Source organism: Canis lupus, chromosome 5, assembly GCF_048164855.1.
Source record: "Canis lupus baileyi chromosome 5, mCanLup2.hap1, whole genome shotgun sequence".
Classification (NCBI taxonomy): domain Eukaryota; kingdom Metazoa; phylum Chordata; class Mammalia; order Carnivora; family Canidae; genus Canis; species Canis lupus.
This window is the reverse complement of record NC_132842.1, coordinates 40,323,761-40,612,118: the sequence shown is the minus strand read 5'-3', so window position 1 is coordinate 40,612,118 and position 288,358 is coordinate 40,323,761. Positions and strand designations below refer to the sequence as shown.

At 36.5% G+C, this 288,358-nt stretch overlaps 2 long non-coding RNA genes across 5 annotated transcripts; both read right to left on the bottom strand.

Moving 5' to 3' along the window:
• Positions 1-109,220: 109,220 nt before the first annotated feature.
• LOC140632949 (uncharacterized) lies at positions 109,221-111,207 on the bottom strand. The gene is made up of 3 exons (XR_012030596.1): positions 111,045-111,207; positions 110,194-110,344; positions 109,221-109,443 (listed from the first exon to the last, which is right to left on the bottom strand). It is a non-coding gene; the product is annotated as an uncharacterized lncRNA (long non-coding RNA).
• A 9,481-nt stretch (positions 111,208-120,688) lies between these two features.
• LOC140633586 (uncharacterized) lies at positions 120,689-265,565 on the bottom strand. 4 transcript variants are annotated; one of them, XR_012031171.1, is made up of 6 exons: positions 265,428-265,565; positions 254,646-254,743; positions 145,572-145,692; positions 133,806-133,964; positions 125,166-125,340; positions 120,689-121,766 (listed from the first exon to the last, which is right to left on the bottom strand). It is a non-coding gene; the product is annotated as an uncharacterized lncRNA (long non-coding RNA). The 4 variants fall into 4 exon arrangements; XR_012031170.1 differs by lacking the exons at positions 120,689-121,766; positions 125,166-125,340 and adding exons at positions 126,619-126,835; positions 260,963-261,144 and having other exon boundaries at positions 265,428-265,540; XR_012031169.1 differs by lacking the exon at positions 125,166-125,340.
• Positions 265,566-288,358: the final 22,793 nt, after the last annotated feature.

The window sequence follows — 288,358 nt, the reverse complement described above, 5'->3', positions numbered from 1 at the left end:
AATTTACGTAAAGTCTACACAAGTAAATAGAAGTAGAGAAGTGAGATAAATCCTACAGATATTTTAGAAATAGCAAAAGTACTATTTAGGAAAAAAAAACCCACCCATTTTGCCCTGGCTATCTAGAGAGCCCTTTTTTATATGCCACCTATATTTATCAGAGAACCACTTACTTATTCTACTTTGTCAGGCTAATTTTTTTCATGTCTTAACTATTTTGGGGATTTGGTACACCCAGGCAGATTGCCCAGGCCCAGGGGATTTTCATTGATTCCCAAAAAGTTTAGCCTAGTAAGGTTTTGAAAAATCATCCTATCCTACAGTCCTGTTTAGGTTCAAATACTGAAAATGTTGATCAAGGCCACTCCATGTGGCAGTGATAGAGATAGGCCAGGCATTGCCAGACCAGTGCTTTGTCCCCTGTCCCAGAATAACTCCATCTGATTGTTTTTATGGTCTCATTTGGATTTGGTTATTTAGGTACATTCTTGCTGTTGTATGCTGAGCCTGAATACAGCAGGCACTTTTTAGGGCAGGTTCTTAAGCCCAAATTGGGTTAAAGGTCCCCTTCAGGGATTTCTCTGTCTGTACCACATGTGAACTTATGGACAGTTGGCTCTATGTGCAAATCACCATTATGTGTGAATGGCTCAGCTTAGTTTTCTCCAGAAAGATATCAAGAGCCCATAACTAAAAATCTTTTCAGATGATGCTGCATAGTCCAACAGTTTTATATTTCCTACCTATATTTATTTACCACTGACGGGTACTAGATTAATAATTGCTTTTAGAAAATTTTGGAAATGACTTTTTAAAGGACTTTTGGTGTGGTGGGTTATAGTCAGGCAGTCAAGGTATACAGAGAATCAAAGAACAGGGATAACTTCGACCATGTCACAGTTGAGATCTATGAGATATTACATAATTTAGTGACATCGAGTGTTGACTATCTATGTCATAAAATTTCAGTTTTGGGCAAAAACCTAAAAGGCTTAGCTCTGCTCCCCAGGAACAATTCCTCTCCTCCATCTGCAGTCTTTCTATAGAAAAAGACTGGTTTTCTGTCTACTATTTATTCCTTTCATTTCATCCATTCAGCAAATATTTATTGAGTACTGCTGCATACTTGATGGTCTTGTAAAAGCCGGGAGGAGATAACACAAATTCCCTGTCCTCAGGAAGCTGGCATTCTGGTCAAGGAGCAGGAAAATAAAACAAGAAAAATATGTTAAAGGATTCAAAGACAAAACAATTAGGCAAATACATAACTTCTTTTAGTATGAATTTTGGCATTGATTGTTTAGAGCTTGGCAAATTATCCATTTGCTGGAAATTGGAATCCAATAGCTATTGCATATCCCCCAGATGCCAAAAAATCTAATCAAATCATCACCAGAATCCAGAAACTTAAAGGGTTGTGGAAAGAGAGAGCATTTCAATTGGGGTATTGACATAATAACTTCTCTTTACATTTATTTCAAGCCAAATAGTTTTCCTTCCAGTTTTGTTTACCTTTGGTACTTGTATCAAGCTCTTATTTTCTTCTGATAACCCATTAACTTAAAAGTAGCTCTTATGAAGCAATAGTGACTTTTCCATTATTGAGTATCTGTTTCAAAGTCATTTAATCTTCCAAGCAGAATTTGTTGTGTGAAGTTTTCTGCAGCCAAGAATAATTTATTTGCAAATGTAGCAATAGCATACAATCAGCCAAACAAGATTGAGTTTTTTCTCCAAATAATTTTCTACTGAAAGTTTAAATGTTTCTAGTCTATGTTTCATTAGAATTTGAATAGGTATGTGCAGCTACTCAAAATGTTCTCTGATAGTGAAATATTGTTTGGGTACAGAATCCTGTAAACATAAGCCTTCCTTTGAGAATATCAACACAGTGAAATGTTCTACTCAAGACAAATATTATTTGGAAGGCAACACTGCTTAAGTGAAAGATTATGATTCAGATTATGATTATAGTACTCTATACCAAAGAACTAATTAATTTGAAAATGTAAGCATAAGGAAATAGATATATTCTTGTATAATCAAAATTAATAAATTATTAGAAATTATTAAAAATTCTCTTCACTTTGCTTTAGCAGTGTTACTCTAAAAAAGTTGTAATAAATATTAAACTTTGGAGGAAACATTTTAAATGACCTATAAGGTCATGAGCTTTGTCATAACACTCACATAATTAGCCTAAATTAAACTTAAAAGTTTACCTATAAATGCGTCATAACACTTATGAGTTTGCCTATTTTGCATGGCTAGTCCCTCAGTCGCTGTTATAAGACTGATTTTACTTGCTATCGAATATAGAGAACCTGTCACAATGAATTAGCCTGTAACAAGTCAAAAACTGAAAGCAACAATTGCCCTAATTTGGATGCAAAGTTGACCCTTGAACAAATGGAGGTTAGGGACAGGAGTTGGGGCACTGATACCCACACAGTCAAAAATCCACCTGTAACTTTTGACTTTTTCCAAACTTAACTAGTTATAGCCTACAGTTAACTATAAGCCTTACTGATAACACACATTTATTGAAAAAAAAATCCATGTATAAGTGGACCTATGCATTTCAAACCCATATTGTTCAAGGGCCAAATGTACATTTATTTTGGGGACCTTGAGTTATTCAGTCTCTAGAACTTTGATCCATCTCCTGAGTATTAACAATGATAACCAGTTATTGATGTCAGCCACATAATATATTTCCGGTTCTTTCTTTCTTTTTTTTTTCTTTAAAAAAATTTTTTTTAGAGAAGTTCGATTTGCCAACATATAGTATAACACCCAGTGCTCATCCCATCAAGTGCCCCCCTGGTGCCCATCACCCAGTTACCCCATCCCCCCACCCACCTCCCCTTCTACTACCTTTTGTTCATTTCCCAGAGTTTGGACTCTCTCATGTTTGTTCCCTGTTCTTTCTTAAGGTGGTGATATGTTGGTGGTGAACTAGCCACATCTTTTTCTCTGGTTCTTCTTGTGTTCAGTGTGTGTGGCTACAATCAATAATGCGGAAATTACTTATTTGAAGAACTAACTGACCTTTATGTTGAAGGGAAGAAAACCAGATCCACATCTCTGAATGTTACAAATGTAAGGTCTAAAGATTTAAATTAAGAGGTAGAGGGTTTGAAGAAGGGTGGCACTTGGTATGGTATTGAAACAAATACAATTAAATTTCTCATGATCTATTTCATGTGGATGCTGGCTTCTAGCCATAAGGCACTGTCCATGTCTTCACAAGATCTGTTCCTTTCATGGTAGTCAAAAAAAGCACATAAATGAGAATATCTTTCAAAGTCTTTGCCCAGCATTTGTCACTTACACATCATGAAAAAAAGATGATTATATCTATTTTCATGATTTTCTTGGTGTCGCAAAAGTATTCAGTAAGCCTAAGATCACCACATGACTCTCATTTTTCTCCCTTAGTCCTAGATCCTTGACCCACAGCAGTCAGGATTTCCTTCAGCAAAATATGTTCTATTATTCATTTATCCAATCACTTCAAAATTATTATTTATTTCATATTAAATAAGAAGCTCTGGGTCATGATTTGAGGACACAAAGATGAACAATCAGAAACTTGCTTTCAGGGAATTAGGACATACAGACAAGAAAGTGCATCACGACTGCAATACAATGAGGTTGTGGTAGTGGTATGAATGTGGCTTTTGGAAACATGTAGTGGCAAGTACTTACTTATTCCTGAAGATACCAGAGAAGGTGTCTCAACTGTGTGAGCTGAAACTGGAAGTATAGATAGGATAACCCTGAAGGTAATCAGACTTCCCAGTGTCTCCCTTCCCAACGTCCATTTAAAAAAAAAAAAATTACATTTATTTATTTATTTATTTATTTATTTATTTATTTATTTATTTATTTTGATTAATGACAGCCACACATTTTCATGTCTAGAATGTAATTCCTAGTTTGGCTTTCCCTACTTTCTTTATGTAACATATATTTATTAGGCACCTAAGGTATGCACAGCACTAACTAGACATTGAGAATAGTAGCGAATGAGCCAGACATGGACCTACTCTAATGGAAAGTATGTTCTGGTGAGGAAACTGAACATAAATATATTATAACCTAAGTGCTTATTTAATCCTGATTGTGTTGAGCATGAACCATGAGAGTTACAAAGCATTCTATGTCCATGTAATAGGGGACCTGGGATAATCTAGAGGACTGGAGTCAGAGAAGAAATCCCTTGAGCAGCTACATTTCCAACTGAGATCTGAAGCATGATTTAGAATTTTTAATTTTTTTAAAAAGTTTTTATTTATTTATTTATTTATTTATTCATTTTTTATTTATTTATTCACAAGAGACACAGAGGCAGAGACATAGGCAGAGAGGAGAAACAGGCTCCATGCAGGGAGCCTGAGGTGGGACTTGATCCCAGGACTCCAGGATGCCCTGAGCCAAAGGCAGACGTTCAACTACTGAGCCACCCAGACATCCCGATTTAGAATTTTTTAGACACAAATTGGGGAGGAAGGTGAGTGGGGAGGTTGCTCTCATGGAAATACGGTAGCTTGGAAAAAAAAACAAAAAAACAAAAAAGAAGATGACAGCTTGAGTGAAATCTCCAGAATTTGATGGGATGAATACTGGGTGTTACACTATATGTTGGCAAATCAAACTTCAATAAAACAAATGGAAAAAAAAAAAAAGAAAAAAAGAAAGAACGAAGGCCAGCCAGTGTAAGCCAGAGCTCAGAAAAGTCAGAAAAAAGTGATTCAAGAAGGCCCCGTAACAGGGCTGGTATATGAGGAGCCTTGTGGACTATTTTAAGTAATCTCTACACTCAACGTGGGGCTTGAACTCACAACCCCAAGATCAAGGGTCACATGTTCTTCCAACTGAGCCAGCTAGGCACCCCATCTTGTGGGTCATTTTAAAAGAGCTGACAAAAGGGGAAAAGCCAAAGATTTTAAGGTTTGGATAGGAGAAGGGAAACACAGAATGAGGTCTCCAATCTACATGTGAAAAAGAGTCTTCTGGCTGTTGTTTGGAGATTTGCTCAAAGGAAGATTCTTCTGGGGCCTTTTACATATCTGGCTGTGTTCCTTAAGGAATGCTGAATATAAGATTAAATGGATAAAGTCTCAATAGGGACCAGAGCTTTGTTTCTGGCATCTGACTCTTGCCAGCTCTTCCAGGAGATTCAGTAGTCAGCGGAAGATACCCATTGGGGCAGGCATCTTTAGGAAACATCATGGAGATCCTATGAGGCTTTCTCTCCAACCTCATTTAGAAAGCACTTAGAACTGCTTTTGTAACAGAATAAACCAAAATACCTCTGTGTTCCTGCTTTTCCTTTAAAAGCATTTGCAAATGTATTCTCTCCACTGGGCATACAGCCTCCAACACTAAAGACTTTCTCTGGACAATGGATACATAATTGGGCACCATGTGATTGAACATGGTAATCTCTCCATGTCGCCCAATGTTGACTTCACTCTAGCTACTTTTATTGCCAAACGCTACTCTAAACTTTAGCTAAGGTGTGTTTGAGGATGTAAACTTATCACGCAGGCTCTAATTATGGGAGAAGGCTTTACTTAAACACACTATTAGTCAGTCTTAACTTGATTACTGGAATAGACTAATTGGTATTCCCGATTCCAGTTTCCACCTGTGTGATGCCTTCCACAAATAAGGCTACCAGCCATGGGTAGAATTGTGCAGTTAGATGAATCGACGAATTCTTTCTGTACCTTATTCCTTCCTTTTATTTCTTACTTCCTCCCAGGCACAAAAATCCCTATAGGCTGCCTGCTGAGGATCCCAAAATGATCGTTGGTCCCAGGCACCATGAACTGCTACCTTCCTACTTTCTTTCCTTGCAAACTTACTTGTTCTAGATCTCATTTTCTCAATCTCTAAAGCTTAGCAAGATTAAACTATATGTGATTTTGAACTAAGGTATGAAGGACTGATTATAGTTTATAATGCCACCCTCTCAGAAAATACTTGCTTTTTTTAACATCAGGTTTTAGAGTTTTAACAAGGCTTTGATTTGAGTAAGATAGCAGTATCAAATAATGCAGCATAAACATAAGGGAGATGACATAGAGTAGAGGATATTTTCCCATGTCTTTCGTGTGAAAGCATTCTTGAACATTTGGGTTGTGTTGTAAAGGTTTACAAACTATTTCTAAAATGGTATTTAATCCTTTTAATAGCCTTGTAGGTGGGTTACGAGAGGTCTGAGGTAAAACTATCTATTTAAGTCCATCTTCTGTGAGTTACAGTAAGATACAGATATGAATTATAACTCGATGGAGTTTAGATTACTGTGAGAATAGGCAAGAACATCATGCTTATTTACTCTTATGCCAGCTCTAAAACAAAAAGACACATGGTCTAAAGTTAGTATAATAGCATGGTAAAGAGAAATTGTGATCTAGAAAGAGATGTGTAGGGTTATTATAATGATTAAATATAAAACTGACTTATCAGCTTTCAAAAACCAAGTCAAAAATGGAAAAGTGATGGATCTCTTATGGTCAGGAAGAACAGATGCTGGTTAAGGGGGGAGGGGGGGAGTCAACATTGTTTTATTTCCTCAGCAGAAATTTTGAAAAGGTTTTCCCCACCCAACATTTTATTGAATGGAAATTAATTGTCGTAGAAGCTGTTATTTTACAAATAAAATGTAACTAGATCGTAGGCCTCTTCATTCTGGATTCCAGCTCAGGACACTTGGAAAATTTTTTCCCTAGGTCATCTGCTTGGATCTTAGTTCATCCTTTTTCTTGGTCTCTTTGTGAGATCTCTCTTGTAATTCTGCACTGGCCACATCCCTGCCTCCCTACTATTCATACTGAGTGTTGTCCTTTCCCACTGCTCTGTTGTCCTCTCTCATTCTACTCTTTACCTTAGAGATGTCAGGACGGGTCTCCTATTGCCACCTGTTACAGGCTGCCCACACAGCAGTGCTGATCTATCCTTGAATCCAAAGAATCCCTGAGTGGCTGTTTTCCTCATTAGTTCCACATCATCCTCTCTATTTCCATCTGCTCATTACCTTCCTGTTGTGTGCCTTGCTATTGGAGAAAGGGATCCTGCTGGAGTGTGGCTGGACCCCTTGCTATAATAGTTCTTTCAACTTTACTCATGCTTCCAAGACTGTCGGAAGCACCAGATTTCATACACCGTGGCATATCTGATTTATTTGTCACTTGCACCCATTCTCTCAGAAATTCTGTTTTCTCAGGCTTCTGCCTCAGTCTGTCCAATATGTTTGTATGAGAGTGAACCTCACTGTGAACATGCTTTAAGTATATTCCCATGAGGCTCTTCTGGACCAAGGAGAGCAGGGGGTGTGGCTTGCTCCCATGATGTTACATGACTCGACATACCGAGCCTGAGCTCCACCCTAGCTGGGATCCCACTGCAAAATGAAGCAGACATAGATTTCATAGTTCCTTTTCTTCTAGCAACCTCTGATAATAGTCTTTAAAGAGCAGTTCAGCAAGGAGTCTTCTATGAGGCTAATATATAATGAGTATATAGATTTCTAGCTTTTTAACTTGATCCAAAGAATGACTTTTTAACTGTTACAGGATAGTTCTGAAAACATGCTCACTTTTATGGGTTTGGAAAAACTGATTCTGCAACTTATTTCTACCACATGGTCATAATTGATGTTTTGTTAATTTGAGAAGAGCAAAGGAAAATTTCATTTTCTTGATATTCCTAGTGGACATTTGCAGAGGAATTCTAAACAGTGTCTTTCTTAATAGGCAATCTCATTTCCTGCAGCCTTGCTCTTGATTGAATGTGGTACATCTGAGAACAGGGGGAGATTAATAGAGAATGACCATGGTTCATTCTTAGTGGGCAGCTGTGATGGATTGAATGCCACTGGGTGCATTGCACTAGGTTTTCTGGCCAATCCTGTTTCTGACAATATACTGTCCAGAGTATTGATTATGCTAACCTCTAGTTGTAAATTCTTGTCTTGAGTGAAGACTTGCAATAAGGCTCATTTGTCAAGTGCAAGCTTAATCAAAGATTATAACTGGCATTAATGAGTCCTCAGTAAAAGAACAGGATTGGAGCACCAGTTAAAGATTGGTCCAGGTCATTGCATCTATCCGTCATCACCATCTGGAAGGGAAGCTGACAGCTGAGCAGGGAACTAGAAGAGTTGCTACTGGGATACTTCCCTTCTTGATGGGCAGTTGCCCACAGTCCTCATTATTAATTATGTTTGAGTTGAGTGGATGACCTTTTTGGCAACGATCAGTACTATCATCCCTTAATGCTCTTTTAAGGGTAATTCATTCAACAGGTAATTCAAAAGCTTACAAACAGAAGCAGGGGACCAGTTTAAACTTAATTCCAGAAACTTGGATTTGTCAATCACAATTTTGCATGTATATTTGGGAAGTAAAATCAATACCTCTCTCTACTTCTCTGGACAAAGATTACTGTCAAAAACATTGAAAGTGTCAGGGTTCCTGGGTGGCTCAGTTGGTTAAGAGGCCAACTCTTGGTTTCAGCCTGGGTCATGATCTCAGGGTAGTGAGATCAAGCCCCATGTAGGCTCTACGCTCAGGGTGAAGTCCTCTTGAGATTCTGTCCCTCTTTCCCCCTCTGCCCTCCCTGCCCCTTGTGTGTGCACATGCTGCTCTCTCTCTTTCAAAAACAAACAAACGAATATAATCTTTTAAAAACCCATCAACATTGAAGGGATCATTCTCCCTCTTATGGGATTCCACCTTTTGGGTGCTATCTGTGTTTTAGTTCCATTACATTACAGAGGTGACATCTCTCTTCATTGGCTTTCATCTGTTCTCCTTTTGATCATACTCACTGATGAGGCTAGAGTTAACATGGGCTAACGCCTCACCTGGGAAAGAAACAGTCCAATCTTTCTCTGTCTCCCTTGTTGTTTTTTGTTTGTTTGTTTGTTTTAAGGATCTTATTTATTTATTCATGAGAGACAGAGATTGAGAGACAGAGGCAGAGACACAGGCAGAGAGAGAAGCAGGATCCATGCAGGGAGCCCAACGTGGGACTCGAACCCAGGTCTCCAGGACCATGCCCTGAGCCGAAGGCAGGCACTCAACTGCTGAGCCACCTAGGGATCCCCTATTTATTTACTTTTTACACCATTGAGACACAAAAACAATTGAGCCTTTGCTATCTCTGTAAGAAGTCTTTTCTGATTGCTTTGTCCTACCTTTTTTAAAGAGCCAGCAGAAGCCAGATTGGGTCCTAGGAAAAGGAAAACCTGAACCACTCACATTGTAAAGGCATTGTTCTTACTCCACGTAATTCAGTATAGTGTACAAGGGCAAGAGGCCAAAATCCAAGCCTATGATGAAGTTTTAGTTTGCCCCTGCCTTGTCTCTGTTCATATATTTCCTTTGTGAATCCCTACTTTTTTGTGGTCTCATTATCTTTCAATTTTTATATCCCTAACATTCTGGAATCTCACAAATACACAAGGTTTCATTATGGATATTAGCTGCACTCTAAGAACCTGCCAATGTTATCTGATTTCTTAATGCTCACTTCATTATGGTTGCTTGGCTTTGGGTTTTCTGAGAGTTTATTACTTTTACCCTTAATATAATTCACTTTCCTCATTGAAATAAGATCTTTGCAAATGATGTAGTTCATAAGGCCAAAGGAGATTGTCCCATTCATAAATTCTAAGATCTTTCCTTCTTTGTTTTTGAATAGATATTTGTGGTTCTTATTGTGTCACTATATGTGTGTGGGGCATCTGAAATCCATGTCTTCAAATACATTGTACTTCATTGGCTGATAGGAGCAATATCATTCAGAAAGACCATTCAGTCATGCATTTTTTTTTCATTCAGAAATTTCTTTTTCTATGTGGCAAACATTGTGCTAAGTGCAGGGGATGTAGTGGTCACAAAGAAAGACAAGATCCCCATACTTATGGAACATACATTCTGAGTTAGTGTTAAACTATACTTTATGCTAAGAAAAGACTGTGAAAAATGCATAATACCTGATCTCTTAAAGAATTTCAGAGGAAATGATTGTATGTTAAATTCGTAAGTGGGTGATTTGGGTATATGCTTTCAGAGCACCTATACACTCAGATTACAACTGCTTTTTGGACTCAGAGCCAAGTTCGTTAGGAAAAATCGTCTCCTCACACTGAAGCCAATATGTCCAGAGCCATAAGTTGTTTTTGCACCCAATAAATGTTGCGATGTTTGAAGGGTCCATTAGAACCTTCTGGCATAGAGTATGTACATGATGTATTTTTAGTGTTACTAGCAGAATTTATAGTGCTAATAATAATTGGTATATTTACATACATACTATGCAACACTGTGCTTGCCAAGGTGTTACCACCTCATGTAACTTTCAGAATAAATCTATAAAACAGATGTCATTATCCAGATTTCACAAATCTGATTCTAAGAGATTAGTTTACTTCCAGTAACAACATTAGTAAATGGCAGAACTTGGGTTTAAATCAGTGACTGCCAGACTCTCAAAGTCTGTGTTCATTTTGTTGTATTCCTTCTCAATGTCTAGACAACTATCTTCTTGTTGGAACCTTTAAGCATGAATATGAAAATGTATGCGTGGCCTGCTGCCTCTGCCTTCCGTAAATTCCCAAGGTTCTTTTGTGTTCTGAATTCATCTGAAATGTTAAACATTTTCATTGGTAAGAGTCAATGTCATTAGCAGGATCACTTTACAAAAGGAAATAAAATATAGCTATTTTCCTCAATCTCTGCACACATAAACATACACACATGGAGAGAGAAAATTGTTAAAAATCCTCTTGAATACTTGCCTTAAGGTTTAATATTTCCATTAATTTAATTAGTTGTGTGCTTACTGCGTATGTCAGAAGATCGGCTCAAAATGCATCCTATCAATATTTTAGTTCATCCTATGGCACTTTTTTCCATGTTTTAAAAAAACTTTCCTGCTTTTATAGTGTATTTTTTTAAAAAATTGGTAGATTACTTTTTAGAGAAAAATATTAAGTTTCACTGCTACAATATACAACACAAAAGCCCAACTAACTATCCCATTATAAAATAAATCACTAATTGTTATAAATCATGAATATTAAACACTATATTTAATAAAAAGCCTCATTACATACTAGTTAGTGATTCTGGCCACTGAACCAATTTTCATTCCATCATCAATTTTGTTTGGTCTTTAATAGCACCAGTTGAGATACACTTCATTGTTAGGATCAAATAAAAGGAGAGCTTATTCAATCATTTGAGCAGCTCAAATGAACAATGGAGACATTGTGTGATAATTTAATTTGCCTAGTTGATTGGGTCTCCCTAATCTCTTTTGTCTCCCTAAAGTGACATAATGAAAAAGTTTAACAGTAATCCATGATTTTATTAAGGATTATATAGATCCATCTATTCATCCCTCTCTCTGGCATACTGTGAGTCAAGGTTACTTAGGAAATCTACCTTTATTGCTCTATCAGTCTATGTATGTGATGGATTTGTTGTTGGGGTTTTAAAAGCCTTATTAAAGTAATTTTGCACAGGAGTTGAGATGAAAAGCAAATGGATATTTACTCTTGAGTATGGAAATTTGTAGTGTTATCTACCATGGTATCTACCATACCATCTACTGACAGATGGTCAGTAGAAAGGTTCATTAATGAGAAAAACTAGTAAATTAGGGAAAATACAAATCTAGGAAGGTAGAAGGATTGTTTTTAACCAGGAATCTTCTTTATTTCTCAGCACATAGGAATCCTGAGTACTGTCACCTCATACTCTTCGAAGAAGAAAGAAAAAGGAAGAAAAAGTAGGAAACCCTAAAAATAAAATATGAAAATGGGTTGTGGCAACCTCTTGAAATTGTGCTGGACAGTGTCTCAGAGAGTGGAATATGCAGTGGACTAGGAATATGAACTCTGGTTCAGCAGCTTATTTCTGCCCTATGCCATTTGTGCCACCTCAAGGAAAGTCATTGTGTATTTCTGAATTTCAGTTTCCTCATCCCCAAGAGTTGGGATGATGGTTCTAGCCTTATGGGCTTATTAGGAAGATCAAGTGAGAGTCTTTGGAAAGCACTCTGAAATGACCAGGTGCCATCCAAATGAGATGATTTGTGGTGCTGAAGCCAGATTCCTTGGCTGCTTTCCCAGGACTTGAACTTCTCTAAACGTCTTGCCTTTCCAACCCTAGAGTAGAAGGACAAAGGCTTCATTTCACAGTGACCATTGGATATAGCAGGGACAGCTCAGAAAAATTAGTGATAATCTAGAAGATTGGAGAAGAAACTTCAGAATAAACCTTTATGACTGTCAGTGAGGCTCTTATACCTCTTCCAGAGTCTCTGAGTGAATGAGTCTCTGGGCTCTTAAATCAGACAGACCTGAGTTGGGATCCTAGTTCTGACACCCATTGGCTATGTTGGCTTGGGAACACTTAATCTTACAGCCTCAATTTATTCTTTTGTAAATTGGGATTAATTGAACCTACTCTGTTGTGAACATTGTCACATAGGCATTCCAACCCTTTATTTGTTGATTTACCTGTATGATTTGCCTATATCAAAGGCTTAATAACTGTTGGCTAATATCATCCAGATATGTTCTCTTTTAAAAAAAACTTAAAAACTGAGTATAATTGACATACTATATGACATTATTATATTAGTTTTAGGCATACAACATAGTGATTCAGCATCTCTGTATGTTATACTGTGGTCTTCACAAGTGTAGCTACCATCTGTCACCATAAAACACTGTCACAGTACCATTGACTATATGCTTTGTGCTGTATCTTTTATTCTCATGACTTATTCATTTACTACCTGGAATCTTATATCTACTATTCCCCTTCACCCATTTTTCCCATCCCATCAATCCCCCTGCCCTCTAGCAACTATCAGTTTTTGCTCTGTATATATAGATCTAATTGTGCTTTTATATTGTTTATTCTTTTGTTTTTTAGATTCCATATATGAGTGAAATCATGAGGTATCTCTCTTTCTCTGCCTGAATTATTTTATTTAGCATAATACCAGCTAGGTCTATCCTTGTTGTCACAAATGGCAAGATCTCATATTTTTTATAGCTGTGTAATATTCCATTGTATATATGGATACACACACCCCACATCTTTATCTATTCATCTATCAATAGCTACTTGGGTTGCCTCCTTATCTTGGTAGCTGTAAATAATTCTGCGATAAACATGGAGTGCACATATCTTTTTGAATTAGTGTTTCCATTTTCTTTACATAAGTACCTAGTAATGGAATTACTGTATCATTTGGTATTTCTATTTTTAGTTTTGTAAGAACCTTGATACTGTTTTCCATAGTGTCTCTACCGATTCACATTCCTACAGATGGTGCACAAGGGTTTCTTTCTCCTCACATCCTCACTAACACTTGATTTTATTTCTGTCACTTCATTGTTAGTGTACACAGATGGTATTGGTTTCTCTGTATTAATTTTGTTTCCTGCAACTTTTCTGAATTTATTCATTTCAGTAATTTTTTGGTGGAGTCTTTAGGGTTTTCACTATATCGCATCATGTCATCTACAAATAGTGACAGTAACTTTTTTTCTAACTGATATATATATCTGTTATTTTCTTGTTGGGTCACTGTGGCTAGGACTTTCAATACCATGTTGAATAAAAGTGGTGAGACTGGACATCCTTATCTTATTCTGGGACTTAGAGGAAAATCTCTAATTTACTTTATTGAGAATTTTTATCATGAACTAATTTAAATTTTGTCAAATGCCTGTTCAGCATCTAGTGAGATGCTCATATGATTTCTATCCTCTTTTTGATGTTATTTTTTCACAGTGATCTGTGAATATTGAATCATCCTTGTATCTTTGGAATAAATTCCACTTGATTGTGGTGAAATGATCTTTTAATGTGTTGTAGGATTCAGTTTGCTAATATTTTGTTGAGGATATTGCATCTATATTAATCAGGGATATTTGCCTATAGTTACCATTTTTTGTTGATGCCCTTGTCTAGTTTTGGTGTCAGGGTAATGCTGGCAATCTAGAATATATTTGAAAAGAAATACATAGTACTATTTTTTGGAATAGTTTGAAGAGTATAGGTATTAGCTCTTCTTTAAGTGTTCTGTAGAATTTACTAGTGAACCCATCTTGTTTTAGATCCTTACATTGTTGTTAGTTTTTTTGATTACCATTTAAATTTCATTACTAGTCATTGGTCAACTTCAGATTTTCTATTTTTTTCCTGATTCAGTTTTAGAAGAGTATATGTTTCTAGGAATTTATCCTAGAACAAATTCCTATATTTATATAGGAACAAGTTCCTATGCTTCATTTATTCATTCAGTAAATATTTGAGTATGAGAAAAACTAAACAGCCTCTTTCATACAGAGTGTAGCCTTTTGAGAGAGGTGAGCATAATTCAAATAATTATAAAAGAGAAGTATACTTGTACAAGCTAAGTGCCATGAAATAAAAGGACAAAGTTCTAAGAGTATGTGAACTAAGGGCATCTGGCTTTTGAGATGCTATAAGATAGGAGACAAGTCCTATGACAGTGACACTTGAGTAATGAAAAATGGGCAGAAGAAAGAGAAAGAGCATTCATAAAAAGAGAAGAGCATGTGCAAGGGACTCAGGACAGAAGGCAGAATGGTGAGTTTGAGGATCTCAAAGAAGATCACTATGGTTGGAGTGCTGAGAACAAGGGGAAGTCTGGAGGGGTAGGCCAGAGCCCGATTATACAGAGCATTGTCGTCTGTCCTAAAGTCTTTAATCTTTATCCTAAGGACCATGAGAAGATACTGAAAAGTTTAAATAAGAGTTATAAACACTTCAGCATTTTGAAAAGACCAATCTGGCTGCATAATAAAGAATGGATTAGCAAGGAGCCAGTCCAAATGCATTTAGATGATTAAGAATTTATTGCATTAATTCAGGTGGGAGATAATAGTAGTTTGGTAGAGTGATTCTGCTGGTGATTTTTTGTGATGCTCTTGAAGGCATGAGAAATGAATGGATTTGAGAATTATATTCAGGAGGTTAATGAGTAGATTTGGTACTAGCTTGGATATGATTTGTATAGAAAAAGGAGCCTTGACGGTTGACCCCAAAGTCCTTTGCTTGCTACTGTGATGAATCATGATATTATTTTCTCAGATTAAGAACACAGAATGAAAACTAGAATCAGAGGAAAATATTGTGATTTCATCCTTGGATGCATTGAATGTGTTTTAATGGACTTAAATGTAAAGGGTGTTGGTGGAGGGATTTTGATGGAAAAGCTACGGTCACATTTACTAGCGTGTTTATCATTATTGACGACACTTTTATTTCTACTGTTTGTTGCCACTTAATTTTCTGATGTCTTTAACTGATCATGGATTAGTTACTGACATGGGGGATCTCAGGATAAATTGTCTGTTTATGGCATAGTAATGACTTCTAAGTTGTTCTTTGGGAGATATTTCTCCCTGCCTGCTTAGTCTTCTTCTTTTTTAAATTTTTTTTTAAGTAAAAAATGCCAGTGCCTCTGAGCTAAAACATGGAAGACATTCGGGTTAAGATTCTAAAATCTCCCTCACTCTTTGTTTCTGCTAGGGGAAAATCTGTATTTAGAAAATGGTTATATTTTTTATAGACTTTATATTTTAGAAGTTTTGATTTTCAGAAATATTAAAGGGCTAGTTCAGAGAGTTCCTCCACATCGTCACACAGTTTGCTCTATTTTTAACATCTTATAGTAGTGTGGTACATTTATTATAAGTAATTAATCAACATGATAGATTTTTATTGACTAAAGTCCACATTAAAAATAAATAAAATAAAATATGACTTTGGCTTTTACCTACCTTTACCTCCTTTTTCTTTCATGGAATCCTCTCCAATGATACCATATTACATTTCGTTATCATGTCTTCTTAGGTTACTCTTGGTTTTGAGAGTTTCTTAGCTTTCCTTGTTTTTGATAACCTTGGCAGTTTAAAGAATACTGGTTAGCTATATCATAGCTATATTTTTTTTTGCACATTTTCTCCAGTAAACATTTATTAATTGATGAGAAAAAGTATTTCTACAACACTTGAGACTCTGCTCAAATGCCATGTCCACTCAGAAAACTTCTCCAGACTTTCCAGCTCTTATTCCACCCCACAGATCTCAAGATTTGTGTGGGTCTCTCATAACAAGCACTTCGTGGTCTTCAACCCTGCATCTCCCCCCAGCTCCACAGGGCCCACCGTGGGGCCCCGAGATGAAGAATCCAGTCCAGGAAGTGGGCATGCAGAACAAAAAGAGTATACTCACCTAGTTTAAAAACATTCAAGATGCTTTGCCCTGAATTTTAAGCAGCACATGTGACCTGGTCCATTTTGGTTTCAAGTTCAAAGGCATCAGGCCGGTCCTGTGGTTTAGCAGCTAACATATCTTTCAAGAGCTGCTTGATCCCCTCAGACATGGAAGTCCTGCGTTTCTGGGGGATATGCAACTCCATCTTTGGGTTTTCTAGCAGTGCCTTACCAACAGGGACGATTTCGGTCCCCTGTTTGATATAGATAGGTCCAGGTGCTCCTTCTTGGTCTCAGAGTCAATAAAAGTGATTCTTTCTATCATTGCCCAGGTGATAATTCCCAGGGCAAAGATGTCGGCCTTGGCTGTGTAGTGTCCCTCCCAGACTTCAGGGGCCATATAGAAGTCTGAGCCGCAGGGTGAGGACAGCCAGTACTTATTCACATTCACATTTTGAAAAGTATTCACTTATATTGAAAAGTAATGTTTTTCTCATAATTAAACTGGTATTGCGGTATTTGGGAGGAAGAACAAAAAGGTAAAACACTATTCTTATCATACTGTATCAAGAATACATACTATTGGGGATCCCTGGGTGGCGCAGCGGTTTGGCGCCTGCCTTTGGCCCAGGGTGTGAGCCTGGAGACCCGGGATCGAATCCCGCATCGGGCTCCCGGTGCATGGAGCCTGCTTCTCCCTCTGCCTGTGTCTCTGCCTCTCTCTCTCTCTCTCTCTCTCTGTGTGTGTGTGTGACTATCATAAATAAATAAATAAAAATAAAAAAATACATACTTTCATTATGACTTAATACTCTTGATGTTAGCACATAGCTAAGTATTTGCAAGGTTTCTCTACCATAAAGTTATGATTTTCTCTTCTTTCTACATAGTATTCTTTGGAGGGAAGTCACTATATGCACTCCTATACTTAAGGAGCGGAGAGGTATTTGGAATTCTTCTGCATGGGACCTTTATTTATTCACTTCTTTATTTATATCATTGGACTCTTGGAAATGTAGTTTATACTTGAGGTTAAAATGTAGTACTGCTTTATTTTGTTGTTTAAATTGCTTTAGTTTTGGCTACTAGGAGCTCTTGAATTTGGCCTCTGTGTTCCTTTGAATGACTGTGTTCCTCAGTCACTGTAAGTGTGATGTTTCCCACATCCTTACCTTCTGGCACTATAAGATGCTCCAGACTCACCTTGCATAATTCCTGCTCTAGTCCTAGAATTAGCCACTTTTCAAGGAGTTCTCATTCATTTTATTGGAGAGTGGCATTAGATATTAAAATCTAGATGCTAGATGTGCTTATTGCTATTGGGTATCATTTCTTTTAGGCCCTCTCAGTTGATGGAGCTAAGAAATTTATGTGTATGTATTAACCCATGTATAACATGTGTGTCTAAATATTTATGTAATCATCTGAATCTATATTAAGCTAAACAAGATTTCTTCTTGAGGTCTCTACATTACTATATGAATCTTTATAGCTTCTCCCCTTGCTTATCTGTAAAAACTCAAACAGGGAGAATCCTCACTTCTATAATCTACCATCTTTTAATTTAATTGTTCAGCTCCAGTGTATACACATAGCAGGTCAGAATTGTTACCTACCGTCCTATGGGCAACAATATTATCAGCTGGACTACAGTGTTTGTAGTATATAGTTCTTTTTGCCTCTCACCTTACAAAATCTACTTATTTCCAGAGTTACTTAGGTCAGCACCTCTTCCTTCCCATACCGTTCAGCTGTTGTTTCACACATTTGTAACACAGTTAGATTCTCTTGTCATAGCCTGCATTCATTCCTGGGATCCTGAAATATTAAATGATTTTTTTCTAATTTGCATAAAGTAAGATTCACTACTTGTGCCATAAGGTTCTATAGGTTTTGACAAATATGTAAAGTTATATATCCACCATTGTACTATCAAAAAAATAATTTCAAAGCCCTGAAAATCCCCCTAAACAGCATCTTTTCATTTATTTAAGAGGGTGCTTCTAGTAAGAGGCATGAGCAAGTGAACACTCACCTAACTACTCTGAAACTCTAAAAATGAGTACAAATAACTAAAAATAGAAAAAAGAAGACTACTTATACAGTGAAATAGCCATCATAAGCCCCTATCAAAAGTCCAGAATGTTTTTGAACCACAGCGAAATTTTGTCTGAATTCAAAGAGGAAACCTGAATTGATAGCATCTGCTTACTCTTGAGTAGCTGGCTATTTTCAGGAAAGGGATCTGGAAGGCAGTATAATTGCTGTACTCACAGTAACTGTGGACCTAAACGAACCAGGGGACAAACAGAAGAGCATTGCTTCTGAGGCTCATTTCCTCATCACAAAGCTTTCGAAGAGGTAGCACAGAAAAGAGCACATGGCTAGGCCATTTTTATTTTCTCCCACTCAGCTTCCTAAATTGGAGTGGCAGCCTGGAGGCCAGGCTTGCGATGGAGCCAGATCTAGCTTTACCACTCCTGGGTGAAACCAGTTGAGCAGAAATAAATAAGCGCTGTCCTGCCGAATAGAAAGTTCCTGAGATGTAGCAGTTTATGCTCTGACTGCATATCTACCCAGGAAGATCTGGTCTGGTTTGAGAAAAAAATAAAAACTTCTCTTTCCCCTAGAAAACCAGAGACATTTCTCTCCTGTACACACACAGACACTCTAATGCTATAAAAACAGTGGAGGGTGCAGCACTGTGACCACTGTGAGCACATTTGCTCTGGAGAATGTGGATATGTTGCTTTATCCAGGTCAAGCAGCATTGAATACCCATAGTCCAGGTATGCCTGCAATCAATTTGTTTGCTTTTTATTTCATGTTTCTCAGCCTTCAAACTGATGTTCCTCCCTTCTGGCATTTAGAGATAAGAATAGTTCACACATAGGAAATGCAAGTCGAGAGAAATTATCAATGCTTGGAGAACAAAATCAGCTTCTCTCTACATTGACAGACTAAAACATATCACCTGCTCAGAACTGGGGAGTAGGCTGTACTCTTGCAAAGGGCCAGATGGTTTTGTCAATAATTTACTCTGACAGTGTAGAAATAGCTGGGCTCTAGGAAAAGAGATCCAGGTTTCTGATGCTCATTTTGCTATTATAGCCCCTCTAAATCTTATTCTTAGCTGCTATTAGTTTTAAAGCTCCTAAAATGGAACAGGCCTGTTAGACTATCTTTAGTCAATAATTCCCTTCCCATTCTTGAAAAAATTTAGTGCATTATCTCAGGCAGAGATAGGAGAAGGGGAGGAGTGCCAATTTCCTTCAATGATGTTGCTAATGCAATGGACAGTGTTAGCAGTCCTGCTCCTCAAGCTCTTTCTTGAGAAGTTATGAATGCCATCAATCTTACACATCTGAGCAACCCAATAAATAGAAGATTAAGATCACCAAGCTCTTACTGACTGCAACTCAAATGTAGGCTTGACTTCCTGTGAGTTTTTCAGAGCCTCAAGTTTTTACTGTTAGCTGTAGAGGAATTACAAATGTTAGCACTGGAAAAATAATTCATAAAATGTTAGTGGTAGAGGCCTTTTAATACCTAATCCAGTCTCTTTGCTTCAGAGATAAGTAAACAGTTCTGAGAGGTTGAGTAATTTGCCCTCAGTTGCAGAGTTGTAAAGAGGCAGAAAGAAGAAGAGAAAGTGTGTTGTGGGCTGTTGGAGAAATGTTCTGTATTTTGTCACTGTCTGCAGAAGCCTAGGGACCCCGCAGACTCCAAGAGACACTGTGATTTTCCATTGCTCATTTATAGTTGAGCCTCAGTTTATATATCTGGAAGTTGGTATAAAAATGCCTGCCCTCACAGTGTGCTTCTGATGCATGTGGGAAGTGTGTGAAATGGCTGAGTAAGGGTGTGTGAGTGTGTGTGTGTGGAGGGGCGGTGGTGATTTTGCAGTTTCACCAATCTTGAAGAATTCCTGTTTCACAAGTCAAAAGCTTATGGCCTGGCAGTTAGCAGTTACTTTGAGATTATGTTAATGTGTGTGTGGTTTTTTTTCTCATAGCACTCCACTTCCAGAGATTGTGCTCTGTTTACATAGGATGCTGAAATGAGAAGGTTATTATTAGCCTGGAGGTAGGCAATGCCAGCTAAAGAGAGTTGTCTTTTACTTGGATATTTAAATTATGATGCTAAGAAAGGGTTAGTGTGGGAGCTGTCCTGACTTAATTCTTGGACCCTCCAGTCTTCCTTCAGTATTCCTGAAGAGAAGGAACACTACAAGTCTGTGAATCTCAAGAGTTTCCTGCCACTTATGGGTCAGTTTGGGAATTCTTACTGCAAAGCCTCAGGTGCCTCAAAAAATGAGCCTATGATGTTAAGAGTCACTTGAGTAGGAAATAGACAAGAACATACATTCTCTCAGCAGCCTGAGCAAGAGGAGAGAAGCTATACCTTATTCCTTTGTACCCTCAGGGTCTAGTAGGAATGCAATAATAATTACTGAAATAAAAAGACTGATATATCTTTACTTCATACCTAAAAATAAAATTATTTCCAGGTGGATAAAGATTTAAATGTAGAAAGCAAAACCAAACAGAAAAATGCTAGAGGAAAATACCAGTGCACATTTGTATAAATTTGAAGTAATGCCATAGGCAGAAACCACAAATGAGGGATGATTGTTTCCATCAGGTGAAATGTTCAGTGCTTATATGGAATACCCAAGACAAAGTTTAAAAGGAACATTAAAATTTGGAATGAGATTTGGAACTGGGACAGCATAGGTTAATCTTATTATGTATAACAAACCTTTAAATATCAGTAAAAGATGATGAATATCCCAATAGGAAAAAAAATGAGAAAAGGGGAAAAATAGGCAATTCACTAAAGAAGAAATCTAAGAGCTTAATAAACATGAAAACACATTGACTCATATTAAACAAAATTACATATCTGAGAATAAGGAGCTACATTTGTAGATTTTAAATTGACATAGGTTTTGAGAACATAATGCTAAGCATTGATGGGATGTCACATGTACTACAGGTAGGGGTATTTGGGAAACCTATTTTGTATTCAGTATTTTAAAATCATGCTTGCCTTTTGGTCTAAAAATTGCACTTTTAAGAAGTATTTGGGAGAGTATACAGAGATGAATATGCAAGAGTATCTACTAAAGCACAATTTATAATATAAAAAATTAGAAACAACCTAAATGTTCCAAAACAGGGAATTTACTTTAAAAAATCATAATATATTAGAATGTATTAGAATCCTAAAATTATGACATAATGGAATGATATAAAGGGACCTTTTACTCCTGTTAAGAATGATGATGTAAAAAAAAAAAAGAATGATGATGTAGAACTATAATTATTGACATGGAAATGTATTTATAATCTGTTACTGCATGAAAAAACCTTTATATGTTCATAAGTATATGATGATATATGAATTGAAAAGATGTCAAAGGCAATGCTCCAAATATATCAAAATACTGAAGGTAGCTATCTCTGGATGAGGGAGGAGGGTTACTAGTGGTTCTTTAATTATAAACAAAGTACTTTTTCTATGTATTCACTCTTTTTTTCTGTACCTAATATGTATAAAAATGAATTTTATAAAGAAATAAGATTTAGAAAACAGAAGGATAACACAAAATTGTTTCATGGATATTATTAAAACCATATTGGATCTTTTATGGAATTATCTGTGCTTTCAAAGGCCAAATGTTAGAATATAGGAAGCTTTAGTTTGGATTCCCCAGAAGCTGGGTCTGAGACAATGATCAAGTGCAAGTTTTTAATTTGGGAAACATTCCCAGGGCAGTGAGAAAATCACACAGGGGTGGAAAGAAAGTTGCTTATGTTTTCATTATGAAGGCGGTCACTATTGTCAGGAACTAGAGCTTAACTTTCCTAAGGAACTGAGGGATACTGTGAGGACTACACACATCAGAGTTAATATCACCTAATTGGAAAGAGAGCTGGGATATTTATTCACCAACTAATATCAGTTACTGGTGGAGAGTTATTCCTGGCATATGTTAAATCACAGAATTTCTGGCCTTCTTTATTGCCAGGTAAAGAGAAGCAAATCCTGGAAGTTGGGAACAGACTGGCATGCATAGAAATGGTGAAGACTAAAATCCCCTGGTGGAGTAGCAACAGCCTCTGCTACATCGGAGAAATTTTTTGATCAATAGGGAAAGCATTTTGGGTCATGAAAGGAAAGATGTTTATTTCCACAGAGTCATTAAATTAATGGTTGTGAGCCAGTCTCAAATATCAGGTCTATTAACTTGCATCCAGGACTTTTTTCTTTGTATGGTGACCAGGCCCATCTTTGTCATGGTCATTTCTAAGCATGACAAGTACACAAGCTCTCTCCATTACAAATAGGATGCAGGATGCTTGTGTCCTTGTCCCTTTTGCTAACTACCCTCCACCTAACAATAGGGTCTGACCCAGTGGTTTTTAAATGAATCTAAGCCATGTATGCCTTATTTCTTTCTAATGAGAGTTTATAAGGATGATCAATACATTGAAAAAAAAATAAATGTGGTGCTGCTCAGATTAAATGAGATGAAGAAACCTTTTGTCCTTATTATGTAAAAATCCTCTTATAGGATTTTGAAGAGCAACATTTGAAAACACCCATTTCCACTATATTCTGGCAAGAGAAAAAGGGAGTAATTATTCCAAAGACTCTCAGGCAAATAGTAGTTTTACAGAAGAAATGGTTGGGGAACAAAAATTTTTCTGTACCCTTTAAGGTTCTTGCTGGTCTAAGAATTGAAATGACATGAGACAAATTAATAGAACAAAAACAAGTTAAATTCTGTGTGCACGGAGGCCCAGTAATAAAACTTAGATCCAAAGAAATGACCAAGGGAGGCAGTTTTTATACTTTTTAGAAAAAAAAATTAAACCAATAAATCTTCAAGGAGTTGATAGGATAAAGAACATTTATGATTGGGAATTTCAATTAGTAATGATTTGTCAACAGAATTTAGGCTGGGTAGTAAGTTAGTAAAAGTAACAAGGTTTGTTTATATACTCTTCTCAGTTCCAAATTACCTGTCTTTGATGATCAGGATGTCTCTTTACCTCCTGGCATGGGAGGGGATACTTTTCACATGAGGGACTTATTTCTTGCTTTCTGGAGATGAGGTAGGGGGAGGTCAAAGTGGTGCTCTTGCATTTGCTATTTCTTAAGTAACTTTAATTCACAAGAATCCATATGCTATAGTGGTGCCTATGGGAGTGGCTTGCCCTTGGCCCCCACAAAACTCAGGTGGCATAATTGCATATGGTATAACAAGTATGTGATATCAATTGTAAAGTGACAAATTTTCTTGGGGCAAAAATGCCACTTCTTTACTTTAGCTGCTAATTGTTCCTCTTAAGATGTTCAAATAGAATCACTGGGCCCAGACTTCACCAAGAGCTCCTTTTGTTGTAGAAGATTAAATGGTGGTAACTATTTTGAAAATTGCCATATAGGGGCACCTGGGTAGCTCTGTTGGTCAAGCATCTGACTTCAGCTCAGGTCATGATCCCAGGGTCCTGGGATTAAGCCCTACATCAGGCTCCTTGCTCAGTGGAGAGTCTGCTTCTCCCTCTAGTCCTCCCTCTGCTTATGCCTTCTCTCAAATAAATAAATAAAATCTTAAAAAAAAAAGAGAGAAAATTGTCATCTGAATCTCAGGGTCCTCAATTAAGATTAAAGTCATTAATTTTCAAAAATAAAGTTTATAATAGTCCAGCACAGTACACTTGTTTACAAATAACCTTAATATGTATTGGTAGAAAGCACTGTTTTCTTTCAATATAATTTTTTTTGTATGTTAGAGTAATGAATATATAAGAGTAAGAAAGAACTCGTGGGTCCTATGAAGTACTTTGAATTGGGTTATGTAAGGAAGAGTCCCTCATTTTGTAACTCATTTAAAAATACTTTATCTCCTCTTAGCTGAAAGGATACTTAAGGGAGAGTGATAATGCAGTATGTTAAAATATATGGCCTATATTTAAAACCTTGTCAAAATTGAGCTATTTTTATAATTGCAGCCATTCATTTCAAATATGCAGATAATTATGGATAAAGCTAGATTCTACTGCAATCCCAATGACCAAGTCTTAGTTTAGCTGATTATTTACATCTACACCTTGATTTATATATACTGTTGTTAAAAGTATCCATACAGGGGCAGAGTGATTAAGTACATAAGCACTGGTGCCAGAAAAATATGGGTTCATATCTTATGACTACAAATCAATAGCTGTGTGATGTTGGGCAAGTGTTACTACTATCTTGAAAATAGGGCTCACTGTGATTGAAAATCAGATAGAATATGCTAGATATTGTCCTGGAAGATAGTAAGTGATTAAAAAGTAATACTTAATATTCTTTACTTCAGGCCTAGATTTTAAAAAGGAAAATTATTTCTATCTATGAAAGGTGATAGGGTATTAAACATCAAAGTTTGTCAAGCAAATTTATTTCAAGCACATGTTAAATGTTATGCTAGAAAGAAAGACTAATATGTTGGGGGGAAAAAAGCCTGGTCAGAGGCGGATAAAAGCTGATATGTTATATGGTGTGTGTATGTGTGTGTGTGTGTGTGTGTGTGTTTTAAGATTGTTTTTCATTTCACAAGGTTATTAAAAGCAGCAGGTCATTATGATTTGTTACAAGAAAATGTGTAGCAGGAGGTTCAACTGTACAAACTTTGAGTCAGAGGCACAAACATTACAACCGAGAAGCAAATAAGGAAGCATCTGTGTCTGAAATTAGAGAAGCAAAGTTCTTCTGCAAGGGCAGTGTCTAATAGGTCAAACTAACGTGAAAGAATGAAACTATGTCAATAGGGATCAAAAAGAGTGACAGTAATACTTCTAAATTTTTTGTGACCATGTTTTAATGTTTTACTTCAGACTAATGAATAAATGCAAGCATATTATATATTTTATTTATTTATTCATTCATTCATTCATTCATTCATTCATTCAAGAGTGACAGAGAGAGAGAAAGAGACATAGGCAGAGGGAGAAGCAGACTCCCTGCAGGGAGCCCGATGCGGAACTCCATCCCAGGGCCCCAGGATCACCACCTGAGCCAAAGGCTCAACCACTGAGCTACCCAGGTACCCCTTTACATGTGATTTTATTGAATAGTACTTTTAAACATTTTTTTCTTTTTTGGAATTCTAAATTACATTTTAAATGAATTTTAATGAAGTATCATACATTAAAGTACATACATTTTGAGCATGACAGCTTAATGAATTCTGACAAATGTTTACATTCTTATCACCACCAGCCTGATCAATTACTGATCTTAATACTACCATTGAAATATCAATGATTATTATTAGTGAATAATACTAAATATTAGTGAATATTAGTTTTGTCTGGTCTAGAACTTCATATAAATAGCATCATATATTATATATTCTTTTTGTTTGGCTTCTTTTCATTTAGTATATATATTTAAGATTCATCCATGTTGTTGCATTATGGCGGCTGTGAAAATGGGCCACTCAGCTCTCTTGCTGCAGGGAATGTAACTGACCATGAGCCTCAACTGCTGTGCCTCAGGTTCATTAGTGTGTTTGTAACTGAGGCCCCACTTCCCTCAAACTCTTCCCAGCCAGTAAATGCAGATGGCAGGGATGGTAGGCAGGACCTATCTGGTGGCCCTTCCTAACTAGCAACTTAGGTTCTGGGATCCTCTGCTGGTTTGGCCAAAATCTCCTGAGAACTCTGCTGCTCTGTGAAAGGCTTCTTGCCTAATCCTTTCTCTTTTCTTTTCTCCTTCACAGGAGCCAGGTTTCCATTGCTGTTTGATGTCTGGCTTTTTCCTTTTAACCCTCCTATTTTTCTCTGAAGATGTTTTCCCCAGAGGTCTGTCAACAAGTTCAGTTCTATCTTGTCTGCTTCTTGGAGAACCTGAACTAACTCATTTGCTATTTAGCATTTCATTCATTCTTCTGCTTACTACTGCTTCACCATAAGCATATATCAATTGTTTATCATTTCTTGTATCAATGGACCCTTGGGCTGTTTCCTGTTTTTGACTATCGTAAATAAAATTGCTAGGAATGTTTACGTAAAAGTGACTGTGCTTTCATTTATTTTGGATAAGTATCAAGAAGTGTAGTTGCTGGATCAAATGCAAAGATGCTGCCAAATTGCTTTTGGAAGTGGCTGTATCATTTTACGTTCCCACAAGCAATACAGAAGGGGTCCTGTTGCTTCACAGTCTCACCAATAGTTGGTATTGTCACACTTTTTAGTTTTAGCTGTCTGAGTGAGCATAACTAGATATTTCAGTGCCACTTTAATTTATATTTTCCTGATGACTAAAGTTGCTGAACATCTTTTCAACTACCTTTGGCCATTAAAAGTTTATTTTTTGGGAAAGTATGTATTCAATTCCTTGACCATTTTTATTGGATTGTTTGTTTTCTTTCTTATTCTAGAGTTGTAAGAGTGCTTTATATATTCTGAGTATGAAGTATTTGTCAGAATATGTTTTGCAAATGTTTTCTCCCAGTTCTTGGCCTACATTTTCACTTTCTTATTCATGTCTTTTGAAAAACAGCTGTTTTAATTTTGAAAAACTCCAATGCATTGGCTTCTTCTTCTTCTTTTCTTTTTACAATTAGTGAATTTTTCGGTCTTCTCTAAGAAATTTTTGCCTACCATGAGATTGGGAAGATTTTCTCCTATCTTTTGTTAGGAGTTAAATATTTTTTTTAAATTTTTTTTTTATTTATTTATGATAGTCACAGAGAGAGAGAGAGAGGCAGAGACACAGGCAGAGGGAGAAGCAGGCTCCATGCACCGGGAGCCCGATGTGGGATTCGATCCAGGGTCTCCAGGATCGCACCCTGGGCCAAAGGCAGGCACCAAACCGCTGTGCCACCCAGGGATCCCCAGGAGTTAAATATTTTTACGTTTAGTTTTGAGATCAATTTTTGTTACTTTTCTTGTATAGTGGTAGGAAGTTAAGGTTTTTTTCATATGGATATATAATTGTTCACTCATCACTTGTTCAAAAGGCATTCCTTTCCCTGTTGATTTATTTTGATATGATTGCCAAGAATCAATGGACGGTACATATGGGTCTATTTCTGGACTCCTTATTCTGTTCTATGGATCTACATGTCCATCTTCACTCTAGTACCACATTGTTTTATTACTATAGCTGTATGGTAAGTCTTGAAATAGGTAATAACGTCTTCCAATATTGTTCTGCTTTTCTTCATGATTCTCCTGGATGGACTAGGCTCTTTGTACTACCATATGGATTTTAGAAAGACTAGTGCGATCCTGGTTATTCTATCATGGCAGAATGGGAAAACTGACAATTCTAATTGTAAAAAGTATTCCAAATCGCCCATTGCTAGCAATTTTTCTCTAACTGCAAACAAAATTTGCCCAGTTTTAGTTTTAACATTTCCCCCCATCCCCTTGAAAGAAGGGAATAAAAAAGAATACTGAAGAACTCTCTTTAATGTAGTTAGCTACAGTTTATTAGTAAGGAGACAGGAAAGGTAAATGAGAGAGAAAGGGGTTGGAAAACCAAAGCTTTGAGTATTGGCTTTGTTTCAAATTGGTGTGGTCTTGGGCAAGCTACTTAATTTCTTCCAATTTTAAGTTAGTTGTTAGAAAAATGATCCTAATCTGATCCTGCTTTTTCTTTAGGGGTATTTTAAGACCCTTGTAAAATAAGGAATGAATGTGGAAACATTCCTTTAACTCAAAGGCACCAAACACAACTAAGTGTTATTTCTATTATTCTTTGGTAAAATAAAATCTCTCAGATGACCAGTTTTCTCCCCACCTCTTCAATTACTTGGATCTTTGTCTCAGGATTCTTTTATGCCTCTTCTTTTCTGTTATTTTTTAGCTTGCAGTAAGACAAGGACGCCTCTGAGCACTCAGCTGGAAAGAAACACTCTCCAAAGCATTTACCTTGTAGGGAAAATTTTCCTCCTTTCAATGGAATTAGGCCTGAGAAATAATATACTTTAGGCTTTCAGCCAATCATGACGGCTACAGCAAGAAAACCTTCCTTTCATTTAGAAAAAAAAGATAATTTTCATTTTATAAGATGTCATTATTTTTAAGACATTTTTGTCTATCTTTAAAACATTTAAAATCAAATTTAAAAAACATTGTTTATAGAAAATCATCATGACTACATATATTGATAACAGAAATTGTTTTGGGTTTTGTGTTTGTCATCTCCAACAGACTAGAAGCCCATGATTTTTCAGAAATGCTTATTTTATGAGATAAAGGAGTAACCTTGTTTCATTCTACCAAAGAAAACAGAACCCACAGATACTCAGTTTTTCTTAATTAGTTCTATATACTCTACAGCCTGAAGCCAAACCTCTTCTCTAGTCCGAGCCCCTCCTCTAGGCCTCAGTTTATCCATCTGTAAAATGTGAGTACCAACACACAGAGTTGATGTAAGATTGAATGATATAATGATATAATAATATATTTTTAAAGATCTTATTTATTTATTCATGAGAGACACAGAGAGAGAGAGGCAGAGACATAGGCAGAGGGAGAAGCAGGCTTCCTGTAGGGTGGCTGATGCGGGGAATTGATCCCAGGACCCCAGGATCACGACGTGAGCCAAAGGGAGATGCTCAACCACCGAGCCACCCAGATGCCCCTGATATAATAATATTATAAAGCACTTAGCTATATAAATTACTTAGAATAGTACCTTGTGTATAGTAAGTATATAAGGATTCAATATACATTATTATCAAAAATGCTCTCCTGCTCTTGTGTTATATTTTTAGTATACATAGTACCAAATTTATTGTAGAAACAAATTTATTGGTAAGAACGTTTCGACTTTTGGAGAATCTGAATTGGGTGCATAGGCATCCTGACATTCCCAAGTTAGTATTGTTCCAGATCTAAGGAACTCCTGGAACTCACCATCAACAAAATTGAATATACCAGTTGTTGAGGGAAATATTTAGAGTATCTAAGTCTATGCAGTTTATAACTTAGAGTCTGAATCTCAGAATTCAAAGTGTATTTTTTAATATAAAGAGTTCCAACTGTTTCACAGGTGGGGGAGTGAGAACGCCTGTGTATCTTTGGACATGTCTTTTTCATCACAGCCTTGGCTGAATGTTGAGACAGGACAGGGCTAGGCCTTGCTTCCCAGCAGTGACATCACAATGTCCACATTAATTCCCCAGCACAGGGTGAATATCTCCAATGAATGATATTTCTCTCTTTGAGTTGCACTTGCTTGTTTTAGTAGGTCTGGCTTCCCTGTTAGTTTGAACTCTTTGTGGAAAGAGGTATTTGAGCCCTTAGCATCTTGCACAGTTCCTGGCATTTATCAGGTATTTAATAAATGTAAAATTAGTATGAAATCAATTCCTGGTTTTGCACTCCAGTCTTATCCTTCTGTCTTTTTATATTGGCTGTCCATTTAAGTGAGTAGTAAAAAGAGATATAAAAACATTAGGAAATTATAGCCTGTCCCACTCATGTCCCTCATTCAGTGTTTTGCACATGCTTTATGCTGTTGGCTCCAAGGACAGAGTTGGAATTCAAGCAGACCTAAGGAGAAGGAAACAATGCCATTATCTCAAGAATGCATATTTAGCTATGAGAGTGACTTTGATGAGAACTTCTGCTTCTGACCCTTTCTAAATATATTCTCCATGTAGCAGCGAGACAAATTGTTTAAAAACATGTCTCATCATACACCTTCTCTGCTTAAAACACTTCAGTGTCTTCCCATTGGACTTGGAGTCAAAACCACATTGCTCTGGCTTCTAGAGCCTTCCTGCGTTAGCTCTTGGTGATCTTCCACTTGTACTTGAAGCCATTCTTCCCTTATTCTCTGTGCTTCAGTTATTCTTAACTCTGAGGTCCTCAAGCATGCCCTTTACAGCCTTAGCCCATCTTTTTCTTTTGCCTAGTGCTCACTTTCCCATTAGTGTTCACATGCTTGCTTTTTCTTCTTTTCAGGTCCTCCCTGAGAACTATGCTGGAGGAGAAACCCTTTTTAAATTGGCACATTGCACTCTGCATGCTTTTTAGCACTCACCACTGTTTGTTAATTACGCATTTGCTAATGAGCTCTTTTTGGTTTGTTTTTGTGCTCATAGCATATAAATTTATGTGGTATTGGGCTAAACACTTTCCCGATAAATATATAAAGTTATGAAACTTCTTAACTTTTAAAACTTATAGGTTTTATTTTATCTCTCTGTTATGATTGCAGTGCTAACCACAGGGCTGGTTCCTAGTAAATATTTAATGAAATGATGAAGTATTACCTAACATTTTCAAATTTAATTTCTATCTTTTTTCTTGTGTCACTAGGCAGGGAGGTGAGTATCTTGAAATGATATACACTAACATAAAAGTGGGTTGGTAGTTGTGAATGACTGTTTTCTGGTCTGTAGACTCTGTTCGGTGGACTTCTCATTTTGGCTTAGCCATAAAAGCATTATGTGTGAGAGGAAGTTATGCAACAGATTAAAAAGAAGTTATCGAGAGGTTTGGGAACTGGTTTTCAGTGTGGAGGGTGGAAGCCTTATTTTCTCAGGTCCTTAAGAGGTTCTCATGTGCAAGGAAAGGACAGCCTAGTGTCTAGTCACCAGAGGAATATTTTGGAATGAAATCCTTGTGCTGAGTGCTTTCACATGAACCACAAAGGGCAAAGAAACTTACTATGGTAAGCATTATTCTGAGATAGTTTTTTTTATCCTATGGGCATGTTTAGCCACTTTCAAATCATTTCAGCAATTCATAAAAAGGACTAAGAGTTATTACTATACATTTAGAGTAGAAAAACACATGCAAATAAAATAGAATAAATATCGTTCTGCAGTAGAACTCAAACTATAAAAAGTTCTGTACACAAAAATCAATCAAAATTTCAAACTCATGTACATACATCTGCTGAGGGCAATGAAATCCAAAGCCACATGATGGTGGACTCTCCACACTGGATTGGGCTGGCTATTATTAGGCTCTTATATACAGGTAGTGCCTTCCAGATTCCATTTCTGTATATTAATTTATTTGCATGAGAAGGAGGGGCAGCACAAATTACCTCATATCACAGAGAGCTCCTCTCAGCACAGAGATAGTTTCGTATTTCTCCTGTAAGACAAATTTGGCAAATTATAGCTTTGAAAAGTTTAGTTTTACTGAGGGGGCAATTGCTATGGCTTGATGAGTTGAAATCAATATCCAGACCTCAGTGCTTTCCATTGCCTCTTATGACTGATGTTACAAAATAGGGTCCTTGGGGTAACAAAAGGAGAAACTAAAGCATTTTTAGGGGGGATATACGTGGAGTAGCAAAATGTCATGTTGCTGCTCTCAAACTGATATTGTTAGTGGGCCATAAAAATTACCTAATCGGTATTTACATAGTATAAGCTGTGTACTCACCTTAACTGGGACACACGTCCAGTGACTTTTATGAAGTGCAACAGGCAGTTTCAAATGACTTCTCTAGCACAGTCAGCTACCCAGGAAGAAATTGCAAAAAAAGTATTATCTAAATTAGCTTCTCTGTAAATGGAATTCTCGTTGCCTGTGTCTGGATTCTCATTAATATGTAATTTCTCTTCCCCCTCTGTTACTTTGAAAGGAAAGTCTGTATGTACAGAAGAGCTGAATTTGTTTTTTTTTTTTAATTTCTTATCACTAACAGGTCTCTTCCCAGTCAATGTGAAGTAACACTCTGCTATCTTGACCTATTAAAAGGAGATAATGGCATGGAACCTGGGGCTTGAAATGGGAAGATCTGTTTTTAATTTAATTGTTAAACTAAATTGTTGACCAATTTAACCTCTTTAGTCCTCAATTTCTTTTATCTCTAAAATGGGACTAATAATACTGACTTTTGGGGTGAAGTGAGCATTAGCAGAGATCATGCATAAAAGTGTTTATCGCAGTGCGTGGTATGTAGACAGTACCCAACAGATGGTAGTTAGTAATTTTAATAACGATGACCCTGCCCATCATAACTAAGTTAACCTTATGAGTTGAGTCACATGTCTAATTGGATTATACACTCTCAAAACTAGAGGGGAAAACAATAATAATTTAAAAATCCTCAACATTTTCTCCCTCATTTTTCAGTCTTTACACATTATAGTACAATTATTCTAAATTATAATATCTCCTAATTTTCTCTTTACAGTGACAAAAAAAGCAAGGTAAAATTTTCCCAACATTGCTTTTTCAGCATTACTCACAATACAGATGAAATCAAGGGTAGAAATGTCTTGGTGATGATTGTTGGGAAAGGTGTACCCTTTGTATGAATTACTTGGGTATGGATTATCCTTTCCATGCTAATCTACCTCCCAGGTCATTGTTCAACAGTTTACTTTTACTTGTCTGTGTAGACAAAGCTGTTGAGCCCTGACAGGTTTTGATATGTGGCAACCGCAGGCAGGAAATACCAAGTACAGGTAGCTTAAGGAGCACACAGGAAAACTATTTCCTGACTAAAAATACTATAAGACATTGCATCTTAAATTCAATCCAGCATGTAACCAGAGTAAATGGAACAGAAGAATAAAATGTATTTTGTTCATAATGAACTGAGACTACACATAAAAGAATCCCTTAAATATCTGAATGGTTAAAAATGGATTATATTTCCCTTTGGGAAAGGAAGTACTCAAAGGGATAGGGCTGATGAACTAAGCTTATTAAATTGGCTTTTGGTAGTGATGAAAATGGTATTGACAAAAAGGCAGTGGCATATATTTCACACACATTTGCAGGGGTAATGAACATAAAGTAGTGCTCTGGTAAAAGTTGAGATGCTTTATATTCTGACACCTGGACTCTGGTGGCATGCTTATCATCCAGAGTAGAGCTCAGCTTTGAGAAACCAAAGTAATTTCATGAATAAACACCTTTTTTTAAAAAAAAAAAAAAAAGAAGACTTTATTTATTTATTCTTGGGAGACACAGAGAGGCAGAGACATAAGAAGAGGGAGGAGAAGCAGGCTCCAGGCAGGGAGCCTGAAGTGGGACTCGATCCCAGGCCTCCAGGATCACACCCTGAGCCAAAGGCAGATGCTCAACCACTGAACCACCAAGGCATCCCAAATAAACATCTTTAATCATTGGTGGGGTTAGTTTCCAACTGGTGAAAACTGCATTTCTCTGGAGAAAAGGTTCAGCAGTAGGCTGGATAGATAGCACTTGCTTCAGCTGACATTATTAGGGAAACTCTAATCCTTTTTTCTTAGGGTTCACAAGGAGTCCATAAGCACTGTAACAGAACTCATGGTGATGGGGCTCAGGGCAGGCTACCCCCAAATATGCCACTGTGGCATATGGGTTATTTTGAATTAAAGTTGCTTACGAAGCAACCAATGCAAGGACACTCTGACCCTCTTTTGCCCCCTGAAACCAGGAAATAAATTTCCCACGTGAAAGTTACCCCTTGTACCAAGAGACAGAGAGAGATGCTTATCATCACAGATAGAGAATTTAGGCCCAAGAAGGCTGTATATGCAAGGTTTATTTAACAGACAAACCAACCAACCAAGGTGTGACTTCATTGATTTAGTACCACATCCAAACTATTTTGTCAATTGCTCACAAATTCATTGCTTCTTTGTCTAAAGGATAGAAAGGCTGCCCAATTTACTCACTCCTTTGAGTCTCATGTTTCTATGATCTCCTCTACATAGGAAATTAAATTTGTTTTTCTCCTATTAATTTGTCTCATGTCAATTTAATTTTAGACCAAAGAATCTAGAAAGGAAGAAGGATAAAGTTTTCCTATCCTACAATGGTATATGAAGGGATGTCCTTACCCTCATCCTCAGAAACCTTTCTTTTCCAGGCTTTTGCTATGGAATAACAAGAGGCTGGATTGTTGAGTCATCTTACCTTTCTTAATGTATCCAATTTGATTTAGACATTATAAATCACATGGAATTGATCCTTCATTACTAAATAAAACTCAGACCCTGAGAGTTTTAGCAAAGAAAGACAATTGTGTGTGTAGAAGGAGAAGACTAGAGCGGACAACTTTGGCTCAGTTACTGAGATTTGCATTCTTTTGCTTTATCTTCCTTAATATGGGTGGCACCCCTGTATTAGCCTTTTAGGAACTAGATACTCCTTTAATGCTTTAATTAACCATTGAGAAATAATCCTTCCTTTACTTCCCAGTAACCTAGCTGAGACTTGACTGGAACTCTAAATAAAATTTACTAAAAATTTGAGGATAATATAAGATGGATATACACTGCCTCAGTTTCTCTCTCTGTAGGATGTAATGACAAAAATGTCTACCCCACAGGATTGCTGAGAATCCCCAATCTTTTTTTTTTTAATAAATTTTTATTTATTTATGATAGTCACACACACAGAGAGAGAGAGAGGCAGAGACACAGGCAGAGGGAGAAGCAGGCTCCATGCCGGGAGCCCGACGTGGGATTCGATCCCGGGTCTGCAGGATCACGCCCTGGGCCAAAGGCAGGCGCCAAACCGCTGCGCCACCCAGGGATCCCGAGAATCCCCAATCTTTAGAACAGCACCTGACACCCAATAGGCTTTAAGCAGAAGTTGATTGCTATTATTATTATCATTATTATTATTATTATTAGATCTACAGATCTAGAATTTGATTATCTGTGTATTAGTAAGGATCTAAGTAGGAACTCAGAAATCACTTTAAGCATTTGCAAAATATGAAATTTAAAGCAGGCATTGGGTAGACAGGTGAAGGATTTGCTGGAGGTCAAACATCTCAGAATGAGAGAAATGCCCTAGAAATGATTACCATCAGGAAAGCAATAGTATTCCTCAGCTGGTGAAATGCAGAGAGTAAAGGTGTTTTTCCTTGAGGGACAAGGTTGTCTAACAAAAGTATGAACCTCCAGAGAGTTTTCTGGAGTGAACTGGTGTCACAGGGGAGATTTTGCCACACTGGTGAAGATGTTCAAGGCCCAGAGAGGAGAGCAGTTCTCTGGCTTCTGTCTTCCCTCCACCCAGTGATTTCTCATCAGTCCCTTTGTTGTTAGAATCCAGATAGAAGCTAGATGCCCTGGTATCCTGGAAAACAAAACTTTCAGAGGTCAGCCATCTTCCTTCCCTCATGAGGGTCCAGCTAAGAATAAGGAGAGGATCTGAGGGAAACAGAGCCTGGGTAAAGAAGAAACTGACTTACAAGATACAGCTTGCTCTTAGGGTTCACAGCTTCTAAGCAGCAGAGTTTTTAGAGGTCATTTAGAAATGCACCATTTTCTACATTTTGGCAATGTCTAATTCAACTTTGCTTGGCTTCCAGGTTCATTAGTTCTGAGTTTTTTAAAAAAGATTTTATTTATTTATTCATGAGAGACACAGAGAGAGAGGCAGAGACACAGGCAGAAGGAGAAGCAGGCTCCATGCAGGGAACCTGATGTGGGACTTGATCCTGGGACCCTGGGATCACGCCCTGAGCCAAAAACAGACACTCCACCGCTGAGCCACCCAGGCATCCCAGTTCATTAGTTTCTAAAAAGAAAATGTTGCTGAGCTGAACTGATACCTTCAAGAACCACTGTCATGACCGAATGGATAAATGTACTTGAAAACATTTTAAATTAGACAAACACAGGAATTGGCCTGCGTCCACACTGGGCTCCCAGTTATCTACTAATGACCTTGGATATTATGTCCACTACACTCTGATATTTAAAGCATTGGGCTTCGAACTGGAGGCTATTTCCTTCTGTCACTCTCATCCATAGAGTAGATTCCAAAAGGGCAGGAAATATCTCGATAGAATTTGATTTCTTCTTAGATAAAATGATCTTTTAGAATTTTTTTTTTTTTTCTGCGACAGGCCACACTTTATTTGGAGTGTTCCACGTTAGCGACTCCCAGCAGAGCCGCCTAATATGTGTAAAAGTCCCCCCAGAAAGCTGGGCCTTGCAGTGTGTAAAAGAGGCCCCTCATGGGGCAGAGCTGTGCAACTGTAAAAAAAAAAAAAAAAAAAAAAAAAGAGAGAGAGAGAGAGAGAAAGAGAAAGAAAGAGAGAGAAAGCAGTCCTCCAGGAAGCCTGGCGGGCAGATAGAAATCGCTCTGGGCCAGGCCACGTGCCAGCGCTGCTGCTGGTTCTGGGTCTGTTTTCTCCTCCGATTGTGCTTTCTTTTCCAAGTCCTTCACATTCTGGGGTTGGGGCCACCAGAGGGGCCAGACACAGTCCTTAGCAAGGTGGTCTGGCCGGCAGTGTGGCTTGAGGGTAACCTCTCTCACACACACAGACACCCCCAAACACATGCTTCCCCACTGGCCTCAGCCCCACCAGAAAACTCGGGGCTTCCCTGACCCCTTCCCAACCCCTAGCCTGCCCTCATGTCTAAAAGACAACGAGCAAGACTATATTCTTCAAAGTTAAGTAGAGTTGTGGTAAATGAGGGGGAAAGGACTAAATGAGACATCATTTGCATGCATGCACATTTTCAATGAGGGAGCAAACTTTGTTGGTGACTTTGATATGAGCTTTCCTTTTATATGAAATGGCTTTAAGAACTGACAAAAACAGGGTTCATCCAAACAGGCTGAGAAACATGGTGTTTTCTTTGCTCTCTTGCCCTGATAGAAATGCCATTATAGGAACTGTTCTTGTCCTTTTCACCTTTTTTTTTTTTTTGACCTAACAAACTTAATACTTAGTACTGCATCAGGTTCCCATTCTTGCACACTGGAGTGGAAGACATAGGTAGGGTTTTTGATGTATGATTGGGGCATTGATACACTGTGCACTGGTATATGTTTAACAGTAATGTATCCGAGTACAGTTCTAAGAGGAATGTCAGCTGATACTTTGGTTAACGTTAATGAGTACAATCAAAGAAAACAAGAAAGATAGGTCAGAAGATGGGTTATTGGTTTGCCAATGACATGAACAACTTATTTTCTGATTAAGGTAATACTTTGAATACTAGAAAGATACCTCTTTTGTGCTTTTCATAATGTAACAATTACAACCCAATTTTAAATGTAATCAATATTACTAACATTTAATCCATTTTGTTTAGTCTGGACACTAAAACAAAACAATAACCAGGCTCTGATCCATGGTGTTTGCTGATTCCTAAGGTGCAAATATTCCCACCATGGCCAATTTCAAGCAAGAGGTGTGACATCACTGAACGAGGAGTCGGAAAGAGAAGCATAGTAGCACATCATTATATAGTATTTCCACCATATAGACACAAGACAGGTAAATAGCCTTGAGAGCATAGGTAGTAGCAAATGCAGTAAAGCAATTAGGAAATTAGGAATTTTGAGTATTTCATTTTTTTAACAGCTTTCCTGAGGTATAATTGACATATAAAATTTACCTATATGACATATGACTTGGTGTTTTGATAAATGCATACGTTGTGAAATGACCACCATAATCAGGCCAATTAACGTATTTATTACCTTCACGTGATTCCATTTTCAGTGTCTCCCTTCCTTGTGTAGATTCAGCCTATCATTACATATAAAATGTGCCACTTTTTACTTAACATTTTTCATTGTCATATATGTTATTTCTTGAATTCCCCTCTTGTCACCTATATTTGAAACTGCTACTTTGGTGCATATGTGTGAGGATGTGCCATTTTTAAAAAGAATTTCTATCTGGTATGACTGCTACAAAAACACCCCAAACGAAACAACCCCACCCCCCCAAAAAAAAGGAAAAACAAACTTCAGGCCATTTGGGTAAATTAGAGATGGACAGGAAAAATCTGAAAAGAGTGACACTAAAATGTTCATAATTCTTCACTTTATATAAAAATGAACTGGGGTCATTTTTCCTGATATATCCATATACATAAATGTAGATTTAAGAATGACTATAGAGCATATTAATAAATGGAAGTTTTCACGTGCCATTATAACCTTCTAAATTTATTTTTTTAAGATTTACTTATTTATTTATTTTAGGAAGGAGGGAGAGGCAGAGGGGGAGGGAAAGAATCTCAAGCAGACTCACCCAGCATGGAGCAGCCATGATGCTTGATCTTCTGACCCTGAGATCATGAACCAAGCTGAAACCAAGAGCCAGATGCTTAACTCACTGAGTCCCCCAGGCACCCCTATATCTATCTTTCAAGATCAAAGAAAACAAAGTATAAGCCATACAGTAAAAATTATTATTAAATAAAAAGAGAAATTTAAAATTCAGACTCAAATAATAAGGTGACAGATGGTAAAGGATGACTAAAAAGAAATTAGGGATAAGTTATATAATCTCTCCTATTAAATGTTAGAATCTCAGGTACAAAATCAGGCAAAATCACATTAGTTTCTTAGGAGCCATAATAATATCATGTGTGAAACTTGTTCTTAATTTTCAGTGACTACTAATAATACAGCAATTTACTTTGAAATGATACAGAGAACTTAAAACTACATGGCTAAATCATAATTGTCAAATCATTGTGGTAGATTTTAGGATATTTGTTGTGTTCTTAATGTTTTCCTGAATTTTTGAGAATTGTAATAATAAAAAGTTAGAAAAATGAAAAAAAATAAATAAAAGAAATGTTCCTTTAAAACCCCATTTCAATTTTACCGGTTACTTTCTTGAAAATTTTCTGCACTCTTACCGATTTTCTAATTTATAAATAACTCTGTATTCCTAAGGTGAATTAATAACTGTAAGTTGTCTCTAGTAGCTGAAAAGCAGATTTTGCTCTTGCCTTTTATTACTTTTTGCAAAGTAGAAAAAATAGAAACTATTAGTGGGAATAGGCAAATCTGTTAATGATAGGAAGTAGATTAGTGATTTGTTTCCTAGAGGTGGGGGTATAGAGGTAAAGGTTAGAGAGAAATGGGGAATGAATGCTAATGGGTACAGGTTTCTTTTTTGGAGTGAAGATGGGGTCTGAAGTTGGTTGTGGGATGGTCATACAGTTGGGAATACACAAAGATCACTGAACTGTAATCTTTAAAAGGATAGATTTACTGTACATGAATTATATCTTGATAAGTTATTAGAAGACATATTTAGATATGTTAAATAACTAAACAAAACAAATGTAACAGTTCTGCTTACAAGAAACATGTAAAGTGAGAGTGAGGCCAAGAGTGAAAAGCTAGGCAAAGATAAACAGCATATGTTTTTATCCTACCAAAGACAAGGGGATTCTGGATGAAATCTGGGCTCAGTCCCAGCACTACTACTTAGTAGAGCTGTGCTCTCAGCTAAGTCACTATCTCAGCATCTCCCTTTCCTTATCCATGACAAAAGTCTTGTGGTCCCTGTTTGAAATGTTTCCTAATTATAAAATGATACAGTAGTTGAAAATGCTTGGTAAACTGTACAGTGCTATCTAGTGTATCACAATTACTTATGGCCAGGATATTAAGCTCTCGGTTGGAAAATAGATACTTGGAAATGACCATCAGAAGAGCCTAGTGTACTATTAGTTCATGATATTCACTGGTTCCACCTTTGTACTAAAAACTGGGGGCCATCTCAGAGAATTACTTCTTTAAAATTTTTTTTTCATTGAACAAATTTTATGTGTAACATTGTGTAGCTTTAAGGTATGCAGCATGTTACTTTGATAGATTTATATGTTCCAATATTGCCAATATAGTGATATTTAGCACATTGCATAATTATTGTAATATTGCAATATTATTGTCTGTACTCATTATACTGCGAATTTCTGTGTGGTGTATTTACTACTTGTTATAAATTTATACTCTTAAATATCATCTCTCTTACCTCCTCTACCCCCATCTCCTGGTAACCAACATTTTACTCTATTTTTTATAGGTTTCACTTCTTAAAATTCCACATGTAGGTGATACCACACAATACTCATCTTTCTCTGTTCTCACTTATCAGTGTGTTCAAGGTGCATCCATGTTGTTGCAAATCCTTCTCACAATTAGTAATATGTCATTGTGTATATGAACTGCATTTTTTTTTTTTTACCCATTCTTTGGTTGATGGGCATTTGGATTGTTCCTATCTTGGCTCCTGTGAATAATGCTGTGTTAAACATGGGATTGCATACATCTCAGTGAGATGCTGTTTTCATTTCTTTGGATAAATACCCGTAAGTGGAATTGCCAGATCATATGGTAGATTTGTTTTTCATTTTTTGAGGAATTTCCATGTTGTTTTCCATAGTGGTTGGACCATTTTAAATTCCCATCAGCACTGTATTAAGTGTACTCTTTTCACCACGTGACCCTCAGCATCTGTTGTTTTCTTGACGATAGCCATTTTAATAGGAGTGAGGTGATACCTTATTTTGGTTTTAATTTGCATTTCCCTGATTGTGATGTTAAGCATCTTTTCATGAGTCTGTTGTCCATTTGATGTCCTTCCTCTTTGGAGAAATGTGTATTTAGTTCTTCCCATTTTTATTTATTTTTATTTATTATTATTTTTCAAGATTTTATTTATTCATGAGAGACATACAGTGGAAGAAACATAGGCAGAGGGAGAAGCAGGTTTCCTGTGAGGAACCTGATGCGGGACTCGATCCCAGGACCCCAGGATCATGACCTGAGCTCAACCACTGAGCCACTCAGGGGCCCCATTTCTTCCCATCTTTTTTTTTTTTTTAACATTATTTATTTACTTAATCATGAGACACACACAGAGAGAGGCAGAGACCTAGGCAGAGGGAAAAGCAGGCTCCATGCAGGGAGCCTGATGTGGGACTCGATCCCGAGACCCCAGGATCACGCCTGGGCCAAAGGTAGGAGCTAAACAGCTGAGCCACCCATATCCCCCTCTTCCCATCTTTAAATTTTTTTTTTTATGATAGTCACAGAGAGAGAGAGAGAGAGAGAGAGAGAGAGAGGCAGAGACACAGGCAGATGGAGAAGCAGGCTCCATGCACCTGGAGCCCGACGTGGGATTCGATCCCGGGTCTCCAGGATCGCGCCCTGGGCCAAAGACAGGCGCCAAACCGCTGCGCCACCCAGGGATCCCTCTTCCCATCTTTAAATGAGATTTAGTTGTTGTTGTTACTGAGTTGATGGAGTTATTTATATATTTTGGATATTAACCCTTAATCTGATATTTGGTTTCCATAAATTTTCTACCGTTTTATAGGTTGTCTTTTCATTTTGTTAATTGTTTCTCTTGCTGTGTAGAAGCTTTTGAGTTTGATTTAGTCCCATTGGTTGATTTCTTTCTTTTGTTGCTTGTGCTTTTGGCATCATGCTCCCACCCACTAATATTGCCAAGATCCATATTAATGAGCTCTTCCTTCTGTTTTCTTCTGGGAGTTTTATATTACCAGGTTACTTATGTTTAAGTATTTGATCTATTTTGAGTTAATTTTTGTGAGTGGTGTGAGATATGGGTCCAATTTCATTGTTCTCCATATGTTTCTCCAGTGTTCCCAGTGCTATTTATTGCGGAGACTATCCTTTTCTTATTGGGTATTCTTGGCTGTCTTGTTAAATATTAGTTGACCATATATGCAGAGGTTTAATTCTGGCCTTTTTATTCTGTTCCATTGGTCAATATGTCTATTTTTGTGCCATACCACACTATTTGTATTACTCTGGCTTTGTAGTATTAGTTTCAAAGCCAAAGGCTATACTTCTGGCTTTCCCCTTGCCCACCTCAGTATTGCTTTGGCTACTTGTCTTTTGTAGTTCCATATGTATTTTAGAATTATTTCTTTTAATTTTGTGAAGAAGGTCTTTGGTATTTTAATAGAGACTGTGTTGAATCTGAAAATGGCTTTGGGTAGTTGGGTCATTTTAATAGTATTAATTCTTTTGATTCACAAGCACAGGATGTCTTTCTATTTGTGCCTTCTTCAATTTCTTTCAGTAAAGTTTAGTTTTCATCATACAGACTTTTTATTTACTTGGTTAAACTTATTCCTAAGTATTTTATTGTTTTTGATGTTCTTGTGAATGGGATAATTCTCCTTATTTCTTTTTCAGATGCTTCATCATTTGTACAAAGGAAAACGATTGATTTCTGCATGTTGATTTTGTATCTTGCCACTTTACTGAAATCATTCACTAATTTCAACAATTTTTTGACCAACTCTTTGGGATTTTCTGTGTATAGTGTCATATCATCAGCAGGTCATGACAGTAGTACCTCTTGCTTTCCAATTTGGATGCCATTTATTTCTTTGTTCCCCCCTAATTTCTGTATCTAGGATTTCTAATACTATTTTGAGTAGGAGTGTTGAGAGGGGCCTTTTTGCCTTATTCCTGATCTTAGAGGAAACATTTTCAAAATTTCTCCATTAAGTATAATGTTAGCTATAAGTTTGTTATCTATAGTCTTTATTATGTTATGTTCCTTGTATACCCAGTCTGTTAAGAGTTTTCATCATGCAAGGATATTGTATTTTGTTAAACGTTTGCCTGGATCTATTGGTCATGTGATTCTTGTCTTTCATTTTATTGATGTGATGTATTACATTAGTTCATATTTAGATATTGAACCATTTTTGCATCCCAGAGATAAACCCCATCTGATTATGGCATATAATCTTTTTAATATGTTCTTGAATTCAGTTTGCTAATATTTTGTTGAGAATTTTTGCACTTATAATCATGAGAGATACTGGCTTATAGTTTTCTTTTGTTCTTATCTGTTTTTGATATCAAAGTAACACTGGCATCATAGAATGAGTTTGGAAGTATTTACTTGTGTTTAATATTTTGGAAGAGTTTGAGGAAGATCGATGTTAATTTTTAAAAAAAAATTTAGTTAACATACAGTGCAATATTGGCTTCTGGAGTAGAATTCAGTGATTCATGACTTATATACAATACTTCATGCTCATAATGTTGATTCTTTTTTAAATGTTGGGTAGAATTCTCCAGTGAAGCCATTTGGCTGTGGAGTGTTCTGTGTTGTGAGTTTTTTGTTTTTTGTTTTTTTTCACGACTGTCTAAATCTTTCTACTTGTTATTGATCTGTTCAGATTCTATTTCTTCCTGAATCAACCTTGGTAGTCTGCATGTTTCCACAAATGAGTCAATTTCTTGAATTCTATGTAATTTGTTGGCATATAATTGTTTGCAGTCATTACTTATGATTATTCTGTAGTATCAGTTGTAATGTCTCCTCTTTCGTTTCTTATTTTGAGTCTTCTTATCTTAGTCTAGTTAAAGATTTTTCAATTTTTTAAAAAATATTTTATTTATTTATTTATTTATTTATTTATTTATTTATTTGAGAAACAGAGAGAGAGCGCATAAGTAAGGGGAGTGTGGGGTGTGGGGGAGTGGCAGAGGAAGAGAGAGAAGCAGGCTCTCTATTGAGCAGGGAGTCCGACACGGGGCTCTATCTCAGGATCCTGGTATCGTGACCTGAGCCAAAGGCAGATGCTCAACCGACTAAGCCACCCAGGCACCCCAAGATTTTTCAGTTTTTTTTTATCTTTTCCAAGAACCAGCCCTGAGTTTCACTGATCATTTCTATTGTTTTTATAGTCTCTATTTCATTTATTTCTCCTTAGATCCTTATTATTTTCTTTCTTGTGCCAACTCAGGGCTTCATTTGTTGTTTTTTTCTGATACTTGAGGTGTAAAGTTAAGTTGTTGATTTGGAATTTTTCTAATATATTTATATATGTGGCTATAACTTTCCTGTCAGTATCATTTTTAATGCATCCAATATTTGATATGTTGTATTTTAGTATTTTCGACCCAATGGTCAATTAGAAGTGAGTTGTTATGTTTCACATAAGTGTAGATATTCTCACTTTACTCTTTTTGTTGATAACTAGTATTATACCATCATGTTCAAAGCAGTTAGTTCTTTTTCAGTCTTCTTAGAGTTCCTAAGATGTGTTTTGTGGCCTCTCATAGGATCTGTCCTGGAGAATGTCCTGTGTGCACTTGAGAAGAAGTATATTCTGTTGCTGTTGTGTGAATGTTCCGTGTATGTCTATTAAGTAAATTTGTTCTAAAGTATGGTTCACTTTGAATGATTCCTTGTTGGTTTTATGTCTGGACATTGTATGCATTATAGATAGTGGAATATTAAGTTCCTTATAATTACTGTATTGTTGTCTATCTCTCCCTTAGGATGTGTTTTTAATTGCTTCATTTATTTTGGTGCTTTGCTGTTGGGAGCATATATATTTATACTTATTACATCTTCTTCATGTATTGAGCCCTTTATCATTATATAATGACGGTTTTTGTTCCTTTTTTATTCTTTTTGTCTTCAAGTCTACTTTGATGTAAGTGTGGCTACACTCAACCTTCATTTCATTTCCATTTCTTGGAATATCATCTTCTATCATTTCACTTTGGACCTTTGTGTGTCTTTAATACTCAAATGAATCTCCTATAGGTATGATACAGTTGAGTCTTATTTTTTATTCATGCAGTCACTGTGCCTTTTAAGGGGTGAGCTCATTCCATTTATGCTTCAGATGATTATTGATCTGTAAAGATTTACCAATGCCATTTTATCTTTTACCTTTTGGTTACTTTGTTTCTCCATTCTTCCTTTTTCCTTTTGTTTCTACTTTTGTAAGTTGGTGATTTTCCATGGTGATTTGCTCACTTTTAACATGTTTTATGTCTCTGCTGTAGATTTCTGCTTTGTGGTTGCTATGTTTTCAGAAAGCATTTCACAGATAAAATAGTCCTTTTTATGCTGATAGCAATTTATTTTGATTCACCAATAAAGATTGCATTTTTTTCTCTTCCCTTTTTATATTTTTGATGTCACAAATTATCTGCTTTTATGCATGATTTTGTTACCAAATTGTAGTAGCATTTGTTATTTTTAACACTCTTTTCCTTTAGCCTTTATGATATAATTAAGCTTGTAAGTATACTATAATTACTAAATTACTAAGAGTTGAAGTATTCTAAATCTGACTATCACTTTAATCAGAGTGTTGTGTACTTTTGTGGTTTTGTTTCAGCTTGAAGAGCTCCTTTCAATGTCTCTTGTAAGGCAGATCTAGGGTGGTGAACTCCCTCAGCTTTTGTCTGTCTGGGAAATCCTTTATTCTTCTTCATGTCTGAAATATAATTTTGCCAGAAGTAAAAGTGACTGGCAGTTTTTATTTTTCAGTATTTTGAATATATCATCCACTCTCTTCTAGCCTATCAGAGTTTCTACTGATAAATCTACTGGTAAGTTAATGAGCGTACTTTTATAGGTTACTATATTCTGCCCCCATCCCCTTCACTGACTTTAAAACTCTTTATCATTAACTTTAGACAATTTTAATATAATATGTCTTAGAGAAGGTCTTTTTGCATTGAGATAATAAGGTGTTCTATTAGCCTCTTAGACTTGTATATCCATTTCCTTCCCCAGGTTTGAGAGGTTCTCAGCTGTTATTTCTTTAAATATGTTCTCTGCTACAGTGTTCCTTTCTGCTTCTTCTAGGATACTTGCTATTTTTGTTGTTGTTGTTGGCTTTTCTAAAGGAGTCAAACAGTTCTCATAGGATTTCTTTACTTTATAAAAATTTTAGTTCTTCCCTTCTTCCTGAATCATGTTTATATTTGTATCCTCAAGCTCATCACTTCTCTCTGCCATATAATTTGCTCTACTTCCAATGCATTCTTTACCTCATTTACTGAGTTCTTCAGCTTTAGAATTTGTTTGGTTCATTTTTAGAATTTCAGTCTTTTTGGTAGGGTACTTTTTCTGCTCATTAATTTTATCTTAAGATTATTGTATTGCATTTCTGAGTTTTCTTGTAGCTTATTGAATTTCTTCAAAACAGCTATTTTTAGTTATTTATTAGATCACAATATTTCATGTCTTTAGGTTTGGTTGCTGGAATATTGTCATTTTCTTTATGATACCGTATTACATGATCTCATTATGTTGTATGAGAAGTGCCTCTGCCATTTGAAGAAGTAAAAGTCTTTCTTATTTAGGCAAGGCTTTGTTTACTTTGATTCTTAAACATTTTTTTATTTGAGTATAGAAGATAGACATTGTTACATTAGTTTCTGATGTAAAGCATACTGATTTAACCTCTTTATATGTTATGCTTTGCTCACCACAAGTCCATCTGTCACCATACAACAATGTTATAATGTCATTGACCATATTCTTTATCCTGAGACTTTAATTCCTGTGACTTCATTCTGTAACTCAAAACTTGCATCTCTCACTCTGCTTCACTTCCTTTGTACTCCACTCTCCTTTCCTCTGGCAACCATCAGTTTGTCCTCTGTATTTATAGGTCCAATTATTTTTTGTTTTTTATTCATTTGTTCTTCTAGATTTTACATAGGAGTGAAATTATATGGTATTTGTCTTTCTCAGTCTGACTTATTTCACTTAAGATAATACCCTCCAAGTCCATCCATGTTATTATAAATGGCACAATCTCCTCCTTTTCTATGGCTGCCTAATATTTCAATGTGTGTGTGTGTGTGTGTGTATGTACACATGTACCATATCTTCATTATCCATATGTCTATTAATGGACACTTAGAATGCTTCTATAACTTGGCTATTGTAAATAATGTTGCAATATTTGTTTACTTTGATTTGAATAGTTTAAACAGATTGATAGTAGCCTGCTTATTGTTTTCTAGAACATGAGATTATAACATAAGGTTTTGGCTTCTCTATGGGAGCTGACTCCCAGGTAAGATTGAGAGCCAGTATATTTTAAAAAATAAATAGTTAAAATAGAAATGGCAGTGGTAGAGTGAGGTGGGTGTGTACTTAGCACTTGATACTTAGAGTGTGCCAATGGTCTTACAGGGGGATTCTCAAGTTGGGCAGCCCCCAAGATCTCTGGGTGGTCCTCTTGACTCTTGGAGCAGACAGCAGGAGACATTATCCTTTATTTCTCATTGTCTCCCTTTTTTTCCTCTTTCCTTTCCCTTTCCTAATTCACACAGTCTCTCCTAAGAGAGCAACTGGTCCCTACAGGTACAGTGCATATGGCCTCCAGGGCAGACTCCCACTCACTCTTTCATGCTTCATCTCCCCTGCTAGAATGATCACGCTGGCTCAGTGCCTGGCTGGCTATTGCTTTCTCTGATGTCACTGCCTCTGCCCCAGCAGCTCCACCATTATTTCCCTCCTGCCACCTCACCCACTGCAAAGTGCATAAATGGTTAAAACTCTTGAGTATTCTATGTACTGCACAGAGGCACTTTATGTCATTGTTGTAATGTATATTGGACTAGTTGTAAATCACAGGGGAGAGAGAAAAGGTATAAAGCACACCACCTTTTAAAAAAAATAAAGCACACCACCAAGATGCTGACACCCTCTCTCAATTTTATTTTATTTTATTTTTTGATATTATACTGCACCTAAGTACTTGGGTAAACCATTTGATGCTTCTCAATTTTAAAACCATGAAATTAGCCAAGTGATGTAATGCTCAACTTTCTAGGGGGTGAGGGGTGGGAGAGAAACAAGATGAATGTTTCTCTGCATAGCCAGGTTGTTGGCTAGCTATCTTCTACTGAAGTGAAAATACATCCTTCCTGCCACTACTCCAAATAAGCCCACTTTCCAACCTCTTGGCTGCCAATTCTGCCTCATGGGATTCCACACTAGCCATTGTAGTGTGGCTGAGCAGAACAAAGAGGCTATTGTCTGAGAATAGATGCTGGAGAAGAGTTTGCCAAATTGTGCATTCTAAGGTGAGCGAGTTTTCACAAATGGAGTGTTAATCATGCTTCTCTGACACTATCAATTATGGAAGAAGTCCAAGAATAAACCTGCAAATACGAAGAGCCCTTTGTTCCTTTCTCAAATTAACAATACAAGGATACTGAAAATGCAAAGAAAACAAATTTGCTGAAAGATAAACACCTCTAACAGAAAAAAATCATATTTTTAATGACCAGAACAAACTTTTTTGTATGAATATTTAGCGGAAATGCTTTCTATTGTATATTGTATTAATTTCTTATTTTATGTATGTTTCACGGTATTACCTAAATCTTGCCACCTGAAGGTATGGTTCTATAGGCTGGTGACATTGGAATTACTTGAGAGCTTATCAAAAACATAGAGTCCTTGGCCCTTTCTCAGAGCTATCAAGTCAGAATTTTCATTTTATTCAGGAGATTTGTATGTCCATAAAGTGTGAAAAACACTACTTTAAAATAGAAGTTTCTAGAAAGCAAATACTTCATATCTTTCTCTGTTCTTCCGTGTCATCCAGCTACTAGATTTATAGGAATCACTCAATATGTAGGACTGCATGAAATATGACACTGTTCCTTTATCAAACTGTATGACTCAGAGCATAGTAGCTTTCTGTGGAATTTGGGTTATTGCTTAGGGAAGTTCATGTGGTAGGGAAAATATCATGTGTTCATCAGCAACCAGTGTATAAAAAACTACATTTGTCAGCCACGTTTGCAGAAATTAAGGCCATGCATGACCTGAGTACTGGCCAGTGGGGGTAGATCAATAGATGGAAGGCATGGCCTTAAGGGTTCTGATGCAACCCTCAGGACTGACTACATAATTTTTGGAGCCCAGTGAAAAATGAAAAAGGGAGCCCTTTGTTAAAAAAATGATTAATTTCAGGACAGCAACAGTAGAGCATTAAACCAAACATAAGCCCCTGTAAGTGCGGAACGGATGGATGGGTAGGAGTTTGTGCTACTGCATTACATGCTGTGAACCAGCCCTGGCAACATTCTAGCCCTTCTCTTCTCTGGCCCTGGCCAACTCCTGAAACCATGTGTGAGACTGGCATTATAAAATGTTGGAATCTCTTTCAACCTATGTCCCTGAGAAACCATGGGGAACAGAGCCCCTGCCAACACTCTTTGGACATATAGTGAATGAGAAACTTTTGTTTCTAAAAACTACTGAGATTTCAGATTTAATTTGTTAATGCCTCATAGATCTAGCCTCTTTTGGCTTATTCATCTGAGTTGTTGCCCATCACAGATGAATGAAATTGAGAGGAAGAGGTTAGAACCTAAATGAGAGACTGCCTATGGTGAGGTAGGAAGAGTTGGCCTGGAGATCAGAACGAGAATATTTAGGCTTATAATAGAAAAGTAGTTAAAGGAGGATTAGAACATTTATTTAGAGAGAGTTTGAGGAAAAGAGGGGGTGAGGAAAGGAGACTTCACCTTACTCTTAGTTAATATGGAGGAAAAGTTGCTGGGTAGTCATGGAGAGTGATAAAAAATTTATAAAGATGTGTTTTGAAATAACTACAATTGAAAACCACCTTGGAGACAGGGATGAATAAGAGAAGATGTGTCAGAAAATATCAAGATGAATGTAGCCTTTGGGTAGGGTCAAGAAACCTAACTGATGGGACTAGAGGGAAGGAAGGGTGACCAAATATTATGAACAAAAAAGTAGTCTGAGTTATATTTTACAGACTACCTATCACCTCTGTAGTTCGGCATTCATTGGTCCATTAATGTAAATCCTGACCACTTTTATAGTTTCAAACAGGTCCATGGAATCACACAAGGTAATTGTCACTTGAGTAGGGGGTCTGGCCCCTCAAAAAAGCCTCCAGAAGTTGCATTCTCTTTGGCAAAGTTGCCACAGTGTGGGTTTTTGTTATCCTTCCAAATTTAAAGTTGATTTTTAAAAAAGATTTTATTTATTTATTCATGAGAGAGGCAGAGACTGCAGAGGGAGAAGGAGGCTCCCTGAGGAGCCTGATATGGGACTTGATCCTGGGAACCTGGGATCACTCCCTGAGCCAAAAGCAGATGCTCAACTGCTAAGCCACCCAGGTGTCCCAAGAGTTGATATTATAAGGAAAAATATAAATGTCAAGCAGACTAGAATAGAGTCATCACATTCTTGACCTCTACGCAAACTGTATGCAAAGCTGTATTTCTAATTGATTAAATTGCCCCCAAGGAAATAATGACCGTTACACTTATTAAATGCTGTGTGTCAGGCACTCTTCTAAATGTTTTATGTGTGTTCCTGTACTCCCAGCAACCCCCAAAGTAAGATTCTATTAGCTCAATTTTTTCCAGATATGTGGGCAGAGAGAGACTGAGGAACTAATTCAAGGTCATGTAAATAGTAAGAGATTGAGCTGTGATGAACTGTTTGTCCATCCTGTGGACATCCTGTGATGTTGGGGTAATAAGAAGCCATGTGGTATCATACCACTGTCCAAATGATACTGCTTCAGTTGGCTGGCCAGCCTAGACTTTCCCGGTAGGGCAGCTACAAGGGTAGCCATTTTTCAACAAGACTGCTTGAAGGGGAAAGACAGCTCTGTGCTTAAGAGCATGGGCATTGGAGTCATATTTCTTGGGGTCACATCCTTACTCCAAACTTGTCATGTAATTTGGACAAATTAATAAGCATTTTGTTTGTCCCCTAAGCTATAAAATGTGGAGCTCACAGTGTAGTTGTAAAGCTCAAATGAGATAGAAAGACTGAGCACAGTACTTGGCCTTGTTAATAATTCAATCAATATTAGCTACTGTTACTAGTAAGCATAGAACCAGGTCAAAGATAATTCTTGCTTATTTTATTAGGCCCACCTCCTATCATTGTCAGCACACCTTCTTTAAACACTCATTGCATCTGGCTCCCAAAGTTGCAGGGGTTTTTCTTTCTGTCAGCAGGGCAAAGTTCTAATTCTTTAGTAATCTTCCTTCTGCAATCTTGCACCATATTTTTTTCTGTCCTTAATTGGCTCTTCCCCAACATGGACATTTCAGTTCAGTACCTCACATAAGCACCTATGCCTTTGCTTATGCCATTGCTCTTGTTCATCCTTCAGATCTAGTTTGGATGTCACCTGCCCAGAAACTCTGCTTGGAACACCCTGCTTTGCAGTAGTGCCCTTTCTCTTTGGAGCTTCAGGAACACCAATTTCTGCTAATACTTCTGTGTGTGTTATTTCTTCTGGTATTTCCTCAATGTCTGCTTACAAATACATAAGAGAGATAAAGCCTATAGGCATCAAATACTCTTTTAATGTAGTCAATTAAGCTTGATTATTGACATGAGCACTGTGAGGTGTAGCTATATTTTAATATGTTCAAATGTAAGAACAATTTCTAATGATCCTGTTTTATATACAAAAGGGATCTCAGACTCTTAATTCATCCTTGTAGCTCAAGACATTTCTGAGCACTGTTCGATCCTCTCAGTGGAGTCAGGGATGGAGTAGGGCCCAGGAAATGTCTATTCTGCCCCTTAATTTAGATAATGAAAAAAAAAAATCTATGACATCAAAACATCTCTGTGGTCATCATGGCTTTGTGAAAGCAGTTTTGTAAAAATGACATGGGCCTTTCAGAAAATGTTTACATCCTAGTTGAATCTTTAGTTGACATCCATTTTCTAATTCCCTCTAGAAACTATATTTCAGAGCCCACTATAAGGCTCAATTAGGAGTCCTCAAACTATTAAATGCTCAATAAATATTGGCTGAAAAAAATATGTTGTGTTAGATAAAGGAATACTTTTCAACTCCTTAATTAAGGATATCTGTGTCTACATAGCTATCCTTTCTCTCTATATTTACCTACCAATGTAGATAAGCAGATATACAGATCTCCACAGTGACAGCATCTTTAGCATTACCTTGTGAGAACACTCTTGAATCAGTGTGATTGCAGTACCCTGCAATATAGTTAGAAGAAATTCAACTTGGAATTATAATGTGTGAAAACTGAGAAGTAAGCAATAAAAAATCTCTTAAAAAATCTCACATTACAAAAAAGGAAGGCAAAGTGACCATTACAGCAGGGGAGATTGATGATTCTTTCCACAGCTTAAATCTTTGTCGATTAGTACATCTATTTTCCTCCTAGAGATATGTTTGTTAGCACTAAATCATGGACCCATCCATACAGACAGGATATATATGTACATATCCCAGAACTGCTGGGCATTTGGGTTCTACGCTTGTCTCCAAGAATAATGACTAAGATAGGTAGGTGGCCATCAGTCATCTTGAGGCAGCTGATGCCCTCTCTCAGTCTGATAATGGCTCATGCCTCTTTGGTAGACTAGTTAGTGGTAGCTTTTATGGGAGTTTTTTACTCCCTTCCCCCTTAGAAAGACCCCTTTTTGTGCCACCCCTCTGACTTTAATTAGACTGAGTGCCCACAGAGAGTGCTATAAGAAGGAACAATTAAGGGACATTATGTGTTAAACACACAGTCCTTAGTATATGGACATCAGACTATCCCTGCCAGGAGGCCTGGTAAATGAACATGCATAGATGCTCCAGTCAAGTTTCTTTCTCATGGTTTTGGAAAAAATGCCAAAAGCAAGTGGAATCTAAGCAAATCTCCCCTATTTTCTTGCCCTGATGTTCCTGCTGGTTCTGATGGTTTTGGTCTTATGACTCAGGTTTCTTGCTGAGGACACATGGGTTACTGTTGGGTACAACTATCAGATTATCTCTCATCCCAACAACCAGAGTGCCCCACCCTTAACTGAATGACCTAGGGACTCATCGTCAAATTGTCTTATTCCAAATGTAGCTACCCTTTTGGTGGATGTGGGTGGACATTAATTGAGTAGGCATGTCATACACAGAGGATTGGGATTGGGAGAGAGAGAGAGAATGAGAGAGAGAGAGAGAGAGAGAGAGGATATTCCATTTCATGGACTTCTGAACTAAGTGGAGTGTATCAGGCTTGACATGTTAGGAGTGAGATCACAGTAGTATTCTCCATTTTGTCCTAAATAGCAGAGAATCTTTATTAAGTATATCAGACTCCATTCAAGTGTCTTCCTAAATTCACTTGGCTCCACCCACCTGGATTTTAGTGGCTTGTGCCACAGAGAGACAGGACACCAGTTATGTGTGCTTCTTTCAGGGTGAGACCAGGGCTTTGGCCTGGCCTCCTTTGTACCTACTTCAGAGGGAGGTCTGAAGGCTTCAGCACCTAGGACTGAAGGTCCCAATCAGACCCAGGAGGCTATAGCTTCTCACATTGCTTCAGTCTGAGGTCAGGCATCGCACCTTAGGTCATAAGACCTGGATTCCTCTGCAACAGCCTGGAAGAACTAAGCACCAGATGATAAATAACAAAGATAAAGGAAAATTAATGCTCTCTGTGTCACTTTTTGATCAGATCCACTGTTAACAATTGCAGAGCTTGGGAAGTCTACTAAGGTCATGTACTCAAATACGTAAAAGTTACAGATCAGGTTAACCAGTTGTAAAATTAAAAATATGTAATATCACACCTACTTTATATCACTCACAAAAATTCATTTGAAATGGATGAAAGACTTAAATGTAAGACCTGAAACCATGAAACTTGTTGATGTGGGTTTGGTAATGATTTTTTGGATATGACGCCTTAAGGCTTAAGGCAACAAAATAAAAAAAATAAACAAGTGGGACTACATCAAACTAAAAAGCTTCTGCATGACAAAAACAAAACAAAACAAAACAAAACCATCAACAAGGTGAAAAGACAAACTACGGAATGGGAAAAAGAAATGTTTGCAAGCCACATATCTGATAATATCTGGTTAAAACCAAAATATATAAAGAAGTCTTATAACTTAATGTCATAATAAGTAATCCAACTAAAATGGGTTAAACCTGAATTTTCTCCAAAAAGATAAATGATATATGAATGGCCTATAGGAACATAAAAAAGTGCTAGTCATTAGTCATTAGTCACTAGTCATTAGTAAATTCATTAAAGTCATTAGTAAAATGTAAATTAAAACCACCATGAGACATCACTTCATGTCTGTTAGAATGGCCATGATCAAAAAGACAACAGATAATAAATTTTGGTTAGGGTATGGAGAAAGGGAACCCTTGGTGGGACTGTAAACTGGAATAGCTACTATGGAAAACAGTATGGAAGATCCTCAAGCAATTGAAAGTAAAACTACCATATGATCTAGCAATTCCACTTCTGAGACCCCCCAAAAATGAAAACACTAACTCAAGCACCTGTGTTCATAGCAGCATTATTCATAGAAGCTGAGATGTGGAAACAGCCTAAGGACTCATTGATGGATGAATGGACAAAGATGTGGTGAATATATATATATATATATATATATATATATATATATATATATTCAGAATGGAGTAATGTTCAACCATAAAAAAAGGAAATCCTATCATTTGTGACAATATGGATGGAACTTGAAGGCATCATGCTAAGTGAAATAAGACAAAGACAAATACTTATGATCTTACTTACATGTTGAATCTAAAAAACAAAAGCAAATTCAGGTCAGATTTGTGGTGGAGGATGAGGAAGAGAATTGGGGGAAGATGGGCAAAGGTACAAACTTGAAGTTATGAGATAATTAAGTGCTAGGAATATAACGTACTACATAATGACTATAATCCTAAGAGTTCTTATCACAAGGAAAACAATTACTTTTTCTTGTTTCTGTATGAGATGCTGTATGATAACTAAAGTTAGAGCAGTGATCTTTTCACACTATAAGTCAAATCATTATACTGTGCACCATAAACTCACCCAGTGATATATGTCCAATTATATTTCACTAAAACTGGAAAAGAAATGTGTCCTGCCTTTACAGGCATACCTTTATAATGACAAGATTGAAAAAAAATAGGAGTCAAGCTATATTACTTAGGTGAATGAACACTGATAAATTATCAAAATGCTGAATATAAGAACTATGACACATATCTTGGTATTTTGTTAATGGACAAGTGATGTTTAGTGGAGTATTAAAAATAATGATATATATGTAATTTATAAATTAATATACTTATTTTTGCTTTATTTCAGCAAAATCTAATTATTGTAATCAAGATTTTTGTGTAACTTGGGTTGAACTGATACTAGAGCTCTAAAAGATTAAAAATAAGGTTACTCAGTTGTACACAACTTGAATGTATTTTATCAAAAAAGTAAAATAGATGTAAAACAAAATTATTTTTCACTTGTTTTCAAAGTTTTCTTTCAAGTAAATAATATAATCTTCTTATTTCTCTGTTAAAAGCAAAATACAAATTAATATCAACTATCAAATCAAATTTACTTGTCTTAAAATATGAACTTAATTAAAAATAGATTAAATTTAAAATTTTTAATTTTTAAAAATCATTTTTTATTCAAATACAATTAACATACATTGTTAGGTTAGTTTCAAGCGTAAAATATAGTAATCCAACAATTCTTTTCATTACTCAGTGCTCATCATAAGTGTATTCTTCATCCTCTTTACCTATTTGACCCATTCCCCCTACCCACCTCCCTTTTGGCAGTGAGCAGTCTGTTCTCTAAATCATTAAGTGTTTTTATTAAACAAAATCATTTTTTAAAAGATTTTATTTATTTGAGAGCAAGTGAGCAAGCAAGAGAACACACGCAGGGGGAGGGGCAAAGAAAGAGGGAGACGCTGACTCCCTGCTGAGCATGGAGCCTGATGTGCTGACATGAGGCTCCATCCTAAGACCCTGAGATCATGACCGGAACTGCAGGCAGATGGTTAAACTGACTAAGCCACCTAGGCATCCCTAAGCAAAACTGTTTTCAGTGGGAGGGTTCAAACTTCATCTAGGTGCCAATGTAAGCAATCAGCTACATATTTCATGTGTGTTATATTCAGATCTACATATAGTTTGCACAAATTTAAAACTAATATTGTTTAATACCGCAAAATATCTTTTAGCCACCATGTGTTACTTTTATAAATACTGCATTAGTTTGTGGATACTTACAGGATGTAGAATAGGTACCCAAAGAATATGGATGCTTAGTATGTCCAGGAAACAATACTTAGTCATCCAAGAGTCCCTTCTACTCTTCTTGTATGAGAAAAATGGTTCATTACATTCTCTGCCCTTGATGTGTGCACTGTTCACATCATATCGTACTCTGCATTCTATCCATCTTTGCATCAGCAGTGGCCCATGATGCGCTTCTGTATAAAGATGATATGTAGGGTAAGAGTTGCAGAGAAGCATCTCCCCGGGGACCTGTGCAATGTTAAGTACTAGAGCAACTGTTAAGGGTTCAGCGTTGCTCTATGCCATGGTTGAATGACAGAGGTGCCCATGTGTTTCATAATATATTATTTTTGTGTCTGTGAGTGCTTATGCTTGGCAAGCTCTGTAACAAAACAGCCCCCAAGGCCAATGGCCTCTTTTGCCTTGACCAATGAAAGACAAGGGAAGAGAATGAGCCCACAGATGTATTCCTTTCCTCTTTCCCAATAATGAGCTATTCTGCTTAGTAGTGGTTACACATAAGTTCTCTGCAAGTGGCTAATTATGTGCTCTTTATGGTACAATCACTTAGCTGTGCCTGATGCCTCCTAGTCTAAAGACTCTCTGCGGGATCCCTGGGTGGCGCAGCGGTTTAGCGCCTGCCTTTGGCCCAGGGCGTGATCCTGGAGACCCGGGATCGAATCCCACGTCAGGCTCCCGGTGCATGGAGCCTGCTTCTCCCTCTGCCTATGCCTCTGCCTCTCTCTCTCTCTCTCTCTCTCTCTGACTATCATAATTAAAAAAAAAAAAAAGACTCTCTGCTTGTCCCCCTTGAGAGACCTACTATGCAGTCTGTGGTTAGGGTGGAAAGCTCAGTTGTCTGGAAATACAGAGTTGGATATTTGAATTGATCATTATTATCGGTAGCAGCATCTTCACTTCCACTTGCAGAAGTACCTGGTGCCACCATTTTCTGGATCTTCGGTGGAGTCTACATTTGTTGATTGGCTTGCTTTTCCATTTTTCTTGCTGCCAGCTTATTTCATATTTGTGTATCCCTTAATTCAATTGCTATCATCCTTTTGTTTTCTAACTTTCAAAACTTTGTTCCTACCACCCTTATATTCTCTTTATCCTTTGGATCTATGTCTATGCTGTAAAAATCCCTTTACTATAATTTTCAGTGAAGTTTCTGAACATAGAAATAGTTGTATCTATTCAATCTGCCATGATTCATGACAGTTAGTTTATCATAGTTACAACTTAGGAAAATCCTTTGTGTTCTCAATTGAAGATGAATTAATGATTAGCACTTCCATGTTTATTTATTCACTCAACAAATGTTTTCTGAATCTCCATTATGTCTCTACTATGTCAAGTGATGTACTATTATATATTATATAATTTTATATTATATAATTATATTTATATAATTTTAATGCATTGAAAGTTTTGCTTACAAAACTTTTTAAAGTGATGTAGAGAAATACTCATAAAGTCACTGTAGTATAAATTTAAGAAGCACAATAAAGTATAAGCCATGAAAAGCTACATACCATGCAAATTTACTAAAAATTAATATTCCTAAGGCTCTTAAAACACATGGCCAGATTTTTTTTCTAAAATGGGTTTTCCAACTAATATGCAATAGTTGAGTGGGAGTGCCAAACGTGATTTCTTTCAATGTGAATGATGAGTAATACTAAACAACTTATTACCAGAATTTCATCTTAATAATTTGAAAATGAGAGTAACATTCTCCTTTATTTGATCTCTTTTCTGTACTATGTAGAGAAATGTGTCCCATCATGACAGACCTAGTCCAACCCCATAGAACAGGAATCTTTAAGTGAGCAGAGCATAGTCTGAGTGTTTGGGAGTATAAGGCTTAAATCTCAGCACTGATGTAACTTTAATATTGAGAAAACAGAGCAGTGATGTATATTGGAAAGGATGTACCATGGGTTGAATTCTAAGATCTGGTACTTACTACTTGTATTAATTACATTGGGCAAATTAATCAAACTGAGTCTCAGTTTTGTTATCTCCATAACAGGAATTATTAACCTCATTTCAAAATTTTGCCATAAAGATGGACAGAAATAAAGTATTTAACCTGTCTAGCATAGTCATGATGCAAATAAGATACACACATATGGGGGAAAACTATTAGAATATTAAGAGTACTGGTCTCTGTAAAGTGGGGTTGTGAGTAATTTTAGTGTGTGATTTTGGACAAGTTATTTTACCTTTCACAGCTTTAATTTTTTAACTACACAAGTTAAATATTAGTACTTTCATAGGGACGTTATAAGAATTTGATTCATAAAATTTTGAAAATAAAGTATTAGGACACTGCTTGACATATTAAGTACTCAATACATGTTAGCCATCTTGTGTTATTTTTATTTCTTTTGTTCTTTTTGCTTTATTTTGCCAATTTTCTACAAGTAGTGTGCTTCATTTTCTTAATCAGAAAAAAAACAAAAAAACAAAGCATCTTCACTGTTTTTAGAAGAAAATGTTCCTTCACCTGCATATTTCCAAATAGAAGCCAAATTAGGAAGGTGAAAATGAAGCAGCGTATCAGTGCCTCCAATTCCATCAAACCCTGATGACAGTCACTGAGCATAATTATGGAGCCCCCACAGAGGCATTCTGAGTGCTAGAGAAGAAATAAAAAGACATAGCACTGTGATGGTAATTTCCAATGGGCTCACTTGTCCCTGAATACATCTTTGGGGTTTTAGCGGACAGCCATCATCATGAAACGGAGCCTTTATAATTGTAACAATAAAGTCATCCCTTCAACTTGGTCCTGTCATACTTTTTATAATCAGTAGAAACTCATTTAATCTAGTTAATTAAATGTTGGTGAACCCAGAGTGAATTCTATTAATTAATGTTTCTGTATAAAGACATACCAGACCACACAGTGCTTTCCATCAAGCTCACAGATGGCTGCCCAATTGTAGCTGTCACATTTCTCATGTTGCTGGGGAGACAAAGAAAGAAAGATAAAGTAAACCTGTGGTTCCCAGCCCAGGGTCTACAGATGTGTTCTCTGGGGACCCTGAGCTTGCTATAAGAATTTAAACGTGCTTACTTTCTAGTTATTTGATAATATAAAAGTAATGTAAGATTGTGAATGTTCTGGACGATGACCTTAAATGAAGCACTGCCACACAATCCAGTGTCCATATTTCTGTTTGTGCTTGCAGTTACATCAATATTATGTGGTGAAGTTAACGTGGTAGTATTGATTTCACCATTTCTGTTAGGTAAATATAAGAAACAACTCTCAAGCACTCCCTCTAAACCAAAATATAGCTAATATTGTATTTAGCTCCTACTCTTTGGTATGCTTTACTAGTATCAGTTAATTCTAACATTGTAAGGATTTATATTACTCTTGTCCAGTTCTGAAGGTCAGGAAGGTAAAGTAACCCTCCTAGTTAGTGATAGAACTGAAGTTTTAACCTATAACTTCATTATTCCAAGACTGAGATATTCCCAATGTTGTCTGTGAGGCTAGAGCTTAAAAAGTCAGATGGGGGAAGAGCATTTGTATTGTGTTCACAAAATGCAAGGTCCTAATCATGTTGAATTCCAAGATTATAACAGTGGTTTATACTAGGCTCAAGTGGATAAACAAGAACAAACCAGTGATCAGCTTAAAGAAATAATTAATTGATTAGATGTCATTAACAACATCTCTTTTTTTAAAAGATTTTATTTATTTATTCATGAGAGACACACATAGACAGAGAGAGGCAGAGGGAAAAGCAGGCTCCCCACGGGGAGCCTGATGAGGGACTTGATCCCAGAATCTCGGGATCATGACCTGAGCCAAAGGTAGATGCTCAACCACTGAGCCACCCAGGGGCCCTCATTAGCACCATCTTGACATTTGGGACCTCTATTATGAAAGGAGGGACTCTGTGGATGCAGAGTTATCCACATATTCACATAGTTCTTAAATATATTCAGAAGAATACTTTGTACTTTATAGATTCTTAGTCATCAAAACTTGAATCCAATTTGTACTTCTTCTTTCAACACTTTTATTTTTTTACTAATTCAAAATAGTACTGGCTACCTGAATAGATATTTAACACACATGATAGTCTTTGCAACTGTTCTGAGGTAGATACTACTAAACCCTGTTACAGATGAGGAAACTAAGGCTCATGGAGCTGTGTTAATTTGCCCATAGTTATATAGCTAGTAAGTGGCAGAGTCAAGATTCATAGTTGCTATACGGACATTTTCATCATATCATACTATTTACTATGTGTCAGGGATATGGCTCTATGACATGACCTCAAATCCAAAGGTTCAATAATGTAAGATCACAGAAATAAATTATGGAAAATACTAATAATTCTACACGATTCAACCATAAAAATGACATCTTGGAATGGTTGATAAGTAGGAAAAATAATCATGATAAAATGTTAACTCAAAAAATAATCAAGTTACAGTATACTGGTAATAGTCATTGATAATTCACTATAGTCTGGTGGTGAGCACTAAATATATCTTTATCTGAGAGCTAAATGTTCTCTAGAGTGGTATGTTCTGACAGTATAGATAGATTATAACTATCAAAAGTTGGAGGGGAATTGGAAGGTATATGAAAGTGTAATAATTTCGATAGCTTTATAGTTTTCAACCAGTTTTTTTAAATTTTTATTTATTTATGATAGTCACACACACACAGAGAGACAGAGAGAGAGAGAGAGAGAGAGAGAGAGAGAGAGGGGCAGAGACAGAAGCAGGCTCCATGCACCGGGAGCCCAACGTGGGATTCGATCCTGGATCTCCAGGATCACGCCCTGGGCCAAAGGCAGGCGCCAAACCACTGCGCCACCCAGGGATCCCCTCAACCAGTTTTTTTAGTTATTATCTATTCAAATCAAATCCTGCGGGAGAGGTATGGGGATTAAATAATTTCAGTATCAGAGTAGATAACAGCAGAGAAGAAGCCTCCAAGGGAGGGGACTAATGGTATTATATACAGATAGTAGTATAAAGGGAATTATTAGAACAAACATAATCAAGCTTTCAAGAGTGAAATTGAGAGATTAAATGAATTATAACATAGGTTCAAAAGCTAGTTCTATTGATAGCTTGGATGTGTTGATCTAGTATTTTTAAAAGATTGAGACCAAACACATTTTTATATATTAGTAAAGGCAAATGGGTGTAACTCATCTATTAGAATTTTAAAAATCATGCTGGCTAACAATAAAAACTCCAATCCTATGTGTATATTGAAAGGTACTCTTAAAATGAAGATATTCAGAAAGGTAAAAAATAAAAGGATATTAAACTATACAGCAGACAAGATGCAATGAAAGGAGAGCATTGGTCAAAATCTGGATATCCAGAAAGATGAAATTTAAGTGAAAAATTCTTAAAAGAAGACCTACATGAATGAAGTTGAAGATTGGAAAATCCAAACTTTTTGAGATATAAGTTGTCTTCAAGTTGACCTATTAAATCAGTGCAATTTCAATAAAAATTTCCATCTTACTTTTTGATGGAAATTGACAACCTGATTCTGAAATTATTTTGAAAATGCAAACAACCTAGATTAACTTGAGAAAAAAGACATAAGAGAAAAAGAACAAAGTTGAGCAATTAAGGTTTCCTGCTTTCAAGATGTATTATTATAAAGCTAGAATAACCCAGATAGTATGGTTTTGGTTAATGGATATTCATGTTGATAGTACAAGAATAGAATCTAGAAAGTGATCCTAAAATATACAGGCAATTAATTTTGACAAAGATGTTAATGAAGTTTAATGGAGGGAAAGACTAGACTTTTCTACAAATGGCAATCAAATAATCTTGACTCCTACCTCACACTAGACACAAAATTAACTTGAGATGGATCATACATATAAACATAATGGTTGAAAGTACAAAGCTTCTAGAATTAAGCATAGAAGAGTAGCTCTGTGACCTTGCAGTAGGCAAGGATCTTTTAGAGAGGATCTGAAAGGTTGAACCATAAAAGAAATACTGATAAATTTAGTTTAATCCCAGTTTAAAATTTTAACTCTTCAGAAGACACCACAAAGAAAATGAATAGGCAAAACCAAACTGGCAGAAAATATTCACGTAATATGTGTCTGATTCAGGAATACTTACAGGGTTTCTACAAATGTGACAAGATGCAAGATTTAATTACGGTACATGAACTTTATTGTATTTTTATATTGCTGCACATAACATTCTTTTAAACTTGTAATTTGAAATAAAATATGTAAAGTGTATTATATATTTGATAGTGTAAATCTATTAAAGCAATAACAAAATATGTGACCTATTAAATATATAACAGTGAAATATAGAACATTAAAATGCCTACCATGCTATGAATCTATTTTAAAAGGATGATCCTAGGGTGCCCGGGTGGCTCAGTTGGTTAAGCATCTGTGTTCAGCTCAGGTCATGATCTCAGGGTCCTGGGATCTAGCTGCACATCTGGCTTCCTGCTCAGTGAAGAGCCTGCTCCTCCCTCTCCCTCTAACATTCCCCCCACTTGTGTGCACTCTCTCTCTTTATCTCAAATAAATAAATAAAATCTTAAAAATAAAAGGATGGTCCTATCTCCTGTTATTGGGATTCTGGCCTCATGGAATTCATCCATTAATGAATATGTTCTGTTTCTAGAACTCTTAGCAGCTTTTCTTTTTTCTTTAAAGTTTTATTTTTATTTTTATTTATTTATGAGAGACACAGAGAAAGAGGCAGAGACACAGGCGGAGGGAGAAGCAGGCTCCCAGGATCCCAGGATCATGACCTGAGCCAAGGTAGATGCACCACTGAGCCACCCAGGTACCCTAGAAGCTAAACTAAAACTTTCTTGTCAGATGTCTTTCCCACTGTAAGAAATTACTAGTTCCTAATATTTTTCTAGTCTCATAAATTATCTCTTTCTCCTTTTCTTAACAGAATATACTTTTCAAATGGCATTATTATTTATTCATTCTTTAATTTAACAAATAAATGTGGTTGGTTCTTCCATCATTTTGCTATGTGAATACAAACAAGAGTTTGTTTTCATTTTAAACCTTAGTTTTCACTTTGGAAAAATATGTGGTTTAATCTTATGATCTCTAAAGCATTCTTCCAGCTTTAAAATTCTATAGAAGAGTGTTCAATCATTTATTTCAATCTGACATACATTATTTTAATTCACCTCCTGGGTGTACTTCCTGTTGGGTACTCTATCACACTCAGACCATGACATCAACAACTCCTTCTGGTTCTTTTTTATTGGCAGCAAAACAGACTTCACTTCAACCATCATTTCCCAATGGGTCATTGAAAAAGAATTCCGTCATCAAATATGTTTGGGAAACAGTACTTTGTAAACAAATTGTAAACAGATATGTTTAGCGAACACTACTCATCTCATTAGAGAGAGAGAGTAAATTAGATTAATGTGCTATTTCGTTGTTTATTTTTGTGTGGTTGTGCCTAATTACTAAGCTTAAGGATTGAGTTTTCCTAATAAAATAGTTGTAAAATAAACTTGTCATCAGAGAAATTTAGAAATCAATTTTTTTTGAGGGCTGTATATATAGGTCTCAATTAAATGCTCACCTTCCATTTGTATAGTCTACCGTTTGCTATACTGTATTCTGGGGTGCCATAGATGTTTCTACTTCAGTATGAGGCACCGGGCGGAAGGGATGAGACTGCTCATAGCCAACAGCAACCAGCTCAGGACAGGCAACCAGCCCCGAAGCTGAGGTGATCAATATCTAAACTTCCCAGTAACTCATTCACAGCAAAATGTTTGGAAAGCTTGGATATATTTTCTGCTCTCATGGAATGAAAAATGTATTTGTCATTTGGCCAGCAGACTTTTCAACGTATCTGTCAAAAGAAAATTTATCCACCCCGGAACTCTCATTTTTAGGTCAATACAGTTTAGTGGTCTCTTGAAGCAGAGATTTCACTCGTAAGTTAGCAGAGCTTTGGGGAAATAGGGCATTAAATGCAGAAATAGAACATCGCTATAGAGATTCATGGCTCTGTCATCTAACTACATGAATTGGGATTAGCTTATTTCAAGTAAACAAGTTACTTACAGAAGTTACTTATATATGGCTAATCACAAAATTATTTTTAATATAGTCTGCGGTATTAGTAAATAATAACAAGCTCTAGCAGCTACCCAATAAAAGTTGAGTTAATAATCTCGACATGGCAAACAAAAGTCTTCATCTTGTAAATTGATGAAAATGATCAAATATTGCCCATACAGAGTTAGCATTGGAATTGTAGAACTCTTTAGGTAACTGTACGTTGTGGAAACTATTGCAAGTTGAGTTCTCCAGAAAACAGATTTAGACTTGAAGTGTTGTGTGCAGGAATTTTTTTTTTTTTTTTTTTTTTAAGGAGTGTTCTTGAGATCAAATCTGTAAAAGTGCATAATTGGACAGGGAGAGAAGTTAAATTGTGATGCTGGCCCAAAGATTTCTCCAGATGACCCAACATAGAGCTCTGGACCTAGAATGGTACTCCAGCCCTGTCAGGTGTTGAGCACAGATGGCCAGGCCTTCATACTAACACCAGCATGTAGTCACTGGATATGGGTCTTTAGGTGATCAGGAATGTATGACCTTGGGCAAGGCAGCCTTCTGCAGCTCAGCTCATTCCTGACAGAAGAGACAGCGATGCCTGCTGACAGTATTCCCAGCAGCTAGAACAAAAAGTTCTTTATTAATGGGAGATCTGGGCAGCATATCTAAGTACCTGCTACAGAAACCATAAAGGGGGCTGAGTACGGTGAATTCACAGGGTTACTGCAAATGTCTCCAAGGTGCATTCTTGACTTTGATCTTTTCTCCCCATCATCTACCAATTCTTTCTCCACTTGGGAGCCAGAGCATTCCTCTTCAGGTGTACATTTCTTAATAATTTCAATGAGTCCCCATAGCCGTTAGAACAAATTCCAAACATTTGAATATAGTCCATAAAGTCTTCCTTGAGCTATTTCTTGCTTGATCTGTTGGGCTCTTTTTCTTGTCCTTTTAATTTTCTTCTTAAGCTCAAGGTGTTTGGAATGCTTAAAACCCCACAAATAAATCATAGTCTCTCTCTCATCTGTAAGTATTTGCACATGCTGTCTTCTCTGCCTTAGGCATTCTTTCATCCCTTCATTGTTGTATTTTGTACTCATTTCAGGTAGGTCGATGAAGCCTGGTATTGCCCCACATCCCATGGTCCTTGTTCTCTCCATAAATTTCAATTTGTTCCAGAGCCTTCTTTGATCTTTTTCCTATCCTTTGCTCAGTAGATACTTTTACTTAATCTGTGAACTAATTTAGTTATATTGTAATTGACTCTTTACTTGACCCCCTTCTTTGTCCCCACCTAAACTTAAGACAATGAGCAATTGGAGGGAGGTCCAGAACTCTATCTTGTTCATTACGGAATCTTTGGCACTTAACCGAGTGCCTGATGTAGAGTATATGTGTTTGGTACTGTTTGAGAAGAGTTGTATAACTGGAAGCTAACTGCCTCTTAGGGTGACACATGGCAGGGTGCCTTATAGAGAATGATCTGCACATTTGGAAAAAGAAATAAAGGGTAAAGTTACCAGGTGTTAATTTCCTTGCCATTGTTCCACTTTTATTAGTCTCCTGTGGTCATCCCTGGGCCTGTAATTTGGAGTTTGGAGTCAACCTAGCATTTATATCCCTTATAGGTCACTGAACTGTAGCATTTCCTCACTCCCTATGATCCTTGTTTTCCTCCTTATCTCCCAATCCATTTCATCTGGGGAAAATGCCTATCATTATATTTCTTTCATCTGGATTTCCTATTTGCTTCTGTAATTCTGAAATATATTTCTAACTTATATTTAAAAACAACAGTGACCACAGATTGAACATTAACTATGCAGTAAGAATTTTGTAGAAATCTAATCTAAATCTTTCGAACCCTTACAGGAACTAGTGAGGTTATTTTATTACTATCCACATTGAACACACGAGTAAAGGAGTTAAATGACAGTCCCAGAGCTAGTTAAGTTGTAAAGTTGTTTTGAATTTCTCTAGTCTTTCCATTATACTCAAACTAAACCACCAAGAACGAATTTGAATGACCATGGGGTTACCGGGAATGAATTCTCCTGCTCTCAAGAGGCTGACAAGGTGGTTTAAATCATAGTGAGATGGTTATGAATTCAGATGTGAGCTTCTATACCTATTCTTATACTTGCTATGCCTTTGATCAAAATGGTTGCCTCACCACTATAGAATAAAAGTAACAAGTAGAACTACTCACTAGGATAATTATAAAGAATAAAACAAATATTTCATGCCAAATAGCTAGTATAGAATACTTATCATAGCTCTAATTATCAACAAATAGCATTTCCCTATTATGGAAGTTATTTTGAGAGAATTTGTTTCTAACACCTCCAGAAATCTCTGTAAGTAGTGGTACATTCCAATAGGTTGAAACACATAACAAGGGTTGAAAACTCAATGTTTATGAGAAAAGGGCAAAAAAGGCAAATGTGTGAAGCTGGCCTTGTGATTGACAATTGGGAGTGACAGAGTCTCTGGTGAACTATTGAACACCTACCTGCCTATTTCAAATGGAGCAGAACTGTTCAATAGTTTCAGTGGAAATAAAGATTCAGTGTTGCTGCATCCTCCACCTTTTATCAAGCTAAGACTAAACTCTAGATTTTTTTGAAGATTTATTTATTTGAGCGAGAGATTGAGAGGGGGAGGGAGTGTCGGTGTGCAGCAGGGAGGGGCAGAGAAAGAGGGAGAGAGTCTTAAGCAGACTCCATGCTGAGTGTGAAGTCCAACACAGTGCTCAACCTCAAGATTCTGAGAACAAGACCTGAGCTGAAACATAGAGTTGGATGCCTAACGGACCATGTTACCCAGGTGCTCCTAAAATCTAGGTTTTTATGAGAATTTTTCTCATTTGAAAATGCTGGAAATTCATGTAGTTATTTTAAATTATTTTTTTTTAACTTTTTAAGTATGAGACATTGGAAACACACCTGTGACCCCTATTCAGGTCTTGGTCCATCAGTATGTTATCCATTTCTTTGTAGCTTGTGCAAGCTATGACATCATCTTTCACTCAACAAATATTTGCTGAGTTGTGACTGTGTGAGACTGTGCTTGAAGTAGTGGATACAATAGTCACCAAGAAATATGAGCTTCTTATCCTTCTGGATATTGCTTTATAACATCTGTGTATCTCATAGTAGTTTGTGTGTGGGGAGGGGGAAGAGGAGTGTCCTGTTATTATTGCATTTTTATGAAGTCATAAAATGAGTCCTCTGTAGGGCAGGACCTCATATTTCATAATAAATCTCTCTCTTGTCTTATTTAGCCCTAATGCAGAATTCCTTCACAGCTGATATAAAAAGCATCTTTCTCAACATTTAAAATTTCATAATATATATTTTTCTAAATCTGTGACTCCAAAGGAGAGTTTATCTTCTTCAATGCCTGGAGGTACAAATAAGAAAATGATTATGAATCATTTTCAGTTGATGTAAAAAATTTATATCACCATTTTTGTGTAGAGCCTAGAGAAATTGAGGGTTTTTCTTTTTGATGAATGATCTAGGGGAAAGGAAGAGCAATAAAATCTGCTGTTGCAAACATAAAAAAAATTATGAAAGAATTTAATGGATTATATCATATGGAAAATAACCAAATATTAAAAAGTATAGCTTAAACCCACACAAGTATAGTATAGTTAACTGGTTTTTGACAAAGGTGCAAGGGCAATTTCACCAAGAAAGGATCATCACTAAAATGGATGGTGCCAGAACAGTTGGACATCAGCATGTAAAACATTGACCCTAAACAGAGACCTGACATTTTTCACAAAAGTGAACTCAAAATGGGTCATGTGCATAAATGTAAAATAAAAAACTTTAACATTTCCAGAATAATACATAGGAGAAAATCTAGGTAACTTCGAGTTTGGTGATGAGTTTTTAGATACAAAACCAAAGAATGGTCCTTAAAGGAAACAAAAATGATAAAGTCAACTATATTTATTTCCGAGGGCAGTCATAACAAAGTACCACAAAGTGAATAGCTTAAAAACCCAGCAGTTTAATTCTTCACATTTCTGAAATCTTGAAGTCCAGAATTAAGATGTTGGCGGATGCCTGTTCCTTATGAAGGCTCTAGGTAAGCATCCCTCCTTGCCTCTTCTTAGCCACTGGTAGCTGCTGGCACCCCTTGGTGTTTTTGGCTTATAAATGAAATATTCCAATCTCTGCATCCATCATCAGGTGATCTTTCCTTGTGTGTTTCTGTGTTTAGATCTCTCTCCTTTCTTTTATGGAAACACCACTTACTTGGTTTTGTGCCCAGCTTAATACAGTATGACTTATTCTCAACTTGATTACATCTGTAGAAATTCTATTTCTAATGAGGGTCACACTTGCAAATTCTAGGGGTTGGGACTTGGGCACATCTTTATGGGGAACACATTTCAACCTACCACATAACTATATTGAAACTTTTAAGTTGTGCTCTGTAAAAGGCTCTGTTAAAAGAATGAAAAGATAAGCCTCAGATTTGGAAAACCTCTTACAAAACACATATCTGCTAAATAAATAAACTGAGGTAATCCATAATGGAATATTATTCACTAGCAAAAGTGAGTAAGTTATCAAGCTATGAAAAGGCATGGTGAATCTTAAATCCACATTGCTAATTGATAGAAGCCCATCTAAAAGAATACATACTGTATGATTATATGACATTTTAGAAGAGGCAAAATTGTGGAAATGGTATAAAGATACATGCTTCACAGGGATTTGAAGGGAGAGGTAGAATAGGTGAAGCTCAGGGAAACTTCTAGGGTAGGACAACTATTTTGTATGATCCTGGAATAATGGATATATGATAGTATATAATTATTGTAACCTGTAGGACTCTACCACATGCAGAAAGAGTGAACTTTGATGTCTGCATTTTATTTTTTTTTTTTAAAGGTTTTATTTATTTATTCATGAGAGACACAGAGACAGAGAGAGGCAGAGACACAGGCAGAGGGAGAAGCAGGCTCCATGCACCGGGAGCCCGACGTGGGATTCGATCCCGGGTCTCCAGGATCGCGCCCTGGGCCAAAGGCAGGCGCCAAACCGCTGCGCCACCCAGGGATCCCTGATGTCTGCATTTTAAACAATCTTTTAGGAAGTTAGAGGAACTCGAGATGGAATGAATAATATGACAAAAAATATCTAATAGTACTTTAAATGTGTAAAACAATCCTACTGAGGGAGATAGTGGGGAAAGGTCCTGACCAAATAACTTTGTAAAAAAGTGGGTGTCTTAAGGCTGAAAACAAATGGAAATGCACATAATATTGCATATACTTGACAAAGTTGCTGTCCATGGGGTATATGTTAACAGCTCAGATGCTGCTGTACACATATCCTGGAACTGAACAACTCAATGGGTGCAAATGGTATAAGCCAAGTTTCCCATTGCTGTGAGAAGCTATAGACAGAGGTAAAAGCTATAATGACATTGTGGTAATAGCATTAGAGCTGGAAATCTTAGTATGAACTTTTGTTTAGCTTAATATAGTACAGATATATATTTTATATTTCTACATATGTGTATATAAACCGGTAAATACATGCAAATGTATCTTTGCTCTGTTAGCTGAGGAAGGTTAGAAGCAATGACAGCCAATAGCAGCAAATACATCGAACACTCAGATATTGATTTCTAAAAACATCCTTCAAAAAAAGAACTTAAGAGAAATACTTGATAGTGAGGTCCTGGCAGGAAATATACAGGCAGAGTCTGGAGCATTGTGTAGTGCCAGAACTTAACAAACTACTCCAGAACAAAACAAAACACAGTAAAGGCAGTATTTCAGAAAGATGGAGGAACCAACTGAAAGAGCTCTCAGCGGTCAAAGCTGGAATGATATGAACCACAGATAAAGTATATTGGATTATAACCAAAGCAGTATTGGATTATACTCCCCACATTGTTCGAGTGTATATTCTAAAATCAAGGGTCAACTGTATATTCTAAAATCAAGTGTGTTTAAAAAAAGAGTTTCAAAGTGTAACTCAAACATACCTACAGGAGAATCATGTATAAGTGTAATCATGGGAAGCACTATGTTGGAAATCTAATCCCACTTTCCTGGTGGGCATTAAGGAGGGCACTTAAAGTAATGAGCACTGGGTGTTATATGCAACTGATGAATCACTAAACTCTACCTCTGAAACTAATAATACAGTATATGTTAGTTAAATTGAATTTAATCCCACTTTCATTGTTTATTTTCAGTCAGTAATTATTGCTCAGTGGTTCATAGCACTTAAAGACTTACTGATGGGAAAAATCCATTCTTGAAAGGCATGGTAAAAGTGGGGTTAGACACTCAGGCTGAGTGAAATGATCTGAGTTTGAGTTTCATTTTGATTTATTGTTACTCGGAAAATCTCATGTCATCTCTGAGATTTAGTCTCCTAATCTCTAAAATAGGTCCAATAATTGCATCTGTCTTACTGAATTGTTAGATTGATGACGTTTATTGTGGTTAGCACAATTCACATTGGCTCATAGTAAGCCCTGAGCAAATGGTAACTGATAATTGTATTGCAAAGGGCAGCATAGCAAGCATGATGATAAAAAGCATGGGCTCTGTAGACACCCTGGCTTTGAAATCCTCTCCCACCTTTTCTTAATATCACAATATTGGACACATTTCTAATCTTACTGTGCTTCTGTTTCCACCTAAAGTTAGTGCTAATAATAGTACCTTCCTCATTGGGTTGTAGTAGTGATAAGTTAGCAGATATAAATCATGCAGAAAAGTGTCTGGCATGTTAATTAATCAATATGTTAATTATGATTATTACAGAGGTGTCTGTATCAAAGAACCTCAAGCTAACTGTCTAATTGGTTTTGCTATGGTTGTGAAGTCACATAAAATTTATTTTGAAATTTCTGTACTCAGAGCTGGAGATTCAGCAATGAGAAAGATGAGGTTCGTATGCTGCCAGACTTGGGTAATCAACTGAGTATCTGTGGTTTGGATCCATTTTCAGATATTTTCTGGCATATGCTTAACATTGTCACACACTATCTTAGGCCTTTTTACCAAAGTTTGGGATCTCTACCATTTGAGAAGGGCATGACACCACCTCCTTCTTGGCTATAACCTTGGAACTTGACAAGATCTTGAGTTCAGAGGAAAACTTGAGTCCTGGAGGTGATATCTGCCTCCCTCCATAGTCCACGCATTAAAGTGGGGAATGAATGTTGGCCTTTCATTGATTTATTTAAGTTACGGGATTCTAGAACACACTATATTATAGCTTCAAATTATTTTTACTGAATGATTACATCACGTTTAGAAACATTCCACCTACAAAAAGTAATTTTTAAAAGTGTTCACTGGATCAGAGTAATTTGGTATGCAAACATTTTAAGCATTTATTGCTTGCCCACTTTTTACACAATACACAGGTCAAGGTTAATTTTGCTGCTTGGGGTATTCAAGGAATATTGGGGTGAAGAACTCTGGGAGGCAGTTGTTCTATTCCTCATGTTATCTTTATAGTGTCTTCATCAATGAGCATCTACCCTCACTCCACCCCTGAAGTCCCAGCTACCAAATTGTATTTCCAACTGAACTCCTCTTTGTAGTACATTTTTATGGGGGTGGCTTCTTCTAATTCTGCATCATATCTATAGGACAAGTATTATGTGCTATCATCTGGTTCCTTGAGACAGAGAAGACCAGAAATAGATACAGATGAGCAAGACCAGTAACAACACAGGTTTTAATTGTACAAACCCAGGCATAAGTCCTATTTCTGACCCTTAACAATTGCATGACTTTTGGAAAGCATTTTTAACCCCGGTTATCTTAGTATCTACTTCTCAGAGTTGTTTTAAGGATAAAATAGGACCAATACTAGTAAAATTTTTTATTCAGTGCCTGGCACATAGTAGGTTTCAATTAAAATTAGTTTTCACTATTATTAATAACAGATAGATGGAATGTATCCTTCATATCCTGAAATGAATTCTTCCAAGGACGGGTTAGTAAATTTCTTTTGGAATTTAAGGAGTTTACATAAAAATTGTTGATTCTTAGTGTAGAAATCTCCATGATGTAAGAAGTAGTATCAGCAGAATCCACTTTCATATTTATTTGGTTAGGGCCTGGATTAGGTTAAAGGGTGGAAGAACAAGGAGAAAACTGAGGAATAGTTAATTTTAGGATAAGCTCTACCAGTGATTCATTGTGTTCATTTGGGCAAGTTTGGATTAGTTTCCTAAACTGGTAAAATGGGGTTCTTCCTCCTAGTCTCACAGTTTGATTATTTAATCAAGACAGAGGCCTCTCCTTCTAGTAAAATAAGAAGAGCAAAAATCATTCTTGACTTTTCCATTATCTTTATTCCTTATCCATATTATTTAGCATTCGTTGTCCAGCCATGATTGATACATTTTAATGTTAGAACAGTTATGGTAAACATTTTTTTCCGAGTCTTCTGTTGTGTTTGCTTATTTATTTCAGTGCACTGACCATGTCTCTAAATATCTAAAATCATTGAGCTAACACTTTCCCTACTCAAACCAGAGAGATTTGTAAAAAACAAACAAAACAAAGCAAAACTGCTTTGCATTCATGTTACAGAAGTTAACTTTGTATTCATGAAGAAGTAGTGATAATTATTTTAGTGTTAGCATTTATTGAATATGTGCTATGTATCAAACAAGGTGTTAAGCAGTTTATGTGACTTAATCCACAGAATGAATATGTGAAGAAGATGCTATTATTATTCCTATTTTATAGTTGGAGGATATGCTTAGATTAATAACTTTCTAAAATCAAACACCTTGAAAATGGTGAGCTGCATATCAAGACAAGGTATCTTTGGCTATGGCATTCTTTCTTTTAACTACTTGGTTTCTGGAGGCTCTGAAAAGTAGGAAGGGCAATGAACAACCACCAATTCTCTTCTCAAAATAGAAAAAAAGTAAAATAAAGTAAAAAAAAAACCAGAGGGAGGTCTTTATAATAAGAGTTTACTGAATGCAGTGATGGTTTTTAGCTGAACATACATAATTAATTTCCTCTCAAATCAATTTAACATCTAAATAATGCAGCACCAGCTAATGGGCTCTCAGCTGGCCAAACATTAAGAGATATATTGTCCCATATACTCATCATAAAGAATGAAGATGAACAACTTGCCTGGTTACATAACATTGTTGTACAACATAAATAAAAGATTCTCTCGTTTTGGCAATTGTTCTGTACTGTTCTAAGTTTTGCTAAATCAGACTTCCTTCTAATCTAACAGATGCCAGCAGTTTAAAAGCAGTTCAAGAATTCTTATTTATATCTGGTGTTCAGCTTTGAATAAAATGGGCCAGCAAATGCAGAGGGAGAGGGGGAAAAAGCATAACTTAAAAATGGAATTTATTTCCAGCCTTCTAAACACAGATTTCCAATAAACATCCACTTAGAGAACCATTTCATTAAGCTAACTGCAGCCGAAAACAAGTTCCCTGATGTTTCTTTGAGTATTTTATTTTCTAAAATGAATCATTACTTTCTATGTTTTGGCTTGACAATCTTTTCCCCCCAATTGTGTAATTTTGCATTTGTCACTCAAATTGCTTGTATTTCTGGAGAATTGTTCCAAGACATTATGCTTTGGAATGAGACTCTTAATATGGTGGCATGAGTTTGGAGAAGCCCCCAAACCACTAAGGTGCATTGCTTTGTCCTTTAAAAAGCTGCAGAGGGTCTTGACTTCCTCATTCCAATTAAAGTTTAGCAGCCCCTTAAGGCTTATTCTGGAGGTGGCTGCAATGAACTTGTAATAAATGGAATGCATAGCTGTGGCCCTATGAGGAAGCAGGGGAAATGAAAACCAAGGCTTTGGAAACTCTTCTGTCTGTGGTTTGGTAAATAATGCAGATATTTGCAAACCCATTCTTAACTAGTCACCCTCCAGTGACAAACTTTTAATGGAGGACTAATGGAAAGTGAGGAAAATTGAAGCAAAATGTCAGAGGGAAAATTTCAAATATATTAACTCAATGTATGCAAATGACCCTTAAGAATAACACTCTGAGAAGTCAATTCATCCCAGTAGAATTTGGCTTTGGTATCTTTGGTTAAATAGTGAAACTGAGAGAGAAGATTCTATTCAATTTACTAAAAGATGATTATATTTCATGCCTGGTTATAAGCATAGAAGATGCACAGTTAAGAAGGGCATGTTTTATCTCTGAAGAAATTCTCAGTGTAGTAGCTACATAGTCATTCTACCATTCAGAAGATTAGGTACAATGATGATAATCATAGTAAGCATGCGGTAGGGCTATTTATTGAACATTTACTATATGCTAGTAGGGTGCTAAGGTAATAAAAGGAAATTCTATTCTAACGACTTCATGGTGCCATAAAAATGACTATTATGATCAACAGCAATAGCTAAGTGTGTGGACTTACCATATACCAGATAATATAGTGAACACATTACATGGTTAAATCACTTGATCTTCACAAGTAGGTGTGTTAGTTTTCCCCAACGTACAGATAAGAGAACTGAAAGGTGGGGTAATTTGCCCAAATTTCAAGGCTACCTATGATCATAATTCAGGCAGTCTAACAGTGAAGTTAATGTAAGCACAGTGCTGTCCTCTCTGCTGTACTCTAATTGTTTGCAGACAAGATAACAGGGGATTAAAGAGGTTATGCCTCTTACCAGTGTCTCACAATTGTTAAATGCCAGACTTGGGAGTCGAATGCAGGTTCTCTGGCTTTTAATCCCAGGGAACTAATAGATCTGGCATGGAATTAGTGAAAGCCCATTATAAAAATGATGTGTTCCGGAAGACCAAAGGTTCAAAGTCAATGACAACTATCTTTAGCTGCCCACCCTTCTGTGAAAGACTGTGCAAATGAACTGTAAACTCTGTAGAGCCATGCAAATATATGTTTCACCCCGTACTCAATGCTAATCCCTGTCATTATGCCAAAATGTAGGGGGTTTTACCCTAATTTTATGAGAGTAAAATACATAGCAATGCCTTTTAAACTCTTTCTGTACATAAATGTCTTTATAATGTGTCTTTTCTAAAAATTGAACCTTGTGTTACATTTGCAATAGAGAGGTCAGAATGAATCTTTCCTGTGTGTGTTGGTTTTAATTCCCTGTTGTTGTTGTTGTTGTTTAACAAATTCTTCTCTTTTCCAGAGTTGGTTTTCCAAGCATTAATTATTTCCTCAGTAGCCTTTTTATATCAATATTAAAGGCTGTTTTTATTCCTAAGGATAACAGCTATTATTTATTTCATTTCTACATGACGCTTGCATTTAGTTTCTGCTATGTCTAATCCTCACTACACTTCTGCAAGGTACATACTTTATCCCTCTTTTAGAGATGAGAAAACTTAGGTTTGGGATGACTAAACAACTTGTCTAGCATGATACACTCAATTAATTTTTAAAAAATTATAGCTCTAATTTACTGAGGACCTGACATAGAGTTTTAACCCAAATTTGTATAGTTCTAAGTCAGATGCTCATTCAGCTATGTTGATCCTGCCTTTTTCTCCTTGCAGTTAATGAACTGTAATTATTAGTTTACTAGCTTGTCGGTAAAGGAACAAACACATAAACAAGACTCTAATCATGAAGGCAGGCATGTAATCTCGCTCATTCTAGGTGAGAACATTGTGAAACATTCATGCATCTCCATAGTCATTTCCTTTGAAGGTGTTGTCATTAATGTCTTATTTCATGGTACATAGAGTAAGATAAGCTGTCAATACTACCCATTCAGGTAACTTGCTACCAGGTCAATTATTAAAAGGGTAAAAGTTCTACAATGCACTACTAGACCAGAATTTATTTTTTTTTATTTATTTTATTTTTTTTTAGACCAGAATTTAAATTGACTGTGGAGAGAAACAATCTCTGAAATGTTGGGGATATCTATTTCTGACTGCCTGCTGTACCTCAGCAGAACCTTTCCCTTTCTCTAAGAGATGTACCTCCCCACTTTACAGACCATATAAGTGTTGGTAGTGGAGGCTGACTTCACTTCCAGGTCCAGGAGGCAAACAGTTGACAGATTTTTTTTTTTTTTTAAAGATCTTATTTATTTATTCATGATAGTCACAGAGAGAGAGAGAGAGAGAGGCAGAGACACAGGCAGAGAGAGAAGCGGGCTCCATGCAGGGAGCCCGATGTGGGATTCGATCCCGGGTCTCCAGGATCGCGCCCTGGGCCAAAGGCAGGCGCCAAACCGCTGCGCCACCCAGGGATCCCCAGTTGACAGATTTTTAATGAATGAGACCACCATGCTTCTATGGCTAGTGACTGAATCTGAACTGGACATGTGGACCTAGGAGCCCAGGCATCATTAAATTACTAAGAAAAAGGCATGCTTTTTCAGCCCAAGTTGTTAGGTTATTAAGATACAATGTTCATTTGTTGGTCACTGATTTTACCACTTCTTGGAGAGAATCTGATAGTAGGGCCAACAAAGAAGAAGGCAGATGTGTGTGTGTGAGAGAGAGAGAGAGAGAGTTTTGATTTTATTATTTGAACATATGGCCTACTGTTTCTAAAGAAGAATATCCCATACATTTTTCCATTTCGTTAGCTAATTCATCCTCTACCCCCAAATCCAGTTTCACTTGGGTTGCTGTCATTTAAAACCAAAATCATACAGCATATTTTAACAAATCAGCAAAAATATATAAGAAAATATCCCTATCTATTTTTTTTAATGAACTGTGCTAAATAAGCGATCGGCTTATCCTGCATCAATGCATGTTTTTTATTAAGAGAATCTATATGCAGGCCAAGTCTAGAAAACACATTTCTGTTCTTCCTTTTCCCATCCAGACAGAAATAGTAGATTAAAATACAAACATTTCTTGACTGCCAATACACAAACACATGCATGCATATATATATATGTAAATAAACTGTCACACAGAGCTGCAGGATTGTTCAGTTAATACATGCCATACATCACCACCCTGTTTAAATCTATGATCGGGAGTATATTTCTTTTTAACAACATGAGCAAAGAAATTATTTCCAGTTGCATTTTTACAAATTGCTCTCAATTGTGACATTTATCTTCCATCCCAATCAAGTGTAATTTAGCAGAAAGACTGCATAATGTTTCTGTGTTTAAAATGTGCGAGGTTTTTGTAAAGGCCTCCACCCCTCTCCCCCGGAAGTTTCCCTACTTGGTGAGAATGCGACTACCATGGTTCAGACAAACTCATCAAGTTGTAATAGCTCTCCCAAACCCCATTTACACAAAAATACGATGACCAATTGCTGAGAAGTTTCCCTGGTTCATTCACAATGGATCAGTCAAAGTAGCTTGCAAGTTTGAGGCCCAGTTTGATTAGAGGTGTCTTAATGAAAAACATGCATTGATGCAGGATAAGCCAATAATTTATTTAATGATTGAGATACAAAGGGCAGTAATACAAGCTCTATCATTTTGGTCTGATAGGAGCTTGGACCTCTAATTCAGCAGTGCTAAACCCTAACACTAGTAAGATCATTAGTGGAGATCCATGATGAGGTTTTCACCATTCCGTGGCAAAATAAGAAAAATCAGTGCTGTAGAGAGAGGTGTCCCCCTCCCAAAGCTAAATATATTCCATGTAACAGGACTGTCCTTTAATTAGGAATTATGTCCTTTTAGTTTTTTGGTTTGAAATATTTTTTCTTTGATAAAAGAGTGGTAACATTAAATGATGGTTTTAAAGATGAATTCTTTGGAAAACTTAAAAAATGGCAAACTCGATGTTTCTTGAATTTTTATTGGTCTGGCAACTGATCCTATTCTTGGTAATAATATTGTTAGGCACTAACATTTGTGAAATTTTATCATATGCTGAGCACTATGCTGAATGGTTTGTTTACTTGGTCCTCATTCAACACTACTGCATAAGTGCTATTATTTTTTTATTCAAGTATAATCAGCATAGTATTACATTATGGTTTCAGGTGTACAGTATAATGATTCAACAATCCTATATATTACTCAGTGCTCATCACAATACATGTACTCTTAATCTCCTTTACCTATTTCATCCATTCCCCCCTGCTCAACCCTACCCCCCACACACTGCCATCTCTCCTCTGGGACCTGCCAGTTTGTTGTCTATAGTTAAGAGTCTGCTTTTTCTGTTTGTTTGTCTCTTTTTTTCTTTGTTTGTTTCCACATATGAGTGAAATCATTTGCCAGCATTATACCTCTAGATCCATTCATGCTGTTGGAAACATCAAGGTTTTAACAAATGCAGAAAAAACATTCAATGAAGTACAGCGTCTGTTCATGATAAAATCTCTCAACAAAGTAGGTTTAGAGGGAACATACACCAATATAATAAAGGCCATGGATGAAAAACCTACAGCTCGCATCATTCTCAATAATGAAAACTGTAAAATTTTCCTTTGAGATCAGGAACAAGACAAGGATGTCCGCTCTCACCAATTTTATTCAATAGAGTACTGGAAATCCTAGCCGCAGTAGTCAGATGAGAAAAATAAACAGAAAGTATCCAAATTGATAAGTAAGAAGTAAAATTTTACCATTTGGAGATGACATGGTACTATATATAGAAAGTCCTAAGTCCTAAAGATTCCACCAAAATATTTTTAATTTTTTTTCAACTTATTTATTTATGATAGTCACAGAGAGAGAGAGAGAGAGAGAGAGAGGCAGAGACACAGGCAGAGGGAGAAGCAGGCTCCATGCACCGGGAGCCCAATGTGGGATTCGATCCCAGGTCTCCAGGATCGTGCCCTGGGCCAAAGGCAGGCGCCAAACCACTGCGCCACCCAGGAATCCCCCAGCCACCAAAGTATTCTTAGAACTAATATATGAATTCAGTAAATTTGTAGGATAGAACATTAATATACAGAAATCTGTTACATTTCTATCTACTAATAAAGCAACAGAAAGAGAAATTAAGGAAACAATTCCATTTATAATTGCAAATGTGCTGTTATTGTCTTCATTTCATTGCTAAGGAAATTGAAGCCTATAGAACTGAAGGAACTTGCCAGGAAATACATAAAGGAGAGGAACACATCTTTTTTTCTGCCCCAAAAGTCCTGTTATTCAGAACTTTACCATACCTGTCATTCAGAATGTGACTCTGCTAGATCAGAGAGGATGATGGTGACATCTTTTTAAGCCAACATGGCAAAAGAAACCTGAGAATGATGGCTGGCAGATACGGAAATGAGAATGGGGATGTGGATTTATAGGTGTCCTATTCTGGAAGTCCTTGGGACAAGACAATGCTTGGCCTGACAGAAATGGAAAGAGCTGCAGAAACTGAGAACTCCTTTTTTTATGTCTTGGATAATACATGTTACTGGCTAAATATTCTGGATAATTTAAAGAGCAAACTCATGATGCCATGCAGTTTATACTATGTTGCATTGCTGCCCTGGATAAGCGAGAATTTTCTGCTCACATTTTTCCCCTCTCCTCAGAAAAATTAATCTTATATGAATTTTCTTAACTCTAGGAGATAGCTAGTTTTCTTACTTTCCTTCCAAACCTTAGGTCAAATATTCCAGAAAGCCAAGAGCCTAAAAGCATCACAGAAGGCAGTTTTTTTTTTTTTTTTTCTATTGATAAAGTTAAGAAAGAGTGCCTCTCAGTAGGGCTAAGATAAACAGAATATAGCCCAGGTCACTGGCATATCCTAAGATGGCCCCATGATTCCACCTTCTTCTGGTGTAACATCTTTCTGTGGGCCTCTTCTCATCATTGAGGGCAGCACCTGTGACTTTCTTCTAGCCACCTGAATAGGGCAAGGGTAATGGGATGTCACTCTGTGATGATGTTACATAGCATTATAATACTTGTCTTGCTAGAACTCTCTTGCTCCTGCTTTTCAGAAGCAAAGTACCACATTATGAGCTGCCTATGGCATATGGTAAGGAACTGAGGTCACATGAGGTCAATTGAGCCTCTTGTTCACAGTCACTAAGAAAACGAGGCCTTCATTCCTGCAGCCTGCAAGGAACTGAATTCTCCTAGTGACAACATGAGCTTGGAAGTGAATCCTTCCACTTAGATGGGACTCTATCCCTGGTCTATACTTTGGCTTTAGCCTGGCAGAGGACCCAGATCTGCCTCTGGTCCTGGGATACAGAAACTATAAGGTAATAGGTGCATGCTCTTTTAAGCAGCTAACTTGTTGACGATACTGTAACTCAGCAATAGATCACTAAAACACCAAGTCTGTGGCTTAGGAGGCTTAGGTGTTGGTGGTGAAGTTCCTTGAGAAGGAATATCTAAGGGAAGATTGGGAGTCTAAGGGTTTAGAAAATGAGATGAGTTCAGTTTGTGAAGATAGAGTTTGAAGTGATTTTAAGGGGATCAAGATGAAAGATGTTCAATAGGCAGAGAAATACATGATTCTGGGGTTTGTCAAAGGAGAAATCAAGCCTTGGAAGTCACTAGTTCTTGCCGATTGGGTTCTCCAGAAGTAGACCCTCAGAAGGAAATTCATGTGCACGAATTATATTAGGAATGTCCTGGAATCAACACCTCTATGAGAAGAGAAGGCTACAGGGTGGGATGGTGAGAGAATATGTATGCAGTGTAGACTCAAAACAGGCTTCCACGGACTCCAGGGGGAGCTCCATAGCTGGAATGAGACAGTGAAGGGATTTGACCTTTATACTACCCCTATGGCTGATCACTGGGTGCAGACTGACCATGTGAAGTCTTGACCTTGGGTAAAGTAGCTTTTTTCAGCTGAGAGAAATTTCCTGGAGAGGGCTTAGGCTTATTAGCTGCCAGTACTGAGAGAAGCTGGAGGAATACAGGGAATGTGGGCATCCATGATTGTGTCCCTTGTATTAGCAGCTGAAGCCATGTGCATGGCTGTGAGTCCTCTCAGGAAGTTGGAATACTGAGAAGTAAAAAGGGATAAGGACAGGGATGAAATTCCGGGGACACCGCGAAGTGAAGAAGAAGATGATGTTATTGAAGAATTAGATAAACGGGAGCATTTAGTTTTGCATACAGTGAGCAGCACTCTAAAGTTTTGGAGGACAAAGGATTAGACATCAAAAAAAGGTGCATATTCGGTGACACAAAACATTTACTGTACATGAGATCTTTAAGGCAGATATTCACATTTTAAAAGATAGGTAAAGTCAAGATTACTCTTTGGCTCCACATAATACATGTAATTTTACTATTTTTCTTTTAATGACAATGAAGCTTTTTTTTTTCTTACCACTCAACACATTTACTGAACACTTAGTAAGTGCCAGGCGCTACACTACTGCTTGGACAGAAGTGACTCATGTAGTCAGGTGAGGGTTACAGGCAGGAAAGAGATATACACTGTGCCCTGTGGCAAGTAGCAGGGATGGTCAGCACAGAGAAGGCGCCCTGAGCCCGGAGTCATCCAGGATGGCATCCACCATGCTCAACATTCTTTGTCTCGTCATGCAGTGGCTTCTGCATCAGAAGACCTAGGCTTCATTTCCCATGTTGTTTACTATTGTGCAGCCTCAAATCAGTTATTTAACCATAATAACCTCAACTCCAGCATTTGTAAAGTGGGGAAATAACTATTAACCTGCAGAGTTGCTCTAAGAACTATTTCTGATTAATGCAACACATACTTATTGAACGCCCACAGCATGCTAACTTTGTATTCAGTTTTTTTCCAAGAATTCTATCATCACATCTTTAAGATATGAAATATGCCATACTGGCATCCATGAACATTTACTATTGTGGAAAGAGTCTCATGACAGAATTAAAAGCATTAATGAACCAACCAGAAGAGTCAAGTAATCCTTAGTAAATAAGAATAAGAAATTGAGCTGATATTTTTGAAGAGTTGGGAATTTGATAACTTACCATTATCTGACAAGGTAGGAAAATTATACTATTACATCAGGGAGAGCATTTTACACAGTAAAGCTTGGGGCTCTGGTGATTTTAGAGAGTGTCAATGTTAGAATGATTCTCCTCTGGACCTCTTCTTTAATTCAGAGACAATTGCTTTCCATCATAGTCTTTCTCATATCAAATATATGCGCTTTGACCATGTGGAACATGCACGAAGGTGACAGGCGAAACTGAGAAGGGAAATTTCAAATTGCTGAAAAAGAGAGAGGTAACTTTGATGAAACATTTTAATGGAATGGTATAGGTGAAAGACATTTAATCTCCAAGACTACACCAGCACTTTTAACCAATGCTCATTTGTCATCAGTGTGCTTGCACCAATTTCTTTAAAGGCCTTTTAAAGGAAACCCATATCATAAACCAAAATGTTATTTGAGACTGAAAGAGGAGCTAATCAATAAATGTTTGTTGAATCAATCATTAAGAAAGCATTCTGCTTTTTACCTTTACACTGCTTTCAAGTGATTTCTAAATGTTATGTAGATTTAATCTCTTTGTGTTCCTCACAATGAGAAAAGTTGACATATACTGAATGTTTCTATGTGCCAAAAACTGTGAAAAGTACTTGACACGTATCCACATTTAACTCTACGTATGAGCTGCATACCATGATGTGTCCCAATGCCTAGTTGAGGAACCATGCCTAGAGAGGTTAATTAAGTACCGTAAGGGGGGAAGACAGGCTTCTACTACAGGGTTTTAGGTAAATAGGTAATTTAGTAATTAATCATACCTTTGTCACGTGCTGTAGAGACAACTGTGAAAGGAGTGGGGGTTGGGGAAGGAAGTCTGGGAGGAGAAAGAGGGCTTTCAGCCGAGTCTAGAAGGGGGTGAGTTAAAACATTCAAAGTAAGAAACATAAGTTTCTGTTGTTTAAGACACCCAGTTGGTGGTGTTTTGTTATGGCAGGGCTAGCAAAATAATACATAGGTAATGACTGGCACTCTCTATATCACACTGGCCTTTCTTAAACTCTGATTTCCATTGCTTTCCATATGTCAAGCTAAGACTTCCTTTTTACTATGTTCTATCTACTCGGCTCTGTCTTCTTTTCCTCTTCATCTTGACTCAAAGTAATTGATAGACTAGAATATATATGCAAATGCTTTTTATTGTCTTTACTAGTGTTATTTATTACTTCCAGCAGGATGACTGCAGTGATGCAAGCTTGCTTTCCAAGTGCCCACTCTTTAACCTCCCAGTCTGTGCCTATCTCAAATATCTATATAATCTCCTCAAATATTTGGCATGGAAGCTATTCGTGAGCGGATGAGAAAACTTCTCCCAGCTGCCATGGGGTCCATAAATTCAAGTGAGCTCATTATTTTCTTTTCTGATGCATAATGTCGCTCTAGAAAATTATCATTTAATCAGCAGTAATGACTCTCATATTTCTGCTGCACTGCTTGTTAATCTCCCTACCTAGTATAAAGAAATCCTTTAGCAATGCAAATAAAATTTCAGCTTAGAAACAGAGATATAGAGAAGGATGGGGTCTTACCCCATTCTTCTCCTGTCGTATGTATAGCCTTGGATATTCAGGGAAATAATAATTTTACTCCATCTAATATACCAAGATTTTCCATGGAAAGTGGTCAAAAATAGGAAGTGATTCACTTGAATTTAATAATCTTACAAAATACTTGAATGTTTGCATCCCGTGGTCTATATCAAGTGTTACACATTTATCAGAAGGCTGTGACTTCACACTCTGCCAACTCTTACCATCCTCTTGTGTACCACTGTCCCTCTTGCTCACCAGGTTCTAGTCACTCAACCTTTATTAATCCCTTGATCATCAAGCTCACTCCACCCTCAATGCTTTTATACATGTTCTTGCTTCTAACTGAGACCATTTTCCCCATGTTCTTTTCCTGATAACTTCTATTTTGAGAACTTGTTTCACTGCCACTTTCTGGAGGAAATATTCCCTGAATACTCCAGGACATAACAGATTCCATAATAGGTCCCAAAATATGCATGGTAGTTTTCTTCAGAGTACTGGTCACCATGACATTAAATATTTATGTTCAAAATCAATAACCCATTAGCTCTGTCCCTAATATTTGGAAGGACAAAAATAGGGGTGCATTTCTCTCAGACTATCAATCACACACATGTATCTGGAAGATGCTATAAAACATTTCTGTCTCCGCCCCCCGCCCCCCCCCCCCCCCAATTTGAGTGGCTTATTTCTTAAACTCAATCTTCTTATCTGGGCCCTTCACTCTTCTTTCCATCCTGAAATGCTTTGGTTCCATACTTCCAATACCACCATCCTCAGGGCTCCCTTTCTTCCTCTCAACCTCTAGTTTAGACTGTTGACTGTTGATCAGTTGGTTAGGTCATATTTGTTCAGTATTGGGGATAGGTGGTAGAAATGGGAAGGCTGGAGGATGGGGAGAGCTTCAGACCAGAAGAGAAGAATGCAAAAAGCATTTGTTTCCTTTTGATCCAGGAAGAAACAGCTGAAAGACAAAAAAAAAAAAAGCCCTTTCTTAGTAATATTGGCAACTTCTTGCAGTATAACTCAAGGAAGAAAAATAATTGAAGATTATCCTTGCTGATGTTTCTTCCTTCCATTCCCCATCAGAGTGATTTTTCTAAAATAAATTATACGGGGCACCTAGTTGGCTCAGTCAGTTAAGCATCTCCCTTCCGCTCAGGTCATGATCCCAGGGTCCTGGGATCGAGTCCCACATCAGGCTCTCTGCTCAGCTTCTCCCTCTCCCTCTGCCTGCAGCTCACCCTAATTGTGCTCCCTCTCTCTCTGTCAAATAAATAAATAAAATCTCTAAAATACATTTATGGGCCCAAACTTTAAAATGCTTCAGGGATTCCCCTTGCCCTTTAGGATAATGTGGGACAATGCCCACATTTTTCAGCATGGGAAACAGTTTCCTTGTGATCTGATAAGCTGATTTTTACCTACTTCTCTAACATCAGCTACTGCTTCTCCCTTTTTCCTCCAGTGCTCTGTGTCCAGGCAATATTGGTGCTCTCGGAACTCTCCAGAAGGTGCTGGGTCCCTTAGCCCTTATCTTCCCTCCCCACTCCTCTCCACTTGGCTGACTCTTATTTCATACTTCAGAACTCTCTTGAGATGCTTTCCCTTTGTGAGGTCTTCACAGATCTTTATCCCACAAAGAGTAAGGGAAAATTTTATAGAAAATTAAAATATTTGTGTTGTTATAAAAATTTAACATTTCCTTGAAAAATTATTACCTACCTATGTAAAAAAGATTATGTTGCACTTGTAGTGTTTCAGTTACTAGTGTAAACATGTTTTATGTATAGATGAAACATAACATATATGATAACATATGTATAAAACATAATTCAGGTCAACAATCCTGTTGACAGATGGGGAAACTAAGGCCCCAAACTTAAGTAACATATCCAAGTTTCCACCATTTCATAGAAGCAGAATGGAAACTTAAACTGAAGTGACATGTTTCCAGAGCTCACGCTATTTTACCACTACCCGATTTACCTCTGCAATGTTCTGTTTTCAACAACTATTATTTGTGTATCATCATGCCTTATATAGTAGTTTATTTTTTATTTTTCTAAAAGATTTTATTTGTTTATTTGAGAAGAAGAAAGCAAGAGACAGAGAATGAGTAAAAGGGGAGGGGCAGACTCCCCACCTAGCCAGGATCCCAAGGCAGGGCTCAATCCTAGGATCCTGGGATCATGACCTGAGCTGAAGGCAGATGCTTAACCAACTGAACCACCCAGACACTCCCTAGGAGTTTATTTTTGTGTGGGTCCATTATAAGACTGAGTGATCCAAGACCAAAAACAATCTTGCTTAATTTTTGTAGCATTGATATAGTCCTTATCACATAGTAACATTTGCTGAATTTATCTTCTGTGCAGATTGTACAAGTTTTGGAAGATGGCTACCTAGCCTGATCAAATCTTTTACCTTTCATCTTATCTTCCAGCTAAGGATTAAAATGTTAATATTCTCAGCATAATCACATTTAATTATTGCCGTTTATGTTCCTGTGCCCTGAGGTAAAGATTGTGTCTTCCCAATAAGTCAAAGTAATAAATGAGCACAGTACAGTTGCAAGGTAGGCCATTTGATGCTTCTGGAAATAGGAAATGCCCTCATCCTAGACTCCTATATTTCAGGATTTCCATACCAAGTGGGTAGGGGATCCACAGGGGAAAGAGCAACCAAAGAAAGTTAATATTATCAGGGAGGTAATCTACAGGGAATTTACTGGGTATGAAATAAATCCTGCTACTTAAATATCAAGAATCTCTTAAATTAACAAATAAAAATACTTCATATATCCTCAAAACTGGTGACATTTGATGGCCTAGTGAGATATTTAGGAAGTACTGTCACAAGTCTTGAAGATGGATAGGATATTGAGGAAGAGAGAAAAGGCAACATTTCTGGCTTTGGCTTGTTGAAAGGAGGCATTAATATTCAAGAAGGGGCAAGTAGGTGGAAGAACATATATATCTGCATTTATCCAAATCAGAAGGGAAGATAACACAATAGAAGAAAAATTAATCATTCCCCTGCTTCTAATACACACCTCTTCATTTGAAAAGGACAGAAATTTAAACTAATTTAAGTTTAAACTAATTGGGGCTAATTTAAACATAAAACAAAACAAAACAAAAACAAAAGAAAAAAAAAAACCCCAACCAAGTAAACACCAAAACTGTGTTGGCTTTGGGAACCAAGCATTAATAAGGGAAGGTGTAGATTTGATCTTAGGGATAATTGAAAGTGGGAACTCACATAGTCATGATTTTAGATATAATTTACATGTAGTAACATGCAAAGATATTAATTGTACAACACACATGCTTATTAAGAAATAGAACATTTTAAAATTGAAAATGCAAATTCTTTATTCGTTATAAGGCAATTCATATTTTCTATTTCTTATTTAGTCAATGTTATTGACTGAATTGTGTCTCCCAGAATTCATATTTTAAGGTTCTTACCCCTCATGTGACTGTATTTGGGGGAGAGGATCTTTAAAGAGGTAATTGAGGTTAAATGAGATCATAACCGTGATTCCTTAATCCATTAGGACTGGTGTCTATAAATGATGAAGAGATACTAATGATGCACATGCACAGAGAAAAGACTATGTATGTAGCAAGAAAGTCACCATCTACAAGCCAAGGAGATGGGTCTTATACCAAACTAAGGTATCCTATATCCTAACACCTTGCTCTTGGATTTCAGCCTCCATATTGTGAGGAAATTAATTTCTATTGATTAAGCCATCTAGTCTGTGGTATTTTGTTATGACAGCCCTGGGAAACTAATATAGTCAGTTTTAGTAAGTATTGTTTTTTAAGGAATTTATTCATTTCATCTAAGCTATGAAATATTTTACCAAAATTTTTTTGTAATATCCTATTGTTATTTTTAAATACTGTTTTATATTGCTGCCTTTTCTTTAATTTCTGATATTGATAATTAATATTTCTCTCTTTCTTGACCTGTTCTAATAAGAATTTATCAATTTTTAAAATCTTTATAAAGAACAAATCTTTGACTTTTTAATATTCTATAATCTGTTTTCTAGCTCATTGATTTTTGTTTTAATTTATACTATTTCACTTTTTTCCATTTATTTTGGGTTTAATTATTAATCTTTCTTGAGATTCTTTTTTTGTTTGTTTTGTTTTTTTACAAATTTGGGAACTTTTTAAAAAAATTTAATTCCAATATACTTAATATGCAGTGTTATATTAGTTTCAGGGGCAGAGTATAGTGATTCAACAATTCCATACAAAACCTGGTATTCATCACAAGGGCACTCCTTAATCCCCCATTACCTATTTCACCCATTCTTTTTTAATTTTCTTAAGGAGGACACATGGATCACCAATTTTACAAATTTCTTCTTTTTTTTAATACAATCATTTAAAGCTATACATTTTTCTGTAGGCACTACTGTACCTGTAACATACAAACATTGATATGTAGTGTTTTTATTTCATCAGCTGAAAATATTTTCTGGTTTACCTGTGATTTCTTCTTTGATACATGGCAATTTACTTTCAGTCGATTGTTTACTTTCCAAATATTTGGAGATGTTCAAAATAATTTTTTGTTATTGATTTCTAAGTCCTAATTCTAATTCTAGTCTGCTTAATTTCAATACTTGGAAATGTACAAATGGTAAAAAAAAAAAAAAGAATCTGTCTTCAGGAATGTTAACTTGAGAAGGTTTATTCTGCTTTCACTAAATATGGTGCTTTTTATTTTTTTATTATTATATTTTAGAAGATTTTATTTATTCATGAGAGACACAGATAGAGAGAGAGGCAATGACACAGGCAGAGGGAGAAGCAGGCTCCACGCAGGGAGCCCGACGTGAGACTCAATCCCCAGTCCCCAGGATCACACTCTGGGTCAAAGGCAGGTGCTAAACCACTGGGCTACTGGGGCCGCCCAATATGGTGCTTTTTAAATGTCAAATTATGTCAGTTGGTTGATAGTGTTTTTCAAGTCTTCTGATATATCTACTTTTTTTTCTGGTCATATATTTGTGACATGTGAATAAAGTCTCCAACTTTAATTGTGGATTTGTCTCATTCTTTGGTTTTCTCTAGTTCTACTTCATATGTTTGGGAGCTCTTGTACTAATTGTACATGCATTTAAGATTGTTTTGTCTTCTAATTGATTCTTTTATAATTATGAAATGTTTTTCTTTGTCTCTGATAATACTTCTCATTTTGAAGTACACTTCTATATTAATTAAGCCACTTTTCTTATTAATGTCTGTATGGTATAGCAGTTACCTTCTTTTATTTTCAAATGTTTTGCATTTTTATTCATTCCTGAAGAAGAGTTTGGTGTTTTGTAATTTTATCTTTTCTGACAGTCTCTGCCTTTTAATTTGATTCTTCACTTCATTTATGACATTATTGACTTATTTATGTATTTTATTCTGTTATCTCATTCTGAGTTCCTCTGCTTTTTCTTTATACCCCATTTTTTGTGTTGGTAGAGTATTTTTAGTAACATTTTGTGTCCTCTGTTGACTCGTGAAATTATACTTCCTCCCATTATTTTTAGCAGTAATTCTAAAGATTATAATATGCATCTTTAATTTATCAACATCTACTTTCACAAAATAGTATTCTTGCCAGTATAAGAATGTTATAAATGTGTGTTCCATTTACTATCCTGATGGCTTATGTATCTTTTTGTCATATATTTTACTTTTCCATTTTCTTTAAACCACACATTACACTATTACATTATTTTTAACTTAAATAATCAGTAGTTTTTTAGACTGGTTTAAAAATCACATAATAAGAATCGATTTTTAAATTATTTTTTTAAAGGATTTTTTTGTTTGAGAAAGAGTAAATGAGAAAGAGAGAGAGAGAGAGAGAGAGAAAGCACAAGAAGGGGGGAAAGGCAGAGGGAGAAGCAGACTCCTTGCTGAGCAGGGAGCCTGACTCAGGACTCAGATCCCAGGACCTTGGGATCATGACGTGAGCCAAAGGCAGAGGCTTAACCAACTGAGCCACCTAGGTGCCCCTAAATGCTCTTTGTATTTACTAACCTATTTACTCTTTATGGTGATTTCCATTGCTTCCTGCATCACCAAATTTTTATCTGCTATTTCTTTTTCAGCCTAAGAAACTTAAAAATTTTTTTTGTTTTGTGGTGCAAATTCACTAAAGGTGATTTAGTTGTCTTCTCTGAAAGAAATATTTATTTGACCTTTATTTTTGGATGGAATTTTCACTGGATATAGAATTCTAATTTGTTTTTCTTTCAGTGCTTTTCTATTGTCTTCCAACCTCTACTACTTTTCTAGTTAAACTTCTGTTGATGTTTTTCTTGGCTGTTACCATACACATAATGTATCCCCACTCCCTCACCACCACCCCTTGCCTACTTCTAAGACTTAAAAAAATCTTAGTTATCTCAGTAGTTTGATGCCTAGGTGTGATTTTTGTTCCTAGGTATGCTTTTCTTCCTATTTGGTCTGCTGGGAGTTTGCTGAGAGTTATGAATGTATAAATTGACATGTGTGTTAGGGAGAATAAGATCCCCCAAAGACATTTGTGTCCTAATCTGTGAAATTTATACATATGTAAGATTACCTGGTAAAAGGTAACTAAGTTTCCAGATGAAATTAAGGTGCTTAATCAGCTGACTTTACAATAGGGAGCTGAAGGGAGAGGCTGGGTGGTCAAGACAAACTTTGACCATTAAACAAGGTATAATATCCATGAATAAAACTAGGGTCTGGAGATGTAGGAAAAGCAGATTACATTACATAGGCAGAGACCCAGACTCTTGGGAGTTCCCTACCCAGGAGCTAAAGCTTTAGATGGTCAGAGTCCAGTGGAATATTCCAAACAGAGTTTGGGAACTTCCCTCACTTCAGAAGTTTCCTTGGCCAGTAGAGTTAGCTACGTTGCTATTATGTGTTCTATACATGAGAAGTAATTGACTTGCTGGTTTAAGGTCACAATTAGGAATATAATTCCTTTGCATAGAAACACTGTTATCCATATCATCCTAGCCTGGAATACGTCTTCTACTGCTCTCTCCTGCTGTGCTAATGGAGACTTGTCTATACAGTCAAGATCAGAAGTTGTTGGGTAGATTAAGAAAATCTTGATTCCTTCCTTGTAATCCCATCTTCATCTAGAGACCCCCTACTTGGGGTAGGGGGAAGAATTATCTAGCAGCTGTGGATTGCTAAGCTATCCACTCTTTATCCTCTACCACAATCATCTCGTTTCAGAAACAAGTATGTTTTCAAAGAACCTTTTTGTTAGCACAAAGGTACTACTTATTTATTGTAGAAACTGGAAGAAGCTGTATGAAAGATGAAAGTAATTTACTAAGTGCTTGTTTCAGATATATTGGTGAACAAATAATGTAGTATTCCATAATCCTACCTCCCATAAGTAATCCAATATTTTGTTTTATTTTGATTTGGCTTTCTTGAGATCGTGCTCCACATCCTATTTATATCCGAGTTTCAAATTTAACAATGTTGGAGGAAAATACCCCTATCATTACCTATCTATTGTATGGCTGCACAGTATTTGTATTCCATTTCAGAAATCTAAACCACTCTATTCTCATTGTTAACCATTGCGTTTGGACACTTCTTACCTACACCATCTCTCTAAGTCTCTCTGTCCCTTCAGACCAACCCTATAACCCCATAGTCTAAAACTTCAAGTCCTTTTTCATCATCGTTTTCAACTTCCTAGTTCAATTATCCGTGATCTGATTGCAAGTAGGTCAGTCGAGCAGCTTCTTTACAAGACTAACTCTGATTCTCTCTGAAGCGGATGACTTGGTTCAAACATCTGCATTTTGAATAAAGTCAGACATCCTTAATCCTCACAACCATTGACGCAGAATAAACTCCCTATGCATATGCTTAAGGTATTTTAAGCTAAAAAATAGTCTTCAAAGAAGATGTATTTGAGCAAAAAATTGCACACTGCAAACCTGATTCTTGCCCCCCGCCCATAATTCATGTTGATGAAGTTTGTGCGTATTTGAAAATATATTTCAGTTTTGATTACTGTAATCCAACATAGTAGTGGTTTCTCTGGAAAGAACACAAAATCTGATATAGTATTGCCTTTCCAAACTGCATTTTATAAAGGCAACACAATTGAAAAATTCTAGCTATATGAAGAAAATTCAGATTCTGTATTTCCAATTAAATATTTACAGCAAGGTTATATGCACATAATTGGTCATGCATTGAAGACATAGAGGAATACATATATATAGAGAAACAGTATAAGAATACATGGAAATGGTATTCAGAAAGAATGGCATTCCCATGCTTCAATCACCTCACTATTCATTGAGGCCAATGTCCAAGGATTTTAAATTATACTTCTTTTCTGGAAAGAATCATAAGATTCCTTTAGGCATTCCAAAACAGAGAACTGAACTTAATAGTGGGAAGTAGACCCAAGAACTTGTCTTCTAAGCTGGCTGAAATATAGTATTTTTCCTTTAAAATAATGTTGAAGGAAGGTGAACCTTTAAACCTCCAGATTTGCAGCTTAAAACTCTAATTTATTTTTCCTGGCAACAGTTGCAATGTTCCTAGATTTATATGGAAAAGAAAAAATATAATTCCTCTATCTAAAGTGGACAAAGCTTTAGAAAGGAAATAAAATGAGGATTTTGACCTTCACTGTTAAAACAGGAAATCGACTTTGGGAATGTAACATTCCATTGTCCAATCCTCTGAGATATTTGGAAGGTAATTATAGAAGAGCATTTATATATTCAAAGTGCTCAAAATCAAGTATAAGGCTCAGACAGCCCAAATACTACTGAATTAAAAGAATGCTATCAGCTAATAGTAATGGAAGGATAAAAAGGTTTAGAATTTGAAGAAGCATGAGAGAGATGACAGCAAAGCGCTTATTGACTAGTAGGAACTTGTGAGTTGGAAAGAGGGCATGTTAGTTTTAATCAGCTTCATCTCTTTTGGGCTTGGTGCAAAAGCCAAAACAGGAAAATTCTAAATTTTTATATTCTTCAGCAAATTGCTAATTTGTGGTTTTGTAACTTATTTTAAAATGAAGCTTATATTTCATAAGAAATGTGGTGATGCTTCCTAATATGCAGGAAATATGCTGACAGCAATAGGGGAAAAAAAACGGCTCCTGAATCTGAACAGACATCAGCATAATATTTATTGAGCTTATGTAACTGGAACACACTATGGCCTAAAATGATGGGTTGGCAGTGGAAGTTTTCATTGTGGTCCCTGAGACACCTCCTTCTTAAATTTAGTTGTTGGCATCTGATTATTGCTCCACTGTTTTTGGCTCCTTGGAGTTTAAGGTGAGGAGAGAATGCCAGGGAGCAGATAAATCTTTCAATTTCACAAAGAACTGCCAAAGAAAAACTTAAAGCAGTGACGTTCCTGACTCTCAGATTCTTTTTTTCCTATTAATGTAGTTGTCTTCTCATTCTATTCAAATATATTACTCATTTTTTATAATTACAACTCTAAGTTAATTTTTTTTTCATTAAAAAAGAGAATGTGCTTATTGTACAGAACTTGAAAAGTATGTTGAAGCAAAGAGAACAACATTAATGTCGTTGTCTCTTTATTTTACCACGGGCCTGACTCCATCCTTCTTTTTTCTCCACATACAAGAGTTGGGAGAGTAATGAAAATACAGGCATTTCAGGGGTGCCTCCATGGTGCAGCAGTTGGTTAAGCCTTGGACTCAGTTTCAGCTCAGGTCACGATTTTAGGGCCCTAATATCAGGGTTGTGAGATTGAGCCTTGTGTTGGGGTCCTCGCTCAGTGAGAAGTCTGCCTGGGATTCTCTTTCCGTCTCTCTCTGCCCATCCTGCTCACATGTGTGCGCATGCTCTCTCCCTCTAAAACAAATAAATAAATCTTTTTAAAAAAGAAAATGCAGAGATTTTACCCTTTCATTTGCTTTAGTATTCTGAATACTTCCTCATATCGCGAAGGCTTTGTCAAAATGTCTTTGTTAACGGCTATTCCATATTTTACTGTCATTTATCACCCTACTTCTCTGCTGTTGGATACAGTTAAATACTTCACAAAACACACAAGCTATGATTTATTTTTTTTTCATGAACTCCCGTGATTCCAGGTACTTTTCAAATGTTGATGTTCCTCAGAAGTCTATCTTTGGCTTCTCTTCTTTGTTCTTACCTTTCTCCTTCATCAATTTTATCCATTTCCATTTTTTCCAAGCCCCTTCTATATGTTCAATACTGTCTCCTGAATCTGAAGCCCTATATTCCTCTGTCTCTTCAGTATCTTTCCCTAGGCTTCCATGAGTAACACAAACTTTAAAAAGTTCTCAAATTTGATCCTCATGTAATGTGGTCAATATAATACTTGTTACCTGGTTATCCTAATCAGGAGCTTGGAAATCTCAAATTCTTCTCCCTCATTGAATTTGTACTTATAATGGAACAGTCTGCCTTAGGGCAAGTGGGTAGCCCTGGGTTACGTGGTACACAATATGGCTGGCTCTACCAGCAATGTACAGGGCAATTTTGCTCAAAAACAATTGAAGATCTTATAGATTCTGATTGGCCTGTCTAATTCAGCCCTTGAAATTATTATTTTTTTATAAACTAAAAAGAACTATGGTTGTGATGGATGTGTTACTTAAATATTATATGTATCCCGATTTATATAGCATAAGTATCACTGTAGAGATGTAGTTCACAAGGACTTTTGGAATGTGATACGTGGAAGACATACTCTCTATTCTGGGGAAGTGTAGATGCCAGCGAAGATAAGTTTGTGTCATATATGACAGAGTAGTGTAAAAATAATAGGGAAAGCTTGAGTGTTATATTGAAGAGTTTGGCCTTGTTTTGTAGATAATAGAGCGCCACTAGCAGGTTTTCATGACTGGAAGTCCCATGATAAAAACTTGTAAAAGACAAGTCTGGAGTAGAATGTAGGATGGTTGAGAGACAGGAGACGTATCAGAATCCTCCTGTGCTCCACATCAGACCTTCTTATTCTTTCCTCTAATTCCATGCCTGCTTCAGGGACCAGCTTTATGCACACACAAGTGACAGAGCCTTGTCTGAGGCACATATCCCCTAGCTCTTGTTATGGCGGTTTCTCTGCTGCAGGCATGGCAGGCCTGGTTGGCAGTCAATGCTAGGCACTCATGCTTGCACAGCCCAGAATTCGGGGAAGTTGGACCTCCATGGAGCAACTTTTGACTAATGTAGGACAGAAGCCCATCGACACATTTTTTTTCTCTTCTTCCCTCAGGCGGATAGTGTATATAGGCATTTCACAAGATTTCTCAGCTGCGTCTATGGGACTGCGCAGCCAGTTGTCTCTGGAATGGCAGCACATTTTTTAATGTAGCCCTGTATCGGCTCTCTTGCTCCCTGACTCTCAGGCCTGCTACTAAATAAACTACCTATGCCTGATATTTTATGACTGGCTGGCCTCTGGCAGAACCCATGCTAAGGAAGGAGAGACCATAATCGCTTTTCTCCAGAGAGGACTTCTCCATCTAAATCAGAATACCTTTAAATACATCACACTGCCTCTTTAGAATAATTACTATATTTGAATTTTTTTTATTTGCATGACTATATATGCATGATTCTCTTCCGCCATTTGACTGTAAGATCCCTGAAAAAAAAGCATATCTTCTTTATCATTATTATATCCCTAGAACCTCATGAGAATTATTAAATTAAAAAAAAAAAAACAATGAATAGGATTTTAACACTTTCCTTCAAACTCCAAAGTTCTGCAGGCTGTCAGAAGTCACACTCCGCTTTACCTTTGTTTGGTATGCAGGTTAGTGAGAAAGATCTAGTTTTATTTTTCTCAATATCCTGTAATTTTCTTGTTATGGAATGATAGAGAAATATATTTGATGTTAATTAAGATAACACAGAATTTCATGAATCTTCTCATTTGCCTTATTTATGATTTTTTAACTTCTCCATCCTAGTGTTGTGCATTCCAAGTAAACTATTCCCTCCCCAGTCAAAGGTTCCCCAGACCTGCACATGATCTACCATGTGTCTCGGTTTCCTCATTAAAGCCAAGGACTCTGCGACTTCCCTCCCTGGCCTCTTTCCAGAATCTTCTTTGAAGATGAGTTGAGTTTGACTCAACTAATAAAATATAGACTAAAAAAAAAAATGGGAATGTGTTGAGTACCAGTATTCTTTTTACACTGACATACACAGTCCATTCCAGAAAGACTCATTAGCCACATTTTCCAGTTGAAGAAAATGAAGCTCAGAGAGATTAAGCGAACTGCCCAAATTCACACAGCTAATAAGCCATCTCATTCCAGAGCCTGTGCTGGTAACTATTACATTTAAAAGCTGCTTGGATCTGCTAAATTTCCGTTTCTTGCCAGTGAATAGTGGCTTTTTTTCCTGCCCTGAGCAGTCATCGTTAATCCTTCAGGGCAGCTGAGAAGTATCTTAATCAGGACCTCTGACCTTGTCATTCATTCTTTTACTTACTGTTCACTTAGCTGCAGGCACCCCAAGGAATGGAAATGGAGCTGCCTAGGACTTCAGAGGAGCAGACCAAGCCAGAGACACCATCCAAAGATCTCTCGGTGAGTAATGCTTTTGCATATTAATGTTCTTTCTTTCTCTTTCTCTTCTCTCCTCTCTTTCCTCCTCTCCTCTCTAACCTCTCTGTCTGCACTTGCCTGCCTGACTGGTCCCTTCAGTTTGGGTGGAAGAAAAGATCATAAGGACATCTTCATTTAACTTTATTTTTGCTGAAATACAAGTTTATTTAAAGTTGACCTCTGAGGATTTATAGGAGTTTTTACCATTGGGCATTGCAATAATTTCAACTGTAGTTTCTCAGCATCGAATCTAAATCGCTAGAGATAAATCATGGTGGAAAGCTCATTATTTCTTAATTACAGGACATATTAGCATCCAGCTTTAAGAATTTCCAGTGGATTAAAGGAATATTTTGATTTAGAGGAAAGTTTCCACTTAACCTTTCTGCTACAGTGACATCAGTGAGGTATCATTATCATTAGTTTAAAATAAAGATGGAACAAACAGAAAAACACCCAGGAATGAAAAGACATGCTTTGAATGGTTTGGAGATAAGCCAGAGGAGAAATGGCAATTATTTTTTGTTAACAATTTTTTTTCCACTTGTTTGGAGTAAGTCCTAAGGAAGACTCAAGATACAGTGTTGATTTTCTTCCAGGTAGAACTGTGCATAGGAAATTTGTTTTGCATCCAGAGGAAAATTTGGGTAAAGTTCACTCTGATCTGAGTTGGACTTCAATAAGTAACAGCCATCTCAAAAACTTAGGATTAGATATTAAAGTTTACATTTAAATAACATATTTAGCATACTGTCTAAATCCATTTGAGACCTTCCTGGCTATACAAAAATTTACATGCTCAAGTTGAGAATAGGGAATAATTTATCTTTTTTAAAGACTTATTATTTATTTTAGAGAGAGAGAGAGGGACAGAGCGAGAGAGTAAGGGGAGGGGCAGAAGGAGAGGAAGAGGGAGAGAGTTTCAAGCAGACTCCCCGCTGAGTGCGGAGCCTGATGCAGGGCTCAAACCCACGATCCATGAGATCACAACCTAAACTGAAATCATAAGTCAGGTGCTCAACTTACTGAGCCACTCAGGTGGCCCCAAAATAGAGAATAGTTTAAATACAGGCTTCCTTTAGCAGGCACTGAAGTCCCTGTGTGAGAAGGCTGTAGGACTGCATCAAGTCCTTCACCATCACTCCAGTCTGGGGGAACATGTTCTCATAGCAGTCTTCTGTCCTGTTCATTCTCCAAAGCTGTGCTGTATCTACTGTATCTTCTTGCCTCTTCAGTTCAGGTCACCACATTGAGCTTTCATTCACTTTGCAGAGGTTGAAAGAGCTCCTGCCACCTGCCAGGCTCTGTGCTAATGCTGTGAATGGAGTAGCAGATAAGACAAAAGTGGTCCCTGTTCTCACAAAGCTATCAGTGTATGGGGGGAGAAGAGGATTAAATGAGCAAATTAGGAGTAAAATAAATATAACAAAAAGGTTGGAAGTGAAAGGAAGGAGATATAACAGAGGGACCAGCAAATAGGACCTACAGGACTCCAGAAAAAATGCATGATCTCCTTTTGAGCTGTAGGAAAATGAAACGTTTGTGAAATAACAGTGCTAATAATAATGGTAACAACTGGCATTTGTATAGTATTTACTGTCTGCAAACCATTAATCAAACTATATCAACGTTAATGCATATGTCTAAGTGGGAGAGACCAATCGGAATAGGCTGCATGCCATATGACTCCCACTGTATGACCCTGAAAAGACCAAACTATGAAGACAATAGAAAGACCATTGGCCACCATGACTTTGGGGGAGAGGGCAGGGTTAAAGATGTGGAGCATGGGAGATTTTTAGGGCAGTGAAACTGTACTGAGAAATACTGTAATGGATAGATGTTACACATTTGTCTGAACTATGATATAAACCCTTACATGCACTTCACTTAACAAGAATATATCAATAGTGGCTCATCTGTTTTAACAGATATACTATGCTAATACAAGATGTGAGTAAGGGAAGTTGGCAGGTGATATATTGGGCTGTACTTTCTGTTCAGTGTTTTATAAACTTAAAACTCTTGGAAAAAATAAATAAAAAAAAGCTCTTCGAGGAAGGCACTAAGTTAGCCTATTTTTTTAGGTAAGGAAACAAAGACACAGACTTGGCTAATTTCCCACAAGTAGGAGGTTGAAGTAGGACTTGAATCCAAGTGTATCTGACAAGGTTCTTGTTCTTATGCCTGGTGAGATCAGAAATGCTTCATTATTCCCTCAGTCTCATTTCTAACTTCTCTACCCTTCTTTCTTCCCTTACGGTCAGTGGTCTCATTATTCTTATGGGCATTTGGAATTAGAACCTTATAAATGCACATCTTTTTCTGTGTCTTACAACCCTCCAGCTATAGTCATGCATCGCATCCATGGATCCTTCTCCTACTGTGTTTTTTGGCCCCACCTTGTCCTTTCACCTTTTCTAGATGGCTGTCCCTCCCTTGGTCCCCAAAGATTCTCCATTTCTTCTTCTCCATTTCTGTTTGCTTCTTAGGGACTTCACCTGACTTTGGGCTCATGGTTTCTTTTTTTTTCTCCTTTCATTTCCCCCATACTAACTCCAGACTGGTCATTCTAGCAATTATTCAATACCATGCCAGGCCCTTAACATTCAATAAATAATCTATATTTTTATGAGGATGATGATTATGATGATGATAGCATTGAGGGAGATTATTTAACTGCTAACATCTTTCTTTAAGCTTATCTCCCAAGATATCAAAGCAAAATTTGGGTGTCAATCTAAACAACTATGGTGAGTTTGACCCTTAAATACTTGTGTTCTTCTTTGTCTTGATTTGGGAAAGAAAGCTTGACCTAGCATCTGCATTCTACCCAGGTGCCCAAGTAGTTGGTTTATTAAAGTCTCTTCATTTGAATCTTCTGGGGTGAGTTCTGTTTCCGGCTGGCATGCCTACTAATAAAGAGGGTATTCAGGGCTCCTGGGTGGCTCAGTGGTTGAGTGTCTGGCTTTGGCTCAGGTCATGATCCTGGGGTCTTGGGATTGAATCCCACATCAGGGTCCCTGTAGGGAGCCTGCTTCTCCTGCCTGTCTCTGCCTCTCTCTCTGTGTCTTTCATGAATAAATAAATAAAATCTTTTTTTAAAAAAGGGTATTCAGTGCATATTTACCAAACCAATTGAGAAGTGAAAGGCATTTCTATCTTTAGTTGTTCTGTTTTGTATTTATTCAGGTTAGCATAAAAATCATACAACAGTAACAAAACAAGTTGAAATGTCTTTCAGTTCTTTTTTTTTTTTTTTTTTGTCTTTCAGTTCTTACTCTGAATTCCTACTTTGTGTTTTGTTTGGAATATTCTTACTACATTTTTACAAAAGTATACTTTTCTTTTAAATGCATGATCATTTACAAGTATTTTTTTCTTATATCTGTGTGATTTTATAAAAAAGTCTTTTAGCTGCTCTTCTTTTTCTGGAGAATTATATCTAAAATGGAATAATGAAAATAAATGGGAAATAAGATTTAAATGTATAAACCTATGTTTTACAGCTCTTGTTCAGGAAAACAGGTAGAGGTTAAATCATACCATTTAAAGGTAAATAGCACTTGCTGGATCACTTTAGTCATCTAAAAATTAGTTTTATATACTCTTTCCTATAAATAGTAAGCTATTAGAATGGGGCTTGGTAAACTAGTATTTCAGATATTTTCACTGAAATTATTGGATTAGAGTTTAACCCACTGCCCATTCCTTATTAAATGATTCATTTATTCTTTTCTGTGATTTAAAATGGTCTTAAATCAAATGCATCCTATTGTTCATATTTTTCTCTCATAGGCACATCTCAGGTACATTGATTAACTTGACCATAGCTGTCTCTGACCATTTTCAGAATATCCATACATGACAATTGAAGCCTACACAACACTTAATGAGTAATTGCTAGCATTGCCTTGTAACATTATCTGGGTAAATTTGGACAAGCCCTTTAACCTTTCTAGATTCAAGAGTCCTGGGTGGGGGAGGGGCTGATAATACCTTCCTATATGCAAAACACATTGCACAGCAGGATGCAAATATAAGGGGATAGCCACTTAATTCTGTATTTAGAAAGATACATTTAACAGTGTTATTTAATGTCTTATAGTCCCTTGAGAGTCAAAATACTCTGGAAAATATTTCAGCTAGTCTCAACTAGAATCTCTAACCTAGAAAATAAATCATGTGGTTAATATTTCAATAAATGTTTGCCTCAATGCTCATAAAGTGACATATATATGTGTATATGTATAGTGTACATTATCCTTGCTATCCCTTTTCCTTTCCCTTCCTTTGGTAACAAATAACATTTTTTGCAAAATGAACAGTACCTCAAATTGAGCATTTTTCTTTCATGTTTGTTGTCCTCAAGAGGAAAACTCTGAAATATATTCCTGCTTAGTATGACTTTGCTTTAGACATTTTAGAACCATTATAGGGAATTTTCTCTCATTGGTGTTGCATTTTTCTTTCTTCTTTCTCTTTCTTTCTTTCTTTCTTTCTTTCTTTCTTTCTTTCTTTCTTCTTTCTTTCTTTCTTTCTTTCTTTCTTTCTTTCTCTTTCTCCTTTCTTTCTTTCTTTCTTTCTTTCTTTCTTTCTTTCTTTCTTTCTCTTTCTTTCTTTTCCTTCTTTTTTTTTTAATGCAATAGCCTTTCTTTTGAATATTTCTCTTTTTTTTCCCCAAAGAATCTTTCCTTCTGGATTTTCTCAGCTACTTCTGTGCTATTTATGGTCCAAATGTTATAGTAAATACAGGAAAACAATGTTCACCAGTGAAGCTAAGAGAGGATATGAGGTATCTGGGTTTTTAAGTTGAGTAAACCCATTTGGCTGTATTAAGATTAACCTCTGTAGCCTAGAGTCAAAATGGGGAATCTAAGAAAGAGATGAGGTAAGATACATTCTACACAGATAAATGACTCTTGAATTCATGTTGTGGACTCTCTGCAGAAAATTTTAAATTTTGAACCCCTTTGATCTGTCCTTTATTCATATATTTTTTTTAATTTTTAAAATTTATTTATTCACGAGAGACAGAGAGAGAGAGAGAGAGAGGCAGAGACACAGGCAGAGGGAGAAGCAGGCTCCATGCAGGGAGCCTGATGCGGGACTCGATCCTGGGACTCCAGGATCACATGCTGGGCCGAAGGCAAGCGCCAAACTGCTAAGCCACCCAGGGATCCCCATATTCATATTTTGGGATAAAAATTCTCTTTTCTTTAAAAGATAGCACCTGGTAAAAGATACTAGGCAACTCTGTTAGTCCAGAAAGGCTAATTGTTATAACAGGAGCAACAAACATTTCAAATGCAATGCAGTGTACATTCATTTCTCACTGATGTACTGATAGTTCATTGTGGTTGGTAGAGGTAGGGCTCTTGTTCTGCACATTCATTCATAGAGCCAGGTTCTTTCCATCCTGTGCTTCTACCTTCTATAAGTCCTTGGAGTTTCCTCTATTCAGCTGATTGGGAAATTGATGAAAGTCATGTCTTAAAGGCATCTGAGGGTCAAGCCAGTAAGTGACACATATCAGTTCATTTCACACACTAGTCTCATGGGCATACCTAATTGCAAGGGAGGCTAAAAAATTAATTTAGTAGTAGTGTCAGGAAGAAGGAGAGAATGTGAAGCATTTTTTTGAATGTGTACAAGTGCCAGGCAGTATTCTGAATCCATTGTATAGATCAATTCATGTAAGCTTCAAAAACAACCCTAAGAGATAGATATTTTAATTATTCTATTTTCTAGATGAGGGAACACTGAAGCATAATGCCGTTATTTAACTTGGTTGAGGCATAGAATTAGTGAAAGGCTGAACCAGCATGTGGGATCAAGTAATCTGATTTGAGAATTCACTTCTTAACTATTAAACATTCTGTTTTTCTATACCTAGATGCAGTTTATAGAATCATGTTCTTGTCCATTAAATATAGAAAATACATAAATATTTTTAAAAAGGTTTCCTCATCACATAGGCTTATACAATAGTTGTAACTATGATTGGCACAGTGTTCAAGGTGATTCTAGAGAGAAATTTGGGCCCAAGCATCAGAAACCTTTAAAATGGTCTTTCCCAGGACACCTGGGTGGCTCAGTCAGCAAAACATCTGCCTTTGGCCCAGGTCATGATCTTGGGGTCCTGGGATCGAGCCTCGTTCCTGTTCAACGAGGAGTCTGCTTCTTACCTCTGCCCTTAACCCTGTCTCGAGCCTTCTCTCTCTCTCAAATAAATAGATAAATTTTTTTTGAAATAGATAAAATCTTAAAAAAAAGGTCTTTCCCTTTGACCCAGAAATTCTCCTACTTTCCTTGCATTCTCAAATGAATGCAAGAAGTTGTAAGAATAAAGATAGTTATCACAATGTTGTTTAAAATAACAAATATTTGGAAACAACCTGTCTGATAATAAGTACAAATTAAATACATTTTGAGATATACACAATAGATTGTTCTGTAGCCACTACAGATGAGAATATACATGAATACTTATGACACAAAATATATTTATTTGCTATTTATAAATAGTACATATACGGGTCACAAAATAACATATACATCAGGAAAATGTATTTTTAAAAGTGTGTATTTGCATATTAAAACTTTAAAAAAGAAAAAAGAAAAAAGAAAATTTTAAAAAATATACAACAAAAATTAATACTGGTTAACTTTAGAGAGTAGAATTTTTGATTTTTAAAGTTTTGCTCATTTTCCCCTAACATTTCAATAAAAACATGTTTTACTTGTATGACAAAAAAGAGAAAGCAATAAAGCAGAAAGTTTAAGTAAAAAAAGAAGATATATTTGCCTAACATGGAGGATGATGAAGAGATATAGAAGCTTATAAATTCCACAAAACTTCAGGCCATTCCAAGGGATAGTTAAATATAATCATTTTCATGCATTCGGCTAGCATATACTCACTTATCCTATTACATGCGAGATGCCTATTCTGTGTCTTCCACTTTGGCAAGACCCAGGGTATGGTAATAAAAAGGACACAGGCTATGCCCTTAAAGAACTAACTCAGCAGGGTAGGAAAGGGGCTGAAAATGCCTCTATTCTGAGAGAATAGAATTTATAGATAGGTTTTGCTGAGGGTCACATTTTTATGACATAATTTTGTACAAATTGTGTATAACACCAATCACATTTAGCTGTCATTATCAACTTTAAATCTTCTATTGGCAGAAAAATTAGATTCTAGTTTTGCCAGATTTTTGAATTCCTTTAAGTGGCTGGGAAAATTCTAAAGGAGCTTCTGGAAGGATACATTCAGCAAACCAAAGGGCTTTAGGGTAGGACAGACTTATAAAATTTCTTAAGGACTCATTGATTAAAATCTTCTGAAATATCTCCATGGGAAACTTATTGGGAAGCCCTGAATTAAAAAAAAAAATTCCAATTTTCATGGTTCACATTCGAGTTTCTGGAGAGCAAGGTAGTAATTTGATTTAATTCAGTTCAACACACATTTATTGTAATTTCATTGTAATATTTATTATAATTGCATTATAGCATTTACCATCACTTCAGGAGGAAACTCTGTAATTAGAGACCTCTGTAGTCAATCATTTTTGCCTCCCCTCAAAGTGTAGGATACCCCTGAGCCTCTGCCGACCCGGAATACTGCATTGTAATTGTCTGTTTATCCCATTAGACTATATCCTTGAGGCCTGAGACTGTGTGCTCCTGTCACCCAGTGTGGTTCCTGGAATATGGCAGTCACTCAATAATTACATTCTGGGAAAATATACTCTTCATTCTCTTGCTCCTTTTTAACATTAAATTGCTCATTAATATTTCTTTCAAAGGACTAGCTAGACAAGGGGAGGAATCCTTGGCCAGCTATAAACATTTAATAAGATAGCTGAAGACATTGCAGTGGGAATTAGAGGGTTATAAAATAATTTAAAAATTAGGACTTGTCCTCATAGAGCTCACACTCTCACTGAAATGATGCATAGGGTCCTAGATGCTTTAACATGTTTAACTGCATGCTGCTGAAAAGTGACCATTAATGTGTAGATGGATAGCCATATCTTAGTTAATATAAACTAGTATCAGAAAATCAAACTTATCAAAGCAGATGGAAGTGGTTATTCAGAAAATTAAATGGCTTTTTTATTATAGAAAAGTGGTTTTGCAGAGGGCTTCCTTTACATTGGGAGTGTCCTGATTAATTTTAATTCTGAATTGCTTTACACTTTAAAATCCATGGACTGTGTAGCATGACATTGACTTGGGCTGTGTAGGCGGATGGCAGGGGAGACCTTCCATATGATGAAAATTTAAAGAATGGTCAGATATGAGTGCAACTATTCTGAGAGTGTAATTTTGCAAAGAATTTAAAAGAAGGCAAGAAAAAATCCATTTCATTCATTTCGTCATAGATTCATCCAACAAAATTTATTTAGTACATATCTGGCATAGAGAAGAAAGGCAAGTAGAGTTAGGAACAGTCTAAGTAAATGCCTTTAGTTCTACACAGACACATTTACTTCATGGAAGGTGACATATTCTTTTGAGGAGTAACAAAATTTCCTGAAATCTAAGAGCATTGAATCAAATCAAGAATTGAGAGAGTTAACTACAGGAAGAAACATCACTGCTTACATTGAAAGACCCTGGTTGGAATCATAGCTTAGCTTCTTGGTTGAGCAAATAACTCACGTCCCTAGCCCAGTTTTCTCATCTGTAGAATGGAAATAATAATAACCCCTTTTATGGATAAGTAATATAAAGCATTAAATCTCCTCTAATAACACTCTGGTACATAGAAATACATGGGAAAAATTACTCACCTTCTTTTTTCCTCATTCATTTCTAATGTCACTCTCTTCATAGCAAGCCAAGAGAGGGGCTTAGGAAACTCTGTTTGTTACAGGGACCTGTAGATGGCGCTCTAACAATGTAAGAGTGGTTTGTTGGAGGGTGGCTTTTTGTGAGGAATATGCCATATGCTCGGTGCTAATGCCTGATTACTGCATGAAATATGTTTGTGGTCCACAGTTTATATCCCAGCCTAACTCAACGAGCTAGTAGAATTGGCAGAAATAGGGTTTTGTAGAGCTACCTTTTGTTCTGTAAAGAGTTATACGTATTTTATGTCAGACCAGTTAGAGTCCATAAAATGGATCACTTCTTTCAGAAGTATAGGAAGGAGTAATCAGAGAGGAAGAGCACATGGGCCAATCATCCAGGGAAAAAGGATGAGTGTTTACACTGACCCTTTATTTTACTGGTGACGGAAAAAAGCTGGTTTCATTTACCACTACTCTCCCAGCTACCACTACCAGAGTTGTGAGATTCCAGTGACGGGTAAGGAGTATTTGGAAGGATCCAGAGGAAGGCAAAAGATAGTGGGGAAAACACAATATTTCTTTCTTTGAAAGGCTGCAAGGGTGGGAGACATTGAAGCTCTAGACCAGCAAACATGTCATCTGTGTCACTGCCTCTCATTCCATGCTAAAAGCAGACATTACTAATGAATAGATTATGCCAGTGTTCCCTGTTGAGGTTGGAGACAACTACAGAAACATTCTTGTAACCTTCCAGGCAGCCATTACAAAATCATAGGAGTTGCCATATAGAATGAAAGCTCAGTCCCAGGCATATATAGCCACCCTACTCAAAGGTGGGGTTTCTTTTTCCCTTTGTGTGTTTATTTAGCTTGTTGGATTTTAACCTGTATGGCTAGCAACAAAATCTAAAGAGCTCTCTTAGAAGATACATTATTCAGATTTGCTGCAGTAATACACAGTCCCATTCTCTTAGTGATTTATAATGCCAATTTATTTCTCACATACATGTTGGTGACTATGGGTCAGCCCACTGTGGCCTTGCTCCACATTTTTTCATTTCTGCATTGTTAGGAACCAGGGTAAAGGAGCAGACGCAGTTTAGCAACAGGGCTAGAAGAAACAAGTGATGCCTCTTAATTCTTTTCCTCTGATGTGGCATACGTCAAAATCACTCACATTTATTTGGTCAAAGCATAGCATGACAAGGCCAAGCTCAATATCAACAAGGAGGTGTGGATAGGTAGGAGACATGGCAGTGGTTGGGGATGTACCATTCTCTCATAGGGAAGAGGGGACACAGTAATCTTCACAGAAAATTCTTTCCTTGTGATTCTACTAGGACCGCATAGTGACTTATTACATTTTACATTTCTTCCTCAGTTGTAATGAAGATAGAAGCTATAGAAAGCTGAGGTCAATCATCTTCCAGCAATTCAGTATACTTCTTTGATAGTGGGATAGCCTCTTCTCTTTGGTGAATTTCTGATTACACTCCTAATAGGATGATTTGATCAGACCAGGTAACTCAGTCAAAAATTCTTTATATGATTTAAACCCTGGTCCTTGTTCATCCTGTTGGCCTCCTATTTTAAAACCAAAACCTTTATGATCCAGACAGAAAAACACTATGAGAAGTCAGGATGACACCATTTTTATTTGCATATTGTTAAAAATTCAACTATTTCAAAGATCTAATTGGCTTTATTCAGTGATTCATGAATTAGGCAGCATTCTATCTAGCAGTTAGAAAGCTGCTCTAAGGTGCTGTACAAAATGAAAGACATAAGTAGAAGGGAGAGAGACAAAGTAGTTATTACACTAGCAAAAAGCAGATTGGTTGATTGGTTGTGGCAAGGTCACCTTCCTTTAGGGGACAGACATGGCAGGAATCTGTCAAAGACTACCTCTCTAGCACTAACCAGGTAATTCCGGATTGAGTGGTTTAAGATTCCATTCCTGGGAAAGGCTGAAATGGTAAATTAGATATTAAGTCTTAAAAATTTTTTTTAACAATATGTCCTTCAATTTTCCTGGAATTCACTTCCTCCTATGAAAGACCTCCAAAGTTTACCGCATGAACACTTAAGTGTGGCTTCTATCCTTTACCAACCCCAGGGATGGTAAATCTACTCCATTACTTTTGCCCTATAGAATCATATCTTTTGGGACGCCTGGGTGGCTCAGCAGTTTAGCACCTGCCTTTGGCCCAGGGCCTGATCCTGCAGACCTGGGATCGAGTCCCATGTCGGGGTCCTTGCATGGAGCCTGCTTCTCTCTCTTTCTATGTCTCTGCCTCTCTCTCTGTGTCTCTCATGAATAAATAAATAAAATCTTAAAAAGTAAATAAATAAAATAATATCTTTGTAAACCAAAAAAATGACCATGGGTGTCAATCCAAAAATAAAGAAACTAGTGTTTCTTCTAAAGAACAAAGAAGCATGCTCTTTTTAATCCAAATTTCTTATTCTTACCACATCATTTTGCATGTAGTTGATGTTGGAAGGAAAGTATCCAGTTCAGGATTTTCCTTGATGCCTTCAGTCCAAGGCAATAGCTGATTCCAACACCTACTCTGGGCTTGTGTGCACCTGGAGGAGCAAATATACTCTATGCTTGAGTTGACTAATGAGTAGCAGCTGTATAGTTCTGTAGAAACTGTATATTTTACCCAAAGAAAAGAACATATTGGGATTATAGGGCTGAAAGGCTATCCCCCTACCATAAGAGCACCAGCCTGTGAGCACCCTATGTTGATTACATTCTGAAGGCTAAGTCATTGACTCTCAGTTACATTTGTACTTATATATTTTTATATACATACTTATATAGCAATATCAAGGAAGGGGACTGTTTAGTAAGATGTTGATAATCTGCCAAGGTCAGTGGCAGCTGTGACTCTGTCTCTACCTCCTCCATCATAACATTCTTGTCCTGTTAGTTTTTCTTTTCATATGAAATACTACATTTCCTCTTACTCAACTGATGGATGGTTGGGATTATTATTTTTGATTTTGGCAAACCCATAAAGAGGAGCATTCCGAATGTGCTGGAGGGGTAGGAACAGAACAGATACTGAGGCCATGTCTCAAAGAAATACACTTTGCCTTGCTAAATCCTCTTCATCCTCAGGTCTTAGCTTCATCGACACTTCCCTTGAGTCATTCTGAGCTGGGTGCCCAGCTGTGTGCTTTTATGTACATCTTATATAAGGAGACTCTGAATTTCCTGAGGCAAGAAAGTCTTCAAGTGCTTGATATTTCTTCAGTGCTTGACACGGGTTTGGGTATAGACTAGGGACTCAGCAAGTACTAATGGAATAGATGGAATGAATGAATTCTTACTTCCTCTGCTTGTCCCCATCTTGGAGGCCATGAAAGGTCTTAGATTGGTCTAGGCCACCAAAAAATTGTAATATGACTTGGAGCTCCTAGTTAGGAAGTACTCTAACCCAAGCAGATGTGTTTGAAGAGGCAATATTTTCACCACTCTGGGCTTGCCCTTCCTCTTTACAGAGACTTTATAGTATGGTGATTAAGAACAGTCTAATGGCATACACACCTATCAGGAAGTTCTCTCTTTACCTTTGATGAGTAGTAAGAGCTTCTTGGAAAAGTTATGTTAAAAGCTGCTGATCTCAGTTTTCTCAGGTATAAAATGGGGGAAATAATAACGCCTATCTCATATGATTGTTGTGAGATGTGAGATTTTAAGTGGTTGGGTCTTAGTAAACACTTAGCAATTGTTAGCTGTTATAATCAATAGTGCTATTAATTTGTATTTCTTCTGATTTTGACTATGAAAATAAGAAGAGACAAGAGAATGAAGCAGAGTGATACTCAGTATCTGAGCAGATTTTAAAAGGCCATGGGATTAAAGACTGTCGATAACTCATATTCTTTTGCTTATAAACTCCCACTTCCATCAACACATTAAGTATAATCAATATAAATATAATCACCACTCAAATAGGATGGTCTATTTGCTACTCACTTTTCAGAAAAGTAACCTAAGCATAAATGTAAAGACTCTGAAAGCAGTGTCATTAGTGAATGTTATTATCAGCCCTCCCCAGTCCTACTCAAATCCCAAGGTTGGTTGTATTTTAAAAACACTCTTGCTTCATTAATCTGATTTTTAAAAAGCAGGGATTGTTCATTATACATTATGCTTCAAGTTAGGGTAGCTTTTAAGAAACTGGCATTTGGCTTTATTAAATAAAATTTGTTTTCCTTGTGATCACACAGTAGTAGGTGATACTGGATGTCCTTTGCTACAGTAAAGATGTTGAGTGCCCTTTGAGGGAACAGGTAACCAGGGTCTGAGTGGACTTCCTCCCTACCATAAATGGACTAGTGTGTGCTGAGATATGCTGTACCAGTGACTTCTTTTTTGTAAACAAGACTGCTTCTATCTGACAAGCTGGAGAACAGTGGGAATAGATGACTGTGTTCTGGGTTTAATTTCCCATCAACAAGGAATTCCAATGTCCAACAAGATCCTAAATAGCTTACTGTTTCCTCCTAGTCTGTCTTCCTTCGGATGCCAGAGATCTGATAGTGATAGTATCACTGGAAAGGTGGAATTTCTCCTAGGAAATGTTGTTTCCCAAGATAGGAAGTAGGCCTGTGAGACAAGGAGAATTCCTATCAGTAATAACTATGTATACATAGTCAGAATCTGACCTTTACATCTTGTAGAGGAGTAGAGGAGTAAGAGGAGTGAGAACCTGGCTTAGATTCTGTCCTTTGTTTTACCAGAAATTGATTTTGAAATCACACAGACCTAAGTTTATATGCTAATTCTTGAACATTTTAGCTATGTGATCATGGATAAATTAAGTTGGCATTTCTAAGCCTCATTGTAAAATTAGTTTATATATATATATATATATATATAATTAGTTTATATATATATAAAAGTATATATATAAGTATACATATACATGTATATATATAAAACTAATATATACATAGTACATATACATATATAAAACTAATATATATGACTAGTATATATAACTAATATATAACTATATATATAACTAGTTTATATATATAAATCATCTTCTAAAGCACCTGTAAGATGTGAAATACTTAAGAAAGAGTAATTTTTACTATTTTAATAGCAATCTTAGTAGTATATATAGTAAACTATAAATGTACATATATATATATAGATAGTTCATTTTGAACCACTGGAGACATGTATATTATGATAATAGAAAGAATAAATTACATTGAGTACCTAGTATGTGATGGCTATTGCTAATCTCTTTATAAACATTACCTCATTTAGTTTTACTCTCATAAAACTTTAAGAAGTGGATTCTATTATTTTTAAATATAAGAAATTAAGGAATGAAGAGTAAATTACCGAGTAATATGAAGAGGTGATAAATTGCCTGAGAATTCTGAGAATCCTGTCTTTGTTGTGGTGGTGTGAAGGTTATTTGTCCAGCATTTCATATATACTCACAAGGAAAGAGAGAGTCCATAAGATACAATCTATTCACCAGGATGCCAGTCTAGTTGAGAGAAAAAAAAAAAAAAAAAAAAAAACATGTCCAAATACTGAAGGATCAAGCCATGTAATTGGTAGTCATGATGTTATAAGAGATAAAAATGTAAACAGTAGGGCCTGTCCTCCTCTTCCTTCTTTATCCATTCTCTCCTCTGCTAAGTAATCATTTCAGGTATTCATTCTGTGCTTAAATCAGTGCTAGTTACCAACATGGGGTCTGGTTATAGATGTCCTGAGTTTAAACCTTTGCTTCACCAGTTATTAGCTGGCTAACCTCAAGTGACTCATTGAACTTCTCCGAGGCTCAGTTACTCATCTAGCAAATGGGGATAAGAATAATATTATTCATCTCTATTATTATTAATCATAATATGTATTTCAAGGTTGCTGTGAGGAAAGGATGAGATAATGTACTTCAAGCACTTAGTACAGTTTATGAAACACAATGTAGACTTTATTATTACTCTTGTACTTTTGAAAAAAAAATACTTGCACTCTTCTGGGGATGCTAGGCTTCTCGAGGGTGTCACTCCACCTAACTGGGAATATCTTTTGGATTCCTTACATTTCCATGAAAGACAAAAGTGTTCTGACAGTTTAATGCAGGTTCTAAAAGGGCCTGATCTTTTAGTTAGGGTGGTGTATGTATGAATGTGTGAGTGAGTGAGAGAGAGAGAGAGAGAGAGAGAGAGAGATTGACTAACCTGTATAAAGGTTAAGATCCCAGGCTCTTCATCATGGTCTCCAAAGCAGTACGACCTTCATCCCAGATTTCTCCTCTAAGAAGAATACAGGCTCTTGAAGAACAGGGATTATATGTAGATGTCTTCATGTCCTCAAGCCTTCCACAGCCCCTAATGCACTGACGTCTACCTAACTTAAAAGAGAAGTTAAGCAAAATATAGTCTATGCTTATCTTTCCTTTAAGATCTGAAGATCACTGAGAGAGAGAGAGAGAGAGAGAGAGAGAGAGAGAGAGATTATTCATTGCACTTTAGCATCCTAGAAGGTCCAAGCAGCGTATGCAATACAGAGCACAGTCAGGAGTATTTATCTGAGGGTCTGTGTGTGTCCTCCATCACCCCACAGAGAGAATTTATAGCAGAATTTGACCTCAACTGTCCTGACTTGTGGATACAAGAAGTCTCTTCCTCTTTTGAGTTTTCCCTCCAGGGAATAACTTAGCTGTCTCTTGTTCCACTTCTCCCACCAAGATGTCAATACATTGATTTTAGCTTAGCAGAGAGGAGAAGGCTGTAAAATTGAACATACTCAAATAAAGTGTGGGGGATTAGAAGGATGACAGTCCAATGCTATTGTATTCTTTGAAGCTCTCCAGACACAAGTCTAGTGGGTGGCCAAACTATCCATAAGGCATAGAACTGTTTAAGCCTGTTAGTTACTTTCACAAACTGTTCTGAAGTTACCAGTGTCAATTTCAAACCATTATTTAAAGCCTTACAAATAATTATAATGCTTTGCATTATCCCTTGTTATTTGACTATCAGACTCTCTTCTCCACTATAGGCCAGTGATAATGGCATGCATCGGATTAGCATTGTATTCAGTTTAAGGAATGGATCATTTTTAAGAGCTGCCCTGACGTGATACAAAGAATGTGGTAAAGTCCAGAAAAGACCCTGGGTGGTTTTAATTTAAAATACGGCAACAGGTGGTTTGATACTCTTCCCTGCAAAAGGTGAACTCTAATACCCCTCCTCTTAAGTGTTAGTTGTATTTAGGGACTTTCTTCTAACAAATAGAATGTGGAGAAAGTGAAGGTGTGTGATGTTTGACATTAGGATATACAAGGTACTGTGGCTTCCTGCTTGCAGTGAGTTCTGCAATCAGTTGCAGAACTCACTGTTTTCACATAATCTTATATTGTGGGTAATTATACACAGACATTAACTTGATAAAGATAATTAGAAGAATCTATCATTGCTGGGGGGGTTCAATTTATTTGACTGTGAACTTTTAGTGGGGGAAGCCAGTCAGTATGTCACAAAGACATTCAGCTGACTTATGGCATGAGGAACTGAGGCCCCATGACAGTCATGTGAGTGCACCACCTTGGAAGTGAAGCCACCAGCTCCATTCTGGGCTTTCAGATGATTGTGCCTCCGATGGACATCTTGGGTATACCATTTCATGAAAAACTCTGAGCCTGAATCAGTCACTGAAACTGTGCCTGAATTCTTGACCCACAGATACTGTGAGATTAAAAAAAAAATCATTGTATTAATCCACTAAGTTTGGGGAATTTTATCACACAGCAATAGCTAACTAATACTGGCTTATTTCAGCGAAACTTTCAAAATTCTTTCCATTTCAAATAGTTTTTTGGAAAGCATAAAATAGATTCAAAGAAGTTGGTGGAAGCTGCCAAAGTAGGCACTGAATTTTTTTTTTTTTTCTGACACCTTTAACTTCTAATTTATTTTTCCTGGCCTGCCTCTGAGATCACATTCTGGGTATAGAATCAATCTGTAGCAAGGATGGAGGAGGGAATACTTGGGATGCTCAGCTGCTTTTATGAACAACAATTGAGGCTTTCCTTATCTTTAGTTGATGGGCTTAGTATTCTCGACCTAACAAGAATTCTTTAGTTTAAACAGCATATGTCTTTTTTTGCTTATGTGTTTTGTCCATAAGATTATTATGTCTGCTTTCAATAAATTCATAAAAATAAAATCAATGTGAATGATCTTAAGGGAAAGGAATACTGAGATTGGACCTAATTCTTAACTCCTAAGAAAGATTTGGGGGAGGAGGCTTTTTGAATAGATATCGCTCTTTGGACTATAGAAGGGACACAGTGAGTGAGGACCAGGTGGATAAAGATAATTTTTCTTAGACTTATGCAGTAGTGCAGTTCCTGTGTTCTCTGAAATATCCCTTACATTATTCTTACTTGCTGGGTGATATTGTAGACAGAAATTTGGTCTTGAAATGAAGAGATTTGGCTTATAAGTCCTACCCCCTATGAAATAAATTTTTCTCCAGAGACTTTTTTCCTCCACTTTTTTAAAAAAGATTTTATTTATTTATTCATGAGAGACACAGAGAGAGGCAGAGACATAGGCAGAGGGAGAAGCAGGTTCCCCGTGGGTAGCTTGATGAGGTCTCAATCCCAGGACCCTGGGATCATGACCTGAGCCAAAGGCAGACACTCAACCACTGAGCTACACAGGTGTCTCTTTCCTCTAATTCTTTAATACATTGCGGGAACAGGCTTGTAACTGAAAGATGCATTTTCAAGGAAACTGTACAAAAAATGTGTTCTTATCATGGTAATAATTTGAAAGCATTTTTTTTTTTAATTTTGAGGAATGTTTTTGTTCCGGGAGTTATGGTACAATCAAATGAATTCATCTTTGCAGTGAAACCAATGGATGAAAAAGTATGTGAAGTGCAAACTATAGTTATAAGTTTACAAGATAAACTACTTTTGTTGGGAATCAGTTGCAGAACTCACTGTTTTCACATAATCTTATATTGTGGGTAATTATACACAGACATTAACTTGATAAAGATAATTACAAGAATCTATCATTGCTGGGGGGGGTTCAATTTATTTGACTGTGAACTTTTAGGGACTTTGGATTAGATGATTAACTCATACTGGGTATTAATTTGTTGGTAAGTGCCTGAAATAGTTACTGAAATTAATACAGATCACGTTTTTACCTTTTCACAATGAATCTGTTTGATTAACAGTACTGTATTTATTCAGTTGGGGATCTTAAATACCAGATGCAAATTTCAAATAATCACTTGAACAATCAAGTTCAAATATTTAACAGATCAGTGCAGAAAAGATTAAGTGGGAAATTTACTTTAAAGGACAAATGAGTGTGTTAGAGACAGAGTAGAGTGAGGAACAGATATATTTTAACTATTTTGGACCTTGTGATATGGAAGACACATAGGTCACATGAGGGGCATGTTTCCAGTTTCGGGAAATTTTTGATTCATTACAATTTTTATGAAATCTTTTCTGGTATGTTAGAGAATGGCTCCAACCCTAGCCGTGTGTGAGCATCACTGAGAAATCTTATTAAAAATACAGATTCCTGGGCCTCTCAGGATTCTGAATCATAGATCTGGTTTGGTACTTACACATCTTTATTTTTAACAAGCTCCCCAGGTGATTCTGATGCATCACCTGCTTTAGGAAGAACTAAATTAGGACATTCCTGTGGAAGTCTGCTCCTAGCTAGAAACATGAGATTATACTAGTTTGCTCCTAATATCATAAGCAGGAAAATAGAAGAAAAGACACATTCTTTTTTCTTTTTTTTCCCACTCATTAGGCCCTAGTGCAAACTTCGCATGTCCTCTCTTCTAATTGCCAAAGGCATCTATTTTCTTCATGCTGCTGTCTTTCCCAGTTTCTTACCTGAGGAAGGAGACATTTACCTACTTCTAACCCATTCTTCTGGGGCTGATACTGGCACTGCTCTCGAGGCTAGCCCTGTTGAGCACTGGGCACTTCTCTCGCTCCCTGGACTGTGCTCCCATATTGTATTTCAGTCTCCATTACTTGATTTCTGGATTCTTCCTTAAGATGTAGTCCTGAAGTTTTTTTCCGTAATGTAGTCCCTGTAAAGTTGGAGTTTGGTCTTGATTTTCTTCTATACTCCTCCCCAGAATGTAAATCTTCTTTCAAAACCTTAGTCCAGAGACCAGGACTGTCACAAGGTGGTAGATTTCCTCCGTGTAGCCCGGCATACTTTACTCCCTATTCCTTCTCTAATACCATATTCGACCCCTCACCCCGATACAGATATTCTGTGTTGGACTTTCGTGATGACCCTAAACCAGGGACTGTCCACCTGAGAGGATATATATGTAGCTACAAGTTCATATTCTGTATTCTGGTTATTTGGTCTGGTCAGGCAGTGTCATGAGACATGACCCAGCAATTGGAGCATCTATGAATCTTTTCAACTATATAAGAAGATTAATAGAGAAATTGAAAACATACACTCTTTTTTTTTTCCTAAGATTTTATTTTTTTAAGTGATCTCTACACTCAACATGGGGCTTGAATTTAGAACCCTGAGATTAAGAGTCACATACTCCACTTAGGTAGCCAGATGCCCTACATGTGCTTTCTATTCTGGTTTCCTTTTCCTTTCCTTTTCACTGTCCCAGTCATGAGACTTGAATTTGTAGCTATTTGCTTTTGTCCTAATCTATAAACTAAGTCTTTTCTCTCCTAAATGTCAAACAAAGTAATTTTCCCAGACTAAGTTGGAATAAGCAGTCTCTGAAGAGCTCCTTTTACTGGAGGGCTCAATAAGAAGCTGAATGACTGAATCATCCTATGGAGGGGATCCAGGAGTACAGTAGATCTCATGCAGCTTTGGGAGTCAGGAGTTAGGATTCGTTGATAGTTAGTAGCCATAAGTTCAGGGAGTATCAGTTACTACTCTATGGAGTGGCAAGTGGGTCCCTACTAAAGAGATTATATTGGTTGGTTCAGAAAAGGGTAATGGGTCAGCCTGGTTGAAATAACACAGTAAATGTTCTGACTATGAGTTGCTTGGTAAATTTAGTCTTTTATCTATCCTGAGATAAAAGCACTAAGGCTACCTGCTCTGGAATGCTGGTAATAAATCAATTCTGAAAAAGTGTTATATCTTATGGTAGACCCAGGAGATCAGGGCTGCTAGGAAATAGGGCATTGGAACTCTAACTTCTCAAAAGATCTAGAAGTTTAATGATTAAATAAGTTTTACTGAATCTCTATTATATGCTAAACACCAGATAAAGTTGATTTGATTTCAGGGTTATCTATAGCACTTGATGGTTCATTATACAATATGTTTTAACCAGAATATAGTTTTAGCAGCCAGATAATAAGGTTTGATGATCCTGCACTGGGCTTGCCACTCCGGGAACTATGCAGGTTCAAATACTGAATCTGGAATAAGATGGAACTTTTAGGCTCTAATATAGACTGGGCTTCCTCAGGTTGGCCTACATTTCTAAGAAAAAAACATTGTCTAAGAGGAAGGTTGAAAAACAAGTTTCAAGACTTACTCTTGACTATTCACATACAAGATCAACTCTTTAGGCTAGACTGTAGCAGAGCTTTTTTTTTCAGAGATTTTATTTATTTATTCATGAGAGACACACAGAGAGATGGAGAGACATAGGCAGAGAAGCAGGCTCCCCTTAGGAACTCAATGTGGGACTCAAACCCAGGACCCCGGGATCAGGACCTGAGCCAAAGGCAGATGCTCAACCACTGAGCCACCCAGGTGCCATAGATTATAGCAGAGCTTATGTTTAAATCATGGCTAGTGATAGAATGCTAACCTTGCTCCTCAGATTGGAATTCATATGTGTGACTTTAAGTCTAGGGTCTGCTAGAGCTGAACATACTTTTGCAGTAATATCCTGTTAGGTTGGGGTGGATCCTGTCTGTCCCCTTTATTAGGTATCTGGGAACATGTGCTCACCCTCCTCCATGATTGACACTGCATCTGGTTTTAGATAAAGACTCCAGAGCATTATTGAAGCAGAGTACTGCTCTGAGCCTCCATATTTGACTCAGTCATCTTACATTTAAAAAAAATAATAATAAAAAAATAAAAAACTTTAGAAAGGATTCTCCAAAAATACCCACAAACCCATTTTAGTAAACATTAACAGTTCTAATAACTACAGATCAAATTCCTTTACCTTTACTTTTGGTTCATGAGGGACTGTCATAGCAAGGGCATTGCAAGCTGCTAAGAAGACTCAGGGATAAGTTCTGGCCTCAGAAGCTGAGTCCTTGAAAGAAGTCTTCAAACTAAAGAGAATAATGTTTCTTTTTATCCACTGTTCTTTTTGGGTTTGTGAGGTTGGTGGCAAAGTAAGTATGGAGAGGACACATTCTCTTGGTTTATATAAGTAAAAGACAACAGTTGGTCTTCGTTTTTCTTAAAGTGGGAATATGGAGAATATAGGCATTCAGAAGTGTGTTACTACTTGAGAGACTATAAGGAGAGGCTCTCAGTTCATAGGGCTCATTTTTCTTAGGGAGAATTATGTAAATAACTGGAACTTAAACATATTTATGTCACTATTATTTGAACATGCATATTTCTGTAGGATTTTTCATGATTGAAAAAAGAAATCTGAGGCCTGTGCATTTGCTGCATTCAATAACATAAATGCTCATTTCTGAACTGTGATTGTATATTGTCTCACAGCTCATGCTGACACATGCCCAATTCCTGTCATAGGCAGGAGGGTGTCTTTGGGCTGATTACATTTTGACAAAACTCTCTATGGAGATTCTAGGCATGGCCGATGTATAACAATGAGGCATATGCTGCATGTGTACTTGTGTGTTAGCCAAATGTAGACTTCCATTAGATATTTGAGTGAACTGCAACATTCTTCCAAAATTTCAAAGTGATATTTGCCAGTATAGACTTAATCTCAAGATAAAATTTTTCAAGCAAACAGGTGTGCACTTTCCTCTTTTGAATGAAAATGGACTTTTCCAATGAGCATCAGTTTTGTTGCAAGTGGTGATATAATACAGAAAATAATAAAGTGGAGCAGAGGAGAGAGTGATTGGCAGTGAGATAAATACCAAAATCCACGTAGAGACTGAGGTATTCCTTTGGAAAGCAAAATCAAAGAAACAAAACCTAAAACAAAGAGATGGCATTTGAAACTAATGATGTTAGTTAATATGTTAGCTAATTGAATTTAAATAAAAAAAGAACACCTTTTAAAATAAAACTTAAAGATATGGCAGCATGCAGATGGTAGTAGGTAAGTAGGTAGATAGATGACAGATAGATAAATAGATAACTGCAAGGAATTTGCAGGTCTGCAATTGAATTCTATTCAATTAAGTCTATTAGGTGAAATTAGCATATTTCAGAAGAGCTGAAAGCCAAGAAAGAGCTATGATACCATAGTCAGAGGGATTCCCTAAAATATTTGAAATTATTTACTCAATGCTCCCACCACAGTCTTAGGAAAAAGTCTAAAGTCCCTCAAGTCGCTATAAGTCCTGAGATGATTCAGCCCATACTTAACCTTTTTAGCCTCATTAGTGCCTTTTTACACACACACACACACACACACACACACACACACTCACACACACACTGCTTTTGCCATCCCGACCTTCATTCAGTTCCTGGACATGCCATATCTTCTGTAGAATAAGAATCTGCAGGGCAGCCCCAGTGGCTCAGTGGTTTAGCGCCACCTTGGGCCCAGGGCAGGATTCTGGAGACCAGGGATGGAGTCCTACGTTGGGTTCCCTGCATGGAGCCTGCTTCTCCCTCTGCCTGCGTCTCTGCCTCTCTCTCTCTCTCTGTCTGTCATGAATAAATATAATCTTAAAAAATATTTATATCTTAAAAAAAAGAATAAGAATCTGCAGACAATCATGGATTGACAATAACTCGGGTATTTCTGACCTGGTTACCTTTCCTCTCCTTCCATCTCAACCCTTTCACATGGCAAAAAGCTCCTTGTCTTCTAGGTTCCAACTCAAGTGTCACCAGGAGGTCTCCAGGAGGCCTTCCCTGATGTCCCCATATCCCTGAAGAATATAGGCCTCTCCGTTACATATTACATATTCCTACAATATATTCAACTCCTCCTTCATGCAATCACCACTGTTGTAATTGCCTGTTTAAAGTTTGTTGTACTATGGGCTCCATGTCTTCATCGTTATATCCAAGAATCTTATCTGACTCCTTTCTCTTGGTTTGCAGCCAAATATTCTTATGTTTCAAGAAGTAAAACTGGCTATAAAGGTTCCAAGGAAGTAAACATGTGACTGTAAAATGTGAGAAATGGTTAATAGTTTTGGGTTGTTATTGAAATAAATGATATAAAATGTCTACTGAAGTTTCTGGTACACAGGATTGATAAATTTGTAGTTTATAAGTAGCTTCCAGTTAGTTTTTGTAATTAAGCAGCATAGAAATAATAAATACTGACATATCTCTACTTGGATGTGTCCAAAATCCTTAAACTCATCAGATTAAAGATCAAACTTAAAATATTTTCTCCTAAGCTTGTACTAATAACCCCAAACCCAGTGGACAGAAGCACTACATCTAGCCTGGATAACTATCTTCAACACCTTGATCTTCATCCTCAATAACCAATCCTCAGCAAATTCTGATGATTTTATATTTCTTAAATCCATCCATTTCTCTCCATCTTCAGTTTTCCATCCTAGCCCCCTTATTTCAGTCCTGGGCAGCAGAGTAGCTTCAAGAGTGGTCTTCTTGTTCCACATATGCCTTCCTTCCAATCCATTCTTCTCATTGTAGCTAAAGTGATCTTTTAAAAATGCATATATAGCCATGCCATACATACCCAGCTAATTTTATTCACTTTCCAACAGAATAACAAGTAACAAGTAACGTTGTTATTTGGCACTTTATAGTACTCATTATATGCCAGACACTGTATTAAGTGCTTCCTGTATATCAATTCATTTAATCTGCCATAAATTGTGTTATATGGATTTAGGCCATTGTGGAGGAATCAGTACAGAGAGCTTGAACAATTTCGAGCAGGCCATACGCTCTTAGCACTCTAATTTTTCTCTAGTTTGAGAGGCAGTGTAGAATAGTGATGAAGAGTCATGACTCTGGGGACAGCCTGCCTGGCTTCCAGTCTTGGCTCAACCACTTATTAGCTGACCCCTAACCTCTCTGGACTCTGTTTCATCATCAGCTAAATGGGGGACACGAACACTCCTCCTTTATATGTTGGTTGTATTAAATGAGCAAATGCAAGTAAAGTGTTCAGAATGATAGCTAACATAGAAACAGAATTCAATAAAAGTTACTGATACTACCTCAGGAAATAGGCTCTGTCTACCTTTCCAAAGTCATCCTTTGTTACTATTTTCCCCTTTAACTCTTTTTCTGGTTTTCTTGCTGTCTTTCAGGATAATATGCCTCTTGCCATAGTAAACTATGCTCTTCAACAATCCCAATCTTCTTTGTTTAATTCTTACTTATTTTTACTTCTCAGATGGCACTTACACTGGATGTAAACCCTTATCTCCCCACAGTCTAGTTTAGATCTCACTGCTATATATTCTCAGTATACCCTGTAATTTTCCTGGGAAGTGCTTATCATAATTGCAACTTTATCTTTATTTGTGTGATTTCTTAATTGTTAAACTTTATTATTATACCATAAGATTCATGAAAAAAGTATTTTTATATTCACTGTTATTCATTGAGCTTGATACGTATTTGTGAATGAATACATATATGTTCCCATTATCCAGAACTTGGTTCCGGTGTAAGGGGTACACTTTTGTTTAATACAAACTTTACTTAAATATCTGCAATGTGGCTGTTAAAGATGTTAAATCCATAGAGGCAGGTAGAGGCTCTTCCAGTGGACCTCTATGAAACTGGAACAGAGATGCTATTGGTTTTATATTCATAGCTGAAGATAAAAATTAAAGGACTAGTTTTAAAATGAACTTAATGTAGGAGCTGAATATGGATCTTAGGAGTATTTTAAGTCTCTTATCAAGATCTACAAATGATTGCTTAATCTTGGATATTTTCTTCCTATAAATCATTCTTGAAAAATTCTTCAAATCATGAAGCACAACAGTACCAATCAAAGTTATCAATTAAGTAGTACATCTAATAAGGGATAAAGGTTCTAATGAATGGATTAGAGGAGAAATGTTGGCATAAATGGAACAAAGGGGTTTTCATTTGTAGTGGGAGGTCATAAAGGTAGTCTAAATCCTGATGAATCTTAAAAGAAAAAATCCTGATGAATCTTTTGCTTTCTTTGGAAGCAACTGGCCCATGAAGCATTTAGTACTATAGTCCCATGTGATAGTAGGAGCCATGGAAGTTTTCTACATAGCCAACATGTTGGCTATGCAGGTGTGAGCAGATGAAATTGTGCATTGGAGCACAGATGAGATGAAAAAACAAACCACTGAAAACTTGAGCTAAAAATGTCCATATCCATTTGGCACAAGCAAATATAATACCACGGGAAATGCCATAGAAAATTAAGCTCAGCTGTCTTTTTCCAGTCTGGACTCATGTGTTAGCTACTTTGAAGTAGTTATGGTGGTTATTCTTGGGGATATGTATCCATAGAAATATCTTTCTTTTAAGCTTCTTGATTATTTCTTCCACATATAAAATCTTTGGTCTTACACAGAATGTAGATGAAGGATTAGGATGAGAAGCATTTTTACTGAAATCTTTGAATGTTCATGTAAATATACATCCTTAAATTTCTGAAGAAGCTCATGTCCTTTTCACTGATCCTAGGATTAGTTGAGTCCATTATTATGATTGGACAGTTGTTCACCAATGGGCCTCATCTCTTGCCATTTGAGATTAAGATGTTTGGTTTCTTTTTCACAAAAAACAATGCATTAAATGTATTCTCTGGAAGATAAAACAGTAGTAGATTTCAAACTACTAATTTATAAAAGCTGACACCAATAACATTAAAAATACACAGGAGATAGAAAGAAATAAAGGACCATACCAAGTTAACGATCACTTAAGAACTGATATTAATCAGTTCTTTTAAAAATATTTTTTACTAAAAAAAAATATATATATATATTTTTTTTACTATAGTTGATACACAATATTAGTTTCCAGTGTACAACTTAGTGATTTGACAGTTCTATACATTATGAAATGCTCACCATAGTAAGTGTAGTTACTGTGTGTCATCATAAGAAGTTATTAAAATATTATAGATTCTATTGCTTATGCTGTACTTTTCATCCCCATGACATATATTGTACCTCCTTTAACCTCTCACCTGTTTTGCTTATCCACCATCCCCCCAACCATACACCCAGCCTCTCCCCTCTCCTTTGGAAACTATTAGTTTATACTCTGTATCTGTGCATCAATTTTTGTTTTCTGTTTATTTGTTCATTTGTTTTTTAGGTTCCTCACATAAATATAATTATTTGGAATGTCTTTTTCTGTTTCACTTAACATAATACCCTGTAGCTCTACCCATATTGTTGCAAATGGCAAAGTTTCATTTTTTTATGAGTAATATTTTATTATGTGTATATGAATATAAATATATATAAATATATAATATATGTGTATGTCGACATCACAATTTCTTTTTTTTTGACATCACATTTTCTTTATTCATCTCTTTTTTTTTTCTTTATTCATCTCTTGATAGACACTTAGGTTGCTTCTGTATGATGGCTATTGTAAATGATGCTGCAATAAACATAGGAGTGCATATTTTTTTTAAATTAGTGTTTTTGTTATCTTTGGGCAAATATCAAGAGTGGAATTACTGGGTCATACGGTTTTTCTCTTTTTACGTTTTGAGGACACTCCATACTTAATTCCACAGTGGCTGCACCAATTAACAGTCCCAACCAACGATGTATAAGAATCCCCTTTTTTCCACATCCTTACTACCACTCGTTTTTTTTTCTTATCTTTTTTATACCAGCCATTCTGACTGGTGTGAGGTGATAACTCATAAGTGTTTTGAATTGCATTTTCCTGACAATTAGTAATACTCAGCATGTTTTCATGCATCTCCTAGAAATCTGTATGTGTTTATAGAAATGTCTATTCAAGTCCTCTGTCCATTTTTTAAATTGGATTATTTGTGGCTTATTTTTTGGTTTGATTTTCGTGTTGAGCTGTATAAATTCCTTATATAATTTGGATATTAACCCCTTATTGGATATATTATTTTCAAATATCTTCTCCCATGAACTAGGTGGCCTATTTACTTTGTGGCTGGTTTCCTTCACTGTGTAGGAAGGAAATTTATCATAGTCTCACTAGTTTATTTTTGCTTTTGTTTCCCTTGTCTGAAGAGACCTATCCATAAATATATTGCCAGACCAATGTCTAAGAGATTACTGCCTAAAATTTTCTTCTAGGAATATTATGGGTTCGGGTCTCACCTCTAAGTCTTAATACATTTTGACTTTATCTTTGTGTATGATATAAGAAAGTGGTTCAGGCCTCAAGTAGGCCTGTTTTATAAACTTACAGTTTAAAGTCTCAAAGACTTTGGTTTGTTTTGTTTCCATTTTTATCTGTCTCCATGTATTTTTTTTTTGCATGTAGCTATCCAGTTTTCCTATATCATTAATTGAACAGACTAGCTTTTCCCCATTACCTGCTGTGTCATAGATTAATTGACCATGTAAGTGCGGGTTTATTTCTGGGCTCTGTGTTCTGTTTTGTTGATCTATGTATCTCTTTTTGTGTCAGTACTATACTGTTTGGATTACCATAGCTTTGTCATATGATTTGAAATCTAGACTTGTGATAGCTCCAGCTTTATTCCTTTTTCTCAGGATTCCTTTGGCTATTTGGTGTCTTTGGTGTTTCCATTTAAATTTTTGGATTATTCTTATTCTGTAAAAATTACTGTTGGTATCTTGATAGGGATTGCATTGAATTTGGAGATTGTTTTGGGTAATATGGACATTTTAACAGTAATAGTTTTTCCATTCTATCAGCGTGGTATGTCTTTCCACTTGTTTGTGTTATTTCCAATTTCTTTTATTCAGGTTTTGTAGTTTTCAGAGTAATTTATTTCTAAGCATTTTATTCTTTCTGCTGCAATTGTAAATAGGATTATTTTCTTAATTCCCCTTTCCATTATTTATTATTGTATAGAAATATATTTCTGTACATTCATTTTATATCATGCAATTTTACTGAATTCATTAGTTCTAATTATTTTTTGGTGGAGCCTTAGAGTTTTCTACGTATAGTATCATGTCATTTGCAAACAGTGATAGTTATACTACTTTCCTACAATTTGAATACCTTTGATTTCTTTTTCTTGTTTGATTGCTGCGGCTAGGACTTCCAGTACTATGTCCTTCCTTGCTAGTCTCTTTGTCTGGTTTTGGTATTAGGGTAATTCTGGCCTCATAGAACAAATTTGGAAGAATTCCTTCCTTTTCTCTTTTTTGAAATAGTTTGATAAGGATAGGTATTAACTCTTCTTGAAATGTTTGGTAAAATTTACCTGTGAGGCCTTTTGGTCCTGGACCTCTATTTGTTAGGAGGTTTTTGATTACCAGTTCAATTTTGTTCCTAGTAATTGGTCTGTTTATATTTTTTATTTTGTCCTGATTCTCAGTCTTCAGTCTAGAAATTTCAACATTTCTTTTAGGCTGTCCAATTTGTAGGCATACATTTTTCATAGCAGTCTCTTGAAATCCTTTATAATTATGTGGTATTGGTTGTAACTTCTTTTTCATTTTTTATTTTATTTGAATGCTCTATTTTTCCTGAGTCTTACTAAAGGTTTATCAATTTTCAAAGAACAAAGTCTTAGTTTCATGGATCTTTCTGTTTTTCTTTTTCCAGTCTTTGTGCCATTTATTTCTTCTCTGATCTTTATCATTTCCTACCTTCTACTAACTTTGAGCTTTGTTTTTATTCTAGTTCCTTGAGATGTAAGGTTAAATTATTTACTTGAGATGTTTATTTTTATTGAGGTAGGCCTATCATGCTATAAACTTACCTCTTAGAATTCCTTTTGCTGCAACTCAAAGACTGATTTGATTTGTTTCCATTTTTATGTCTCGATATATTTTTAAATTTCCTCTTGGACTTCTCATTGACTCATTAGTTATTTAGTAGCATGTTGTTTAGTTGCCACATGTCTGTTTTTTCTAGGTTTCTGTTATTGTTATAATTAATACCTAGTTTCATAGTGTTAAATTGGATAAGATGTTTAATATGTTTTTAGTATTCTTAAATTTATTGAGATTTGTTTCATGGCAAAACATGTGATCTATCTCAGAGAAGATTCCATACCTGCGTTTTTTTTGGTGGATTGCAGTGGCTTCCCTCCCCTATTTGCAGTTGGACCTCTTTCAATTCCATTTTCACAGCAGAATCTCCTTAACAGTTGCCACCTGCATTGGAGTCATACCATTCCAGCACTTATGTTCTGAGGCACCTGCCATGCTGGTATGGTTAACTTTATTTCCTAGAAAAGTTAGAGTTACAAGTCCTTCTCATGTAGTCACATTACTTATTCAAATGTTCTTTGGGTTATTTTGTACAATTAAAACACCTATTTTTTTTCCCAATCTTGAGTATAGGTAGTCTTTATTGTAAAACACCCGTTCTGATACTACAAGTACTGAAATTTAGTTATCCTCTGTCTGTATAAATTTCAGTCCTGGGAAACCAATATTATGAGCTCAAAACACCATCCAATTTTTGTGCAGCTTTCTTAGAGTTCTTCTCTGTCATATGGTTTCTCATTGCCTTTAGAATAAATCTAAATTCTTTACCATGACTGACAAGGTCCTAAAGGATCTGGCCTCTTTGTTACTGTCCTGACACAGTCCTGTGTTTCTCCTCCTTTTCTATTAAACTTCACTCACACTGGTCTTCTTTTGTTTTTCAAATAAGGCTTTTTTTTTTTTTTTTTTTTTTTTTTTTCTGTCTTAGGACCTATGGACTTGCTATTCTCTCTGCCTGGAACAACATTATATCCTCAATCTTCACTTTGAGACTCCCAGATACAACAATATTCTCAGAGATGCTTTTCCTGATCATTCTGCCTGAAGTATATACACTCTTTATAGTGCTTAATACAGTAACACGTAATTAATTAATTTGCTTATTTTGGGGGTTCTGAATTCCATGATAAAATAAATGCAAATCCCCTACAGGCAGGGTATATGCTTGATCATCACAGTCAAGATACCAGCATTTATAGTGTCTTGCACTAATAGGTGTTTGAGAAGTACTTTTGTGAACATGGGAACATTAAGTAACTTCTTAATTAAGATAAAGTGTCCTTCATTTTAAGAAAATTCACTTAAGCAAAATCAAAAGTATAAAACTGATAAAGTGCATTGTGAAACCAACATCTCCATCTAAGAAAGGAATATATGATACACACTGCATACTGACACCTACCTGCAAACTCCAAAATTGCATTTTAATTGTTTTATATTTCATAAACAACCAAAACATAAGAGAAGGCAACTCATCTGGGAAATTAGGGACAAAGTGATACCAAACTTGGCCTTAAGCATGGGATGTAAGTCCTTCAAGCAAAGCATGAACTCCAATCTTGGATAGTATTATAAGGTATGGCATTTTGTTTTAGTCTCAGCTCTATCCTCAGTCTTTGGTGTGATTCTGGGACATTAGAGCCTCTCACATATCTGTTGAATGAATTAATGAATCCATGTAACATCTCACAACCTGGTAATCTTTATTTATTGTGAAGCTATTTTTATTACTCACGTTAGTCATTTTTTTTTCTTGCTAAAACAACATATTGCTGATTTTATATCACAAGTCTGTAGGGAAACACAATTCACTTTATAGCCAATTTTGCTGAAGTGAATGCATTGGCCCTGCAAAGCAAGAGACATTTACTCTTTGAAATATGCATTGTCATTTACTCTTCAAACACATAGTAGTTTTCCGTGGCTGTTTCTTGGCTTAATCAGTCCCCAAAGCTGAATAAATGAAAGAAATGGAAAGTGTGTGAACATTAAACTATATTCTAGCAAGGTGACTTTTACTTTGTTCATGGGAATGTAATTATTAATGAACTACTGTTTTATCTAGATAATTATTTTCTTCATAAATTGTTATTATTTGGATTATGAAATGGCGAGTTCAGGAAAAAGGAAAATGTTGCTGAAGCCTAATCCCAAACTATTAAATTAAAAAAAAAATGCTGTGCAACATTACTTTCCCATGCTCAGTTTCTAAAATTAAAGGCAAATACAAAATACTGATAAGGCTGCCATAGATACAATGTTCTTAAATACTGCTAGTGGGAGTAAAAAATTGGTGTAACAATTTTGAAAGCAGTTTAGTTATATGTACCTTAAAAATGTCACTGTTTGGAACCAGTAATACCATTTCTAGGAATGAATACAGAGATAGAGTTGTATAGATAGATTTATATACAGTAATGTTTATCACAGCATTAATAAGAACAAAACAAAAAAAACAACATAATGCCCAAATATTAAGGATATAGCGTAATAAGCATAATGACATATGCTTATGATTTAATTCTAAATTGCCATTGAAATCAATGTTTATATTTAGGAATACTAATGATATGAGGGAAATACTCAATTGGTAAAATTAAGTAAAAAATGTAGAAATTGAAAGAAAATACAGAGGAGGTAAAAAGGACTCTCTTTGGTGGAATATAGCCTATAGGTTTGTTAGGTTTGGCAGTATGGTGTTAATTTTTTAAATTAATTGCCAAAAATTAAAAGACAGGATATTTGATTGTGTTAATTTATTTTAATATGTCTAAATATTTTACATTTTTCCATATTTATTATATTTAACATACTTCCACATAGTTCGGGCATACAACATTTAATAATTCCATACATTACTCGGTGTTCATTATGATAATTACATGATAATTATAGTCACCATTTGTCAACATACAATGCTATTGACTATATTCCTTTATGCTGTAATTTTCATCTCCCGTGACTTATTTTATGATTAGAAGTTTGCTTTTTTTTTTAAGAAAAATTATTAGTTTTAGAGGGAGAGAAAGAGAGCACAAGAAGGGTGATACAGAGGGAAAGGGAGAGATTAACTCAAGCAGACTCCCCGCTGAGCACAGAGCTGGACATAGGGCTCCACGAAGGGCTCAATGCCAGGACCCCAAGATCATGACCTGAGTTGAAACCGAGAGTTTGATGCTTAACTACTGAGCCACCCAGAAGTCCCTGGAAGTTTTTATTTCTTGATTCCCTTCAACTATTCTGTCCATGCAACCTCTCCACCCCTTCTGGCAACCCCTAGTTTGTTCTCTGTATCGATGAGTCTGTTCTGTTTGTCTGTTCAAGTGTCTTGTTTTTCAGACTCCACATATAAGTGAAATAATGTTATTTCTCTTTCTCTGATTTATTTCACTTAATATAATACCTTTAATCCATGCTGTCACAAATGATGAGATGTCATTTTTCTGAGTAATATTTGATGGTATATATGTACCACATTTTAAAAAATTTATTGATAGACACTTAGGTTGCTTCCATTTCTGGGTTATTGTAAATAATACTGCAATAAGTATAGGGATGCATGTATCATTTCAAATTACTGTTTTTGTTTTGTTTGGGTAAATACCCAGTAGTAAAATTATGGGGTATGATAATTTTTTAATTTTTTGAGAAACCTCAATACTATTTTCCAGAGTGTCTGTACCAGTCTATATTCGTATCAGTCATGCATGAGAATTCCTTTCTCTCTACATTCTTGCCAATAATTATTATTTCTTATCTTTTTGATACTACCCATCCTGACTGATGGTTTTCTTTGCTTTACAAAAGCGTTTTATTTTGGTGAGGTACCAATAGTTTACTTTTGCTTTGTTTTCCTTGCCTGGGTAGACACATCTGTAAATACATTGCTAAAGCCAATGTCTAAAAGATTACTGCCGATGTTTTCTTTATGGAATTTTATGGTTTCAAGTCTCTCATTTCTGTCTTTAGTACATTTTCAGTTTATTTTTGTGTTTGGATTAAGAAAGTGGTCTAGGTCCTTCTTTTACATGTAGCTCTCCAGTTTTCCCAACACCATATATAAACAGATGCTCTTTGTCCTAATGTATAGTCTTCCTTCCTTTGTCATAGGTTAATTGACCATGTAAAAGTTGGATTCACTTCTGGATTCTCTATTCTAGTGATCTATATATCTATTTTTGTGTCTGTACCATGCTGTTTGGATTACTATAGCTTTGAAATATGAAATTATGATACTTTCAGTTTTGTTCTTCTTTCTCAAGACTGCTTTGAAATATGGGGTCATTTGTGTTTTCATATATATTTTAGAATTATTTTTTCTAGTTCTAAAAAAATGTTAATGGTATTTTGATAGAGTTTGCTGTGGATCTGTAGATTCCTTTGGGTAGCCTACGACATGTTCTATCTTTCCATTTATTAGTGTTGTCTTCAGTTTCTTTCAGCAGTGTCAGTTTTCAGAGTATAGGTCTTTCATCTCCTTGGTTAAATTTATTCCTACAAGGGCACCTGGTTGGCTCAGTTGGTCAAGTGGCCAACTCTTGATTTGTCTCGGGTGATGATCTTAGGGTCTTGGAATTGAGCAACATATTGGGCTCTGCACTCAGCAGGGAGCCTGCTTGAGGACTCTCTCTCTCTCTCTCTATCTCCCCCTGCCCCTCCCCTTGCTCACTTGCATGCTCTCTCTCTCTCTAAAATAAATAAATAAATCTTTTAAAAAATTTATTACTAAGTATTTTATTCTTTCTGGTGCAATTGTAAATGGGATTATTTTCTTAATTTCTCTTTTCTTCTAACTTGTTTTTAGTGTCTAGAAATGCAACAGTATTTTTGTGTCCTACAAATTTACTGAATTAGAATAGTTTTTTGGTGGAGTCTGGGTTTTCTTGTATAGCAACATGCCATCTGCAAATAGTGAAAATTTTATCTCTTCCTTACCAGTTTGAATGCTTTTTTCCCCCTTATCTAACTGTTATGCCTAAGACTTCCAGTATTATGTTGAATAAAAGTGGTGAGAGTGGTCTTCCTTGTTTTGTCCTGATCTTAGAGAAAAAACTTTCATTTTCTACTAATGAATATCATGTTAGTTCTAGGTTTTTTTTATATATTGCCTTTATTATGTTGAGGTATATTCGCTCTTTATCCACTTTGTTGAGATTTTTATCATAAAGATTATCACATAATTTTTATTCTTATAATGTGATACATGATACAGGTTGATTTGTGGAATAAATCCCACTTGATTGTGGTGAATGATCCTTTTAATGTGTTATTGAGTCCAGCTTGCCTATTTTGTTGAGGATTTTTGCATCTTTGTTCATCAGAGATACTTGATGATACTTTCTCTTTTTAGTAGTATTTTGTCTGTGTGTGGCTTCAGGGTAATGCTGGACTCATAGAATGAATTTAGAAGTGTTCCTTACTAGTAATAGTTCTGCTCCTGTTTTCTATTTCTTTCTAACTAAGGTTTGGAATATTGCATGGTTCTGGGAATTTTACTATTTCTTCTAGGTTGTCTAAGTTGTTGGCATATAATTTTCATAGTGTTCTCTTACAATCCTTTGTATTTCTGTATTATCTGTTGGAATTTCTCCTGTTTTTTTCTTTCTTTCTGATTTTTTCCTTGAGTCTTTCTCCTTTTTTCCTTGGTGAGTCTAGCTAAAGGTTTATCAATTTTTTTAATCTTTTCAAGGCAGAAACTTTTGGTTTTATTGATAGTTTTCATTTTTTGCCTCTATTTCTAAAGTCTATTTTTATAAAACTTCTGATCTTTATTATTTCCCTCCTTCTACTAACTTTAGGCTTTATTTGTTCTTCTTTTTCTAGTTCCATCAGGTGTAAGGTTATGTTATTTACTGGAGATTTTTCTTGTTTCTTAAGGTGGGCCTGCAGCATCTCTTACAACTGCTTTTGCTGTGTCCTAAAGATTTACTTCATTTTTTTTTAATTTTGATTTGTCTCTGTATATTTTTAAATTTCTCTTGCTTTGTTGATGCCTTGATTATTTAGTACCATGTTGTTTATATGTGTTTGGGGTTTTTTTTGCAGTTTTTTTTTCTTATAATTGATTTCTAGTTTCATAACGTTGTGGTTGGAAAAGATGGTTAATACAAGTTCAGTCTTTTTAGATTTATTCAGATCTGCTCTGTGACCTAACACATGATCTATCCTGGAGATGTTTTCATGTGGTCCTGAAGAGAATGTGTATTTTTTTTAGGGGGGATGGAATGCTCTGTATATCTGTTAAGTCCATATAGATAATGTGTATTCAAAGCCACTTAAGTTTGAACACATTCTAAAACCACTATGTATTTCCTCCCCCTCCACATTTATGTATATGATATTATATTCTACATGTTTGTGTATTCCTTGACTCATTTTTGTACAAAGAATTGATTTTACTACTTTTGTGTTTTATCAGTGTACTATGTTTACATAATGTTTGCTTTTACCAGTGACATTTTTACCTTTTATAATTTTCTTATAGTTATGCTCCTTTCTTTCCACTTAAAAATTTCCTTTAACGTTCCTTGTAAAGTTGGTTCAATAGTGAACTCCTTTCACCTGGTTTGTCTGGGAAACTTTTTACCTCTCTTTCAATTCTGAATGATAACCTTTCTGGATAGGATATTTTTTGTTGTAGGTTTTTTTCCTATCAAGCACTTTGAATATATCACACCTACCCCCTTCTGGCCAGCAAGTTTCTGCTGTCAACTCAGCCAATGGGTTTGTGGGGCTCCCTTCTAAGTATCTATTTTCTTTTTTCTTGCTGCTTTTTTTTTTTTAGATTTTATTTATTTGTTCATGAGAGACACAGAGAGAGAGAGACAGAGACATAGGCAGAAGGAGAAGCAGGCTCCTTGTGGGGAAGCTAATGCAGGACTTGATCCCAGGTCTCCAGGATCATGACCTGAGCCAAAGGCAGATGCTCAACTACTGAGCCACCCATGTGTCCCTTTCTTGCTGCTTTTAAGATTCTTTATTCATCTTTAGTTTTAGGCATTTTAATTATTATATGTCTTGTGGGGATTACCTTCGGTTCGCTTTGTCTGACCTTCACTGTGATTCCTAGACCTCACTGTCCTTTTCCTTCTTCAGATCAGGGAAGTTTTCACCTATTCTTCCTTCAGCTAAGTTTTCTGCCTCCCACTGCCTGACCCTCTTCTCCTTTTGGAATCCCTATAATGTGAATGTTGTTATTTGAGATAATGTTGCTGAGGTCTTGGACCTATTCTCATTTTTTATCATTCTTTTTTCTTTTCACTATTAGCTTTTCACTTTTCCATTACCCTGTCTTCCAGATCATTGATACCCTGTTCTGCATCTTCGAATCTATTGTTGATTCCCTCAAGTGTATTTTTCATTCAAATTATTTTATTTTTCAGCTCTGTTTTTTAATACATATATATTTTTTAGGTTTTTACTGAGCTCATTAACTCTTAAATCCAGTGAGTATCTTTATGAGCATTTGAAATCTTTACCAAGTAGATTGCTTATCTCTATATTGTTTAGCTCATTTTCTTTGATTTTATGGTGTTTAGGACATATTCCCCTGTCTCTTCCTTTCTGTGTAACTCTATGTGTTTGATATTCTCTGTATTAGGTAGGTTAGGTGTATCACCTGGTTTTGAAAGTTGTGTGGCTTGTGTAGAAGTACTGTGGTGCCCTGTAGTATAAACTCCCTATGGTCAAAAGAAGAAGGCACTCAAGGGGTATCCCTTGTATGGGCTGCATGTGCACTCCTGTTATGGATGAGTTCCATTTGCTCTGGACCTGCTAGTAGGTGGAGTGTGCCATCAGTCCAGCTTGCTGTAATGACCCCAATCACCTCCTGCAAGTATACTTGGCAGTGTTTGTTATTGTTGTTGTACTTGAGGGGCTCAGCTGCAGAAATCTTAGGTGTACTGGTGAGCAGGCTGTCATTCAGCCTGGCTATGTGCAGATAACTGCTGTGATAGCTACAGGTGCACTGAAGATCAGGGCTTGCTCCCTGCATAATCAGCTAAGAGGCTAAGCTACAGGAACTGTGGACATACAGATATGTAGGGTTATCTTCCCCCGCTTCACCAGGGCAGGAGTCACTTTGTCATGGTACCAGTCCTGGCCAAGGCTGCCTACCAGGTGTAGTGGGACAGGAGCTGCCTGGAGCTGCATGGAGGTTCTTGCAGGTGGGACCTGTCCTTAGGGGAACACTGGGGTGAGGCACACAGTACTAGCATAATAGACACTGTTAGCACTGGCTCCTGCAAGCATATGGCTGTCTAGACTAGGGGAGGACAAGAAAATTGGCACCAGAACCAGCACTTCTGTTCCTAGAGAAATGTCCTGGAGATCCCTGATCCTCTAGTACACACCCTAAAATCAATCAATAAATTGCCTTCAGGTATACCTCAGATAATTTAAAAACCTTTGCTTCTGTGCTATGTCTCAGGCTGAGTTACTTAGTGTAGTGGCTTTTTAAGGGCAGAGTGTCAGTTTCTTACCACCCTCTCTGACTCTTCTGTAGTTAAGCCCTGCTGACCTTCAAAACCAAATGGTGTGGGACTCATGTTTCCATTGTGGGTCCCCAGGGCTGGGGATACCTGGTGTGGGGTCTGATCCTCTCAATTCTTTATGCTTGTGCTATACCTCCCATTTGTGGTTAGTCTCTCAGGGAGTTGGCTCTCAGCCATGTTTTTGCCCCTCCTAATGTGGCCTTCTCTCTACAACTAATTGTGTTAAATGTGTTCTTCTAGGCTTCAGGTTGTTTTCAGAATTTGTTAAAGTATATATAGTTGTTGCTTTGGTGAGTCTGTGAGATGAAGTGAACTCAGAATCCTCCTACTCCATCATCTTTCCTGCACCTCCAAATTTCACTTTATAACAACCTGATTTTTAGGTACTTCCTCTTATCCTGGAGTTAAGGCAATACTCAGGGTTCACCCACCTGGAAGCCATAATGACCTGGGGATGGGGAGGCCTGGTCACTTAAGACATGGAATATGCTGTCTGGCTGATGAAAATCCCCAGCACTCCTGACTGTTACCCATGACTTGCTGCCTTCCAGGTATGTGAATTCTTGGGTCCTATGTAGCATGATCCAGTTCTGCAAAATATACGTGCATATGCATGAAATGTTACCATAAGTTTTCTCAGAATAGTGGGATAATGGGTGATTTTCATTTTCTTCTAGTTTTTGTATTTCCTAAATTGTGTTACAAAATGTGTTGGTTTTCTGATTAAAAAAAGAGCAACTTATGTTTTAGATGTAAATCATTAAATACCATAGAGCCCCATGCTAAAATACAGATGACAGATGTTAATATTATATTCTTAAGGGAAAATTACATTCCCGCATTCCCTTAACCAAAATAACGGACCAGATTATTGATGATTTTTTCATTCACTGTGTTTTTTCCCATTATTTAATAAAAACACATTATTGAAATTTAAATGAGATGGAACAATCTTACTAGACTAAATTGCCTTTTTTTTATTGCAGAGTGTTGTACCTTCACCCCAATTCTAAATGAATAATAGCCTCACCTTTCAGAAAACCATTTTGCTCCCTGTGTAAGTAATAAATACTCCTGATAATATGAGGCAAAGAAATGAAATTGTTATCATTCACATCTTTGATTTCATGGATAATATGTTAAATTTAAATTTTTATTAAAATACTAGTGGATTACAAAAACTACCATAAACAATATGCAGTATCCCTGAATTGGTGATCTAAAACTTTTCCCTTAGGTTTTGCTGAACTATGATTGACATATAACACTGTATTAGTTTAAGATGTACATAAGGTATGAATAATGATGTGATACATATATATTTTGCAAACCGATTACCACAGCAACTTCAGTTAACATTCATCACTACACATGGTTATGAAGTTTTTATCTTGTGATAAGAATTTTTAAGTTCTACCTTTTTAGCAACTGTCAAGTATACAATACTATTTTGTTAACTATAGTCACCCTACTGTACTTTATATCCCCAAGACTTACTCATCTAGTACTAGAAGTTTGTATCTTTTGACCACCTCATCCAATCCTACCACCCCTCATCTGGCAACCACCAATCTATTTCTGTGGATTTATTTTTTTTAGATTCCACATATTTGTGAAATCATACAGTATTTGTCTGATGTTTCTTGCTTATTAGCATAATGCCCTTAGACTCCACCCATGTTTTCACAAGTGGCGGGATTTTCCTCTTTCTTGTGGCTAAATAATATCCCTACTATTAATAATATCTATCTATTCAAAAATTTCAAAGCCAAGAGAAAGTTGAGAAACTAGATAAAAAAAGATAATATAACTAAAAGTGATCCTGATTTTGATCAGAAAAATAGTTGTAAAGGTCACTCTTGGAACAACTGAAAGACTTGGAATATGGCCTATGAACTAAATAATGGTACTGTATCAATATAAAATTTATTGATTTTTATAACTGCATTGTGGATATAAAAGATGTTCTCATTTTTAGTAAATTCACTGAGAAATAAATGAGTAAAGGAAAAATACTATCTCCTGCTTAGTCTTAAATAGTTCAGAATAAATAATTTGTATATAAATGTGTATAAAAGTATACACATAAATATCTACATTGCTATCTACCCAGCTATCATCCATCCATCCATCTACCTTATCTACCTATTTATATATTTACCTACCTATCTATCTGTGAAAATAGAAGGAAAGAGATAAAACTAAAACATAGAAACAATAGATGGATCTAGTAAAGTGCATATGGAAATAGTTTATACTGTTGTTGCAAATTTCCTATAATTAAAAATTATATCAAAATGAAAATTCTAAAAATCTTCTAGTTATAATCTGTCCTTTCTAGTCTCTTCACCACATATTCCCAACACTGAGCTCCTGCCTCATCAGACAACTACCTAGCTTTTTAGGCTCTGTAATTTTCAGCTTACTATTTTGACTTCCTCAAAGTCCTTATTTTGTCTTCTCTGCCTATCTAAAGGCACATAAACTTCAAAATCTAGGCCAGTAGTAATTACAATTTGGAGACTTCTAGCATACTTCTTGAAACCTTCTAGTCTGACAAAGATTAAATTGACCTACATATTATCTGATCCACATTGCAAATACAGTCTATCCTTTAGAGTAGGCTAGGTTGTACTGTGGTAACAAGGCCAAAATGTCAGAAGGTCAAAAGAGCTAAAATTTCTTTTTCATCATAGCTATGTGTCTTAAGGATAGGTGAGTCAAGCTTTTCTCATTGTGGTGACTTAGGGCCTGAGGATGATGGAAACTCTATATTGATGTATTTCCATGATTCCAGGACAGAAGGAAAGGAACACCGAAAAGAGTGAGCTGGCTCTTAAAATTCATTAGAAAAATGATTAAGTCACTGTGTTCCTTTCTTCTCAGTTAAAAAAAACTGCTTAATTTTACAGGGGGTGGAAAGTGTAATCTGCCTGGAAGTGGAATATGAAAAGCTCTAAGGATCTTCACTCACAGGGTTTATTGCATCACACAAATATTACTGTGCATTCCAGTTTTCTCTAGTGAATTGTAATAGCATCTTATATGCTATTCATACTTCCATTCAACCCTTCAAGTCCAATGTTTAATACAAAGCCACTGCCTAATGCTTACTGTCTTGATGGAGTGTCCATCAAGAGACTTGCCCAGGATTGTGGAATATCTGTGACTTAGCTTCCTGCCTGTATTTCTAGCCCTGTGCACTACAGAAAAAAAAAAAAAAAGTCCACAAACTTCCCTGATGGGGTCCCACCCTTATTAAATTGTGATCTGCCAATAGGAGCTACTGTTACCATACTATAGTTAATATTTTACATTCCTCAATCTATATGCAATATCCAATTTTAGAATTTTCCTGCAGCCAAAGAATACCAAAGGATTATATTGATTAAAATCCCATAAATAAAAACTCTTTATTTTTTCAGTCTGTCGCAAGTTCTCACTTCTGCTTTTGATACTCTTTTTCTATCATTTCTCTTTCATGGCTCTTTTCATTCACACTCGACCACAGGGTCTTTTAGAATTGTATGCTTTTAATAACAAAGTCCAAGAAAATTCTAAAAGTCTTCAAAAGGTTCAAAGCCTATCAAAGTCTTTTTTTTTTTTTTTTTTTTTTTTTTTTTTTTTTTTTTTCAAATCAATTTTTTTTATTGGTGTTCAATTTACTAACATACAGAATAACACCCAGTGCCCGTCACCCATTCACTCCCACCCCCCCGCCCTCCTCCCCTTCTACCACCCCTAGTTCGTTTCCCAGAGTTAGCAGTCTTTACGTTCTGTCTCCCTTTCTGATATTTCCCACACATTTCTTCTCCCTTCCCTTATTTTCCCTTTCACTATTATTTATATTCCCCAAATGAATGAGAACATATAATGTTTGTCCTTCTCCGACTGACTTACTTCACTCAGCATAATACCCTCCAGTTCCATCCACGTTGAAGCAAATGGTGGGTATTTGTCATTTCTAATAGCTGAGTAATATGAATGGATAAAGAAGCCTATCAAAGTCTAAAACAAGTCTTTCAAAAAAAATTCCACCAGGATGACATATGTTCTTGGTTAACTCATGAAATTAAAAATCTGATTGTAATTAAATCAGATTCCCGTCCACCTTTGTATTTATGTATTTATTTAGTACTGTTATGATTATTAGTATTACCCATTCCTCACGTCCCACTGGAACACTAAATCACTAATGGTGTATTTCTCTCTCTGGGAAAGAGTGGGAATTGGCTACAGCAAATGTGCGGAGGAGTAAGATGCTCTGAGAGTTTGCCTGTTAGGTATATTGAATCATCATCACTTCAGTGAAATGCAACAAAATAGGCAATTTTTGCAGATCAGCATGGTTTTCAATTCAAGTCAGAATTTCAATGTGTGGCATAGAATGAATAGGGATGATGAATGCAGGAGGCAGTATGCAGGAGTAACTCAAATGCAAAGCATCTGTTGTTGCCTGGATTCCAGGAAGCTGGGTTATGTGGAGGATTTCCTATTGCGCTGTAATGTCTGCCACATAGAGGAGCCAGGTCAGAGATTAGATTAGTGCTGTGGCTACTTCCAGCACCAACCATGGAGGTATGACAAAAGTGGAAGTACCTTGCCTACTCCGATTTCCAAACTCAAAATGGAAATGATTTGAGTATCTCTGATTTTGAATAAAGTTTCCGTACCTCCCTGTGAGGGTGAGCAATCTCTCAGTAACAGATCGTTTTATGAGGCTTCTAACTAAGATGAGCAAGCCTGTTTTGATAACATAAAATTGGCAGGAACTTGAGCTCGAAATTTGAATAGAGCTCAAACTGAATATCTGCACAAGTTTGAAGAGGCACAGATGATCTTATGCAAATTGTTTAAGGAATGCTTCCCCTGGGCACATCTGCAGGCTCACGTGGGCTGAAGGTGGAAGAGGAAATAGAAACACTTTAGTTAACATGACTATTGACTTGTTTGTTTCTCCCTAGTAATTAGAAATCAAATTGAAAAATTAATAGTATCTAAGATTCTTAAACACTTGTATTGGGAGAAGACCTAGGGTAGGTGGTTTGAAATTACTTAGAGGTACTACTACTGTTCTCATTTTCCTGATGAGAAATGTGGGGTTCAGGTATATAAGGAGCTTTTTCAGTGCCTGTGGCATTAGGTGGCAGTAAGTGGCAGACAGGGTTTTGAACTCAGGCACTCTGTTTGCAGAATCTACTTGTCTAACTTACACTGTACTAGATTGACCTTCCTAGATAAAATAGAGTAACTCTAAGGGATTGAGTTATTTAAATCTCAAATTGAATAGTCTGATGAAGAGTGACAGGAAACTCAGAATCCTTTGAATTTGTCACTCTTACCTAAACTCTGCAGAACAACCTTTCTGAAATAGTAGAGCTCTGTTTATTCCCAGGAAATTGATAGAATGCCTTATAAATGAATAGGCCTTTAGTCTCATGACCATCTAATCAGTCCTCCATCACACCATCAGTGAGAAGGGTGGAGAATTCCTATCTTTCTCAATCTGATACAGACAATTTAACTATTAGGATTATTTAGGGTAGGCATAGGTTGTACTGAAGAATCTGTTAATGGTTTATTTGATTGGACCTACTTTCACCTCTATCTCCCCCTCTCCCTTGGTATGAATTTTCTAAGTTCAGGTGTTGTGCCAGGAGGATGAGAAAAATGGAGTAAGGGGACTTGAGAATTTACTGCAATTTAAGGGCTTATAATATCCCAGGGATCCCCTCCTTGTGAAGATTTGTCCAAGCCTCAGATGCTAGAACCATCCCTGATTCAGTGCCAACCTCAACAGAACTTCTGCAACATTGTCTTAACTGGTCTCTTTGCTTGCACCTGATAGAACTGTAGTCTATCTTTTTCACAGGGGCTAGAGTAGATTCTTTTAAATTGCAGGTCATATCTGCTACCTCTTCCACTCAAACCCTCTAAATGGCTCCCCATTTCACTTAATGCCATGTGGATCTCTCCTCTATCACTTCCTGGCACCCTCCCTTTTATTTCGTTCTGCTCCAGACACACCAGCTGCCTGCATGCTCCTGGCTCAGAGCAATACCCTGGATCCTTCCCTTGCCTGAAACCCTCATCTCTTGGGGCCTCTAAAGACTGTCCTCACTTCACTCAGATTTGTAAATACTCATTAAAACCCTTTCCCTCATTCCCATTTTTTTCCAAAACAATGCCTTTGACCACTCTCTATCCCTTTACTGTGATTTATATTTCTTCTTAACACTATCACATGAAATAATTATATATTTTATGTGTTTATTTATTGTCTGTCTTCTTCAAATAGAATACAAGTTCTATAGAGTTTGGATTTGATTTATATACTGCTTAGTGTTATATAAATGACTGAGTGAGTAGCATGGAACAAAGATGTAGGAACCAGTGACATAGTTTTAATGGGTATATTAGGCTTGGCAAGTTATAACATAAAATTAGAGGCCAGGAAGCAGAGGATAAAATTAACACTAATGTGTAATGTGTAAAAAAAATCATAATCTATAGGCACCCCTGAAATAGCATAGGCCATAGGCAAAACAAATATCATATTCCATATGCATCCAAATTGTCCCTAAATGTTGAGAAGGTTAAATCAAATTTTGATGGATGAGTTTCAAAGGGAGGAAGGAAGAGTTCTGAGAAAAATTCTGTCATCAAAGTCTGTAAGATAAAGTTTAAGTGAGTCTGTTATGATCAACTTGGAGTCTGGGTTTTTTTGTGTCTGTAAGACACAACTTATACTCCACCACTTTTGTTGATCATCTACTGGATGTCAGGAGCTGTGGGAGATAACTTAGGCTCTGATGTCTACATCTCATGGACTTTGTGATGTAGGCCACTATGATCCCCATGTACAGATGAGAAAATGGATGCTCACATAGATTAAATCCTGTGCCTGAGAATGAAGAACTACTCTGATGACTGTCCCTTATCAAGCTTTACCCAGTGACTTTGTTACCAGTGGAGGAGCTCTTCTTTCTCCCAATTGCTGGACCATTTAATGAACTCTGACCATGTACTGACATATTTTCAGATACTGCATAGCTGTCTCATCAGAATATGTTGGATTACTTTTTTTTTTAAAACCTGTTTTTGTAGATTCTACATGTAGATTCTACAAATAGGACTGGACATGTCCTATGAATGCCATATTTCCTTGAATAAAAAAAGGAATTTCTGAAAATAATTCCATTTTCTAGGAACAGTTGATTTTAAAAGTATTGACACTGAAATGATCACTGGTTTGCAATAGTTACTCTAATGAAAGCTCAGTCTTCACTACTATTAAAGCATTCTAACTTTGTCTTTCTACAGATAGAAATAGGTAATAAATTTTTGAATTTTAATAAAGTATTAGAGTATTTTAGCTCTTATAACTGTGCACAGTTTTTATAGTTTAATGTTAAGAGATTGATAATATCAAAAGTACACATTTTAGAAATTAGGAAGAGATTTCTTGCAGCCATTCCAATGATTCCAGTTAATTCCAATTTCAAGTAATACAGGAGAAGTCAGGAGTTAAAACAAGGACATTGGTTTGACCAACAAACTGTGACATCTCTGGCAAATTTCTTAACACCTCTGGGCCTTAGTTTCTTTGTGTCTATAATAAGCTAATGCAGTTAAGACATTTATCACAGTGGCACATAGAAAGCACTCTATAAAGGGTACTGGTTATTGTATAATTACTATTGTTACTAAAAGGAGATGTAGTATAGCAGAAGATCAGAAATCCTACTCCAATTCTACCCCTACTCTCAGTCCTCAAAACATGTACAGTAATGGGAATTTTGCTTAGGTATCACATAAATCAAAATTAATAGAATTTTAAAAATTATATAAAAACAAATCAAGTGTGATGACCGAATGTGAGCAATTATATGGAGTTTTGCTTCATGTGTGCCACACGGCAAACAAAATAAAGCCGAAATGGAACATGTCTCTGTTGACACGAAACATTCCCTTCCGCCCCCTCTGCATTTGCTACCCAGGTTCTCTGTTGTGTTGTTTTTAAGCCATGCTGTGGTGCAGTGCTCCTCCTTCTTGACTCTGTCCCTTTATTCAGAAATTCTGCCAGGAGATCTAAGAGCAGATGGCACCTTATTGTTCAAGAAAGTGGTATTTTTGTTGAGTGTTTGATCACATTGTTCTGTTGGGGACTTGCTTGTCAGCAATTTGTGCCATCAGGATAAGATATATGCCAGGAAAAAATGAAAACAGCATATTTGCTAAGGCTGTCAGAGGATATATTGATGATTGCATCAAAACCTGAAACCATGGTTTCAAAGGTTAAAGCATATGAAAGGAGTATTTTCATTCTTTCAAATGGATCCAGGGTTTGAGGCCACATAATAAAATGAAGGCAGCAGTCTACACAGATTGTGACCCTAACTTCTGAAAACACCCATCCGACATAGAAAGGATGGAGATTCCTTCATTTATTCAATAGCCATTATGGAATACCTACTGTGTCATGCAGTGTGCTTTGCAGTGCAGGTGAGTCAGATACAGTCCCTAAGTTAAGGTGATCTCAGTCTTGTAGGTAAGAAAAACACATAGATAAATTAAGCAATATGGCTCTTTTTTACTTTCCTACACCATAGATTCATTCTTTGCCTCCCATCTGTGCTCTGGGAGGGAGGTTAACACCAATGAATTGCTCCCTTCACAACTGGCTTCAAGATGAGGTCAGCCAATTGAATTTCTGGCAGGAGGGTCAGAGGGGTGACATTTGCTGTCACTCCCTCCTCCCTGCTTGGACATCTAGCTTATGGCAGGGGCTTTGGGCATCTCTGATTGCTGCTCCTTCTATCCTCTGCTCTTCCCAATCTCCAGTTCTTCACGGGGTTCTGGGCAGCACTGCTTGCTTCTCCCTTGAAGGGTGGAAGCCTTCAAACTTAGGAGTATTTTTATATTGTCAAACAAATTCAGTCTTCCCATTTCAGCTCCCCTGGTGGTAGCAACCTGGATTGATGCTATTCTCTGAGTACCTGAATATTTCTTGTTTACTCCATTAACGGTGCACACCTCAGAAGTAGGCTTTTACTCTAATTCTCTTCACTTGAAACAGTGGGGCTGAATTCTATTTCTGGGCAGATGCAAGGACTATAATAGAGGATCTAGTTTATTCAACATCCATTCTATCACAGACTATCTATTGGGTGCCTATATGTGACATGTACTAGGTACAGGGTGTAAACTAGCACTTTCTAGTAGAACTTGATGGAAATATTCTGCACTATGCCAGATGCCAGCTACTAGGCGTATGGGATGACCAGGCAGTTGAAATGTGGCTAATGTGACTGAACAATTGAATTGTAAATTTTATTTAGTATTGATTTAAATTTATGTGGCAGCACATAGGTATTGGTTAGTGACTACCATACTGGACCAACAAGTGTGGACTGATTTTGACAGGAGGCAGAATAACTCTTGAATAGAGATAGATGTGGAGAACGATCAGGATTTGTTCTGAGATCTGGCTAGGAAAGTGACGAGTGGGCTGCTCTGTGCATGAGTAGGTTCTTTACCAGGAAGAGAACTGTGGAGCGTGCATTCTGGCAAAAGGAGCATCTTACATATATGCTGAGAAGTTTGGCATATGGAAGGTAAGCACAGAGTATCACATAGTATTCAAAATGGTTAGATTATAGCAATCAAGACAGATGTCTTAGAAAAGGAGATGGGAATATTGTGTTGGGGCTGCATGTTGATGACTCTTGATTCATGTCCACATTTCACCTTTCTTTTGTACTCCTCAGTAATACCATCATGCAGATTATCCTAAAACATGAATATTCAGCATGATAGTAATGGTATTTACATATTCCTTTAAAAAATATTCCATTGAGCTTTCAATTTCAGTAAATCTTTTAGTGATTATTTATAGTATGTTCAATTTTGTTGCCCCCTATTTGGGGTTTTGCTAGAAAAGTGAATTCACTGCTACTTGCACAATAGATAAAATAGGTACTATGTTAGCGATCTAGCTTGATTTAGAGATGCGCGAGGTGCCAAGGTGCATAAATGAGACACTTGTAGATATGACTCAAGAAAGACCAGAAAAAAATTTCTGGATAAATTGTGAAGTCTGTACTTGGCCTATCAATTGGTCAGAATTTTCTAGATGAATTTGTGTAGATGTGTGGGCTGGGTATTGGAAGGAAGGGGTGATGGGAGTAGAATGAAGTGTGTTTCTGTCAGAACATTAAATATGAGATGACAGGACTGAGAGAAAGTTGGAGTGGTCTGAAGGATCAGATCTACAGATCTACAAAGATCTAAGTTATAAAAGGATCACTCTGGATGAATGTCTTTGGAGAGATGTAAAACCGGAATATCAGTTAGAAACCTGTAGCACCAATGTAGGGAAAACATAATGAGGTCCGAGCACAGGTTCTGAGAAATAATATGTTTCATTTATAATCTTGCATGATTCCAAAGTTTACTTACGTTTCTTTGAAAAATAAAACAACTTCGGTCTTTCTCTGGGTCATAATAATGATAGCTACTATTTACCAAGAAATTACTATGTGCCAATCACTCTTCTCAGCCCTTACATGCTGTGTATTAATTCACTTATCCTTATCACAACCCTATGAGGCAGGTACTGGTGTTGCCCCCTAATTTTACAGATGAATAAATGGAGGTTCAGCAAAGTTGAGTAACTCTCTCAAGATCACCTTTAGTCATTTACCTTGAATAAATGACCTGGAAAAATCATTATCTAATATAGAATGAACTCCAAAAAAATCATACCTGTCTTGTAGATTTTGAAAGAAAAGGATGATCTTTGTAAGAAGGATGGAGAAAGTAAATATGAATGCAGCCAAGATCATCACTATTAACCCATCCAAGATTATTCAGTTTACCATGATTGTCTTCTAAGTATTCTTATTGGGATCAAAATGTTTCTCAGTTTAAATATTTCAATGTGAATAATGTTAAGTGTGGAATATAATTTTAAAGGGATTTTAAGGGGACATGCTTGACAGATTTCGAAAATATCTTTTCTTTTTATAGACCAGATCATTGTCACTGAATACTAAAATATGTAAGTTTCTATATGCTTGATGAATACTTGTAGCTATTAGGATCTGTGTTTATAGGACTTAGCTTATAGGACTTATTCCTCACAGTGCAGTATTATTAACTTTCATCTGTTTATTTTATAAGGACTTTTCCTGCCCAAAGATAGAATTCAGCAGAGAGCCATGCAGTTGCACTATTTTAATAGAAAATGTATTGTTCTTAGAAAAACTACCAAAAGGACTTAATACAGGATCTAAGTTTCTCCTCAGTTCACATATGCTGTAAAAAGAATATAATTTGCTAAGAGGTGGGACATTGTTTGGGTTCCCAAAACCCAACACTCATTTAGTTCCCAGCTTAGATATCTAATAATTACTCCCACTACTGTAGCATTCAGTTACATATCCTGGCTGCCCATCAGTCTTGGAAAATCCCACCATAGTCACATTAGATGGTTGATGGCACTCACTGAAATAGAATATGCCAACCCATTCAACCTTATAAACTTCCCACTCTCCTACTGAACCTGACCTCACATCGATTTCTTCTCACAATAACCTGTCTTTCTCATAAATAGACTTCTGTTGGTTTTCATTAAAATAGCTACAAGCCAACTGGATGAAATCAAGTCAGGGAGAAGAGCTTAAAACATTTGCCATCTTTTAACACGCTCCCTGAATGGATGCTTGGGACCTGATTCTTTAGTTGATGATTGCATAGAACAAAATCATAGCACAGTCTAGTTATTAGAATAATAATGGCAAGTCAATATTTCCAGACCTAACTTCTTTAGGTGAGAAATAGTAGATACCATGATATGTCTGAGGATGCAGGACCATAAGTGTTTTAGTTTTGTTGAAACACAGGAAATGTGGAAAATATTAGTCAAAGATGAGGCTCTAAAAGGATGTCAAGGCCAGGTCATGAAAGATCTGGTTCCATTCTAAGGAAGTTGGATTTTATCCATCTATAGTGCACAACTGCTGAGGGCAATAAGCAGAGAAATTATATACACTAGAAAGCCTCTTGGACTTAGATGGTAAAACTATAATCCAGAGCTTCATTATCAGCAGACTGATAGCAACACAGGATTTGGGAACTCATTACTCCATTCTGGACTAGTGGGCTATTTAACTAAAGGACTACAGGGCTATCACCTGTAAAGCAGCTCCACAGCACTGACACCAGGTTTGGCACATGGAGATGGCTGGTTTGGTTGAAGCTGAGAATGCTTGCTGTACTGGGGTTTTTCATTGGAAGCTCTCATTGGAGGGGAGCCTTGAACCAAGAGAAATCAGTTGAAATCGGGTCAAGTTATCATTAGTGAGTTAAAATCACAAGAGTAGCTAATCAACTGTTGTCAAGGAAAATCCCAAGTCAAACATATGGAAAATGAGACTTATGAATCATAGCACCAGCTTGGCTTCAGCCCTCAGGCAAATGAAACTCAATCAGTAAAAATATATTCAGTAGAAACATGACTTGTTCTAATTCTGTCTAAGGCACCTCCGTTCCAGAAGCAGAGCGCCCTCCACAGATCTAAGGACAACTGTTCCTTTACCTCTAAAGTCAGCTGCAAGTTTGATGTTGGTCTGCACCTCTCCAACTGTGCACATATTGGACAAGTACCTTAAATGCTCTAATTCTTATTTTTATCATCTTAAAAAATAAAATATAAAAATAGCCAAATCTGCCTCAGGGGGCTTTAAGCTCCAGGAGGGCAGGGACTATGTCTGTCATCTGCACAGCTGAATCTCTACTGAATAGCACAAAATCAGGCACATGGCAGGCATCTAACAGATGTCTGTGGAAGAAGTAAATGAGTGTGTGAGGAGAACTAAATGTCATAGTACATGATGAAAATGCTTTTTAGGCCATAGAATGCCATATGTATGGTGATATTCTGATACTTCGAATTCTAAGTTCAATAAAAATCCACTCAGATTCACATCAAAACTACATCACATATTAGAAGATCTCCAGTCACATTCCCCCCCAACACCAAAAGGCAACAGTAAACTAATTATTTTTTAGACCATCACATGCATTTCCTCATACATTCTTTATAACGATCATTAAGAAGTAGGAACTATCACAGGCCCAATTTATAGATGAGGAAATCCAGCCTGCGGTAGGCAAAGTAAACTCCCTAAGATAGCAAAGAGGTAAGAAAGAAGTCACACCAAGACTCAAATACAGGTCTCTTTGCCTTCACAGCCCATGATCCATGCTACCTCTCAAATGAAAAATCTTAGATTTTCTTGTTTATTCAAAATATAGTTTTAAAAAAGTCCATGTCAAATTGTCGGGTCCTACTGAATGAGTCTTACTGAATTAAACATGGCATCATATTTATGTCAGTATATGTCTTCTCAACCCCCAAACTCTATAGTTCTTTCTACGGACTCAATTTACTTGGCTTCATCTACATACAGTGTAGGAGAAATGTTGGGTTCTTCATTCAGAGACCTAGGTTTCTGATATTTTTGTGTGTGTGAGCAATTGAATTTTTTATCTATTCCTTTTCTCTCTTTTTAAAGATTTTATTTATTTATTCATGAGAGACACAGTTGGGGGTGCGGTGCAGAGACAGGCAGAGAGAGAAGCAGGCTTCCCGTGGGGAGCCCCATGCAGTTACTTGATCCTAGAATCTGGGAATCATGTCTTGAGCTGAAGGCAGACACTCAACCGCTGAGCTACTCAGGCATCCTTCTTTAAAAAAAAAAAAATCAACTTGAGAGCATGAGAGAGGCAGAGGGAGAGGAAGAAGCAAACTCCTTGCTGGAGCAAAGAGCTCCACATGGGGCTCGATCACATGACTCTAGGATCATGACTTGAACTGAAGACAGATGCTTAACCAACAGAGCTACCCAGGCACTCCTTGTCTATTATTTTTCATTTGTAAAGCATAAAATGCTCCTTAAACAATACCCTTCTCTAGAAGATGATAGCTGGTTTTTTTATGCAATTACATATTTCTGATGGTTTTAGAAGTTGAAGCCACCATCCTAAAAAGAAAAAAGTGAAAATACTGCCTAAAGGTGTAAGATACTATCTTACTACAATGAAGTCTAAGGTAGTTTTTGTACTCTTATGTATAAGAGTATACTCTTACGTTAGGGAAAGTCACGGATACATTTTTGCTGGAATTGCCTATTGTAACCACTTTCTCTCTCTCTCTGCATCTGTCCTCAGCGCTTTTTTTTTTTTTTTTTTTTTTTTTTTTAACTGCTTTCCTGTGCTTTCCCAACTCATTCCTTTACTTCTGGCCAGCTGTAGGTGCTCAAAATGGGGAAGCCTTAGCTTCTGAACCTGCTTTCCCAAACCAGTTCACTCAGTGTTGTAGATCATATTTGAAAACTATGGGAAAGGTAATCTAGTCAAGGGGCCATTCTATTCCAATCACCTGTAGTCAAGGCGGTTGGGCTCATCGACCACATGTGATACTTACCAGCGCAGCACACAGAGGATCTTTAAGAAGGCAGTATCCTCCAGGAGAAAAAGACTGAGAACGCTAACATAAGGTGGCTCTTCTGAAAATGCAATACATTTTCTAATCATTAAAAGAATGATTAGAAACTCTTTGAAAGGGAGGTCTGAGGATGTCATATCTATATATGCTTCAAAGGAGACTGAATCTAAATTTTCAACTTCATAACCAAAGTTAATTTGTCTAAAATATTAGTTTAATGTATAAGCCTGAGGAAGAACCAATACATGTTATCCTTTTAATGCATTTATTTAGTGTAGACTAAAAGTATATTGACCCCAAATGGTTCTATGAATAATGAAAATTACAATTACTAAATTAATTTGGGTTATTTGGCTACTTTACATAAATAGCTGAAAGAAATACTGTCCAAAATACAAGTGCTACAAATATTTTGAATTTGTCATTGTTGTGGACTTGTCTCACATACCTTTACTTGTAGTTCACTTGGTTAGAGTAGCTCAATTATACCTTGTATAAGCTTTATTAAACCTTTTATTGAGGTCTACTTATTTGCTAGCATCCAAAAAAGTTATCAAGAGAAGTGGGAGCTCATCTAACCTTAGTCCCTAAATACTTCTATTTTCTTTTTCCCTTAAAAATTCTGTGCTTCATTTCCTTTACCTGTCAAATGGAGATCCAGCCATTTGGAAAAATTATTTTGAATACCTACTAGATGCAAAGTTTAATACTATCTTTGATGCCTCTTATTGAGACATGTATGTCTTGAACATTTCCATTTTTTTTTTTGGCTTGAACATTTCTTAAGGGATCTGAGTGTCAAGGAGCTAAAACATGGAATGAATTTGAAAAGAATAAATCCTAATGCACACAGAAAATATTGTTGTTTTCCTTTTTGGATCCTGTAGAGTATCTGAGGAAATATAAAAGCCTTTTGATCTTCCGGGCACCTGAAAATGGAAAGCTGCCACAGGAAGAATCAACTGCACAAATAGTGATTAATATGAAATAGCTAATTGGACTGAGCCCCTGGAGAAAGTACAAAAAGCTGAGAGATGGAGAGGTGCATATCGCTCTGTTTATTCTGGCAAAATGAAAGTCTTCTCCCATTTACATTTCTTCTTATTAATATGCTACATGGACTATTGGCATATCCCATTTTATTCTGTTTGCAGGGTTTTAAGAAGGTGACTCAGGGGCAGCTAATGAAGAATGACAAGCACCTAATATCAGTCAAATGTTTCATTATTCCTTTTACATTAATCTCCCCTTCTACAAAGATTAGTTGAAGTGCTTAGCTAGAGAAACCAGGAGGAAATATGGACAGCATGGAGATCAGATTAATCCTGGCCTTTTGAACACAAGTATAGAATTCAGCTGAGTGTTGAAAAAAGTAGTAAAACCAGACTCCATTTGAACAAGAGCAATTTAATCACAACACAAAGCAGAATAGTCTGCATTTGAGCATCCATGGCTTTAATTGAACTCATGAAGAACTGAGTGTTTTATAGATTGTGTGATTCTTAGCTCAAGTCTGAACTGAGATATAGAGAGTCCTGCACTTTCAGGCTGAATTGTAAACTCAGTTTTCCCTTTTAATTTTTTTTTTAAGATTTTATTTGTTTATTCATGAGACACACACACACACACAGAGACAGAGACAGAGAGAGACAGAGAGAGACAGAGACACAGGCAGAGGGAGAAGCAGCCTCCATGCAGGGAGCCTGACGTGGGACTCGATCCCAGGTCTCCAGGATCAGGCCCTGGGCTGAAGGCGGCCCTAAACCGCTGAACCACCCGGGCTGCCCCCCCTTTTAATTTTTTGTAAGAAGTTTTTCTTACTATTTCTAGAAACGTATCTCAAGCACAGGAAGTAAACTGTCAGCAATTAATTATCCATGCTCATTGGACAAAAAATTCTCTGCTCCTTCTCCGAGTTCTGTTATCGGAGAAATCCAGGGAGCTCATCCATGTTTGGACAATGGAGGCAACTTCATGAGAGCTGGGAAGAGCCCTAGAAAGAGAGATTGGAATACAGTGGACTCCGTTTACCCAGATGAACCAGATGGGTACTTCTGTAAACTTGATCCTGTTTCTTTTCCACGGGTCATTAGCCATCTTCTTCTTCTACTTTTTTTTTTTTTTTCATTAGCCATCTTCTTACTAAATTGGCAGGGAGTGCTAAGTAGAAGGAATATTGTTACAATAATACATTTATTGAACTCTTATTGTTTGCTAGATGCTGAAGAACTTTACATCAATTCCTTGATCTAGGCCTCAAATGGCATCACTATATTTTTTATTCTACAGATGAAGAAATTCAGTTTTTGTGAAAAAATACTGATGCTAAAGTAAAATGTGATTACTGATACAAAGTTAAGTCCTTCAGGGACAGAAGATAAATACACCAGTCGCAAGACTTCTCTCTAGTTAAAATTTTCTTAGCCTTCCCCAAACCTACCCTGTAAAATGAATCTAGGCAGTCATGGCATTGTTCTGGGAGAGGGGTGTAATAACATGAAAGGGATTGGGGAATTCTAACTTTGAAGCAAATGAAATCTTTATAAAGATTTCTCCTAACACAATGCTTTAACTTGCATTCAAAGCATGGGCAATATTAACAACAACAAAAAAAAGTCTCTGTTTCCACTGATCAAATGACCGTTTAAAAACGTTATTATCCAGAATGAAAGGGCCAACATTAGAGAGGGAGAAGTATATTGGTCTTTTAATCCAGTTTTCACATTCAGATAGTCTGACTCTAAGATTCTTTAAACCCTTGCCATACAACCTGGGGTCCAGAGAGCAAGAGCATCAGGATCACCTAGAAGTCGGCTAGAGATACAGAATTTCAAGCTCTACTCCAGGTCACAGATTCATAATTAACATTTTACCGAGATCCCCACAAATTTCGCATGCACCTAACAGTTAAATGGCATTGTTATCGGTCATTATTTCCTTGGTGTTCAATCCTGAAGGGCATCAAAATTACTTTAAAGTTTTGTAAATGTCCAGTCTTGCCAACCTCACTGTACACCTTTGGGGTAGAGATGGGCCATATGTAGACTTGCTAAATTTCCCAAGGGATCTTGATATTTAGCCACAGTTAGTTTTGACTTCAGCATTGGATATTTTTTAGATAAGTAACAGAGATCTGACCAAGGATGGAGAAGTATCTCTCAGTAGCTGCAGACACTCTCTGAGTCACATTTTAGATGGTGGCAGCAGAAAATCTTGTGTTCTCTTCTGGGCCTTTACTTTCTCCTCTGAACTTACCGATGCCATTCTGTGCAGTCTTTCATCACATTCTCCTCCTTCTTCCACACTCTTTTTATCCACCCTCCACTCATGATGAGAAGAGAGAGAAATAAGATAGCATGTAGGTAAAGAACAGGCAGTTCTCTTTCCTTTTTGTCCTTCAGGTTCTGTTTCTGGAAAAGGAATGGAGCCAATAAAAACTGGGAAAACCTCCTGCCTTATCCTCCTTTTTTCTTTTACAAGTCTACTTCATGATTTGTGTTTGTTTTTTTTTTTTTTTTCTCAGTGACCAACAGAAGTCTAAACCCTTTGTCTTTTATGTGCTCTGCTTCATCTTTACTGATAATTTCTCTGACCCAGGGTGTATTTTGAGAAGATGAACATTTCAAAAGTGGGTTGTCCAGCAGTCAAACCTATTTACTCTATCCAAGGCAAGAGAGCTAGCTAAATGCCTGCTGAAATAACCATTGCATACCTTAATTCATAAATCACTTATAAATAAGCTTCTCCACATGCAGTAGTTATGTATTTGTATTTGTGTCTTTAGCCATTTGTAAGCACTTGATCTGGAATCTCCTTTTCCAGAACTACCTTATAAGGATCTCCTAACTTGATCTCCTGAAGAACAGAGAGGAGGCATTTAAAAGAAAGAGTGAGCAGTAGTGATGCCTTGCTTTGGCAACTGTAATTTCAGTATTTTGCTTTTCTTCCACCATTATAGGCGATCTCTTGGTGATGTTTATATTAATAACTATGATTTTAATAATCACTCTTTGGCACCATGGGCTCTAGGGCCTCTGGGTGCTGCCATAAAATTTACTGAAAAAATTCACCAAATAAGACAATAAACCCAAATAAAGAATACATAAGCCTAGAACAAAGACTGAAGTAACACAGGCCAACATAATACTGACTTGCCCCTAACAATGCGGAATGGAAGCAGTCATATTTGGGGATGCACTGTTCATTTGAGCATAGGCACATACTCTTCTTGGGGCAATTTTTCCCTAATGGACAGACTCTTCAATAAACACAAAGCTATTAGACATATTTAGTATTGTAATGACTTTGATTTATGTCAGTGTTGAGTTCTATTTCCAGCTGTGTCACTCCTCATCTGTCGCCTGAGATTCAATATTCCTCCTTATTTGTACTTATATCATTGTTGTGAAGGATTAATAACATCACTCATGACAAATCTTCACCCAGCAAAATTAGTTGTTAGCAGTATTTTGTTATTTGTGCTACTATCATCGGAAGCAAGATTTGGGGTCTTAAAATCATGAACCATTTGAAAGCCACAGTCAATCTGATGGGAGGGAGGAAATGATATTCATAAATAGGATGAAAGTGAAATAATGTTTTAAGGCCTAAGAATTGGGTGGAATAGCTTAGGTATTTATGGACAGCTGATAGAACCACGCATAAAGTAACAATCTAAACTGTATTTAAGCAAGCAAACTATTTAATATTAATTTTTTAAATATTTCAATTAGGTATAGTTGACAAATAATACTATGTTAGTTTCCGGTATATAAGAACGATTTGAGAATTGTGTGCAAGATGCAGTGCTCACCGCAATAACTCTAGTTAACACTGGTCACCATAAAAAGTTACTACATAATCACTGACTATATTTCCTATGTAGTACTTTTCATCCCAATGACATATTTATTTTATGGAGTTTGTGTCTCCTATTCCTCTTCAACTGTTTCACATGTAGCCCCACCCATTTTCCCTTTTGGCAACAAATAGTTTGTTCTCTGTATTTATGAGTTCGTTTCTTTTGTTTGTTCATTTGTTTGTTTTTTTAGATTCCCCATGTAAGTGAAATTCTATTTGTTTTTCTTTGACATACTCCATTTTGCATAATACTCTAAAGTCCATCTATGCTCTCATGAAGAGAAAGATTGAATTATTTTTGTGGCAGATTAATATCTATCTATCTATCTATCTATAATCTATATCTATCTCATATTATCTTTATCCATCTATCAATGAACACTTGGAGTGCATCCACGTGGCAGATTAATATTCCATTATATATATACATTCCATTATATATATTATATATATATGTATCCATGTGGCAGATTAATACATATATCTCCTATTATATATATATCTCATATTATATATATCTTTTTATGGCAGATTAATATTCCATTATATATATATGTATATCTCATATTATTTTTACCTGTCTATCATTGGACACTTGGGGTGCATCCATATCTTGGCTATTGTGGATAATGCTGCAATAAACATAGAGGTGTATATATCTTTTCCAATTAATGTTTTTGTTTTCTTCTGAATAATACCCAGAAGAGGAATTACTAGATCGTATGGTATTTCTATTTAAGTTTTGGGAGATCTTCCATATTGTTTTCCACAGTGGCTGCACCAATTTGCATTCCCACCAATAGTGCACAAAAATTCTCTTTTCTCTATACCCTTGCCAACCTTTGTAATTATTTTGTCTTTTTGATACTAGTCATTCTGATCGGGGTGAGATGATATCCCATTGTTTTGATTTGCGACTCCCAGATGATTGATGGATGATGATGATGTTGGGCATCTTTTCATATGCCTATTGGCTAGCTAAATGTCTTCCTTGAAAAAATGTATATTCCCAGTCCTCTGCTCATTTCTTTTTTTTTTCCTCTGCTCATTTCTTAATCAAATTTTTATTTTGGGGTTTTACGTTGTATGTATTCTCTATATATTTTGGATATTAACTCATTATTGAATATACTATTTGCAAATATATTTTACAAATCAGTACCTTTGTTACATTGGTGATTTCCTTCACTGTGTAAGAGGTTTTTTAGTTTTATGTACTTCGAATTGTTTGCTTGCTTTTCTTTCCCTTGCCTAGGGAGACATACTCCAAAAATAATTAAATCTGCCGTTCAAGATACTACTGCTTATGTTTTATTTTAGGACTTTTATGGTTTCAGGACTCAAATTTGGTCTTTTTTTTAATTTATTTTTTATTGGTGTTCAATTTACCAACATACAGAATAACCCCCAGTGCCCGTCACCCATTCACTCCCAGCCCCTGCCCTCCTCCCCTTCTACCACCCCTAGTTCGTTTCCCAGAGTTAGCAGTCTTTACGTTCTGTCTCCCTTTCTGATATTTCCCACACATTTCTTCTCCCTTCCCTTATATTCCCTTTCACTATTATTTATATTCCCCAAATGAATGAGAACATATAATGTTTGTCCTTCTCCGATTGACTTACTTCACTCAGCATCATACCCTCCAGTTTCATCCACATTGAAGCAAATGGTGGGTATTTGTCATTTCTAATGGCTGAGTAATATTCCATTGTATACATAGACCACAGCTTCTTTATCCATTCATCTTTCGATGGACACTGAGGCTCCTTCCACAGTTTGGCTATTGTGGCCATTGCTGCTATAAACATTGGGGTGCAGGTGTCCTGGCGTTTCATTGCATTTGAATCTTTGGGATAAATCCCCAACAGTGCAATTGCTGGGTCGTAGGGCAGGTCTACTTTCAACTCTTTGAGGAACCTCCACACAGTTTTCCAGAGTGGCTGCACCAGTTCACATTCCCACCAACAGTGTAAGAGGGTTCCCTTTTCTCCGCATCCTCTCCAACATTTGTGGTTTCCTGCCTTGTTAATTTTCCCCATTCTCACTGGTATGAGGTGGTATCTCATTGTGGTTTTGATTTGTATTTCCCTGATGGCAAGTGATGCAGAGCATTTTCTCATGTGCATGTTGGCCATGTCTATGTCTTCCTCTGTGAGATTTCTTTTCATGTCTTTTGCCCATTTCATGATTGGATTGTTTGTTTCTTTGGTGTTGAGTTTAATGAGTTCTTTATAGATCTTGGAAACTAGCCCTTTATCTGATACGTCATTTGCAAATATCTTCTCCCATTCTGTAGGTTGTCTTTTAGTTTTGTTGACTGTATCCTTTGCTGTGCAAAAGCTTCTTATCTTGATGAAGTCCCAATAGTTCATTTTTGCTTTTGTTTCTTTTGCCTTCGTGGATGTATCTTGCAAGAAGTTACTGTGGCCGAGTTCAAAAAGGGTGTTGCCTGTGTTCTTCTCTAGGATTTTGATGGAATCTTGTCTCACATTTAGATCTTTCAGAGTGTAGGGATAGAGGGAACATTCCTCAACATCTTAAAAGCCATCTACGAAAAGCCCACAGCAAATATCATTCTCAATGGGGAAGCACTGGGAGCCTTTCCTCTAAGATCAGGAACAAGACAGGGATGTCCACTCTCACCACTGCTATTCAACATAGTACTGGAAGTCCTTGCCTCAGCAATCAGACAACAAAAATACATTAAAGGCATTCAAATTGGCAAAGAAGAAGTCAAACTCTCCCTCTTTGCCGATGACATGATACTCTACATACAAAACCCAAAAGCCTCCACCCCAAGATTGCTAGAACTCATACAGCAATTCGGTAGCATGGCAGGATACAAAATCAATGCCCAGAAATCAGTGGCATTTCTATACACTAACAATGAGACTGAAGAAAGAGAAATTTTTAATGAGTCAATCCCATTTACAATTGCAGCCAAAAGCATAAGATACCTAGGAATAAACCTAACCAAAGAAGTAAAGGATCTATACCCTAAAAACTATAGAACACTTCTGAAAGAAATTGAGGAAGACACAAAGAGATGGAAAAATATTCCATGCTTATGGATTGGCAGAATTAATATTGTGAAAATGTCAATGTTACCCAGGGCAATTTACACGTTTAATGCAATCCCTATCAAAATACCATGGACTTTCTTCAGAGAGAACAAATTATTTTAAGATTTGTATGGAATCAGAAAAGACCCCGAATAGCCAGGGGAATTTTAAAAAAGAAAACCATATCTGGGGGCATCACAATGCCAGATTTCAGGTCGTACTACAAAGCTGTGGTCATCAAGACAGTGTGGTACTGGCACAAAAACAGACACATAGATCAGTGGAACAGAATAGAGAACCCAGAAGTGGACCCTGAACTTTATGGTCAACTAATATTCGATAAAGGAGGAAAGACTATCCATTGGAAGAAAGACAGTCTCCTCAATAAATGGTGCTGGGAAAATTGGACATCCACATGCAGAAGAATGAAACTAGACCACTCTCTTTCACCATACACAAAGATAAACTCAAATTTGGTCTTTAATCCACTTTGAGGTTATTTTTGTGTATGGTCTAAGAAAGGAGTCTAGCTTTCTCGGCACCAATTATTGAAGAGACTGCATTCTCACCATTGTATATTCTTAACTCCTTTCTTGTAAATTAACTATATAAACATATATTTATTCATAAGCTCCTCATTCTGTTCTTTTGCTCTTTGTGTGCCAGTATTATACTTTTGATTACTATAGCTTTGTAGGTTAGTTTGAAATCTGGGATTGTGATACCTCCAGCTTTGTTCTTTAATCATAGGACTGTTTTCATTTTTTTTTCTGGTATTTTGTAGCTCCAAACAAATTTGAGGACTTTTTGTTCTAGATTCTTGAAAAATACTACTGGTATATTGATGGGGATTGCATTGAATTTATAGGCTGCTTTGGGTGGTATAAATATTTTAACAAAATTAATTCTTCAGGAGTGTATCTTTCCATTTTCCATTGTCATTTTCAATCTCTTTCCCATACATCTTGTAGTTTTCAGAGTACAAGTCTTTCACCTCCTTGTGTTTTTTTTTTTTGTGTGTGTGTATGTGTGTGTAACCGTAAATGGGATTGTTTTCTTAATTTCTATTTCTGTGCCTTTGTTATTAGTGTACATAAAAGCAGTGGATATCTCTGTATTGATTTTGTATCCTGCAGCTTTATTGAGTCCCTTTATTCTAATAGTTTTTTGGTGGAGTCTTTAGGGTTTTCTATATACAGTATTATGTCATCTGAAAATAGTGATAGTTTTACTTTTTCCTTAACAATTTGGATACCTTTTATTTCTTGTATGATTACTATGCCTGGGACTTCAGTACTATGTTGAATAAAATTGATGAGAGTAGACATTATTTTCTTATTCCTGATTTTTAGAGGAAAAGTTTTCAGTTTTTTACCATTAAGTATGACATTAGCTGGATTAGTCATATGTAACTTTGTTATGTTAAGGTATGTTTGCTCTGAATCTATTCTGTTGAGAGATTGTATCATTGACAGGTGTTGCATTTTGTCAAATGCATTTTCTGTATCTTTTGAAATAATCATATGATTTTTATCATCCATTCATTTATTTATTTGTTTATTTATTTGAGGGAGATGGGAGAGGAACAGAGGGAGAGTGGAGAAAGGAATCTTAAGCAGGCTCCATGCCTAGCATAGATCCTGACACGGGGTTCAATCTCACAACTCTGAGATCATGACCTGAGCTGAAATCAAGAGTCAGACTCTTAATTGACTAAGCCATCCAGGTACCCCATCCTTATCTTTGTTAATGTTGTATATATCACATTGATTGATTTGCAGATATGCAATCATCCTTGCATCCCTGAAATAATTTCCATTTGGTCAAGGTCAATGATCCTATATTTTGAAATTCAATATGCTAATATTTTGATGAGGATTTTTGCATCTATGTTCATCAGAGACATACATTTGCCTGTAGTTTGTTTGTTAATTTGTATATTTGTCTTATTTTGGTATCAGGGTACTTCTGGCCTCATACACTGAAATTGGAAGCATTTCTTCCTCTTCTATTTCTTGGAATAGTTTGAGGAGAAAGGGTATTAACTTTTATTTAAATGTTTAGTAGAAATCACCTGTGAAGCCATCTGGTTCTGGACTTTGTTTGTTGACAAGTTCTTTGATTTCTCATCAATTTCATTACTAGAAATGGATCTACTCATATTTTCTATTTTTCATAGTAGTCTTATAATCCTTTATAATTCTGTGGTGTATGTAGACTTTAACTTTTCATTTGTTTCAGATATTATTTTCATCCTGGAAAAAGGTTTATTTATTTTGTTTATCTTTTCAAAGACTCGGCTCTTGATTTTTATGGATCTTTTCTATTGGTTTTTGTCTCTATTTCATTTATTTTACTAACTTCAGGCTTTAGTCTATTTCAGGTTCATTTAGGTGTAAGGTTAGATTGCTTATTTGAGATTTTTCTTGTTTCTTGAGGTAGGTTTATATTGCTATAGACTTTCTTCTTAGAACTACTTTTATTACCTCACAATGATTTTGAACCATTATGTTTCCACTTTATTTACTCTTGAGGTACATTTTTATTTCCTTTTTGATTTATTCATTGACCCATTTTTTTGTTTCATAGCATGTTGTTAGCCTGTACATGTCCCTTCTACCCCCACCCCCCTCGGTTTTTCTCTTCTTTTTTTGTGACTGAATTTTAGTTTCATACCCTGGTGGTTGAAAATGATGCTTGATATAATTTCTGTATTCTTAAATTTATTGATCCTAATATGTGATTTATCTTTAAGAATGTATCATTTGCACCTGAGAAGTATGTGCATTCTGCTTGTTTGGGGTGGAATATTCTGTATACATCTTGTAAGCCCACCTTGGTCAAAGGTGTTATTGAAAACCACTGTTTCCTTATTAATTTTCTTTCTGGATGACTAATCCATTCATACAAGTGGGGTGTTAAAGTCTGCTTCTATTATTTTATTACTCTCAACTTCTGTGTTAATGTCTCTTAATATTTTATATATATTCTCTTATGTGGAGTGCATAGATATTTACAATTGTTATATCCTCTTGTGGGATAGATCCCTTTATCATTATTTGTTTTAAAGTTTATTCTGTCTAAGCAACCAATGAGCAAATGAAGAAATCAAAAAGGAAATAAAAAAATACATGGAAACAAAATGGACCAAAATCTTTGGGACACAGGCAGAGCATTTCTAAGAGGTGATAAAGACTTCTAAGAAACAAGAAAAATCTCAAACACTTTTAGCCATACACCTAAAATTGGAACAGAAATAAACAGAGACTAAAAAACGAGTTAGGTCTTTGCAAAGATAAACTAAATTGATGAACCTTTAGTTAGACTCCTCAAGAAAGAGAGAACCCAAATAAATAAAATCAGAGGTGAAAGAGGAGAACATTAACAGATGCTACAGATGTAGAATTACAAGACTGCTATGACAAATTATATGCCAACAAACTCAACCTAGAAGAAATAAATTTCTACCAATATAAACTTTTAAAATCAAATCAGGAAGTAATAGAAAATCTAAACCAGATTGATTACTAGTAACAAAATTCAATCAGTAATCAAAAAACCTCCAACAAAAAAAATGTCCAGGACCAGATGGATTCATAGGTGAATTCTACCAAGTATAAAAAGTGTTATTGTCTATTCTCCTCAAACTATTCCAAAAAATAGAAGAGATGCGTATTCAATGAGACCACTCTTACCCTGATGCCAAAACCAAACAAAGACCCTTAACAGGCGCTATTTCTGATGAACAAAGATATAAAAATCTTCAAAAAATATTAGCAAATTACATTCAGTAAAACATCAAAAGGATCATTTACCACAATCAGGAGGAATTTCTTCTTCAGACACTAGGACAGTTCAATATTTTTGCAAATCAACCAACACAATACCCCATGTAATCAAAGTGAAGGATAAAAATCATATGATTATCTTAAGAAATGCAAATAAGCATTTACTCATAATTTAACATTAGTTCATGACAAAAACTCTCAGCAAAGTAGAGTTTAGAAGGCATATGCCTCAATGTAATAAAAGCCATATATGATAAATGCATAGCTAATATCATCCTCAATGTGAAGAAATAAAAACTTGTCCTCTAAGATCAGGAAGTAAACAAGGATTTCTACTTTCACTACTTTTATTCAACATAGTATTAGAAGTTCTAGCTGAAGATAATAAAGTAAAACTATCCATTTTTAGATTATAACATATATAGTAAACCCTAAAAACTCCACCAAAGACATATTAAAACTACTATATAAATTTAGTAAAGTTGTAGGACACAAAATTAATATAGAGAAATGTGTTGCATTTCTATACACTAATAACAAAGCAACCATAAGAGAAATTAAGAAAACAATCAACTGCAATGGAAAGAATAGTATCCTTAGGAACAAACTTAACAAAGTGGATGAAAGACCTATAACTCTAAAAACTATAAAACATGATAAAAAATTGAATAACACAAAAAAATGTAAAGACGTTCAGGTTTATGGATTAGAAGAAAGATATTGTTCAGATGTCCGTACTACTCAAAGTAATCTACAGATTCAGTCAATTCTTATGAAAATACCAAAAATATTTTTTTACAGAACTAGAAGAAATAATCTAAATATTCATGGGGAACCACAAAAAACCCTGAATAGCCAAAGTAATCTTGAAAAAGAAAAACAAAGCTGGAAGTATCATAGCCCCAGATTTTAAGTATAGTACTGTTACCCAAACAAATCTAAAATAAAAAATAAACATTCAAAAACAAATAAAAAACATGCATAGATCAGTGGAATACAGTAGAAAATCTAGAATTAAATCTAATTAAATCAGTCTATGACAAAGGGGGCAAGAATATACATGAAAAGACAGTCTCTTTAATAAATGGTGTTGGGAAAACTGGATGGCTGCTTGCAAAAGAATGAAACTACACCACTTTCTCATGCCATACACAAAAAGATAAACTCAAAATGATAAGGATCTAAATGTGAATCATGTAACTATAAAACACCTAAAAGAAAACATAGGCAGTAATTTTTTTTGATAGCCTTAAAGTAATTACTGATAGGTATACCATACTTACTGCCATTTTGCTGATTTTTTTTTTTTCTGACTGTAGTGTAGTTCTTGTTTTTGTTTTTCCTCTTGCTATCTTCCCTTGGGATTGATGACTTTCTTTAACATTATACTTGGATTCCTTTCTCTTTATTTTTTTTTATCTATTGTAGGTTTTGGTTTGTGGTTATGATGGTGTCAAATATAATACCCCATGTATATGGCAGTCTATATTAGGTTGATTGCCTCTTAAGTTTGAACACATTTTACTCCTTCTCCAGGTTTTACATTTATGATGTTATATTTTACATCTTTCTATTTTGTGTGCCCCTTGACTAATTTGCATATATATAATTTATTTTACTACTTTTGTCTTTATATACTAGCTTTTCTTTTTTCTTTTTAATTTTTTTAATTTTTTAATTTTTAATTTTTTTATTTTTAAAAATTTTTTTATTTTTATTTTATTTATTTATTTATTTTAGAAAATATGTTTTTTTAATATTTTATCTTCTCTTTGCATTTATAACATAATTCACTTAAACAATCACAGAATCCTTTTCTTCCAACGCCACAAACTGTGTTACAAATGAAAGCTGGTACTGCTGCTTATCAAAATATACAAGACAATTGATGTTTTATATAAAACCACTTTATATGTTAACTTGCTCCCAAAAACCTTTTTTTTTTTTTTCTTTTTTGGCCTGGTTAAAAAAAAAAGGTTGTTACAAATATTTACAGCATCTTCTTCTTTTAGATGAACATTCTTATAAACTGAAAAAGGGAATTTTATGAACAGACCACATAAAACACAAGACAATGTCAGAGGCTCCTAGCTGTGTTATTTTTTTTTCTTAAATACAGTACTGAAAATGCCCATCAAACCCTTGTCATCCTAATCCATTCTGTTCACATTTATACTCCCATTTTCTCTAAGTAGTCTATTCACCAATAGGAAATAGCAAAGGCCGCTTTGCACTGGTCTTCTTTCAGAAAGGAGCTTGGGAAAAAATGCTTAACGAGAGGAGTTAAAACCAGAACAGTAAGTCTTTGGTCAGAGCAATGAGGTGACATTTTGATGCAAAACTTTGCTTGGTCAGCAATCTATAATTAGTACTTTCTGGATGTGGGATGAATTTTTAAAAGATATGGGTAACAATGGTAAGGGGAAAAAAGGCCAGAGCATTTTTTTAAATGACATCAAAAATATCTATTTAAATATTTGTTAGTACAACTACTACATAGATTCAAAAACTGAAAACAACACAACAAAATCTGTTTACAGTGCTGACTTAAGCTTGCTATAAGCAGCTTTCAATCATGACTATTATCACCAAGGTCACTGGACCAGACAAATATCCCTGTTCTCTGGAACATATGCCTCAGGTTACAAAAACTAAAACGACTACCACAAAGATGTAGAGCAGCTCATTCTTGGACCTGCACAATGCTATAGAATGAATATTATGTGATAAAGGCAAAAGTGTAACTGAGACTTCATTTATACAGTTACAGTTCTTTGCTTGTATGAATAGTCTGTGGGATAACATTCTTTTAAAACGATATAGTACATATTTCCTGAAAACCAGAATACTGATACTACCTTAGTCCCAAATAGGAAGAAAAGGTCAATTAAGACTACTGAAGAAGGCACATAAACTTTGGTCCTGTTTTTATATACTAGCTTTTCAAGTGACTGATCTACTACCTTTATTGTACATTTGGTTTTGCCAGTGAAATTTCTCCTTTCAAAAATTTCTACTTCCAAGTATGACCTTACGTTTTCCACATAAAGAAGTCCCTTTAACATTTCTTGGAGGGGTGCCAGTCCTGACTGAGGCTGCCTATAGGCTGTGGTAGGAGTCACTATGGAGGGGTTCCTGTTGGGGCAGGTGAGGTGGGCACGGTGGCTCTGTAGAGAAATGTCTAGATGGACTAGGCAGTGCAAGCAAGTTAGATGGAAGGTGTCAGAACTGATTCCCACAATTATCTGGTTAGGGAGGCTTTAGGAGGGCAAGAAAAATGGAACCTGCCAGCACTTCCATTCCAAGAGAAAGCTCCTGCAGATCCCTTCCCCTCTGGCGTATGTCCTAAAATTAGTCAATAAATCTTCCTGTATACTCAGACACTTTTCACACTGCTGTTCTTGTGCTGGGTCTCAGGCCTAGTGATATAGCATGCTGGCCCTTTAAGAGTAGAGACCCAGTTTCCTATAGACCTCCAGCTCCAAGGGTTAATTAAGCTCCACTAATTTACAAATTTATATTACTATGTGGGTTTGTCTTCTCAATGCAGGTCCCCAGAGCTGGGGGTTTCTAATCTGGGACTGAATCCCTTGGTTCTCAGGGAGTGACTCTCTGCCTATGATATTCGATATTTCTTCCTCTTGTGGGCTGCCACCATGCCAGGGTTTGCCTCCCTACCAGTCACATATTGGCTGTGTGACCTTAGCTGAGCCATCTCTGATCTTCAGTTTTTACATTGTCAAGGGGGAACAATAATACCTGATGGTACACTTTCAAAGCCTATTGCAAAAAAGAAAAAAACAGAAAACAAAAAAATAAATGTGCAAATGTAATTAATGTTCGTGAATTCAAATATGCAAACTTATCAAAAAACATTCATTTAAAATTGGATCTGCACCCTCATCCCAGTGGGCTGGCAGAAAATTCAATCTCAGTCATTTTGAGTTTTCTTCCTATAGGAAGGTATCTTGGCATCACTAAATCACTGAGAAGATTTCCTCAGGCTACTGACCCTTTGTTTACTCTTACTAACAATGAGACATATCCATTGTCTATAATCCATTTTCCTTATTTTCAGGCTTCCCTAAGACATGGAGATGCTTGCCATAGCCTGGGCCCCTCTGCCAGGCAGCATCCTCCCTAGGGGCATATGTTTGCTCCTCCCAATCTTCCCCATGCAAAGGTCACTTCCCAGCCAGGGTGGTGCTCTTTTTTTTTTTTTTTTCCCACACAGTCTCTGGAACACCCGTTATTTTAAAAAATGTTCTGACACCTTTTACCAAAACTAGAAAGATCTATTGAACTCAAGCAGAATTTGCTTTTGCTTTCTACACTGCAGAAATTGGCTTGAGGCAGGAGGACCAGAAAATACACAGGACCTGGCTACATACTCAGAAGATGCAGAAGGGAGAAACAGAATAATACAAATTTGTGTATTAATAAGTTGTTTTGTCAAAGGCATTTAAAACACATAAACTCTGATGCATGCATGCATTTATCATTAGAATTCACTCTTGAGTCACAGGTAGCTTTGTGGAGCAGTGGGTAACTAACCAGAAAAGAGGCACGTCTTCCACCATTCACAGATGATGCTCTTTCTCGGTTGTAGTTCATGTCACGGTCATTACATTGTGGATTTCATCTTTGAAGAGGCCTCCAGAGTCAGCATAGATCACTGAGTCTTTGATTAAACTCTGCTAAGGCCTAATAGTCTGGAATGTTTCATTATTTTTTTGGCAGGACTAGTATGTTATTTTTTAGCAGGCTGCAGAAAGCAGAAGTTAGGAAAAGGTGTGTGCCATTGTTTGGGGACCCACAAGCAAGGGGCCCATTACAGTGCTTTTAAAAAGAACAGAGTCACTAGTAATCTTTGGTGTTTTCTATGTTGGAGTCTCAGTTCCATTTTCCTACCTCCCCCACCCATCCAGCCAGTGTCCACTAAAATGGCCATGTAATAATGACTTCTACTAATTTAGTACCTACTCTGTGCCAAGCTTTGTATTAAGAATTTAAAAGGCCTCTACCATTGTAGTGGGTTGAATTGTGCTTCTCCCACAAAACTGTATTCCCTAAAAAGATATACCCAAGTCCTACTTCCTCTTGCCTGTGCAAATAAGGTCTTTGCATATATATAATGGGTTTCAATAATGTCATCCCAAAGTTCATGTATACCTCAAGCCTTAGAATGTGGATTATTTGGAAATAGAGTTCTTGCATATATAATTAGCTAGGGATAAAAAATGAACTTCTATTTCACTAAGATAGGTCCTAAACTCAATGACTGGTATCCTTATAAGAAGAGAAGAGGATAGAGACTCAGACAAACATACAGAGAATGTAAGATATATGAAAATGGAGCTATGCTGCCACAAACCAACAACAGCCAGGAACCTCCAGATGCTGAAAGCAGCAAGGAAGAAACCTCCTCTAGAGGCTTTGGAAGAAGCATGGCCCCAAAAGCACTTTGATTACAGGCTTCTGGCCTCCAAAATTGTTGGGAGAATAAATTTCTGTTATTCAAGCCACTTGATTTGGTGGTACTTTGTTACCTAGCATCCCTAGAAAACCAATGTAAGATACAATTAAGTTAGGATCTTGAGAAGAGATTGTCCTCAATTTAGAGTGGATCTTAAACCCAGAAGGACTCATGAAAGAAAACAAAAGGTATCTGAGACATGAAAACCCAGAGGAGAAAGCCATGTGAAGACAGGGTTAGAGATGGGAGTGATGGGCGTATAATGGAAAGAACAGGCAATTTGCAGACAACCAACAAAAGCTAGGGAAGAGTGTTGGTATGGATTCTACCTCAGAGCCTCCAGAAGAAAGCAATCTTGTCAATACCTTGATTAAAGACTCTGGCTTCCAAAACTGTGAGATAATACATTTCTATAGTTTTAAGCCACCAAGTTTATGGTAATTTGTTACAGCAGCCCTAGGAAACTAATATGACAATTTAATCCTGACAATAGCCCTGTGATAAGTAATCTCATCCCTATTTCACTGAAAAGGAGATTAAACAGAACAGTGGTTAAGTAGCTTGACAGCATTGTACAAATTTCAAGTGGACAGCTAGAATTCAAACTCAGGGTTTAAGTCTAGCTCTTCTTAATTCTTAGCCCCTACACATCACCCTTTCACCAAATCAGTTTTCTATGTCTACTAAGGGAATATTTCTTTACCAAGAAGAACCACTAAAATAAAAATATAAAAAGTCACTTCCTTGAAACACATATAAGAGAAGTGAAAAGAATCAAATCTACTTCCTTTCTTTGCATCCATTTAACCAATGTTGAGTTGGTGTCTACTTTGTCCAGGCACTGTATTGTATTCTGAGGAGAAAAAGGGGGGAAAGGTGCAATTTCTACCTCTAAAACATTAACTATTGACTAAATGAGAAAAACTAGTGATTTCCAGGATGATGTGGGGGGCTTGAGAGGCATGCCCAGTAGCAAGTAATACTTCTAAAAGGTAGTGCTGTCTTAAAATGTGAAAGAGACTTAATTTACCCATAAAGAAGTAGAATACTGGCAGGCATATGGTAGGGGTAGGGAAAAGGAGAACATTTTTGTTGGATGGCACACTATATACAAAGATTAGAGGTGAGAAAGATTATGGACTGTTGATGGTATGTTTCCTTGCGGCCAGAGAACAAGCTAGGAACAGAGTAAGGAGCCACTCTATGATGAGCTCTGGATGCCAAGATGAAATGAATTCTCAAAAGAGGGAGGAACTCCAGGGAAAGACACAGGGAATGCAACATTTCGGTAAGATACCATCTTTCAACAAATAGTATCTGTCCTGCAGATCCTTTGAACTAAAAGAGCAAGGTTGTGATGTTCTATTAAAATATTTCTCTTTAAACCTGAACTTTATTAGTATCTGTCAAAGAAAAAATAGCACTGGACAAGTGAAATAGGCAAGAAAGACTTTATACAAAATTATTGCAATAGGGGAGAGTGAATGAACTCTGCTGAAACAAAAGGCAAGAGATTTTAAAAAACTGATGCAACCTAGAGGAAAAGTACTGGCTGGAGTTTAGGGGAGAGTTTGGTCAATGTGATTAGACCATGAGTGTTTGCTAATTGGTGCTTATCAAAGTTAAATTTCCACACCCCCACAAAGACTGGGATATAGAAGCAAGATCTCCTTATATAATTCCATTTCAAAGGGATAGCTCTTCAGTGTCAAGAAAGATATTCCTGGGATGTAAACACTCCAGCAAGAAGCTGGAGAAGATTTACATCTCAAAGGGGCAGAGAAAGGACTTATAAGTGAAAGTTTCCTAAAATAAATGCCTAAGAAAAGTGGGGGTTGGCCCACTTTGGGTTAGGAAGCAACCTGTCTAAAGTTTAGTCAAGTTGATGTGAACTTTAAGGCTGTCTTGGTCATATAGAACTAGTTTGATGTTTTTTATTTGTTTTTAATTTTTAAAATGATTTTATTTATTTATTTGACAGAGAGAGCATGAGAAAGAGAGAGAGGTTGGGGTGAGCAGAGGGAAAAGCAGATGCTCAGCTAAGCAGGGGGCTTGACACAGGGCTTGATCCCAGAACCCTGGGATCATGACCTGAGTCAATGGCAGCTACCCAGGTGCCCTGATGTTTTTATTTTCAAACAAACAAAACACCAATAAGTTTAAGTCACGGCAATGGGGTGACAGAAAAAGGTTTGGCTTTTGTCAACAGGAAAATCTAGATTTATATCTCTGTGCTTCAGCTAGATGACTATGGATACATTACTGAATTTCATAGATCCTGTTTCCTCATCTATAAAATAAAGGAGATATTTTACACATACTTTGTGGGGTTGCTCTAAGGGTTTACAAATCATGCAAATATATTTAACAAATAATGCCAGATTCTGTTATTTTTCTATTACATGAATATTTGTCCAGTTTAGGTAAGCATCTGGTTGATGGAGATTTCTAATCTACAATCAGTTGTAAAATCTATGGGTTATTATTATATTTGTCAAATGAAAATGTTGCCTCTATTTCCATCCTGTGATATTTTGGATACTAAGTCATTTAAAAGCATAATTCCAAGTGAGAGACAAGGACACAAAAGAGCATTTGTTCACTAGGGATAATATCTTCTGTTTATCAGCTTAGGGTTCTCTTTAGCCATGCCACTTGCAGAAGTTGGTCTACATGGCTAGTGAGAGGAGCTGCACAGAGACATTCATGTATGCAAATGAAAAATCCCTAAGAGGACAAGAGTCAGGGGATTTAAAAACTGTTGGTGAAAATGAATGCAAGCTGGTACCACTGCTGTGGAAAACAGTATGGAGGTGTTTTGTTTGTTTGTTTGTTTGTTTGTTTAACAAAAACCAAAAACCCAGAACTACCCTACGATCTAGTAATCATGCTACTAGGTACTAATGGGAAGAATACAAAAACATTATTTGAAAAGATATATGCATACCTATGTTTATAGCAGCATTATTTACAATAGCCAAGATATGGAAGCAGTTCAAGAGTCCATTGACAGAGGAATGGATAAAGAAGATACAGTATACAGAAGTATACTTACATATACACTTATATGGTATACATAAGTATACTTATAGAAGTATATGTATATATATATATATATATATATATATATATATATATAAAGAAGATACAGCATACATACATATGTATGTATGTATACAGACACACACTGGAATATTACTCAGCCATAAAAAAGAATGAAATCTTGCCATTTGCAATTACTTGGATGGATATAGGGATATGATGCTAAGCAAAAATAAGTCAGAGGAAGAAAAATACCATATGCTTTTACTCATATGTATAACTTAAGAAACAAATAAAAAGACAAACCCAAAAATAGACTCTTAACTACAGAAAACAAACTGATGGTTACCAGAGGGAAGGTGGGGGGATGAGTGAAATAGGTAAAGGGTATTAAGCTCATGATGATAAGCATTGAGTAATATGAAAAATTACAGAATCACTATATTGTATACCTGCAACTAAAGTAACATTGTATGCTAATTATACTAGAATTAACATTTTTATTAATGCCTCATTCCCAAATTTTATCTGCGTTGTTTTGAAACCCAAAACAGTGCCACTGTCACGGCAGTACATCCATTTGAAATAATGTATTCCAATTGCATCACAAGTTTCAATGCGGTCTTTTTTTCCTAAAGAGAATTTGCAAAGCATAAGCAAGAAAAAGAACAATTAAGGATTCAGAAAACAGTCCACATGGTGCCCTCAATAGCATCTGAGTCCCTGAGGGCCACATTTTCCTTTTCAATCTTTAAACTCAAGTCCCTTTTACTCCTATGCCTTTAGCTCTTTTCATTTTAATGGACTATTTTACCACATCTTAAAATATACATCTCTTGAAGATACAACTGTCTGCTCTGCTTCGAATATTTTCATTACATTTTATTATAAGCTTGGTTCAAGAGAAGTTTGAACCAATTTGAAGGACCTGCCCTGTCAGTTTCATTTTCCTTCATGACTTTTATTAGGCTAATTTGATTCAACTAGGAATTGTTCTTTGTAAATCCAAAGCACTCTGTTATTCCTCTTACTTAAAAAAAAAAAAAATCTTTCCAAAGCATATGAGCTCTACTTCAGCCTTCCCATCATTATTTTTGCAAAATTGCACTTACTTTGAGCTATATAATGTCTAGTTAATCTAGTCAATAACTATTTATTGAGCACCTCTAACGTGTCAGCAATACTAAGATGATTCAGAAAACATCCCTGAGCTCAGAAAGATCATACTTTAATGGTGGAGGCTGCTATGAAAACAAATAAATATAAGGCATTGATATGAATGCAATAATGGAGCTATATTCAAAGCCCTTTGGGAGCACCACCATGTAGGAGAGAAATAGTTTTATAAATTGGGTGCTATTAAACTACATTAAGGCAAGAGGCACTTTAAAGGACATTCATAACAAATATTTTAATAAATGAACTAATGAATTAAAAAATTATAAATATAAATCTTAGATTTACTTAAGCTATGATATTAATATACTCCAAAGTATAGTCCTTTAAAGATCCTATCTACTATTAAAAAAAATGGTTCCATAATCAAGTAAGTTCCACAAATAAACCATACTTTATTGTTGGCATGTGACTGTACAGCATACATTAATAAGTCAGCATTTTTTAACTTGACCACTAAAACTTTTTTTTTTTGTAACAGCTATTAACATGCCAAGAACTGGTGTTGTAAGGAATACACTTTCAAAGATATTCTTTTATATAACTATTCAACTTGAAAGTCAGTGGAAAATGTCAGGCCATTCCAGCAACCAGACATAGTGGGTTTTAATGCTTTACTAAGGCACCTCCCAATATCAAATAACACCGTAAAATCACTTTATCATTATTATAAAAGGAAAAAAAACCTGACAACTGCCTCACCTTTAGAAATAGCTACTATTAACATTACCTATTTCTTTTCAGTCATTTGTTCTTACATTTTGAAATCTAGATGTAATAAAGCATATTTATATATACTAATTTTCATATCTAGTGTACTGATTATAAAAATAACCTATTCTCACTCAGGAGCAACAGAAGTTTTGAAAATAAAAATCATGTGGAAGAGGGAGGTTCCAAGATGGTGGCATGGGAAGACTCTGAACTTGTCTCCTCCCATATACATAGCAAATGTGCACCTATGTATAGAGCAATTCCTCCTGAAGAAGAACAAAGGGCTGATTGACAAGCTTTTACACAGCAAAGGAGAGAGGGACTACATAGAGAATGGACTGGAGATGTTCCTATACAAGCTCACTCCTTCAAGTCTGAAAAAAATCAGTTGTTCTGTCAATTTCATAGAAGCAAACACACAAAATCAAACACAATGAGGAGACAGAGAACTATGATCCAAACAAAAGAGCAAGAGAAATATTCAGGGAAAAGAACCAAATGAAATGGAGATAAACAACCTACTTGATAAAGTGATCAAAGTAATGGACATAAAGTAGTTCAGTGGACTTGAAAAAAGAGTGAATGAAATCAATGTGAACTTTGACAAAGAGGTAGAAAATGTAAAAAAAGAAAATAGAGTTGAAGAATACAGTAACTAAACTGAAAATACTCAAGAAAAGATTAAGAGCATATTAGAGGATGCAGAAGAATGATCAGTGATCTGGAAGACAGGGCATTGGAGAGGACCAAAGTAAGCATGAAAAAAATAAGGATAGGTTAAGGGATCTCTAAGACAACTTCAGGAACACTAACATTCATATTATGGGGTCCCAGAAGGAGATGAAAGGGAAAGAACATTCATTTGAAGAAATAAAAGCTGAAAATTTGCCTATGCTGGGGAAGGAAACAGACATTCCAGTTAAGGAAGTATAGAAAATCTCTACCAAGATTGAATCCAAGGAGGTCCACACCAAGACATAATATAATTAAAATTTCAAACAGTCAAGATAAACACCCAAGACAAAGACTTTTTGTCTTAAAAGCACCAAGACAAAAAGCAACTAGTTATACACAAAGAAAACTCCATAACTTTATCAGTTGATTTATCAGCAGAAAGTTTGCAGGCCAGAAGAGAGTAACATGATATGCTCAAATTGCTGAAAGGAAAAAAAAAAAAAAATCCTGAAAACCTACAACCAGGAATATTCTACCAACCAAGAATTGAAGGAGATATAAAGACTTTCACAGATAAACAAAGGTATTTATCACCACTAAACCAGCCTTAAATGAAATGTTAAAAGGACTTCTTTAAGTATAAGAGAAAAGGCCATAATGAGACCAAAGAAAGTTAGGAACAAAAATATATAAACTATGATAGCATATACATAAAACATGGAAGAGCAAGAAAAAAAATGTGTTTTGGAATGTGTTTGAATTTAAGTGACTATCAACTTTAATAAAGATTGCTATATACCTAGGATGTTACATATGAAAAAAAAATGGTAACTATAAACCCAAAACCTGTAATAGATATATAAAAAATAAAAACTAATGGAAACTCATCAATCACAAAGAAATGGAGCAAGAAGAGAGGAACTATAAAAACAACAATAAAACAAGAAAATGTTAATAAGTATACAACTTTCAATAATCACTTTAAAGGTAAATGGCCTAAAGGCTCATATCAAAAGACATAGGGTGACAAACTAGATTTTAAAAAAGCTAGTAACATCTGTATTCTGTCTGAAAGAGACTCACCTCAGACCAAAAGACACAACTGAAAGTAAAGAGATGAGAGAATAGTTACTATGCATTTGGAAGCAGAAAGAACAACAGCAAAAAAACAACACAAAAAAGCAGCCAGGATAGCAATACTTTTATCAGACAAATAGACTTTAAAACAAAGACTGTGGCAAAAGACAAAGAAGGGCATTACATAATGACAAAGGGATCAGTCCTATAAGAGGAGATAACCATTGTAAGTATCTATACACTCTACACTGGAGCACCTAAATAGATGAAGCAAATATTAATGGATATAAAAAGAGGAATTGATGGTAATACAGTAATAGTGGGGGTCTGTGGCACCCAACTTACATCAGTGAATAGATCTTCCAGGAAGAAATCAGTAGGAAACAGTGTTTGTGAAAGACACTGAGATCAGATGGATGTAACAGTTATATACAGAACATTCCCTCTTAAAACAGCAGGATACACATTCTTTTTGAGTACACATGGGACTTTCTTCAGAATAGATAACACATTATATCCCCAAACAAGTCTCAATAAGTTTAGGAAGACCTAAATCATACCATACATCTTTTCTGACCATAATGATAAGCAATGAAAAATCAATCACAAGTGGAGGAAAAAAGCTGGAAAAGACACAAGTACATAGAAATGTCAATGAAAAATCAAAGAAGCTAAAAGAATACCTGTAAGAGAAATTAAAATAGAAATAAAAAGGTTTAAAATCTTTAGGATGCAGCAAGAGCAGTTCTAAGAGGGAAGTTCATAGCAATACTAACCTACAAGAAGAAATAGGAAAAATCTCAAATAACCAATCTAACCTTACACTAATTTGAAAAGATACATGCACCCCTGTGTTTGTTATAGTATTATTCATAATACAGAAGATATGGACAAATTTTAAGTATCCAATGATGGATAAATGGATAGACAAGATGGGGGTTATGTGGATATGGAATATTATGTATGTATGTATATGTTTGTATACATTGTCATTTGCAAAAACATGGATGGATCTAGAAAGTATTGTGCTAAGTGAAATAAGTAAGAGAGAGAAAGAGATACCATATAATTCCACTTATATTTGGAATCTAAAAAATGAAACAAATGAATAAGCAAACTAAAAGGCAGAAGCAGACCCATAAATACAGAATGGTTGCCAGAGTGGTGGTGAGCAGGGAAGATGGCCAAAATGGGTGAAGAGGAGTGAGGGATATAGGCTTCCAGTTATGGAATGAATAAGCCACAGGGATAAAAGATGCAGGATAGGGAATATAATCAATGACAGTGAAATAGCACTATATGGTGACAGATGGTAGCTACACTTGTGGTGAATACAGCATACCTGAAACTAATGTAACATGTGCATCAACTATACTTAAGCAAAAACAAGAGAAAAAAGAGAGAAAACTGAAGTAAAATCAGAAGTGAAAGAGAAGGTGTAATGGACACCACAGAAATATTAAGGATTGTAACAGAATACCATGAGAAATTATATGCCAAAAAATTGGACTATCTGAAAGAAGTGGATAAATTCCTAAAAATAAAGTCTTCTAAGACTGAATCAGAAATAAATAGAAAATATGAGTAGACTAATTACCAGTAATGAAATCAAATTGGTAATTAAACTCCCAACAGACTAATATAACACTATATGTTAATTATGCTTTTATAGGAAAAAAAAAAAAAACTTCCAGCAAACCAAAGTCTAGAACCAGATGGCTTCACAGTGAATACCATCAAACATTAAAAAAGAGTTAATACCCACTCTTTTCCAGCTATTCTAAAACATGAAGGGAAAGTGGGAGGAATGCTTCATACTGAATTCTATGAATTGGTCCAGCATCACCCTGATACCAAAACCATAGAAAGATACCATAAGAAAGGATAGGCCTCTAATACCTCTGATCAACACATTAAAAAATCTTCAACAAAATATTAGCAAACTAAAGTTAATGATGGGAAAATATAGGCAAAATAGGTGAAAGGGATTACTAGAATTTCAGTCATAAAATAAATAAAACGCAGCGATGCAAATTACAGGATAGGGAATATAGTCAATAAGATTGTAGTAACTCTGTATGGTGACAGATGGTGAGAACATTTATTTTGGTAAGCCATTCGTAATGTATAGAATTGTCTAATCATGATGTTGTATACCTGAAACTAATGTAACACTGTATGTCAACTACACTTATATTAGAAAAAAAAAAAAAAAAACTCCTGGAAACAGTCATATGAAAGCCCCTCCCTCATCTATATTTCAGTCATATATACAACTGTTATAATTTTTTTAACTGTTATAATTTTTAAAAATGATTCTAGATACAATTTAGGAAGGGATAAGAGCTTAATTATACTCCAAACTGCTTTGATATATATTTAAGAGAACCAACTAGTGTGAGGACATGGTGAAAATCTTAAATATCTTACGTTTCTCTATGGAGTGAGGGGCATCAGAGATGTCCATTCTAGTTAAGATTTCTGACAATGAACTCTCCCTAAAGGCTGGTCTAAGAAGCTACAGCTGGGCAGTTGGACAACTCTAGTGTCTTAGTTTCTCTGTTTATACGGTTCAGAAGTATTCTATTTAACAGCGAGTCCCTGTGTGGATTTTGTTTTTTTCTCCAAGGTCTGCTAATCTATACTCATCTGCATGTGGCTATCATTTAGCCTGGCAACTTAATTGTATTGCTTCTCTGAAATTAGCATCACTGTACCATGAACAATTCCTGGGCAGCACTTCCGATTGCTACTGTAGCTAAATTTCTCTCCCTGGCCACATTTCACATTCCTGCCTGATCTGTTTTGGTTTTTCGATTTGCTCATTGGGTTGGCAGGCATAATTTACGGGGCCAATGGTTTGAGGCTACTTAGACCCTCTGTTTTCAGGTTTGGTGGCTCTGCTAGTCCCTGCATTCCCTAATGTCCTCTTCATTTCCAAATGTCCCTGTTTGTGTAAACAAAGCCAAAGTTAACTGAGTTTGCCTCTAATCCCTTTGCTCTTCTGTGGGGAGTAGAATGAGAATGTCTTAACAGTTTGGGAAAAAAAACAAAAAACAAAAACAAACAAACAAAAAGACATTGCTTGGAAAGAAATGAAGCCAGAGAGATTTCAACTCAGCAGAGTGATTCTAGTGACCAAGTACTCAGGCTCTTTCATCTGGACTTTAACTTTTGGGGGAATATAAGAGTGTCACACAGAGAACATGTTGAATAAGAACGCAGCTAGGTGATATGACAAGGTTATTGGGGCAGCCCAAATGGGGAAACTCTGGTTGAGTCCGGATGACCCATGATGGATGAGCAGTAAGAAAATCACATTTAGTATTGCACGTTTACTTGTCCTGCTGAGGAGAAAATGCCATTTCCCTTTCTTCTTTTAGGTAAAATAGTTGAGCTGCCGTGTCAGAGAACTGACATGCACTCAGTATCTTATAAATCCAGTAACTGGTCTGGACATTTTCTACAGGTTATTTCTATATTTATAGCAGTTTTTCCAGGTTGACACGATTCCAATTTCATAGATGAGAAAAGAAAGGAAATCTCAGAGACAATAATAAACGAAAGTGTGCAGTTTCAGTAACTGATAGAGCCTAATTTGAACGGATTCTTTGTGCTCTGAATTTCATGTTCTTACCACTGAAGTAGCTTTGTTTTAGTTTTACTTTTGTTTTTATTTTGGTTCATAGACTTTTCAAGGACCTCATGAAAGTTTTGAATCTTGAGCATGGAAAACTGCATTATGTGCCAACATTTTCCTTTGGGTTTTATGGCCTCCAGTGAAGAAGCTCTTCATTTTGCCACTGTTCCTTCTGCCAAAACAAAGTGGAACTGTGGTATTTGGGAATACCTGTCCTTCTTCCCTAACAAAGTAATTCCCAACAGGAATGATTAAAGGAAATAATGGGAGTTGAGGTCAGCTTCTCTTTTGTACCCCTGACACAAACATCTCAAGTCTTACTAGGAATTGGTCTTGTTATTGGCTTTGTTACTGATGGCATCATGTCTTGTTCTTTCAGTGTATTGATGCTAAAAAAAATGTTGAAAATTTCTGTCCTGATAATAAAATATCTGGCTAAATCAAAATTATCTGTTAGCATAATGTAACATCACATATTGATGCAATTTTTTGGTTACCACCTACTTCAGAAAGTTCAGTGAAAACAGGCTTTATATGGTAGTTTTTATACTTAAAATTTTTACAACCATCTCTTTTTCTTTTCTACTTAAAAGATCATGAAAGGTATAGTATGTCGCCAGTCTTATAGCCACATTCTGTATGGAAAATAAAAAGCAGTTTTCTTTTCCATATGTCATAATTCATATTCTTGCCCTGTCCTCTTGGATTTGTTAGGAGGAGGACATGCTAAGCTAACTAAGAATCAGCAAGTAATACCAACACTCAGTTATCTGCTGAGGGGGTCTTCATCACCCAGATGTACAGGAGAGATACTGGTGATTTCTGGGAACGCTGGTTGTATGACTGCAGACTTGACACCACAGGAAGTAAAGAGAACCCGTCCTCTCGTCCTCTGAATGTAAGTTATTCATGAACTTGGGGATGAAAGGCATGTGATGGGCTTCAGAAATATAAAATGCCTAATATTGTCTCTATGTCAAGGAGAAATGCTTTCATCTTCATGAAAGAGAGAACAAAAAGAGAATGCTTTTTCCAAAAAAACCACAAAAAACAACTTTTGTATTTTCCATGACACACACAGTACAAAATTAGTTTTCTTCCTTCTCTCTCCCCAAATCCTCTCCTTACCTCCAAACATCTTAGAATCTTAATATTGTCGACGTAGACTTAAAGAACAAAGAATGCATTAAGTGGGAGACAAAAATGTTTAAAACGTACATCCTGATATTTCATGATGCTGATCCATTCTAATAAAATATTTGTTCACCATATTATTTGGTTTTACTCTGTTGCTGGCATCAATTTTATGGAATTATATCCTGGTAAGTAAAAATAGCAAGCACAGATATTTATCGATGCATATTCTGTACAGGCACTATGCTCTAAGCACATTATTTAATATACTTACTGATTAAGACAGTAATAGGCAGTAGGAACTTATCCCCATTGTCTGTTTTACAGATGGAGAGACTGAGGCCCACAGAGATTAAAATTGAAAATGTCAGGCCAGTTTAGGCAAGCAAATGCCATGAAATACCCTGCCTTACTAAGTAACTTGTATAGGCTGCACAATTTACACCAGCTTACCAGGTGGCAACAGAATTTACTCCTAACCTGGTTGACTCCAGAACCTGTGCTAGAAACTCTTCCTCCTCAAACTGTGGTCTGTGAATCAAAAGCATCACAAAGGAGCTTGTTAGAAATGCAGAATTTCAGACCTTATCCCCCTTGCAGTTCTGGTAAATGTTTTAAATCCGGTTTGGCGGGGACTGTGTGTGGAAGGGACCCTTTGTAGTGTTTGCTGATTTCCATGGTGGAAATACTTCCACTATGCCATCTTACAGACTGCCAACGTGACAGGTGAAGTCACTGCCCACAGAGTAAGGGAGAGATGTTAATGAGCTGTTCTTCCAAGGCAGTAGGAGCCAGCTCTCAGCATCACTGCACCTCAGACCTACTGAATCAGAATCTTCAAGTCGACGACTTCTCCAGCCACTCCACATACTTGAGAAGCACTGGTGCGAACCACTGCTTCATACTGCTTTGTTTTGTGGGTTCCAGTGAGACATTTGGTTCTTATTTGGTATTTTGCCGCCCCTTCAGCTCCCATCACGTGGCAACTCAATTGGACACAGCTCTGGTTGGTGATGCTGGGACAGAGCAACAGATGCAGTCTGGCTTCTGATCGCTAGAACTCTGTTAAGAGAGCTGAAAAGCCAGCTCCTTGCACTATTATGCAAGGCTTTTCCTGACAAAGAAGAGCATGTACACTGCAAAACATCTGGGAATCAGAAAGTTAGGATTTTTTGCTTTCCTTTGCAACCGTATGAGCCATTTTGTCATGCCTGAGTGCATTTATCCCACGTGTACAAGGGAGAGAAAACACGGTAATAGGAAGGCTTATATTTTGCAGTATTGTACTTGCCTTTTATCCATAACTCAAATAGCCTGAATGCAAATACCTTTTCTTGTTTTGCATGGAGAAAACAAGAGATCTGCTTAAGGAAGTATTTTGTAGGATACACATTGAGAATAAGATGTATTTTGCTCAAGCTCTCGCATTTCTTTTACCTGCAGACTGTAACCTAATAGCTAATGAATGAAAGAAAGTGCCAGAGAGGAGAAGCAGTTTAAAAATTATCAAAAAAAAAAAAAAAAACAAACTCGCTTATGAGAGATGGAGAAGCTAAGGCCCAAAGGATTGGAGCAATGAGGTAACTGTCACATTTTTGTGGAGCTGGTTAGTGATGGAGCCAAAAACCTTTCTAGCTGCTGCCTTAGACTCTATGGTAGCTTAGTGAACTTACTTAGTGAAGTCCCCTCTTTCCCAAACAGGACTGTCTCCTATAATTTCTTCCCCTTTCATCCATCCTGACAACTTTAAAGACTGTCTATAAACTGATGAGTCCCAAGTCAATTCTCCAGCCCAAATTTCTTTAGCTTACTAGACTTCTTCACATGAATGCTTTGATGCCTTCAATTCAACTTGTCTTCTCAGTTCTTTTTTAAGGCAGTTTTTCCTGTGTTTCCATAGCACTCACATTTCTCCAGCAGAGTACTTATAATACTATATTTGTCAGTGAGCTCATCCCTATATAGCATAGATTCCAAGCCCATGGTAGCAGTGGCTGTGTTTTGTTCATTGCTTTATCCCTAGCACCTAGTATAATATTTCACACATGGTAGAGTGATCACAGAGTGCTCAGTATAATAGTGGTAAATTATCCTGAGTTCGTCAGAAGGCAGAGACTGAGGCAAAGAATAATTAATTGCTACCACTTTTTATGAGTACAATCCACTGGACTTGTTATGGTAACTGAGAACCAGCAGACAATACAAACACTCAGTTAACTACTGAAGGAGGTCTTCATCACCCAGGGGTACTGGACAAGTACAGATGATTTCTGGGAATGCTGGTTGTGTGACTACAGATTTGACTCTATAGGAAGTAAAGAGAACCTTTCCCTCTCATTCTAAGATATTGGATGAGTGAGGGTCAGGGGTGGTTAAGCAGAGAAGGAGAGAAAACCAATGCAAGCTGGCCACCCAAGAAATTGTTTAAACTAGTTTCAGAGAGAGAAAAGGAAAATACTTTATCCACTAGTTTCTTTCTCCCATAAAATATTTGCCTCTTAAAGCAGTAATAGTTCTTCATTTCTAGGTTACTTATGGCTGGCTGTCCTGGGTAGGGTTCTATGACTTGTCACACTTCAGAGTCAACAGGGTAGCCCTGGGATAAAAAGCACGATGTATACTGAATGGCATATGCAGTAATGCTCAAACTAGGTCTCAGGGCTGATCCTGGACCCTCTCTCTCTTTTGTGTGGTTCCCTACCTCCAATAAGCCAATATAACTTAATCAAAATATCTCTAAAATATGTCCTTTTCCCTCTTCCTCCACTGCTGTTTTCTTATTAATTTTAAAATATCTCTGTTCCTTACTTTTGTTTGTACCATAATTTTACTTGATCTTTTTGTCTCTAGTCTAGCCCCACTGCGAATCACTTCTCTGATTCTAATCCTTCAGGGATGCTTCATTACTATCAAGATAAAGCTTAATCTCATTAACAAGACTAACAACAATTTTTATGTTCGGATTCATTGCATTTAACCAGCCATATCTGTGCCCATATCCCTCTCGAGCCACATGAGGATTATCCAAGTTTGGCCATATTGAATGGCTTACAAATCTCTGTTGTGATTGTGCTCTGTCATATTTCTGGGGGCTGGTAAGGTTGCTTCTATTCATTGAAACACTGGTCTTTGTCCAGCAAATTTCTCTTCTTCCTTAAAAACTCAATTAAGATATCAGATCTTCTAGAAATCCTGCCCTAACATCTCTGCCCTAGAACAGTGATTCTCAAAAATCTGTGATCGGAATCACCTGGAGGCCTTGTAGTAACACAGATGGTCAGACCCTGTCCCCAGAGTTTCTGATTCAATGTTGCATATTCAATTCAAAACTGGGGTGGGGCTCAAAAATGTGCATTTTTAACAAGTTCCAGGTGATGCTGATGCTGCTAGTTCAGAACCACACTTTGGGAAGCACAGCTCTGAAGGAACACCTGTATTTTTCTCTCATGTAGCATTTTACACAACTCATATAGTAGTTTGTTTACTGGTTTCTTTCCTCAATCAGCATGTATTCATTGGAGGGCAAGAGCAATGTCTTATTCATTTCTGTAACAAGGCACTTGGCACTGTGCCTGGCACATGGCTGTTATGTTAATAGAGGGTACAGGAAAAAGTGAGAAGAAAGACACTTTTTAATAAGGCTGGAAGATAGAGAAAATTAGATACAGAAGTCTTCAGAAAACATCCACAGACCAATATTCTATATTTTTGGCATAAAATACTATTAACTATAAAACTGGTATTTTCTTTTAAGAATCATGGAGTGGGCCAATGTAATGTAGTGGCTACCAGTATGGGCCCTGGCATCATACAGCCTTACTTAACATCTAGTTCCAATATGTGATGTTAGGTCTATTATTTGATACCTCTGTAAAATTAAGTTCTTACACTCATAAAATGGGAATAATAAAAATGCTACCTAATGGGGTTGTTCTAATGTTTAACTGAGGTAATACATGTTTTTTAGTAGTCCTTAGCATATTAGAAGCACTCAATAAATGTTAACTACCATTTTATTATCTGTTCCTTTAAATGCTTAGTTGCAAAATGATGTGAATTTAACAATGTAATAAACATGAGCACCAAAAAAAAATGAATATAAGTAAAGTTGCTTTTTCCTTAGGAATTTCTGTGTTATGAAGCATTGTGTTTAAACTCTAGATAAATAAATATTTTATATATATATATATAAAATATATAACATATATATATATGTTTTAGAGAGAGAGTGAGAGCACAGGAGTGGGGTGAGGGGCAGAGTCAGAGGGAGAAGAACGAGAGAATCTTAAGTAGACTTCCTGCTGAGGGCTGAGCCAGCCGAGCCCAGGCTCTATCTCAAGACCCTGAGATCACAACCTAAGCCAAAATCATGAGTTGGGTGCTTAATGGACTGAACCACCCATGTGCCCCTCTAAATATATTTCTAATTCAGATCGTTCTTACTGAAGTGGGAAATGGATTAAGGAAGAAACTGATTTTGGTAAGATAAGTTGTGTATTTTCTACCTGAAATTCATTTTTTTAAATATTCACAGCCACAAAGGGGAAAAAAACAAAAACAAACTTCAAAAGGACCAATCTGGAAAACTAACTTAAAGTTAGAGACATTTTATCCAAGGATCTCAAAGGACTTGTTAGTCATTAACTAAATATCCCTCCAAAGTATTTTTGACATACCCTACACCAATTTTATTGTTAGAAAATGCCTGTCAAATGAAAATATTCAGAAGCAGGATGCTGGTGTTCCTACTGACAGGCTAGGTCAGAAGGTAAATAAAACACTATGAAAGAGAATGAAATAGAAAAGTAAGCGTGCGTTTCTAGACACCTGTATTGAGGTTCAACTATAGAAGACAATTTTTCTCTCAATGACTAAAAGTACAGAGGAAATCATTTTTAATCATGTTCTTCCTTCTCTTGCTGTTCATTCATTTGTTCGATAAATACTTAGAGCCTAGTATGTTCTGTGGTGTGCTAATCATTTCTTACATTACCTCATTTAATTTTCATACCTATTTATGAAGTAAATACTATGATTATCCCCACTTATAAAGCAGAAGCTTGTAGGGACTTAGCAGCATTCTTCAGTTGCATGGTGGGTGAAGAGGTGAGTTTTTCTAACTCCAGATGCCAGGTTCTAATCCCATTGCTAATCCAGAGCTGAAAGTGCCATGGCAGCCAAAACTTGAAAATGATTGTCTAAATGTGAATATATAAACTATTACTGTGCCTATTATCAAAGTTTACTTTTTGTATTAATGTAATTACTTATGCATTTTAAATAGCATATTCTAAAATGATACATTAATTTGGAATATAGCTTTTTTTTTCTCCATTCTCATTTTTCATGGAAGTATCTGGACATTCATCTTCTTTGCCCTCATGAGGACTAAGTTTTGAGCTTTCTAGCAGTTTTCCAGAGCAAACGATTTTCACTTCTATCTAGAGCATTTGGTGCTTGTGACATAGCACTTTTGGGATCTGTGTCTCATGATATCATAAAAATGTTATCCTAAACCATAAGTACTTAATTGTATGGCTTTGATGGCTGTTTTTCTTATGCATTACATATATATATATGTATATATATATCTTAATGCATATATTACAGTAGTATGTATGTACTATATTATACAATGTATTTATTATAGTGGAATGTATATATGAATATTTATATATTATAGCATGCAACTTACTGAATGGATCCTGAAACTGATGCAAAGTCTTTCTTACAATGACATTCAGTGCTTTCAATTTTAGAATCATATCTCCCAGAATACTTAATTCATGTTAAATTTTTCTTTAAAACTGATTCTGTCAAGCAACTTTTTTTAAAATTTTTATTTATTTATGATAGTCACAGAGAGAGAGAGAGAGGCAGAGACATAGGCAGAGGGAGAAGCAGGCTCCATGCACCGGGAGCCTGACGTGGGATTCGATCCTGGGTCTCCAGGATCGCGCCCTGGGCCAAAGGCAGGCGCCAAACCGCTGTGCCACCCAGGGATCCTTTTTTTTTTTATTTTGTCAAGCAACTTTTATGTGCAGCCAAAACTAACATTGATGATTTTTCAGTCTAAGATGACTTATTCAAATAATATTAATTTTTTCCCCAAATGAAGCATTTAAGAGAACTTTTGTCGTATAAAACACTTGTTATGGTGCTAAGAAAAGCCATTATTTTATTTTCTCAGTTTTTTTGTTTTGTTTTGAGGGTGGACTAAAGATCTTATTCCTTATATTAAACATATTCAGTAACCATGGTAATCAAAGGTAGAAGTTTATGAAGATTTTGAAAAGTGACCCAAAAGGGTCATCCCCATTTTCATTCTTTTTATCTTTCTTCCTCATATGTTGCCTGTTTCATCCTAAGATTGGTTCTCCTTCAGCTACAAAGTGACTGCCAAAGGTGCTATAAATAAGTGGGAAGAAAGGAGTGAGGGAGAAATACATTCCCCACCATTTAACAAAAGATTTCCTTTAGTCTGATAAAACTAGGTTAGATTACATGCTAACCCTTGCATCAACCCATATGGCCACAGAAATGTCAAGCATAAATTGATTTGTGCCAGGTGGGTCCCTTCTGCAGCTGGAGATAAATACTCTTCAAACTGCCTAACTATTGAACAGGGAAGGAGGGGTGAAATGGACACTGGGGTGGTCCACTCTTGGTCTCATTGGAGCAATACTGATTCCCTGTTGACAGTGCTTACTAAATCTCAAAACACTGTCATGCCCTTTCTCTCATTTGATTTCTAGAGCAATTCTAAAGTTATAAGGTATAAGTAGGATCATTTCCATTTGATGGATGAGAATACTGAGTTCAGTGTGCTTAAGTTACCCTAAACTCATATTTACTTTTCTCTAGCTCCAGGTCCAAGGCTTAGGCGACATATGATCTTTTTGTCAAAATAACCAGTTGAAAGGTAAATAACTGAAATCACACATTGGTCATCACATTGTCTGAAGAAACTGGCTATTTTATATAATTTAATTTTTAAATTTTTGCTGTCCCATTCTTCAGAAATAGTAGTGAGTGACAGGAGACAATGCTGCTTAGGGGGATAGAGGGAGAGTCAGAAATCACACTTGCTTTGATTTGCATTTTTGTTTTCTAGAAATGCAGTCCTCTAATGGCCTCTCTATTAAAGAGGGTCACAGATTGTAGTCTGCTTTCTGTTTCTGTCTTAGAAAGTTTGCTGTCACTTTTTTACTACTGTAATTGAGAGAAAGCCAAGATGCCAATATGTCAGGGGAGCAAGAATCCATTTAGAAAATTTCCAATGTTCACAGGAGGGTTCTGTATGACAATTTGCCAAGAATAGAATATCCCTGAATAATAACTCAAAGGGAAAAAAAATCTCCAAATTGGGAGGCTTGTTTATATTACATCCTTCCCACTGTTTAATACAGATATTGATGAATATAGCAGAAAATGGCTAGAATGAGAGGAAATTGTGAAAATATCACAACTGGGGCTTATAAAATTTAGAAATAATTAGCTGCTAATGATGGTATTAATGGATTCCATTATTTGCTTTCATAATACCATTGGATGCCATGATATCAACAATTCTCCCTATAATTTTATGACCATGTATATACTTTTATCTCTGTTAGCTTAGTACCCTGCAGAGATTACAACTTTATGTGGCATAGACATTGAAAAGGTGGTTCTAGTGTTAGTAATAGACAAACACTAGGAGTAGAATGTGCATGCAATATACAAACCCATGGACAGATGTTCCTATCACAAAATGGAAAATATTCATTCATACAATAGTGATCAAGCACTGTAACTACTGGGCAAACTCTTTTCTAAATGCTAGGAATACAGGAATAGATCAGACCTACTCATTCCTCTTTAATAAATCAAGCATAGCAGGGAGTCAGATATACAAATAATAAAATACATGGGACTATATTTAGTGATAGGAATTTGCATAAATTTCAAATTCAGTAGGGAAGAAGGATCTATTTGACCAAACTAAAACTATAAAACAACAGTACAGATGAATGTCAAATACAGGGTTCTGTTAATAAATGATAGTAAAAATTAGATTATACAGGCTCTTGAAGGAGTGTTCTTAGAAGAGATGGAATTTGTATGAAATATTTATGAATGGAAAAACTCCTCACGGTAAGTAGGTATGGTGTGAGTGTGCTCATGGTGGGATGGATGAGGTTTGTTTAAGGAGAAGTGTACCTGAGTTCAAAGATAGTTTTAAAAAGTGGGGGGCATCTTGGTGGCTCAGTGGTTGATCATCTGCCTTTGGCTCAGGTCATGATCCCAGGGTACTGGGATGGAGTCCTGCATCAGGCTCCCTATAGGGAGCCTGCTTCTCTGTCTGCCTATGTCTCTGCCTCTGTCTCCTTTGTGTCTCTCATGATTAAATAAATAAAATATTTCAAAAAAAATTTAAAAAAAGAGGATAGTTTGAGGCCCAAGTACAATATGTCTTTGGAAAAGACTGAGCTCCATAAGTCCCTTATCAGACTTGCTGCCTGGTGTTAGCATTTCCAAGTTTCTTCAGCATCACACAGTCACCTTCCCTCAAAATACACACACACATACCCTATTCCCTGGATTATATTTTCTATTTTTCTTTTCTTGGTGAAGATTCATCTTTTCATCTACACAGCCAATTTTTAATTTCTGTGCTCATATTTCTGGGCTTCAGATATATTATTTCCCTTAGCTGGTAACCTCCATGATTTTTTGCTGCAAATAGGACTTTATTTTATTTCTTCCCAGTCTACTTTTTTCCATGTTGCCACACTGTTACTGTAGAATTTAAATCAGCAATGCATTTAGGTAGACAGTTTCTATGAAAAGCACAAATCAACATAGAGTCATAGCATATCCAATTTGCTGTGCACAGTTGGTATTTTATAAAGGGCTGTAACTGAGAAGAATTCAACTCCTGTTTTATGCTCTCTTATCATGGCAATTATCATGGAGATTAAGAGCAGTGAAACAAAACAAAACAAAACTTTCATTTTTGGGAGAGAAGACAAGTAAATACAAATAACTGTCAATAGAAGAGATGATATATATGGGGTGGTACTGATATTATGAAGTAGTTGTATATATTTATATTTTGATAAATATAAGTCAATATTGTGCTCAAAATCTGATCTGTTAATAGTAAGATAATTTAATTTAAAATTTACAAGGTTCTGAAAGTCTTAAAAACACAAAGGTGAAAGAAGAGGGGCCAAGATGGCAGCATAGGAAGACCTTGAACTCACCTCATCCCACGGACACACCAAATCTATACCTATATATAGAGCTATTACTCCTGAAGAAGAACTGAAGTCTAACTAAGCACTTTACACACAACAAAAGATACAGGGGCCACACAGAAAATGGCAGGAGAAATGGAGACATAGTGAAGATGAGAACCCCATTCCTAATGTGGCAACTTGCAGAAGGGAGGGATATCCTGACTGAGGAGCCTGTGAACCACATTTGCCTGATTTGGGGCACAACAAACAAACAAAAACAGTGATTTAGAGGCCAAACAGATTATAAGTGAAGGAAACCTATTTACTAATGCTAAAGCTCTGCCAAACAATGGAAAAACTGCTAGAACTTTCTCTAGGGTTGGAGGTACTAGCAAGCACTACTGTTTAGGTTCCCCTTGATAACATGGAGGGGAGAAAGTCCATGTGCTCCAGCTAGTCCACCCCTCAGTGAGCCCTGTCGCCTATATCAGTTCCTGCTCTTACTCCAAAACAGCTCCTCTATTCCTGCATATTCCAGTTCCAGCTGTCCCACAAGCCTGCCCTGGCATGGGGCACACTGGGAAACCACCAGCTTGTGCCCACTACAGGTCACCTTACCAGGGCAGCCATGGTATGAAAAATGCCAGACACCACCGACCCTAACCCACTTCAGCTTTACCCATCCCATCACGGAGCCACCTAAGAGGAACAGCTCAGGCTGCACCTGCTTCAGCTCCAGCTATATCACTAGGGTTTCCCTTATGCAGAGTTATCCAGCTTGTGCCCACCCCAGCTCCAGCAATTCCCAAGGCAGCACTGGTGTGGAGCCCATTAGGACCCACTAGATCAAGCCTACTTCCACTCTAACCAGCATGCTAGAGCACACACTGCATGGAATACCTCAGCCCGTGCCTTCCCTGCTTCCATTCTCTCACTCAAATGGATCTAGCACAAAGTGCTCTGGGATTCTGCAGTTTCTACCTGCTCCAGCTCTAACCATCCCATGAGGGTGGTCCCAGTTCAGAGTGCCATGCAAACTCTAGCCCATGTCCACTACACCCCCAGCCAGCCAGTTTAAGCTGCCAGATACACAAGTCTACACAGGGGGACATTTCTACACAAAGCCATTCCTTCAGGACTAGAAGAGGTAGCTGAGTCCCTAATTCATAGAAACAAACAAGTCAAACACAATGAGGAGACAGAGGAATATGCTCCAAATGAAAAGGAAAAATAAGATAAAACTTCAGAAAAATAACTATATGAAATGGAGATAAGCAATATACCTGATAAAGAGTTCAGAGTAATGATAATAAAGATGCTCAAAGGCCTTCAGAGAAAAGTACATGAACTTAGTGAGGACATCAGTAAAAACAGAATAGTAAAAAAGAACCAGTCAGAGTTAAAGAATTTAATAAGTGAATTGAAAAATATACTAGAGAGAATAAAAAACAGATTAGAATACGCAGAAAAACAAATCAGCAATCTGGGAAACAAGTTATAGTAAGGAACTCAAGTTGGGCACCAAAAAACCCCTAAAGAATTTTAAAACATGAAGATAGTTTAAGAGGTTTCTGGGACAAAATCAAGGGTACTAACATTCACATTATAGGGGTCCCAGAACGAAAAGAGAAAGAAAGGGGCAGAAAACATATCTGAAGAAATAATAGCTGAAAACTTCCCTAACCTGGAGAAGGAAACAGACTTCCAGGTACCAGAAGCACAGAGAAACCCAAGCAAGATGCACCCAAGGAGGTCTACACCAAGACACATAATAATTAAAATGTCAAAGACAAAAACAATTAGTTACATAGAGAGAAACTCTATAAGCCTCCAAAGGCTATCAGCTAGTTTATCAGCAGAAACTTTGCAGATCAGAAGGAGGTATCATGATGTATTCAAAATACTGAAAAAAAAAAACAAAACCCTACACTAAAAATAATCTATCCAGCAAGGTTATCATTCAGAATTGATGGAGGGATAAAGAATTTCCCAGAAAACAAGAAGTTAAAAGTAATTATTATCACTAAGTAAGATTTACAAAAACTGTTAAAGGGACTTCATTAGGTGAAAAAGTCTATACCTTATGTAAGAAATAATGAAAAGAAAAAAATTGCTGGTAAAACAAATATACAGTAAAAGTGGTAAATCAATTACTTAGAAACCTAATAAGATCAGAAGTGAAAGTTAAGGAACTCATAAATGGTAAGATGCAAAAATATGAAAACATGTATATAAAATAGGGGAGCATTAAAAATGTGTTCAAACTTAATTGACCATCAACTTATATAGACTTCTATATACATTGGATATAATATTTTACTCTTGTGATAACCACAAACCAAAAAACCTATAATAAATACACATAAAATAAAGAGAAAGGAAGCCAAGGATTATACTAATTAAAGTAAAATCAAAAGTAAATCAAAAGCGAAGAGGACAAGAGAATAAACAAAACAGCAATAAGTACATACTTATCAATAATTAATTTAAATGTAAGTGATCTAAATGCTCTAAATAAAAAAATGCAGGGTGATAGACCAGATTAAAAAAACCAAACAAACGAAAAACTAGAACTGTCTACAAGATACTTACAAGAGACTCACTTTAAAATAGAGATACATAAAATAAAGACACATAAAAACTTTCAGTGAAAGGATAGGAAAAGGCATTCCATACAAATGGAAGCTGCCCCCCCCCCCCCAAAAAAAAAGCCAGACAGGGCAGCAATACCTTTATCAGATAAAATAGACTTGAAAACAAAGACTGTAACAAAAGAAAAAGAAAGGGATAATAATAGTTGGAACAATCCAACAGGAGGATATAATAATTATAAATATCTGTGTATCCAAATACAGGAGCAAATAAATATGTCAAGCAAATATTAACATACATAAAGGGAGAAATTACTAGTAATATATTAAGGGTAGGGTGCTACGCAATCTCATTTATATCAATGGATAGATCACCCAGACAGAAAATAAGGAAATAGCAACTTTGAATGACACATTAAATAGACTTAATAGATATATACAGAACATTCTATCAAAAGCAGATGAACACACATTCTTTTTAGTATATATGGAATATTTTCCAGGATAGATCACATAATAGGACACAAAACAACTGTCAATAAATTTAAGATTTAAATTATATAAAATATCTTTTCCAACCATAATGTTATAAAACTAGAAATCAATAAAAAAACTGGGAAAAACACAAACACATGGAAGCTAAACAACATACCTCTAACCAACCAAAGGGTCAATGATGAAATTAAGCAAGAAATGAAAAAATACATGGAAACATGAAAATGGAAAAAAATCACAACAAAATCTTTGGGGTATGACAGAAACAGTTCTAAGAGGGAATTTTATAGTGATATAGGACTACTTCAAGAAACAAGAAAAATCTCCAATAAGCAATCTAACCTATGCCTAAAGGGATGAGAAAAAGAACAAACTAAGCCCAAAGTTATTAGAAGAAAGTAATAAAGATCAGAGTAAAAATAAATGAAATAATAAAAACCCATAGAACAAATCAATGAAACTACAAGCTGGTTCTTTGCAGAGATAAACAAAATTGATAAAATCTCTATCAGTACTCATCAGAAACAAAAGAGAGGCCTCAAGTAAGTAAAATCTGAGATAAAAGAGGGCAAGTTACAACCAACACCACAGAAATATACAAAGATTATGAGACTACTACAAAACAATCATATGCCAACAAATTTGACAACATAGAAAAAACGGATAAATTCCCAGAAATACACAGTCTTCCAAGACTCAATTAGGAAGAAATAGAAAATCTGGACAGGTCAATTATCAGTAAGAAAATAGAATCAGTAATCAAAAGCCTCCCAACAAACAAAAGTCTAGGACCAGGAGGCCTCATAGCTGAATTCTACCAAACATTTAAAGAATAAATTATACATATCTTTCCCAAACAGTACCAGAAAAATAAAAGAAGAAGAAATGATTTCAAATTGATTCTATTAGGACATCATTCTACTGATACTCAGACCTGAGAAAGACCCTAAGGAAAAAAAAAAATTAGTGGCCAATATTCCTGATGAACATGGATTCAAAATTTCTCAACAAAATATTAGCAAATCGATTCAACAATGTATTAAAAGATCATTCACCGTGACCCAGAAGGATTTATTCTAGGGATGCAAGGATGGTTCAATACCTGCAGTGCAGCACTGTGATACACCACATTCACAAAATAAATAATAAAAATCTTATGATAATCTCAATATGCAGAAAAAGCACTTGACTAATTCAACATCCATTTACAATTAAAAAATGTTCAGCAAAATGGGTTCAGAGGGAATGTCCTTAACACAATAAATTCCATAGATGAAAAACCCACAGCTAATTTCATACTCAATGTGGAGAAACTGAGAGTTTTTTCAGGAACAAGACAAGAATGTCCACCTTTATTCAATAGAGTACTGGAAGTTCATATTTTAACTCTTATATGCAGCAATAAAAAACTATTTTTGCTTTAAAAAAACCCATAATAATTCTGGTTATTTTCTTAGGAAAGATTTCTAAAACAAGATTACCAAGCTAAACCTGGTTCTTAGTACCAGGTGACAACATACTTGAGACAGGAAAATTGAGAATACATTCCCAGGATGCTGTAATTCACACCTCCATCTATGTTTTGTTTTGTTTTTTAAAGATTTTATTTATTTATTCATGAGAGACACAGAGAGAAAGAGAGGCAGAGACACAGGCAGAGGAAGAAGCAGGCTTCATGCAGGGAGCCTGATGTGGGACTCGATCCCAGGTCTCCAGATCAGGCCCTGGGCTGAAGGTGGCACTAATCCACTGAGCCACCTGGGCTGCCTTCCATCTGTGTTTTGAAAGAGGAAAGAAAGGCAGTTGTCTTCTCAGTTTATAAGGATAAAAAGTATGAAAGTTGTGTTTGTTTCTTATGACATTGTTTTATTAGTAAAACCAATTCTCTGCCTGTAGGAGTTCCTTGGGAAGGCTACAGAATAAGAGTAGGAGTCAGCTACTTTGTCTCATTCACATAATGAACGAACAACTTAATTCTGACATTTGAAAGGGTCTTTGATGTCATAATTAAAATGAAAAAAAAAAAACTCCAAAAATATCTGCCTGTGTTTAACATTGGAAGGAATAGTTTTGGTATTATTTTACTTGGATTTACAGCTTCCTTGCAGAACACCATTCATACTGCATGTTGCCTTTGTCAGGATGCTCCAACTTAATACCCAGTCCATCTAAAACTTCACCAAGGAAAGCTGCAACATGATTAAAACATTCTGGTTGGGACCAGCAGACACTTGACCAGGTCGGCAACAGGCCATGCTCCGTCTATTGTCATCCAGGTGCTAATAGAGTACAGTGCACGTAGTTTTAGACTGTACTCCTGTAATCATTTTCTGAATTGGGAATATATAAATTTCTGCTACTGGGGATTCATGTGTAGTAGGAAAATACCAAGGTCTTTGTTCTCATCTCCTTGAGATCTTCCTTTCCCTTTGAATTTAGCAAATTCACATTGGGTTATCGAAGTTTTCTTTAACTTTCAACTGTGGTTTTATTAAAAACTCTCAAATGGAATTGGACATTGAGTGAATAAACTGAATATCTGTGTGTAGATTAAAGTAAGATCCTACTACTTTTATGCACCTTGACCAAAATATTCTTATACATAAAAATAACTCCTTCCCAGAGTATTCTTATTACAATTACTTCCTAGCTTTCTTCTTACTGCCTAAGTGTTTTTTACATATGTATTGAATAACTCTTCACTCCCTCCCTCATTTCCTCATTCATTTAGTTTGTCTTAATGATCTTAATACATCTTGGTCTAAGCATTGTATTAGGTCTTGGGAAAGACCCCAAGTCTCTGCTCCCATAAAGCCAACATTCAGTGGAGGATAAGAAAAATAATGAATGCAATAAGCCAAATAATTACAATTTGTGTAAGTTCTATTAAATAAGCAACAATGTGACTTATGTGATCACTGAAGATGGGAGGAAAGTGTTCTGCAATTTAAGTGTGGTGATTAGAAACACTTCTTTGAGGAAGTAAAGTATATGCTGAGGCATAACATGTGAGAAGTTAGATAGGAGAAATGTAAGGAAAAAAAGTACCCTCGGCTGAAATCAAAGCCTGTGCAGACCTTGCCCTGAAAAAGCAGCTGGCATTTTTGTACAACCAAAAGAGGGTCAGACCTTGACATTATCTCTACATGAGTTTCTGTCCCAAAAGCTGGTAGTCACCTTGAGGGTAAAGATTGCACCCTGTACACACTATCTTTCCTTTAGCAGTTAGGGCCTCTGTTACTTTTGTTGAATGCTTGAAGAATTAAAGGAATGGTTGTATGATTCTTCTATGTAAATTTACATGTGTGACAGGATTGTTACGGAACACTGATTGACTCTTTCCTCTTAGCACTGGCATCTCCAAGGGACTTCAGTGGGCCATGTGAAATAATTATTTATCTGTATTAAGAAAATTATTTCCTCTACTATCTCTAGAATATTCTAATGTGTTTTAGCCTCCATGACTTGGTGACAAAGTTCCATTCCTTCTAGGAATGCCCAGACACTGACACTCCTCTGTTTCTAAAACTTCAGCTATGCACATCCAATTGTCATAATTTTACCTATCTAAAGTTCACCTACATTGCTGTTATATGTGTGATTATTTGACTCACTTTAAAAAACTTAAATGGTGGGACATCGGGGTGGCTCAGCGATTGGATGTCTTCCTTTGGCTCAAGGCATGATCCTGGAGGCCCCAAGATCGAGTCCCTCCAGGGAGCCTGCTTCTCCCTCTGCCTGTGTCTCTGCCTCTCTGTCTGTGTCTCTCATGTTAAATAAAATAAAATCTTAAAAAAAACTTAAATGGTAAATACCACAGCCATATACTAAACACTAATATCTGTAAGATTACATTATTTTGTATACCATCCACTGTATTTTTCCAATTACATTAAAATAAATGCATACATATTAATTTTTAAATAAAGTAATATATGATTTACTTAAAATTATATCTTCTACCACCTCAGTTTACCTGTGGCACACAGTATCCTCTTCCAATCCACAATGATTTAAATTCAGGGCTTTCCTTCTAATTCCAGCCCCATTTTATGTGGGAAGGCCTCCTTCAACACTCCTCATCCTAGTGACATGATGCTTTTCAGAGTGTTGCATATTGTGTTCTTGCAATTTGTGTTAGGCTGGGCCAGGGAGAAGAAAAGAAAGGGATCGGGCAGAGCAGCAGGCAGGAGTCTTGCTGCATAGGAATCAGTAATAAGTTCACTGATTGTGGCTGCATTGTGTTGCCCTCAATGCTCAAACAGATCAGAAGAAATCCTTAAAACTGATACCTTGTAAAAGTTAACTCTTTACCATATTTGAGTCATACACCTCTTTTAAGAAACTAAGAAACTCTTGAAAGCTGAGATTTCTCTCCCAGAATGAATGCATATGGGGCATAAATGTAGGCAAAAATTTTCAGAGAGGGTGGGTAAGGGATCTTTTGAATCCCATCCATGACACTCTATATTGAGGTGTCATGAACCACCATGTTAAAGAATAAACAAACAAAAACCAAAACAAAACAAACATGCAAAAACCATCCCCGTTTAATAATCAGCATTTATTGAGAGCATACTATGTTCCAGGCCCTATACTCAACAATTTGCCTGCATTATGATGTTAGGTCTTTTAATTATTCTTACAATCCCCTACAGTACATGCTATTGGTAACCCTGTTTTATAAAGGAAAGAAGAGAGAGAGAGAGAGAGAGAGAGAGAGATTCAGGAGGTCAGGCTGTTAGGAAGTTGTCAAGGCTGATTTTGGACTCTGGCAGCCTGAATCACTCTCTTATCCATACTCTTACTGTTTTGTTTTTTGTCCCTGAATCATTTCTCCTTAATCATGGTGAAAGGAGAATAGTTCATTCATTTGGTGGAGTGTGCTACCAGAAACTTGGATGATTGACAACAGTACCAGATGTTAATGCTATGGATTCTTCCTCCAACAATGGAAACCATCCATTCAGAGATACACAAGGAATAAAGACGGATTTGAAAAAGTCCAGGTGGTAATTAACAGTCTCCCTACTACCTTTTACCCAGAGACTTGTTCAGTTTGTCTTGTAAGATGAAATTTAAAAATTTTTGCCTTCATTCTAGTTGCAACATATTCTAATTTTAAGAGATCACAGGTTAATTAAATTCATTTAAGAACAACTTTTGGGTACTACCTTAATTAACCTTCCAAGTTTCCTTGTTATTCTGCTCCTATTCAGGGCTGTCAGTCTGCCAGGGTGAGGGTTAGAACCCCTCACCTTCTCAGGTAGGAGAGGAGGTTGGGAAATAGCATTTGCTCCTTGGTTTGATTAGTGGAGCTCATTAGCTGTCAGATATAAGGCATGAGCAGTCCATCAGAAGAGAAAAGCAACACCAGTGACATTTATTACATGGCCAGCATTCAGTCTGCTTAGAAACCAATTTCCATTCTTATAGATCCTGTCCCTAAAATGAGACTTCTCTAGATTCATAAGCAAGCTTGATCAAAATGGCAAAGAAAGAAAAGAAAAAGAAAAGAAGAAAGGTCTTAAGATGACCAAAGCACAAGACTAGCCCCAAACATTCAGGGCAGAAACAAAAGAGCAAAGTTGTCATCTGCTTCTCTTTTTACTAAATGAGCCTGGGTGTTATTTACACAGTTGCAGGAGAGTTGCTGTTCCTGGGTTTTTCTGAAATTTTAAATGTGAATGGGCATTGGAGCTATTTGGCTGATGTTCCCAACACACTGGAAATACTTATCTGTCTGTTTTCCCTGCTTGTCCTGAAATGCTTCCAGACAACCAACTTGAGTGAGGGCTTGGACTGACCACACCACAGGCACATTTTTCACATGAACAACCTCAGTGCAGTGGCCAGCAATCCAGTGAAAGCATTTCTGCTTTTTAATAATGTGGCAAAGCAACAATATGGATGGAGCTAGAGAGTATTATGCTAAGCAAAATAACTCATAGAAAGATAAATACTATTGGATTTCACTCATATGTGAAACTTAAGAAGCAAAACAAACACCCAAAGGCAGAGAGAGAGAGAGAGAGAGAGAGAAACCAAGAGAAAGACTCCACCACAGAGAACAAATTGATGGTTGCCAAAGGGGAGTGGGAGGAGGAGTTAAATTGGTGATGCAGAGTAATGAGTGTGCTTGTAGTGATGGGCACCAGCGATATATGTTAAATCATTATATTTGAATATACCTGAAACTAATATTACACTATATTAACTGACTGGAATTTAAATAAGAACTTTAAAAAGAAAGGAGTTTTATTTTTTAAAAACTTATAAATCAACAAATCATTCTCCTCCTAAATGATCTATGATTTAGACAAATAAATGGACACTGAATGAAATCAAATTACTTATGTAATGATCTATAGTAGTGGAAACTTTTAGAATCCAGGCTTTGGTTCTCATTGGTCACCAAACCAGCTGACTCTCCCACTTTCCTTACCTACAATATTAGTGTATTGGTTGGTATTTATAATCTCTTCTGGCTTTGAAATTATATGCCTTTATGATTAAGAGTAGTTTTGTATTAGTCTTTGTTCTATTATTTTTTAAAGATTTTATTTATGAGAGAGAGAGACAGAGAGACAGAGAGAGGGGGGCAGAGACACGGGCAGAGGGAGAAGCAGGCTCCATGAAGGGAGCCCAACATGGGACTCGATCCCCAGTCTCCAGGATCAGGCCCTGGGCTGAAGGCGGCGCTAAACTGCTGAGCCACCCAGGCTGCCCTTGTTCTATTATTTTATAATCTTACAAGTTAGGCATTATTATTGCCCCTATTTATAGAGGATGAGGTATATAAATGCGAAGTGACTTGCCCAAGGACACACTGTGAGCAAATGCAAAGGGCAGAAGGTGAACCACAGCAGCAGATGCCAGATCCTGCTGCTTAGCTATTAGGCTGTTTCCAAGATCCTGTCTAGCTCTAAGAGTCTGTGTCTCAAAGCTGAAATACTTTGAGTAAATGGAATGCAATTTTTCTAACTACTTTAACCACTGGCTAGCTTGGGGGGATTTTAATAAAGACTAACAACTCATTCCCCTGTCTTCTCCAACCACTTCTGTTCACAGTGGAAAGTGGCAGTGAAATAAAGTCAGAGGACCACATATCTCCCAGTGTCCACTTGATTTCTTCTATTTCCCTAAAGAGTAGAAATGAACCAGGAAATAGAAGAATTGCTTGTAAAACTCAAAGTGAATTTCAAGAAACTATCTTCAACTTGAAGAAAAGATGGGTCAAGGGGTAAAATTTCCTGAAACGGGCCTCAGAGCAAAAGTTTTTCAAAGTTTGGAAAGCATTAGAATCACCCAAGTTGCTGTTGAAAATGTCTATTCATAGGTGCCTTTGTGGACATTCTGATCCAATATATGGGACTCAGGCATGTGAATTTTTTAAATTTAGATTCAAATTAATTACCATGTACTGTACTATTGGTTTCAGAGGTAGAATTATTGATTCACCAGTTGCATACAATAGCCAGTGCTCATTATGTCAGGTGCCCTCCTTAATGCCTATCACTAAGTTACCCCATCTCCCCTCACACCTTCCCTTCTGCAACTCTCAGTTTGTTTCCTAGAGTTAAGTCTCATGATTTGTAGAATTTAAGAAACAAAACAGATGAACATGGGGAAGGAAGGAAAAATAAAGTAAGACGAAAACAGAAGGGGAGGCAAATCATAAGAGACGTGTGAATTTTTATCAGGCTCTGTAAGTCATTCTGATGCAATTAAATAATGTTAAAGGAAAACTGCTCTAGTGATGCTCTGGAGTTGATTGGAGTTGCTAAAATGAAATACCACCTACCAGGTCACATATAAATGACAGAAATATACTTTTCACAGTTCTGGAGACTAAAGTCTAAGCTCAGGATGCCGGCATGTTCAGAGGGCTCTCCTCTGGGTCCAGATTTTCTGTCTTCAGATGCCAGAGCCAGCAATTTCTCTGCAGTCTCCTTTATGAGGCACTGATTCTACTGATGAGGATTCCAACCTCCTGACTTAAGCACTTCCCAAAGGCCACCTCCTAATACCATCACCTTTTGGAGTTAGGATTTCGACATGTGAATTTTGTGGGAATGCAAATGTTTAAACAACTGTAGGTACTATAGCCTGTTCTCAAAACATTCTCATGCTTTGAGGTCTTCCCATAGATTTGTGCTTCCTTAAGTCCAAATTCAAAGTTGACGTATTTATCTTCTTTTTTGGCATCTCTACCTCCCTGTTTCCTAGATCTCTTGTATTTAGCCCCACATAGAACTTTTAATATTTTACCCACTGAACACTGTTCACCTCCACATCTTCCTCATCAGTAACCACCTGATCATTCAAATAAACATTGGTGACTCATCCTTGACTCCTCTTGTCCTTCCCAAATGTTCACTTTCCTACTCTTCATCCCTTCCTCCAACTTCTAATCAATTAGGAAAACCCTTCGTTCTACCTCCAAAATAGATCATTTGTTTACTTTTCTCCATTATCCACATCCCCACTCAGGCCAACACTGTCTCATTTGGATTTCTGAAGTCACCTTCTCATTCATTTTCCAGTTTGATCCCTCTAACTGACCTTCCACATAGCAGCTGGCAATGTTTCAAATATATTAATCAGACCATAACATTTCCCCACTTGAAACACTCTAATGGACTCTCATTGCTAACAGAATAAAACCCACGCTCCTGACAGGCCATGGATGCATGGTGGCTAGTCAGCGCCTAGCTCCAGACATAGCAGTTTCTGTTAGTTTGTGAGTTGAGCTTTTCCCCCCGCTCAGGGCTGCTCATGATGTCATCTGCCTGCTGGTTTTCTCCTCTGAATCATTTCTTCTGTTTCTTTAGATCTCATTTGAACTGTCACCATTTCAGGGAGGTGGTCCCTAATTTCTCTGGACACTTCTTACCTCATAATCTCTTCCACAAGGTGTTTATATTTCCCTCCAAGCATTTATTATTATCTAAAATTATTTGTTTATTGCCTGCTTCCTCTAATATAATGTTACTTCCATGAAGTCAGCCACCTCACCTGTCTTGCTCTCCTTTGTACCCTGGTACCTAGCACCATGTCTGGCACTAAGCAAAGAACGTATAATATTTGTTGCATTTAAATCCAATGGTAATAAGTCATTTAAATATTTCCTTGCAAAATATACAAAAGTGGGATAATGTGGATAAAGTTAAAATTATTTTGGAAGGTATAATTCTGGAAAAACGAAAGGATAGATTTCTGTGTGGTGTTTCTCCTTTGTCCCTTAAATTTCACACAAAGCAGAATCTTTTAAACTAAACTAGGAAAACTCATCTACACTGATCCCATCTAGGCTGATTATATCCAATCAGAGGGAATTTCCTGAAATAACTCATGGCGCTCTCTTCTCCACACAAAAGGCAGCTGTTTTCTGGGTTCATGGCCTACCTCACTGTGCTCATGGTGGCCTTCCCAGCACGGATATGGAGGGTCCATTGAATATAATTAAAGGTACTTGGCTCTAGGCAATTACAAAAACAAATGATGATGAACTGCTTCATGTGCTTCTCTGCTGTGAAAGTCCTCATCTGCTGTTAACTCACAAAGCATCCTGTGGTTGTGATGAGGTTGCACTTTGAACGGTCAGAAAATGAAACACGGGTGGATTCCTCCAAAGGCTGCATGAGGATAATTCTCTTTGCTTAAATGTTAGACACAAATTAAGTTAAAATGCTTTCAAACAATAAAATGATACTTCTTTTTTCTAGAGCTCACATTTAAGAATTAGCTCACATATAAATCTCTCTGAAAGCTGCCACTTTGCATTTTCAGACACTTAAGCCAAAAGAATCAAGTTAAAAAAAAAGGCAGTAATTAAGAATATTCTTTATGTCCACAACTATTTTTGGTTGTTGTTTTCTTACCCCCAATGCATTTTTCCTTCATCTGGTACAACATCTTGATTTTGCTTTGGCAAGGAATTCCTCCCTAACTCTTAGTCCAAGTGATTTAGCTGGGATGAATCCACCCTAAATATAAAAATGGAAACAATTCACAAGCCAATGAGATCATCTCTCCCTGGAACTTTAATCTTAAGTAGAACAACTCAAAGACTGAAAACAGTAGTATGTGATGATGGGTCCAGAAGAGACTTTTTATTGGTTTCTGTTACTGAAGTTTCTAGAGCTTCTGGTTACTTATGCTTTCAGACTGTAGTTCTTAAGCTTTTCTCTTAATTCTATGAGCTGCTCCATGTTATTAAAATTGTTCTGGTAACTACTGACACATAACATGCCACCCGAGTTTACTGGCATAACAGGACAGGGTTTTGTTAAACACCTAGTTCTCTAAGTCATGAGTTAGGGTAAGGCACAGAGGAGATGGCTGGACTCTGCTCCATCATGACTGGGCCCTTAGCTTGTGTGACCTCAATGACTAAAGATGACTGGATGGTTTGCAGTTTCATATGTCAGTCTGGCTATCAGATGGAGTCCTCATTCATTTTCTATATCACATCTCTTGGAATATATAAAATGGTTTCTTCACTCACATGTCTGGTACCTTAAAAGGACTGGTTAGAATAACTGGAGCTGGCTGAGTATCTTTTTCTCTCCAAGTGATCTCTGGCTGAGATGGCTAGCTGTGCTTTCTCACAGCATGTCAGTTCATGGAATAGTCAAATTACGTACAAGGTGGTTGGCTTTCCTCACAGCAGATGCATTATGAATCTAAGGTGGAAGCTACAAAGTTTCATTTAACCTTACTCCAAAAATAAATTAGCATTGGTTCTGTTGAATTAAGTTAGTTAACTCAAAATGGACTAAAAAGTGTGAGACCTGAAACCATAAAACTCCTAAAAGAAAACATATACAGTAATCTCTTGGAAAATGACCTTAGCAACTCTTTTTTTCTTAATCTGTCTTCCTCATGCAAGAAAACAAGCAACAATAAACTATTGGGACTACATCAAACTAAAAATCTTCTGCACAGAAAATGAAATGATTAATAAACAAAAAGACAACCTACTGAATGGTAAAAGATACTTGCTAATGATGTATCTTATAAGGACTAAAAACCCAAGATATATAAAGAACTCAAAAAACTCAACACCAAGACCCAAATAATCTAGTGAAAATATGGGACAAATACTTGAATAGACATTTTTCCAAAGAAGCTACACAGATAGCTAAGAAACACATAGAAAGAAGCTCAACATCACTAGTCATCAAGGAAACGCAAATCAAAACCACAATGAAGTGTAACACCTGTCAGAATGGCTAGAATCAAAAAAGACAGAAAATAACAAGTTTTGGCAAAGATATGGAGAAAAGGGTACCCTGTGTGCTGTTGATGTAAATGTAAATTGGTTCAGCCACTGTGGAAAACACTATGGATATTACCTCAAAAATTAAAATTAGAAATGTCATATAATCCAGTAATTCCACTACTTTTTACCCAAAGAAAACAGAAACACTAATATGAAAATATATATGCACCCCCTTGTTTATTGCAGTATTATTTATAATAGCCAAAATATAAAAGCAACCCAAGTGTCCATCAAGAGATAAATAAAGACAATATGGTATGTGCACTCAAGGGAATATTATTTAGCCATAAAAAGAATGAGATCTTGCCATATGCAATAACATGGGTGGACCTAGAGGGTGTTATGCTGAGTAAAATAACTCAAAGAAAGACACAGACCATATGATTTTCCTTATATGTAGAATCTAAGAAACCAAACGAACAAACTAACAAATATACTCTTAGAGAACAAACTGGTGCTTGCCACATGGATGTGGTGGAGGATGGATAAAATAGGTAAAGGAAATTAAAAAGTACAAACTACTAGCTATAAAATAAATAAGTCTTGGATATGAAAAGTACAGCATAGGAAAAATAGTAAAAATATTGTAGTAATTTTGTACAGTAATAGATGGTAGCTATATTTACCACGGTAAGCTTTATGCGATGTATAGAATTGCTGGATCACTAAGTTGTACACCTGAAACTAATATAACATTGTATGTGAACTACAATTAAAAGAAAGCAGAAAAAAAAGCAACTGATTTCTTTTAAAATAAAAACTCATTTTCCGAAAACCTCATTTTACTCATTTTCTCCCTGAACAGTGAAAACTTTCTCGCAGATCATAAGTAGTCCATTCAAAGTCTTATGAGAACTACTGCCCTCCAGAAGTGAAAGGCCAAAATGTGAAATCCACACAGGTTACCATAGATACTCCAACTGAAGTGCCAGAAGGGGAGAGGTCTGACAAGCCATCATGGAGAAGGCAGGGAAGCAGAAAACAGGGAGAAACCCAGTAGAGGATAGTGGAATAAAGAAGTTTTAAGAAAGAAATTAGGATGAACATTTGTGGATGGTTTGCTAATAGTAGGAGCTTTTGATGTGGCATTTAATTTAATTTTTATGGGAGTACTGTGATATGAGAATATATGCCTCATTTAAAGATGAAGATGGGGGATCCCTGGGTGGCTCAGCAGTTTAGGGCCTGCCTTTGGCCCAGGGCATGATCCTGGAGACCCGGGATCGAGTCCCACGTCGGGCTCCCTGCATGGAGCCTGCTTCTCCCTCTGCCTGTGTCTCTGCCTCTCTCTCTCCCTCTGTGTCTCTTGTGAATAAATAAATAAAATCTTATAAAAAAAATAAAAATAAAGATGAAGATGTTCAGAAAGTTCAAGTAACTGGGTCAAATTCTCCGCGCTGGTAAATAACTGAATCAGGCCTTAGATCATGTCTAGTGTGTAGCCAAGTATTATTCTAGTATACTGTAGGGCCTTGGAAGTGTGTTAAGCATTCAAATATTAATTGTCTAATGTACATCAACTGAGCATCACTGTGTTCTAGAAACAGAGGCTATAATGTTGAGAGAGACAGATATGCTCATCTCTAGGCAATTTATAGTCTGGCATGGCAGAGAGAAAGTAGAGCACTTATAGACATTGTGATCAGTTCCAGTGGAGCCCATGAGGTCAGAATACAGGACTTTTCTGGAGCTCATGAGGGACTAATTTCATTCCAGGAGCATCAATAAAGTCTTCCCCAAGGAAAAAATATATGTCAAAAGAGGTTAGCCAGGTAACGAAGGAATATGTATGATGGAGATGCGTGGAGGCTTTCTCTGGAGACATGGGGCATTCTGGAAGTAAGAGGCAATGGGGTACCTGTGAGGAACTGTGTACAAATCCAGTATAGATCGTGTTTAGTGTTTATGAGAGCCTGGGCTGGTTGTATAGCAGGAAATGGAGAGTTGTCAGGAGCAGCTCATGAGGAACTCATTAGAGATCCATCAGTTTTCAATTGTAATCAGTGTGAAAAGTGAGGAGTATGCTCGTTTGTACTCTTGCAGGAATGACTTCTTTTCACAGCCCACAAAGAAATAATGGATGCCAAAGATAATATTTCTTAGCTTTTGTGACCTTGCTCTGTATTTCCTACACATGCTTAAAGGAAAACTTGAGTCACCAGAGTCATTAATAAGCTTATAATGTTAAGTATACTTGAAAGATTCTGAGAAGATCTGGTCATCCTTATTTCTCTCTCAGAAAGATTTTTGGAAAAAACATTTTAATGTTTGCATGACCTTTAATCAGATATATTGCACATTTTTAGATTTCAATAAATTACTGCCTTCCTATAAGTATGGGGTGGACTTAGCAGTATCATTAAGAAATGCATAAATATCATCTTTTTTCCCCCTTCATGAAGGTTTTATTCCTGCCAGCAAAGATTTTTTTTCATTTGTGCCTATGGAAATTAAGCAGGATTTTATTAGCAATAAAAGTTTTCCAAGTTATCTTCCTTCTGGGTCTAATGTATTTCCTAGAGGCCTTCTTAGGCTGTAAAAGGACTGGGTTCTTCAAAATCTCTAGTTCTTAATCATTACTAGCTCATTAATATCACCTCTCTCAACCTCTCCTTGTCTCTTCCTCAGAAGAGCTGTGACAATGATCTAAAAATCAGGACATATTTCTGAATAAGTTTCCACATAAAGAAAACTAAACATCCTTTACAAGATGTCATATCCAACTTTAAAATACAAGAATTGCTTTCCTGTGTTAGCAAGGACTCTTTCTGGTTTGAAGTGACAGAAATCAACTCAACTTGGCTTGAGCAAAAAAGAACATGTATTGGTTCCTACAATAGTAGAGTCCAGGATGCCCCAGATTCAGGTCTGGCTAGGTTAAGGGACTCAACTCATGTCCATTGGAACTTCTCTTCCATCTCTTGGGTCTTTGCTCTGTGTGAGATTCAATTTTAGCAGGTTTGTACCATTATGGCCCAAAGATGCCATGTTATGTCTGACCAGGCAAAGAGCTTAGGAACATAGTAGTGGTTTCTTGGAACATTCAGGTTGTGTTACCAAAATAAAAAAAGATGGGTGGCAGGCAAGAAAATGACAGATTGTCCTACACAATTACTTTTCTTAGTACTTTAGGATGTATAATGCCTAAAATACAGCAAAACCATCATCTCATTTTACAGAGATGGTAAGTCCCCAAAATTCAGTCACTGTATTTTTGGGGTCTCAGGATTATAAATTCTGTGATATATAAACTTTGAAACTCATGGGAAGAGTTCTACGGTTTTCACAGGAGAATTTTCTCTAAATATTATAGTGAGATTATTACATTAAAAAATTTACTTTGTCTTCTTTTCTTTAGCCACATCGTTAACATTTTCATAAGGATAATATAGTTCCGATTTGAGCAAGACAGAGTCTGCTAAATCCTAACTTTTCAGCTCAAACCTCATTTTCTTAGCAGTATTTTCTGTGCCTAAAAGGAATCCATTATCCTTTGCTTCATTAAATGCGTCCACATGTAATGCCAGAGCATTTTCTGGTAGGTGCATCTAAAACTCTGCAGGACATCCATCAAGATCCGGGCCTTTGCCTGTAGAGGGATCTGTAATAGTTCATTTTACCTCTCAAGAAGCAACAGGAACATTTTTTGCCACCAACACTAATTGAAAGAGACTGAATACTTCTAATGAAATGTTGGTATTTCTGCAGATTAAGCAGTATGAAGGGCAAGTTGTGTTCTTTTTATTAAAAACAATATAACACATTCATTATATCCTTTTACTTTATAGAATTCCTATCTTGACCCTATGAAATGACAAAACTGGTGAGTTGAGTTCTTCACTTACAGGAAGCGAATGGCTTTTCCCTTTCTTTCCCCAAATTTGGGTGATTCTGCACCATTTTCCTTGGCCCATTTTGCACATTAACATTTGCCTCAGTACCTACTTATCTGCAGCAAGCCCTTGAATGCTTGCCTCACTTTTTCCTTAATCAAATTTGCTTTTGAAGATGTGATTTCAGTTTCTGGACTGAATGCCTTTGGTCCTGTTCTTTTTAGGTAAAATGAAAATAGCTAATTAGTAGCTCCCTTCTTCATGATCTTAAGGTTTTCCATATGGGTTATGGAGAGGATTCAGAATTATTATTATTTTTGAGGTAATTATCCAAATTGATTAGAGAACACTTTAAAAATTTTAAAAGAATCTTTTTTTTTTTTTTTTTCCAATGAGTGTTTAGATGCCATCTGGAGCTGTTGAGGTGAGTTGCGATTGAGGGCTAAGATGAGGTCATACGAATGGCCGCCAGCACAGACAAGCACATCATTAACAGCACCATGGACAGAGGAAATTACTACAGCAAGAGGGGAGAGTGAGACCATTCTCCACCCTGACCTTTTAGCACACAGCTTCTCAAGCAGAGTGAAGAAATGCCAATGCAAAGAAGAGACCTCTATAAAGTGCCACCAATTCTAAATGGATCTCTAGCTCCAGAGTTGGCTCCTCAGTGGTTAAACACTCATCAAACCTGACCATTAGGCACCATCTGCTGTGAGATTATTAGACCCAGCCATTGTAACTATGTAATATATTCTACAACATACTTTTTGTTTTTTATATCTCAAAACAATCATATGAGGTATTGCTATCTTTTGCATTTTATTTATGACGAATGGAGGAGTTTGAAAGTTATTAAGTACCTTGTTGAAGTTCACACAGCTGGTGAGTGACAGACATGAAGTATGAATCCAGACTCACTTCATGTCAAACCCTGTTCTTATCCTTCAGATCTTCTAATTCTAAGATGCCACTGGTAGACAGAACCATAAGGATGGCAGATTAAAAGCTTGATATTCATGTCTTTTTTTTTTTTTTTGGTCTACCTATTTGCCCTTTATTGGGAACAGTGCTAGCTTTCTGAGGGAGCATCAGATGAGTAAGCACATAATAATAAAAATACAAAGGATAATATTTATAGTACAACTTCCCATATAATGTATCATCATGTGATCCTACCACCTATTCTCTAAGGAAGGAAGAAGTTTTATTAAGAGGTTAAGGAAGGACTGCCCTTGGCCTAATACTAATACTAATACCAACCTATCCAGTGTACACAAGATGGAAATGAGACATGCCATCAAGTATGGATGGGACAGAGTCAGACATCAATGGTGCCATGGTAATAATTATAGCTGTAGTGAAATAATCACAAGAATAATATTTATCTGATATTTAGAACTCTGGACCAAGCTGGATCTCAGCACTTCACTTACTTTGTTATTTTTAACTCAACCATGTTAAGGTATAATCATTTATGATGAGCTGTATCTATTAACAGTATACAATTTGATGAATTATGACAGATATATACACCTGTGAAACCACTATCTCAATCCAGAGTATTTCCATCATCCCCAGGATCCTTATGCCCCTTTGCAGTCTATTCTATCCTCTATCTTTGTCCCAAGGCAACCACTAGTCTGCTTTTTTTTGTCACTACAGATTAATTTCAATTTTTAAAAAGAATTTTATATAAATGGATGAATATATGGTGTGTTCTTTTGTATTTAGTTCTTCCATTCAGAATAATAGTTTGTGTTCACTCATTTTAATGTGTGTATAAGTATTCCTCTATACAGATTAGAAGTATTCCATTGCAATGGTATACCATATTTGTCTACCCATTATTTATCAACTATTGGACATTTAAGTTATTTCCAGTATTTGGCTATTTTGAAAAAAGCTTCAAACAGTATTCAAATTTATGTCCTGTGTATTTTGATTTTGTTAGGGGTAAATGCCTGCAGTAGAATGACTGAGACCTATAGTTGGTTTATATTTAACTTCTTAAAAATTACCAATTTTTTTCAAAGTAGTTGTATAATTTTATATTTTCATAAGCAGTACATGAGAATTTCAGTTGCTCCACATCCTCATCAACACTTTTTATTTTCTTTTCGATTGTAGACATTCTAAGGGTTCAAAATGGCATCTCATTATGGCTTTAATATGCATTTCCTTCATAACTACTGATGCTAAGCATCTTTTCAGATATTGTTCACTATATTTATAATCTTTTGTGAAGCATGTGGTCAAATATTGTGCAAATTTTTATTAACAAGTTGTAAAAATACTTTAAATATTTGAATACAATTCTGTCACCAGATAAATGTATTTCAAATATTTTTATCATTCTATATCTTGCCTTTCTGTTTTCTTAATCATGTTTTTCAAAGAGAAAAATTTTAAATTTTGATTAAACTTAATTTACCCATTTCTCCTTTTACTCTTTATATCATTTAATTCATTTTAGCATATTTAACTCTCTCATCAGCTTTATATGATATTGTAGCCCACATTTCTCAGGCTATCAGATTAGATCTCCCAGAGATTTGAGTTACCCCAAACTGCCCATTTGTAAGAATGCTAATTCAAACCACTGACTGGATGTGCAGCCAGAGGAATGAAGTCAGGGGTTATTAGCAGGCGAAAAGAACCAGGTGTGAGAAAAGTCTGTGTGGGCAAATGTTAAAAGCAGAAACTAGGGCAACATTTTGGATTCTGTCACAGAGACGATGATTCATTTCCTGAGAGGAGTTTGATATGAGGATCCATCCATTCAGCCCCTTGTTTTGAGCAAGAGTTTTCCAGGCTGAGGATTGAGATAGCAATGGGTCTCCTTATTCTAGTCCAGTGCTCTGTCCACCCTGCTGGGACACAATCCCAGTGAAAAACAGATTATCATGGTTTTTCATAGAAAAATCTAGGAGTAGTTTAAGTAGTAAGACCAAGGTGTGTTTTTCTTCTTAGGGTACGAAAAGGACTCAAACATTTTAAAATATATATATGCAAAGTATTTTCCTGACTTCAAAAGAGTCAAGGATTGAACAGTCATAGCCCAGCTTCTAGAACACTCTCCTGAGAGGAAAATCCATGCAAAGTCTTTCCCTCTTCTCTTTCTATTATTCAGGCAGGCGCCATTAATCACAATCAATTACTTCTTCATAAGTGCATCATGCCATTTCTTTTGCCACATTTCTCTGGCCAACTCTACACTCACATCTGTTTTTTGGCAGATTCAAGTTCTATATTTTTCTCTTGCCCCTGGCTACCTTTGAATACCACAGCTCTGCGGCACTGCAGGTCCATCACCCAAAGGTGTGACAAAGAATATTGTACAACTACCACTGATAGCAACTTTAAATGGAAATTAGATTCCTTTCCTCACTATTTTTATGTTCCACTTTAATTTGGGCAAACTACAGTTGCAGACATCATGTTCACTGCAATCATCTATCTTTCAGAGAGCGCAACAGTAGTCCTGCTTGTTTAAGTACTTTTCATTTTTCACTCCAGTCCTCTCTCTCTCTCTTCCTTTTTTTAGTAGCATACCTCTGCCACAGGCAAAAGCATATTGTGTCTTCATGAATCTTGAGCTGCCCATTCAAGCAATAGGAAATGGGAGAGTCACCAGCTGATAAAATGTGTTGCAATGGTCTAGAGGCCTTTAACTCCTGAATTCTATTATCAGAGCAATATGCATCTTCAGGAGAAATGTCCTGGAGCCCAGACAGATCTCTAGAAGTCTGATCTTTAAGCCTTATAATACCTTTGAAAATGTAATAGTGAAAATGTAATGGGCTATATCTAAAGAAATACCAAAAAAGTAACCAGTAAACAACCAGTAAGCCCCCCTGAAATACACTGTTTGAATAAACCAGATGCTCAGATCCACCAAAATGGCAGACCTAATCCAATGTAAATATCTCAGGTTATCTGGATTTGGCAAAATATTTGGTGATTTACTGGGGGAACAAAGATCTTTTGGGTCAACCTAATTCTTAGAGAGCTTGCAGGTAAAAAGAATGGTTTGTAGGTTTACTGCTTATTCTGAGTTTGCCTCCACCAGGTATATCTTGCTTTTTTTCTCTCTTGCTTTGTCCCAGGAAAGCTAACTTCTGTGCACTGTATGGCAGGCTCTTTTGCCCTCTGGTCTGCGTGGTTTTGACCAACGAGAGACACTGACAGGAGATTAAAGAGTGAGAGGAAAGAAAGGGTAGAGTATTAATCTCCTGCCTGTCCTTTTGCTTTGTTCTGGTGCTGGAGGTAACTATGCTCTTCTGCAGCCCTTGCATCTAACAGCCAGCCACTTCTTCATGACTCCAGATCTTCTGGGTCTGATAACACCTTTCTTCACTCCTTGCCCCTGCAAGCTTAGGACTGATAATAGATTCCCACTGTTAGCAACTCTCTGGCCATCTTACATATCTAATTGTTTTCTCAATCCTGTCTATACTCACATAATTATCCAATCATGAAATAATTTCTAATTCAATGGGTTTTGGGGGGGGAGGGGGGCATCTGTTTCCTGAAATGATTCAGCTTTTCTGCTAGAAAAACTTTCTCTTTCTTGACAGATTGGTTTTATTTCAGTGTGATTACTTAGTAAAAGCTACACATGCTTACTGCTAACAATATCTTAAGTGCATTTTGAGCAAGTAAAAGTGCACACAAATTATATAATAGGCATAAATTGAGTAATCACAAATGGTTCCATTTATACCCAACCCCTTATCTCCTTGGCCTCTTCAGAAATCTGAGTTTGTAACCTGCTATGTTGCAACCCTGGCTTTGAAACTTCCCAGTAAAGACTCAGGTGAGGAATTTAACAAGGTGCTTGAAGCAGGTTTCATTTCCCTTTAGGAAGTTTTGTGCTGCAGGTGAGTTGCTAGTCAAAGAACCTCCTTCCTTGTTGCCTGACAGACACGATCCAACTTTTCTTCTCCCCAGGTCTCTCCCCAAGTCCTAGGCAATAAGACCATAAGATTGTTTCTAAAGGTTATTTAGTCTTGAAGGGCTGAATCTATACATTAAAACAAACCTTTTGATTTTTTCCCCTGGATTAGTGACACTTTAGCCCATTAAAATGGCAGGTAAAGAGACCTTAAACTGTAATGGGCTTTTGGAAAACTGACCCAAATTGCTGTTTTTACATTTTACCTTTTTTTTTGGTGAAATAAAGCTAACTGGTTTCTCTCTTCCATTTTCCAATTCTGCTGTTAACACATTTTTCCAATAAAGAAGATGCTTGCTTGCAGTAAATTAAATACTTGGAAACTATGCCAATTCCTTCAGGATGATTATTGCTACCTTGGCTAATTTCCCCCTCCTTCTTTTCAAGAATTTCCTGATTCAGTGGAATTTTTCTTCTGAGTATATTTTTATTTTGTGTGTTCTGGTAGACATACTCCCCCAAAATAAAGTACTATTTAGCTATAAATGGACATTTTGGAAATGTTAATACTTATAAATGCTTATACATAGGGTCTTCATGTTATTCCTCTGAAGCTGGATGGAAGAATGAATCTGCTAGGATCCCTGTCACATTCATAGTAATCAAAGAAATTACAACAAAACAGTAGCTACTTATGTTGAGCATTTAGCACATGCCAATATATATGTCGAAGAATTTACATGCTGTATTAGATTCTAGGCATACAAGAATCCTGAGATGGAGTTACTGTAATCATCCCAATGGTTACATAGGTGGAAGAGGGGGAACCAAGCAGGGCCCAAGCCCAGGTTATTTGGACTCTGCAGTCCTAGTGCCCCATAACCACAGCTCATTGTCTCTACATCTAAGATGTAACCAGGCCTAAACATGTGGCAACTAACTTGTTACAAGAATGCCTTTTCTTCCTCCCTCTACTTAGTTTATTCCCATAGGTTTCTGATGTGTCATGCTAGGATACCAGTTTCCTGAAGGGAATGTTTTAGAGACCATTACTCCTTTTTTTTTTTTTTGCCATGTTTGAAGGGTTTAGGGAAAGAAGGATGTGATCAATGATAATGGGGTTATAGAGATAGTGGATGATAAAAAAGTGATCTTCTAAGTTGAGTTTTTCTAAATCAGTTTCATAATATCTTAGGAATCACCAATCAAGAAACTGTTAATGGTAATTTTCATAAAATCTTTTAAATAGTCATAGTGACCAGATTTGATAGCTGAAAATGTTACAGAAAGGGTAACATTTTTTTTTTTCAATTAGGGTCCATCTCCAGTGTAATTCACTTAGTAAACATGGAGCACTCATCAAGAGCTAGGGCCAGTCTGAAGCTAGGAATTTATATGTAAAACAAGACACAGTCTCTTGCCCTGAATGGGTTCATTTGCCAGCCCATGCCAACAAATTTTTAAGTATAAGTTGACAAGTTCCACCAGACATCTTGGAAAATTCAGTATTTGTGGTTTCAACTGTTCCTAAGCACTGAAGTTCCACAAACCAGGATAATTTATTGTTTTGCTTAAGCATGGATTGAAGTACTCAGGATTTGGTGTCATTATGGGAAGAGAAGCATATCACTGATTAATGGGTGAGCAATGCTGACATCTCATCATCTGTATCTTCTCATGGCCCTAATGTGCACAACCCACATTAAATGATAACAACTTTATATTTGAAAACAAATCCAAATGTAGTGCTTGTGACAAATGTGAGGAGAAAGTGAAGCAGTCTAAGGAAATGCTGGTTCTTTACAGAATGTAGAAATGTTGGATAATTTAAGAAGTAACATGTCACATTCCTTTATGGGTTTGGATATATGACAGAAATGTGCCACAATTTTTATGTAAGTGGCTTTCAAACTTTTTTTTGTCCACAAAATAACTTTTCTTCACAGTCTAATAAATACACACACATGCACACATGCACGCACACACTAAAATGAAACAAAACTTCAATAACACAATACTTGCCTTTACTGTAGGTCATGTACTGTGATATTTTCCCAACCCTTTCTGTTTTTATATTTTTAATGCTGATTATGATCCACTAAATTGGTTTTATAATCCACTAATGGTTTGTAGCCCCCAGTTTGAAAAACACTGCTCTCTATTAACAATATGAATAAATAAACCAGTAAAGAAGTCAGTTGATCAAACTGTCTCAGCTGGGTATCCAGCTAGACTTTATTTTAATAGTATTATAAATTACTTTAATCCCATGTTTACACAATCATTAAAGGTCTTATGGGGTCACTTAAATTTTTCATTTACTCTTCACTGCACTTTATGGGAAGAATTATACAATACAGTAATACTTGTGAATGTAGGGGTTTGCAGAGCTCACAGGATAAAGTATAAGCTCTCTGAATACACTGGCTGAGGAGTAAATAGATGAGGGCAGGATTGTGTTTGAGCACTGTAAGAAAGTGACATTTAACATGACTTGGAAAGATGAGTAGAATTTGATAGGTAGAGAAAGAGGAAGGATGGTTTACACTGGAAAGGCCACAATTATGGCTTGTGGGGGATCCCTGGGTGGCTCAGTGGTTGGGCGCCTGCCTTTGGCTTGGGGTGTGATCCTGGGGCACCGGGATTGAGTCCCACGTTGGGCTCCCAGTGTGGAGCCTGCTTCTCCTTCTGCCTGTGTCTCTGCCTCTCTCTCTCTCTCTCTCTCTCTCTCTCTCTCTCTGTGTGTGTGTGTGTGTCTATCATGAATAAATAAATAAAATCTTTAAAAAACTTATGGCTTGTGGCTTTGCTGACATGACGAAGCCTGATGCTCCCTTCCTTTGAGCAAATGTACAGCTTTCATAGACATAGATTATTTTACTGCAAATGGACAGAATGGGAACCTAGAGTTCCTATGGGATTTTGGGTGGAATTCAGGAAGGGAATTGAAGAACAAACTTTGTAAGATTATTTCTTCTTAGATTATTATAAACTCCTTAAGAGAGTTAGCACCTCAGTTTGACCCATTTGTATTTCCTAGTGACTAAAACAGGGTCTGGTGCACAGTAAGTATTCAAGATACTTTCTACATGAATAAATCACTGAGTGAATGGATAAAGGAGTACATGGTTTGCCTTGGTGACAATCACCTGAACTCTGCTTACCCAAGGTCCCTTGTCTTCTAGTGCAATTATGTAGAGTTTGCACTTATTCCACTCCTAGGAACATTCTAAATTCAGTGCTCTCTTTCTGTCTTCCTGGCTGATCTAGTCTCTGTTTTATAAGCATCTTTTGTAATATCCTACCTGTGTTGATTCTGCTCTGTTTACTCAGAATTTTCCCACAAAGCCTTACTGGGAATATTTCAGCTCCTATGGTAACTTTGATTCTCCTCTCATTTCTAAATTTACTAATTATTAAATTAAAACTAATTTAATAATTATTAAGAATTTAATACATACATATATTTTTAAATTTAAGAATATTTGAGAAATGAACAAAGTATACAATATGAACAAAACAAGTGTCTATAGTAATATTCCCTAGAGAGAACTGTTAAGATTTTGTTGCTGGAAGTTACTGACATTTTAACATGTCTATATGGTTAATTATATATGTGAATATAAATTGGAAACAGGAGATATATAACATTTTTACACTGCTTTTCACTTAATGTGAAATTTTCCTGAGTTGAAGTATTTTTCAAGAATCTTACTTTAATGCCTATAAGGTAGTTCATTATTCCATTACGCATGAGTATATATTTAATAAAACTTTTCATATTTTTTGTTGGACATTTGTTTTGTTCTTAATTTTTCACTTTGAAAACAACTCCATAATAGATGCCTTTATAGCCAAGACTTTAATTGTCTACCTATTATTTCCTACTTGACATTGTGTATGTCTATTAAATATATATGTATATATATATCATAAATAAATAGAAGTGACATTACTTGGGAAAAGGTCATAAGAATTTTAAATAGTATCACTAAAATGTGACAAGTGACATCATATCCATCCCCAGGAGACTATTGCAACTCACACTCTCCTCAGTACAGTATGAATACCTATTTCTCTTTTTATTTTCTTCTTCAACTTTTTATTTAAATTCTAGTTAGTGAACATATAGTGCAATATTGGTTTCAGGAGTAGAATTCGTAGTTCATCACTTACGTACAACACCCATGTTCATTACAAGTGCCCTCCTTAATACCGTCAGCCTGACCCCCACTGCTTCTCATCTCCTTCCCAGAAACCCCCTGCCCTCACAGAAAGTGCCTGCCTGTGCTATCTCCCCCTCCTCCCACCCCATGCCCTTTCCCTTCTGAGCTCTGTGCAGTGCAGTGGGAGGGGAGAGAGCCACAGCTCCCAAATCCTATGCAATAAAGTGCCTCTTAGGACTGCCAAAAAAAAAAAAAAAAATCTATCTATCCACCCTACCTCCATCAACTCTCAATTTATTCTCTATTTGGTAAGAGTCTCTTATGGTTTTTCTCCCTCTCTCATTATCCCCCCTCCCATGTGTTTATCTGTTTTGTTTCTTAAATTCTACATGTGAGTGATATCATATGGTATTTGTCTTTCTCTGACTGACTTATTTTAGCTTAACATAACATACTTTAGCTCCATCCACGTTGATGTAAATGGCAGGTATTCATCTTTTCTGATGGCTGAGTAATATTCCATTGTATATATACACCACAACTTCTTTGTCCATCCATTGTCCATAATTTGGCTGTTGTTGATAATACTGCTATAAACACAGGGTGCATGTACCCCTTCTGTATTTTTGTTCTTTTGGGTAAATACCTAATAATGCAATTACTTCATCACAGGGTAGTTCTATTTTTTAATTTTTGGGGAACCTCCACACTGTTTTCCAGCATGGCTGCACTAGTTTGCATTCTCACCAAGAGTGTAAGAAGTTTCCCTTTTCACTGCATCCTTGCCAAAACCTGTTGTTTCCTGTGTTGCTAATTTTAGCCATTCTGAAAGGTGTGAGATGGTATCTTATTACAGTTTTGATTTTAGTATTTCGCCAATGCCAAATGATGTTGAGCATCTTTTCATGTGTCTGTTGTCCATCTGGATGTCTTCTTTGGAAAAATGTCTATTCATGTCTTCTTCCCATTTCTTAACTGGATTATTTTTGGGGGGTGCTAAGTTTGATAAGTTCTTCACAGATTTTTGGGTATTGAGTTTGATAAGTTCTTTACAGATTTTGGATACTAACCCTTTATCAGATGTCAATTGCAAATATCTTCTATTGTGTAGGCAGCCTTTCAGTTTTGTTGATTGTTTTCTTCTCTATGTAAAAGCTTTTTATCTTGGAAGTCCCAGTAGATCATTTTTGTTTTTGTTTCCCTTGCTTCTGGTGATGTGTCTAGTAAGAAGTTGCTGCCTATGTTCTCCTCTAGGAGTGTGATGGCTTCCTGTCTTGCATTTAGATTGTTCATCCATTTTGAATTTATTTCTGTGTATGGTATAAGAAAGTGATCCAGATTCATTCTTCTGCATGTTACTGTCCAGTTTTCCTAACACCATTTGTTGAAGAGAGTGTCTTTCCTGCCTTGTTGAAGATTAGTTGAGCATATAGTTGTGGGTTCATTTCTGGATTTTGTATTCTGTTACACTGATCTATGTCTATTTTTATGCTAGTACCATACTGTCTTGATGACTATAGCTTGTAATTTAGTTTGACGTCCAGAATCATGGTGCCTCTAACTTTACTGTGCTTTTTCAGGGTTGCTTTGGCTATTTGGGGTCTTTTTTTGGTGGTTCCATAAAAATGTTAGGATTATTTATTCTATCTCTGTGAAAAATTCTGGTGCTATTTTGATTTTGATAGGGACTGCATTAAATGTGTAGATTGCTTTGGGTAGAATAGATATTTTAACAATGTTTGTTCTTCCAATCCATGAGCATGGAATATTTTTCTATTTCTTCATGTCTTCTTTAATTTCTTTTGTAAGTGCTCTCTAGTTTTCAGAGTTTACGTCTTTGGCTAGGTTTATTCCTAGGTATCTTATCACTTTTGTTGCAATTGCAAATGGGATCAATTCTTTGATTTCTTTTTCTGCTGCTTCATTATTGATATATTAAAATGCAACAGATTTTTCTGGATGTTGATTTTATATCCCAAGACTTTGCTAAATTCATGTATTAATTCTAACGATTTTTGGGTGGAATCTTTGGGTTTGATAAATAGAGTATCATGTCATCTGTGAGGAGCCAAATTTTGACTTCCTCCTTGCCAATTTGAACATTTTTTTATTTCTTCTTGTTGTCTGATTGCTGAAGCTAAGACGTTCAGTACTATGTTAAATAGTAATGGTGAGAGTGGACATCCCTGTCTTATTCCTAAACATAGAGGAAAAGCTCTCAGTTTTTCCCCAATGAGAATGATACTAGTTGTGGGTTTTTCCTATATGGCTTTTATGATGTTGATGTATATTCCATCTATGCCTACTTTGTTGAGGGTCTTTATCAAGCAGGGATGCTCTATTTTGTCAAATGCTTTTTCTGCTTCTACTGAGAGGACTGAATGCCTATTTCTCTACCTACTTACCAACTTTATCTTTTTTTTAAGATTTTATTTATTTATTCATGAGAGACACACAGAGAGAGGCACAGACACAGGCAGAGGGAGAAGCAGGCTCCATGCAGGGAGCCCGACATGGGACTTGATCCCGGGTCTCCAGAATCACACCCTGGGCTGAAGGCGGCGCTAAACCACTGAGCCACCCAGGCTTCCCTACTTACCAGCTTTAGTCCAAACATGTTGAGTTTAGTAATTCTAGAGCTAAAAACAATGACATCAGCAGTGGATGTGAATTTTTGTTTTGTTTTTTAATAGGTTGCTTCTAATATTACTACATATAATTATTATCTATTTTCCTGACTTTTGAAACTGACTGTTCATGGCCTTTGTTCATTTTTCAACTCAGATGTTACTCTTTTTCTTCTTGTTTTAAAAAGCCATTAGCTAGTAAGAGCTCCCTGAACTCTTATATTCCTTGTCCACTCCTATCATATAATGTGGGCCATACTCTTTTATATACACACACATGCCAACTAGATTGCAGACTTCTGAGCAAAATGGGCTTATTCTTGTACAAATCTCATTCCCGGGGATCCCTGGGTGGCTCAGCGGTTTAGTGCCTGCCTTTGGCCCAGGGCGCGATACTGGAGTCCCAGGATCGAGTCCCGCGTCAGGCTCCCGGCATGGAGCCTGCTTCTCCCTCCTCCTGTGTCTCTGCCTCTCTCTCTCTCTCTATCATAAATAAATAAATCTTAAAAAAAAAAAACACAAATCTCATTCCCTGGAGAGCAGTGTAGACAAATGGGAAGGATATCTGTGGAGTCCACCAGTGTTAAGATTTACCTATCAATTTTCACCTGAACAAGCTCTTCCATGTCCCTACACCTGCTTTTTTCTTCTGAAAAAAAAAGGGGGGGGGGTAAATAGTCTCTCTTCTTCAGAGAGTGGTGAGGATTAAATGAAATAATTTATGTAAACTCTCACACAGTGACTGGTACATGGTGGAAAGTCCTAAGTATTAACTACTTTTATTCTTATTTGTTTTTCTGCATAACATTCACCCCAATGTTTTGAAACATATTAGGACCACAATAAACATAAGAAACTAGTCAATTTTGTTGGATCAATAAAATAGTCAAAACATAATTTGTTTTTAAACAAAATGTTTAGAAAAATTTAGACAAAAGTTTGGTTTCTCCTTTCTCAAATGCTTTCCAGTTCCATGCCATTTAAGATAGAAACAGTCTTAACATAATCAGTTCTCATGACTAGGCTGTAGGTAGGTATTTTACAAGTCACACCTTCCTTCTTAATAAACTAACAATAGCTCAAAAGAAATGCTCTTCAACATCTGGACTCCTTTCCACATGACATCTGCAATGGTAGACTCATGAATGGATTTTCCAAAATAGGGCTGGGGAGTGACCTGGTCCAAAAAGTTCTGTATTTGAATTTGGAATTCTGCTTCATGGACAGAGTTAGTCATAAGTGTTTGTGGCACTTCCCTCTGATGACGTCGGCTATTGTGATCCAACTTTCGTCAAATATGCACACTTAGAGTGATTCTAATTGGTTCTTCTCTCCCCATCTGGTTCTGTAGCATTGCCATTTAAAAATATACAGACCTTTGGGGGCTTCTGGGTAGTTCAGTTGATTAAATGGCTGTCTGTTGGTTTCAGCTCAGGTAGTGATCTCATGAGTTGTGGAACAGAGCCCCATGATGGGCTCTACACTGGATGGCTCCACTACTTGAAGATTCTCTTGCTTTTCCTCTTCTCTTACTTGTGCACAAGCAAATGCTCTCTCACTCTCTTTCTCTCTAAGATAAATAAATTAAAAATTTTTTAAGAGACATAGACCTTTGGAGAATGCTGTCAGGGAAAGCTAAACAATTTCATAAAACTGCAAGAGAAGTTTTCTCCTCTGATTGATATTGGCTTTGGAGAGTTCATGACATCAGACATTTAGCTTTTATTTACTCCTTTATTCATTCTGTTTGCCCCACACAACAAAAGATCTTATTAAATCTGTATCAAATTATTTCCCCATCACACTGCATCAGTGAGGATCAATGCCATTCCGCTGACATTCTTACACTTGATTCTTCTGCCTCCTAGGCCCATTTTACTTCATCTGGGCAACAGGTACTGTGGATCCATAAATAATGGTACTTTAATGGTACTTTCCTTATTGATATAGACATAGCTGAAGTTTTGCTATATGTCCACTGGTCCCCATATCAGTTTCCCTCTTTATCCTCTACTCACTGTCTTCATATGCAAACACAAGGCAGAAGGTAATTTTCTGTCTCTTCAATTTTCAGACTCACTTTTTTGAGACTAACAGCTTTCTTTTCTCTTTAACATTTTTCCTTCTTGGGTAGAGAATCAAAGGAAATTCTGTCATGGAGATGTTGCTGCTCATTTTCTTTCCTTCCCTTTTATCTGTTTTACTAAGCTAGCTTTTCCAGGCTTGAGTCAATCTTCCAACATGCACTTCTTTCATAGTATTTTTTTTTTATTATTTATTTGAGAGAGGGAGAGAAAGCATGAGAAGGGGAGGACTCTGAGATCATGACCTGAGTTGAAACCAAGAGTTGGATGCTCAACTGACTGAGCCACCTAGGTGTCCTTATAGTATTTTTTAATAGCAGTTTTTATGGAGGTATAGTTTCCATATCACAAAAAGTACCACCCCTTTGTAGTATTTTTTGGAGCAAGTGGAATGGAAGAGTGAGAGCAAAAATACCATTTCAGTCATATAATTTTTTATCCTCATCTTTTATTTGTTTCTTAGTCAAACACTAAAGCTACTTTTGATATTGACATGTTTTTTTAGATTATTATCAAATTATTTCTTGCCAAACTATTTTTGTTTTATTTCACATGAGATCAGTAATTTCTCTGGTCCATGGTGTGCCCTTCTCTGGTAAGCATTTATTTATGTTTCATTATTACTGTACTTCAGTAGCTCAGGTTTTTAGAAGCACTCAATCTTATGAATTTCTAAAAATGTGTCATTGATATTTGGTATAATATTAGCCTTACCCTGTACACTGACAGATTATCTAATATAGAGAACATAACACAGTAGGAGTCACAAAACAAAATTAAAGCAATGCAAAATGTACGATATAGTCTAATTATAATATGCACTAGAAATTGTTAGTGTAGGTAGGAAAAGAAGGACAGTTACTAGAAAATACTGATTTATAGGATAATAACAAAAATAACTAGGCTTGGTAAATATTTGATACCATACATATGGCAACCAAAACAAAGGAGGAAAGTGGAATATATACACTGGGGTTAATTAATTCATTAGTTTAGAAACTCCATTTGGGGACCTAATAGTATTTTTTAATATATATTGTTTAATTTTTATTTATTTATGATAGTCACAGAGAGAGAGAGAGAGAGAGAGAGAGAGAGAGGCAGAGACACAGGCAGAGGGAGAAGCAGACTCCATGCACCGGGAGCCCGATGTGGGATTCGACCCCCGATCTCCAGGATCGCGCCCTGGGCCAAAGGCAGGCGCCAAAACGCTGCGACACCCAGGGATCCCCGGGGACCTAATAGTAGTGAAACTGATTGATACTGAGCACTAGGATATCAGCTTATGAAGACTGACAAGTTCTGCATTCCTAAGGAGTTTATAATCTAGACTTGTGCTAATACAATAGCTATTACTCATATGTGGCTATCTTGGCCACAGTAACTTCTTGCAAGATACATCCATGAAGGCAAAAGAAACAAAAGCAAAAATGAACTATTGGGACTTCATCAAGATAAGAAGCTTTTGCACAGCAAAGGATACAGTCAACAAAACTAAAAGACAACCTACAGAATGGGAGAAGATATTTGCAAATGACATATCAGATAAAGGGCTAGTTTCCAAGATCTATAAAGAACTTATTAAACTCAACACCAAAGAAACAAACAATCCAATCATGAAATGGGCAAAAGACAAGAACAGAAATCTCAGAGGAAGACATAGACATGGCCAACACGCACATGAGAAAATGCTCTGCATCACTGGCCATCAGGGAAATACAAATCAAAACCACAATGAGATACCACCTCACACCAGTGAGAATGGGGAAAATTAACAAGGCAGGAAACAACAAATGTTGGAGAGGATGTGGAGAAAAGGGAACCCTCTTACACTGTTGGGAATGTGAACTGGTGCAGCCACTCTGGAAAACTGTGTGGAGGTTCCTCAAAGAATTAAAAATAGACCTCCCCTACGACCCAGCAATTGCACTGTTAGGGATTTACCCCAAAGATTCAGATGCAATGAAATGCCGGGACACCTGCACCCCGATGTTTATAGCAGCAATGTCCACAATAGCCAAACTGTGGACGGAGCCTCGGTGTCCATCGAAAGATGAATGGATAAAGAAGCTGTGGTCTATGTATACAATGGAATATTACTCAGCCATTAGAAACGACAAATACCCACCATTTGCTTTGACATGGATGGAACTGGAGGGTATGATGCTGAGTGAAGTAAGTCAATCAGAGAAGAACAAACATTATATGGTCTCATTCATTTGGGGAATATAAAAAATAGTGAAATGGAATAAAGAGGAAAGGAGAAAAAATGAGTGGGAAATATCAGTGAGGGTGACAGAACATGAGAGACTCCTAAATCTGGGAAATGAACAAGGGGTGGTGGAAAGGCAGGTGGGTGGGGGGTGGGGGTGACTAGGTGACGGGCACGGAGGAGGGCAGGGCGCTTGATGGGATGAGCACTGGGTGTTATGCTATATGTTGGCAAATTGAATTCCAAATAAATAAATAAAAATAGTGTTATTACCTTTGAAAGTTTAATAATAAATTATCTCAAACCTACAGAAAAGCCAAAAAAATTATATGCATCTATTGTAATCATTACCAAGATGAAACATATGCTGCTGTATTTCATATTTGTCTCAGCTGACTTTCTTTTTTTAAATATAAGATATAAAATATTATAAATAAGGAAAAGCCCATATTCCCTTCCCTTCTCCTCCCTTTTTTCCTAAAGGTAACCATTATTCTCAAGATGGTATGAATCACCCACAAATATATTTTTGCAGGAATATATTGATAAACAGTATAACCTATATTTTTTATAATTTGTACATAAATGATAACATTTACTTGCAACTTGCTCTTTTAAGTTGCTTGTTTCCATTTAGCAATTTATTTTGAGATTTAACCACAGTGATATGTTATTCTATATATTCATTTATCAACTCTATAATATTTTCTATACAAAAACCCACTGTGTATTTATCTACATCCAGTATAGGAAACTGTTTGGAGCTTTCCAACTGATGTCTACATTCTAAACATTTTATAGGCTCTGTTGGACAACCCGACCTCTGTCCCAGAGTTCAGTAGCCCACAGATTCTAAGTCTTTCAAGTAAGTGCCCTGCAGAGGGTAAAACGGAAACCTGCTTCCATAGTGCTGTTGGATGCCTCATCATGGGCTTGCTTCCAGTGGGGAACCCTCTGAGAGGTCTTCTGTGTATGCTCTAATAGGCATATAGGGTAGGTAACCAGTGACACTGCAGTGCAGAGTAGCTGACCCCATTGATACTCTTTCTTGGAACCCTACTTATTAATTCTTTCCTAAATAAATGGGTCTCTATGTAAATTAAATCCTAAGAAATAGCTTGTAAAACACATGCACTCATTTCTTGAGGGGAAAAATAAGTCACTAAATTTATGTCAAAATTTCTACTCTACCTGAATATATTTAGCTGATATCTTTTGATGTTCTGATCTCATAAATTTAAAAGTAACACTTGGATCCTAGCTAGGAAGACAGGCAGCAGGCACTATGTCTATTTCTCCTTCCTTTTGCCTCCTCCTCTCAAAGGATTCTGTCCTTTATGGAATGTGAAATTAGCCTGGAGATTTTTAAGAACTTCAGTATAATACTGACTATGTTTTCCATCCTGGGTGTTTAAAGTACACTCTTCTTATTCTTTCCTCAGGTTACAAACCAAACCTGCATTCACCTACAAGGTGAAACTGCTTTTGTACTATTTTAAAGGCAGGGGAACTTCGGAAACGTTAATATAGATCATTTCTACATTTTAGGCATTTTCACACTTTAGGTTACTAGTTTAGCAAAAAACATTAGCAAATTGGACATTTCAAAAAATTGAGGATCCAGAGAGGGCTCAAAGATTGATTGTCAGAACAGGCCTGAGGGTCGTTTTCACAGATTGTATTTTGTAGGAAGCCCATACAAAACATATTGGAAAAGTAATTGCTCAACCCAATTCAGTTCAATAAGGCAGTATATACCCATCTTATGTACCTCTTAATGGTGGGGGAAGTTTTAAATTTGCCCCCCAGCACAGCAATTTTCTAAAGTCTAATGCAAAAGTACAATAGAGATGGAAGGACTCAAGAACCCCCTGCCCTTACTCAGTCACCCCTTGCCCCCACATATTTTCAGGATGCAAAATTTGTGAAAGACACAATGTTAGTAAGTGTTGGGAATGCAAATAGAACCCTGAAATGACTTTGGTTTCTGGTCCTTTGATGAATTGGTAACTAAATAATTTTATAGCTAAGAACAACAAAATATTCTGGATAAAACATATTTTAAACTCATTTTTAAAATATCTAACATTACTGTGGCAAAGTGCAGAGTATATGTAATCTGCCATGACACAAACATATATATGTACAAAAGGAAAAGAAGAGAAGGAAGAACAGGAGGAGGAAGAGGAAAAAGAAGAAGGACCAAAGAAAGGATCCTTAGAAGTAAATAAATTTTATCCTCATATGAACCTTGTTGATTTTAGGATTTTGTTTTAATAACTATGCAGGGCATAAAAGAATGGAAAAAAAAGATGAGGGTTTGTATAAAGTAAAATCATATTAGGAAACCCCAATATCAATCTGAAGAACCAAAGGACTATTCTTTTACAGTAAGGGTGAGTAATAAATTAACTCATTATCTAGAAGTTAACATGAAACCTTGTCACATTTGGCCTCAATACTGACTGGAGGGAAAAGATAATTAATTAACAACCAATTGCCCTACCTCAGGTTTAGGGCTCAAATTCCTGTTTTATAACTTAAATTTTCTCAGCAGATAATGTCAAGTAGCTAATAACATGAGGTAACTAACAAAATCAAATGCAATATTCTTTGGAGAAATCCAACTTTAGACTAGATTTCAAAGATTTCTTGCAGAGGCTTTTCTTGCAGAGGCTTTCCCAAAGTATAAGACCTCTCAGGCAAAAATCATATATCATGTAAGCAAACAAGCTACCATGAGTTAAACCCAAAGAATTAACAGAGTTGAATCCTACCCAGAAGTCTTCTTTAGTGAAATTATCAACAGAATTAAAACTAAGTATGTGTAATGTGTTTCAAGATTTAACAGAAAGGATTGATATCATGAATAAGAAGATTATAAAGCAACCAGCCATATGTGAAGAAGAATGAAATACAGCTTTAGATATGAAAAATATAATAATTGAAGTAAAAAAGTAACTGAAGTGTGAAAGGAACAAATTAGAATCTGCTGAAAATAAAAGTAGTGATCTGGAGAAGGGATCTGAAGAAACATATTTTGGAGAGAGACAGAGAAATGGAAAATATTTTTTAAGAGGTGGGGATCAGGAGGTATGGAGAATAGAATAGGAAGTGATCAGAATTCAAAAGGTGAGAACAGAGAAAATTGGGAAGAGTTAATATTCTAAGTAATAATGATAGAAGTCTTCAAAATTGTTGAAAGGCAACAAATTGTAAGGCTATACAACCCATGATAAAACACAAACAAAATATAAAAAGACATATATATATATATGTATATATATATATAGTCATAAATGTGTCTATCTATCTATCTATCTATCTATCTATCGAACACAAAAACAAAGATTGTATTTTTAAAGAAGCCAGAGAAGGAAGAGAGGCCACCTACAAAGGAATGGCAGCCTGAAAGCTGAATTAACAGCAGCATGCACTGGAAGTCAGAAACCAATGAAATACCTTCAAGGTACTGAGACAAAAATAACTTATAATGACAAGAACAAAATAAAAACATTGCAAGAGTTTACCTCCCTATAAAGATTATCTAAAGGATGTATTTCCATGGGATAAAAGTTATCTCAGAAAGTCTAACATATAAAAAGAATGAGAACTATGATTTTTTATCATGTAAATAAATCTAAACAATTTTATAGAAGTGTTTAAGGATTATAAACAAAACAAGACAAAACTATGGGAAGATACATGCAAATTGAGAGTAGTGGTGGTTTGAACTAAAACATGCTGAAGTTTTTATATTGCTTATATGGAAAGCAAAGTCATTGGGGTTCATTTTTAGCTTCATTCAATTTTTTAAAAATATATTTTATTTATTTATTCATGAGAGACACAGAGAGAGAGGCAGAGACGCAGGCAGAGAGAGAAGCAGGCTCCATGCAGGGAGCCCAATATGGGACTCATTTCCAGAATCCCAGGATCATGCCCTGAGAGGCCTCATTTAATTAAGTGAGCATATTAAAATAGTTTTTAAATAATATCCGAATTGCTGTTCTTCAGTTACACTAGATGAATAAATTGTGAAGATCTATCGTACAATAGATTGTCTAAGTTAACAATATGGTATTGTGTACTTCAAAATCTGTTAAGAGGGTAGATTGAATGTTAAATGTTCTTACTGAAAACAAAAACAAAAGTCCCTAAAGGGGCACAAGAAAATTCTGGGAGGTGCTAGATATTCTGATTACTTTGACTGTGGTGATGGTAATACAAGTATTTGCTTATGTCCAAACTCATCAAATTGTACACATTGAACATGTGCAGTTATTTGCATATCAATTATACCACCATAAAAATGTTATAAAAACCCAAATTACTACTCAGTTAAAGAAGAAAGAAAAAAAAAGAAAAGAAATTGAAAAAAGTTAAATAAATCCTGAAGATATATGTCAATTTTAAGATATAAAAAAATGCTTCGATGTGGATGGAACTGGAGGGTATTATGCTGAATGAAATAAGTCAATCGGAGAAGGACAAACAACATTATATGGTCTCATTCACTTGGGGAATATAAATAATAGTGAAAGGGAATAAAAGGGAAAGGAGAAAAAATAAGTGGGAAATATCAGAAAGGGAGACAGAACATGGAAGACTCCTAACTCTGGGAAACGAACTAGGGGTGGTGGAAGGGGAGGATGGCGGGGGTTGGGGGTGACTGGGTGGTGGGCACTGAGGTGGGCACTTGACGGGATGAGCACTGGGTGTTATTCTGTATTTTGGCAAACTAAACACCAATAAAAATAAATTTATCATTAAAAAAATAAAAATAAAAATAAAAAATAAAGAGGGCAATAAAATAAAAATAAAAAAATAAAATTAAAAAAATGATAAAAATAAATCCAAGTATCAGTGTAACACAGTTAATGTAAAATAATGTCTACAGTTAAAAATACAAAATTGTTAGAATGGATTGAACAAAAACAGCACATTGAGTTATATGCTTTTATGAGACAGACTAAAATTTAAGGACACAGAAAAGCTGAAAGCACAAATATGGAAGAGTGTAACAAACAAATGAGACCAAAATTATATTAGTATAATTATGTGAATATCAGGCAAAATACTTTTAAGGTAAAAAATATTATTAAAGATAATATAATTTATTAAGATAAACGATGATAAATAATTCATCAGGGAGATAAAAATTCTAAATAAAAGTAGAAAGCTAATAGTAACAGAAATTTAAGTAGAAATAATAAACCCAGCTTTGGGGTAGCAGTTTTTAAAGCAATTTTCTAAGATATTGGTAAATCAAACAGACAAGTAATGCTAAATTTTAAAAAACTCTATACTCAGGTCATGATGAGTACAGATTAATACAGTTAGAAAACAATACCAAAAATAATACATTTAGAAAAACAATTCTAAACAATATTTGAGGCAAAGTAGAACTCAAGATGGACAAAAATAAAACAGTAATATAGAGTAGCTTGAAAGAGCACATTTAAGCTTCTAATAGCCATGTAAGAACATCCTTGTCTCCAAAGATGAACCCATAATGAACTACACCCTCCTGGTGCTCACACCATAAGTAGCCTATATACACTAAATATGGGAACACTTATGTAACAAATGAGGTAAAATGCTGTCTGACCTCCACATAGTTAGATGGTAAGAATGCTTGCAGCTTCCACCTTGGTCAATATGAATGTATGTTCCAGGGTAAGCCAGTTCCCATGTAAGAAGTGTAATTATCTTGGGACCACCATGCTGAGGGGAATCCAAAGTTAGCCATGTTTGGTAAACACTAGGGGAGAGAGAGAAAGAGAAGAGAGAAGAGAGAGAGAGATGCCCAATTAGCCCCATATTTAGGATCTTCCCTGAGGTGTCAGAAATATGGCTGAAGATGTTTTTTTGGATGTCTGCCTCTTTCAAGCTAAAAGATATCTATCATCAGTACCAGCCCCCATTTCACTGACATTGCATGTGAGACTCCAATTTCTGATTGAAATCAACCCATACAATTGTGAGAGATTAAAAATAAATTATTTCAGCTACCAAATTTTGGGACAATTGATTATACAGCAGGAGATAACTGAAATAACCCTATAATTGGAGATAAAACTATCTTTATAAACAGACCTAACAGCAAGCATCACTATATTTTACGTGATTAGTATCATTCAGATCATGTTTTGTGAATGTATATCAACATAATTAGAAAAACAATAGCAATAAATGATACATTGAGAAGAAAAAGGCTTGAAACACTGTTCTATATCTAGAAAAAAAAGCAGAAATCAAGATGGAAATGTTAAAATATTTATAAATTAGTCACTTATAAAGCCAGCATAGCAGTTAAAATACAAAAGTAGGAAAATCAATTATATATACAAAAATTAGTCGAGGGATAAACAAACTAAAAAGATGCAAAATATGACATTATATTTGTAAAACGTGGAGGAGGAGTAAAACTTTAATGCTTTTAGAATGTGTTGGAACTTAAGTAACCAAACCACAAGGGAAGAGAGCAAGAAAAAAATAAAGGAACTGAGAAGAACTACAAAAACAACCAGAAAACAATTAAATAATGTCAATAAGTACATACTTTTCAACAATTTATTTTTTTAATGTCTTACTTATTTATCTGAGAGAGAGAAAGAAAAAGTACAAGCAGAAAGAGAAGCAGGCAGAGGCAAAGGGAAAAATAGACTCCCCTCTGAGCAGGGAGTCTAATGTGGGGCTCAATCCCAGCATCCCAGAATCATGACCTAAGCCAAAGGCAGATACTTATCCAACTAAGCCACCCAGATGCCCCTCAATAATTACTTTAAATGTAAATAACATAAATGTTCCAATCCAAAGACATAAGGTGACTTACTGGATAAAAAAACAAAACCCATCTGTATACTCTCTACAAGAGAGTCACTTCAGACCTAACGACACATGCAGACTTACAGACTGAAAGTGAAGGGGTGGAACAAAATACTCCAAGCAAAATAAAGTGGAAAAAAAGGGAGGGCAGGGTATCAATACTTATATCAGATAAAATAGACTTTAACACAAAGACTGTGGCAAGAGACAAAGAGCATTACATAATGACAATGGGATTAATTCAGAAAAGGACATAACAATTGTAAATATTCATACATCCAATAGAGGAGCACAAAAATATGTAAAGCATACATTAACAGACAAACGGAAATACTGACAGTAATCCAATAGTAGAGGACCTTAACACTGTACTTACGTCAATGGAGAGATCATCCAGACAGAAAATCAATAAGGAAAACAGTGGCTGTGAACAACATATTAGATCAAATAGACTTAAGATATATAGAGCAAGAACATTCCATTCCCAAACAGCAAAATACACATTTTCTTCAAGTGAACATAGAACATTCTTCAGGATAGGTCACATATTAGGCCACAAATAAGTCTCAATAAATTTTAGAAGACTGAAATTATGTCAAGCATCTTTTCTGACCACAACACTATGGGACAGGTAATCAATTAGAAGAAAAAACTGCAAAAACACAAACATGGAGGCTATACAATCAATGGGTCAATGTAGAAATCAAAGAAAGAAAATTAAACAATACATGCAGACAAATGAAAATGAAAACAGAACGGTCCAAAGTCTTCAAGATACAGCAAAAGTGGTTCTAAGAGGAAAGTTTATAGCAATACAGGCCTTCCTCAAGAAGCAAGAAAAATTTCTAACAACCAACCTATCCTTATACCTGAAGGAACTAGAAAGAGAAGAACAAACAAAGCTCAGAATTAGTAGAAGAAAGGAAATAATAAAGATTAGGACAGAAATAAATGAAAAAAGCGAAAAATAAAACAGTGGAAAAGATCAATTAAACCAGGAGTTGGTTCTTAGAAAACAAAAACAAAATTGACAAACCTTTAGCTAGATCATCAGAAAAAAGGAGAGGACTCAAATAAAATCAGAAATGAAGGAGGAGAAATAACAGGTGACATCACAGGAATACGAAAAATTTTAAGAGAGCAGTATGTAAACTTATATGCAAACAAAGTGGACAACCTAGAAGAACTGGTGAAATTCCTAGAAAGAGACAATCTTACAAAAGCAAATCAAGAAGAAATAGAAAATTTGAACACACCAATCACTAGTTACAAAATTGAATCAGTAATCAAAGAATTCCCAAATAGCAAAAGTCCAGGACTTTTGGTGTCAGAGGTAAATTCTATGATGTCAGATGGTGTCAGAGGTAAATTCTGACAAATATTTAAATAAGGGTTAATGTCTCTTCTTCTCAAACTATTTCAAAAAATGGAATAGGAAAGAAAACTTCTAAATTGATTCCATGAGGCCAGCATTATTCTGATACCAAAACCAGAGACACCACACATACACAAAAAAGAGAGAATATCCTAAAAAACAAAGATGCAAGAATTCTCAAAAAAAAATATTAGCAAACTGAATCTGACAATGCATGAAAAGGTTCATTCGCCATGATTAAGTGGGATTTATTCCAGACATGCAAGCTGAGTTCATTATCTCCAAGTCAATCATTGTGATACATCAAAATAATAAGAGTTAAGGATAAAAACCGGGGATCCCTGGGTAGCTCAGTGGTTTAGCACCTGCCTTCAGCCCAGAGCAGGATCCTGGGGTCCTGGGATCGAGTCCCATATTAGGCTCCCTGCATGGAGCCTGCTTCTCTCTCTGCCGTATCTCTGTCTGTCTGTCTCTCTCTCTCTCTCTCTCTCTGTGTCTCTCATGAATAAATAAATAAAATCTTAAAAAAAGGATAAAAACCCTATGATCATCTCAAAGGTGCAGCAAAAGCATTTGACAAAATGCAACATCCATTTATGATGAAAAGCTCTCAAAAAGTAGCACAAATATAAATTAAGAAAACAATTTCATTTACAATTGCACTAAAAGAAATAATATATGCAGGAATAAAGTTAACCAAGGAGGTGAAAGACTTACACTCTGAAAACTATAAGGCAGTATGAATGAGACTGAAGATGACAAACAAATGGAAAGACAGTTCATGCTCATGAAGAATTAATGAAGACTGGAAGAATTAATATTGTTAAAAGTGTCCATTAAAATAAACCGTAGATTCAATGTGATCTCTATCAAAATATCAGTAGTGTTTTTTACAAAACTAGAACAAATAATACTAAAATTCATATAGAACTACAAAAGACCTTGGATAGCCAAACCAATCTTGAGAAAGAAGAACAAATCTGGAGGTATTACAATTCCAAATTTCAAGATATACTACAAAGCTATAATAATCAAAACAGTATAGTATTGGCACAAAACTAGATGCATAGATTGATAGAGCAGAATAAAGAGCCCAGAAATAAACCCATGCTTATATGGTCAATTAATCTACAACAAGTGAAGCAAGAATATACAATGGAGAAAAGACAAACTTTTCCATAAATGGTGTTGGGAAAACTGGATAATCAAATGCAAAAGAATGAAACTGGACCACTTTCTCACAACATGCAGAAAAATTAACTCAAAATGGATTAAGACTTAAATGTGGGGGCTCCCTGGGTGGCTCAGCAGTTTAGTCCCTACCTTTGGCCCAGGCCAGGATTGAGTCCCACATCGGGCTCCCAACATGGAGCCTGCTTCTCCCTCTGCCTGTGTCTCTGCCTCTCTCTCTCCCTCTCCCTCTCCCTCTCTCCCACCTCTCTCTCTCTTGAATAAATAAATAAATAAAATATTTGAAAAAAAAGACCTAAATGTGACACTTGAATCCACAAAACTCCTAAACGAAAATTTAGGCAGTAATCTCTTTGACATAGTCCTTAGCAACACATTTATTGATTTGTCTCCTCAGGCAAGGGAACCAAAGGAAATATAAACTATTGAGACTGCACCAAAACAAGAAGCTTTTGCACAGTGAAGGAAACTATCAACAAAATGAAAAGACAACCTACAAAATGGGAGAAGATATTTGCAAATGATATATTTCGTAAGGGGTTAGTTAATATCCAAAATATGTAAGAACTTAACACAACTCAAACCAAACCAAACCAAACCAAATAAAACAAAACAAAATAAAAAATCTGATGACAGTGGGCAGAGGACCTGAAGAGACATTTCTCCAGAGAAGACATATAGATGGCTAACATACACACAAAAAGATGTTCAACATTACTAGTCATCAGGGAAATGCAAATCAAAACCACAATGAGATATCTCATACCAATCAGAATAGTTAGTATTAAAAAGACAGAAAAATTACAAGTGTCGGTGAGGATGTGGAGTAGGGAACTCACGTGCACTGCTGCAAAGAATATAAATCACTCTAACCAGTGTGGAAAACAGTATGGAGAATCCTCAAAAATTAAAAACAGAAATATGATATGGTCAAATAATTCCACTACTGCATATTTACCCATGGAAAATGAAAACACTAATTGGAAAAGACATATGAATCCCTATGTTTATTGCAGCATTATTTACAATAGCCAACATATGGAAGCCACCCAAGTGTCCATCGATGGATAAATGGATGAGGAAGATGTGGTACACACACACACACACACACACACACACACACACTGGAGGATTACTTAGCTATAAAAAAGAATGAAATTCTGCCATTTGTGACAACATGGATGGACCTGGAAGATTGTTCATGGTAAGTGAAATGTCAGACAGAATGAAAGAGAGAAACAAATACCATCTGATTTTACTTATATGTGGCATCTAAAAAACAACAAATGAAAAAACAGACTTTTAAATACAGAGAACAAACTGGTGGTTTCCAGATGGGAGTTGGATGAGGAGATTGGTGAAATATGTGAAAGGTATCAGGAAGTGCCAGCTTCCAGTTATAAAGTAAATCAGAGAGATGTAAAGTACAGCATAGAAGATACAGCCAGAAATATTGTAGTAACACTGTATGGTGACAGATGGTAACTATGCTTATTGTGGTGAACAGTAAGTAATGTATAGGATTATCTAATCACTACATTGTACATGTGAAACTAATATAGCATTATATGTGAACTATCCTTCAATAGTAAAAAATAATTTGGCCATAAATAAAATATCATAGATCAAGTTCATGTAGTATAGCTTATGTGTAGTTACAGGCAGAGGCAATTTTACTGCTTTAAATTTTCACATTTTTATTTTTTTAAAGATTTTATTTATTTATTTACTCATGAGAGACACAGAGAAAAAGGCAGAGACACGGGCAGAGGAGAAGCAGATTCTCTTGCAGGGAGCTGGGTCCAGGACTTGATCCCAGGAGCCAGGATCATGCCCTGAGCCAAAGGCTGACGTTGAACCACTGAGCCACCCAGACATCCCTTCACATTTCTAAAAAAAAAGCAAGAAAGTGTGATAATTAATGAATTAAAAGGATTAGGGTCCTGTTAGGAGACAGAAACCATACCAGAAATTTGAGGAGGGAACATATAGTATAAAAAATTGTTAGCTGAGAAAAAGTAAGCTGTTGGAAGGGTAAAAGAGTACTTTAACACTTAACAGAGAGTGTAACTGCAGACAGCAGCTGCTGCCCTTAGGGCTGGTGGAAAAATGAACAAGGGAGAAACTTAGAAGAGAGACTCTGTAATAATAAAACTTAGACCTCTGAGAGATGGCACAGTTTTTCAAAAACACACACCCTGTCATGGCAGTTGCTGGAGGCCACTCACCAGGATTCGGGGAGCAGCTTGCCCCCATGGTAAAGAACATTTCTAGGAGATTGGCTGCACATGGAACTGACTGCTACTGCTGGAAAGGCTACAGGGATCCACCATGTACCAGTCTACCTGCTACTGTGGAAAACAGAAAGAACCAAGCCTTTTCCTTTCTTCAGCCCTTTAATCTCCTTCTGGTGTCCTCCACTGTCAGAGTCTAACATAAAGGCAGCTGGAAAAAGACACATTTGCTTTGCAGAGTCCATCTCCAACATCACAAAGTAGGGTAACAGAAGGGAGACTCTGAATTGCTAACTAGTAATAAAAAACAGAAACACAGAGGATTCAGTCTAAAAAGAAATTGCAGAATAAGCGTGAAGAAACTAAGATGAAGGAAAGATAAAAAGAAAAGCAAAATAAAATAGAATATCGGTAGATGCAATAATTTTTATGTGACAAAACTAACAAAATTAATAAGCCTCAGGAAATATTAAGAAAATAAGTATGAAAGCATGATATAACTACAGAGAAGGCAGGAAAAAATTAAATGTAATATATATTAACAATGTCATATCAATAAATTTGAAAACTTACATGCAATGGACTAGATTCTAAAGGATACAACTTACTGTGACTAATTCAAGAAAAAGATAATTTAAGTTATTCCATAATCATTAAAGAGGTTGAATCAGTATTTGAAGTTTTTCCCACAAATAATATTAAACCAAATGAGTTAAACCAAAATTTAATGAAGAAACAACTCAAATCTTACACAATTTCTTTCGGATAGTAGAAAAAAAGAGTAATGCATACCAAGTATTTTGAATTAGTTGGAAGGTATTGATAGGAACTGAGAATAATCAGAAAAAGATAGCATGAGAAATGAAAACTAGACTTTCTTCTCCCTCAAAAATGTATGAACAAATATCATAAAAAAACTATTAGAAAATGAAATACATAATAGAAAAAGCTCCAAACCAACCAAAGTATACATTAGAAATAAATATAATAATTAATGTGGTATATTTTTTGGATGAGCTATTTACTATGCAGTAACTGAAATACATGAACTATGGCTACAATTTATGACATCAATAAATTTCCAAAACAATGCTCAGTAAATAGTGTAATTACTATAAAAGCATATATACTGTGGCAGTGCCTGGGTGGCTCAGTGGTTGAGCATCTGCCTTTGGCTCAGGCCATGATCCCGGGGTCCTGGGATCAAGTCCTGAGTCAGGCTCACTGCAGGGAGCTTGCTTCTCCCTCTGCCTGTGTCTCTGCCTCTTTTTCTGTGTCTCTCATGAGTAAATAAATGAAATCTTGAAAAAGTTGCATATACACTATGATAACATTTTTATTTGGGCCTCAGATCTTAACAGTAACATTCATTGCCTCTCTATCCTCTCCTCTCTGACTCATCTTTCCTAACACAGTACCTGGCTGAAAGAATAGATACCCACTCAATATTTGATAAATGAATTACCATAGGATAAAAAGCTACAATTGCAGGACTCTATTAGTTATCTATTGCTATATAACAATATCCCCAAATTTAGTTACTTAAAACATTTGCCTCACAATAGATCAGAAACTAATTCATGGGTAAACGAAGTTCTCTGGTTCTGAGCCTCTTATATGGCTGCAGTGAAGAGGATAGTCAGGGCTGTAGTTATCTCAGTAGTCAAATGACATTTTCCCACTCTCCAGATGACTTACAAGAGAGTTATGAGAGAAGTTTTCTTACTACATGGTTATCTCCATAAAGCAGCCTAGCATAGGGCACCTGGCTTCCATCAGAGCAAGTGATAGAGAATAGTAAAGACAGAGAGAGTGTTAGTAAGATGGAAATTGCAGTCTTTTATGATTTAACCTCAGAAGTGACATCCTATCACTTTTGCCATATTTTATTCACTAGAAATAAGGTACTAGACCCACCCCGCAATCAAAGGGAAGTGATTATATAATGTCCACTATGAATGGTAAAAATAATAACAATAGATGTCTGATTTTTAAAAGATCATTTATCATTGAGATGATGTGAGAAGACATCATGGACTTGGTATTCAACCTGGGATTTTAAGAATGGCTGGTAGATAAAGAGGAGAAGGAAGATATCTATGCAGAAGACCCATGATATACAGTACAGAGAGCAAGAGTGAACCACTAGTAATGTTTGAATGGCATGATTCTAATGCCAAATAACTGGCTCCAGATAAATGCTTATGAAGAAGAGTGAATGGAGATTAGATCTCTAGGACCTAATCCAAGTAAATGCATGATAAACCATGATAAGTATTTGTTGAATAAATAAATACATAAAATCCTAGGCCTTTTTTCTATTTGCAGCTTTAAAGGATATACAGATTAAGAAACGAACTTTTTAAAGGTTTATTTCTATAATCACCTAAGTGACAGCTGGAAGCAGTCAGAGGTCTAATGGATTTCTGAGACCTTCTGCCACAGGGGGACTAGGGCCAGCTACAGATGAGAAGTAAAAGGCCAACCACAGAGGAACTGCTGGCCCCAGGTTGGTTCAAGTTTCTGGGAAAGGACAAGTGGGATAGGGAAGAAGGAGGGTGCTCAATGAAAGGCATTAGTGATCACAGAATACAAGAAGTTGTATGTTTTACCATATAACATATATTGCCTTCTATGAACTGGCGGTACTCACTGAACGCCGATTAAATCTCAGGAATTCCTTCCTACAGCACAGAGCCACTGTATATTTTTCATATATTTAAATTACAAGTCCCAGTTAAAGCATCTCTGGCTTTGTGGATGAGCTTCAAGACATGCCAATTATTTTCTGTTCTGACTATTAATGATGATGAAAATTCTTCATAGTAGATTGAAGATGGGGGGTGGTGATGGTGGTTGAAAGTCATTATTGTTATAACATTAGCTCTCAAGTGTCTTCCTTTGCCCATAATGACAAAGTTGAAAGTTGAATGTGTGTGTGGGCCTTGACAAAAAAAGCTTGGCTATTTTTCTATGGAAATTTAGAAGTTCTGCTTTCTTTTTTTTTTTAAACTTATTTTTTATTGGTGTTCAATTTACTGACATACAGAATAACCCCCAGTGCCCGTCACCCATTCACTCCCACCCCCCGCCCTCCTCCCCTTCTACCACCCCTAGTTTGTTTCCCAGAGTTAGGAGTCTTTACGTTCTGTCTCCCTTTCTGATATTTCCCACACATTTCTTCTCCCTTCCCTTATATTCCCTTTTACTATTATTTATATTCCCCAAATGAATGAGAATATATAATGTTTGTCCTTCTCCGACTGACTTACTTCACTCAGCATAATACCCTCCAGTTCCATCCACGTTGAAGCAAATGGGGGGTAGTGCTTTCTAAACTAGGTCCAAGTAAAGGTTCAGGTACACACACACACACACACACACACACACACACCTTTACTTCATTGAGATCTTGAAGCCTATTTAGTGGCTAGAGGAGCAAATCATGGCTCTTACCTTGAAGCAAATGAATTTTGGGTTGTACCTCCTAAGGGGGCCAATAATGATTGGGAAATTAAAGGAAATAGTAGAATTTGAGGAATTGTAGAATCTAGAATTTACATGAGATGCTCTCCTAGAGTCAATTTCACCCTCAGCAGTAGAGACAAAAGTGACTGCTAATGTTAATGTCTCCACAAAGATACAGAAGTGCTTTTACTCAGTGCTATAAACTTTCAGAGTACATCAAAATTAATAGGCAAAGCCTCTCTGTGTGTAAGTAATGACTCCATACGCATGCCATTTTCACTTACCTAGAAGTGTTTTGTTGGTTTGTTGTTTGTTTTTGCTTTTGGTGAGGGTCAGAAAGCAACTCAAAGGACCAAAATGTTACTGGCTTCTATCTAATTTTGAATCTTTTTCCCATTACAAATATCATACTTTCCATATTTTCTGTTGTTTTCTGTTATCTATACCATAATAAAGCACTACATTGTGTTAGTATGGGAAAAGGAAGAACAGTAGTGTGAAGCTACATTCTCAAAATAGTACAGGTCTCTTGGGAAGCAAGAGTCATGGTCCTGGTCTTCTGATATACAATCCAATATTTCAAGTGTGAGATTTTTATTAAGTAGATTTTATAGTACTTCCCTTTGCTTTAGGTTCTTTATCAGTGTGGCCAGTTATTGTGGTAAGGTGGTCAAAGGTTCTAAATAAACAGCTTCATTTTTCCTTCTCTACTTATGCTATTACCCAAATCTAGAGACTTTTTCCCCATGGCTCAAAGAAAACAGTGTTACATCTGATTAAATTCAAGATTCAACACTGACTTTACCTTTTCCTTTTAAATGAACTTAGTATCCAAGCTATCTCCTTTTTCTTTCCTTCCCATTACTTGATAGACCTGTGACTGTAGTAGGTAGGAAAATGCTGTATTCAGAATTTAGGAGGTTTGCCTGCAATAATCTTACTTTGTCTGTGCCAGACAAGAGCACAAGAGTCTAGGGATTTGGTTCTAAAAGCAAAAGCAATTCTAGCCAGGATTATATAAGCAAAGCTTGAAGGATCATAATTAGCAATCTATGGAGGAAAGTCTTTGCTACTTTCATTATTTATTTATTTTTAAAATCTTAATTCCTATTTTCTGGATGTGCTTTTCTAAATTTCCATGACTGGCTTCTTTTATCTTTTAGCCACTGTGGAAGACAGTAGGGAGGTTCCTCAAAAAATCTTAAATGGAACTACCATATCATTCACTAAACAGTACTGGGTATTTACCCCCAAAATATGAAAACACTAATTTGAAAAAAAATATGCATCCCTATGTTTACTGTAGCATTATACACAATAGTGTATTATGGAAGCAACCCAAGTGTTCATCAATAGATGGATGGATAAAGAAGATGTGGTATATATATATATATATATATATATATATATATATATATATATATGAAACAAAACAAGAGAACAAAAAGAAAAAAATGAGACAAATCAAAACCAGACTCCTAACTATAGAGAACAGAGGGTTACCAGAGGGGAGGTGGGTGAAAGGAATTAAGGGGTTAAGAGTACCTTTGTCATGATGAGCACTGAGTAATATATGGAATTGTTGAATTACTATATGGCACACCTGAAATACAGACACTGTAATGTTACACTGGAGTTAAAATTTAAAAAATTTAAATCTATATGCTTTGAGGAATATGTTGGTAGGAATCTGGAACCCAGGATATTTTTCCACATGTTGGTATCTGATGCAGAGATTATTATTGTTACTGATCATCTATGTGTAAAAGACTTCAATGAGGCATACAAATCTGAAAATTTTAGTGTTTATAGGGATTTTTATATTCACGTGGAAATATTAGACATATATTTTTCTGATATAGATACTGAATAGATATATATATAGATTAGATTAGATAGATATAGATAGATATAGATTCTGAATAGATACTGAATTTGCAGAGACCATAATGTCATTTAAACTGAGACTTACACATAAAAGGGGTCTAGCTAGATAAGTTCCTTTAACACATAGAGATGGGAAAGAATTTTTCAGGACTCTTTCTAATGTCATTTCTTCAAACATAACATCTCTTGGTTCTCTCAATCTAAATTGTGCCTTCATGGTAAAATCTCTCCTTTCCTTTTATGCTACTATCTTATCATTTATCATAATTTAGTTCTTCATATATATCTCTCGTTGTTTAACATCTCTATTGCTAGACTGTAAACTCCACAAGGGCAAATACTGTATGTATTTTGATTAGTATATAGTCATATGATATATTAGTATATAGTACAGTGTCTGGTAAATGATGTCCCATAAATGTCAGTAAGTGAAAAGATACAAGATTCTATATCACTTTTCAAGTATAACTATTATTTATTGAGCACTTACTATCTGCCAAGGACTTCAAAACATTTTATTTAATTCTCTAACAATGCCATAAATATTATATTAATCTTATGGGTGAGGCAACATAAGCTCTGAAATTTTAAGTAAACTGTCTAAGACCTAATAACTAGTTAGTGGCACAATTGTGACCTGAATCTCAAGTTCAGTCTTTCTCTCTCTTTTTTCTCTCTCTCGGTTTTTTTTTTTTTTTTTGGCTATACTATCTGCCTTCCTTTCTTCCTTCTTCCCCCCTCTCTCTCTTGCTCCCTCCCCTCTTTGGTTCCTTTTATCCTATACTTTACAAATACAATAGCATATATAGGGACATATTTTTACAGGTGTTAAGAATATCAATGATGGGTACCAAGATGGTTCAGTCGTTTAAGCATCTGATTCTTGGTTTTGGCTCAGGTAATGATCTCAGGGTCATGAGATTGAGTCCTGTATAGAGCTCCAAGCTCAGCATGGAGTCTGCTTGAGATTCTCCCTCTTTCTCCCCTTCTGTACCCCCTGCCACTCACATGCTCTCTAAACAAACAAACAAACAAACAAATAAAATCTTTAAAAAAAAGAATATCAATTAAACAAAAACTTCTGCTCCTGTCACCCGGGTTAAGACCAGTGGCTTTGAAATAACCATGTGTCTTTTCCTTATCACAGTATCTCTTCCATCCTAAATATGCATGTCAGTCATTTCCTCATTCTGTTATTTTTTAATGTAAGTAAAGTCATTGTATGTTTTCTAATTCCTTCTATGAGGCCACCATTACGATCAAACCAAAACCAGACATAGACAAGAAAAGAAAACTACGGACCAATCTCTCTCATGAACACAGATAAAAAAAAATTCTCAACAAATGATAGCAAATTAAATACAACAGTGTGCAATAATAGTCATATACCACAACTAAGTGAGATTTATCCCAGGCATGCAATGCTAGTTCAACATTTAAAAGTCAATGAATATAATTCATCACATCAAACACCCCCCCCCAAAAATCACATGATCATATGATGACAAAGGAGAGAGCATGGCTTCCTTAGATAATCAGAGAAACCTTGTCCAAGAAGGCGGCCTTTAAAGTGAAGCTTGGGGACACCTGGGTGACTCAGTGGTTGAGTGTCTGCCTTTGGCTCAGGTTGTGATTCTAGGGTTCCCGGATTGAGTCCCACATCTGGCTCCCTGCAGGGAACCTGCTTCTACCTCTATGTCTCTGCCTCTCTCGCTGTGTCTCTCATGAATAAGTAAATAAAGTCTTAAAAAGTAAAATAAAATGAAGCTTGAATGAGCTTCTCAAGCCCATTTCCTCATCTGTAAAATGGGGATAGTCATACCACTTTTCTCAGAGCACTGGGTGTTATACTGTATGTTGGCAAATCGAATTTCAATAAAAAATATATAGATATTATTTAAAAAAGAAAGATTTTTAAAGGATTATATGAGGCACTAACATACTGAACATACCGACTGGCAGATGATGATCTTGAAACTGACATAGTCATTAGTACTTATTTAAAAATTGTATTTTTGATTGGTCTCTGCACCAAGATTCAAGTCAAATAGTGTTCACAACCATTAAAATATAATGCCCCATGGAGCTTCAAGAAATGGGTGAGCTACACTGCAGGAAATACTTCACATGGCCTGACTTTTGGTCTTTCAGTGTCACACTTCTGCTCAGAGTTCTAAGTAGCAGAAAACTACTTAGGTACATGAGCTGAGGTTTTTACTTGTGTCCAGGACTGAGATCATGGTCTCTGAAAGGCTAAGAAGACACTCATTAGAAACTGTACCTGCATGCAACTGGGTTTTCTCTCATTCAACAGTGGTAAGGGAGAGCCTAGCAGCGTTGGTCTTTAGGGAGTAATTTAGAGAAAGATCTGCTTCGTTGAATGGAAAATGTGTTGGCCCAGGACAAAAGATATTCACATCGCAGCCCTAAGCTAGATTTTTTATTATTGTTATAAACTTGAGCAAGTGATTTCAATTTCTCCATGATACTTTGCTTATACGATATAATACTTTCCCTACTCATTTTGCAGAGGCTTTCTGATTTTAAGAATTAAGTCCTCATTATAAACAAATTGGAAAATATAGAGAAGTATAAAGAAGAAATATAACTACCTCAAAATCAATCTCCCAAACATATGCACAATTAAGCTTTTGTTGTAAATTCATTTTTTCAACAATTAATTTATTATGTGCCTACCATGTGCCACTATGATTTCAGCTTTGTTATATGTGTATATATTTACATATGTAATTTAAAAATATAAAATAACTATGGCTGGGTTCTTTTTCATTTAAGCTTGAGCCTCACAGGACTGGGTTTTGAAAACATATTTCTTATGGGGCGCACAGCAATGACTCAATTAAGAGGCTACACAATAAATAATTATTTTATCATTCATCTCCTGATGGTATTTAGGTTGCTTATTACATTTCTCTTCATTCTTACAATTTCAGTCTCCACATATTTTCTCAGAAGAGGGCTCCAGATGTTATCTTATTGGATAAACAGTCTTGGGCATTTTTAGGCTCCTGATGATTTTTCCAGTTAGATATGGCAGTTTATGTGTTTTTCAGTAATGGATAAGCATGTCATTCTTCCAGTTCTTATTTTTAGCATCTGCACGTAGCATATTAGGACAAAGTAAGAAATGACCATGCAGGGAAAAGTAGCAGGTTCCAGGCTTTCACTCCTGCAAGCATTTAGAACCACTGTGTGTGGGGCACTGAGATACTTAAGGGGCATCAGGTTGCAAGGCTCTAGCTCTAAGTAGGCACTCCAAAAATGTTATTGTTGATAACTTCACAGAGCTGATAGTGGTTAGGAAAACACCAAGGAAGAAAGAGAAAAGGAACCCAGAGTAGAGTTTTCTTTTATTTTAGCCAGACCTTCTCTGTAGTAGAATATATATGCTGAATTTCCATTGAAAATGCAACATTTGGGTTGGTGTGAAAATCTATGTCAGGAAATGCCCCCAAGAGAACAAAACATGTATCAGGTGATAATGGATGTTATTACTGGAAGCAACATTTGTCTTTTTTTCTCTCTCTCTCTCACTCAACCATAGTAAATTTTAATATGTGTGTCAGGTTTCCTGCAATTTATATAAAATGAAACTCTTTGGGGAAGAGAACACAGGAGTGTCCATATGATTTCATGCTGCAGCCTCACCTTAGATCTAAAGCTAATGTCAGTTTCTCGTACCTTCTCCTGGGGAGATGTCAACAGAATACTCTTGTTCAAAATAAATGTGTCCCTGCAACTGGTATTTTTGATGGACCTGGCTGTGCTTCTGCTCTCAGAAATCACCCCCTTCTGTGATCACAAGAAATATAGGCCCATCTTTTAAGACAGGCATAATTTTTCCTTCACTGAACAGTTTCTTAAATTTGTTTTTGGGCCTGAGATCTATTGGTTAATCTTTATGGCATATACTGTTATGCAATAAGGTTCAATGTATATTGATTCTAGAAAAAGGCCCTGAAGTCTAATGGAATATGGTTGGTTCTCAAAGCTTTCAAAGTCAGATAGTTATTTCTTTTATTTTTTTAGTCTTTTTGACTCACCTTTCCCAGCAATCATTTATTTCCCACATTTTTACTCCTTGGGAGTGAGATATACACCTGGCAGTTCCATGAGGCACACCATTGATGGACAATGAGAGAGTATATATTTGAAATCAGTAGCTAGAATGGTAGAGGGGTCATGGAAATATTCACGTAGACAAAAGAAAACCTCTTAGTGGGAGTAATGCAGTGGATATTAAGTATCAAGTAGACAACTGGACTATACTCTTTAGTTGTTCTTTCAAGCCCAGTAATTCTATGATTTGTAAATTATTTTAAAGTTTTGTTTTTAGAGGGAAGAGGGAAAATAATTCTGGTAAAAAGCTTATTAAGGAAGAGATTAAATATTTGGTCAAAGATGAATGTTGCAATGTCTGTCTTTCCAGTTTACATGGAAGGGTTTATGCATGTGCGGATGCCACATCCCTGAGAAGTGATGAGATGACATTCATTCATTCATTCATTCAACATATATTTCCTCTGGTGGGAACACAGCAAAGGACAAGAAAACAAGATACTTCCCCTCAACAATCTTCTATACAAATGGACATAAACACAAAATATATGAATAATAGATAAATAAGAAATAAGTAATGAGAAATGATGTACAATGGTAGTAGGGGAGGGAGTGTGGCTTCCTTAGAGTAATCAGAGAAACCTTACCAGTGAGGGCAGCCCTTCAGATGAGAATTGAATGACAAGAAAGGGAAGATGTGCAAAGATCTGAAGGAAGAGAATGAAAGCTGGAGTGCACCCCTAGACAGAAGACCTAGGGCAAAAATGAGACTGGCACATTGGAAGGGGAAAATGAATGCCAGCATAACGGTTCAGTTTGAAGAAGCAAAGAGTGGTACGTGGTAAGGCTGCAAAGATGGGTAAAACTAGATCAAGCAGATTGCAGCTGTGGTGGGGAGACTGAATTTCATCCTAATGAAATGGGCAGAGATGGAGGTTTTCAGGAAACAAGTCACCTCCTTAGATTTTGGTTTTGCTCCCATATCCTTATTGTCAAACCTTTCAGACCTGTCTACCCTGGGCTCACTGCAGTTCCTTCTGACTTTCCTCACACACATTTTTCCTCCATTCCTAGCTCTGCTGGTGCTACCATATGAGTATCTTTTTAAAATATTGGCTTAAAGAAAACTATTTTTAGAAGCTGGAAACACTGTGTAAAACTCATGGTTTAAAAGTAACAACAAAAAGCTATTTAACTGATGTGTCAATTTCTACATTAAAAAAACCCACTACCCTCTTTTGTGTACTTGTAAAGAAATCATGCTTTCTCCCTTAAGATCTTTTATACGGAAGGTAAATCTCATACGAAGTAAGATAAGTCAACTCTATCCTACATTACTATAAAATGGAGTTTTACTCAGCTGTAAAAAAGGATGAGATCTTGCCATTTTTGACAATGTATATGGACCTAGAGGATAGTATGTTAAGTGAAATAAACAGAGAAAGACCTAGAAAGATCATATAGTTTCACGTATATATAGAACCTAAAAAAATAAAACAAGTGAATAAACAAACAAAAAACAGAAATAGACTTATAAATACAGAGGAAATAACTGATGGTTGCTAGAGAGGAAGGAGATGGGGGATGGGCAAACTGGATGAAGGGAAGAGGGAGACACAGGCTTCAGTTAGAGGATGAATAAGCTCCTAAGCTCTGGGGTTGAAAGGCACAACAGAGAGAACCTAGTCAGTTACTGTCACATCATTGGTGACAGATGATAGCTACACTTGTGAGCACAGCATAGTGTTAAAACTTGTCAAAACATTATATTGTACACCTGACACTAATATTACATTGTGTGTCAACTATACTGAAAAAAGAAGAAGAAGAAGAAGAAGAAGAAGAAGAAGAAGAAGAAGAAGGAGGAGGAGGAGGAGGAGGAGGAGGAGGAGGAGGAGGAGGAGGAGGAGGAGGAGGAGGAGGAGGAGGAGGAGGAGGAGGAGAAATCCAATCCCTCCGGTATTTCTGAGTATTTCCAGGGAGTGCTTCCATGTCCTGGTTGGTTTTCTGAATTCTTGCCCTGGACTATTGCTTCTAGTGCCTCCCTTCACTTTTGGATATTCTATCTCTACCTTCCTGGGTCCCTTAAACTCTCTTCCTTTAGTCTTGCCTTTAAAACGGTGACATAGGCCCTTCCTTCATTCCCAAGACAGTGCTAACAAGAGGCTAAAAACAAGTAGGAACGAATAATAACCTTTCCTTAAAACGTAAAGATATTATGAAGTCATATCAATTCAGACAAAGACAGTGTGATGAGAACTGGCTGTCACGGCTCGCTGAACTCCCCACCTTTCCTCTGTGACAGGGAGCTCCTTCTTGGCTCTTGTTCTCGATGGGCCCAGACCGTGGTTATACTGATGGAAGCCTTCTTCTATTTCTGCCATTTTGTCTCTTCTCCAAGCATCGACCTGATGTTTGCTTCTTGGCCTGCTAAGGGAATCTGCAATGCTTTTTCAAGCTTCCTTGTTGCCGGCTGAATTATGTGCTTTCAAAATTCACGTGCTGAAGTCCTGACACCCAGGGCCTTAGAATGTAACTGGATTTGGATATATGGCAAGAGGTGGTTAAGTTCAATGAGGTGGTAAGGGTGGGCTCTAATCCAACACGACTGGTGTCCTTCTAAGAAGATGAAACACACACAGAGGGAGAACACCATGTAAATACGAAGAGCGCCCTGTACAAGCAAGCTGTGGGGAGGCATCTCAAAAAAGAACCAACCCTGTATACACCTAGGTGTTGGACTTCGAGCCTCCAGAATGTGAGAAAATAGCTGTTTTTAAGTCACCCAATCTATGGTACTTGTTACAGCAGCCTTAGCAGATGTAGACAACCCTCCAGCCCCCTTCCCATACTTTTGCCAATGGCTTTCAGAGCTGTACTCACCCTCAATAAGGCATTCACTGAAGTTAATAAACCACTCACCACCACAGTCTGCAGGGTTTGTATTACATTATTTCTATTCATGACAAATTAACAAATATCAAATAGATATTTGAATGGCAAGCGGTATGACCAAGAGGACTCTCTAAGTGATCCCTTGCAGGAAAAGGAAGATTCTTCCCTAGAGATTTGTTCACATCTCCCAGAAAAATTTTGGCACTCTAGGAGCGGCCAGATTACCTTGCGTTTTAGTCATCACTGCCTCAGAAGTATTAATGTTTGGCCTCAGAGTATTCCACTGATTTTTGTTACAAACCCAGACTTCAGTTATGCTCTTCTTAAGCTCTAAAAGCACCCATTTACAAATATTGACGCTCTTGGTGTGACCATCAGCCCAGAGCTTTTCACACCTCACTGTCAGTGTCCTCCAAGACTGCCAAAGTCAGCCCAAACAAACTTGTGGACATGCAGGGTCCCAGAGCAAGCACAGAGATGTGTGGCTGTGTTCTCTGCTAATCAGCACACACAGCTAGTGGAGCAGCCCTTCACATCTTAGCCATCCGGCTGGGCTGGTCTAAGTTCCACATCTTTTTTAAAACCTTACATAAATATTTCTGTGCCAAGTCTTATGCTAAGAATGGGGGATATTTCATCCTATTTGGTTCTCGTCACAACCCTAAGATGTAGGAGTTACCACATTTTACAGATGGGGAAATGGATGTTCAAAAGATTTATATGGCTTACTCAAAGGTAGAGCTGGATTCATGTGCCACTGAAGTTCCAACTTTCTTTCTATAAGGCTTACCTATGGCCTTTCCAGAATTTTCAACCTTCACTCATCACATGTCTCTCTAAGCTCCTGTATTAAATGTTGCTATAAACACTCAGCATGTAATTGTGACTCACTTTGAATTGCCCTCAGTTTACTTAATGTGGGCTTGTCCGGTGCCCCCAGTTGTATTATAACTCTTCTGTGATAGAAAGAGCTCTATGCTGTATCATGTTTACGCCTGTACAGAGTCTTGCCTTTACTGGAAACTTACTGTTTCTGACTTCCTAGGAGCTCAGGGAAATCTTTTTAAATTCTCCCTTGGAATCTTTCACAATAAGAAACACAGTGAAGGGGTCATTTGGTGGAAATCATGCCAGGGACAATAAAATAGAGAGGTAAAGAATTGTGGCTCAATCCTGAGAATTTCCCACTTCCGGTCTTAACTCAGCTCTTGATAGCTTCTTGGTGCTAGATGAATAATTTAAACTTCTCTGAGCCCTGGTTTCCTCATCTATAAAATGAGGGTTGTAAATACCACCTCATTCACCTGCTGTGAGAATTAGAGGTAAGACTAGGCCTGAAGATGTTCATAAACTATAAAGTCTATTCACATGCAAGAGATTATACTGTTCAGCACTGGTAGCTTTATTATGAGTAGTGGCCAGCAAAAATACATCTCACGGTGATCTTATTTTCTCCATGAAAAAAAGAAAGTGGTGGTCTACAAAGTTTTCTCTTGTTTTAACACTCTGTCAATTTCTCTTTATGGTGATGGTGAGAATGTGTGGGATTGGCCGGGGAGGGGAGGCTGTGTGGGCAAGACCTTCCAAAGTGAGAAATGATGCCTTACATTCAAAGGGCTTATCACTCACATCCCACTTGCCAGCAACAGGATCACATCTCACGTGGGGGCTGTCTGTGTCTTCAGGGAAGAGGTGGTGTGGTTCTATGACTCATGTTGTCACCACTACAGATGGAGAAATGCCACTCTCCAAGAGTTTACGGCTCTAATGACTCTCTCCTGCATCACGTATGTCTATGTCAATTCACAACTGTATGCTGATGCCTTTGGACACTTGTCTCAACCAGGAAAAAAAATAAAATCTGAAGATAAGTGTTTTCGCACTTTCCTTTCTTTCAAAGTGCAATTTTTTTTTTCAAGATACCTTCGCTATATCTTAAAACACAGATTCTTCAGTATTTCTCTCTTTAGACAAAGAAAGAAGGAATAAGGACATGTTTAACAGAGGTGGAAATGGAACAAACATAGTTCCAAACTGAGTGCTAAAATCCAGTTTTATTTAATGTCTCACAGAAGCTCTGAGAGTGCTAAAAGGGTCTGGAGATTTCCCCCAGTGGCATTAGGTATAAACATGAAGGTGTTTATGATTCTGTGTTCCTTGACCTTGTTGCAACTTCAAGACTTGAATAAATTGAAGCAAAGTAGGCCATGCGATCACAGAGGCTTGGCTTCTTGGTGACAGTTTTAAAGAAATAATTTTTACTCCTGAAGTGCTCAGAAAGTGAAAGTCTCTTTTCTTCAGAGAAAATAGTTCTTAAATATTTTAAAATGCCCAATTTCTCCCCAGATTCCCAGAAATGGAAAGGTCACAAGAGTTGGGATGACTGTGGGGACCATGGCACTTATGTGTACCAGTTATTCTTCTTTGAATTAACTTTCAAACGCAGATGATTTCACAGATTATTCAATTTCTTGCCCACCAAATTGCAGTGGCTCCAGCGTAACTATGGAAAATAGTTTAACATTATTTGGTCTCGGGATCCCTGGGTGGCGCAGCGGTTTGGCGCCTGCCTTTGGCCCGGGGCGCGATCCTGGAGACCCGGGATCGAATCCCACATCGGGATCCCGGTGCATGGAGCCTGCTTCTCCCTCTGCCTGTGTCTCTGCCTCTCTCTCTCTCTCTCTCTCTGTGACTATCATAAATAAATAAAAATTAAAAAAAATAGCCTTTAAAAAAAAAAACATTACTTGGTCTGGATTCCAAGATCCTCCATAATTTGTCTCTAAATCTCTCTGATTATATCCATTTCTCTTATCTTCTAGGTATCCTATATTTTGGCCATAAAAGTCACTCATTATTTTCTTGACCTATTCAGGCAATTTCACACCTCTTTACCTTTTATCTCTAATGTTTCCCCAGCTCGGAACAACCTTCTAGGTATTGAAACTTTTTTCATTCTTTAGTTCCCAGTGAAATGCAACTTTTTTCCAAGGCATTGCTCTTGAATTCCCAAATGGAATATTGTCTTCGTATTTAATATGTAGTAGTTCATTTTTTATATCATTATTTCATTCTGACTTGCTTAGAAGTTATGAAGCATCTATCTCCCCACTCCCTTTTTTGAAAACAAGTATTTTAATGAAGCAGGTCGGGTTCATTCCTTGACTCATTCATCCACTGAACAAAAAATGAATTGATCTATATTAATAAATTAGTGTCTCTGCGTCTCACTTAATTCCTACCCAAACATGTATTTGCAGTTTTTGCCTTCTTTTTTTTGATCATAAGCTATGTAAGGACAAAAATCATATGTTATTCAACTTTGAACTCCACAGTTTCTTTTCAATGGTGGGTACTTTGTAAACATGTAGTGAATGGATGGATTGATAGATAGATGGTTAGATGAATTAGGCAATAACAAGCCAATGGAGTAAATTATGAATTCAGAATATTAACTTAAGATAATTACTTTGCTTAGAACCATTGCAGTATGTGTACTGAATATCGTTACTTTTGTTCTTATTTTTGTGTGCTTCGTAATCCTTCATTTGGGGAAACTCTAACCCATTCTACAGTAACCTGGTTGGTCTATGAGGCTCAAATGGGCTTATTCATTCCTAAACTTTGGCACATTATTAGGTCTACAGAACATTTCATGTATTCCAGTGCAGAAACAGAAACAAGAACAATTAGACTTCTTCCAAGGCAATGTGCAAGGTTAGTGGAGGAGATACTCTGTTCCAGGAGACTGTGAGTATTAAGCTGATATGAACTAGAGCTACTACAGCCTTTGTTCCACCATCAGAGGAAGAACTTATATAAGAATAAACCTTTTCTTATATAAGAAAAAAATAGAATTGAGGGGTAGAAAGAGAGAAAAAGATTGCAAATATTGTGTTTGAATCATGAGATCTAGCCTAGCCTGTAGCCCACTCCTCAGGATGTGGGTAAATAATTCTCTCATTTATTTGTGCTTTTTAACATTAGTTAATATTCAATTACTGTTGTTTAGAAGCAAATGAACCCTAATTAACACAGGGAAATCTAGGGAAAATGCGCCAATATTCTCACTTTTAAAAATAAACACTTGCATCTCTTAGGACAATCACCACCATCAATCGGAAATTTAGCCAGATGTTAGGATATGAAAGAAACAATCCCTAAAAAATTAAGGCATATAAAAATCTGTACTTCTGCGTCTTCCTGTTAACTCCTGCCAGTCTTTTTTTCTTTTTCTTATTTTCCCCCTAGTTTTACTGAGATATAATCGACAAACAAGAATGTATTAAAGCATACAACATAATGATTTGATATATGTATATATTACAAAATAATTGCTGGTTTAGTTAGCATCTATTACCTCACATAGTTATAATTTTTATTTAATTGAAAAGTCCTATAAGTCCTAGTTAATGAAATCTCTTATTCCCAAATACATCCTCTATTTTCCTCTCTATGGCGACTCCTCTGACTTAAGCTACTATCTTCTTGAGAGACTCTTGTCTTCTCATTTCTTCATTTTATTGTCTGCTCAGGACCAGGATGATTTCTTTGGGACATTGTGTGCATCATGTCAATCCTTTCCTTGACACATACATCATCTCTCATTACTCTTAGGAAGAAAGTCCTAATTGTTCTGCTTAATTTACAGACCCTACCTTTCTGTCCATCTTTTCTTTCAACTGCCCATTAGCCCTCTTTCCTTTAGCCACAATGACATTAAAAAAATCCTTCAGCGAGCCATACTTTTTTTTTTTTTTCATTTTAGAACTTTACATATTTTGTGCTCTTTGCCTGGAATGCCCTTCTGTTACTTAGTCTCTAAAATAGTTTCTACTCCTTTGTAGAGGGTTGAATAATATCCTTCCAAAATTCATGTCCACCTGGAAGCTCAAAATAAGGCCTTATTTGTAAAGAGAGTCTTTGCAGAGGTAAATCCAGATAAAGATTGAAGTGATATTATATCGGATTAGGATGGACAAGAAATCCAAAGAGAATGTCCCTGTAAGAGACAGACAAGGACACACAGAGACACAGAGAAGAAGGCAATGTGAAGATGGAGGCAGAGACTGGAGTGATGCATTTACAAGTTAAAGAACACCGAGGATTACCTATAACAACCACAAGCCAGGAGAGGGGCATGGGGCAGCTGGTCTAACAGAGACTCCAGAAGAAACATATACTGTGAACACTTTGATTCTGATTTCCAGCCTCCTGAAATGTTAGATTATATTTCTCTTGTTTTATAGTACCCAGTTTGTGGGATTTGTAACAACTCTAGGAGACGAATACAACTATCTTTGAGTATAACTGTGCAAAGTACCTTCTTTGTGAAGCCCTCCCCTAATACCAATAGTCTGAATCAACTATTCTTTCAATGTGTTGCCCTAGAACACTCTATTTTTTCCCTACTTCATTATATTTAAATTTCCTGTTTGCTTCTCTTCCAGTAGTCTATACTACATAGCTTTTCACAGTTGTGACCTATTACCATGACCAGCAGGTAACAGGTCTCAATAAGCATGCTCTGATGGATTTACTGCATCCTATTCAACTCTGTCCTTTTAGTACCTAGTGAAGTAGCTTACATAACAAATGCTCAGTAAATGTTGTTTACCCAGTGATGGCATTCATCTGTGGGTTTGTGCTATTCATCGTGCTGCAGCCTGGTGACTGTGGTGCTCACTGATCCCTGTCCCCACTGAATAGTGTTGGGCTTGCCCAGAGGGGGTTCCATTTGTAGAGTCCTTCATAGCTCCACAATCCTTTTTCATGCATAACTGAAGGTAATTGTCAAAAAACCCTCGGAAACAGGTGTTCCTATCTCCAATTTGAGAAGAGGGGGTGCAAATCTTATGACTAGACAATCACAATAGAATTAAGTAGTTCTGATTCCATATTCATCATTCCCACCATTGAATTTTAAGACTATTAACACTGGGACAAAAACATTCTGATTCTTCAATTATCCTTCCATTTAAAGAAAATGCTTTTAGTTATTTCTGTGATAGGTAAAGAGAAAGCTGTTGGGAGAACTTAAGCAAGATGACTCATAGTGTGGGGCAGTGGGAGTTTAAGCATATAAATCCAGGAGAATCTCAAATGACAGTGGAAGATAGGCATGGTTCTCCTATGAGCATTTAGTAGTCTCTGATCATTTCCAAATGTGTACTACCTCATGAAAAACAGACTATGGAGTCAGAAAATCAGTAGATGATGTGAAAACCAAGTGGAAACAGAGATGAAAGAAAGATTAGGGAGTGTATACTTTGCTCTGAATAAAACAAGGAGAAATGAGCCTGTGTATTACAGTGAATCGGGAGTCTACAAAAGCAATGAAGTTGGCTAATGCTGACAGCAAGGGCAACTGGGAGTGAAAAGCAAGAACCCTAGGAATGGAGAGTCAGTCAAAAATAGCAAAATGTTTTGTCTTTAAAAATCCACACCTGATGGGATCCCTGGGTGGCACAGCGGTGTAGCGCCTGCCTTTGGCTCAGGGCGCGATCCTGTAGACCCGGGATCGAATCCCACATCGGGTTCCTGGTGCATGGAGCATGGAGCCTGCTTCTCCCTGCCTGTGTCTCTGCCTCTCTCTCTCTCTCTCTCTCTCTCTCTCTGTGACTATCGTAAGTAAATAAAAATTAAAAAAAAAAAAACTTTAAAAAAAATCCACACCTGAGGGGTACCTGGAAGGTTATCAGGCTTGGGAGTTCCAGATTTCTCCTGAGATAAATAAATAATAATTGCTGTCTTTGTGTGTTTGGAATATACTTAAAAAATAATATGTATCTCCATAGTGTATCTGCTGAGAGAAGAAAAAAAACTCCTATTTTTTTTAATTAATAAGACTGAAACACAGAATGGGTTGAAATACTATATATTCTCTGGCAATGGAAAAATACGGCAGTGTGTATATTAAGTAGGTTCAAACAGGAGGAACAAAGGAGTCTCCACACATTTCTACTCCAGGTGGTACACTGTGTGGTTAAATGCACAGGCTTTGGGGTTCCACTGCCTTGGTGCTGGTCTTGGGTATATTACTAACTCATCTATATAATTTTGGACAAGTTATTTTATTTCTCCATGTCTCAGTAGCTTCATCTATAAAATGGGAAAATGAATAATTCATTGGGTTGTAGAAGTAAAAGGAATTATGGGGTAAATGATATAGAGTATTGCACAGCACATAATAAACATTCAGTAGAAGCCCTTATTCTTGATGTTTATTTTATGTGGATTCAGCAGTAAAAATATAAAAGGTGAGAGAGGAATATATAGTCAAATACTCAGACTATAGGGACAGACAGGCCTTGCTCCTTCCTGGCTATGTGCTATTAAGTAATAATTTAATTTCTCTAAGCCTCATTTTCTTTTTTGATAAGATAAGATGATAACAGTACCTTTCTCATAAGGCTGTTGTGCCATATCACTTACTTGATTACCTAGCACACACTACAAGGTCGACACCTGGCAGCTGTGTGCATTACAGACTAGGAATTCTTATGTCCTGGCTGTGAGAACTGATTGCTTCAGCAAAATATAACATGCAAAGCAGTAAACTTTTTCCTTCCACGGGCCACTAAAAGTTGATTTAATTCTGCCCTCTAAAAAAACCCCAAAGAACCAACCAACCTACCAAGAAAAAATAAACATGCTGAGAGATGAAAGAAGATACTGAATTTTTAATTGTAGGGTAAGGCATGTTTCTGGTGCGTAAGTCTGTGTGTGTATGTGTCTATGTGTGTGTGTTTTCCCTAGAGGTACCAAAGTGATAGCAGATGTTCCTTTATTAGACTTTATTTAGGGATGGAACAAAAATTGAGGTTGTATAGACCTCCATTATAAACTTTTAGGGTACTGTCTTTTACCAAGAGACCTCTTGATCTCCTTCAAAGGCAGCTGAATGGCTATAGCCATGTGTTAGGGTAGTCGTTGGAAGCCTATAAATTTTGAAAAACTTTTATAGTAAAGTACAGGGTAGAAAATGACTAGAATGTTTTGCAATTTATCTTTCAGTTGGATCTGAATACACAAATTCTGTATGAGACTGTGTAATGAAGCATCAGGGTCTGAAAGTTGAGGTCCTACTGTGAAGGCCAGAAGAGAAGTTTCTCAATTCTCCATCCACAAGCCACGGTTATGGGGAATATCCTCGAGATCTCACCCGTGTCCTTATGCCAACATACCTAGCATTCTCAGTCCCCCTGATAACCACAGGAATTATGGCCCCTACCATGTGGTAGGGTTTATGTAGAACTCATATATACTGTATTTCTTTCCATTGCCATAAGAACCTATGAGGTAGATATCATTTTTGACATTTACAGGTGAGGTAAGTGAGGCACAGGGAGAGGAAATCATTTACCTCGAATCTCACCAACAAGGATAGTTGCAGAGCAAGGATTTGAACTCGGTTTGTTGAACTTAAAAGCTCTAGTCTTACTGTCAATATTAACTTGTAGCCTTCTGCTATTTCCCCCTGGACCAGAAACAATGAAATAAAATTGAAACAAAGAAATGAACACTGAGTATTCTTTTTAGGTTTCAAAGCCTCAGTAAATACAGATGACAGAAAACAACACACAGGCCACCTTCATTTCCCCGCTCTGGCACTTTTCTACTGAGTCTACATCCCCATCTCCATCTTCATAGCGATATAGCCTCAGAATTCTTTTCCTCAGACTTCTTTTCATGGAGATTCATGAAATTGTGATCAGTTAGAGTTAGTAAACAGGATTATACTGTTAGCAACCTCAGGTCTATTTCAACTGGCTCATTTTATACAGGAGGACATTCATGTCCTGAGGAGACTTACTTTCCCGAGATTACAGCAGGACAGAGGCAAATATAGTATGGGAACTGGATTCTAGACTTCCAGCACATGCGATTCCACAAACCCCCACCACTTATCCTGACTAATTTGGCTCCAGGGAGACCCCGGCTGTGACTGGGCAGCCTGTGGAAGTCATCAGCAAGATGCCACTAATACCAAATACCCTGTCTACATTTCTGTGGACAAACCTCCACCTCTTGCCATGGACAGGATACACACTATTTTCAACTAGTGTTCTTATGTGGTTCTGAGCTTCTCACTCACCTGGCATTGAAATCAGGCTCATGTTTCAGACAAAATACATAGGCTACTTCATGTGCTTTGATCCATCCTAATTATAAATTGCTTGTTAAAAAGAAAGCACATTAGACTGTGGCTACTTGCAACATCTAAGAAGGCATCAAAACGTTTACTCTGGGGAAGCAGCAACTATAATAGTCACAACAGGCTAACTGCTGTAACAAGCAAGCAAACAAAACAAACAATTCCCAAACCAATGGTTTCATACGACAAAAATTAGGTTTTCATTGTCTGAAGCAGGTTGGTGGAATGCAAAGGACTGATGATGGAGGCAGGTTAAACTTTATGCAATCATTCAGGGCCCCATGTAACTGTACTTAGCAGGTAGACCAGAAAAAAGAAAGAACTTAGTGATTCTTATGGGAGATTTTTATGGGCCAGGCCTCAAAATGATAAGCATTTCCTCTGCTTCCACTGTCCAGAACTCAATCCTAGGACCAAAATTAACTGCAAGGCAAGATGGGAAATGTGGTGTCTAGCTAGGTGCCCAGGAGGTAAAACTGCCGGTGAACAATTTGTCACTGTGTGCAACAGCCATCAGACTCCCTCCTTCACAATTCATATGCATAGGGACACACAAAGACAAATGGCCTGAATGAGGAGACATGGGACACTTAGCCATAATATTAATAAAGAAAGCAAATGACAAATCAGCTTAATCTGTCTTTCTCATTGGAAAGTAAGTTACTGAACACTGGAAGCCAGGGAGGGGAAATATGTATCAATTTCAAATGTGAATTGCCTTTTATCCATCAATCTCCTTTTCAAGTTACTTATCTGAAGTAAGTGGAAAATGCACAAGAATATATGTAAAAGGATATTTATTACAACATGATTGGAATAGGGAAACAGTAGATTGAAATACATATCAATAAAGAATTGATTAGGTAAATTATGGTGATAGCACTCTGTTGCCTTTAAATATAATAAAATGTTTCCTCATGCACTAACATTTCTCTAATAACCAGTTGCAAAATCAGGATATAGTGAGTTCTGTACATTCATCAGTGTCGCTGTGGGCCACGAGCACCACGCACAGGCAGTATGGTGGAGCTGAACAGAAGGGCAGCCCCAGCAATACCTCCATTGCCACCTGTGTTTACAGTGCAAGCTCTGTAATTCCTCCCATCTCTATCCAGTAGATGATGGCACTGCACTAACCTGGGCAACAAATACAGTCACATCTCCTTTGTTTTACCCAATTCACAGCTGAAGTTGCCACACACCTTAACTGCAGAAAATTCATAATCTCCTTTAAAAGCGTCTTGAGTCTCTCTAAATTATCCAAGAAAATTGGGAGCACATGTGACCCAGATGTCAGGGTGTATGGGGAAGTGACAGGTGGGCTTGGCTTCCACTCCTCTGCGGAGGTCACCGCAGTCCACCACCTCTTGGTAGAGTGACTAAAAATCAGTGGCATGCAGTCTGAGAGATGGTGCTGGTCTCTCTTGTGGGGTCCTGCACAGAGCAGTCCCGTGAAAACCTGGGACGGTACTCTTTTCTCACAGGGAATCTCCCTTTGGCAACGAATAGCTCTTCTGCAAATTCTCAAAAGAAAATCCTATAGATTTGTATTAATGGTCCTTTATTAGAGACATTACTCACCACTTTTGGGGAAGTGTTCCCTCAATGATTTCCACACATGTTATCCTCCTCAGGAAGGCTCTTCAAGGGATTTCAAATGGTTCTCACATACACCCTTTCTGGAAGTGAGGAAGAAAGAAATTCCATCAATGATGAGTGATTACAGCATCACTCACAGTAGAAAATCAGTGGGCATAATTCTCATAGATCTAAAATGTGTTTATATGCACTTATATAAAATATTTTTCTTTAAATATCATAGCTGTGTATTATGCATATAATTTTTTATGTATGACCTGCAACCTACAAAATATATTTTTTGAGAAATATTTAGCAAGATAGTTCCCAAAGTGTATCAGTTGTCCATAATAGTGATATTGTTTTGCTCATTTTAAATTATTTATTAATATATGTTATTTATAAACAAAATTATGTATTTTACATATATGTATTTTTACTTTAAAATTGCCCCTTCCTTGTATTTCCAATATGCTATATATTGTCTTCATTTAGCAAGGTGCGTGGGTGTAATTTCATGTGTAAGGATTCATAGCTGAGTAAATCCACGTTTAAATATGTTTTAGGTCTCTCAGGTGCAAAATGTTAGGACATAAATTATTAAGAGCTGTATGTCTAGCACTTAAAGTTGAAACAAACAGGCTCTGAGCAGCTCTGGGTGAAATGTAGTTGGTTACTTTATTCTCTAAGCAATCATAATTATGTGGCTCCATCTCTTTCTCAGCAATATGATTACATTTGCTCATCATTCCACAAACAGTGTGCTGATCCTAACAGCTGGAAACCTGTACATGATGTCTCTGTAAGCACATAGTTCCAGAGAAATGGAATGCAGGTGGATGGTTGGGTTCGGAATTTTGGGGGATAAAAATCTATTATTCTATTATTGTTTTCCTGTTTTCCATATAACATAGCAATGGTTATACACTAAAGGCCCTCAGTTGTGTATGTGCCAAACTGAAGTGGCTTGAAATAATTTAATAACTATTAATTAATCTGCTTCTTTCAAGGTTGGCACTATCTCATTGTTTTCTCTCTCTCCAAGTAAATTTTCAAAATATCTCAAATAAAGAAAATTAAGTGCTTGTTTCATGTACCTTTAGCAACATACACAAGAAAGCTTCTTGTTGGCTCTAGGTTAAAGGAAACAATAAAAAGTCAACCCTTTCTTAGCAAGCAGTCCACTGTAAGGATAAGAGAAGGAGAACACTATTTGGGGTCAGGCTTCAGTGAGGTAGAAGGATGTGCAGATGACTGTGTAAATAGCTTCTACTTGATGACTTAACCCACAGGGGGAGAGTTACCTTCGAAACACATGATTGTGTTATCAGAGCCCACCAGAAGCAGTGTGACTGAGGTAAGACTCAGATTTCAAACTTTTTGTTTGAACATGATAGAGGATTCCTGGGTAACCTGGCTTCTGAATGAAGATTTAGGGTAGGCCTCCCCTGGAGTCCAGGCTAAGGGAAGCAGAGCTGATCTTCAGAGTCCCCTCAACTCATTTCCCAGAGTTTCAGTCCAGCTCAATGTGGGCAGTGACAAACTTTCCCCTCTGACCATCCCCTGGCCGTTTGCTGCTGTTGACTCCACTGACTAAGGTTTTTAAAAACAAAAAACAAAAACAAGCTTTATTTCCTAATACAAAATTATTTTCATTGTCAAAAATTAGGAAATAGTATAATTGAAAGAATGAAAATAAGAAGCACCCATATTCTCACCAAATACACACACAGGCACTGTACACACATACACACCCAGAGGGAGAAGAGGACAGAGGGAGAGAGAAACACACAAATACTGCTTGAGATCAGGAACCCTGTGTAGATCATTACTTTGGATAAATTCCTTCTCCTCTCATGGGAAAAATTTCCACATTTTTAAATTAAGGGAAGTACTACATGGCCTTTTCTAACCAATAGTTTAAAGTTACATTACTCAAAGGTTTTAAAATCTCTAAAGATTTCAATACATATTTCTAAAAACAAAAAATAAAAAAAATAAAACAAAACCTTGGAAAAACCACTACAGTAGTGTTTTAAAGCTAAAATTTGTGGTCAAGTCAATTCTTCTTACAGAGCCAGAAGGATATTAATAAATTCAATTTTTTAAAAAGTACATGTAGGATAAGGGACATACAAAACAGATTTTTGACACGGCTTTATCATTTTCTTATTTCTGTGCATGTGGTATGATCAAAAGTATCTCCTTTGCCTTTTTCTGCTTCTGATTGAGGATGTTAGTGTTACCTGATGTGATTTTACCAGTTGTGTTGTCTCTATTCTTACTTTCTGAATTCTATGGAACAAATTCTGCATCTCAATGAGGACAATTCAAGAAAAGCCACATCCCTCTCTCTGATTTCTCTCTAGAGAAACATCTATAGTTTCAAATTCAAACAGAAGAGATAGTACAGATACCTTGACAGCACTGCCTGTGTATGTCCTTTTAACGATGACTAGAAGTAGATGAAAGTCAATGTCAAAATGGTAGGCTCAGATAGAGATAAGAAATGGTTCTGCACAGTGGAGAGGTCACTCCAACATAATGGAAAGACCTGGATTTAACTGTGGGGTCTATGAATTCCTTCCTAAGTGGTCTTGGGCTAGTCCTTTAACCCTCTTGTTCTGGATTTCATTCTCTATGAAAAAGGAAATATAGTATTTCCTTCAAAGTGCAGATAAAATAACAAATGAAAATAAAAACATTATCAAAATGTGTGGATTTAAGTTAAATCAGGAATTATTACTAGAGGAAAAGTGATATGAAATTAATGGTTGATGTGTGCATCTTAAAAATACAATAAAAAGTAGGAAAATTGAAAGAATCAACAGAAGAAAGGAAAACTTAAGGATGATCGCAAAGCTGATAAAATAGAAAACTGACAAAACATAGATGATGAAAAGTTAAAGTTGATTATTTAACTAGACTAATAAGGTTGATAAACCTTTAGCCAGATGGATGAAACAGAAAGAAAATGCAAATTAACCATATCAGTAATAAATGAGGGGATGACATTTAGATCTTCCAGTTATTAAAAGATTAACAAGGGAATATAACCAACAACTTTATGATAATAAATGTGTCAATGTGAATGAATACACAAAGCCATGTAACTCACAAACTGGCAATAATGACATGAGCGGAATTAGAAAATATGGATAATTCTAAAAATGGTTTTAAAAACCACATTAATCATAATGAAAATGCTTACTATTGAATTGTCATGGAATCTTTGTTGAAAATTGATTGGCTGTATGTGTACTGGTTTACTTCTGGACTCTCAGTTATATTCCATTGATTTATATGTCTGTCCTTGTGCCAGTACCATGTTTGATTGCTGTTGCTTTGTGTTAAGTCTTGAAACCTAGAAGTATGAGTCCTGATTTATTCTTTTTTCAAATTGTTCTGGCTATTTGGAATCTCTTGTAATTTCACATGAATTTTTTCCTTTTTTTAATATAAATTTTTAAATCAGTTTTTATATTTCTGTAAAAATGGCTATTGGAATTTTGATAGGGACTGCCTTAATCTGTAGATCATTTTGGTAGTATTGACATCACTAAAACATCCTACCTACGAATATGGGTATGTTTTTCCATTTATTTAGGTCTTGAGTTTCTTTCATCCGTGTTTATGTGTGCATGCAGAATATTTCATATGTATGAGAAGAAAGAATATTCTGCTGTTGTTGGTAGTGTTCACTGGCTTTTTATATATAATTTTGCTTTTCTTTATTGATTTCTCTATGGATTATTATACATCTATCTAACCTCTCACAGTCTATTCAGAGTTAATATCATATCATTTCATATATAATGTATAACTTTGGCATCCATAGTTTCCTTTATCCCTCTCACCAGTAAAATTTTTGCTCTACTTGTCCTGTCTAGTATGCTGACATATGTTGAAAATTCCACAAGACAATATGATAGTATTTACTTTAAGTTATTATATGTATTTTAAAATATTTAAGAGTAAAAACTAACTTTTCTCCTTTTCACTTCTATATTTACTATTCCTGTTTTTTATATGTTTGTAAAAATCCAAGTTTCCCCTTTTATCTTTTTCCCTGAGCTTGAAGAACTTACTTTACTGCTTCTTACAGAGTAGTCTGTTGACAACACTTCTCTTAATATCTCTTCATCTGAGAGTATCTATCTTTTGCCTTCCTTCCTGGAGTGCTTTTGTTGGACACAGAATTCTGTACTGATAGTTCTTTTATTTAAGGACTTAAAAATGTCTTCCATTATCTTCTGGTTTCCGTATTTCTGTTCATCAAAGACATCATTAAATTCAATGAATAGGCAAGCTACATACTGAGAAAAAATATTCTCTCAGTATGTTTATTTCTGAAAATGGACTTCTATCCAGGTTATACAGAGAACTTTAACAACTTGATAATATAAATACAGTTCAACTAACTCAACAAAATTTGGTGACAAGTCTTGAATATACTCTTTACAAAGAAATATTACAAATAACAAATAAGCTCATGAAAAGGGCTCAAGATCATTAGTCATCAATTAACTGCAAATTAAAATCACAACGAGATACCACTTTACACACAGCAGAATTGCTAAGACAAAATCTTGTATGCGTTGACAAATGTATAGAACGTAGAAACTCTTATACTTTGCTGGCAGAAATAGAAAGTAGTATATCTACTTTGGAAAATGGTCAGTCTCTTTTAAAGTTAAATATGCATCTTATCAGTAATCCTTTAATTTCACTGATATGTATTTACCTGAGATAAATAAAAACACTTGACCCCATATAAACTGGAATAAGAGTCTTGATAGTCACTTTCTTTTAAAAGCTACAAATTAGAAATAAGCCAAATGTTCACCAGCAAGAATACAAATTATTGTATGTTGAGCAAATAGAAAATTACTCAGCTGCTGATACACAGAATAACTATATTCTCAAAAATATAATGCTAAGCACTCTTTTGCTCTAATAAAAAGCTGTACATAGTTTATAACTCTCTTTTAAAGAGTTCGAAATTAGGACACCTCTAGGGAGAAACTAAGGAAAGGGGGAAACCTCCATATTGATGTGAATTACATGTTTGTATTTGCCATGATTCACTGTATATTTTGGATTTGCACCTGTTAATTCAGTTAGATGACACTTGATTTTTAAAAAGAGTGAAGGTATGGAAAAAAAGTGATCAGAAACTATACTTAAAATATGACATTTCAAAAGCTGATGAGCTTTAATTGAGCAATATCTGAGGCTAACATCAAAGAAGACATACTCTGTAAATAAGCCTCTTACTCGGAAATCCAAAATATCTACCTGAAGTAGTTACTCCAGATAAGTCATAAGGAGCTTGGTTCTTTGAGTCATGACATGCTCAAGTTCCCCTGACAAACTCTAGTCTAAGGAGACCTCATTCTATTCACAGCAGGACCACAATACCAGCTGGCAGACAGCTTCTAGTTTTGGTCTTGCAGGTTCAGAAAAAAATAGAGAAAACACAAGAGAAAGCACTTAGTTTCCCCCCAGGCTGTAAATATTTTCATTTGGTGCTCAGTAAGTACAAGAATATAGCTACAGAAGAAATGTACCCAATTTCTCTAAGAAGGAAAATCTAAAAGCAATAGAACTGTTTGCCATTTTAAGTTTACTTTTAATTCAGGGTCCAAATTGGTTGATATCTATCTATCTATCCATCTATCTATCTATCTACTTACCTATCTAATACATGTGTACATATTACATATAAGTATTACAATCCTACATGTTCAAAGAGAATGAGGGATGAAGTGGGTTAATACAATAGAAATACATAGGCTCCTATACACATTATCTCAATTAATAGCCCTCCATTTTCTCTCCTGCCCTATTTTCCAGTTAGTTGCATCACACTATTTCTTATCTATTTCAATATGCCATCTTCCCTAGCCACAGCAGGAAAATGGACCTCATGAAGGTTACCAATGACATTTACTTAGCTATATTCAGTGGATACTTTTCCATCTCCAGTGATAACAATCTCTTTATTAAGCTACCTTGGTGTTTCACAATATTCCTCCTCCTTTTTCTAACTCCTTTGTGGGTTCATCTGCCTCTAATCTAACTTTAAATTTTGGCAGTGCTCAAGCCTTGGTTCTACACTACGTGCCCTCCTCATTCTATAATCTCTTCATGAGAAACATCCATCATTTATACCTTGATGCCACTCAAGGTTCTAATTTCCTTCTGGATCTTTTTTTTTTTTCCCCCCCTAAAGGTCAGACCTCTGTGTCTATCTTCCTTCTCAAATTTCAGTTTGGCTGTCTCACAAATGCCTCATTCTCATCACACTGATGACTGACCTCATAATGTTTGTGCTGGCAATCCCTCAGTTTACACCTCCTTTTCTCAATGTCACATCTTCCTAAGTTATCCAAGACACTTCTCTCTCACTCCACCATCCACAGATTTCATAAATCCCTGGGGTATCATTGCTTCCCAGACTGTTGTGGGTTATCTTCTAATTGTCACCAATCTGTTCACTCTACAAAGCAACAAGAATGATCTTTAAAAGCTAATCAGATCTTGTCATTACCAATGCCTGAACTGTTTCCCCTCTCTTTGTCCCCTAATCTCATTTTCAAGTTAATTTCTTACTAATTTGTACTTTAAAATCCTTCAAGACTTAAATAAAATGTAAAAAAAAAATCTTTTCCTGACCACCCTTATAATCACCTTTAGAAGACCCCACCCTTTCTTCATACCTCTTACTTTTGACAATTGTCTTGGAATAATTAATTTTGAAACCTCTTGGATTAGAATGCCAGTTTAATGAAGAAAATAAACTCTTCTGTTTACTTTTCTGTTCTATTTTTAGCTTTTAGTCCAGTACTTTACACTTAGCATGTACCAGTAAATGTTTATTAAGTTACTTTGCTGCTCCCTCCAATTAATACCTTCCTTTATTATCTGCTCTAGTTTTCTTCACTTAGCCAACCCTTGTAATCTTTTAAGGCTCATCTCAAACATCACTATTTCAGAAAGCCTTCCCTATTGTCCCTAGCCACCTCATCTCTATACTCCTATGGCTCATTATAATTTCTATTTTATAAATGTTATCATACTACCATGTAATTTTCGTTTTTCATTAGTACTTATGTTCCTAACCTGTGAAATCCTTAAGGAGAAGACCTATGTCTTTCATGTATATACACTCAGGGATTGGCCATGGTAAGACTCAAATACTGTTTATTCAACGAATAAATAAGTTAGTGAGTAAACTGGGTGTCATGCTTCACTTTGGAGACAAAGAAATCTACACTCAAGGAGGTGAGATGATTTTCAGAATATCTCATGTTAGAATTCAACATCTTTTCATTACCTCATTCTTCTTCTTGGCCCTAGGCAGTGAATTCCTAGGTAATTCCCAAGCTTCCTAGCTCACAGGACCTCCACTGTTCAATATCTTAGATGATCGTAAGCAAGAAAATTACCAGATTCAAGTTTTGTCTACTTTCTTTTACCTTTTCCCACTTTGCGTAGAAATTCTAACACTATTTTGGAGACTAAAAGTGGGATGAAAAAGGAGAAGAGCAAAAATAGTCTTGCATAATTTGCTGATGGAATAGCAACCCCGGCATAATTGAGAACAGCCTGGGTTTTTAACATGCTTCAAATCTCCATGAATCAGGAGGCATTTGCACTTGCATGAGTGAAAATGTCAGGGAATGATTTTGAAAGGCCCTGTTTGAGGGTGAAATGTTTCTGCGTCTGAAATCCATTTTACTGAGCAAACTACAGTAGTCATAAAGGCTAAGAGGTTTTCATTTCCATAATTTTACCAATTTTTTTCAGGAAAAAGTAGAAAAACCCAAGCTTATAAATTGGACCTTCACAGCTCAGCAATAAATGTATTTTCAATAAGAGTTCTGACTGCCCTGACAAAGAAAACTGACATCTCTGTGTGAGGCATCTCATGAAGCTTTGTCCAGTATCTTATCTAGATAATTCCAATACCCTTGGAATTATGTCATGTTGCATACCATTTCTAACTTTGTAGTAAGCTCATTTTGCTTCCTAGGTTCTTGAGAACAGCGAGTTCTTTCCCCACTGAGTTTTATCAACAAACCTTTATTGAACATCTTCCATGTGTGAAGGAATTCTTTAGAAACTAGGGAAGAAGCCATGAATATAGAAATCTTTGCCTTCAGGGGGTCAATATTTTAGTAAAGGAAGACTGACTATAAATTAAGAATTGGTTAAGAAGTAAAAAATATTTAATTTTCATCAGCTGAGGAAAATAAACCAGGAAACTGTGGAAGAAAACCTCTGGCATTGGAGGAAACTGAGTTACATTTTTAAATACAAAGATCAGAAAAGACTTCACTGAGATATCATTTGAGCAAAGATCTGAGGGAAGTGACATAGTGAAAAATACTTCCAAAGAAATACAGAGTATGCACACTGGAGGGCACTTTACAAAATAACTGGGCAGTACTCTCCAAATCTCAAGGTCTTTGGGGTGCCTGGGTGGCTCCGTTTGTTAAGCACATCCTACTTTTGGTTACAGCTCTGGTTATGATCTCAGGATTGTGAGATCAAGCCTCCTCGCCAGCCCCCACCCCTCTGGCTCCACAGTGGGCATGGAACCTAAGATTCTCTTTCCCTCTGCACCTCCCTCTCAACGGGCATGCATACTCTCTCTTTCAAAAAACAAAACAAAAACACTTCAAGGTCTTGAAAGACACAAAATGACAAAGGAATTGTTACAGACTGGGGGAGACTAAGAGACATGGCAACTAAATGCTGGCTGGAACAGAAAATGGGGACTTAGTGGACAAATGTAAAATTTCAATCAAGTCTGCAGTTCAGTTACAGTACAATACAAACATTAATTTCTTATTATTATATTATTCTTAATATTATTATTTCTTAATGATTATTCTGTAAGAATTATCTTGGTCATGTAAGATATTAATATTAAGGGAAACTGGGTAAAGGAAAAATGGGAGCTCTGTACTTTTCTGTAATTCTTCTCTAAGTCTACAATTATCTCACACTAAGAAGTAAAATCAATTGTACATACCATGCAAAGAGATTTCTGAGAAGGATTAGCTAGCACAAACTTTTCTAGCATGTTAGAAGAGAGTCAAGGACACAGTATGGCTGGATCTGAGTGAGCAATGGAGCAGGCAAGCGGGATGTGTAAAGGGGGCAGGAGCATGTACAACTCTTCAGGATTTTAACTTGTATTCTGAGTTACACGACAGCTGTTGGGACTTTTTGAACACAGAGGTGTCATGATCTGACTGAGATTTTAAGAGAATCATCCCGGCGCCTGTGCGGATAAGCTAATGCAAAAAGTTGGGGGACTAATCATGGTAGCTTGGATCAGGGTATAGCAATGGAGATAAATTGATGAATTGAAAGACAACTGATTCTGTTTATTGAACTAAAAGTAGAGCTAACAGTTCTACGTAAAGTTTAAAATGTGTCATTTTTTTTTTTCCTTCTCTCTGGCTTGCCATGTTTTTCCATCTTAACTGTATATACTTTATTTTCAACTTCTCCTATAAAATGGAGGAAGGACTTGATGTAGATGAGCATCCTCTAGTTTTCTTGTAATTCTAAGGAAATAGGGCTCCAATAGTCCTAATATACCTTTTTCTCTTATAACGGAGACAATTAATATGAATGATTCATTCACCTTAAGGTATTAAAAACCTCATGGGGCAGCCCAGGTGGCTCAGCGGTTTAGCGCCGCCTTCAGCCCAGGGTGTGATCCTGGAGACCCGGGATCAAGTCCCATGTTGAGCCCCCTGCGTGGAGCCTGCTTCTCCTCTGCCTGTGTCTCTGCCTCTCTCTCTCTGTGTCCCTGATGAATAAATAAATAAAATCTTAAAAAAAAAAAGAACTTCATGTGTCCCCCCCTTCCTAGGAAATGTTTAAGAGACTACCAGGAGAAGATAAATATATATTCAAAAGAATGAATAACTAATTTTTGACTGACACATCAGAGGGAGAAAAAGATTTGACAATGAGGCTCTCATGGCACCTCTCCCTCTCCTTCCATTTCACAACATCTCCATGAATTCACTCAGTGTGCACCCATGGGAGGTACTGCTAGCCGTTTTTTGTTTTTTCTTTTTTCTTTTTAAGATCAGTAACACCCTTAGGATCCACAACAGATGCTGACTGAGCAAAAAATAGGCTCTTCCCCAAGAGCTCCAGCAATGACTACATATGATGGGTAACCAGGGCCTGGTCATTTCTGCTCAAAGTGCAAATCCTCCAAAGGGTCATACTGACCAGGGGGCTCTCCTTTGGGCTGGCTGAGACTCAGTCAGATTGCCTCACAGTCCTAGTTCAATGTTTCTTCTTCTGTTTCCCAAGAATCACATATACATTTTAGTCTGAAAGTTAACACAATGCTCCCCTTTGACCTTTCACAAGCAACACCCCCATAAACCTCTTGCACTCCTACCTTTGTTTCAGTGCCTTCTTCCTGGAAGATCTAATGCAAATACTGGACTTATCCCAAAAGTCAATCTGATCTTCTATCTACCTTATCTGTCTTTTTTTCACTAATCTCATGATCAACATATGCTATAATTTCTGGTGCATACAGATACTCAATAAATGTTTGTTTTATAGCACTCAGAGAACTTGGGTCCCAGTATAGCCTTTCCCCAAGTACTATGTGTGACTCACCATTAGCTGTCTCACCACTATGATAAGGGGGTGGAAGTAGATCTTTTGAGTATCTTTTCAGCTTGAAAATGCCACATCCCTAGGGAAGAACATATCTCTGTACATCCCTATGCTCACCTCTTGAGGAGACCAAGTCTAGCACCTCCAGAAGCATAATCTGGTTTGACAAGAGATTGAATACACTAAGAATCATATTGAGCTGCTCGCCTCCAGGGAAGAAATACAGCAGCAGAGGCACTCCTGGCAGCATCACCATGGTCACTGCTGAGTTGGGTAATGGTAAAACAGAAGTCATAGTGAAGTCATCCAGGGCAGAGGTTGGCAGACTTTCTCTGAAAAGGGTGAATTTGTAAGTATTTTAGGCATTTGGGGCCATATATGGTTTCAGTTACATATTCTTTGTTAATTTTTACAACATTTTCAAAATCTAAAATTCATTCTTTAGCTTGAGGGCCATACAAAAATATATATGGGTTCAATGTGACCACTGGGCCATAGTTTGCCAACTCTTTTTCTAGATGACCAGCTTTTATGTCTACAAAACAACAAGGGAAGAAAGAAAGAAAGAAAGAAAGAAAGAAAGAAAGAAAGAAAGAAAGAAAGAAAGAAAGAAAGAAGAAAGAAAGAGAAAAGGAAAAGAAAAGAAAAGAAAAGAAAAGAAAAGAAAAGAAAAGAAAGAAAAGAAAAAAAACGAGAAAAGAAAGGAGGAGAGGAGGGAAGTAGGGTATTGTGTCCTCTATACATTTAAGGCAAACCCATGGCTCCAACTGTGCCACTCCCTGAGCTCACAGGCCTCAGATCTGTTGGTAGCTTTTGTCCCCAAGATGACCCCATCTTACTGGTTTCCAGACTAGTTCCTTGGGAACTTCTTGGAAGTGCCATAGTGGTTCATTATGGAGGAATCAGGTAAGAACTAAACCAGTCTCCTAACCCATAGCATCCAGAGGGCTGCTCTACATAGTCACTACAGTGGCTTTTCATTCCACAGAATCTATTTTCTTTCTTTCTTTTCTTCTGTTCCTTCCTCATTTTTCTCCCTCCATCCTTCCTTCTATTCTTCCATAAAGTTCTTGGATCAATAATTTTTTTTAAAGTTTTTTTTTTTTCTTGAATCAAAAGTGTGATCAAGGAGCAATTCCCTGAGGCATTAATGACCAAAGAAAAAGCAAAATGTAGGGCAAGTGGGTGGGCTCTGGAATCAGGCCCTCCTGGCTTCTGATTCAAACCATGTCCCTTTAGCAGCTGTCACAACTGACTTCCTTTCCTCTAGGCTCAGTTTCATCTCCCCTTGGGGATTACCATTTTTCCCTCACAACCTTTACATGAGGATTAAACAACCCATGTGAAAATGCTTCTTCCAGTGTTTGATACATACTGGGTGCCTCTGTATCCCTTTGGTGGCCTGTATGGTGCCCAGACAATATGCCCTCCCCAACGTACAACTACAGCATATGCATGTTATATGTGTAGGCAAAACAATGAACACAAGGGGTGATGCAAAGTGATGTGAAATCCTAAAAAACCTCATCTTCTTTTTTTTTAAATTTATTTATTTATGAGAGAGAGAGAGAGACTGAGGCAGAGACACAGGCAGAGGGAGAAGCAGGCTCCATGCTGGGAGCCCGACGTGGGACTCCATCCTGGGACTCCAGGATCGTGCCCTGGGCCGAAGGCAGGTGCTAAACCGCTGAGCTGCTGAGCCGCCCAGGGATCCCCAAAACCTCATCTTCTACACCTGTTTTCACAACTCCCATAGATATCATATTCTCATGATTAGAAAAACTTGCCCTTATCTGAAACTTTTTGGGGGGCAGGAGTACAAGACTCTACACTTTTAACCACTTCTCTCCCATCCTGTGATATATCTACAAAAGATCCCCAGATTAAGGCATCGGACCTTCAAAGTTCCCAGGCAAATGTGAATAACCCAATGTTGGAAACATTCATCTGTGAGAGCCACTGCTATCTGCACAGTATTTTCCCCTTTGCCTGACTCAATGGGCCTCAGGTTTTTCTCTCTTCTGATAAAGATGATAAAGTTCCTCATTTTTTGGCTGACAAAATATTTTTCTGACAAATGTGAAGGATACAAATGTGAAGGATTCTCACCAGTCCTTACTGAACTTGAACATCTGCCCGGATGCTTGGAGAATGCAGCCTGTTTTTATACACTATGTTAATCACACAGAAAAACAAAGAAGACAGACATGAGAGTAACGGACTCTTAACACATAGATGGCTGGCAGCAGAAAAGAGGGGAGGAGAACTCAGGATCAATGGAAGCTTCAGATTTTTGAATCAGATAATCTTTCAGTAAAAATTATGACTCAGTAAAAATCACTCAGTAAAAATTATGCTAAGTGGCAGAGGGATGTTGGCTTACGTGACCTGGGAAGTCTTAAAGGATAAGTCTTCTTTCTCGGGGTATCTGTTAGAACCCAGGGGATGTTCCATCACTAGATTTGGATAATTAAAAGATTATCTGCCTGTTTGTTTCATTTTATCCAGATTGCTTCTGAGAGATGGTAAATGAGCCAGCGTCCCTCACTAAATAAACTGTTCTCTAAATAAATAAATAAATAAATAAATAAATAAATAAATAAATAAATAAATAAATAAACAAACTGTTCTCTGGCAACCAGTGTGGCATCATTTCTTACAGCATCCAGATTACTGACAGAGGATCCACTTGATTGAAGGAAACAATATGGCTTCCCTAGTTACCTACTCCATTCTAGCAGAGAAGAGATAACCTAGGGCAGAAAGCCCCGAAGCAGAGACTGAGTCCATGGAAAAGGGACTTTTGGAGAACACTCAGGGTCAATCCCAAGTTCCACTCTTATTTCCTTTTATCCTACATTTTCAGATGACCCCAATTCACTAATCATTGATGAGAACTAAATCTAAGTTTTTTTCAGCTTCAGCTCAAGGTAACTGGAATTCTATGAATTCCTTGAACACTGTGAATGATTGTCATTTAGCTGCACAGTCAATGGGGAGCATGATTCTTGGTGCCGTTCCCCCAACATGATTCCTTTCCAGCCCTACAACTGGAATTTTATGAGAATAATATGAGATAATTTATGTAAAATGCTTAGCCCATGACTGCTTTCAATGAAGAACTTAAAATTAAACATTATTATTCATTTTTTTCAAATTCTTTCATTGTCACAAGTTTTTGGTTACCCATAATATCTACCAAGCAAAACCATCACCCATATGAAGAGCCAAGAGGACTACCCCCAAAATAATCTAGAATGTCATGAGAAGTGAGTTTCTCAAGACTAAACACAGTTTTATTTAAGACTTTTCTCTTAAATATGTTTAGTATTTTGGTGCCATTTAGTATGAACATAACTGTTACATAAAAAATAAAATAAAGTTGCAGAATGCCAAAGTTTCACAACTTTACAAATATACATTTTATGGGATGAAGACTCTGATAAACTTTAGTGGAAAGGTATGCTTAGCATTTTATGCTTAGAGACACCAGTCCTTTTAGACAAGGAAGAGCCACTAGAACCAGACAAGTCACTAGCAGCCATCAGGTGTTTAGCAACTTCTTTCTGACCACTGCAACATTACTGTGCTTATTATTTGTCATTAAAGAGTTTTCTAAGTATATTTTCCCATCCATGTTTTTGTGTTTAATTTTTAATTTGGACCATTAAACCCCTGGGACAGAGGGTGAATCTTAAATACTGCTTTTTAAACACTCTGTCTCATCTTTCCATGGTTACTTTCTCATTGTTGCCTGGAACTCATTTGGGATTTTATCTAGAATTAGCCCATTAAAATGGCATTGAATTTGGTGGTACTAATAACAAGCATATATTATTCTGCTATAGCTGTCCCTTTATAGAATTCTGATAGACAGCTGAACTTTTTAGTGCTTCTTTAGTGCCTCCTACAAAATGGGCTGTGTTTGCCTTTGTGGCCCACATGTACAGCCTCTTAGCAATATGTCATTTCTGCCTCTCTTGACATTCCTGACCTGTACTGTATCATGATCAATTGATGACCAACACATTTGCTTTGACAATTGGAGTGAAACAGAGTCATGAGACCCAAATCTATGTGCATGGCTGAGCTGATACTAACAAATTTTAATTTCTTATTTATCTGCTTGCCACCTAGAGTTCTAGTTGGAATTCTGAAGGAAGACCTTTGTTATAAGAAGTTTAAAAAATAAGGCCTATAAGCCATTGAAATTTCTTCTACTTGACCAAAATCTAATCCAACTGAAATGAACTCTTTTATTCAATCCAAGTTAAAACAAAACAGAAAACGAAACTTACATTCATATTACGTGTTTAGAACTATAATACTATTTCACATGAATACAAAACCCCTTTCTTGTCTAAATAAATGGCAACCAGTTTCCAAATGACATTTTTTCCCTTCACTTTTTTCACTCCTACAAATAGCTGCAATCCTATTATCAACAAGACATACAGGACCTGGTTACAGAATACACTGCATCATCAGTACACTTCTCTTTATAACTACTGCTACCATTTTAGTGTGAACTCTATTGTCCTCAACATAGAACACTACAATAATCTCTAATATTTCTCCCTGCTTCCTCTCTTGACTCTGTGACTAACTTTCCACAGAGCAGCCAAGGTGATATCCTAAAAATATAACTGATACCATTATCTTTCTCTGCTTAAAATACTCTAGTGGGTCACATTATAATTTGAATAAAATTTAATATTAATATGTGAACTACAAGGGTCTCAATGATTTGGCCTCTCCCTACATCTTTAATGTCTTCTATAACCTTTTTCTCTTGCTTACCATGCTTCAACCATTCTGATCTTCCCATTGTCATTGAGCCCACTTTCTCAACTGTAGACCTCAAGAGTCAAAATGAGAAATAGACAAGACTGCTTAACTGATGCTCTACCTGAGACCCACTGTTCTTGTTTCCTATTGCACTTTTTTGAGACATAGACAAAGATGTTTTGCAATGACCTGAACATTTGAACTGCCAGGCCAGAAAAGCTCTGATAGCCATGGAGTGCCTAGAAGACCACATCCCACATGTCTGCTTCCCTCCCTACAATTGTGGACTGAACACACACTGACCCCCTGCACTCTGCCGCTATGATCACATACTCCCTGCCTGCTCTCTTGTATGTACCTCCCCCAATCTCTTCTTTTAATGCTGTAGGTGTCCATCTTGCCAGTGGAGAGGTCAGTTGTTACCTGTCACCTCCCTCATCTGTCCATACCTGAAAAAAACTTCTCCCTTTCTCTTTTCCAAACCCTCCTCTCTTGAATGATGAGCTGCTCTTGCCACGAATTTATCTGAGTTTGTTGGGCAATGATGTTGGCAAATCCAGCCAGGAGCTGTGATTCTGATTTGGCCAGCACCCTCCGGCTTTGTGACTCAGAGCAGTTGGCCCCGGCACTGCCAGGGCTCACTCACTATTTCCTGAATTAGCAGCTCAATGATCGATTGATTGGTAACACCATCATTTGGCAATTTTGGAACTACTCCGATTTCATAGCCATTTACTACAAAAATGTTCTCCATTTACCTCTTCCCATGGTTGTCTCTTCATTATTCATTTCTCACCTCAGAGATGTCTTCACCTAAATACTCATGTAAACTATCACCCTTCAGTCCAATCCTTCTCCATCATATAAGTCTGTGTGATAAACCGAATTATTGGCCCCGAATACTCAACTTCCCAGCATCTTTTCCTTTCCAAAGCTTCAACTTCAAGCAGTGTTTATCTCTGCTCTTTTGGCTTGTCCATATGATTTTTTTTTGGCCAATAGTATACAAGTATAAGAGCTTGCCAGTTCCAAATACAAAACCTAAAAGACCTCTTTTGTTTTTACTTGCTTTCTTAAACCTCCGGCATAGCAAGACAGAACTATGCCAGCCCCTGCAGCCTAAAGCCAAGCCACTATCTGAACCCACTTTGAATTACCTTGACCCCAGACCACTCCCAGATAAAAATAAATTCCCTACAAGCTACTCGGGGTTCGGTTGATATGCTGCAAATTTTTATTATTGCAAAAGGGTACTAAGATGCTATATTTTCATAGCACTTATCATTTTAAAGTTACTTTCATTTATTTTGTTTTATCTATTTATATATCTTTACCATTATTAGAATATAAATTTCATGGAAGCAGGAATCTTTTCCAATTTACTTTCCCTGAACCTATAATAAAATAAATAGTACCTGGCACATCAGTCACATACTAGATGTTCAATAAATCTTTGCAGAAAGGAGCAGTGAATTGTTGTAACAGTTTTACCAAAGGGCCTAATTAACAATGTAGAAATAAGGGGACACTGAAAAAAAAATTTAAATAGCCATAGTAAAGAGCATAATTAGAGTATAATACTCTGAAGAAAGGTTAAAATCTATTGATCCGAATTTTCCTATTAACAGGCTTAAAATATCAAACATATGAGGTTATGTAGAAGGAAAAGGTACAACGTTAGTAGAACATAGAGATGATTTCCAAGTATTGTTATGATAAAAACCCTTAAAGCTGAACTTGAACAAAATTGAATTTTCAGAGAATAACTGTCTACATCTAAATGCTCCGGTATCATCACATCTCCCAAATAATGTATTCACTGAGTGTTTTGCGTAAGAACATACATCAGTTTTCAACTCAAATTGACTTAAACAAGAGAGAAAATGGAATTTTTCATATTTTAAAAATATCTATAAAGAAAGTAAATTTCAGGAAAAGCATGATTTAACATTTTAAGAATAACAACAAGGACCTATTTCATTTTCTTACTGTCTACTCTTCCCCTTCTATAGTCAGCATCATCCTAAGACTGACTTCCCTCATTGTCACCAGATGAACACCAACAGCTCCGGTGACCACCTGAGTCACGCTTCTTGACCCATGTCAATCTCTAGCACCTGTGCACTGTTAAATTATCAGCTGGCTTTGAGAGAGGGAGATTATCCTGGATTATCCAAGTGGGATCAATGAAATCATAAGCATCCGTATAAATGGAAGAGGAAGGCAGAAGAGCTAGAGAGACCTTTGAAGATGCTATGCTGCTGGCTTTGGGAGTCAAGGAATGGGGTAGCATCCAGATGTTGGGAAAAATAAAGAGGAGGAGACTCCCCTAGAACCTCCAGAAGGAATAAGCCCTGCTGACACCTTGACTTTAGCCCAATGAAATGCATTTTGGACTTCTGGCTTCTGAAATAGTAAGATAATAAATTTGAGTTGTTTTATGCTAATTGTAATAATTTATTACAGAAGCAATAGGAAAACTAATACAGAGTAAATATACTCTAATGTATTTTTCCTTTTGCCCTTATAAGAAAATGGGCTTTAGAGGGAAGGTGACTGCAACTGCAAGTAGAAAGTGATAATCAAAAACAGAGATTCATTGGACTTTTGCTTCTGAAATTCTAAAATCTTGCCAGGAAGTTACCACAAGCACCTTATCTAGTCAGACACCAGATTTCTGAACCTACTCCTCTGATTCTTCTTCTTGCTTCAAGGTTGCACTTATGCCAAAAATGGGCCTTTCCTACTTAATCTGAGCTCTTGTCAGACACATTAGTTGCAAGATATGATCAATCAGAAGACCCTAGCAGAGTGCCTAGCTCACTATAAATATTAGCCTTTACATTATTATCTTTATTTTATGGCAAGACTTTTGTATTTGTTAAGACACACAGTTATCTGTTACAATCTATGAGAGGGAAACACTTCACATGTGAAAGTCAGAACCTCTTAACAGCTCGGTGCTGGGGAAGGGACCAAGCTCAGTGGTTAATAGGATGGTACATAACACCCCTGTTTCTGGGATCCAATTTTACTACCTAAGAGACATATCTGGTGATTTAGCAAGCTTATAAGAAAGATGTGTGTGTTCTGCAAGCCCAGCTCATTTATAGCACAGAAAGAAACACCCCTCAGAAGCATACCTATGCAAAACATAGCTCATGATACATTGTAGATGCAGTACCCAGCTCCAGAAGCCACTCCCAGTTCTGAGAGATTTCCTAGACCTCAAAGTAGCCAAAGTGAAAAATCTAACTATTCAGTTTTTGATAAAGATGGATAAGACAGATGTACACGAATATCTCAGAATTTGATTGCACTTGAGATTTAGGAAATTTAATGGAAAAACTATTAATGATGATAACACCAATAATGCCACACATTCACTTGCAGTAGCCTTAAATCTAGACGCTGTGTGTGGTGACTGTTGTGCATTATTTAATTCATTTATCCAATACATATTTACTGAATGCTAATTATGTGCCAGACTCTTCTGGTTCCTGGAGATACGGCAGTAAATAAGACAAATGAAATCATTCCATTAGGGAGTTTATGTATTAGTGGGAAATGGAACACATAAAATTTAAATATGTGTATAATGTAAATATATATACTTAAATTTAACGTCTTCCATATGTATTCACATAAATGCATTTGAGTTATAAATATATGTCAGTTGATGTGAGGTCAGGCAGAGAAAGTGGGTAGAGGGATGCTGTTATCCTATAAAGGACTGAGGAAAGAGGCTCACCAAGAAGATAACTTGAGGCAAAGTCCCAAAGGAGCTAAGGGCAAGAGCCATGAGGATGCCTTGGAGGAGAACATTCCAGGGAGAAGGGACAACATTTCAAAGAATCTGAGGTGATAATGTGCCTACCAGTGCTCTGTAATTAGCATGTGTATTGTATCTGAAAGGAAATGAGAGAAGTGGAAAGTTATAGTAGGCTACATCAGAGGTAATGGGAACACACCAATTAGGTTGGGTATTCTAAGACCTTGTAAGGACTTTTTATTTTAGGGAGATGGAAAGCCAAAGGATTCTGAATAGGAGACTGATATGACCTGACATAAAAATATCACTCTGGGGCTCTACTGAGATCCTAGAGCGGCAGACAGGGTATTTGAATCCAACCTGCCTAACACCAAAGCTGATATCTTCCACATACTTCCATGTCTATAATTTATATTACTTTTACAATATTTTCTGTGCTATGGAAAACACTGAGGATGAATAAGAAGTATTCTTTGTTCAGGAGCTCAAGATGTGAACCTCCTTACTCAGGTCTGCCTTTTAGTCATCCTACCAAAAAGTTTTGAAGTTCAGTCCATAGGAGTTCAGATTGACCTTCTGCTTTCATGCTGTGACTGAGCCATTTCTTCGTTCATATTTAAGTAACTTCAACAACTGTTTGAGGAGGACAAAGAAGGACAGCCAAGCACCCACCACCAAAATCTGAGGATTTTTCTTGAGAACTACCTAATCTTGTGCTATCTGAACTTGTATGCCTTTTGTCTACATATTTGACAATGGCCCAAAGCAAGGACTAGATGGTAAAATTGCCCCGTGGAATTCTAATGCCAATGACCATTTTCTACAAGTTAACCATGGCAATCTCCTCCTTTTCTTCTTCAATTCTAATCATTATGATGACAGAGGGTTCACTTTCCCATAAATCCTTTTTAGGCAATCTTATTCCATACAAAGGTATTAAATATCACAAAGACCCGGTAACTCCCAAATGTAAGTCTCCAACTCCTATGTCTGGCTCAGATCACTGCTTTGGACTTTGTTTTGTATAATCGTCTAATTACTTGACATTTTATCATGTATGTTTAAGAGGCATCTCGAATACAACATGTCTAAAGAAGACTCTTGATTTCCAAATCTATTCTTCCTCAGTGGATTCCATTTATCTCATTGCCCCAGGTTCCTTTTCTTTCCTCACACTTAATGTCTAATTCCTGGGCAAGTCCTTTTAAATCTATCTTCAACTTATATCCCGAGACTGGTGTTTCTTACTATCTATGTCATGGCTATCTTGAGTCACAGCTCTATCAGCTGTCATCTTGACTACTGCAGTAAACCTCTTCACTGCTTTTTTGTATTCCATCCTTGCTTAATATAGTCATTTTCTGTTCTTCAACTAGAGTGATATGTTAAAAACAATTTCTGAAAGGCAACAATCAGAAAAAGACAAAACCCTGTGTGGGTGAAAATGCAAAACACCTGGAACTCAGGCATTGTTCATGAGAATGCAAAATGGTGAAACTGCTACATTTAAATACATACTTGTACATGCTAGTGATCCTACTTCTTTGTATTGACCCAAGTGAAATGAAAGCATATGTTCACACAAAAACCTGTATGTGGGTTTTTACAATAGACTATTTTGTAAATAGGGAAGGAAACTCAGGAAAAACTGGGAAACAGATAAATTGTGGTGTATGTATTTACCAGCACATAATTCAGTAATAAAACAAAATACTAATATGCTCAACAACATGGATGGCTCTCAAATGCATTATGCTAGGTGAAAAAAGTCAGAATCAAAGGTTACATACTATATAATTCAACTTACAGGATATTCTGAAAAGGTCAAACAGTAGTCACAGTAAAAAGATTTAGTGAGGGTGGAGGTTACTACAAAGCAGAAAGGTCCATTCTTTTGGGTGGTGTAACTATTGTATATCTTGATTATTATGATATGACACAATGACCTGTGTATATCAAAATAAGCAGAACAATACCCTTTTAAAAAGGGTAAATTTGTAGGTAGGCTATACCTAAACAATTAAAATAGGAAAAATGTTATGTTCAATACCCTGTTTATTTATTTTTTTCAATTCCCGGTTTCAAACACACAGTAAAATTCCAGTAGAATCAGACTAAAATCCAAACTCCTTATGTATTTAACCTACACAAATCTACTCTCAAGACTTTATCTTGTTGTTCTGAGAAAATATGAAGTTATTTCTCATTTCATGACATTTATATTTTTTCCCCTATATTGGGAAAGTCCTTTCCAAGATCTTTCCATGGCTCACAATTTACTGAATGTAGCTTTTCTACTCAAACGTCCACCCTACTTCTCAAGGTACACAACATTCTCTGACTTCTTATTCTATTTTTACTTGTAGACCTAACACAATTTAGTTCCTTACTTGACTAGAAGGTAAGTCCCATTAGAGAAAGGACTTGGTCTTATTGAGCACTGTTATCCCCACCAGCTCTGAGAAGTGAGGAAGTAACACATATTGTTAAATATATTTTGTTGAATGTACACTGAATAAATTGATGACTGTTTGGAGACTCTATAATCACACCAGAATTTTTTCCCAGACACCTGTAAAATAATTGCTAAATTGATATACACTTTTTTGTCTGTTTCCCATGGTGCTGGCACAGAATCGAAGCATACAGGAAATCCTACTTTTTAAACACAAGCTGACTGGTTATTTAAAAATATAGGAAGAGTTACCTGGAAAGTCTGCTGAGTTCTCAGTATTTTAATGTTGGTTCTGTGTCTATCTTCCTGAGTGAATTCTAGGAACACAAGAAAAAAGTAAAACCAGTTTACCTCACAGGAATGTACAGATGCATAATAAATTAGACTTTTTTCTTTGCAAAAATGAAGCACTGTTTCAGCTTTTTTCTGTTCAGTCTGATTTCACTGATTCTATAATTAGCTTTCTCAGATTCAGTGATTGTGGTATAATTAGGCTATGGCTAATAATGATTGTCATGTGCACATAGGCATGCAGTTAAAGAGTTGAAGCACTGCCGAGATGTGTAAGGATGTTATTTAGCTATATATCTACATCTAATACATGCAGAGCAATTCTTACTCAACATTGCATTTATAACCTTGATGAGATCCAGAGGCTCCTCCCAACCTTCTTCTTTTTTAAGCTTTAAATTTTACAAATTCTAAACAAATCAAGAAAGCCAACCTGGGAAACACACATACAATTAAATTAAAATTCATAAAGAAAAGAATAAAACAGTCTTTAATTGGTGATTCATAATGTTGGTGGGTAAATGATGCTACTAAGTGGGCAGGCAAGGATACTAAAGATAAACTCTTCCTTTTTACTCTAGATAATTAAATTACTTAGAGACTGCTTTATTTATCAAAGGAACAAAAACAAACTTTAGCTGATATGAATTATCTGAAGGTCTGAATTAACAGTGTAATGCTATAATTAGATGCTATTGAGGATGAGGTCAATAACTGAACATTAGTACACTGCCCCTTCCATCCAATCTGGGTGGAGGTAAAAGGGGTGGAGGATAATTGGCTGAGCTCAGTTAACTCCTGGGAGAATCCCTAGGACATTAGAGAATAAAAATAATTCTATGAATAGTTGTGTAAGACTATTATTTGAAAACTCAATGCTTAGCTAACATCCAATTAACTGGCAGGACTTTAGATCTCCAGGCATCCCCTATGGATCAAGGGGAAAAAAAGGAGAAAGACTGATTTCATTTCTTTCTAATATTTATTCATTGCTCTAGCCAGAGATGTATTCATTTTTAAATAGGGTTATAGTCTGCTTGATTAGTCTCTACATGATGCCAAACATATGAATAAAACCTGAAAATTACATCCAAAATATCCTTTATTCTCTGTGACCACTTGCAGATGAACATCCCATTTACCTGATAAATGAGGGCTATTTGAGCTTTCTGGGTGTATCCTATCTGGCTCTTTTTCCACCATTTGGGGCATTAAGTTTTAACTTGACTCACCACTGGCCTTCATTTGTGCTTCTACCATCTTGGTTAGTGGTACCACAAACAATTTCACTTTAGGTGTAGCTTAAACTCTCTCTTCACTCAAATCATTTCCTCTATTTTTATGCTTGTTTTGAAATCTCCTGTGAGGAAGCTGTTTTGTTGTGTTTTTTTTTTTCCTCCCTATTAACTGACCTCTGTTATATGCCAGGCACTACAGCAATATAGAAATCACTTTATAGACAATATCTATCTCATTTAATCTTGACAATGCAGAATGGAAATTATTTAGAAATAGGGAAAATGAGCAACACAGAGTTGTATTTTCAGGGCACTAGAGCCAAAGGGAAACAGGAGGGATACAAATGCACTTTGGTCCCTAGCCTCCCTTCATATCATGCTTTCATATGCTAAGCCTCAAGTCAATCAACAAACTAATCAACTAATCAACGGCCATTTAAGGAGCTCCAGGCTGGGATTCAAGTAAAAATATTCAGGAACTGGATCTTGGGCTTTATTCAATTCTGCCTAATTCCATTCTTATTCATATGCTCACCCACAGTTAATAAAAACTACTTAAGAAGCTTTCAAACCATTCTGAAGCCTATAGCACAGGTTGCTAATAAAGTTACAAAAATGAAAAGCCGTTGTTTTAAATGTTTTACTCAGTTGTTTGAATCTTTACCTTTCTTTGTCAGCCACATTGTTGGATTAGAACACAGGTGTTGAATTTCATTCACTTTGTGTTAGCCTCAAAGGTCAACCATCTAGCTTTATTCCAATTAGTTTCAGGAAGTTGGTTGGTATTCTAGCTCTGAAAATTCTCACTTGGATAAAAGCCGGAAAGTTCCCTCAAGAACTAAGGATAAAAAAATCATACCAGGGGGATTTAATGAGAGGTAAAAGTAAATGCACTCATCGTTACTATACTGGATTTTGTCCTCATACTCTTCAAATATTATAAAACCTTAAAGCTGAAAAAAAAAAGACATAATCTAATCTAACCATCTCATTTTCCAGACAGGAAAACAGGATCATGGTTCATGGATATTCGTAGTACCATTGTTGCTATAATTTCACACAGTTCACATGGCTAGCAAGTGAAGGACTCAAAAATTAGTATACATGGCAGTATTGTAATATTCATAAGTGTCTGGAAGTATCCTATTTTCTGAAATTTTAAGTCAAAAAACTGAAAAGAATCATTATAATAATAAGGGTTCAGTCAAGAAAACAACTATACATGAAAACTTCCTTTTCTCATTACCCATCTTTATCCACAGGCAGCACCTTAGATGCTCATGATTGGTTTTATGTGGGGCAATCCAAATCTTCATTCCTCAAGGGTCTCACCCATTGAAATTAAGTCTCTGATAGGCTGCTATGATTTTCTATTAACATTCACTACTCTACATGGAAGTAAACCTTGATAAGCCTCCTGGTTCCAGACATATTCAAACTTATTTGTGTGGCAATATTTTCCCTTGTTAACTAAGATTCTTTACTGTAGCTTATTCTCTGCCTACTGATTCAGTGGCAGAGGGAACTCAAAACATACAGGTGGCAACTCTCAGCTTCTGGTTCATTAGAATAATTTTGTATTTCCTGGTCAAAGAGTTTTTGTGTATCTAGTTGATTTTTTACCTTGAAAAGTGAAACCTCACACTTTCCTGCATGGAAACATGTGGGAACAAAATGCAAGTTTTGCAAATAGTCTGCTAGGCAAAATAAAATAACTTCTCTTATTTCAGCCTCTAGATTACATGGAAAAGACAAGAGGCACTGGTCATTGGTTCAAAGCATATACTACAACTAATAGGGTCAGCTTTCCTACCCTACTAAGTGTCAGTATCTATCTAGTCAGCTCTACAACTGAGCCCTTAGTAACTTTTCCATGTTTCCTGACAGGGATGTTGCTTCTGGATGACAGGGTACGTAGAGAAGTAAATCACAAAGGATTGATCTTATTGGCTGACTTCTTTTTGCTGTAAAGTAAGTTCCCTTCTCAGAAGCAAAGATGTGTATAAGACCATGATGGTGAAGAGAGTGTTAATAAATTCATAGATGAGGTGTTGGGAGAAACACTCTGAACAGTGAAGAAAAATTCATGTACTAGGTGTTTATTTCAGCTGGGAAAAATCATGATGAAAGTGTCTATGTGTGAGCTACATGCCACTAGATCGATGGTGATCTGTCAGCACTGGGTCTCTGTTGTTACCAGGTGAGGCCCTCAGCACTGTTGGCATCCAGGTCAGTCATGGTGAGGGAAATTCCAGGCAATGTCTCTGTCCATGTAGCACTGGCCACTTTATTCATAAACCTTTTGATTGAGCACTTAATAGGTAGGAAAGGACTATGTATGGTACTCACAGAACGTGTCATCTTCAACATCCGAGTACTGAGACTATTCCATGAAGGGGATAGCCTGTGATAAGCATTCAGGCGAGATATAAATATTCTCACACTCTATGCCCATCTCAAGGGGTGTATCTACAAACTATTCTTCAATCTCGTTTCTCCCACATCTCTGACCATTTTATCAAACTGTTAGCCACTGTTTATGTATCATTATAGACTATTTCAGGCTATCTCTCTTCCCAGAAAAAGTGCTCAACAAAATGCATGTTCCATGTTCTGCTTGCTGAAAATGTTTCCTTTCCATAGTATTGTTTAGGGCCACCACTGAGGGGGGGTTTTAATGCTACATTGGTTTCTAGCCAACATCAGCATATCATGCAATATACTCGGTAATGGAGCTCCATTTTTTTTTCCCCTTAGTGAATCTGATGGAGGAAAATCTCTATGAGGCCATGGGTGTGTTAATGGAGAAGTGGCAATGTAGTCAATGTAAATGCGAAGAAAGTCAGTTAATAGTTCACCTAATTGCTTGTACCTTAAGGACATACAGATTTTCTTCTTATACATACTACTTCAGGTCCATGAGAAATAGAGCTTTTCAGAAAAAAAAAATAGAGCTTCTCTGCATACTTAAATTTATGAGCAGTAAATGCCTGGTTAATGACTAGAAGGTTTGCTTAGGTTGCAGAATCAGTTATAAGCATTATCCAACTATTAAGCATCCATTTCTACCAGTTCCTATAACTAGCAGGAACTATGTCTCAATAGAAAAATAATTTTGCGATATTTCTCTTCAACCTCTGGTTATACATGTTATGAAAATCTTATTAGAGTCTATCAGAAGCTCAGTAGAGCATCCTGAACAGTAACAGATACTTGGGTACCTTAAGTCAGGTCATTAGCCTAAACAGAAAGACAGCCTGAAATCCAGCCTGATCCAACTGAAGACCCTCTTCTTTCTCTGGACTTCATCTAAACAGCCAATTCTACAGATTGTTTCATAAATGAAAAAACACTTTTGAATATGGTGTCTCTTGATCTAGGATCTAAAGACACCCTCCAGGTATTGTGCCTCTTTCTTATTAAAGGAACTAAAAGGTGTAGCTCATATTTCAGGTTGGAATGTATACATAGCTATGCCCTAGACTCAGTGAACCTCTAAAAATCTCAGCGAGATCAAAGAACCCTGGATATTTTTAGATTTTTATCTCTTACTCTGTGACACACATGTATCTTACCGTATTATTCCCATTAAATAGATCTGATTGGTATTGTATCATTCATTTGTAGACCAATATGATGCCATGTGGGAAGGCATCAAAATAAGTAAAATTCCTGCATGCTAGATTATGACAGAAAGCCAGAAAATTGTTAAGCCTGAACTAAGACAGTGAAATGAACCATTACCCAAATCAAGTGGATGAAAACTGTACCTGACTGACTTTGCTAATTGGTATAAAGCAAAAAGGCATTTGCCAGATCAATAGCTGCAAACCAGAGGCTAGAGCCCCTGTTGATTTACACTAATAGATAGACAATATTTGGAAAAGCAACTGAAGTTGAAGTCACTACCTGATTAAGTATATGAGAATCCAATCTAATTCTCTGAGACATTTCTGCTGCAGAGGCCAAAGAGCTAAGCAAAATGTTGTAGGTAATACTAGTCCATATTTCATATCTTTGATACTATGAATAATTTTTAATTCCTCAAGTAATGCAATTTATTGCTTTTGACTTACTATTTTGTGATCATATGGGTGCATGTTTTGAGGAGTAGTGGTGGCAACTGTAAAGGTTTCTGATTGGTCATTTTTACCACAGTAGGTCTTACCCCATAGATTGGGAAGTGAAAGCAGGGATTCATACAACAATCAAGTATGTATGTACTAACTGTGTTTTAAGAAACTGAGAAATGGCCACAGTGTGGATCCTTAAACCCATTTGGTCCTCTATGAGATGGACTAAAGAAAAATCTTTAATATTCCTTGATAGTATTCTTCTGGATGAACTACAGTGGAGGTTTAATTCCTAAAGAATTAATATAGTCTCAAACCCATTTGTCAACATTCCTCAAATATGTCAGTGTTTCCCTTTCCCTTGGAAATAGCAGTAGGTCCCTTTGAGAAAGGATGGGTGAAATGTTCAGGATACTGAATCTTGGACTACCTTTCATTCAAGAGATTCTGAAATTGTGAAATAGCTTATGTCTGAGAATTGGGTGAGGAAGTATGTGGCAAATTATATTACTTTCAAAACTCTGCTTCCACAAGGGGAATAGAATGTGTGAGTTAGTTTAAACAGCACAGTTTCTGTTGTATGGACAAGTTACATGGGAAGCCAAATGATCAACAGATTGGTTGGAGGATAGAGTCAGAATTGCCTCATGTTTAAAGTTTCTTATAGTGTCTCATGGTCCCCCTCATACAGTACAATTACTTCAAGGACAAAAAAGCCAGACATAGGTGTGAACTGCATGGACCCACTTACACGTGGATTTTTAAAAATAAATCTACTGGAAAAGTTTTTGTAGATTTAGGACAATTTGACAAAAGTCACAAACAAGCTGCTAACAAAGAAATCTTTTTAAAATTAAGAAAAACGTTAGGCATGTCATGAATGAGTAAAATATAGGTAGATATTTGTCTTTTTATCATTTACTATCATAACATATGCATAAATCTAGTATAAAAAGTTCAAATTTATCAAAGCTTACACACATCAACACAGACTGTAATGATACAGTGCCATTCAAAGTCAAGAAAAAGATAAACGAATGTACACATGCAGTATTATTAATGCATAAAATTAACCACATAATTAACTGTAGCACTACTGTTATTACAGTATTATTATACTTATTATACTTCTGAACTTCATAGGTACCTCCTCTTGCTGTTGTGGTGAGCTCAACTACTATAAGTATTTGTTTAAAGTGAATCATCTCTGCCAGAGCAATTTTTCTCCCCAGTAATGGTGTATCACAGTAAAGAGGCATGTCTTGTGATTCTCGTGTATTTTTCATTGTGTTTGATGCAATAATACTATAGACTATGAATAACACTATGGGACCCATATGAAGTGATTCTGGAGGTGATTCTGGAGGTGCTTCCAAGAAGCAGAGAAAACTTACGACATTACAACAAGTCGAATCATTTAATATGTATGTACGCTGAGTGAGGTCTGCAGTTGCAGCTGTCCACCATTTCAAGGTAAATGAATCTAGCCTAAGAACCATTGTAGAAAAATAAAAGGCAATTTGTTAAGATGTCACTGCAGCTACTTTAGCAAGTGCAAAACCCTTACGCTTATTGCAAAATACCTTTTCATCTCATATTGAAAATGTAATTTTTACGTGGGTGCAAGACTGCTATAAGAAAGGCATACCTAGAGTCTAATATGATTAGAGAAAAAGCCAAGTCCTTAGATGACAACTTAAATCAAAAAGAAAGTGCAGGATCTAAAGCTGGAGAATTTAATGCCAGCCAAGGATGGTTTGATAATTTTAGAAGAAGGTTTGGCTTAAAAAATGTCAAGATAGCAGAAACAGCTTCTGTGAACCAAGAAGCAGCAAACAAGTTCCCAGATGCCAGAAAGAATATCATTGAGAAAGGATATCTGCCTGCAACAGGTTTTTTTTAATGCAAATGAAAGTATCCTATTCATGAAAAAAAATATCAGAAGACGTTTATTAGGAAGAGAAGTAAGCACAGCATTCAAGGCAGGAAAGGATAGGCTAACTCTACCATTCTGAGCAAATGCAGTTGGGTTTGTGATCAGAGGTGCCCTTATCTACAAAGCTGATAAGCATTCAGCTTAGATGGGAAAATAAAAACACCAGCTGCCAGTCTTTTGGTTGTATAACAAGGAGGCATAGACAATGAGAACCCTTTCTCTGCAGTGCTTCCATTGACGCTTTGTCCCTGAAGTCAAGAAGTACTTTGCTAGTAAGGAACTGCCTTTTTTAGTTCTTGTTATATTGGACAATGCCCAAACCAATCAGAACCCCATTAATTCAACACAAAAAGTGTTGGTCTATTTGCCTCTAAAACAATAATCTCTAATTCAGCATCTAGATCAGTGGGTCATAAGAATCTTTAAGGTTAATTACACAAGGTACTCTATGGAATTGTCAACATTATGGGAAAGAAGGCTGAAAGTGAGAACATCATGAAAGTCTCGAAGGATGACACCAATAAAGATGTGATCATTGTTATAGAAAAGCCATGAAAGCCATCAAACACAAAAGAGTAAATTCCTTCTGGAGAAAACTGTGTCCAGATGTTGTGCATGACTTTATAGGATTTTTGACAGAGATAATCAAAGAAATTATGCAAGAGATTGAGGATATGGCAAAAAAATGGTGGGGGGCAAAGAGTTTCAAGATATGGATTGTGTAGAAGTTTAAGAGCTAATAGACACCACCACAGAGATGACTCCAGGCATCAGCAAGATAACTTGCTGGAGATGAGTGCTTCTGAACCAGTGCCAGATAAGGAGGAAAAAAATGTAGAAAAAGCAGTGCCAGAAAATAAACTGACAATAACCAATATGGTAGAAAGGTTCTGATTCTTCAATCTTTAGACTTCTTTTAAGACTTGGACCCTTTTATGATATAGGCACTGAAATGAAACTGTTCAGTGGAAGGAGGATTGATACTGTATAAAAACATTTTGAGAGAAATGAAAAAGCAAAAGTCAGACAGAAATTATGAGGTATTTCCATAAAGTTACACTGAATGTGCTGTCTCTCCTGCCTCCCTTTACATTGCCTCTACTTTCTTCACCTTTGCTACCCAAGACAAGACTGACCCATATTCTTTATCCTCCTCCTCAGCTTCCTGAACATAACAAGGACAAAGACCCTTATGATGACCCACTTCCACTTAAAGAATAGTAAATAATCGGGATCCCTGGGTGGCGCAGCGGTTTAGCACCTGCCTTTGGCCCAGGGCGCGATCCTGGAGACCCGGGATCGAATCCCACGTCGGGCTCCCGGTGCATGGAGCCTGCTTCTCCCTCTGCCTATGTCTCTGCCTCTCTCTCTCTCTCTCTCTCTCTGTGACTATCGTAAATAAATAAAAATTTTAAAAAATACATCTTTAAAAAAATAGTAAATAATCATCATGCTGTATAGTTAAACTTACCTGCTGTGTCTGTGTGTGTGTCTTCGTGTGGAAATCTACTAACTCTACAGTAACAACTGTAGGACACGCTTCTGTGTCATCACCACCACCTAAGTACTCAGTGTCTAGAACATCATGGGCAGGATGTGTATGGAAACGGATAGCCTACCCTCACATAGGCATAAGGTGAGTGATATTCAATATAAAATTAATAATGTGTTAGTTTTGTTACTGTTTTATAGCTTTGCTTTCAAAGAATCACATTACCATACGATATCTCTCTCTGTCGTAATTGGAGAAATTGGGTATCAACCTATCATCACAAATGATTTTTCTAAATGTAACAATGTTTTCAATACTGTATTATAAATATGACTCTAATACTACATGCCATAAAAAATTTATAACAATACATTCATTAATGTATAGGCTAGGCTACCATGAAACAAACATATTGGTTACATCAGTCTACCATAAAGCAATAATATTGCTGCTTCTTTGTTATCAATGCTTGGATCATTATATACACAACGCAAATAAATATAAATTTCCTTTTCATATTTTAATTTTTGTTGTGTAGTGTTATTAATAGGTGTAATCTACAGTGTTCTGTATCATGTAAGACACCATTGATGTAGCTACTAACAGATAATTTATTTTGTAAACAAATGATATAAACTTACGGTACCAATAAATAAAGTATTGTAAATGTATTTTCTCTCCTTTATGATTTTCTTAATATTTTCTCCTCTAGCTTACTTTATTATAAGATTATTGTATATAATACACATAAAATATGTGTTAATCAACTGTTTATGTTATCAGTAGGACTTCCAGTCAACAATAGTACATCAGCAGTTAACTTGTGGGGAGTGAAATGTTACATGAAGATTCTCAACTACACAGATGTCAGTGTTCCTAACCCCTGTATTGCTGAAGCGTCAACTGTATATATAAAGTATCTGCTCTAGACTAACACTTTTGCAGACAGGACTTATTGGGTACTGATGAAAGATTTCTTTATATTCCTTCATGTCTGGCTAATCATCCTTTCGCTCTCATTTATTTTTTCAAACAAGTTATACATGCATTTCATTATTATTATTATTACTAATTATTATTGTTATTTGCTTTTATCTAACATTTTCTAGTCTTGAATTAGGAATATTCAGAAAACTTCTATTCAAACTGTTAGAAATGTTATGTTAATTTACTCCCACAAACATATCACAAGACTAATATTGTAATTTTATGACTTTAAAGAAAGCCTCTTTATTCTTATTTAGGGTGGAGTGTGGAGGAGAACACCTTACTGCAGCTTTCAAAACCACCAACAATCATCATTAGCTAAATCACAACAAATAGGTTTCCAATACTCACTAGAATTTTTGTGAGAATTAGGGATCAAAGATTTTCCTCTTGCACAGTATGTGAAGCCAATCTTAGGACTTCAGAGTCTCAGGATAATTTTTTCTCTTTCTCCAAGTTAATAGAACAAAGTTTGTCAGGCTCAAAAATGGATGAGTGTGGAAAGAAATTCACATCTTCACAGTTGATCTATAATAATGGTGATATGCACTTTGTGCAAACCTATTAAAATGAATAATGGTGCCCTGATACACCATTCAAGTCATTTTGCTATGGGAAATCATTCATCAAAAATGCATATAAATCTGGAATTCAATTAATCATCTCATACAATGGGTTAGTCTCTTGCAATTTTTATTGTAATACCCTTTTTCTTTGAATAAAATGTAGTTGTCACTGGAAAATATCAAACCAGCACTTCTTAACAAGTACATATGGATTTGTAATTAAACACAAGAAAATCTACAATGAAATATAAAAAGTAAAGAGCTAAAATCCGATTAAAATTATTATAGGAAATACTACGAGGTTACTTTTGAGCAGAGCATAACACATCTTGGCTTTTAAAAAAAAACAGCATTATTAGGGATTTTAATAATGAAATGTAACATGAGATTTAATGGTGCATTCAGTGAATAGCTGATGGCAAGAAAAATCTAACAGCTTTTAGAAAATTCCAATGGTGACCTAATACACTTGATTAAAATAGGCATGCTACACATTGACTTTAAAATACCTTGCATATCTAAAAAAGGAGAGTATGGTTGGAAAAAAGTAGCATATGTTGATGATGCTGGAACTGTACAGTTGAACAAGTGGAAGTCAACAGAATTTCAAGGTTTTAAATATTCTTTTTGTTTTACAAATGATCAAGTATTGCTGCCAAGAGAATAAGTGATCAAAAATATTACTTAGTTTGAGAAATCTGACAGTGAATAATTTTATTTTTCCTATTCTTTTTCATTTGATATAACCCTAATGCCAGCTGAACTCAATGAACTATGCAATTAACTTCTGAACAAATGATACACTGATGTCAAGTACTATTTCAAGGAAATTCTTTTTTTTTTTTTTTTTTTTATTTTATGATAGTCACAGAGAGAGAAAGAGAGAGAGGCAGAGACATAGGCAGAGGGAGAAGCAGGCTCCACGCACCGGGAGCCCGATGTGGGATTCGATCCCGGGTCTCCAGGATCACGCCCTGGGCCAAAGGCAGGCGCCAAACCGCTGCGCCACCCAGGGATCCCTATTTCAAGGAAATTCTGATGATACTAGTAACTGCTTCAGTTCTCCTCTTGGTTTCCCTATAATACACCTGATACAAATTTCATACAACCAAAATGGAAGATATGGGTCCATCATCTCCCAATGATATCCTTGCAACAATGTACTCTCTTTGATCCCCTTGTGCACACAGTAGTATTTATCCCATATAAATGATGCTATAAGAAGAATTATGGTATACAAAAGTTTTTATATTAACAATAGTATTTTTCACAACACTAGAATGATCCTAAAATTTGCATGGATCCACCAAAGAGCCAAAGCAATTTGAGAAAACAGAACAGAACTGGAGCTACAATAATACCAGGTTTCAAGATATCCTATATCATATGTGCTATGAAGCAATAATAATCAAGACAGTATACTACTGGCACAGAAAGAGACACAAAGATC